The 285,134-nt window shown below is 44.8% G+C and overlaps 1 protein-coding gene and 2 pseudogenes across 3 annotated transcripts; 1 reads left to right on the forward strand and 2 right to left on the reverse strand.

Moving 5' to 3' along the window:
- Positions 1–13,282: 13,282 nt before the first annotated feature.
- LOC308533571 (large ribosomal subunit protein eL21-like) lies at positions 13,283–14,181 on the reverse strand (annotated as a pseudogene). Its single transcript has 2 exons — positions 13,963–14,181; positions 13,283–13,523 (listed from the first exon to the last, which is right to left on the reverse strand). The product of its transcript is annotated as a large ribosomal subunit protein eL21-like (transcript).
- A 4,370-nt stretch (positions 14,182–18,551) lies between these two features.
- On the forward strand, positions 18,552–199,756 carry CHD7 (chromodomain helicase DNA binding protein 7). Its single transcript, XM_081111504.1, has 39 exons — positions 18,552–18,880; positions 79,015–80,839; positions 120,725–121,155; positions 134,985–135,120; positions 140,147–140,284; positions 141,355–141,420; positions 147,132–147,187; positions 153,353–153,467; positions 156,867–156,950; positions 158,467–158,604; positions 158,698–158,819; positions 159,168–159,411; positions 160,543–160,719; positions 161,668–161,811; positions 162,870–163,125; positions 168,581–168,791; positions 169,318–169,513; positions 169,823–169,990; positions 170,234–170,413; positions 173,257–173,367; positions 173,456–173,661; positions 176,317–176,516; positions 177,244–177,403; positions 181,830–181,919; positions 182,389–182,492; positions 183,795–183,924; positions 184,312–184,384; positions 184,523–184,580; positions 185,241–185,469; positions 185,707–185,915; positions 186,040–186,708; positions 187,770–187,930; positions 190,063–190,290; positions 190,772–190,900; positions 191,000–191,215; positions 194,338–194,559; positions 195,702–195,842; positions 196,042–196,146; positions 197,775–199,756. Exons 2-39 carry the CDS (start codon positions 79,193–79,195, stop codon positions 198,687–198,689), a joined length of 8,865 nt encoding a protein of 2,954 aa, XP_080967630.1. The 5' UTR covers positions 18,552–18,880; positions 79,015–79,192; the 3' UTR covers positions 198,690–199,756.
- Positions 199,757–216,877: 17,121 nt separating this feature from the next.
- On the reverse strand, positions 216,878–218,013 carry LOC308533260 (ribosome production factor 1-like; annotated as a pseudogene). The gene has a single exon. The product of its transcript is annotated as a ribosome production factor 1-like (transcript).
- Between the last annotated feature and the right edge of the window lie 67,121 nt (positions 218,014–285,134).

A 285,134-nucleotide genomic window follows, 5' to 3' on the forward strand; every position in this document is an offset into this window, starting at 1 on the left:
GTGCTTCTTCCTTCCCCATCTGGTCTTTTTACCTTCCATTGTTTTCCCTCCTTCACAATCCCTTCTCGTGTCCACAGGAATCCTGATTCCTCTCGTGGCTTTGTCCTGCCTCTATTCTCCACTGTACCAGCTTCCCCGAGTCTCTGAGCCCACCGTAGGGCCGGCTCTCCATCTGCCTTCCTCAGCTGAGGACACTGCTCCTGGCCCAGCGGCCTCCAGCGCTCCCTCCAGCAGGCTCCTTCTTCTTGTCCTGCAGACTTGCAAGGGCCCCCTTACTTTGAGAAAGGGCACCCTTGTCTTTGCTGCACGTCCCTTTCCTTTCTTTCATCACTAAATAAGGAATACACAGCATCCACTGCTTCACCACCGCTTCTAACTCAATTCCTTGTCATGGGGGCGTTGGGGGTGGAGGGGGGAAGTACCTTCAGCATCTTTTTGAAACTAACGTGTTGACATTGTCAGTGACCTCCAAGTTATTCCTTGATTATAACACGACACCATTGTCATTGCCCTTTCATCTAAATTTTCTCTTAACTTCTGTCATGCTGCAAGTTATGGTTCTTTTCTTATCTTTTATGAACAGTCTAATGAACACATTCATTTGATTTCACCTTAAATAAGATTTTTCCACCCTAGCTGGTTTGGCTCAGTGGATAGAGAATCAGCCTGTGGACTGAAGGGTCCAAGGTTCCATTCCAGTCAAGGGCACATGCCCAGGTTGCAGGCTCGATCCCCAGTAGGGGGTGTGCAGGAGGCAGCCAGTCAATGATTCTCATCGTTGATGTTTCTATCTCTTCCTCTCTGAAATCAATAAAACATATATTTGCAAAAAATAAGATTTTCCTAGGATTCTGCTTTGGTCTACCTGCTCACCTGTCTGCAGGCATTTACTTTTTCAAGGAAGTATTTGACTTTAATGGGGTGAACACACTTATTTAATTATTTATTTCCTATTTATTATGGAGCATTTTAAACACACAATGATAGAGAGAATTGTGCAATGTCCCCCCGCCTCCAGGTGCCAGCGTACAAGTCCAAAAACCATCTCTTTATGGCCACTCTTGTTTCATCTGTACCATAACATTCTGGGTGCTCCACCTCCACCAGATTATTTTGAAGCAAATCTCAGCGATCAGTTCATCTGGAAACATTGCAGTGTATATTTTAAAAATATAAGGACTCTTTTTTGCAAAAGCCTTAACTACAATATATTAATATGTCTAAAATTAGAGAAGAATACCTTTACATGAGCAAATAATTAGATCAAATTTCCTTAATTCTGTCATGATTTGCTTAAAGAGTTGGTTTGTTCAGATCAGGATCCAAGTCAAGTCCACAAATTGCACTTGATTGATGGGACTCTTTAAATAGCTTAATATTTAGATTCTCTTTTCCTCTCTTTTTAAAATTTATTTTAAAAAATACGTTTTTATTGATTTTAGAGAGGAAGGGAGAGGGAGAGAGAGAAACATCAATGATGAGAATCATTGATTGGCTGCCTCCTGCTTGCCCCCTATTGGGGATCGAGCCCAAAACCTGGGTCTGTGTCCCAATTGGGAATGGCAACACTTTGGTGCATGGTATGACGCTCAACCAACTGAGCCACACAGGCCAGGGCTTTAATTTAAATTTTTATTTATTGAAGAAAGAGGAGAGAGAGAGAGAGAGAGAGAGAGAGAGAGAGACTTGATTTGTTGTTCTATTTGTTTATGCATTCATTGGTTGCTTCTTGTGTGTGCCCCGACAGGGGATGGAACCCACAACCTTGGTATATCGGGACGACGCTTTAACCAATTGAGCTACCTATTCAGCTTCCCTCTGTTTTTACCCCTTGCAATTTATTTGTAGAAAACACCAGCTAACTTGTCCCGTGCAATAGCCCACATTCTGACTTTTGCCGATCACATTCCCATGTGTTGTTGTTTAACACCTTTGTCCCTTCACCCACCCAAATTTCCAGTAAATTGTAGTTAGATCCAAGTTCATTTTTGGCAAGAACATTTCATCGGTGAATGACATACTTTCATCAGGAATCTTATTTATTTATTTATTTATTTATTTATTTATTTATGAGAGAGAAAGGAGGGGAGAGAGTTGTTGTTCCACTATTTATGCATGTGTTGGTTTCTTGTATGTACCCTGACCAGGGTGTAACCTCTTGGTGCATCGGGAGAATGCTCTAACCAACTAAGCCACCTGGCCAGGGCCAGGAGTCTTACCTATTCAGGTGGCTTCTAACTCTGTGTTCAGCTTCATTCCTTTATCTTCAGCTAACTTCTAGATCATTCCACTTAGACAGCCTGCCATCATCTCAAAAAGCAAATTCATCTTCCCACAAACACGCTTCCCTTTTGACACTTTCTCTTATTTCTGGAATTCCTATTGTCCTTCTAAATCACTTGGGCTATGGTTCACTTTTCCTCAGCTCCCATATTCAGTCACAGAGACCTGCCAGTTATTTCTCTAGAGAGTGTCAGCATCCTTTCCTTTGGATTCTCACACCACTACCATATACAGGCCTTAAAAGTATTAACAATATCCTCCCCTGCTGGTCTCCTTTTCCTCAACTTCACTCCATACACTACCACTGGATTAAGCATTTATTCATCGCGGGTCCTTACTATGTATTTCCTACTCACACTCCACCAATGCGTACCCATTGCTTATGGAATAAAGTCTCCACTACTGAGCGCTTTCGAACACAAACCGGTCCTAGCCTGCCTTTCCAGCCTACCCGCCACAGCTCACCTGGCTTGGGTTTAGATGGTTTCCCATGGGGGTAGAAGCCACTAGAGTTGAAAATGCTTGGAGTAATGTTGAGTATAGGAGATGCAAATGAACAGCTACCTTAGCACTGGAATAAGCATTGAGTTTCTCTCTGAGAGTCACCCAGGATTTGTCTCAGGGGACACCTGGGGTCTCACCCTCAGGGAAGGGAAGTTGCCTGTCATCCTGGAAAAACACTGCTTGCTAGCTTTCTCAACGTTCCTAATAGGATATTTACCCGACGACCAGTTTGTCTGGTCCATTGACCAGGAATAGAGAATGCCAGCACTCAGGCTCTGCCCTCATGGCACCTGCTCTCTGGCTCTCAGTAAAAGCCAAACACACAAACACCCAGCAACACAAAGAACTCTCAGCTGAGAGGGGGGCATTTAGGGAAATTTCTCCAGGGGACAGTATTCATCTACTCTTCCAAGAACTTCCCAAGGTAGACCAGTGAACATTCTAGATGACCTCCAACCAAGATGCCCTTGAACATTGTCCTGGCTTCCACGGATCCCGCCAGGCCACAGCTCACCGTCTCCCGTGTGATGCCTCCTTACCAAATCTGACAGAAAGCACTTGTATTCAAAGAGCTGGTCCACCATCCTTCATTCCACGGGAAGATATCCGCCTGTATCGTGTTCCTTTCACTCGGCCACCAGGAGGCTGAGATGCAATTTCAGAGCTCAGTCACTGGTTGATCCTTTTCTGTAGAAACGTTATATTTGCCCCTGGGCTCTGATTTCAGTTTCTATTTCTACTTTAAAAAACCTGTGCTGTTAGTCATCTTATAATATGCATTTTAGAACGAGCCGGTGTATACGTTAAGTAAATAAAATACTCCCACATTCTCCCACCCAGGCAAAGTCGATTGATTTACCTCATCTGACTCCCAGTTTGCTTATTCTGTGCAGTTTTAATTGGAATGCTGTCCCGCCCGCCTCTCCCACCAACTCCCCCACCCCCCCCAAGGCCTACCCATCCTGTCTAGTTCTGTTTGAGGGCTCCTCCTCCCCCACAAACAGCCTGACTGCCCCAGCCTAGAGCAAGCCTTCCTCCCTCTGAGAGCCGTTCATGCTGTTCGAACACTACTTGTTGTACCACTTCCCACATGCTGTCTTTTATTGTTAGCATTATGCACATTTTTTACATTTGAAAATAATATGTGCACACAATAGAAAATGTATGAGAGAGGTTGCCCAGGTAAAAGGTGTTCTGTCCCTAACTGCCTCAGAGACTGCCTCTCCTGCTCATTCTTTGTGCATCATTCCAGACACACTTATGCATTCACAGCACACATGAATATTCATGTAAGTACAAGCAAACACAAATATGTATACATGCGTGTGTGCTTAGACATCCTTCATCCTTTTCCAAAGCTCTGACCATACCATATACATTTGTTCGCATCTAAACATTTTTTCATACAACTGTACAGGCTGACGATGATACCATGGCAATCAGTACATAAATATCTACCTCATTTTGTGTCGCTTCTATCGTAAAGATAAAACGTACTTTATTTGATTAGTTATGCCATCATGGTCTATATCTGTCTGATTGAATGTACTCTTTCTGAAAGCAATGGAGGGAATATGTCTACACTTAATATATTGCCCCAGAATTCCAGAGGATAGCACCCTCCACATAGGAAAAGCTTAGTACTTACTGATTGTAGGTGTTATCAGTAAATATTCGAGTAGCAAGTAATTCTATTATATAAAAATATTTTAAGGGTAACTTGAGAAAGTCTTCTAGCATCATCCCATCAGGCACATCTGGTTTTCACTGAACTTTTCCTATAGAATAAAAGGCTAATATGCAAATCGACCAAACGGTGGAATGACCAGTTGCTATGACGTGCACAGAAGCCCGGCTCACGGCTGGCAAGCACATGTGCGGTGGCGGGAGCCTCTCCTATCTCCATGGCAGTCGGACATTCCCCAAGGGCTCCTAGACTGCGAGAGGGCACAGGCCGGACTGAGGGACCCCCCCGAGTGCACAAATTTTGTGCATTTGGGCCTCTAGTCCATGTTATAATATGCCTGTTATATTATCTACAGTGTGTTTTAGAAAGGTTTGGCCTTGCCTGGCTGGCGTGGCTCAGTGGTTGAACATCAGACCTATGATCCAGGAGGTCATGGTTGGATTCCTGGTCAGGGCACATGCCCGGGTTGCAGGCTCGATCCTCAGTGGGGGGCATCCAAGAGGCAGCTGATCAATGATCCTCTCTCATTATTGATGTTTCTCTCTCTCTCCCTTCCTCTCAGAAATCAATAAAAATATATAGTATTTAAAAAAGAGGAAGGGTTGGCACTGAGGCATACTAAGTTTCAGCTCCCGAAGAGAAGGGCGGAGGGGCCCGAAGTCCCATATCTAAGGATAAGAGCAGGGGTTCTGCAGGACCAAGAAAACCACCCCAGGGAGAGAGCACAGCAGCGAGGAAGCCAGCCTCAGTCCTGCTCCCAGGAGGCGAGGCCTTCACCACTGGGTGGGCAAAGGGGGTGGGGGTGGGGAACTGAGCTGGTCTTAGGGAAGGGGGAGTTACAAAGTGCCAGGACTTTGGTTGGATGGGTCCCACTCTTTAAAGGGATCACACTACACCCATATTCATAGCAGTGTTATTCACAATAGCTACATGGTAGAAACAGTTCAAGCCAGGTGAATGGATAAAGATATATCTATATCTATCTATATCTATATCTATATCTATATCTATATCTATATCTATATCTATCTGAATATTACATATATAATGGAATGGAAGCTATAAATAATGGAATATTATATATAATGGAATATAATATAATATATAATGGAATATATATTCTATATGGAATATATATTCTATATTATATATATTCTATATAATGGAATATTATTCAGCCTTTAAAAGGAAGGAAATTCCGCTCTGGCCAGTGTGGCTCAGTTGGTTGGATGTTGTCCTGTGTACAAAGGGTTGCTGGTTTGAATCCTGGTCAGGGCACATGCTGAGTTGTGGGCTCGATCCCTGGTGTGGGGGCATGCAGGAGGCAGCCGATCAATGTTATGCTCTCATATCAATGTTTTTCTCTTTTCCCTTCATCTCTCTCTAAAAACCAATAAGCTATTCTTTAAAAAAAAAAAAAAGGAAGGAAATTCTGACAGATGCTACATAGGTGAATGTTGTGTTAAGTGGAATAAACCAAGTACAAAAGAACAAATGTTGTATGATTCCACGTAGGTACCTAGAATAGGCAAGTAGATAGAGACAGAAAGTAGAATAGAGGTTACCAGGGCCTGGTGGAGGGGAGAATGGGAAGTGTTTCTTAAATGGACACAGAGTTCTGTTTGGGATGATGGACAAGTTCTGGAGATGGGTAGTGGTGATGCTTGTACAACACGGTGAATGTGCTAAATGCTACAGACTTGTACACTTAAAAATGGTTACAATGGTATATTTTATAGTATGTATATTTCATTACAAAAGGCATTTTATAGTTTAAAAGAGCAGGAGGCAAGGGCAACCCATATACCGTAGAATGTGGTCACCAACCCCCCCCCCCCTCCCCGCAATGCAGTCATTCTTGTCTCCCTGCCTTGACCTGTGCCACCTCGGAGCTCACAGGTACCACCTTACCCTGGCGAGCCAGGTCTGGGGATGTTGCCTTGTCTTTCCCTGAGACGGGTAATCAATAAATAGGCTGGTGAACCATGTGAAATCGCACGGAAACGACTTTAGACCCAGGTGACTTAGGAGTGACTCGGGCAATGGCCCCGCCGTAGCACTGTGATGGTGGGAACAGGAGTGAGGGGGTGGGGTGGGTGTGGTTCTGCATCTGGTCAGCTTCTGCCTTTTTGATTCCATGAAGCTCTGCCCTGTGAATTGAAGATAGCAGCAGCATCACCTGCTGGAGAAGCTCCAGAGAGGAACTTAGGAGACAGGTTAATATGAATTCTTGCTAGCTTTCTTAATGAAAAGCCCCAGGATAGCAGCTCAATCATATTATAAACACAGTATAAATATATTAAAAAGTAATTACTTGGCCTGGCTGGTGTGGCTCAGCGGTTGAGCGTAGACCCATGCACCAAGAGGTCACCGGTTCGATTCCCCGTCTGGGCACATGCCTGGGTTGTGGGCTCCATCCCTAGTTGGGGGACGTGCAGAAAACAGCTGATCAATGTTGATGTTTCTCGGTCTCCCTTCCTCTCTCTCTCTAAAAAAAAAAAAAAAAAAAATCAGTAAAAAAGCATACTTTAAAAAGTAATTACTTAAGTGGAAGTTAACTATATTAAAATACAGATTAAAATAAAATTAGGAATGGTTCTACTTTCAGATTCAAGTACACAGAATATTTTTTTAAAATTATTTTTGGCCTAGCTGGTGTGGCTAAGTGGTTGAGCATCGACTTAGAGCCAAGAGGTCACGATTCAATTCCTGGTCAGGGCACATGTCGGGTTGTGGGCTCGATCCCTATTGTGGGGTGTGCAGGAGGCAACCAATCAGTGATTCTCTCTCATCATTGATGTTTCTATCTTTCCCTCTCCCTTCCTCTCTGAAATAAATAAAAAAAAATTTTTTAAAATTATTTTTGGCTTTCTGTATCCAGGCATCCCAGTGTATTAAATGCAACACTAATTCCATGAGCATCTGTCATGTGCCAGGCACTGTACTAGGTTCTGGCACCAACCTTTCACAAATCTTTGTGCTGTACTGAATCTGTGGGTCCCTGTGACTGCATATTTCAATGAGGATTAGTTAGGTGCAGGGTTGTCAGTTTTCCAACCAGGAGAAAGGGGTTAATCATAATTGTTGCATAACTCTCAAGTCAGTTTTATCCAAGCTGCTGCTTCAGGCAAGATCTTGTGAAAATCAAGGTGCAGACTTGTCTTTCCAATGTGACTTTTCCCCCTTTAATGCAAAGAAGGGTAAACAATCGGATGTAAAGGAGGTAAGTTCACACTGGGTCACGAGAAAGGCAAGTAGCCTTTTGGCAGTTTTTAGATTTGTTTGGGGCAAGCATTAGAAGACCAGCGTTTGAATCCCATTTCTGTCATTCACAGCAGGGCACCTGCTCAAGCCTCAAGATGCCTCATCTGTAAAAGTGGGTTGTATGTCCACAATCTGCAAAAACCAAACCTAATATTTGATCTGCTGACCAAGGAGGAAGAAGACTGGAGTTTTATGTGCCAACAATAGTTATTGGCAAATATCTAAACCAGAGTTAAATGTAGGAGTATCATGAGGCCTGATACATGAGATATGGAATTAGGCAACCTCAAATGATGACCTGTTCTCATTTTACATATCAAAGTACAACTCTGAGTTTGACATAGTTTAGCCTAGAATTGTCCAAGAACTTGCAATGATGATATTATGTCCCTCTGCATGACATTGACATTACTGAGATCACAGAACAAAAACAGCACCCAAGGCCTTGGCCTGCTAACACTGGAATTCAGCCAAATGAGCCAACCAGCCACCAAGGGGCTTAATGAAATAAAAGGAAGAAGAGACAAGCTTAGCTATTTTTTGGTTTTGTTTTTGCTAACATATTTATTTCCAAAGAAAAAGACTTGAGCCCTGGCCAGGTAGCTCAGTTGGTTGGAGCCTCGTACCGATATGCCAAAGTTGTAGGTTCGATATCTGGTCGGGGCACATACAGGAATCAACCAATGAATACATGAATAAGTGGAACAACAAATTGATCTCTCTCTCTCTCTCTCTCTCTCTCTCTCTCTCTCTCTCTTTCTCTCTCTCTCTTTCTGTCTCATTAGTAAATAAATAAGAAAAATATTTGAGATAGCCAGAAATCTCTCTGTGCCATATTATAGTCACATACAACTCATGTCTTCCATTTACACAAAGGACCCATGATTGTGGCTACTTCATGGCTCTAGGTAACAATGCAAGCTGATCTTGCCTGTTCCCTCGGGACCTTGCTCTGGCTTGGTGGCCAAGTATCCTTCTGGGTCTCTAGGGAAGACAGTGACTCCCCTGGTTGAATCTGGCAATTCCCCATTGTTACTCCTCTTCCCAGGGGTGAACGTTGCTTAAGGAAGTTGTATAACAACTTTGGCTCGTCCACAATAGCAGTTCAGGACTCAAGGTATCTCAAGGCTCAGACTCAACGAGAGCTCTTTCTTTTTGCAGCTTCGTTCTTCCCCATGGGAACTATTGCAAAATTTGAACACTTTCCCCAAGTCTCTTGACAATCCATGAACATCTCAGTCCCAGTAGATGGTCAACCCGTGAGTGAATACGAAAAATAGAAGCTATTAGAAATGAATTTGCTTGACCTTCTCCCTAGCCCAACCTATAAACCTATTGCCATTTTCACCAGCCTTTCTTTGGTTTCTGAAAAAGAAGTGTCATTCCTCCCATCAAGCCTGAGCTTGATCACATCTCCCTCCCCACTAGACTGACTCTTCTATGGAGTTAGCCTCTCTCTCCTGGCTCCTGGTTCTTAGTCTAAAGCAGTGGTTCTCAACCTTCCTAATGCCATGACCCTTTAATACAATTCCTCATGTTGTGGTGACCCCCAATTTCATTGTTACAAATTGAACATAATTAAAGCATAGTGATTAATCACAAAAACAATATGTAATTATATATGTGTTTTCCGATGGTCTTAGGCGACCCCTGTGAAAGGATCATTCGACCCCCAAAGGGGTCGCGACCCACAGGTTGAGAACCGCTGGTCTAAAGTAATGCTTATTACTCTGACATTTATAAAAAACGTAAACGAACAACGCCCCCCACCCCAATAACTACTATCCCCTCTTTAATGTGAATTATCCTTTAGATACTACTCATCTCTCTTTATTTGATAACAAAATGTCTACTCAGAGCAGGGGTGGGGAACCATTTTTCTGCCAACAGCCATTTGGATATTTATGACATCATTCGTGTAATATAATTCACTTAATATAAATTTATGTTGCTATGAAAAAAAGCTCCTAGATTTATTGCATTTCTTTTGCTTAATCCTCACCTGAGGATATTTTTCCATTGATTTTTAGAGAGAGTGGGAGGGAGAGGGAGGGAGAGAGAGAGCGAGAGAGAGAACATCAGTGTGAGAGAGACACATGCATTGGTTGTCTTCCACATGCACCTGGACCAGGGCCAGGGATCAAGCCTGCAACTGAGGTATGTACCCTTGACCAGAATCCAACCTGGAACCCTTCAGTCTGAGGGCCAACACTCTAATCACGGAGGCAATTCAGCCGGGGCAATTTATTGAATTTGGAGTCCCACCTGCGGTTGCCTTGGCAGGGCCAGACCAAATGATTTCATGGGCCTTGTACGGCCCCCAGGCTGGACGTCCCCCATTCCTGAATTAGAGTCTGAAGTCTGCACCACTGTCTACACGTCTATAACTCCCATTAACTTTCTTATCCAGCCCTATGATCTCGCTTTTACCCTCCACACTCAAAACTGAAAAGGTTAACAAGACCGAATTTAGCAAACACTTCTCATTCCTTCCGTACTTGTTCTGTGACATTGGACATGGTTGCCCCTTCCCTTCTAGAAACTCCTTTCCCTTAACGTCTTATTTTCCCTTTCGGATTGATCTTTGTGAGTTTTCTTCAAAGGATTCTCTTTTGATGTGTCCCTTTATTGTTTTGTCTTAACACATGTTTTATATGTATAAGTGATGTTCTCCAATGAATCACTCCTCTGGGCAAGCAGGCAGTTTTCTGCTCACATTGATTCTGGGCTTGAGCATGTGACTTGCTTTGGCCAAAGGAGCATCAGCAAACATGAAGCCAGCAGAGGCTTGTAAGTGCTTGTTCTTGGGGGCTTGTCTTCTTGGAATACTCCTCAGAGATTGCTATGTTATCTGGATGACTACGATGAAAGATCAAGTTGAACCAAAGAGAGAGTGAGGGAGAGGGAGGGAGAGGGAGAGAGAGAGAGAGAAACATCGATGTGAGAGCGGAACATGGATCAGCGGCCTCCTGCCCACAACCGAGGCATGTGCTCTGACTGGGAATCAAACCAGCAACCTTTCAGTGCATAGGACAATGCCCAACCAACTGGGCCACACCAGCCAGGGCTAACATAGTGTTATAAAGATTCCTGTTGTCAGCCTGCTTTTGTTTATGTTGCATGTTTTCCAAGCAATGTCATCCATTCCAATGAATTTAAGTACCCTTTATACTCCATACTTCTTACACCCACATTTCTAGATCAGATCAGTCTACTAAGTTCTCATCTTTTACTGGGCATCCCACTTGACTATTCCACAGACCACTTTGAATTCCCACACCAAAGTCTTTTTCCACAAATTGCTCCCACTCCTTATTCTTTATCTTGGCTAATGATGCAACTAGTTATCAGTCACTCAAGGAGGTAATATAGCAGCTAATTTTCATTCCTCCCTTTCATTCACTTGCCAACAATCATTCACCAAAGCTTAAATATGTCACCTAAATATCTTTCACAATTATTCCTTTATTTCCAGCACCTCAAATGCTGTCGTGGTCAAGGGACTCATCCTGTCCTACTTTGACCATCACCAGTGTCTGCTCACTGCCTCTCTGCTTTGAGGTCTCGTCCACACAGTCAACATATCCCTATTTCCCTTGATCTTGTTCCTGCTGACAATCCTTTCATGGCTCCTCCCCACCTGTGGGGGGAAGGTAAAGTTTTCTTACTATGTTCCGAAACCCTTCCTGATCTGGCACTGCTTATCTTTCCATTCCCATTTCCTGCCCTTTCCCTGTCTGTGCTGTGTTCTGAGCCAAATTCCTTGCAATGCCAACGCTAGCCATCTGCCCCATGGATGCAGCGGGCAGTTTTCCTGCCCGGTGTACCTCCCCACCCCTGCCATCTGCAGAGTTCTTGAAGACTCGGTTTAAATGTCACATCCTCTGTGAAGTCTTCTCTGCCTATCTGGGCGGAAGTAAAATTAGTTGTCCCTTCTTCTGAGCCATCACTGTACCGATGTTACCACTGTGGTGCACATTGCAATTGTAGTGACATGCTTAAATGTCTGTCACCCCTCATAGACTCAGAGAGCTCCTCCAGGCAGGTGTTTGCTTTATTTTTGATTTTGCAACTCCCAGCACAGTGTGCGATGCACAGCAAGTGCTTGATAACTATTGAATGGACAAGACGCAGCCCGGCTGGGTGTGGCTCAGCAGTTTAGCATTGACCCAGGAACCAAGAGGTCACCAGTTCAATTCCCAATCAGGGCACATGCCTGGGTTGCAGGATTGATCCCCAGTGGGGGGCGTGCAGGAGGCAGCTGATTGATGATTGTCTCTCATCCTTGATGTTTCTATCTCTCTCTCCCTTCCTCCCTGAAACAAATAAAAATATATTTTTAAAAAAGAAGCCCTAGTTAGTTTAGCTCAGCGGATAGAGTGATGGCCTATGGACCAAAGGATCCTGGGTTTAATTTCAGTCAAGGGCACTTACCTTGGTTGCAGGCTCCTCCCCTCAGGGCTCTTGCAGGAAACAACCAATCGATGTGTTTCTCTCACATCGATGTTTCTGTCTTTCCTTCTCTCTTCCACTCTCTCGAAAAATCAATGGAAAAATATCCATTTTCCATGGCTGAGGATTAACAAAACAAAACAAACAAACAAACAAAAGAATAAGATGCTATATTTTCCCACTTTAAATATTTTGTTGCCCTGGCTGGATAGCTTGGTTGGTTAGAACATATGCCAGGATTTTGGGTTCAATCCCTGGTCAGGGCACATACAAGAATCAACCAATGAATGCTTAAATAAGTGAAACAACAAATTGATGTCTCTCACTCTCTCTTATTTTCTCGCTTTCTCTAAAATCAACCAATAAAAAATGTTTTGTAAAAGTATTGTATTATACCAGTAATTGGCTAAGTTAGCACTACCACTATAGACTTTCATTTATTAGTTTAGACGTAGAGACAATGAGATACTTTAGGTCTTGTCCACTACTACGTAGGATAAGTTCAGTGACAATAAGTCACAGAATATTGGAGATGGTAACTCAGGGAGAAATAGGCAAAGTGGCTCGCCCCAGGTTGGTGGCAGGGGCCATGATGGAACCACTGCCCCCACCCTCCCCAGATACAGCACTGCCTTCCTCGGCCACATGGCAGAGTGGTTCCTCCATTCTGCCTGGTCTTCCCTTTGGGATGAGCACTCCCGTGACAAGCATTTAGTAACAGGTTGAGTCTGAATAGTATAAAGAAGTTGGTAATTGCTTTTTATTTTTCTTTAATTATTTTTTTTGGGGGGGGGGGGACACCACACTTCTACTCAATTAAGAGAAACATTTACAAAAAATATATATTTTTATTGATTTCAGAGAGGAAGGGAGAGGGAGAGAGAGAACATCAATGATGAGAGAGAATCATTGATCGGCTGCCTCCTGCATGCCCCACACTGGAGCTTGAACCTGCAACCCGGGCATTGCCCTGACCGGGAATTGAACTGTGACCGCCTGGTTCATAGGTCGATACTCAACCACTGAGCCATGCCGGCTGGGCAAGAGAAACATTTTTAACAGTACAGAGGTCTTTTGTGTTTTTCACACGTGTCATGCCATGAATTCATAGGGAGTGGGTTCCAGCAGCTCCGGCTCCTTTCCGTCGGTTCTCACAAAGTGTGCTCTCTGGGTGGAGCAGGCAGGGGCTTCAGTTGAGCCAGGTGCCTTTCCCTTTGGCTTCCTTCTTTTCTGGTTTTCCCTCCCACGGTTCAGGAAGCTGTCTCGGCTCTTAGCGTGCTTAATATGCTCAACGCGTACATTAATCCTCTTGGCAAGAATCTTGCCCTTGTTTGTTGCAGGGGTGGGGAACGTTTGGCCTGTGGACCATATGAGGCCTGTGAAATCATTTGGTCTGGCCCTGCCACGGCATTAGGGGCGAGTTATTTAAATGTTTGACCAAACATAGCAGGCTAATTCTTAAGTTGATAATCCCGTATGGCCTGCAAATGATGTTATAAATAACCAAATGGCCTTTGGCAGATAAAAGGTTCCCCACCCACCCTAACCGGTTTGGCTCAGTGGATAGAGCATCGGCCTGTGGACTCAAGGGTCCCAGGTTCGATTCTGGTCAAGGGCATGTACCTTGGTTGCGGGCACATCCCCAGTGGGGAGTGTGCAGGAGACAGCTGATCGATGTTTCTCTCTCATCGATGTTTCTAACTCTCTATCCCTTTCCCTTCCTCTCTATAAAAAATCAATAAAATATATTTTAAAAAAAAAAGGTTCCCCACCCGTGGTTTACAGCAATGCCCACTGCATGCTGGGTAACACTGTAGACTCCCAGTTTTGCCATGGTAATATTTGTGGGGCATTCCTTTTTGAACAGTGCCCATTCCCTTGATGTCTACAATATCACCTTTCCTGCAGATGCGCATGTATGTAGCCAAAAAACGGAAAGGCCTAGAGAACATATAGCCGGTGCCTGTCCCCTTTCTCTTTGTGGTAGTCATTTTGGAGAATTACTGGGAGATGGAGGTTCCAGCTGAAAAGAAAGGGTAATTGCTTTTATATCTCCCCTTTTCTTGTCTTAGGAGGTCCTTTTCCCTCTCTCCCCTGCTGCAGGTCTGGTTGCCCCCACCCTTCTCCTTACTGCACAGCTTAAAAGGGCAGATCTGATTGTGACGCCCCTGCTGAGCTCTGCAATGACTCCCTAAAACCTTTGGGGTGAAGTCTAGAGCTCTCCTTGGTTCTGACCTAATCTACTACCTCCCAAGCCCACCGTTTGTATAAGGAAGGAAGTACCTACTGAGCACGTTCTATATGCAAGGCTCTGTGCCCATGGGAGTGGGTGTGGGGGGGGGGGGGCGGCGACAGGTACTAACCGACAAGACACAGCCATTGCCCCAGAGTAGTTCACAACCCAATGAGCAGATAGGACAGGAATTCATTATAATTTAATGTAAACCGGTTTGATGGAGATGGAAAACCAAGGAAGGTCAGCCAAGCCATCCTTGGGGGGATCAGGGAAGGCTGAGGAGGAAGATGGGCCCACCCTCCATGTTCCGCTCGGTATGAAATCACTTGCAGGAGCCTGCACTCACCGGGCTTTGAAACCTCCGGACCTCTTTGTTGTCTCTTGGGAGTACTTCTCACCCTTCCTGTTCAGATGAACTCCTGAGCCTACTCAAGACCCAGGGCAGCAAGAATCATTCCTTCCTTTATGCTGCCACAACCATGGGCTTCTTGAGGATGGGAGCTAACCGTGGTCTCCAAGGCTAACAGAGAATCGGGTACATAGCAGACGGTCAACAAAACGTTTGCTAAAACCTAGCTACACTTGCTATCTTTGGGGGGCCACAGGGGCCTAATTGTAGTCCTGGAGGCTTTCTTTTCACCTGATATCTTGACTTTCGGGATCTTGACAGTTGCCAGCAAAAGCTCAGAGCAAGTGGCTCCATGATGGGTGGAATATGAAGAGTGAGCTTCCCTGTCCAACTAGGTTCTTTCCCTTATGAGCGAGGGATGTTGTGCTGTTATTCCAGTGACGCAGGGCATGCTTTTTACTTGTCTATTTCGTGTTTTCTTTAGACTCTAAATATGGCCCCTAAACATCCATGCCTCTGTTTTTCTATATATTTTCCATGACAGTACAGCTTCGTCATTTAAAGGCAATGTATTGTTTGGAGCTCACCAAAATTATGTGGATGCAAATTTGGTAAATGATGAGTAAGAAAGCTTTTAGTGGGAAAAAAGAGATAGGGGCTCTACAGAGAGTTATTTTCTATGACTTGCGAACAAGTTCTGAACAGTGTCAAAGATGAGTTCCAAAAATGCATCCAAGTTTGTTCTCAACACTGGAATTAGTGTAATGTATGTGATATTTTTAAGTTCACAACACGTGGAAGAACAGATAGGGAGGTGTTCCAAAGTTGTGGTGATTTTCAGTTGTTCTGGCTGTGCAAATGACACCTCCCCCCAAAATATTATAGGTTGATACATGTGGCTTTGTTCCCAAACAAAGACAAGTATTTATTTGTCTAAGGACTAATATAGCTGAACTATATAGGTCGGTTAGCACTAGTTTGAGTTCTTGGAAGAGACTTCTCATTCATTCATGGGTCCAGAAAGCCTTTTTGTAATGGTATTTTTCTCAGCTGCACCCACCCCATTCTTTAATGCCCCACTATTTCCCAGATCCCTAGAACCTTTCACTTCCTCTGGCCACAGCAAAAGACCCCCACAAATCACCATTTTCTGTTACCACTAAATCCAACTACCCACCCATTAGACTGTAAACTCCAATAGATCTTTAAATTTGTTAGCCTCAGCTAGTGTGGGGAGGAAAACAACCCATTGAGCTTACACTCCTCTGTGAATGACCCCGTCCCTTATCTCTCCCTAAGGTATTTGCATACTTAAAAGGAAAGCTTGTGAATTCAAATTATTCTCTTTGGGAAAGCCTCAATAGTGAAGCAAATGGAGAGGAAACATTGGAGGCTAAAGGTGGTGGGGGGTGGGAGTTGGGATTTAAGTAGGCCAGAGCTGCCTAGGACTGTGCCCCGAGGCGTTCCGCTTCTCAACGCCCCTCGAGCTCCATGCCTACACCACGTTGAAAAGCTTAGAGACGTCATCATGGCTGTCTGGACCGAGGCAATGAGGAGGGGGATGAATCAGAGAGGGCTGTTTGTTCTCACGTTGAGCTTTGGATGCACTATTTTTACCACTCCCCCTGTATTTCAAAGAGAGGTGTCCTAACCTTCTAGTTAAATAGACAGGTCTCCTCAGGGTCACTTAATATTATTTGTGGATTAAAGGTTAACTCATTTACTTTCACTGTATGTAGATGCCATATTTTTAGCTTGTAATCTGACTTGAAACATATGCACATCTGACCATGAGCTGGGGTATAGTGTAAAAGAAAATTCTTTTTATGCCACTTTTATGTTCTGTAATATAGTCAGGTACTAGTGGTTTCTTTGTAGACATTGTGTTCTCCTCTCTCCCCCTCTCCCTCTCTCTCTCTCTCTCTCTCTCTCTCTCTCTCTCTCACACACACACACACACACACACACACACACACACACACACACACCAAAGCATCCCCTATATGCTTTCACTGAGACATATAAGCTTATTGGAAATGTAAAACTAACTTCAGAATTCTGATTCTTGGTTTATGATATGAGGCTATAGAAAGGTAGAAGCTGACTTCAGTGTTTTCCAAATTTTTAATGCCAGAATTTTCTGTGGTGTCAATGTTCTCTGCTGTTTATCTAGAAACCCCTTCAATGAATCATTTACCTTTTAAAAAACACCACTCAAATATACGGGGCTGGGCAAAAGGTTTACAGTTATGAGCACATGAAATGTTTATTTTTATATTATTTATTAATTATTGTATTATTTATTTGTGTTACAACTACAAACCTACTTTTGCCCACCCTGTATGATGAAAGCCCAAACTAGTGCATTGCAATAAATGATAGTGTAATGTAACAAATATTTAGAAAAATTATTACTAATGTAAGGAAAATAAATATTTTAGTGATTAAGTCTAGGATACTCAAACTTAGTTATGGAATACTTGTAGTAATTACCAAAATACTTTTGATCACCCTTTTGTTCAAATAGAAATATTGTGATTATTAAAGTCTCAGCACGACAGGTGGTGAATGAAGAGAAAGTATATTTTGCATAGTTTTGTAATTTTTCTGTTTACTCTAGAGTCCAATAATACAAAGTCATTTTACTCTGTTATCTATTATAAAACTATCTTTGGTTGATATAAGCTCCTTTCTTGATTTAAAAATAAATGTCATCTTTAACCTAATAAAATCACCTTAAAGTGTACAATCGTTGACAGCTTGCAAGAATTATAACTGCTCGGTGTTTTGCACATACAAGGTGCTTGATAAATATCTGTAGATCTATCTCCTAAAAGGAAAATTAGTAAAAGACAAATTCATTATTTATTTTGCACCAGGAAGAGAAATAGAATGAGGCTTGATTATTTAAGGCTAGGAGATCATATGAAAGTGCTATTTTGCCAAAGAATGATTAAAACATTCCAGTCCTGACACGTTTAATAATGGGAACACACAACCTATTTCTTTGTTTCATAACCATCGCGCTGTCTCTCCCTTTTTTGGCGTGGCAACAAATGCAACAAAATCGACTCCATCTAGTTAAACTTTTTGATTTGGTCGTGGACGCGAAGTTCTGTCAACTAGGAGGCAAGAGAAGCAATGCGGCGAGGCAGGATAAATGTACGTATTTGAAGTGGCATGCGTCCATTCTAAATAATTTCATGTGGGAAAATAATTTCAAGTTGAAGGGTAATTACAGAGAGACCTCCGAAGCCCTCGAGCCGCGGCCGGCCGCGGAGCCTGGGAAACCCTCGCCGTGGCCGGAGGACCGCTGCCGGCTCCCCGCCGCCGCTTCCTGCCCCGGGGCGGCGCACCCGGACTCGGGGAAGGCGCCGCGCGGGGAAACGTGGCACCCTCTCCAGCCCGCGCCCGGGGCGCAGCCGAGTCGCAGCCCAGCGCTCGGACGAGCCCGGCCAGCGCGGCCGTGCGGTAGCCGCGCACCGGCCGGCGGGAAGATCCGCCCGCAGAGCCGGCGCCCGCCCGCGGACGGGAAGTGGCGCCCGGCCCGCCCTCCGCCGCCCGCGGCCCCGCGGCCCGGCGGCCCCGCGCCGCCCCCTTTTTCTCGGCCTCTCCCTCGGCCTCCGCCACCCCGGCCGAATTCTTGCATAAATTATGCCAGGCGCGCCTGACGTCAGGTGGCGGCGCGCGGGCGCGGGCGCGGGCGCGGCGCGGAGGAGCCGGCGGCGGGCGCGCGCGGCGTGGCGGGGGCGCGCAGGCGCTGGCGTGCTGGGGCCGCGGCGGCGGCGGTAGCGGCGGCGGCGGCGGCGGCGGCGGCGGCGGCGGCGCGGGGGTTGAGCCGTGGTAGTGCGGACGCGCTCGTGCTCGGGAACTATCGGATTAAACTTGAATCGAGTGAAATTACACAAAGGAGCGCCGCTGAGGAGGCGGCCCGGGGACCCGGAGACCCTGAAACTCGCCAGAGCCCCGTTCGCTCCCGGCCAACTCCGCGCCCGTGGATTCAGCCCCCCGGCCGCGGCCGCCCAGCCAACTCCGGAGCCTGTTCTGCGTTTTGTTTCTCCCTCGGCACCGGGCAGCGGAGGAGCCCGCCCGACCGACCGAGCCGGTGAGCACGAGAGTTCGCCGGGCGCCTGCGGGAGGGGCGGCGGCGGCGGCAGGAAATCGCTCCGGGCCGGGGCCGGGGCCGCGCGAGGAGTTGGGAGCGAGGAGTTGGGCGTGTGCGGGGCGAGGGGCGAGGGGCGAGGGCGGGCGGGGGCCGGGGCCAGCGCAGGAGCGCAGCGCCGCCGGTGCCGTGTCGCTGGCGTCGCCGCCCGCGGGGCCCGAACCCGCGCCCCGAGCGCCGCCCGGCGCCCCAACTTTTGCCTGCGTCCGCGGGGCGGGGGCGCGCGGTCCGGCCGAGGGTCACTTCCTCGCATGTAAATGGCTTTTTGTTGTGCTGCCGGCTTCGGGGGGGCGGGGGGAGACCGGAGGGAGCGTGTCTGCGCGCGGGGGAGCGCGAGCGTTTCCTCCCGCCGGCCTCGAGCACGAGTTGCCGGCTCCATTCGAAAGAAAAAGGAAGGAGGAAAAGTTGGGCTCCAACTCCAGTGCGAGTGGGCGATGGGCGCGCGGGCGCGGGGCGGCTGAGCGGCGGCGGCGGCGGCTCGGGGACGGCGGCGACCCCCGCCTCCCGCCCCCGCCCCCCGCTCCGGACCGACCACGCCGCGCTCGCCTGGAGCGGCGGCCGCACCGGCGCGAACAAAGTGCGTCCCTCCTGGCGAGGCGGCGCCGCCCGCGCGGGGACGGCCACCGGGCGAGGTGGGTCGACGGCGGGGAAAGTGCGCGGGGTGCCGCGTGGGGCGGGGGCCGCGTGAACACGCGGTGCTGGGGGCGTCCCGGTCCCAGCCCCAGCCCCGGCCCCAGCCCCAGCCCTTGACGGCCGCGGGCGCGGAGTTGCGAACCCGGGGCCTGGGGCTCCCGGGGCTCCCTGGCGGCTCCCAAGTACCCGAGGAGAAGAAAGGGAGCGGGGCCAGGGAGAGCGCGGCGCGGCGCGGAGGGGACCCCACCTTGCTGAGCTGGCCGGGCCAACGGCGGCGGCGGCTGCATAATAGCGACTCTAACCACCCCCCCCCCCCCGAATGCAACTCGGCTCCCCCACCCCCGAGCCCGCCGAGGTGGGGGTCACCAGGTGGCCCCCGAGGTGGCCCGGGTGCGCTCTGCCCCCGCAGAAATCCCCGGTTCGGAGCGTGAACGGCGGAGGTGGCCGGAGGCCAAGCGGTCAGCGGGGAGAGGAAGGAGGGCGGCAGGGGACGCGTTGTTTGTTTGGTTCGCACCGGGGACTGAGCTCGCCGGGGGTGCGGGGGCGCGGGCACCCCGTGGGCTGCGGTGCCGGGCTCAGCGTCCGCTCGGGGCCAGCGCGGCCCGGGGGCGGGGGGAGGAGGGCGGCTGACCCGGGGCGGGAAGGGGGGGGGGTCGGGAGGCTCCGGGGAAAGAGCCGCCGGCCCCGAGCAGCCATCATTACCGAGCCGCCTTTCTCCGAATGGCTCTGCCTCGAGGAGCCCAGCGCCGTGGGAGCGCACCCCAAACTCCCGGCCGGCCGCCTGCTTTGTGAGCGCCCCACCGGAGCGGGCGGCGCGGGGAGTGCTCCTGCTAAGGGTCGGACGGTTTTCCCGGAGGTCACTTTTGGAGATTGTTCACGCCTCGATTTTAAACTAGTTTTTCCCCCCTCTCTGAACAGACAATGGACAAAAGAAAAGTAGCAACCCACATGGAGAGTTTCCTTTTGAATTGCTAGAATTAGATACACTATCCAGCCCTCCACTTGCTGAGTATACTTTTTAGTTTCCCATTGTATATTATCTAACAACCGGTTTCAGGAACTTATCTTGAAATATGTTCATCTTCTGGGCTTGATTTCTGGGATGTATTAAATATTTTAATTTATTTTTAAAGGCTTATGTAGGAGAAGGCCCTGGTTTTTATTTTTTAAACATACTAATTTAAGCCGTTTTTGCAGTGGGCAATACCTTTCACAGAGGTTGAGTGTATTTTCTCTCAATCCTCTCCTAATAAGGGGAGGGGGAGCACTCACTATACGTAATAATCAAGTAGGAAAAAAACTTGCCTTTATTTCCTCACAGACCTATTCTAACGATGACAAAAACAAAAATCTTAGTGACTGTGACCTTAGCAGCTCGGGAACCTGCTTTTTCCCAGTTATATTCCATTTAGATTGTAGTAGTGTGTAAGTACTGGGTCATTCTTATTTCAGAAATAACTTGAGCAGTGATTTCATGAAGTTGAATCGTCTCCCAGCCCCCAGAGTACATCTGTCGCGGAGTGTTTTTGTCTTGCTGTTGCACAACAGAGCCCTACAGTCTTTACCCTAAAATGGCAGCTTTCATTTGACTGGGGCCCATTCATTGACAATGATAATAAAGAGGCTGAAAGCTAGATGCTTGGGGCACGTGGTTTGCCTTTCTAGGTGATAATAAGTAGGAGACATTTTATGTCTTCCAGATTTGCTCAGGAAAAGTTTATTTTCCCTGAAAAAAAATCTGTAATGTAGAAAAAAAGTTACTAAGTAAACAATTTGGAAGTGGAAAGCGGCTTGCAGCAAGTTTTAGGAATTACATTTTCTTATTTTGCTAAATAGTTGAAATATGGCGTCTCTCTCCCCCCGCACCCCGTTTTGGTAACCTGATAAAGGGACATAATGGATCTTTGGGGGCTTTAACAGGTGAATGTCCTCACCATGCCACTCAGGAATTGTTTTCTAGCATTATGGACTTTATTATTTATATTTTCTTGATATTTTTCATTTTTTTCCCTCAGTGCAAGCCAGAAAATTGAAGCTTGATGAATTCTATTCTATGTTTTTTGAGATTAAAATGAGTTTCTAGATAAGAAATGAATAATAATAATAAAAGACTGGTATGTAAATTCCAAATTCTAGTTATATTGTTTTAATCAATGGACTTATTTTTAAATTAATTTTAAAAATTACTTTTCAGTGTCTTAATGCAGAAGTCAAGGTAGAGAAATGATACAGGTTGTGTATAGGTAGGTAATGGTTGAAAACTCAAACATTACTTTCCTCTTTTGAGGAAAAACATACGCCCTCCCTCCCCCCCCCAGGTGAAAATATAGAAGTCATGTTTAAAATAACTCCTGTAGTAACTTAATTTAAAAATAGTACATACATAGAATCACCTGCACTTGATCTAGTTTTTAATCTGTTCAACTTACAGAACCAATTCCAAACTTTTTTCATGAGAGTGTTACTGATATTGAGTTAAAGTGAATACATGAGGAGTACGTTTACGTACTGTATCAAAGAAATGTTACCATATTTTCTTCCTACAGATACAGTCAATATAATGTTTACAGTGTAGTTTTTAAGCAGTTAGGTCAAGAGAAAAATAATATTTTGCTCAAAGAGCGAATGCAGTCTGAGTGCTCTTATGTACATGCTGTGTAACTCATAAGAACAACCTACAGGCCAAGGTTAGAGTCATTATTTCAAACTTAGGCTTATAGCATTTTATTCCCGATGCTTAAGAAAGGCTGCCTGCCGTCTTCTCCCTGTAGATAACTTGGATTCAGCCACCACTGGCAAGCTTTCAGCGTGTGAACGACAAACGAAGGGACAGTGCCTTCCCTCAGAGAGTTTACCGTCTGGTAGGAGAGAGGATTCTATAGGTAACCAAATACGTTTCACTTTTAAGATTAGCTTTGGAGGTAGTGGTTACCTTTTGTCCTTTGTTATCCATAGATGGCCTTTTGAGTTTGATAGCAGACACCGTGGCCATCTTATAAACATCTATAAATAAGGCGTCACAAGAATAAAAAATGCTTAGTCAGGGCTGAGCAAAGTGACTGCAGAACCAAAAGGCCCTTAAACCTTTAGCTTTGTAATAAAGTGTTTTACTTCCAGTATTCAAATGCTTTATAGATGTAAACAAGCGCTAAAATAGATATAGGTCACATAGCTAAATTCACTAAAAAAGCATGGAGAAGGAGCCTTTTGGGTGATACCGAGATGATGTCGGATACACATTGGCCCTGTGTGACTCTGTCTTTTTCATTCACATGGACACATTTGTGTATCTTTTTTTTTTTTTTTAACAAACTATTTTACTTTTTATGCTATTAGAAAATCAGAATTTAATACTGTATCTTACCAGATTTCTAAAGCCACTATACCTTTGTTAGTTTGAGTCAGAAATTATTTTTCCCTCCGCTAGGAAACTTTATTATTTTGTGTTAGTTCTAAAAACAAAACAAAACACAAAAACCCTAATATTTAAAGGTGATGGATAATATAGAATATAAAATAAATTGTGAGTAAATGATCACTTAATTTTCCTACAAAAACCTGAAGATGTGATGACTTACTTTAATTTGGGTGTTCCTCAGGTCAGGTTGCAATTATGGCAGAAGTCCATAGCTGACTGTGGCGGTGGTTAAGAGCTGGGAAGGTAATTAAAAACACTACTACTGCCCTTTTATTATTTTACTTGTATCAATATATTAAAAACCTTAAAGGAAATTTCACCTGTAGGATACAAATAACAGTAATAGGCAATCATAACGATATTGTGAATAGAAATTTATCTTACAATCATTAAGGAATCTTTGGATATTTAGAGTGTGAGAGACCTTAGAGAGCTGGTCTAACTTTCTCATTTTACAGAGTAAGAAACTAAAGCCCAGGGAGATTAATTAAATGAGTTGCCTCTGGCTGGTCACCCAGTTATTGTGGAGCTGTCTCTGTTCGCAGCTGTCTTCCCGTGCCTAGCTCAGTGCTCGTGCAGGGCGCGTGCAGGGCCGGCCCGGGGTTTGTCTCTGTAGGATCACTGAGCTGGTGCTGGCAGAGTCCAGCTCTCTCCCTCTTATGTTCTGACTCAAAGTACCTTTTGGGTTAAGAATCCTACAACATCTGCTAACATAGCCCCTAAAGGTATTCTTAAGCCAACAGTAATTTATTTGCCTCGACTGCGGAAAGGTTTGGAGGGGTTTTTGGGAGGGGGACGGTGGTGGTGTTGATTATCCATCTAAAAAAAATGCAGAGATAATTATTCCAGGATTTGATTACTGTTTTCACTTTAGAAGCATGTATTCATTACCATAACTTGATTCCTGTACCTTTTAACTAATGTTAGATAACTGCAAACATGATAGTTGTCTCAGTAAAGCATTTTTGGAGGCCTCTGTTTTGTTTTTACTTGGAAAGTTAAAGACGGTCTTTTAAAAAATAAAAAATAAACGTAATATAGAATAGTAGCGAAGAAGCAGAACTTGGTGGTAGCAAAGGGCTGATTGGTCCTTGGGCGTGCTTGGCTTGCTTAGGCCAATGTGGAATCAGCAATTTATTGGCCGTTTTAGCCTCACACTACTGCTGTAGGTGTCACCTTGGCTCTAGTGGCAAGTGACTCTGGACTGCAGTCAGTTTTCCTGTTTCGTCTGTTTTCTTGTTCACCGATGCAGGTATTTATTGAGTACCTGCTACCTGGAAAGTGCTGGGTATGTATGAGGTACATACAGTGGTGCCATGAGAAGACATGGCCGGCCCACACACAAAATAAATAGAGCTGCCTCAGTATCATTGGTCATGGAAACCAGGACGAGTGAGGGCGATGTGGGGAAGTGGCTTTAGCACTGCCATCCAAATGATGGTAGAAGGAGGAAGGAGGCAGCACTAACCAGCCCGAGGGAGAGGCCCTGTGTTTGAGGTCAACAGAGAGCAGCTAGATGCAACTCAGGAGGCAGGTGGAGGCCAGCATGGGAAGGAATTTGGGATTTTTGGAAAAGCAGCAGAGCCACCGATGAGTGTTAAGCAGATGTGAAGACTGAATTGGTGGGTGGGCAGAGGAGGGAGGACAGGGATTGGGAGCAGCACCATGCCTGCTGTTGTGGTCCAGGGGAGGGGAAATAATGGTTGGGACTAGAATGGTGGCCATGGGGATGGAGGAAAATGGACAGATTTGAGAAATATTTAAGAGGTTCAATGAATAGGACTTGAGGATGGATTTGTTCTCAGGCAGAGGAAGGTATCAGGGAATGTAGGTTTCTAGTGTGTTCCCTGCTTGACTGGCTGGTGATGCTGTTCATTCCCTGAGGCAGGGAGCTCCTGGGGAGGACTAGATTTGAGGAGGAAGTTCATGAATTCTTGTAGCAAATGACTGATGTAGCCACTTAATGGACCATGGTGCCATTGCTAGTAGCATTCCTAAACTTTGCAAGATAATATGCTACTAACTTTGCAAGATAATATGCTAGCTTCCCCCCAAGATGTTGGTGCATGGTGTGCCCACCCAGGATTGCTGGTGGGTCAGTGAAATGGAGGGGAGGGAACCTTGGTTACCTGTGTAAGGTGTGACACTCCCTTTGTTCCTTGCCTACTGTGTAGCACTTTGCTTATTCCTTGCTTACCATGTAGCGCCTTGTGGGAGCTTGTTCATCATAGACTGAGGCTAGCATCCTGTGGTAAGCAGACTTTGCTACATTCTGTTCTTCTGTATCTCCACATTCTGGAAGCTGCTTTCTTTTGCTAGTTACATATTGGGACAGGGTCCTTGGGCTCCCAACAGTGGAGCCCAAGGGAGTTGTATTTTAGGAGCTGGTTGCAGTTATACATGGGTGTGGTAGGAATGAGTACATTACTTAAATAATTGTGGGAAAAACCATCTTTGGTCAGAACACTCACCTGATCTTTAGTATATATGTAAACTCTTTTTATGTGTGAAGGATCTTAAAAGCCACTTTGTTCATTTATTATAAAAAGGGGATTGTATGACATGGTTGGTAGTAAATGAGAGATGCTAACTGATAGATCCAGAACAGAAAAGCTTCTAGTTGCCGACCTTAATATTCTGTGAAAGAAGTTATGGGAACCCTGAACATTTATCTTGAAACAATTTATTGAGGGAAGTGTTTGCATTTTAGTTTTTTGCCAGTTTGTGTAGGAGACACTGCCATCCATTTATTTTTGTGATGTGTCAGACTTTGACCTTGGTTTGCATATATATCCTTCCAGGGACTTGGGACTCATTATCTTTGGATGGGGTCTATTTCAAAGGTATTTTTATGGGTATTGTTCCTGACTGGCCTTTCTGGTGGCCAGTATGAATTGGTCAGATCCATCAGGGTCCTTTCTGTCTCCTTCAGGGTTGGCAAGATCGTGCGGCTTTACAGGTTAATGTCGGGACTTAGGTTGTAGGGACATGCTTCATCGGCAGGTTTTACTTTCACCGTCAGTGGTTTTGAGGGCTGTTTGAGTAAGTGTAGGGGTAGTAATATTCCCATATGGTGGAATCAAAGAAAATCTGGGGGTGCTGACTTGGCTTCAGATGGGCTTGTGCCAACTACTCTGTAGCAATTTGCTTCTAATGCATTTTCTTCAACTTGCTAGTTTTAAATTTTTCAAAATTCTTGAAAAATATTTTCTGTTGTTTGTTCCCAATCAACAGTGTATTCTTATGGCCTAAGAAATCATTGCCTTTTCAAAGGTGTAAATACTAAATGGAAAGCTGCATGCAGGTTCCTGTGATGTGGGTTTTAGTGGAAGAATAAAGAGGATGTTTATTTAGGGCTCGCTCTCTCTCCCACCCCCACCCTTCAGCAGTGGCCCAGAGGCAGCAGATTGGTTTTCCACCATGTGTCTCATCCACACGGGGTGGGAGGGTAGGGGGTGGGCAAAGAGCCACTGTCACTGTGCCTTTGTGTAGGGAAAGGCAGGGAATTAAACACGTGTGTTAGTTTTGACATGTTACTTACTCTCCCTGATATCGTCCACTTAAAAGTCAGAGGTTTCCACACTATATTTTATTTGCATTATATCTGATAAAGGGACGTGATACCTCTGTATTTCACCCCCCTCCCCCCAACCCAGTTCTGTGGCCAGCTGGGGGACTTCTTTAACTGATTAAAGAGTCCGTTCTCTTTTTATCCTTCTGAAAGAAATAAAACGTTTTTAGAACCTGTTCTGTTGATATTTAAAACATAGTTATCAAGTGTACATATTAGTTTAACACACCTAAAAACTATCGCCTTTAACATGATACTAAGCAGGCAGATAGTGAGAAGTCCCTTGCAGTACGCATGCCTTTAGTTTCCTGGGCAGTGCTTCCCTTGCAATAAGTGAATAATAAAATCAATTTGAGCACAGATGCATGATAAAAAATAGGCCTTAGTTGGTGATGTATTTTAAAGTGTATGTGTTTGGAAATTACTTTATGTAAATATGAGACTAACAGAATATTGAAACTGTTAAGCCCAGATCCTCAAGGTCAACTTAAAAAAAATTCTCTTGCAATATTTTATATTCTTGTATACATGACCTTGCTTGTGGTTGGAATTCTGCTTCGGCCAATTGTAGGCATGTTGATTTTGTCATAAAAGTCATGCAGACTCATCTTGAGAATTTAAAAATCTCGATTAAACAGTGTTTATTTTCTCTGCTAAGGTGTGTGTTGGGGCAGTCAACTAAAATAGTACAGAAATAACACAACAGCAATAAAAATAACAGTAACACCCCTGACGAGGAACAGTCATCGAGCGTTTCCAGTGAGACAGGCATTATGCTAAGTGTTTTCACGGACTGTTTCAGTTACTCGTCAGAACAACTCTAGGAAATGGGTAGAATGATTATCCTGTTTTACAGACAAGGGTGCTTGGGCTGAGAGGTTAAATCGCCCAGGGTCACACAGCCCCAGCAGGCAGTGGAGGAGGAATTTGAATCCAGGTTGGTCATTCTCCAGAATCTGTGTGTGCAACCATTGTGCCGCCCTGCTATTTAGCGCAGCTCTGAGGCTTGCGTCGTTGCTGCCTTAATAGGGAAAGGCCCATTCAAAGTACCAGCAACACCCTGTAATCCCATCTCATACCCTATTGCTGTGTCCTATCAGCCCAAGTTATTTCTGTCCACTCTTCCTCTGCTCGTGCCCGTTGTATTCGTGTCTTGGGATGCTTGGCGCCTAAGATGACCAAGTTCCATGCCTATCAACCTTAATTTCCCCCTTCTTCCGTGAGGAGAACAGTTTTTGTGGAAGTTTTATTCTGTGGCGGCTGAGACCTTGAGTTGTGACATCAGACAGATCCGCAAGTGAATCATAAAAATGGAAATAATATTATCAATCTCCCGGGATGTCGGTGGAAGATTAAAGAAGGTACTCGACCTGAAATACTTAGTATAGCTGTCAGGCATATTTGCTGAGTAGTTACTAGCTCACTCTTAATCAAGGAACTTATCAAACCACGTATCTTGATTTTTGTTTTTGATTTAGAAAGGCCCCCTAATCTCGGATTATGGCTAGGGAGGAGCGAGTGGCCTACATTGGTGATTGGCTGCATCACGCTTTCTCAGGAGTAGACACATCAGTGAATATCTGCATGTGCCTTTGTTCTGGGGTGTCTCTAGGTGTCGTTTCTTAATCCTCTTGGCCACACAGAGGTGCTTCAGACAACGCAGGCACTAAACACGACAAATGTTCAGGTGCAGTTCTTTTCTAGCTACGAAGATGCTCATCTCCTAACTGGATTATGAGTGTCTTGCAGATGAACCAATCATTCCTCCTTTCCCCCCAAACCTGCAGTTTTTTAAAAATGGGTGATGCTGTCCTAGACAATTAGGGGTGGGACGTATTCAATCCTTCTGGAAAGTTTGACCAGAGTGGTACAAGGAGTTCTCAAAGAACATGTGATCCAGTCCTTTCCCTCCATATTTTGTTTGTTGCTGAAGAAAGAGAGAAGATGGGATCTCAAGTGAGAGTAGCTTTGGGGTTGGGGTCTCAGATTTGAGTCGCAGCCAGAGGGTGAGAGGAGGTTCTTCTGGAAGGGCAGTAGGCTGGGCGGCTTCCTGGGACCCCTCTGCTGTCCCCATTGGCATGAACATGGAAGCAATGGGGCGCGGACAACTTCCATTTCACATTATTCTGTGTTATTGTCAATTACAAGGGATTCTAAGGGAGAAATGAGAATGGAGGCACTTGGGAGTTTCTGTACTATTCTTCCATATTACAAAGTTGAAAAGTTGTTATTAAAATCAAAATGACAGGGACTGTAGGACTTGATCTCCACAGCTGACATTTGTGGTCTTTGTGTGCATTTGCATTTTGCTGAAACTATGTACATACCTGTCTTCACTAAGCATCAAAGTAGGATTCATCAAAATGGTGAGGTTGGCACAGTAATTGCCACTTTATGGGCGAGGAAATGGCGTTTTAGAGATTGTTTGATAAGTGTGCCTGGGAGCCATTGGTGGGGGAGTTGGGACTCAAATCAGGATCGTAATAGGCAGCTTAAACGGGGGTGAAACTCCAACAGAGAGAAGTCAGTAGGCTTCTGTCTTTAAAAAAAAAGATAAAATCCCAAATCTGAATACTACTTAGCCTCATATCCAGTGGTGAGATATTTCTAGATTTTGTACAGGTTTACAGTTTTTCCCCTTCACAATTGAACAAGCTGTCAATTAGCTTGAGTACCGTGAGCTTCTAGTTATAACTTAAATTTTGCTATTTTTGGTGCACTTAAAATTTTAATTTTTGTCTTTTTTAAATTGATTTTTAGAGAGAGGGGGAGGGAGGGAGGAAAAGAGAAAGAGAGAGAGAGAGACATTGAGAAAGAGAGAGAAACATTGATCTGTTCTAGTTATTTATGCATTCATTAGTTGATTTTTTTTTTTTTTATTGTGCCCTGAACTGGGATTGAACCCACAACCTTGGCATATCGGGATGATGCTCTAATCAACTGAACTACCTGGCTAGGGCCTTAATTTTTGTCTTGATGTATAAAATTTCAGAGCCAAGTTGATCACCAGAATTAGCATTTTAAGTTTTCTGTTTTCCCTCTCATTAAAAAACAAAAATAAAAATCTGGGCTGGTGTTTGAAACAAACTTGGAGTTTATAAGACCTTGTGGCTAGTTCCGTTCAGTCGCTCCGGTTCACAGGATAAGAAGAACTCTGTCTGTGTGCTGTCAAATGAGGACACCACACGCCGACGTAGGTAATTTCCCCGCGCCGTTGAGCCCACGGTGGTGGTGCAGCTGCTGGGACTGAGTTGCTGGCTGGCAGGCAGGGCCATCTTGCTGCCGCTGGAGTACGTGCATCATCGTGGCACTGCCTGGGTGTGGGGAACAAAAGGCAGTGTCCTGTTCGGTCCTGCACAGAAGCCGAGGCTGTGGCTCACACATGGTTGACATTGAGGCCCGACTGTCCTTCTCTGTGCTCAGGCTTTTCAGGACTTAGGGAAATGCCCACACCATTGGCATTACCCGTTGTGGATCGTTGCAATTCCACTACTACTACTGCTACTAGTCGCTCGGTAGACTGAAAATGACTCTTGGCTACCTTTCTTCCTCTAAGAAAGACAGCTTGGGCTAGCTCTTGAACTCGTAAGCGCTCTGATTTGTGCCACCCACACTAGCCTTGTTGATTCAAAGCCATCAGTGTTCATTTATATCCCTGTGGAATCTTCTCGTGTAGCTCTTACTCCTCCAGTATTCTGTTTTGTGAAAGGAACCCCAGCTTCCCAACATTTGCACAGAAAATGCTTGTCCGCGCGTTCTCGGACAGAAAGCTAATGGGAAGCAGTTGCTACTTGTCGTTGCTGGGGAGGAGGGAACAGGCAGCCCTGAGCCTGGCCTGCTGCGTCGATCCTGCAGCTTTTCCACTGTGCTCTCATCTTCCCTCCCCCCCTCCCAGGACTCGGAGGCACAAGGTTGCTTTGCAGATATAATGCAGCCATTGGTGCTTAAGTAGGAAGCTGAGCTGGACTCAGTGTTTTCATCTGTTTTCTTCAAGGGACCGACACAATGGGTCTGACAGATGATTTTGAGGATCTTATGTAATTATTTAAAAAGTTCACCTGGTAATAAGAGAATTACTGATAGGCCTGGCCAGTTTTCTCAGTGGTTTCGCATCAGTCTGCAGACGAAAGGGTCGCCGGTTCGATTCCTGATCAAGGGCACCGTACCTCAGTTGCAGGCTCAAACTGGAGGCAACCAGTCGATGTATCTCTCTCTCATTGATGTTTCTATCTCTCCCTGCTTCCTCCCTCCCTCTAAAAAAAAAGTCAATGGAAAAAATATCCTCAGGTGAGAATTAAAAAAAAAAAAAAAAAGTGAATGACTAATAAAATAGAGATTTATCAGGCCTTAGAATCAACACAGTCATCTGGAATACTTGTTAACAATGCAGATTTCTCACCCCCACACCAGTTTTACTGCATTAAAATCTCTGTGGGCTGTCTAGAAGCTGAACTTTTATCTAGGTGCTGCTGATGTTTTCTAAAGTTTAAAAAGCCACATGTTGAGGCCAATATGTTAGTTACACAATGAACATACTGTGGAAATAGAAAACAAACACTTAGCAACATGGTAACTCATATTCTTAGAATATTTCTTCTGAATTTGCAAGTGATGTTATTCTTTTTACACATAAATGAGTGAAATGCCAATTAATATAAAAGGTAAAGCTGGACAAAAGGTCAAGAGCTTGAAAGCAGTCCACTGTAAAGGTGGTGTTAACAGGGATGGAGAGCGGCATGTTTTGCATTTACTTGTTAAAGTTTTCATTACTGCCACAGAATAATCAAAAACTCGTTTTCTGTGTAGTTCTAGTTTATGTGCTACGAAAAGCAAATTGATTTAATATGCATCAGCAACAATTTTGGGGCAACCCATTTCAAGACAGTATTATTTCCTAGGGCATGTGATATGTTGGAAATGAGAATCATCTAAAGCAGCGGTTCTCAACCTGTGGGTCGCGACCCCTTCAGGGGTCGAATGACCCTTTCACAGAATAATTTTATGGTTGGGGGTCACCACCACATGAGGAACTGTATTAAAGGGTCGCGGCATTAGGAAGGTTGAGAACCACTGATCTAAAGGTAATTTGGTGAGTGGGTTACTGCTGTCTTTGAGGACTTGGTAGCATAATTCTACCTGACAGACAGGATGTCAGGTGGAAGGTGGAAGGAAGTCCACACACGGGGCTCTTTTTCAGCTCTCCTCCTCCCTTCCTTTCGGATTTGTTCCTCACAAACCACCCCATCCTCCCAGGCCTCGGCACAGAGGCACCATTGGGACCCTAGGCCTTCCCTCCCACGTGCTCTCAGCTCCTCATTCCTCCTCTTCCTAAACACAGCCTGCACTCGGGGTTTTCACCTTGGCCTTGTCTGGGGGCTAGCTCAGGCCCACAGCTTCAGCTCCATGCGATTAACTCCTAACTCTATTTTTATTTCTCGTATCTCCCCCAAACTTCTGTCCTGAATGTTCCCGCCTTGTCTGAAATCTGAAGTCTTCCTAACACGGCCTTCTTCCTCGGAAGCGTGAGGAAAGCCTGAAACGCCAAGCACAGCGCCTTTCTTGACCCTCAGCTCCCCATCTCAAGCCTGCCCTGGTGTCCTCTGTCCCCGGCTTCCTGCATCCTGGCCCTCGCTGCACGGCACGCTCCTGCTCTCAGTGGGAGAAGCGTCCTTGTGCCCCGGCATCCGTGTTCCTTCTGGTCTGTTGCATCCTCCCTGACACCTGGTTGGCTGCTGGAGCAGAGTCCCAGGCCTGCCAGGCCACTGCTGTCATTGTTATTTGTAGTGGAGAGCAGGGCAGTGACCGGTGTGGGGGGAACCCTCTCCCTCTCCTCTGCAGCCGGTGCCTCACCACTCTGAGCTTGCCAGGGCTCCTGTCCCTCAGCCCTCCCCTGGGGCACGGCTGCCTGCCGAGAGGGGCCTACCCCAGCTCTGCTCCTCGTGGGCCACCATGGGAGAGGCCTCTGCGTGCGGCAGGACCGCATGGGCTCAGGGTTGCAGCTGTGTCTCAGGTGGTGTGAGGTGCTCTGCACCTGAGGCCTGTCCCCTCCCTGCCTCCTCAGTGACAGGTACCACCCCCTGCTTGGCTGTCTCCCAGCTGTTTCAGAACGTGGGTGGAAGAAGAGGAGGTGAGAGTTAGTCAGTCTGGCCTTCTCAGATCCCATCACCACGTTCCTGGCAGCGGTGGGAGCATTTCCCCACTGTAGTGGCATTGTTTTGATGCGGCACTCTGGGTGCACTGTGGGTTAATCTGCTACTTTTGTAGGTCAGTGTGCAGTAATGTCTGTGTTATAATATTGTGCTGGAGAGAAAACTTAAAGTAGCAACTGGAATGGTTTTGGGAGGGATCTCTTGCTGAAGTGAGCTGTACTGGAGTGGGTCGTGTTAGCACTGAGGGACCATTCAGCGGCCCTGGAGTCCGGCACACACCTGGTCGGACAGCAGGCGGTCAGGAAGGGGTTAGGGAAGAACGGACCTGTCCAGAGTCGTGTTACAGTGAGCTCTGATGCAGGCTAGTCCTAGCGAGGGCTTTAACGGATGCAGAGATGTAGCAGTGACGACAAGGAAAAAATTCACTAACGTTTTTGGATTTACGTCTCTGAAGAGTAAATGGCAATTTTTGTGTAAGGCTCATGATAATTTTTTGTTTTGTTTTTGTTTTTAGAAACATGTATGTACCTGGTGAAAGTTATTTTATTAACTCCTCTCAAAGATGGAGAAGAAAGAATTGTGTGTGTGTAGACGGTTAGAGTATTCTTGCTGTCGTTTCGGTTTGACTTTCGTGCTTGTGAAGGGGTGCTTATGTAAAATGACAACTGTGCTCAGGTTCTGGGGGGATGCCAAGAAGATTGACACACAGGTGAGGGTGTGGGACAGAGTGGCACAGCGTGTAAGTGCCAACAGGTGTGATGCTGGCTGGCACAGTAGTAGAGATGGTGCGGCCAGCGCAGGGCTTGGCAGTGGAGGAAGAAATTAGGAAGGATGACTTGCACTCTCTTTTGATCGGGTGGAGGAACTGAAAAACGAACAAAATCATGGAGATACTGTGAGCCAAGGGTTCTGGCAGGAAACAGCCCAGAACAACCTGCAGGGGTCAGGGCAGGGACCTTCGCCCCAGTGTCCTCCTAGGGAGAGTGGGAGCGTGGGCAGAGGGACACACCCCGCCCGCCCCCTCCTCCTCTCAGCCTCCTGGGACGCCAGGAGGAGAGGGCCCGGGTGAGGGTGGGCTATGGCGAAATTGGAAGTTTAGACAGAGTAAGGTCCCGACTTACATTACGTGATGGAAATGGAGTTGAAAGGTTAGTTTGGCAACATGTGATGGATTGCAGTTGAAGAGGGACTAGAGGCAAAATGTCAGAGGCTTTTGAAATAGCCCAGCCCACAGGCAGAGGAGCTCTGACTATGGCAGGGAGAACTGAAGAGGAATGGAGAGGCAGGGAGTGGGTGGGAAGAGTAGCCTGTCCTTCGCAGGGCTCCAGCGTGGAGCTGAGAATGGCTTTGAAGAGAACTTAAGCTCCATATTTTGAACTTAGATCGAATTAAAAAAACAGAATACAATGAGGAGAGTAAGATGTATGAAAAGGTAAAAAAAAAAAAAAATCAATTAGAAGGGTTCCAAAATAAAGCTATTTCATGATGAAGTTGTACAATTTGTAAATCAAGATATAGCAAAATATTAAACCTCCAAAAAATATATATAAGTCAGGATCTTACAAAAAATGATTTTGGGATTATTTTCAATGCAGTTTGACTTTTACTTTTGTAAATGTCCTTACAACATTGACACAGAATAATAAGACAGAATTCTGTAGAATACTAATATTACTCTTTCAGAGTAAAAACATTACAATGATGATTTGATTAGGAGCATGTAAGAAGGCTACATAAATACAGTTACTACAAATTGAAGTTGATCCGTTTATTCTAGTTCAGCTTTCTTGTGAATGTGTGAATTCCAGCATTGTGAAGAACTGTCTTATGTTTCATACTTGATCGGCTATGTGTGGGTATGGGTCTGTTAAAAAGACACATCAACATATTCTGTGAGAGAATACAGTAGAGAAACAGTTGCAGCCCCGTAGAAAAGCAGTAAAGGTTATAAGTAAGCAATGTATAGAAAAAAATTAATCGCCAATAAACATGAAAATTTCCAAATTAAGGAGTAAGAAGAGAAATGCAAATTAAAACTAGATACTTTTCTAATCAAATTAGTGAAGATTTAAAAATAATTTTGTTGCTTCCAGAATATAATGAAACCTGCATGCTCTCTGCTGTCCAGAGTTAAGTAAGTACAAATATTTTGGAAATAAATTAGGGAATATATGTATTGAGACCTTTTTAAATGGCTATTCAGTTGTATCAGTCATCTATCCTAAGAAAAACCCTGAAATCCACTCAACTACTATGAATAAGAAATCACGACATTTTTTTTTTTTTGACAGTGAGAAATTGAGAATGGTTAAATTTGTGCTGTACTTACATGTTAGAATATCATGAGGCATCACAAACCACGTTTTTGGAAAACAAAGAGTAAGCACAAAATAATATATTAACTGTGGTTCCAATTTTATAAATATTAAATCATAAGCATAGGAAGAGAGTAGGAAAAGCACAGGGGTGGGTAAAAGTAGGTTTATACTAGTAGTTGTATGAGAAATAGAGTTTATTCTTGCATTATTATTTATTAGTTATTGTATTATTTCCTAGACAAGCAACTGTGAACCTACTTTTGCCTCACCCTCTATCACTTTTTAAAATGAGCAGTTTCAGGGAATGGCAATGTCACTTAGTTAAAAGCTTTGATCCCAGAGTTAAACAGACCTGGTCTGAATCCCTTCCCAACCCCTTACTAGCTGTGTGACTGGACAAGTGACTTATTAGCTCTATGATGATCAGCAGGTTTTTAAACTTATCTAAGACCCGGTTTCTTCAGCTGTAACTGGGGGTGATAGCAGTACTTACCTCCTAGGCTTGTTTGGGTCAGTGCAACAGTGCATCTAAGGTACTTCTTTACACAGGGCTCGGTGCATTGCAGCATTCAATAAATGTCATTTTTTTTGAATTGCAGGTGGCTTTTATTTTAATCTTATTTTTTAATAATGGAAAAATTTTAAACTGAAAGGTACTTTTGTTATCGGGAAAAACTGCAGCAGCCACTCCAAGATGCCATCTGGTACCTTCTATGGAAAGAAGGACTTTGACAATTCTTCAGTATTTTGTGGTGGAGACAGGTACATTAAAAAAAAGTAATTTTAATTGGTTATATTTCTGAAACAAATACTCCCAACTTTTCTTCATAGGATTTTTTTTTCTTCTTTTTTTTTTATATATAACCTAAGCAGTATTTGGCTTTTTTTTTTTTTTAAAGAAATTATTTTCTGGATTTAAAAGCCCCCCCTCTTTTTTTTTTTTTTTAAGTTTTCTGAAGTCAAAGAAAATAATCACGTTTTTAAAATTTTCTATAGATGAAATATGAATTTGGTTAATATTAACTGCACATTTAGCACTCAAATTTCAGACATATCTAGTGCTAGCTTCTGTACATCTCACCTAATTGTTTAAATATGTGAGCATGATTTTGATATTTGTGAGTTGGAGGAGAAAACCCTTGAGACTTTCCAGCGTGAGTTAAAAGGCTTAGTGTGTCTTAGAGTCTGTTGATGTGAGCTGGGAGGAAGACTTGAGCATCTGGAACCCTTTCACCTTGCAGTGGTGTCTTTCTCATAGAAGAAACACATTTGGGCTGCACACAGGCTGGAGAAATCTCAAGCTACATTTTCTTCACAGGAGGGTAGCAGCTTTGCACTTACAGCAAGATAGCTTCAAAGCCTGGTCTCCTGGAAATGATGCTACCTTTCATTTACCTCAAACATTCTTTATTATATTTTTTGTAGCAAAGAGGAGGCTAAGAAAAGGAAAAACAGACAAGTTGTTAACATTGTTTCCAGTTAATTATGAATAAATGGGTTGATGGTAACATAAAACTTGAAAACCATGGAACCCCAAATATATGCAAATACATTTTATTATTGTACTTAGTCAAATCTCAGATCGTACCAATTGTAAGATAGGCCTTATTTCTGATATATTGAAATGTATCAAAAGTATGACTTAGAATCAATGAAATAATGTAGTGAGTAAAAATACAACAACAAAAAACTTTAGGCCCTGGCCTAGGTTGTGGGTTTGATCCCTGGTCAGGGCACATACAGGAACCAACCAATGAATGCATAAATAAGTGGCACAACAGATTGATGTCTCTTTTTCTCCTTCCTTCCCTTCTCCCTCACCGCCCCCCCCCCCCAAAAAAAATCAGTTTACAAAAACAAACAAATCAACTTCAGCTTGCAGTCATTTGTATTTTTCAGTTTTGTTTCAAAAAGGAGAATTGCCTGAATACATCTGAAATTGGAATTTAAGCCTCTGATCGCTAGCTTCTGGAGCCATATGTTGCTTTAATCACACCTGGTGCCACCACTGATACACCTTGCTCCGTACGTTGTGAGTTCAGCATTGATGGACTCATGAATCAGGTATTTCAGCATGACTCTGCTTGGCTACTGGGCCTAATATAAGCAGACAGTGGGTGACGTTTTATAGTGTTAATCTGCCAGACTGCTGTCAACACATTGGGTACCATAAAGCAGTGTCACCAAGACTGTTCCACCAGAGTGATGCCAGAATCTATAAAACTCACAGTGAAACAAGAAATGTACTACTAAGCACTAAAAGCCTGATTTAACAAACAGTCAAGTATTTGAGTATAGATTCTGAGCTTAGTATGAGGCTCGTGCCTATGTTGTACATGTGCAAAAGTAGTAAAATCAGTGGTTTTTGTTTATAAGAAGTTTTAAAATCTTATTACTCAGTGATACAAAGCAAGGAAGGGTCGCCTTTAATTTTTTGTATCTAGGATACTTTGAGAGGAATTTGCATGAGATAGTGTGAGGCCAGTATAGAAAGCGTACAGGGGAGGCAGACTTCTCCAGACACAAATGTAGACCTCTTATAACGATGTCCGAGGCTCCTCCTCCACCAACCACAAAAAAAGAAAAACTTCAGATAAAGTGATAGCAGTGTGAAGATTCATTCCTTGAGTGCATAATCACAGAGCAGATAGCTTGGCATAGAGGCTACAGCCAAGAGCTCTGGAGTTAGTCAGCCTGGGTTAAAAGCTTAGTTGTGACACTTAACTACTTTGGGGGCTGTGGGCAAGTTAATTAATCTTCGTGCCTCAGTTCCCTCACTTACATAGTGGGGTTAATAATAGTACCTCCTTCATTGTCTGGCACATATCAGTCATTCATTAAAATGAGCAGTTACTTCCCTGGCTGGGTAACTCAGTTGGCTAGAGTGTTATCCTGATACGCCTAGGTTGCAGGTTCGGTTCCTGGTCAGGGCACATAGGAGAATCAACCAATGAATGCATAAATACGTGGGACCACAAATCGATGTTTCTCTCTCTCTCTCTCTCTCTCTCTCTCTCTCTCTCTCCCTCCCTCCCTCCCTCCTCCCTCCTCCCTCCTCCCTCCTCCCTCCTCCCTCTCACCCTCTCTCACCCTCTTTCTCCTCCCTCCTCTCCCTCTTTTTCTCTCTCTAAAATCAATAAAATTTTTTTTTAAAAGAGCAGTTGTTAATATTGTCATGGCTTGCTTTGTATCTTCTTTTAAAAAATATATTTTATTGATTTCAGAGAGGAAGGGAAAGGAAGAGAGAGATGGAAACATCAGTGATGAGAAGGAATCATTGATTGGCTGCCTCCTTCCTCCCCCCCGCGCCCCCCCCCGCGCCCCCCCCCCGCACTCCCCCTCCCCCCCCACTGGGGACCAAGCCTGCAACCTGGGCATATGCCCTTGACTGGAATTGAACCTGGGACCCTTGAGTCTGCAGGTTGATGCTCTATTCACTGAGCCAAACCGGCCAGGGCACTGCTTTGTATCTTAGTAAAGAGAATCTGAAAGTGAGAGGTGTAAAGATTTGAGAGCCTTGGTGTCTGTTAGTATGACTGGAGGTTTCAAATAAAGATGGTAGATAACGTTTTTCTTGGCATCACAGCTGCAACTTGTGAGCAATTAGTTATTAACATCTTGAAAAGAAAAGATGGAAAGTGTGATTAAGGCAGCTACCTGCAGAGCATTTTGCTCATGATATCTTGGTCAGGGTTTTCTGGATTTCCCCTTGTGTCATGTGGTTAAATGAGGAGTGGTTGCAACATGACAATGTGAGTTTAGGTTATAACAAGTGTAGCATGTAATGAAATCTCTGTTTTATCACATAGATTCCTATGTCTTAGCGATATAACCAAATATTATAATTTCACCAATAAATTATATGACCATCAAGAAGAACTGAGGTGATTTCAAAATTGCCAAATATTGATATTTTAACTGTTTTGTTTTTAGTCACCTGGGGTGAGCCAGGACAATGTGATAGGTCCTGTTTTATTACAAATTCTCCCCCCCCCCCCCCCCCCGCCAGGACTAGGATCGCCTTTTGTGCTGTAACCAGCGTCTCCTCTTCCCCATTGCTATGGAATATATCCCAGCTCCTCTGTTTGCTTCCTAAGAGCCTTCTCTCTACTGTTGAGTGGGGTGGGGGAGCTCATAGAAAACGAGAATAAGAAATAGGGCAGGACTTGAAGGAGCTTACAGCTGAATTAACTTTCATTTCCCCTCCAACCCCATGCTGCACTGACTTCTAGGATCCTCTCTCACATTCTGCTCTCAGCCATGTCATGGGTTAGGTGAAGGGTGAAGTGGGCTTTTTTCTGACTTGTGGTTCATAGCTGGAGGTTAGGAGGGAAACTAAATACTGATTTGATACTTGGTGATTGCTTGCCTTAGCCTCTTTCCAACCACATTGGCAGCTTTGCACCTTCACACATTGTGTTAGGACATTTCTAGAAGCGTCCGTCTTATGGTACCAGCCAGTGGCTGTTCTGTAGTAGGCATGTGCTGGCTGACAGGTCATGGGACTTTTCATTTGATGCTCTGCTGAGACTGTGTGTGTGTGTGTGTATGTGTGTGTGTATGTGTGTATTTTATGAGGCCATGGAGCCTTATTTATTTATTTTGTTAATCCTCACTCGATATTTTTCCATCGATTTTTAGAGAGAGTGGAAGGAAGGGGGGGGGGAGAGAAAGAAACATCAATGTGAGAGACACATGGACTGGTTGCCTCCCACACTATCCCCGGACCAGGGCCAGGGATCAAGCCTGCAACCGAGGTAAATGCCCTTGACTGGGACCGAACCTGGGACCCTTGGGTCTGCAGGCTGACGCTCTGTCCACTAAGCCAAACCAGCTAGGGTGAGACTGCATATTGACCATATATGTGTCAACTGGAACTAGATGAAGACAGCATCAAACCCGGAGGAGTCAGGACCACAGAATTAGGAGATCTGTGTTGGGCCCACCACAATGAGATGCTGTCATATCAGGTGACCGAATAGTTTTAAAAACTTAAAAATATCGCCAGCCTCAGTGCTGGCGAGGTGCCTGTGAAAACGAGGCAGACGGCCTGTAAATATGAAAGCTGTCAAACGCTAGCTCTGCTGTCCGTAACCATTGGAGGCAGTATCACCTGACGGTTAAGAGCGTGGGTTCTGGAGTTAGAACCTCATTCTCACACACCTCTCTGGACCACGTGATCTTAGGGAAGCTACTTACGTTCTCCAGGCTCAGTTTCGGAAGAGACACCAGTGCCTGGCGCACGCACTCTAAGCAGACAGCTGGGATGATAAGGAGGACGATGGGGTTGCAGTTTCCGCACGTCTGTCATTGCCTGAGAAGGCAATCGTTTCCAGAAATGGAGGGCTGGCTTCACAGATTAGAACAATATGTTCATTTGAATTTTGAGCAGAGTGAATTTCGTGAATAATGTATATTAGGGCCGGAAAATCGGCTGATGGAAAGTGAACACACATATGCATGCAGACATAAACTTGAGGTAATGCAGAATATCTCATGTGATAGGAATAGATCGACGGCTGCAGTTTGACCAGCAGACTTTAGATAAAATAAAATAGTTGCAGCTAATGTATCGCTATAAGCAGCAGCCGTGTTCTAGTTCGTGGGTGTGTGAGAGCCAGCGCATGTAAAATGCCCACGAGGGAGCACAGTCCTGAATACTCACCGAAGTCCTGGTGAATGTAGTCATGATAGAAAAGACCACAGCTCAGAGAGCCAGCTTCTCAGACATCCATTCACCTGTAGAAAGTACTATATTCTCAGTATCTTTATTTGAGGACTGCTCCTTTTATTCCCCCAAACAAGTGTAAGTCCCTTACAGCGAAGTAGGTGTTTTCCTCCTCCTATTTTCTGACATAGTTACACTTGGGCATTTGCTTGGGAAAGGATGGGATTTACTCGTTACAGTGGCGAGGTGTTTCTTACCAAGAGATCATATTGTGGCTGTTCCACACATACAGTAATTAGAGCAGGGTCTACTTTATTGTATCACAGTTCTTTTGTGTAGCTGTCTATGTAATGGGAGTATTTCTTAGTATGAGTCTCTCTTGGAACAACATTTCTCAGGTCTTTACAATTTTTAAAGAGTGTATTTTATTTGGAAAAGTGGGTTTGGGTGAGAAAAAAAATCAACCTGCTCATTTGAAAGCTATTTGGTTTAGCAACAGCTCCTTGTGAACTTGTCAGATATTTTTCACCTTCCTGGGGATTTTTAAATTTTTTTTTGAATTTATTAGGGTGGCATTGGTTAATAAAATTGTGTAGGTTTCAGGTGTACAATTCTGTAATACACCATCTGTATATGGTCTGTATCTATGAGTTGTTTTTTTTGCTTAATCCCTTCACCTTTTCCACCCAGCCTCGCAGTCTCCCTCCCCTCCCTTCTGATGCTGTCAGCCTGTTCTCTGTATCTACGAGGCTGTTCCTGTTTTGCTTGTGAGTTTATTTTGTTCATTAGATTCCACATGTAAGTGAAATCATATGGTATTTGTCTTTCTCTGACTGGCTTATTTCACTTAGCAGAATACTCTCCAGGTCCACTCGTGCAGTTGCAAAAGGTCTGATTTCCTTATTTTTCTTTTATGGCCGAGTAGTATTCCAATGTGTGAAGGTACCACAGCTCTTCCATCCACTCCTGTATTGATGGGCACTTGGGCTGCTACCAAATCTTGGCTATTGTAAGTAACCAAGGGTTCCTTTTTCTCCACATCCTCGCCAACACTTGATGATTTATTGATGATAGCCAGTCTGACAGGTGTGAGGTGAAGGATATCTCCTTGTGGATATAATTCGTATTTATCTCCTTGTGGTTTTAATTTGTATTTCTCTGATGTTTAGTGACATTGAGCATCTTTTTATGTCAATTGGCCATTTTATGTACTCTTTGGAGAAGTGTCTGTTCATTTTTTGCCCATTTATTAATTGGACTAGAGGCCCAATGCACGAAATTTGTGCAAGGGGCTCGGCCCTCGCAGCCCTGGCTTCATCCGGAAGGTGGTCCGGACAGTTGTCCAGAAGGTCGTTCTGCTGTTTGGTCTAATTAGCATATTAGCTGTTTATTATGTAGGATAGGATTGTTTGTTTTTTTGGTGTGCAGTTTTATTTTATTTTTTTATTATTATTTTTTAATATATTCCATTGATTTTCTACAGAGAGGAAGGGAGAGAGACAGAGAGTCAGAAACATCGATGAGAGAGAAACATCGATCAGCTGCCTCCTGCACACCCCACGCTGGGGAGGTGCCCGCAACCCAGGCACATGCCCCTGACCGGAATCGAACCCGGGACCCCCCAGTCCGCAGTCCACTGAGCCAAACCGGTTTCGGCAGGTGTTCAGTTTTATAAGTTCTTTATAGATTTTGGTTAATAACCCCTTATCATTGGTGAATATGTTTTCCCATTCAGTCAGTTGTCTTTTCATTTTTTTTTAAGTTCCCTTGTTGTGCAAAAACTTTTTAGCTTGATGTAGTCCTATTTGTTTATTTTTTCTTTATATCAGAAAAAATATCGCTATGAGAAATGTCTGATATTTTACTGCCTGTTCTAGGATTATTTTGGTTTCTAGTCTAACATTGAAGTCTGTAACCCATTTTGAGTTTATTCTTATGTATGGTGTAAGGAGGTGGTCTAGTTTCATAAAATTTTGCACGTATCCGTCCAATTTTCCCAATACCATTTATTGAATAGACAATCTTTACCCCTTGTATGTGCTTGCCTTCTTTGTTAAATATTACTTGACCACAAAGGCATGGGTTTATTTCTGAGCTCTCTATTCTCTTCCAATGGTCTGTGATGTCTGTTTTTAAAAGCTTCTCCCCCACTCTTTTTGGAGGGAGCCACCCATCACCACTGTGGATTTCTTTGTAGAGGAAGTTTACCTTGCGGTAGGGTGTTTTTTCTGCCTCCTATCAAGTCTTAGCCCTTGGTGTAGGGTTCTGCAGGAAGTAGATGGGGAGTGAAGACCTGTGCTTTCTCTCCTGCAATGTTCGTTTTGGAGGCAGGACAAAATTAAAAAAACAAACACCCAGCTTCTCCATTCAATAGTGTTTTGATTTGGAGAATTAATTTCTTTGATTTTATTTCCCTCATCTAAAAAATATGGGCAGAAAATACTTCAGGGGTAGTTGTGAGGATTGTGTGTGTGTGTGTGTGTGTGTGTGTGTGTGTGTGTGTAGGGAGTATGTAAAGCACCTAGCACAGTGCTCTGTCCATAAGAGGAACTTACACTGTTAGTTACTCCCTCCCACCCCCCTACTCTGATACTTATTTTCTGAATGTGGCTATATAATCTGGAAAATACAGGATTTTCCTATTTTAAATAGTACACTTTAAAATAGGATTTTTAATTGATTTTTAGAGGGGAGGGAGAGAGAGAAACATCGACTAGCTGCCTCCTGCATGTCCCCCTCCTTGTTCCCCCAATTGGGGATCAAGTCCGAAACCCTGGCATGTGCCCTGACCGGGAATTGAACTGGTAACCTTTCAGTGCATGGGACGACACCCAACCAACTGAGTCACAAGGGCAAAATTACATTTTTTTTTTTTTTTTAAAGAGGAGGTAACCCTCCTGATATGATTTGTACATAGGTAAATATAGTGGTTGTAGACACATCACACCTTGCTTCTTGTAGCTCTTATTTTGGTTTTCTCTTCAACTTAACTGTGCATTCCAACTTTATAGAACAACTGGAATCTATTTAGTGTCCTAACTAAATAAATATTTTAATGTTAAAACCTCTTAGCAACAAGCTTGTGAGAAGGTAGAGACTGTGGTTTTAGTTGTAAGTTTAAAATAAAATCTCTTATATCAATCCTTTTCCTATCAAAACGTTTTAGTTGCTGGTGAGTGGAACGTAAAAGCAACAAGGAATCAACTTTTATGCTTAAATGCCTATAAATGGATTCTCCTAGTGAATATCAGTTACCTGTGCACATAGCTAGGGAGTGTGTGTGGCGGGTGCCACTTAAGGTTGGTGTGAGCCATTCTTCCTCAGTGAATGTGCATTTCCCTTAACTCTATACAGTGCCTTTGGCCAGTTGACTGGTGATCATGCTGGAATGAAAAGATTAGGGGAGAATGTTAGAATTTCATTGCTTTCTTTTCTGTCATTGTGTAGAGCAGCGGTTCTCAACCTGTGGGTCGCGACCCCTTTGGGGGTGGAACGACCCTTTCACAGGGCTCGCCTAAGACCACCGGAAAACACATATATAATTACATATTGTTTTTGTGATTAATCACTATGCTTTAATTATGTTCAATTTGTAACAATGAAATTGGGTGTCACCACAACATGAGGAACTATATTAAAGGGTCGCGGCATTAGGAAGGTTGAGAACCACTGGTGTAGAGAAATGCAAGGTAGGGTTGTGTGTAGGAAACAGAAGAAATAAAACAAACAGAAGGCTCTTTATGCTTTCATTTCCTCTCTTATAGTAGATCTTAGAAGCTGTTTTAGGATAAGTTCTTAAAATCCTGTTTGGTTAAAACTCTGTTAATTGAAGTACAGTCTCATCACCCCTTTCCGCCCAGTCCTCCCAAGGAGAAAGACATTCATGATGCTTCAGTAACTAGAACCACTGCTTCAGCTCTCATTTTATTTAGCTGAATAATAACATTAATATTATGTTCTTGTCTTCAAGTGTAAATTGAATATCATATTGTTTCACCTCACCTGCAAGGGCTGTTCCACCAACAGTCTTACCTTTCTGGTGCCATCTTGGACAACTTCTTCAGAAATTTATTTTCCAAACTGCTTGCTCTCCTGCCTTGATTTGGCCGGTTATTAAGCCTGGTATGTTATTGTTCTGCCTCATCTTTGAAACAGCTCATGACTCCCACCTCTTCCTGTATCTGACTTCATTCTGCCACATTAATCTTGATTCAGGCATGTCTCAGCTCTTGGACCTACAATGTAAAGATTTCACAAACTCTTCCACGCCCCTCTGTCCCAGTTCTTCCTCTGCTCTCCAGCATGGCTCAGCTCCATTCCACTCTTGCCATGCCATGCTCCGAACTGTGCCCAATCAGAGCCTTTTCTCCTGTCCCTCCCCCACCTTTAACATAGTAAACCCAGTCAGAAGACTTTCTCCCTTGAGTTTCCTCAGTGCTCATGTCCTTGATCATATATTTTATCTCACCTCTCCCTAAGGTATTGGCTATAAAATTAGTTGTTTCATGTTTTCTTTATTGATCCAAAAGAGTAATTATGGGTATCTGTGGGCTGGGCACCATGCTGAGTGTTAGAGGTAAGCAAAACTATATCAGGTGCTCAAGGCTAGTGAGAGAGATGGGTGTTAATAAAATCATCACAAAAACATGTAAAAGTGCAACTGTAACAATTATTTTTAAAAGAGGAAATGAGGTGCTGTGGTGTGGGTAAGAGGCATTTGACTTAGATGGGAAAAGACTGACTTATCTGAGGAAGGTAAGTGTGAGCGAGGGTCTTCCTGCCTAGAGGCTCAGTAGGTGCACCGGGAGAGCTTGGTCTGTACCCCAAGAATAATGGGGAGCAGTTACTCTGGTTACACTATGTGCATAGATTGGAGTGGGCTGGAGATGGTGGGGGAAGACGACCATCCAGTGAGAGGTAACAGTGATTCGATGTAGTGTGGCAGTCGTGGCTACAGACAGAGTGGATGGTGCAGAAAGATTGATTAGGTAAAATCAATGTGATTTGATGATGGATTGGACGTGGGGAGCCGTAGGACGACAAATGTGTCCTGGGTAACTCCCAGGTTTCTGGTTTGTCTAAATGGCTACCTGGGTACCCATGTTTGTGAGGCCACGCTTAGGACAAAGGGTACCCTTCCTCTCAGGCACGCGGTGTGATTAGTGGAGTATTGGCTGGATATTTACATCACTTGCTTTGCTCAGTTCCTTGTGTAGTGAAAGGACTGTACAGCCATGCACTTGACTGTAACAGCCCTGGCTGGTCACCATGATGCAGGCTTACCAGCTTACCAGGAAGGGAGATCAGTCGGCTGCCTCCTGCATGTCCCCTACTGGGGGTCAGCCTGCAACTTCGGTATGTGCCCTGACCAGGAATTGAACCCTGACCTCCTGGTTCATAGGTCAACCTCAACCACTGAGCCCCCCAGGCTGTGGTCTTTCTCCTGCCCCCCCCTTTTTTTTGTAGTTGTTGCTCTGTGTCTGCCTGCATGCTTTCCCCCCCTCAAACCATAGTTTATAGCATTATTGCAGCTGTAATCCAAAATACATTTTACATCATCCGTGACCCAGGGGATTCCTGGTATCATCCTATCAGGCGAAAGAAAAAGAAACAACACAGAGTAGCAGAGCTTGAAGCCCGGATATTGTGTATGCAGAGCCGTATGCATACTTTGTTGTCTCTTTCGTAAGACTCTGGTCCAGCGGCTCCCATTTCTCTAGAGGTCAGTTTTCCGTTTCCGGATCAGGTGGCCAGAGGGCAGCGGCTCCTGATTAGAACCACTTCTTGGTGACACTGAGGTGGCTGAGCTGCTTGACAAGTAATCTGTGTGGGGGTGGGGCGGGGAGGGACAGGCAGGTGGCTGGCGTGGCCATGGCCAGGCACGCCACGCCCACCGATGCCACGCCCACGCACCAGGCACACCACGCCCACCGATGCCACGCCCACGCACCAGGCACGCCACGCCCACCAATGCCACGCCCACGCGCCAGGCACGCCACGCCCACGCTCCAGGCACGCTACGCCCACTGATGCCACGCCCCCGCGCCAGGCACACCATTTTGTCCAGTGAGATGACACCCCACCCAGAAGTCTGTGGCATGCTTGCTTTTCAGCATTCCTTTACATTCCTGTTTTGTTTTTTTCAAGTCCAGGCTATTTTAATACTTTTTATTAGCATTTTTCTGATGATGTCTATTAGGGGTTAAGGTTTGATTTCTAAAACAGGTAGCTACTATATTGCACATTCACTAATAAGTAACCTAGGTGCTTTTGTACAGCTTGTAAATATTTTGATTAACTTAATAAAATGATGCATTCTCGTAAAGCCAGAGCATCCTATGTATGCTTGCCTAGAACTTAGAATAAAGTTAGAGGAAAGTTGGGATGGGAATAATAGTGTAAATATCACTGAAGCGTATCATTTTATTCTTGTATCCCCATAGTTGCCAGCAAACAGCCTATGGGAATAGGTTTATGTTTGGTTTAATTGAAAATTAGATAAAAACTCTTCAGTACCTTGTAACTATACTGTTATAGTGCTAAATCATGTGTGTTTGTTATTTTATTATTTGCTCTTCTGACTAGATTGGGTTTATCAAGAATTTCTTTTTAAAAATATTTTTATTGATTTTAGGGAAGAAGGAAGAGGGAGAGAGATAGAAACATTAATCATTGATTGGCTGCCTCCCCCCCCCCCCCCCCCCACACACACACACACTGGGGATCTAGCCTACAACCCTGGCTTTTGCCCTGACCCAGAATTGAACCTGGACCTCCTAGTTCATAGGTCAACACTCAACCACTGAGCCATGCAGACCAGGCAAGAGCTTGTTTTTATTCCTAGGACCTAGCACATTATCTCTAGAATCCTACACATGTTTACATTTTTAAATAGAAACTGAACTGTATTTAAGGGTAGAAAGAAACTTTAGTTGCAATTATATCTAATAGCAATGATAATAGAAAATAGCATTTAAAGAGAAATTCTCATAGAGGAGTTTAAAAGGTATTTAGTAGTAATGTGTATAAATTCAAGTGTTTTAAATTTATTAGTAGTGGGTTATTTAAGATTGGAGATTCACATATATAGGTTGGTAGGAATAGTTTTGGAGATTCTTTTAAATCTCAGATTTTAATTCCCTTACTAATGTTTATGATAGAAGTGATTACGAAAATTCACTTTCAATTTTTGGGAAAGAATTCTTCAAATACCAATTTCTTTACATCTTTTTTAGATGAAAGGTTCTCTTTTGTTTATAAAATGGAGAGGAGGGTGGGCAGGATCCTTGAAAGACATTTCAGATATCAAAAATACATGTTCTTTTTTTTTAAAAAAAAATCTTTATTATTGAAAGTATTACCTATGTCACCCCTTTCCCCCCATTGACCTCTTCTAGGCCCCCCCCCCCACCCCAGGCCTTCTCCACCCTATTGCCTGTGTCTATGGGTTATGCATACCAGTATATGCATACAAGTTCTTTGATTGATCTCTTTCCACCCACCCACCCTCCCCACTTTCCCTCTACATGTTCTTAATTCATCATAATTCTTGGGTAAACATTTTAATTTTTAAAATTCGTTTTTGTCTTATTGATGATGTTAATTTCAGTGAAAGTATTATTTTCAGTAATACAAAACAAACTCATCCTTGAAGTACTAACCTGGTTAGGTGACAGATGCCATGACTGCCATTATATAATCAAATAATGAGTCAATTGCACCTAAAGTGCACCGTTTGGCTTTTTCTCTCCGCCTTGTGGAAAATGACATCTTTCTTCTTCTTCTTTTTTTTAAAATATATTTTATTGATTTTTTTACAGAGAGAAAGGGAGAGAGATAGAGAGTTAGAAACATCGATGAGAGAGAAACATCGATCAGCCGCCTCCTGCACATCTCCCACCGGGGATGTGCGCACAACCCAGGTACATGCCCTTGACCGGAATCGAACCCGGGACCCTTCAGTCCGCAGGCCGATGCTCTATCCACTGAGCCAAACTGGTTTCGGCAATCTTTCTTCTTTAGTACCTACAGTAGGTACTAAAGTTGGTAAAGTAGCATCCTAACATACAATTGATTTCTTCAAGTTTAAAACCAAGTTTAAAAAACTCAGTGTCGCCCTAGCCGGTTTGGCTCAGTGGATAGAGCGTCGGCCTGCGGACTCAAGGGTCCCGGGTTCGATTCCGGTCAAGGGCATGTACCTTGGTTGCGGCCACATCCCCAGTGGGGAGTGTGCAGGAGGCAGCTGATCAATGTTTCTCTCTCATCGATGTTTCTACCTCTCTATCCCTCTCCCTTCCTCTCTGTAAAAAATCAATAAAATATATTAAAAAAACCACAAAACTGTCTTTTTGTTGAGAACATAGTTTCACTTATTTTTGTTTTTTAAAAAATGTATTTTTATTTATTTCAGAGAGAAAGGGAGAGGGAGAGAGAGAGAATCATTGATCGGCCTCCTCCTGCATGCTCCACACTGAGGATTGAGCCCACAACTGGGCTTGTGCCTGACCAGGAATTCAACCGTGACCTCCTGGTTTAAAAGTCAGTGCTCAATCACTGAGTCACACTGTTTCGTTTTTATCTGATCTTCACTTTCTTGACATTGTTTTAGGAACCCTTAATTTTGAGGTGTTTTTAAATGTGATAATTTGTGTCATGGATGATTAGCCTAAAACTTTTAGGATTTAAAAATGGTGCATTTTTCTAAAAATAGACTGAAATGCATATAGCAGTCCCCTCTTATCTGCTGTTTCGCTTTTCATAGTTCAGTTACCTGCGATCAACCTCAGTCCTAAATATTAAATGGAAAATTCCAGAAATTTTGTAAGTTTTAAATTGCAAGCCTTTCTAAGTAGCATGATGGAATCTTAGGCGCTCTCACCGCATCCCTTCGGGGAAGTGAATCACCCATTTGTCCAGCCCGTGCTGTGGACGCTCCCCGCCCTTTAGTCACTTAGCAGTGGAACTATGAAAGGCTGTTACTGTTTGGCTTTATAATAAAGTTTAAAATTGAATACTGTTTACCTTGCATTAGGACTTTTACTAATAGACTTATGAACAGTCCCACAACACAATTTTAAAGGAAAAATTGCAACTCCTGGGAAAAGAATCTCCGAGGCTCGCTAAATTCCATTTTTGCATGGATGAGATGAGGTGGTTATAAAGGGGTCCAAAGCAGTTTCAAGGCAAAGAGTGGCAGTCTCATCCGATACAGCTTTGCGGCCTCGTGACTTATAATGAGGGTGGCATGTAATTAGAAATTGTCCCTGTCTTTTCTGAGTACTGATGAAAACCATGGCTCAGAGGTTAATTCAAATAATAATTAATATTGGTCTCCGTCAGTACGGGGTGGTAATGAAATCTTTCGTTATTTGATCACTTTGACTTTAAATGTTGAATGAGGAGTGGAAATGGTGTTATTCCTCATAGTAATTGTGGGGAAGCCCAACAACCGAACACAGTATGGTAAAGTACACAATTCAGAAGGTGTGGAGCACGAAATTTCTTTGTGGCCCGTAATCGCCTACAATAGAAGCTTTAACATGACATAGAGATATTACTGTTACTTTATTTCCTAAAGTGATAATCACTCAGAGTGGGACATTAGTAATTGATCTGGCATTGTGGACGGAGGAAGCTTTTCCTGGGCCTCCACAGTTCCTGCTGCATGTGGTGTATGTATGTATGCAGTATTACATGACCCACTAAATCTTAACCAATTACATGTGCATACTAATCTAAAGACAAAAACATCAAACAGCTGGTTGACTAGAGAACCTCACCTGTTCTTTTCAGCCTTGAAGGTCAGTGATTCTGTAAGACCATGCCCCACATTTACTGAATGTTTTTCATAGCATTGGGGGTTACAAATGAGGTAGACGATAAATAGATAATGTAAGGATATTGTTTGGAAATGCATACAAATCTGTTAGCACAAATCAACTGCGGCCTTACAAAGCTGTTACTGCCAAGTAGAATTGTTTGACTGAAATAGTTTCGGTGGAAGGAAGAGGGTTAGGCAGAACGGTTTTTTAAAAATATTACAGATGCTTCGTTGAGTAACTTGCTCTAAAATCAGTCTTCTTCCTTGAAACATTTGTTGAAGAATCAGTATAGCTTAATCTCTGAGGGTTATGTTTGGTATCGTTCCAAGAGGTAGTTTTTGCAGGGGAAAGTAACAGAACTAGAGAAGAGGACTCTACACAGTTTGAGGACTCTGAGATGCTTCAGGATGCCCAAATAGCAGACGCTTTCGGCATGCCACTGTAGACAGAGCAGTAGACTCAGCCGTCAGGGACCTTTCACAGGTTCATGAACTCAGAGCCCGTCTTATGTCATGCACACACTCAGCTTCTATGGCAGCCGTGGGCAAACTACGGCCCACGGGCCGGATTCGGCCCGTTTGAAATGAATAAAACTAAAAAAAAAAAAAAAAAAGACCATACCCTTTTATGTAATGATGTTTACTTTGAATTTATATTGGTTCACACAAACACTCCATCCATGCTTTTGTTCCGGCCCTCCGGTCCAGTTTAAGAACCCATTGTGGCCCTCGAGTCAAAAAGTTTGCCCACCCCTGTTCTGTGGTGTCCCTGTGCTACTTAGAATATCAGCATATTATTTTATTTTAAAATATTTCAATGTATATCACTAAAGATTGGACACAATGTGTATCCAGCTTAAATTGCTATATAAGCTTGTGTGAACATTAAAATAAAATCCTCATTGACGATATGACTTCTACTGATTTTAGAGAGAGAGGAAGGGAGAGAGGCTGAGGAAGAGAGAAAGGAAGAAACATTGATCGGTTGGATGCAGGAGACATGCGGCCCGATTGAGATCAAACCTGCAATATGGGTAGGTGCCCTGGCTGGGAACTGAACCCGCCACCTTTTGGTGTACAGGACAATGCTCCAACCAACTGAGGAGGGTTTTTGTTTCTTTTTTAAAGTTTAAAGGCAGTGCTATATCTAAGTGATTTGTAAGCATGTCTTCTTTTCTGGAATATAGTGGGCCATAGTCAGTTGTTGGACAGTTAGGATCAGTAAGTTTAATTTGATTTCAGGAGCAATCACAATTCTGAAATGAGAATGACAGGCTCAACATTGGTTTATTTACAAAGGCATTCTCCATCGGGTGTTGGTTTGAAGACCATCTGGAGGCCAGAGGCTTTTGGGGGAGGTGGTCAGAGTTGAGAAGTTGATATAGAGCTGCTGTTGTTGTATGGGACAAACCAACAGCGATTCTGGGAAAAGAAAGAAAAAGCATCATACCTCCATCAAAGTGACCCTTTCTCCCAAAAGCCTCATCTTCTTACTTCTTTGCTTAACACATTACATCTGCTTCTCACTGCCTTTATACCGGCCAGGAACTGTGACAGGAATCATGAGGTGACTGCTAAGATTCTCATCCTTTAGCCCCTCCAGGACCCTCTGTCTCGCCCCTCCGCCTCCCACTTGACTCTCTGGCTAGCTGCATTGCCCTCTTTCCCCAGCCTGAAATGATTTGCTCGCTGGCCTCGCACTCTCTCTGCCTCAGGAGCTATAAGACCACTCCCTCTGCTTAGAGCCCTGCTCTCCTGCCTTCCCCACCTGGCTGGTTCCCGCCCTTCCTGAGCCTCAGGGCGACCTGCTTTGGCTGTAGCCCTGGTTAGGCACCTAGGCTGTCAGCCTCCAGCCTGTTCCGCTTCCAGAGCCCTTATCCCGCCTGTAATTACGTGTTCCAAGACTGCCTGCGGGAAGACAGGCACCTCAGAGCCTAGAACAGACGTAGCTCCATTCAAGTTGTGCTTGATACGAATGACTGAATGGGAGGACTTAACAGGCTAGTGAGGGTGGTGGTGGGAGACATTGACGGTGCAAGTGGCACAGTGGGAGGGAACAGGAGGCAAATTCTGGCAGCCACAAAAGGGTCACAGAAATATTCTGTCTGAACTATTTGATTTATTGAGATTATGGGATGCATGTCTCCTGTGATCAGTGAGAAATGTGACCGGAGAAAGACATTAAGATTCTACAGGTGATGTTGAGAAACAGCAGCTACATTGACAACAGTTTTGCCTCCTAAAAGAGATCCCCGTGAATAGTCAACAAGTTGGCTCAACTTTGAAGTGCATTTGTGACTGGTAGGGATGGACAAACGATTGCTTTTCTTCTAATTGTATGCATCCTTTAAAGACGCAATTAGACCCTAGCTGAGTGAGGGAACTTTCCAGCTTGTTTGGTAAAGAGAGCTTCCTGACCTCACGCTGCAGATGCGTTCATGTAGCGAGTTCGTGGGTGCACATGAGCGTTTGAAACGCCCTAGAACAAGGGGTCTCCATTTTCCATATATGGTAACACTCTGTCTAAAAAAAAAAAAAAAAAAAAAAAGGAAAACAAACAGCCACATGATATAATGGAAGAAACCCTAAACTTGGGAAGGAAATGTAGGCTGCTGTTTTGGTTTGAACACTACTATATATGGACACAACACATACTCGTTGGAGCCTCATTCCTGCAGTCATAGAAGGTGTTAACACCCACCTTCTTATCCTGCCTCCTAGTCTGTGGTGCAGAGTGAGACGGCGAGGACAGGGCTCTCCCACCTCAGCTTGGCTCTGAGGACCGTGGCCGTGGAGGGAAACCGGAATCCGGGGACCCCTCTGCCTCGCGTGCTGCGTCATGTTTATCCTCGGGCCCTTTTGGCCCTGCCTGCCGAGTGTGCAGACTCGGACAGCTTCTCCCTCCACTTCTGCCACCCTGCCCAGGGGGCCCCTGCCTCCCACTGGCATGGCTGCCGCTGCTCCTGTATTGCTCTCGCGGTCTGCCCTCTACCTTCCGTCTTTCAGACCGAGCGGAGGGTCGAAGCTGAGCCAGATCACACCCCTGCCCTGAAAGCCTCCTCGGCCCCCCTCAGGTAGAACCACAGTCCTCACCGAGGCTGCAGACCTGCACCGCCGCCTGTGGGTGCCTGGGATCCAGGAGCTCCTCTCTCTCTGCCGCAGCTTCTTCCAGACCCGCAAGTTCCTGAACTTCAGAGGCCTTTTTCCTGTGAGGTCCCCGCATCTCCCACTTTAAAATGGCACTTCTTCCTCCAAACTTCCTGTCCCCGGCCCCCCCCCCCTCCCCCCACTGTAGTGTTTGTCTTGTTTGCCTTTCAGTTATTTACTTCTACTAGTTTACTTATTTTCTCAGTTCCAGCCTCTTCTCACTAGAATGCAGTTTAGCTCCATGAAGGAACAAGCTGTTACTGTGATGTTGACTGATGTGGCCCCAGTGCCCAGAACAGTGTGTGACATGTGGCAGGTGCTCACATTTTGACGGTGGGAACATGAGTAAAAATTGGTTGTGTAAAAGTATATGTGAGGGGAAATGTCACCAGTTTGCATCTTTGTAGTACACCTTTTTTGGGGGGCATGATACATACAGCACATGAAGCTTTATGGAAGGTAGTGAATTTTGTTATACGGTAGTGGCTTTCAGAAATTAGACATCTCTGCTGTTTGAGATGGCCAAAAAAGCAACTGAAGTAGCAAATTAGATTTTTCCTATTTAGGTGTAGGGTAAGTCAGCCTTGTTTTGGCCAGTGGAATGCATGGGCAGTGGTGTGTCTTTCCCCAGGCATCCCCTTGGGCACTGTCCTCAACCCCAGCATTGTTCCTGCTCACCTAGGAGGAAATCAGGGCTGAGTGAGAATTAATAACCCAGCCAGGGTTACCAGCTGGCAGAACGTGGATGGATCAATTTGATACAGAAAAAAAAATTGTAATAAACTATATTTCTAACATCTGGCTGATTATAACTGTTTATTCTAAAATATTCACATCATAAAACATGGATAGTGTAGAAAGTGAAAGCTCCACCTCCCATAAACTCTGGAACGGTAAGTATTCCTTTAGGCTTTTTGGTGAGAGAAAAGTTTTGATGGTGGAAACATTATAGATACGTAACTCTTTTTGTTTCTGAATATTGCGGCTAATCTTTCCATATCAATACATAGAGCTCTGCTTTGTCTTTTCAAATAGCTCAAACGACGACTCCAATTCCAAGTAACTTCATTTACTTCAGGCCGTTTCCAGGGTTTTACTATTGAAATGGTGCTGCTGCCAAGATGAGCCCTTTACCTACATCTCCGTGCACCTTTAGGGTACATTCCTGGGAAGGGGGGGTATGGGGGCTCTCAGCTGTGTTCGCCTTCTACATGGTGCGTGCTCTTGGGTTGTCCCGAAAGGCCTTAGTTCACAGTCCTTTCAGTGGTGTGGGAATTGCCAAGATCCGTGGTTGGCAAACTGCGGCTCGCGAGCCACATGCGGCTCTTTGGCCCCTTGAGTGTGGCTCTTCCACAAAATACCACGTGCGGGCGCACGTAAAGTGCGATTGAAACTTCGTGGCCCACGCGCAGAAGTCAGTTTTCGGCCTGGGCGAGTCTATTCTGAAGAAGTACTGTTGATATTTGGCTCTGTTGACTAATGAGTTTGCCGACCACTGGCTTAGGTTTGCTGCACTTGCCAACTCTGGACGTTCTTGTTCTTTGCCATTGGATAGGTGCACTCCTTCAGTGTCAGTGAAGTCGAGCATCTTTCCGAGTGTGTTTTGGTCTTTTGTTTCCTTAATGCCTGCCCTCTGCGGCCTTGTGTTGTGTGGCCTCCATCAGCTCCTGGAATCCTCCCTGTGATTGAGATGGCATGTGAGCCTGTCTTTTCTCTTCCTTCTAGTGGAGAGTAGAGGTCAAGACCACTGGCTCTGAAGGCAGGCTTGGGGGTGATTCCCATTGCCGCCGCTTGCCAGCCATGGCTCCTTGGCAGGCTACTTAATGTTGAAACCCTCTGTTTCTTTTTTAATATGAAGGTCACTGGTGACTTTATTTTTAATTTTAAATATATTTTTATTGATTTGACAAAGGAAGGGAGAAAGGGGGAGAGAGATAGAAACATCAATGATGAGAGAGAATCATTGATCGGCTGCCTCCTGCATGCCCCCTACTGGGGATTGAGCCTGCAACCTGGGCATGTGCCCTTGACCTGAATTGAACCCGGGACCCTTCGTTCTTCAGGCCGATGCTCTGTCTACTGAGCCAAATAGGCTAGGGCAGTGGTCGGCAAACTCATTAGTCAACAGAGCCAAATATCAACAGTACAACGATTGAAATTTCTTTTGAGAGCCAAATTTTTTAAACTTAAACTATATAGGTAAGTACATTGTTATTAACTTAATTAGGGTACTCCTAAGGCTTAGAAAGAGCCACACTCAAGGGTCCAAAGAGCCGCATGTGGCTCGAGAGCCACGGGGCTAGGGTAAAATCCTGTGTTTCCATCCCTATAAGGGGGGTGAGTAACAAGGATTAAGCGAGAGTGCATTAGAAGGCTCCACACAGGCCCTGGCGCGTGAGTAAATGCTCAGTACACGTTTGCCACCATCACATCACACACTGGTGCAGGAAGTGACTTCCCTCCCTCTTCTCTTCCTGTGGGAATCCCCGAGAATCCTGCTCAGCTGCTTTGGGTCCCTGTCTGTGCTGGGGTTCCCTTGACAGTTGCTGCTTTTGCAAGTGAGTGCCTAGCTCTCTGTCCTTCCCTCCATGTCACGGACTCTGCAGGTGAGGTCCTGGACTAGCAGCATCAGCCTTAGTGTGAGGCCTGAGCATTTTTCTTCTGAAGTTGGTTATGGATTAAATTGTGTCCCCCAAGTTCAGAGGTTGAAGCCCCAATCCCAATGTGACTGTATTTAGAGATAAGGCCTTTATGGAGATAATTAAGGTTAAATGAGGTCATACGGGCGGGGTCTTATTCTGATAGAATTGATGACCTGCCTTATAAAAGAGGAAGAGAAAGGTTTTTCACTCTCCCATTGTGTTCATAAAAGGTCCTGTGAGCATAGGTTGAGATGGCGGCCATGTACAAGCCAAGAGAAGAGGCATCTGAATGAAACCTACCTTGCCAGTTCCTTGATCTTGAACTTCTAGCCTCCAAAACTGTGAGAAATAAATTTCGTTGTTGAAGTCATCCAGTCAGTGGTATTTTGTTATGGTGGCTCTAGCAAACTGAGATAGTTTTTCTGGTGGATGGCTGCCTGCCTGGGGTACCATTGGTTCAGACATTAAAATGACCTGGGTGCTTGGGATTTACTTACCCTGAGCATTTCAAATTTAGAAGGTCTGGGTTGGCCTGAGAAGTCACATTTCTTACAAGTTCCCCAGTGGTGCTGATGTTGCTGGTGCAGAAAGTCACCTGGAGAACCACTGTGAAGTGTGTGCAAGAGGTTCCAAATAAGCGCCCAGAGACTTGGGAAGGAGTATCGGTTCTTCCACCCAACTACGGAAGTCTTTAAAACTCTCAGAGACTTGGTCTCACCATCTCTAAAATGGGGATATTTATACTTCTTATCTTATGGAATTACTGCAGCTAAGATCTATAAATAAAAGGTTTTGGCTCCTCCTCTGTCTTCATACAAAATGGTGAGGGTGGGGGTGGGGGATGTTGCATTCTTATAAAAAGAGAAGAACAAATGGATAAATGCTGAAGTATTTCAATAGTAAACTGTAAAGCAAAAGTAAGTTATTCTTTTCTTTAATGGACATGTGAATTGCCACTTGATTTGCTGCTTGCTGGAACTCTCTCCCCTCACTTCTCTTTACTACTTTCCCACCGCAACTTCTGGAAAGCCAGACATTTTTTTTATTTTTTATTTTTTAAATAATTTTTATTTCTTGAAGTATTGCAAAGAGTATTACATATGTCTCCTCCCCCCCCTCCCCCCCCTTGACATTCCCCGGCCTCCCCTACCCCCTAGTGTCTTGTGTCCATTGGTTATTCTTATATGCATGCACACAAGTCCTTCAGTTGATCTCTTAACCCCCCTCCCCCACCCCAAACCCTCCCCAGGCTTCCCGCTGTAGTTTGACAGTCTGTTCAATGCTGCTCTGCCTCTGCATCTACCCCTGTTCATCAGTCTATACTGGTCCCCATTATCTGTCCCAACCTCACTGGAGCTGTCCCAACCTCACTGGGGCCGTTTCGTCCTCACCAGGGCTGTCTTGACCTCACCGGGGCCGTCCCGACCTCACTGGGGTCATCCCTACCTCACCGGGGCTATCCCTACCTCACCGGGGCTATACTTACCTCACCGGGGCCATCTCGACCTCACCAGGGCGTCTCAGTCTCCCCGGGGCCATTCTGACTTCACCGGGGCCGTTTCAACCTCACCGGAAGCCAGACATTTTAGACCAGCAGCCTTGATTGTTGAATCTGTGGCTCCTTGTTCTGGCTCTCCCTGGTCAGGGATATCTGTGGCTTCGTGGTGATTGTGGTATGGACATGACTGAGGTTCTAGTTCTCTGTGGTGAAGGCTTGTGGCCGTGCTTTTCGTGACCAGGGTATTGTGTTGGAATTTTTTTTTCCTTTTTGGTTTTGTTCTTTGTATTTCCATGTTTAAAATGTTTTATGACTTAAAAGCTTTTATGTGTACATATTGTTACAGGTATATTGCATTTTCAGCAACGTTATTGACCAATAATAAAGATGCTAATCACTTAGAACTGTGGTTCTCGAACTTTGTGATCTTAGGGTTACTTTATACTCTGATTGAGAAGCCCAAAGAGCTCTTGTTTAAGTGCGTCATCTTTATTGACATTTACTGTATTAGAAATGAAAACTGTTTAAAACTTTTACTTAATCCCTTAAAAATAACATTAAATTCATTACATGCTACTTACTATAAACATAATTTTTATGAAAAATATTATTTTCCAAAACAAAAGTTAAGCGAGAATGGACCATTACTTTATATTTTTATGCATCTCTTTAATGCCTGGCTCAAGAGGACACAGTTAACTTCTGATAGCTGCTTCTGTGGTCCATCTGTTGTAACGTGTTGTTTTGGTTGACGGACATGAAGACAATCTGGCATGCAGGTTTGTCACTGAAAAGGGAGAAATATTTGAATAACCTTTCCAGGTAATTTGGTAGTACGTTAAAACTTACAAGGAGTGATTTCCTAAATCTTAGTTGCAGTGTGGAATTTGAAATCATCAGTGAAATTTTTGTACTGACTTTCATTAACATTCATTGATGTTTCTTACACTTTGAATGGCTCTTTTATCTGTGCATGTACAAAACTTAATTTGGAAAATATTGGTTCAGTGAGTTACATAAATCTTAAAATTTTCGACACATTTCATTATACAATATTTTTTAAAGCCACATTGGCTCATATCACCAGCTAATAATCAGAAGGTTAAGTATTGGGTGGCTGTCAAGTTTAAATTGGTGGATACAGATTTTCCAAAATTCTGATTTTGCTTGAAAGCTCAGATTTTAGTTTTAGCAACCAAATTGTCAAATTGTTTTCCTTGAAGTGACAGACTTATTTTGTTCATTTTTGAGGAGATGTTTGCCAAATGCTCAAATCGAAATAACCATAATTTGTCAATCTTTTTTTTACACATACACAAAACGGCATTCTTTGAAAAAAGCTTACAACTCATTTGTATTACCTTGAACTTAGTGGTTTATGACATGAGCCACCATCCAGAAGGCTGTAGGTATATAGAAATGATGGCATAGAGGCAAATATTTTTGTGTGTAGGACTGCTTAGAGGTCTTTTGAGGAAGCAAGTACTCTTCTGGTTAAAATAAAAAATTCTCATAATGTAGTTGACTCAGTATGCCAGAAATTAATGCAAATGAATGCTATTTCCTTCAGCATGGCGACCTTGGAGACAGGACACTGCACCCAGTGGTTAAACGTTTTTAGAATGCCGCCTTATTTGGAATTGCTTCAAGTTATGATTTACGTGTACTCTATAGGTTGTGTTTGGATATACTGCTTTAAAATTGTATCGCCTCGAATGTCTGTTAACATTTTCCCAGTGATAGATAAATATGGCTGTCTAGTCTGAGAGGATGCTGTTGGCTAACTCAGAATGAGGGGCATGCATTCTTTAGCAGTGTAGGATATTGATTGTAGCGGGACCCAGCGCTAGTCTTGGAGTCTGAGGTGTGTGGCCAAGTCTAAGCTCCCTGTCTGACAGGCTGGGTGATCTTGAACAAAGCATTTATCTCCTCACTCTTTCTCTTAGTGCTCATGTCTTGTGATTCCCAGATTCTACAGGCGTGAAAGCAGGATTCCCTTCAGAATCTGGGAAGGCGGCCCACTGGGACCTGCTTTGTAGCCTCCTTGTCCCTTCCTACCAGCCCTGTCTCTCCCTTAACAAGGTGGCAAGCTTCCCATGGTCCTGATTTTTACAAGAAGATTTAAAAACTATATGTATTTCTTATTGATTTCAAGAAGGAAGGGAGAGAGAGAGAGATAGAAACATCAGTGATGAGAAAGAATCACTGATTGGCTGCCTTCTGATGCCCCGCCCTGGGGATCTATCTCTCAACCTGGGCATGTACCCTGATCAGGAATCGAACTGTGACCTCCTGGTCCATAGGTCAACACTCAACCACTGAGCCATGCTGGTAGGGCTACAAGAAGTTTTTGATTCTCATTAGGGCAGAAGAGTTCAGAACTTGGTGTAACGCCAGTTGAGTTTCACACTGTCAGCTCCATAGAGATACCCAGTATATTTGGCGGGTGAAATTGGGAGCAGGTAAATCTCAGTGCCTAGGCTATGGTTGGTGCAGAAAGGGGATGAAAACTAACGTTTACTGTCTGTCTTCTGTGTGCAAGGCATTTGGATGATGGCCACTGACAATTAAGTGAAATCATGTCTAAGCAGCCCTTTGAGGGGGGTGATGAAATATTTATTTTCATAGATGAGGAAGCTGAAGTCTGGAGAGATGCTTTAATTTGCCCGAGGGAGAGACAGTGTTTGAGCCAGGTCTATCTGGCTTCACAACCATATTCTCCCAATTCCTAGATGCTGATCTTTTTTACTTTCCTCTGCAGCCCTGACTTTTCTTTTTTTACTGTTTTCTCCATGTTTCAGGCTTTTCTAAAGAGTTGAAGAGTTGTCAGATTGGCCATCATTAATCTTTGCTGAGAGGTGGTGATTTTTATAAGTAAACTTTTAGCATTTATAAACTTAATTTTGGACGATTGGTAAAAGATAAAGATGAGAAAAATGCTGATGTGAAATCACAGACTTGTGTTGGAATGGGGTCATCCCAGGGCTATTGGATACGGAAAATTGAGGGCACATCAACTCTGGGATGAGTTCAGAAATCAACGACAGGATGTGCCAATACAATGCTCAAGTGTTTCCAATTTGCCTTTCCATATCAAGAGCTAGAAACTCAAATTTTTGTGGATTATTTATTGAGAAGAATTCTTGTTTTTTAATCCTTTCAGCAATCCTTGTTCGTGTACCTACTTTATACTTGCCACAGTGATAAGTATCGGGGATAAAGAGTGGCAGCATGAGCGGTCTTCCGGAAGCCCCTGCCTGGGGCGATGGCACGGGGTCCTGTTGGTGATGGTGCAAGTCTCCTAGCTCCTCGCTCCAGGGAAAACTTCAGGAGTGGTGCTGTGGGTTCCAGATGGGGGCCACATACAATGGTGGATTGTTAGGGAAAGAGATGTTTTAAAGAAATGTTCTGTGATCTCTGAAAGTATTTAAAATTGTGGAAACGGAGGTCAAGGATGGTTTGAAGATGAAATTTCCTGTGGTTTCTTGACGAGAGAGCTCTTCCACCTACATACTAGTAGTCAGGGAGTCTGAGGAAAGAAGTATTCCAAAAGCTAGACCTCGAAGACTAATCATAGTGGTGAATAAAAAAGTTACGCCTTTTTATATTACTAAGCATATTTTTGGCAGGAATTTGAAGTAGTTAAGTCATCCTCTTAGCATCCCTGAAGATGACAGTTGACATTAACCCATTTTGTTATTGGGAAAGGAAATTAAAGAGGTTATTCTCGCTCAAGTTTGTTCAGCAAATAAGTGGGAAACGGGGAGAATATATTTAGCATTCGGTTTTTACCTCAGAGCTTTATAGGATGCCTTGTAGCTACATTCTGAACCCTTAAATTGTTAGTTTAATAAAAGGATTGCAGTCATGTGGCTAGGAGCTTGTATTGTTGGTGATTAGGAAGAGATTGTGTGCTGCCAGCCCTGTTTAGGAGTAGAGGTGGTGTGAGATGTTACCTTTCTGAGAAATCTCCTTCAGGTGATTGCTTGGTCTGTGGACTAACACTCTAGACATAGGAGGCGTCTGGGGCCTTTTGCATAGAGGGGGTGCCTGCAGGTGTCCCACTGCCCTGGCTTCCCTTTCTCTAGGTGGGCTGCCCCTTCACAGCATTGGAAGTGATGTGTTCTGAGAAGTGATGGTTTCATAGTCTATGTAACCCAGGTGCTAATTTACCTTTAGGGAAGCACCTTTCTTTAGATTATTAGTGGTTCCTGGGTAATTTTACATTTAAGACTGGAGCTCATTGAATCATTTATATAAATGCGTTCAACTTACCTGTATAATCGCTCTTTTTCAATCATCTGTACTTCTTGAAATCTTGGTTACTTTTCTACCACTAGAAGTGTGAATTTCAGAAGAGGACAGCTATACTTTGCATATTTCTAATTGCAAAACTGTCTTAGGGTGGAGGGTATTCACCATTTTGTTCAGCCACCTTTTCGCCTCCCCACCACCCTCCTCCGCAGATGAGAGGCCAAGAACCAGAGAGACAGCCTCACCCAGTTGACATATTTTGTGTATTTAAGCTTCTCATGTTAAAGGAGAAAGTGATCATTTGATCTGCATTGTGTCCTGATTATGTGCTAGGTACTGTGTTCAAGTGCTTTATATATACACTCTGACTTAGTCCTCATGAATTAGAGGGGGGTGGCATTATCTATATTTTTAAATGACAAGAGGAAGTTCTAGAATGGGATGTCATTTTAGGGTTGGCCTCGGAACTTAGTGAGTTCATACTGCCCTCTGACTCGGCCACTTGGTTCTGTTTATTCTCAGGGCCTTTTGTGGTTCCATACAAATAGTAGGATTGTTTGTTCTTTTTCTGTGAAAAATGCCATTGGAATTTTTGATAAGGATTGTATTGAATATGTAGATTGCTTTGGGTAGAATGGACATTTTAAACAATATTAATTCTCCCAACCCATGAGCATGGAATACCTTTACATTTGTTTGTGTCTTTTTCTATTTCTTTCTTTAAAATTCAAACCTCATAACCATCTCCTCCTTCTGAAATCAAGCCAGTTGAAGCCATTGCAGTGAAACCACATTCACTTCTCATTTACTTCTTTGATTCTGTACATCCTTCTCCTTGTCCCAATGGAAGAGGCAGGTGCTGCCCCTGTGCACTGGATCTTCTCCATTTCCCTTCTCCAGAGATTCATGCCCTTAATTGTCCTCTTCTTTGTCCCCTCTTAGACCTCTTGCTCTTTATGCCTCCTCCTATTAGTGTTTGTGTGTGTGTATACATATATGTGTGTGTATACATATATGTGTGTGTATACATATGTGTGTATATCCTATATAATAAAAGAGAAACATGCATATTAACCATCCCTCCACTATACTCAAGCCACGCCCACAAGCCAATGAGGAGTGAGTATGCAAATTAACCCGACAAAGATGGTGGGTAATTTGCATACACAGAGCAGAGTGTGAGAGCCAGCAGCTTGGGGGGACATGGCTCCCTCGGTCACTGGATGGAGAGCAGAGCAGGAGAGCCGGAGGCTTGGGGGGACGTGGCTCCCTTGGTTGGGGGGGAAAACCCAGAGTGTGGGGAGCACCAGGAATTCTGGGAATAGTAGTTCTGATGGCAGCCCCAGGACTGGAAGTGGAAGCCCAGAGTGCAGGGAGCACCAGGAATGCTGGGAATCATAGTTCTGGTGGTAGATGGATCTCCTAGACCAGTGATGGTAAACCTATGACACGCGTGCCAGAGGTGACACGTGAACTCATTTTTTTGGTTGATTTTTCTTTGTTAAATGGCATTTAAATATATAAAATGAATATAAAAAATATAAATCTTTGTTTTACTATGGTTGTAAATATCAAAAAATTTCTATATGCGACATGGCACCAGAGTTAAGTTAGGGCTTTTCAAAATGCTGACACGCTGAGCTCAAAAGGTTTGCCATCACTGCCCTAGACACTAGAGCAAAGTGAGCCTGGAGCACGTTACTGTTGCGGTGGGGGATGGAGGGAAAGCAAAGGTGAGAGACATAAGTAAAATCAGAGTGTCTAGGAAAAATTAAAGGGAAGATATCCTAAAACTTCCAGAAAATCTCCACCAATGGAGCAAAGAAAAAAAAAAGCCTCTATTATTCTGTGAGCAACAAACCAAACTAGGTTGGGGATCTCAGACAATTCGCTCATATGATTGCAAAGACAGACAGAAACTCCCAGATTGGAGAGGGCTCCCCTGAGGGCTCCCAGATTGGAGAGGGTGCAGGTCGGGCTGATGAACCCCCCCCCCCCGCACCCCCCAGTGCATGAATCTTCGTGCACTGGACCCCTAGTGTGTGTGTGTGTGTGTGTATAATCTGAGGATATTTTTCCATTGATTTTTAGAGATTGTGGAATGGGGGTGGGGGGGAGAGAAATATCGATGTGTGTGTGAGAGAGAGAGAGAGACATCCATTGGTTGCCTCCCGTACACATCCTGACCAGACTAGGGATCGAGCCTGCAACTGAGATATGTGCCATTGACTGGAATTGAACCTGGGACCCTTCAGTCCGAGGGCCGATGCTCCATCCACTGAGCCAAACCAGCTAGGGCAGTGTTTATATGCTTTATTAAACAAGTGCTTATATAGTGCTTACTAAGTGGGCAGACACTGCACCAAGTGTGTTACAAATATTAATGCACTTAATTCTCCTAATAACCCTATGAAATAAATACTATTATTATCCCTGTTTTATTCTGAGGTACAGAGAGACTAGGGAACTTGTTCAGGGTTACATGACTTGTGTTTGGACACAGTCCCATTTCTCTCAGGTTGATTAGACAAATACTCGTCCTTCATCAGTCCCCTTCCCCTGCAGCCAGCTTTTTTTTCACCTGCTCAGTCAGAAGTTGAGAGCCATATATACTACACTGTCTCTCTTCACCCATTATCACCTTACCTTGAGCCCTGGAACTTCTGCCTCCTCTATTTTACATAAACTACTCTTAGAGTTAATACTATCTACTCATGGAGTCTGATGGGCATTTTTATCTTATTTCTCTATAGCATTTGAACTTCTTTTTTTTTTTTAAATATATTTTATTGATTTTTTACAGAGAGGAAGGGAGAGAGACAGAGAGTCAGAAACATCGATGAGAGAGAAACATCGATCAGCCGCCTCCTGCACATCCCCCACTGGGGATGTGCCCGCAACCCAGGTACATGCCCTTGACCGGAATCGAACCTGGGACCTTTCAGTCCACAGGCCGACGCTCTATCCACTGAGCCAAACCGGTTTCGGCAGCATTTGAACTTCTTGATCACTTCCTTAAAACTTTCTTTTGGTGTCTTGCTGGCTGACCCTCTGCCTGTCCTATTCTTTTCTCTTGTCATTCTAAACATAATTCTCTGGGTGATCTCATCCACTCCAAGCTTTTGCCTTCCTTTTGTTGATCAACAACTTGAAGAGCCTTGTCTTCAGCTCAGCTTTCTCTCTGGAGCTCTTCCCTTGTATATTGTGCTGCTAACTGGATAGCTCCATATGGATTTCCTCAGCACCTCTCCCTCACCCCATATAAACTCTACTTCTTTTCTGTTCCCCATATTTCACTGAGTGGTATTATTAAATCTTCTCGGCTACCCAAGCCAGAAACCTGTCATGACTCTTCATCCTCCAACATGCAGTCAGAAACCAAGTCAGATGGTTGGGTGGTTCTGTCTCTTGAGTATCTCCATCTTCTCTTTGCTGTACCTGAATTCCTGTAGGAGCCTTCAGACTGGCCTTCTTGGCCCTAGTCTTGTACCATTCCCACCCCTCCAAGTCTGTAATGCACATTGCAATAAGGGGCATGCTTTCTAAAATGTACATCTTTCTAAACAGCATAACTCAAAAACTTTTGAGCAACATCTCCATGAACTCAGAATGAATTCCGAGGTCCTTCGTGGGCTTCCACATGAGCCACGTTGAGGTCTTTGCAGACATCTGAGTGTATCCTGCTTCCCTAAGCCTCAGGAATAGATTTCTCAGTCCTCTATGCTTCGTTCTTGCCCTGATTCTGTACCTGCCAATCTCCTACTTGTCCTGTAGGTATTAGCTTGGACAGTCACCTGCAGTCCAGCACTGCCTGTCCATTTTCTGTCATGATGAAAACGCAAATGAGCTCTGTATTTGCTGTGCCCATTTTGGTAGCCATTGGCCACATATGGCTATTGATCATTTGCATATGGCTAGTATTGCAGAGGAACTGGTCTTAAAATCTTTTGCAACTTTAATTACTTTACATTTAAATAGCCACAGGGGGCTAGTGGCTACTGTAATGGACAGCATGGGACTGTGTGCTTCTTGGCATTCTGTTCTTCACCAAAACAACCAAAACACTTTCCCTAAGAACAGCAAAATAGCTGATAGTATTGGAGGGGTCAGACACAATTCACAAAAAACAAACTCAGGAACTCAAGTCACATTTCTATGAAGATGTAAGACTATTATAATGCAGAAAAAGAGACTTTGATCAACAACCAGTTATTTTCAGCATATTCACATGGCTACTTCTTTTAAACTGGATTTACATCTGAAACGCTTAAATATAAGTTGTGAACAAAGAGTCCAGGTGAAATGAAAATTTACTTTGAACATTTTGTTGTTTGTGGATGCCAGATAGCATTATAGTTTTTCATGATATTTGATATTGGGTTGTTAGCAAATATCAGTGGGAAGTTAAAATAGGTGCGAGCAGAGTGTGGAGATCTTCGGACTTTTGGGGGAAAAAGTTGTTCAAATATAAGCATTGAATAGAGTTTAATGCCTTTCTTTCTTGGGCGTATGAGTAGGTAGAACAGAAAGTAGAGAAGGGATTGCCTAGTTCGTTGGAGCCTGTTGATGGGAAACTGCCGCAGGCCATGCTGATCTGGGAGGTCCTCTCTGAAGGCTGGAGTTGGTCATTACACAAACAAGGAGTTGCAAAGCTAGAATATTGTCACCAGTATGTGGTTCTCCTTTTAAAGGGCACAGTATCAGTGGAGAGATGAGAGGCTTTAACTTCCTGCCTCAGCCCGACTCCCTGTGTGGATAGAATCTTAGGGGCGTAGTGCAGCTTATTGACTCCCCATGCTTTTGTGGCTGGAGGAGGGGTGTTGGTAATATACTGGTGAGGCATATACTGGCTAATCCCTTCAATATTTTTGAGGCCCTGAGTCTGGCATTGGGATCACAAGTGATAGACGTAAAATTCAGAGTTTTCCTCGATGCGCTCAACTATCTGGGCACTCTGGGTGTATTCATAGAGATAATAGGGGGACATTTACATGGTTCATGATGAGAGAATATTGAAATATAGTCTATTCTCACAAGTTAATCTTTCAACTTGACAGCCTTTATTCAAAGGAACAATGAAAAATACGGTAACATAATTAAAATTCATTGTACAGAAATGTTACAAATGATTCTGGGAGGTTAAAAAAGCTACTAACTGCTAAGTTTGTATGCAGCCAATAAAATTTATTTGGATATTGTCGATCTAAACAATCTCAAGTACCCAATGGTATTTAAAGACTTTTCCCTTTACCACGATGAGAAGAAGAGGTTTTCTCAGCGTTTGAGGACGGCAGTTTTAGTGCTAGGGAACCTTGGCACTTGAATATGCAGAGTTCTTGACAAGTGGCCAAACCAGAGCACGGAGGCTTGTGAGTGTATTTTTGAAGCAGAAACTCGAGATACAGGGTCCATGAGAACATTTTTTTGCTCTTTCTAGGTGTAAGATGCAGTCTGAAGATGTAGTGTGGGAAGTAACATATTCTATTCAACAGGGCTCTTTGCTTTAATACTGAATCTTCAAGGCTGTTTTAGAAACTTTGAGATGTGTTTGTTATAGCCACTGGTCTTTAAAGGCACTAAACTCTTGGTAGCTTAGAAACCTTTATTTATATTCTTCAGAATTGTATATAGAAAAATTTGTGAATATTTTCAAATCATCTCCAAGAAATGGGCATGAAGTAGAGAATTTGGTATGTTTAGGGATGTAATTGATATGAGCGAGGACATTAGAAAACTGTGAGTAGGTATAATATGGTGAACATACTATCACTGATGAAACTTAATTCCTTAGATTTTCTCATATCTGGATCATAATTTTATTAGCTACTGATGTATACCAGTTAAACTCACGGAAACCGTACAAATGGGTGGATGCAGCCGTCAGAGGCCTTAGTAAACTACGTATTTTAAAGCTAAGTGCCTGGCTCTTTCTGTTTGATTAAATCAAGTAAAATTTAATTATAAGGCTTCATTGTTAGCCATAAATTACATTGATCATCCTCATTATGCAAAACAAATGTCCCACCTGATAGTAGCTCATTTTCTCATTTTGCCTTTTTCTCATTTTACAGTCTCTTTTACTTGCTAACTTGAGGTGAACATAATCCGTGATCAAAATGGACACATAGAAATTTCTAACTACATAAGTAGGATCCCTTTTCAAGCTGAAATATAAAGTTTACTTGCAAGTTAGAATGCTATACTAATATTAGGAATCTGGTACACTCATGTAAAAAGTACTTAGAATTGGCTATTGAATGATACTTAGGGGAAATGTGAAGCAGGTCATTGCAATCAGTTTTCAGTGCTCCAACCAACTGAGCCACCTGGCCAGGGCTATACTAATTTTTGGTAATAGTTTTGATTATCAAATAGTGTGGATTATGGCAGCATTGTAGAACCCACTCACATTTAGAATAGTGTAGGTCTAGAAAAGTGGTTCCTGCTTTGCTGTAAATCAAAATGGTTATGAAATAGCAGATGCGAAACTGTTTACTGTATCTTCTAGCCTTAATTCCATTTCCTTTGTCAAATATAATTTATCCACAATAGGAATTTAATGCGGTAGTCACTAAGGAAGTTACCTTTCCTTCCCTTTGTTCTACCTTCTTGAGTCTATGTGCAGTTCTCCAAAAATACTTTCTCCAGATATCTTCCAAGACCTCCTCAACCGTCCTGACAGCGCTGTTCCACTTTTGTATTGCTTGCTTCCCTAATGGAAATTTGAAATTTTATAATTCCTGTGTACTTCTCTTTTGCCAGGAAAATGGCGCCTTAGAAAACTGTTAGAGCTTACCGTGTGACCTCTGCCCTGGTGTCCTGTGACACTCCGCCTGTCTCTGCTCGGGTGTATTCATGATGGATAAGGTTCCTCTCATCACGTGTGCTCTGCTGTAGCAGAGAAAATAGATTAATTATTTTCAGCTGCGTGTTGCGGAAGTTTTTTTTTTTTGTTTTTATTTCCTTCAAGGAAAAGAATGTTGCTGGTGTGTGTATCAGAGAAGACTAACTCTACCCCTTTTCCAGCAGAATTGGGGACAGTTTTAAACTCTCCTGGAATATGAGACAAGATCCCTTTTTCAGCTTTTCCAGAACCTCTTAAAATACAAAGAATATAGAAATTGCCAGATCAGTTAGTTAATCAGTGACATCGACAGTAAGTACACAAAAAGCAGGATTCTAACAAGAGCAGTTGGCCGTTTGTTGCTTTCCAGCTCCCAGCATGTTGCTCTTGTCCCATCTTGGCATCGTCCTGCCCTGTGGTGTCGGGTAGCTTTGAGGGGTCTGTGATTGCCAGGACGTCCTGGACAGAGGGTGGCCCCACAGCTCCTTCCTTCCCTCCTTCTGTCCTACGCTCACTTTTTGTAGGTTTGACACCACCCAGATGGTGTGTGTGTGTGTGTGTGTGAAGTCAGTAGCTTGAAATAGGTCTAGAGTGAGTGGGAAAATGTTTTCAAATGGTGATTTTTTTTTTATTAGGCTAATAAACATGTGGCATCATTTGCCTTTATAGACCAATCAAGTTTTTTTTGTTTAAACTATCCCAGGATATTTTACAATATTAAGTAAGATACACTAGCAATCACCAAATTTTGTAAAATTTATATTCTTCTATTTGTCTGCACTATATAAACATCCTTCAAGTGGGTTGAAGTAGATTTTTGAAGTTTAATTTTTCCCTACTCAAAGTAAATGACACTAAAACGTTTTTAGTTACTTATTTTTGGACCCATCTTTACTTGCTCCCCCCCCCCCCTTATCTATAATAAAATTAATGATAGCAGTAAAAAGATAAGGGATAGATCCACATATCTGACGTAGGTTCATGTCTTATTTACAGATGCAGACATGCTGCGTACAGAGATGTGTAGCCCTCTTCACTCTCATTTCTCTTCTGCCAATTCATGTCGAGCACTGCAGTGTCACTAGACTGTGTCCTGTTCTATTGCTGGCCCTCACTAAGCTGTGAATGGGAGAGAGCACCCTTTTCCTAGTTCGTGGTGGGACAAGCAGGTCAGCTGTCTGCCGGCCATCCTCTTAGGGGTTTAGCGTTCGAAGAAGTTAATTTCAAGGAGTAATAGTTCAGTGCTGAATTGCAGGGTATAAAGGCTGTTCTCTAAAGGACATCAATTTCCATGAACCTTGTGCTTTAGTGGCACAACTTACATATAGGACAATATGTACCTTTGACCCATTTAGGGAAAAAAAGTTAGTGCTGTGGCCATGCACTTAGTATAAGCTGTTAGTTGAGTGCTGTTGCGTTAGTTGCCTTGGAGGAAAACACATTAGCCCCGCACTCTTACATAGAAGAAAACCATCTTTATCTGAAAGGCAGCTCAGAGTATTCAGACTCCTCCAAGTTATGTAGAAATAACTGAACGATTTCTGCAAGAAACCTGTGAAATACCGTGTTATGTAACATAGCATTAGATATTAATGTTAACTGCATTTTTTTTTTTTGGTCTTGCAAAAATGATTGGCAAGCAGATGGCGGTATCTTTAAAACTTAAACCATTTAAAAAATATATATTATTGATTTTTTTTTACAGAGAGGAAGGGAGAAGGATGGAGAATTAGAAACATCAATCAGCTGCCTCCTGCACACCCCTCACTGGGGATGTGCCCACAACCAAGGTACATGCCCTTGACCGGAATCCAACCTGGGACCCTTCAGTCCGCAGGCCGACGCTCTATCCACTGAGCCAAACCGGTTAGGGCAAAACCATTTTTAGATGTCCACTCCTTGTAAACGATTACAAATTAAAATTTGTCACTAAGGGTTAGTCATAGTTCTTTGGCTAAGGTCAGTATTGTTTCTTTGTCAGTCACGAATGCCAAGACTGCCTGTCCTTAAATGGGAGAGGGCATATCTTTGTATCATTGCTTTGTAATTCTTTGGGATGACTTACTTCTTGTTGATTACTCATTCTCCCACTAATCGAGGAGCATTCAGAGCCGAGTAGAGAGGAGCTCAGAGTCTAAGAGCAGGACTCCCGAGCTTTCACATGTGCAGAAGCCACCAGTGCCCTTGTTAATAAAATGCAGATTCTCGGTCAGGAGGTCTGCATCTCTCAGCAGCTCCTAGGGGGTGCCAGTGCTCTCAGGACCCCCTTCACTGGCAAGGATCTCATCTGCAGCGAGACAGGCAGGTAAACAAGCAAGAACAACCGTGTGTTTGGTTTTGTAGCTCCTGCCCCTGCTGCACTGGGATTCCTAGGGAGAGTTTCAAAATTAGCCCGAGAGGGGGAGACCTGAGGGTTAGGAAGCTTCCCTGGATGGCTGGTAACAAAAGAACTGCACAGTGCAGGTGTAGGGGCAAAGAAGGTGAGGAAGTGAATGCACCGCTGCCAGTAAACTTTCAGTGGTTTGAGAGCGCTAGCCTGGGTAATTGTGTTTCGTGGGCAGAGGGCAAAGGACTTTGAGGATCTGACTACACAGTGCCTTCTACCATGCTGGAGCATTTGGACTTGATCCTGAAAACGAAGGCAACTCCTCTAAAGATTTTAATCAGGGAGAGACATGATATGGTGCCTTTTGTGTTTTAGAAGATCTTTCTGTCAGCTCTGTGAATGTGTTGAGCCCAGACTTGGACAAACCAGTCAGTCTGTAATGCTTTGTCCTTCACTAAACCATGAAGGCCTGATTTCACCAGAGGTAGTGTGAATGCGAGGAGGCAGGCTTGTGAGATAGGTAGGAGGCAGGATCAGCAGGCTGGTGGATGGGCTGAATATGCAGGAAATCTGGGGCATTTATTAGAACAGCGAGCTGTACAGGACAGAGGCCGCAGCTGTATTGTTTAGCTCTGTACACCCAGAGTCTGTGGATTGCTTTATGCAAAGCTGGTACTCGCTAAATATTTTTTAAATGAATGGATGATGGGAGGATTGAGGTTATTTCATCCATTGGCTGGGTTGGAGGTATGGATGGAGATACTACTAGCTGCTATAGGGAATGCTGTTAGAAAGCATAGCGTTACTCTATACAATATCAATTCCAAGCATAGTTTTCCCTGTTAAGTGTGTGTGTGTGTGTGTGTGTGTGTGTATTTTTTTTTCAATTAATATCAGCAAAATTGGAGATTACCTAGTGATATAAATGGAAGCTAACTGTAAATGCAATTATTCCTTTTTTTCTATATTAGTCTTAAGATAGACCTTCTGAAGGACTTTACATTCTTTTTTATTCTTTCTATATCTTTCTCAATAAAATAGTGACTGAAAATAATGTACAAAACCTATAAGAAAAATAGTGAACTTAACTATAGTTATGTAGATTTTTAGTTGTAAACATTATTTAAAAAATGCATTTTTTATTTCAGAGAGGAAGGGAGAGGGAGAGAGAGAGCTAGAAACATCAATGATGTTTGAATCACTGATCAGCTGCCTCCTGCACACCCTACACTGGGGATTGAGCCTGGAACCCGGGCATGTGCCCTGACTGGGAATCAAACTGTGACCTCCTGGTTCATAGGTTTTCGCTCAACTACTGAGCCACCATGGCTGGGCAGTTGTAAACATTATTAAAGGGCACTAGTAATATGGCAATTATAAGTGAAAAGGATTTTGAAGAAAACTCTACCTAAGTGCCTGAATTTTGTATAGTTGAAAATCATTCCTAACGTTATAAAAATGTTAATATAAGTAGAAATGTATTAATAGAAATATATGTTGGGAGGTAATACAGAAAGGAGGCATTCTTTAGGTTGAAGAATGTAATTAAGATATATATTGAAATACTATAACTTTCATTTCAGGGGTAGGTGTAGATCTTTAAAAGGATACTCATCTCTGAACTGGAGAAAACATTTTTCATCAAGGAGAATTTTTACTATGGGATATAGCCTTTATCTAAAAGTGTAAGAAGAAATATATAGCCGAGCTGTTCATAGAATTTTCTGTAATGATGGAATTGTTCCATATATGCACAGCAGCCACCAGCCCCATGTGACTCTTGAGCATTTGAAATGTAGCTTGTGCGATTGAACAACTGAATTTTAAATTTTATTTCGTTTTAATTAATTTAAATAGCAACATGTGGCTAGTGGCGGCTGAGCGGGACAGCCCAGTTGCAGTGAATTAGCTCCACCTCCCACACATGCTAATGAGAAAGAAAATGTGGTCTTGTCCAGGGGTTCAGGAAGGGTATCATCTGGTCGATGAGGCAGATCTGCAGCTGACTTGTGGTGAGCTGATGTTGGTACTTGGAGGCATTTTCTGATTCTTTATCTGGATCATTGTCCCTTGGATCGATGCCTTCCCCCATGGCAAGCCTTGGGTTTTCCTCTTCCCCCAACTGCTGTTGGTGGCCCCTGGTGGGGATTGCTGTCTGCAGGCTTCATGATCTAGCTGAAAGGACTTCCACTTAGAAAAGTCAGCAGAGCTGAGCCCTTTATCTTCTGTGTGTTCACCTATCAGCTCTTGGATCCTTGCCCTCTTACTTATTTACTGATAGATGAGAGAGAGAGAGAGAGAGAGAGAGAGAGAGAGAGAGAGAGAGAGGAGATACATTGATGTGTTCCACTTATTTATGTGTTCATTGGTTGATTCTTGTATGTGCCCTGATGGGGATTGAACCTACAACCTTGGTATATGGAGTTGATGCTCTAACCAACTGAACTACCCAGCCAGGGCCCCTTCCCCTCTCTTGTACCATTACAGTTGATTGAGAGACGTTTAGCTTGTGCTGAGGGTGGTCGTGTGTTTTTCAAACTGCTAGACATTCCTTTGGAAATGCTGGTACATGCTTCACCCAGAGCCAGGCATCGTTGTCACAGGTACGCTCTATACCCCAGGTTCCTTGGAGGTGGAGGAGAGAAGTTTAAAGAGAACAACTAGAAATGAAGCTATAGAACAGTAATAGTCTTCAGCATCCGCACATGCCCACGTGTTAGATGTTTATGGAAAAAACCTCCTTTGGATGGCATTCTCCTTATACAATTGGGTAAAAAGTGGTTGATCTATAGGAAGTATTTTGCATGTGAAAGGTTTTTTGTATTCACGTATTTTCTTGCTAGCTTTCTGGGTCACTGTGTTACCATATTAAAAAGTGGCTACACAGTAGTTAAGTATTTGTCTGCGGAAGTAATTGGATGTTAGGAATTTACTTCAAAATATCCTATCTAATAAAGAGGGAACATGCTAATTGACCCTCACGCTGTTGCAAGGATGGTGGCGCTCACAGCCAATAAGGAGGGAATATGCTAATTGGCTGCCTTGCCCTCAAAGATGGCAGCACTCACAGCCAATAAGGAGGGAATATGCTAATTGGCTGCCTTGCCCTCAAAGATGGTGGTGCCCACAGTCACAAGATGGTGGTGCCCAGTCCCCTCAGCCCCACCGGGGCAGCAGGCCTGCCTCTGGAGTCCCCCAGTCCCCTCAGCACCCCAGCCACCCAGGGCTGCCCGAGGCTCAGGTAACCAGGGCCGGCCAAGGCTTGCGCTGCCGGCAGTGGCAGCAGCAGAGGTGTGATGGGGGCATTGCCTTTCCCTGATCACCGGGTCGCCTCCTGCCCCTGAGGGCTCCTGGACTATGAGATGGGGCAGGCCAGGCTGAGGGACCCCCCCTTCCAGTGCATGAATTTTCATGCACTGGGCCTCTAGTTTATATATATTTTTGCACAACTTATTTCTTTCATCTTGGTTTGCTGTACACCCTTTGCTTCCATCTCCCATTATATGTGCTGTTTACTTGTTTTTTTAAGATCCTTAATGTGCTCTTTCCTATAGATAGTATAAGTAAACACTTTTTTGGAAGGAAACTTCTGTTTGCTAGTCAATAACTGTTTCAGTGACCTATCTCTGAGTAAAACGGATCTGATTTGGGCCTTTACTATTTTGCTTCCCCTAGTAAGGTGCCATCTCATCTATACAGTTTTCTTTTATCTTTGGTAAATGTTGCCATTAAAGTATTCTGCGGAAGATGTTCACTCTTATCATTCCATAAGAGGTTTTTTTCACCTGTTAACTGAAGAGGGGTTTGGATTAGAAGTTCTCCAAAGTGCTTGCCAGCTCTGAATGTTCATAGGTGGTTCCACAGTGAGTCTCCACTGTGGGGGTGATTCTGTGAGCTGAGCTGTCTCCTGTGGCCCCTCCTCACCCCCAGACACATGCATTTTCTGAACCTTGTTCTTATCTCAGAAAATACTTGCCAGTAGGGCACTGAGCAGAAACTAAAATTACTGTCTTCATTTTATATATATTTGTATGTATATCTATAGATATCTGTACCGTTTACTATATAATATCACACATAGTTAAAATACTTGCTATCATAAATTACTAAGAAATATTTTGTAAAATGATATCCTAATTAAAAAAAAATTTTTACCTGTGGATGTGTTTCCATTGATTTTTAGAGAGAGAGTGAGAAAGAGAAACATGGATGTGAGAAACATCAATCACTTGCCTCCTGCATTCACCCCCGACTGGGGATCAAACCCGCAACCTAGGTATGTGCCTTGACCAGGAATCAAACCTGTAACCTTTGGGAGGACGATGCTCCAACCAACTGAGCCACCCAGCCAGGGCGCTATCCTAATTTTCGTAATGGAACCTTTCCCTCCCCCCCCCGACCCCCATATTCCCTGACTCTTAATTCTTATTTAAATAGATCCTTGACTTACAGATAAATGTAAGGTCCATGAGGACAGTAGGGAGTTTTGTTTGTTTTTATTTAGACATCTGCAGCACCTAGACCAGTGCCAGGACCACAGAAAGTGCTCAGTAAATATGTTTTGAACAAAAAATGTGATTTGAGATTTAACTTGGTACTTAACTTCAAATCAAACATAACTACAACTTGAATATTTATTGTCCAAGTGATAATTATGAGTATTCTTTGATAACACCTAAAACTTGTATTTCTATTTTTTCTTTTTAACAATCTATAAATATGCTATTCAGGCTGGTAGCCACTGCCTACAGGTGTATACTTTTGACTTGAAACGTGGCTAATTGAAATTGAGATGTGCTGGTGTGAGGAACTGAGTTTCAGAGACTTATAACACAGAATGTAAACTCATGTTTAAGTATTGATTGCATGCTGAACTGATAATGTTTTACATATAATGGGTTAAATAAAAATTGTTATTAAAATTAATTTCACTCTGTTTTTGGGTTACTTTTTAAATGTGGCTATTAGAAATTTTAATACTACATAGATGGTTCTGATTTGACGGCTCATTGAACAGCACCGATCTAGACACAGAAATGTAGATATTGAATGTAGAGAAGGGAGCACCCTCCCAAAAGGAGCTTTAAATGGACATCTTTGATAGAAACAAAATTATATGTTGCAGCTGTGACTTGGAAACGCGGGTATTCAAATGGTCTTGATCAAATTTAAAAAAGGCCAAAATAAATTAATTAGATTACTTCAAATGAGAAATATGAAATCCAGCTACCAGATGGATTCCTCGCATAGTCGCCAGCCCAGTCTTGAGGTCAGAAAAGGGGCAGGCAGGCAGGCGGGCGGTGGTGGCTGTCCGAGCAAGTGCGAGCCGCCACTAATGATAGACTAAAGCCATAGATTTTGAACTTCTCTGCCCGGAGCTCACCTGATTGTGGTCCCAGTTGTGGTGGGCAGCGTGTTTGCTTGATTCCAGGTAATGCCGCTGGGAAATGGACTCTCAGTGGGCGGGATGGGGAAGTGGAAGTGCAAGTGTCAGGGAGGGTTACTTTCAGCGAGGGCTGTGTTTTGTCCTTTCCCAGGCCTGCAGGCAGGTTCTTTCCCCCCTTTCTGCTCCCCTCCCTCGCAGCTTCTCCGGGTTGTGCCTCTGCTGGGGTCAGGGGACCTGACCTTGCCTTGCCTCTGGGCTCCTTTCCCCCGGAGCTGCCTGGGAACCCTCTCCAGTCAGGAGCGTTTCCTCCGTGACACGTGGTAGACCCTGGAGGATGAGGCCCTCATCCTGGAAAAACAAGGCCATCCAGGACATAGAAGGAGACATTACCTTCCTTAAGCTAATTTGAAAGGTTATTTTGGTAAGTGGTTAGTCTGCATGGCTGGTTTAAGCTGCTATCAAGTCCATTTCAGTATTTATTTCCTTGAAAGCTAGAATGAGCCTTGAATAAATGAAGACTGACCGCTTAGGCTCTTTAGGAGTAAATTTAATTTATAAGTATTTGTTTTATTTGGCACTGGAGCTTTTGATTCTCTCTCTTTTGGATTTTAAAGTAGGTGTGTAGGAAAGCAGCATGTCTGTAAATAAAATGGCTTTCGTGCTGCTCGTCTTATTTTCACCCACCTGACCTCTGTTTTTTGGAGAAAGTACATCAGAAAATTCATGGCAGTTAGCGGCAGAGTGGAGAGACCTTTGACTTTCGCTGACAGCTGTCACCTGAACACTAGAGGCCTAGAGACCCCCTCAGGTGTTATGTCTGTAGTTCTGACAGCGAATGGGAATGTTGTTTACATTTTCTGTAAGCAAAATTCTCCCCTTGTTAGGAAGATGTTAGAGTAGGGCAGGCAGAAACGGATTTTTTTTTTACTGTCTAACTGGTAAGTTCTCAGCAGTGTTGGGTGGCCCATTGTTCATCGTCATGCTCTCAGAGAAGTGTGTCAGTGGAATTTATGACTGAGCCTGTTTATAGCATCACTTTGGAAATTCTTCCATAGACATTGTTTTTTCAGGTTGGGCAGAATCATACAATGCTTCATGTGCTCGTAAAAGAGGGGAAAAATGAGTTAAATTCCAAAGATGTTTAAGATTTCAGACATTTTTCCGATGTGAATTAGTTCTTTATTAAGTTCATGTAATTAGCATTCAACAAAAATACTCTGTTTTGCTTGTTGAGACATTCTTTAAATCGGTTATTTTAATCGGACATAGAGTCTGTTAGGAACTGTTTGAATAAAGGGCGGAACATTAGATAGCGTATAATGTGTGCTGTAGACACAGCATGCTGACGGGTGTGCCTGCCCTCTTTCCCCCTACCTGCTCATGTCCTGCCTGCCTTGTCCCAAAAGAGTTAAGATAAGGGTAGGGCTGCGTGGATATTTTGAACTTCAGTTCTCATCAGTTTTGGGGAAAGTTTTCTGTTTCTATTGATGAGAATAGTCATGGTCCAGAAACTGCTCATGCAGCTAGAGTCTGTCTGAGTGGTCACATGGGCCCCGGATTCATCACCAGAGCCTGTTGCCTCTGGTGAATGACGAACCTGTGATTGGACTAGCTCTGCCGGCAGTGTTGACCAGGAACGTGGTGGGCCCAGAGCCGCAAGTGAAATCAGTCCTCTTGGAGCATGGATGCTTTTCCGCTGGTCCTTTCTGAATCTTGTATATTCCTGCCATTAAATGTGATGAAATCATGAATTTATTATACTCTACAAACTTGCTTTCCCACGTCGTTATGAACGCTTTTTCACTCGACGCCTCTGTTGCTGTTCCATAGTTGTATGTGGGCCGCAAATATCTAATTTGTACGAAATGACTGATTTTGGTATTTGTATAATCCTCTAGTCAATTTAACTAAGTTGAGCTTTTCACAGCCCTCGGTGCTGCGGCTGCTCATCTGATTACACTGCTCAGGGGAATACGGTGGAGGGCGGGCTGTTGGTAACCAGAGCATTTCCAGGGCTTTAGTTCAGCAGATGGGCTGCTTGGCTATATTCATACATCTGCTTGCCTGCTGTGGCAGCTGCTGCTGCTTCATGTTGTGTTCTTTTGTTCTGTTCCATCCAAGAATGGAACGCTAGGAAGTGTAGTGAATGGATTAATTTAAGGTTAAGGTTAGTGTTTTGCTTGCTTTCTAAGTAACCGATCATAATAATGCTTCTGGTAGAAGCTAATGAGTTTCTCTTAAAGTGAACTAGATTTAGAAAATACAGCTCGGCGAGGGGGCTAGATTAGTATTGTTGATGGAAACCAAATTCAAATGTGTAAAATACTGGCAGTTTCCGCCATTTGTTCCTAATTCTTTGTTTTCTTCCTTCCTCCTCCCACCCTCCCCCCTCCCCCCTTCCAGGACCTATATCCAGATTTTGCCTGACACTGCGGGGTCCAAGAGAATTAAAGGAATATAGAATGACAGGAAGAAGATTAGTTGAGGATTACAGGCCTTGAGGACGAGCACCTCAGTGAAGAGAAGCACAGACAAGCTCCCGAGCTATAGTTGGGAGGAAGGAGCCGCGTGTTGGAAGAAGATGGCGGATCCAGGAATGATGAGTCTCTTTGGCGAGGATGGGAATATTTTCAGTGAAGGCCTCGAAGGCCTTGGCGATTGTGGTTACCCGGAAAATCCAGTGAACCCCATGGGTCAGCAAATGCCCCTAGACCAGGGATTTGCCTCTCTACAGCCCTCCCTTCACCATCCCTCCCCTAATCAGAATCAAACCAAGTTGACCCATTTCGATCACTATAATCAGTATGAGCAGCAGAAGATGCACCTCCTGGACCAGCCGAGCAGGATGATGAGCAGCGCCCCTGGGAACGGACTCGCGTCTCCTCACTCACAGTACCACACCCCTCCCGTTCCTCAGGTCCCTCACAGCGGCAGTGGCGGCGGGCAGATGGGAGTCTACCCTGGCATGCAGAATGAAAGGCACGGGCAGTCCTTTGTGGACAGTGGCTCCATGTGGGGCCCCCGGGCTGTTCAGGTACCGGACCAGATACGAGCCCCCTACCAGCAGCCACCGCAGCCGGCTCCGCCGGGGCCCCCCGGCCAGGGCCACCCTCAGCACATGCAGCAGATGGGCAGCTACATGGCACGTGGGGATTTTTCCATGCAGCAGCACGGGCAGCCGCCGCAGAGGATGAGCCAGTTTTCCCAAGGTCAAGAGGGCCTCAATCAGGGAAACCCTTTCATTGCCACCTCAGGACCCGGCCACCTGTCCCACGTGCCCCAGCAGAGTCCCAGCATGGCACCTTCCCTCCGTCACTCAGTGCAGCAGTTCCACCACCACCCCCCCACTGCTCTCCATGGGGAATCCGTTGCCCACAGTCCCAGATTCTCCCCTAATCCTCCTCCACAAGGGGCTGTCAGGCCGCAAACCCTTAACTTTAGTTCTCGGAGCCAGACAGTCCCCTCACCTACTATAAACAACTCAGGGCAGTATTCTCGATATCCTTACAGTAACCTAAATCAGGGATTAGTTAACAATACAGGGATGAATCAAAATTTAGGCCTTACAAATAATACTCCAATGAATCAGTCCGTACCCAGATACCCCAATGCTGTAGGATTCCCATCAAACAGTGGTCAAGGACTAATGCACCAGCAGCCCATCCACCCCAGTGGCTCACTTAACCAAATGAACACACAAACTATGCATCCTTCACAGCCTCAGGGAACTTATGCCTCTCCACCTCCCATGTCACCCATGAAAGCAATGAGTAATCCGGCAGGTACTCCTCCTCCGCAAGTCAGGCCCGGAAGTGCTGGGATACCAATGGAAGTTGGCAGTTATCCAAATATGCCCCACCCTCCACCGTCTCACCAGCCCCCTGGTGCCATGGGAATTGGACAGAGGAATATGGGCCCCAGAAACATGCAGCCGTCGCGTCCATTTATGGGCATGTCCTCAGCGCCGAGGGAGCTGGCCGGGCACATGAGACCAAATGGTTGCCCCGGTGTTGGCCTTGCAGATCCACAAGCAATCCAGGAGCGGCTGTTACCTGGCCAGCAGCACCCTGGTCAGCAGCCGTCTTTTCAGCAATTGCCAACCTGCCCTCCGATGCAGCCCCACCCGGGCTTGCACCACCAGTCTTCACCCCCACACCCGCATCACCAGCCTTGGGCACAGCTCCACCCATCGCCCCAGAACACCCCGCAGAAAGTGCCTGTGCCTCAGGTAAGGGAATGCCAATCCTGCCTGCCTTGTGGTATGAAATGTAGCTTGGTGAACTTACCTAATAGAATTTTCCTTTACACTTCACAAAAAGCATTTTCATGATGAGAGCCTTATTTTTAAGATGCCCCGGAATATCTCTCTCTCTCTCTCTCTCTTTCTCTCTCTCTCTCTCTCTCTTTAATCTTGCTCCCTTATGCATTTATTGACTTAATCAAAAAGTCTTGAATCCTCCTGTCCCAGGAATTGTGCTAGATGCTACAATGCAAAGTTAACGAAGTGCAGGTCCCTCCCTACAGGGTCTGTTCTCACTACCCACGAGGAGGTGCACTTTGGACTCGGGACACATGTCTTTTTCTTCTCTTATTCTTTCTGTTTCTATCTTCCTCTGGTTTTAAAAGACATAAAACTTTGCAGTTTTACGTGTTTGTGGTAGTCCCTCCCACTTCTTTTAGAAAATTATAACTTTTTTTTCCCTTGGGAAGCTGAAAACTGTGTTCTTCTGTAATATTTCTTTTACCAGCTGTTGAATGTTAGTGTGAATTTAAATTGCAAACCGTAGAAAATCAAAGTAACCAATAACCCACAGAAACTGTTTGGTCTCTAAGGGACTTTGGTTCTCAGCACTGAGGCAGGATTCTTCCTCTTTGTAAGCTGGGATTTTTGTTATCCTATAGAATTTATAAGCAGACAGATTTAAGTTTCACGCTCTAGCATTCACAAAGACATTTTCCCTTTATAAATGTTGGTGTTTTTGCCCTCCGTCTGGGAAAAATGAACTAATATCTATGTGTACAGGTTACTCCCAGTGTTAGTCAAAACCACGTGTCGATCTTCCACTATGATTGCAACTCTAAGTTTGGATGGCACCGTAGGTGATGTTAGAGCTGTAAGACACAATGCTTGTTCTTAACGAACTTCAATCAGTTTGGGGAAACATGGCCAACATGTGAAAATACGACGAGTGTCCGGGGGTGGGGGGGTGCATGAGGGTGCTTGGACTTTGGCTGGGACTTAGCCATGGAGAGTGCACACACTGAGGATGACATTTCGGGTCAGGGGATGATTGGTTAAATGGGGCAGGGCAAGGCCAGGCCTGGTATTCTGTTGTAAGGAATTTAGACTTCAGTGGGCAGCCAGTGAAATCAATTAGACAGTCCACAGGATGGCTGGGGGACCAGAAAATGAATTGTGAGCCTGTGATCCAGGCCTGTGAGGACAGTTTAGACCAGGGATCAGGGAGTGGGACAGAAGGGATTGAAGCAATGTGAACATAAAAAGGTTTGGTCAGGAAACAAAGCCATTTGGGGCATCATAGCATCACAGCTGGGAGGCATTTATTTTATCATTTTAATACATTTTTATTGATTAATTTTAGAGGAAGATATATATATATCTTGTTGTTCTACATATTTATGCATTCATTGGTTGATTCTTGTATGTGCCCTGACTGGAGATCGAACCTGCAACCTTGGGGTATTGAGACGACACTCTAATCAACTGAGCTACCTGGCCAGGGCTTGGAGAGGCATTTAGAACAGACTCAGAAGGTTCAGTTACGGGGGGTTGGGGGAGAGATGCAAGACTCGGGAAGTGGGAGTCAGGAAACCTCAGGACACAGGACATGTAGGGACTTGGGCAAGCCACCCTCAGAGGCCAGGGATTCTCAGGAGGAGCCACGAGACCAGTGGGAGCCGCCCTGCTCGCTGCCCCTGAGAGCGGCTTCCTGTCTCCTCCTAACCTGCGGCCCAGGGGGGAAGCTTCTGGGACCTGTGGTTCCTGAACAGTCAGAAAGGGGAGGTGAGAAGGTGGTCTGACAAGATGCTGGAGCAGAGGGTCTCAGGAAAACAAGGGCAAAGGAAGGAATGAGAAGACTTTGTTTTCCTTTATCTCAGCTTCACAGCAAAATGTCCTTCAAAATTGACCGAAGTGCTGTCCTTGAGGCCTGCTCTCCCTGAAGTCTATGGACCTGAGTGGCTTCCAGGCAGAAATGAATGTGACCTCTTTCCAGGAATTATTCTGTTTTAAAAATTTATTTCACCTCATCTTTTGTTAATCCTCACTTGAGGATATTTTTTCCCATTATTATTATTATTATTATTATTATTATTATTATTTTTAGGGAGAGAGAAAGAGTGGAAGGAAAGGAGGGAGGGAGAGAGAGAGAGAGAGAGAGAAATACTGATGTGAGAGAGAGACATTGATTGGTTGTCTCCTGCATGTGCCCTGACCCAGGGAGCCCGAGGGATTGAATCTGCAACCTAGGTACATGCCCTTCACTGGGAATTAAACCCTAGACCCTTTGGTGGGTGGGCCAATGCTGTATCCCCTGAACCACACCAGCCAGGACCAGAAATTAGTCTATTATTCCTTGGGAAGTTTCTTGTTAAGGTATCTTTTCAGAGCAGTGGTTCTAGATTTGTCTTTGTCCGGCCCAGCATCTTTGCTTTGCACTGGACGGCAAGCACAGGTTTGAGGGAGACCCCTGTGAATATAATCTTATTCCTGGACAGGAATTGTTGACCTCAGCTTTCCCAAGTGTTGAGAGTGCAAATACCTCAACGGGCATTTCAGAGGATGAATATGAGGACATGGTGTTGCGTCATTGAACACTGCAGGGTCTCTGTGCTGTGCGCTGGCCAGATGCTTTTTCTCCAGCTCCAGCTTCTCGAGTGTGCCACTGCAGATAAACGTGGGCCTGAATAAGGGATGTAAACAAGTACATTTGAGATATTTTCGTTATAAGTTCAATTGCATTCTTCAGATTTCACTCATGACATTTGCTTTCTTATCTCTGCTTAACTTTTCATCCTCTTCAGATTTTGAAGCTCTTAGTTCTGAGAATGATACTGGGGAGGTGTAAAGTCTTGGGAGGAGCATAGACTAAAGTCAGAAAAGTGTTGGAGCCCCAGCTCTTCTGCTTACTGGTGTGGGTGCCTTGGGCAGCATACTTAATCTCTCTGAATGCCAGATTCTTCATCAGTGAAACAGTACCCACGCCAAAGGGTGTTGAGTGGGGTGGTAAATACCACGTGCCTGGTATGATGTCCAGCCTGTGGTGTATATGCATATGTTAATTCTCCTCTAGGTTTAATTTCTGATCTTCTGCAATGCAAGCCTTAACTTATAATTATGCCATTTCACATGTCAATACAATGCAAAATTACTTCTATTTTTAAGGAACAGGTTAATGTTATGAAATGCAGCCTTAGTTATAAAACACTAAATTTGATTTGGGCAGATATTACCCCCACCCTACCCCCAGCCCATGTTGCCGGGAGAGATGAGGATAATGAAATGTAATTCAAAATGCTGTCACAGAATCCTAAAGCCTCTCTTTCCCTGCGAACAACTCATATTCTACTCTAGTAGGTATATCTATCTAATCACATTTTGCTCTTAGAAATACAAAAAATACTTTGCAGTTTATAGATGACAGAATGGTGGCTGAGAAGCAACCAGAGCAGGTTGAGGTATCGAGGCCTGTGCTGAAGAATCACAATTAGATAGGCTCGTTAGCACTTTCATCTTCAGTTTTTCACTTTTCAAAAATACACGTTTTTAAAATGTTCCATGGCCTCTGAACAGATATTTTCTAAATTATACACCATGATGAAGTATGTTTTTAAAAAATATACATTTTTATTGATTTCAGAGAGGAAAGGAGATGGGGAGAGAGATAGAAACATCAATGATGAGACAGAATCATTGCTTGGCTGCCTCCTGCATGCCCCACACTGGGGATGGAGCCCACAACCCGGAATGTGCCCTGACTTGGAATCGAACTATGACCTCCTGGTTCATAGCTCAACCGCTGGGCCACACAGGCTGGACTAAAGATAAATTTAACTTTATATGGAAGAGTCAACAAAGGAAAACATGAGAACAGAAAGGTCAGAGTTCATCAGTCAGTAATATTAAGTATGGTGCATGGACATATTTAACGGGAGCTCAGACTGTCCTGATTACTGATAAAATTTATAGGGGAAAAAAATCTAGCTTATATTATTTTCAAGAGTTGATCAGGCAGTGGTTCCTGAACCTTTTCATCTCAGACCCCTTTACACTCTTAAAAATTATTGAGGACTCCAAAGATCCTTTGCTTATGTGGTTTATATGTGTTGTTAACTATCTTAGAAACTTAAAATGAGGACAACTTGAAGTATTTATTCAGTAATTGTTTAAAAATAATAAACCATTGTGTTAACATAAATAATCTTTAAGTGAATAATAACTTTTAATTAGTAGCATTGTTTTGTATTTTCTGAAGTGCTAACATTTGCTTCTGCATACAGTCTGCATGCAGGCCATGAGCCTTTGGAAAAGTCCACTTACATTCAGAGAGAATGAGAGTGAACGGCAAATCACACCTCGGTGTCACTGTAAAGCCAGTTCTGAGCTCACAGCCCCGAGAGCCCCAGCCCACTCGGAGAGCCAGCCCGAGTATAGAGGGAAGAGTGCAGGCTTTGGAGTAGATGCACCACCAACTGGGTACTGACCCCGCGACCTTGGGCAGGTTACTTAACCTCAGGGTCTTGATTGCACTCTCTCTCAGGTGAGGGTTGATATGCCTTTCTGGTTAGAGGCAAAGTGAGATGAGCAATAACGTCTTTCACTTAACATGGGAGACACATGATCATAGGCACATGCTCAGAATTGCTTGTTGCAAAGTTTAAAAATAATCGCAAGCAGTTAGTGTTAACTATTGTGAGAGTTTAACTTCATTTTCATTTCAGAGGGGAAGAGGTGGTACAGGCAGGCATCTGCCGGCAAAAGCGCACTGTAGACCAACACTGTGTGCTCTGGGAGCAGCTCCTCACCAAGTCTGGGTGGACGAGGTGCGGAGGGTATTCTGGGTTAAGTGATGTCTTGGCTGATGGGAAGGAGAGGTCCGAGTTGGGAGGAAGATGGGTTAAGGGCGGGGGTGGGGGGGGAAGGAGTCTCAGGCTTAGGCATAGGGGCGGGCGTTAGAGAAGGCTGCATGGTCGGATCCCTGTGGGGCCTTGTTAATCACGGCGAGACGCTTAGACCAGGTCCCATGTCTGGCAGGTTTTTGGCACACGCTTTGCAGCAGCTGAGGAGCGGTTGAGAACAGAGAATGGGGCCTTTGTCAGTGCATGGGAGATGGAGGAGAGAACACCTGGAAGAGCTTGGCTGAGAGCGACGGGTTAAGTGGATTGTCCTTGGGGTTACAGGCAAATCCCCGAGTTTATGAATAACTTACACTGCACAGGTCTACACAGGTATCTCAGTTCATGAATTACACTCTCCTATGAGCAAGTTCTGGAAATATTTTTAGAATCTTCAACATCATGCCCTTAGATTACGTATATTTTGGATACATCTGTGCCCCTTTCATTAATTTGGTCCTGAAATCTAGTTGTATTGCAGGAGAACAGAAGCAGAAAAATTATTTACAGGACCATTGAGTTTGAGGTGCTAGGTAATAATTTCTCTGTGTCTCAGTTTTCCCTTCAGAGATTACTAAGAAAAGACCTAGAGGAATCAGTGGGGCAACTTTTCCAGTTCTTTGTCTTTCCATGATGTCTTATGAACTTCTTTAAAAAAATAGCCTTTTAAAGAAATTCATAAGAGTTTCAGAAGAAATTCAGGGAAAACTTTTTTTCCTGTTAAATCTCAAGTAGACTCAATACTCTACTGGAATTCTCTCATTTTCACCCAGTAAGTACAGAATTCCAGATATGAGTAGAGTAATTGGCAACAACTTAATGAATTTTATGGAGAAAATGTTCATGCATCTCAAGCTCCATTTTGCAAATTGTGATCAGAAAGTAGAGAAAACGGCCTTTTTAGTAGAACGTAGATGTATCTCTATGAATACCACTCTTGACATACTTATTATACGTTCACACGTCTGAAGATGTCTGGTGGAAACGGGGAAAGCAAAATAGTAATTTCTCTAATGCACATGGCATTCAGAGCTGTTCAGAGAACAGGCCCCCACCATGAGACGGTGGAACAGGCTGCCCCTCCAGTGCTCACAGAGGGATGTGGGAGAGACCTCCGTTTTTTTGGTGGCTCCCTGGTTATTTGTCTATGTGTCTCTTCGTGTCTTTTGTAAAAGAGTATTGTTTTCTGTGCCTATCAAAAATATAGTGGGTAATAAGCAGTTAGTCTTTTAAAGTTTACTTTCAAAGCCATTTTTCAGTATTGCATTTTAATCTTGTAGCTTGGTTGCCTTTGTTCAACTACACCGAAGAAATATGTGTTGTGTGCCATGCACTGTATTGAGGGCATAGATTGGTGATGTGGTGGAAGGCAGTGAGGAATAAAGGCCTTCACTGAGAGGGATAGGGAGTTTTTGTTTCAGTATGATCTTCAGGCTGTCATTGCTTTCTGTCCCTCCCATGTTCTAGACAAGTGTTATCCCATTGGAATAGAGTGGGAATCGCAAGTGCAAACCACAAGTGCAGCCCATATGTATTATTTTAAAATTTTAAGTAGTGGCATAAAAATGAGAGGAAGAAACTGGTGCAACTAATTTTAATACTATATTTAAATAACCCAATATATCCAGGATAGTATTCCAACACACCAGCAGTGAAAACAGTCACTAGTGAGATAATTAGTACAGGTGTTTGAAATGTAGCATGTGTTTTACATGCAGAGCCCATCAGTGTGGTGGGGCTGCGTTTCAGGCGTCCAGCAGGATGTGGCGGGGGCTGCCCTATTGAGCAGCAGTGCTGGACTCTTTCTATAGCCCTTGCTTCACATTCTTTTTGAAAACAAGTCCGAGTTTAAGTAAATTTATGCAGATAAATACATTTAAAATTGTTCAGTCTGATGACAACAGTCAACCTCTAAGACAGGTCTCAGTACCCTCCTTGTAAGGTTGGGAAAGTAGTAGCATTTTATAAGGTATCAACAACACACATAGTGTTTGGAGGGGTTGTGTTGTATGGGTCTTGGTTCACGAAGAGATAAATTAGTGAAGTGAAATTCTGTTTGGATTTCAAAGAATGTAGTCCGTCTTTTCTGTTGTCTTGTAGGAAAAAAATAGCCAGCTTCTCTGAAAGTTGGATTACAACCATTTTCAAGATTTTGGTTTCTCGTGGGTTTTGGAAACTTTTAGTAGTTTTACTCAGTAATTTTTTCCCCTCTAACTCAGAACCTCTCTCTGTCTCCATGCCACTCATTCTTGTTTCTTCAGATTGGTTCTCCGAGGATAAGGGAGAAAGCCGTCATTTTTACTATTACGCTTGTGCGTCCCCTCTCCATTTTGTTCCTTTCAGCTTTTCTGTCTGCTGTTGCCGCTTCATTTATTGACCACTCAGAAAGGCAGTATCTGGCCCTGCAGAGCAGTCGTTAGCTGGGGAGGGGGAATTGGGAAGTGGGTCAGGGGGACAAGTAGGGGAAAGGCATTGCTAGACCTAACTAGAAGAATTTACCTTAATCTTGACATCTAAATACTATTCTCCCTTCTTAGTAGTTACAGCTGTCAATCTACAATCTCTAACCGCAAAGAGATTGCTCTTATTCTTCCTTTGTTACTGAATGCAGTTCTTTTATCAGCGAAGGAAGTCAGTAGCAAACTTGTGCTTTTGCCTTGCAAAACCCTAGTAGGTGATGGTGCACCACCATGAGTAAGGTTTCATTTTTAAAAAATAGGAAAAAAAAAAAAAGGAGACATATGTAATACTCTTTGTAATACTTTAAGCAATAAAAAAAAAAAAAATAGGAGAACCTTCTAGGGCCTGGCACTAGGGGTGTTGGTGCTAGAAAATTTAAAGGAACTAGACAACATGCCAGGGAATTAGCATTATTTTAAGAACTCAAAAGTCAACACAGGTACAGAACACTCATCATCCTGCTTGCTTTTTCCTGGTTTAGATTAGATGATGAGAGTGATCACCAGGTAAGGCCAGAAGGCATTTTCTTCCATCTTATTTTGATGATTGAATCAAAGTTGTTTGAAGGAAACATGCCTTTTTTTTTTTTTTTTATGCTTGCTAAAGAGCATAATATTTCTGATCTGCTTTATAGTACAGTTGGCCTGTTCTCCTCTACTGCCTTCTGTGTTTAATACAGATTCCAGGAGAACTCTCAGACTTTTAACACTAACTGTGTGAGAGTCAAAACAATTGTTTTAAGCTGTATGCCAGAGGTATATTGATCTTGAGAGCTTTTGATTTGTTTGTTTGCTTTGGCCAAAGGCCTAAAGACTTAGAATGTTGAGGAAGTGCAAGTAGTGATGCTGGAAATGTTGATAAGAGTTTCTTCAATGGCGTTCTCACTTGAGCCCTTCCTATTTCTTCATGGGCCTGGTGGAGCAAGTGTGCAGCCTTAGCGTGAGGATCCCACCCTCACCCATTTGATGGGCTGTGATGTCCCTGCCTCTTGTTTAGTTTAGGGATTGAGAGCTTCACAGGGTGGATGTCCCTGCTAGTGAATAAGCAAGAACTTTTAGATTTTTCTTTTTCTGAAACATTTTTGAAGTTATGTTTCTGGAACGTGTTCTCTAATGATCTTCAATGTGTATAGTCTTAAAGTTTTTCTTGAATGTAGAGCTATTTGAAATTAAAGTTCATTGTTTAGATCATGCTTCTTGATGGACTCATATCCTGAACATTCTCTTTAACTTAAAAAAGATCATATAAAACCATGGGGTTATTCAGAGTTATGATGTGTTTGTTTTTCTGTTAATGGTAAAAACACATCAGAATCATCAATCAGCATGAAGATATGGCTAAACTTTAATATCATGGTGTAGGTCGACAGAAATAGGCAGAGGCGACTAATGGAGAATTTACCTTAATCTTGACTTTAATGTTATTTTCCGTTCTCCATAGTTACAGGTATAAATTGACAGATAATCTGTAAGTAACTATGGGAAGAAGTAGACCTGGGGCCATAACCAAGTAGGATGTGTCTATGTGGCTTTAAACTGGCCCATCACTAAGCTAACCTCATTTTTGGCCACTCTATTCTTGCAAAGACATTTTCACAAAGGAGCGCTGTTGAAATGCATGGACGCAGACCTTGGATTAAAGGGGACAAGCGAGAGTTCTTTAGGGGAAAAGTTTGATGATTTAGTAAGGAGTTAAAGTAGTATTTCATTTTTATCAGCTAGTTGCTGCATGTTTTCTCTTTAAAGATACTCACCAAAATGGTGGGGAATGCTAACAGAGCTCACTCATCCTCCACACTGAGGGCAGATGCCATGGCAGTTAAGTGTCACCTTCTGATGCTACAGGTGTCCCTCTTAATTGGAAGTAATGGTAGAAGACTTAGCTAAACGAAGGAAATATTCCAGAGTCCGATTTTGGAAAAGGTCTGCCCTTAGAGCCAACTTTAAAGCTTACAGCTTTAGTTTTTGCAAGAAAGTTAAAAACCAATATTGACATATGAATAAGGTTTCTAAGTTAGGGTGTCATTGGTGAAGAGGAGAAAAAAGAAGCCTAGTTAGAGACTACTCATTCATAGAATAACAATGAGCCAAATCATAAGATCAATCTTGATAAGTTTTTCTCACTGAAGACTTGAATGAAAATCTTTTCAATGCCATGCCATGTTAGATGCTAGAGTCGTACTTCATATTCAATATAAATTAAATTATAAGACTAAATTAATGGGAAGAGGTGAGTATTAGCTTATTTGTATCATTTAGTGTTTCCTTTGTCATTTCTTAAGCACCTCCCACCGCTGCTGTTCTGTCCAGTGGGCCACACACTAGGTGGCCAGCTGGAGCGCTGCCCGTCCATGGAGGAGGCAGTGCAGAGTGGCGAGACCATGGGCACAAGAACTGCATTCGAATCTCAGGCTTCCAAACTTTGGCTAAGTCAAAACCATTGGATACTTAACGTCCCTGAGCCTGAGTTTCCTGAGGATAGTAATTGTGCCAGTTGCACAGATTATTATGAGAATTAAATGAGATAATGGCTGTAAACTTTTATCACAGTGTCTGGCATACAGTAAATCCCCAATGAGTGTTAAATATTTTATTATAACTTCTGTTAATGTGGTTGTTGAAATGAGCTCTTGGAATCTACTCCTCCTCCCCTTCTACTCTTTCACCTTAAAGTAGAAAAACTTCCCGTAATTTTGTAAAACAGAACATTATATATCAGTGCCTTAAAAATCAATTTATCAGATTCTCTGTAAGGCAAAAAAAAACTCGTAAGATTTTTATGGGGGGGGGGGAGAGACACTAAAATTTCTGTCACACTACTATACTTCTAGGAAATGAGACTACTACATATCAAACATCAACTACTTCTCAGTGTCTAATGTCTTCCTATTTTGATCAAGATGAACATCATCGCTGAGTTTTATGAACTTCAAGCAGCAGAGGTTAAGTTGACATCCTGTTTTGTATTGCAAAGAAGGCTTGCCAGTGTCCCCTCCAGTATGAAAGAGGCTAACCTACTGAACTGTACATAGACCTAGTTATAGTAAATCTGTCTACATTTAAACTTAGAGCCATTAAACACAAATTCAGTGACCGACTTCACCCTCATTTTTAACAGCATTTTCCTGTATTTTCGTAGTGTGTTCTCACACACCTTCAGATGGTACTATAATTTTGTTTAGTAAGCAGATTCCTGCTGAGTAGTACCCATGGCAGTTTTGAACTAAGTTGGTTTGTGAGGGTCATACCATTTTTAAAAAGATAACTGTACACTTTAAAGTAAGGCAGTCACAGAAGAAGATAAAAACTATTATTGCAGTTTGATTCACTAACAATTTTTTTTAATTGCCGAAGAAGGTGATTCACATTTTTGAGTATGTGAGACTTACAATTTTGGAGACAATTTTTATGCAACTCATAACACTGTTGCCATTTTAAAAAGTTCATTATTTAGAACTGTCTAAATTTAGAGTTAAGGGACGCCTGTTAGAATGAGCCTTGAGCACATGGTTTTGTCTTCAGGAAAGATGGCAGTTACATCTTTGCTCCGATTTGAATATAAAGGAAAGCCCTTTTGCTTATCATCTTCAAACTTTATATACTACAGTTATTCCTTTTTATTTATTGTTTTTTATCCAATAAACTAAGATTTATCTTTATGCTTTTTAAAACAAACAAACCATGAATTTAAGTGGAGGAAAGGCATAAAGAAAAGTGTAAATCCACTAAAAAACACACCACATGACATTAAAAAAAAATGTTGACACTATTACAGATGTCCCCCATCCCTCACCCCTCTTAGCCCACCTCCACCCAGCCCCCACCAACTATATGAGGAATCTAATGAACAAAAACACATGGCACTTTCAATATTCCTTGAAAAAGCATCATGTAGTGACTGACAGACTCCATCATTTCATGGCCTTGTCACCTCCCTCATGCTAACCCAGGAAATGAAAAGGGACCCATGACTGACTTTAACAAGGCTCTCCCCTCTGGCTGAATAAGGGTTGCAAATGGAAGCTATCTGGAGATGCAAATAATTATAAAATGCACCAGTTTTATAAACTAGAGTTTTACAATTCTCCTTCTGATCTGTATAATTGAGACAAGTCAGCAAATGTTATAAGGCCACAAGTCAGTATATCACAACTTAATCATGCGCACATCCCATCAACTCTCCACTCATTCAGATCTGGGTTCCCCTTCTTTTTCCCCTACTATATCTGTCTGTCTGTCACTCTGTGTATGCCTCTCTCCTTCCTGCTTTTCTCCACTGTTGTCCTTCTTGTGTCCCCCCCTCACTCTCTTCCCCTGCTCTTTCTCCCTTGCCCCTTTCTCTGTTCCTTTCCCTACACTTACTCTGTGAAACTCCCGAAACCCATTTCACCTTTAGTTGCTTTCTCTCCAACCTTTCTGATTGCTCCGCATCACCATCTATTTCTGCCTATTTTAAAAAATATTTTTATTGATTTCAGAGAGGAAGGGAGCGGGGGGGGGGGGGGGGAGGGGGAGAGAGAGAGAAAGGTAGAGAGAGAGAGAGAGGGAGGAGAAAATATCGATGAGAGAGAGTCATTGATTGACTGCCTCCTGCATGCCCCACACTGGGGATGGAACCCACAATCTGGGCATGTGCCCTGACCAGGAATCGAACAGTGACCTCCTCCTGGTTCATAGGTCAATGCTCAACCACTGAGCCAGGCCGGCCGGGCTATTTCTGCCTCTTTCCCCCCCTTTCCGCGTCCCCCTTTGCACCCATCACATCTGTCTGTCTGGTTACAGGCCTGTGGGACTCCCGGGCACCCCCAGCTGGCTGAGCTCTCAGTGCTCTTCCTCCCTCGGCTCTGGCTTCCCCTCAGTTCCCGACCGGGCGCCCCACCCCTTCTCCTAACCCCGCCCTCCCTCCCAAGGGCCTTGTCCACTGAGCCCCTCACTTCTGCTAACCTAGGGCCCCTCTCCCTTTTTGCTTCTGTTCACCTCTGGAGCGCGCCCCTTTCGTCCTATTTCTCCATTTTCTTTCTCCTCTTGCTCCTCTTCCGATATACTCTTTACCTCTTACTGTCGCTCTACAAGCCCCTCCCACATCCTGGATCTCTCTCTGGCCCCCTCACTGATCTCACGCCCATTTCTCTCAGCCCGTTCTTTCTCGCGATCCTCAGCCCTAGTCCCTCCGCCCCCACACCACTCCCCCAGGGGGAGGTGACCTCTTGTCACACCCCACGGAAGAGGGCGCTCTTCCTGGCATTGGGACACGGTTAAGTGTGTGTGTGTGTGTGCGTGTGTGTGAGAGAGAGAGAGAGAGAGAGAGACAGAGAGAGACAGAGAGAGACAGAGACAGAGACAGACAGACCTGCAGAATCCCATGCCCCAGAGCAGTCGACCTCTCTGGGTGCAGAGGGTTCGGGTCCATCGCCCAGGACTTGGCATGGTGTGCAGGGTGGGAGGGCCAGGGGAGCGCTGGCTAATGGCCGCAGGTCGGGGGACCTCAGGCGGGACAGAGTCAGCAAGAGTTTAACCGGAAGCCAATGTGGATGTCCAGTGGGCTGCGAAGCGGTCAGGGGCCCGGCTCACAGGTCGCCACCGGGACGCGGCTCCGCAGGAGGCGCGGAGCTCAGCGCCCGCCACCCGCGGGCTCCAGGTGCGTAGGGCGCCGCCCAGGTGCAGGTTGGCTGGGTTTAAACCTGCAGGACCCGGGGCGTGACCTTCGCTCTGCGCCTGCGCTTCCGGGTCTACGCATTTTTCCCCTTTTTATATATTGATTAAAGGAAAATGAGATTGGCCCTGGCTGGTTTGGCTCAGTGGATAGAACGTCAGCCTGAGGACTGAAGGGTCCCAGGTTCCATTCCGGTCAAGCGCCCATGCCAGGATTTGCAGGCTTGATCCCCAGTGTGGGGTGAGCAAGAGGCAGCCAGTCAATGATGCTCTTTCATCATTGGTGTTTCCATCTCCCCTGTCCCTTCTCTGAAGTCAAAAACATTTTTAAAAAAGAAAAGTGAGATTGAAAAAAAACCTCACAGTAAATCGCTTAGTTATTATCCAATGTCCATCAGAAACAATGTATTTAGTAACTATCACATATGGTGTGTCTATATTTTACCTATTGAACCGTAATCTGTACACTGTGTATGAAATGAAACCCTCCACGCCCTTCCTATGATGAAACTACTAGTGTGGTTGCATTCCAGGCCTCCCATAGTCTTTCCTTTAATTCCAGGTTTAGGGATTAAAAACACCTTGTAAATATACTTACCTGAATACTGAGGTTTCTCAGAAAGTGCATAATATTTTCCAAGTTATTTTTTCAAGAAATTTTGCCATTTTCCTTCATATCACATTAATGCGTTTATAGAAGATGTAACTTTTCTGTGATGATGAGACTTAGATATTTGCACCAGCAATACGTGGCTATTGAGCACCAGAAATGAGGTGAGCGAGACTAACTGAAGTTTTAATCTTTCAAAAATTTTAACTAATTTAAATTTAAATAGCTTAGGTATAATCAAACATGATAAGTTATTTAAGTAATCAGAAAATAAGAGGCAGAATACAACCAGAACTAGAAAAGAGTCTTTTGTTGTTTGTGTAACCAGGGTAAGCTTTGTGTTTCTAGTCATATTCTCTCTCGCTTCTTACCAGATGGCCTTAAAACTATGGATAAATACCCTGTATCTTTTGGCACTGCTAGGTGGTGATAGAATATAGTGATCTGCATGTGGTAACACTGACACAATTCATTTTGTTATTTTTGGAATAAATCTCTGCTGTGTAGCAGCCAATTTGTTGCTTAAACACAGCATGCTTTTTAAAGTAATGTGAATAGTGTCTTGTTTTAAAGTATAAGTGATATTTCAGAAAGTTATTGTTTTAATCCTCCCCCCCCAAGGAGTCCCCATTACAAATGCTTCATATAAAGCATGTGTTATTATTTAGTTTCAAAGTTAAAGGCTATCACAATTGATAAAACTGTTTTATTTTCCTTGAAAAAGATTTCTCAAAATTTGATATTAAATTCAGTCTCCTCACTCCCGGAAGAAAAAATACTGAAAGTATTTTCTCAAGTGCTTATGGCTGACAGCTATATCTTGCTTATAGGTTGCTAAGCTTCACTTTCCATATTTTCAGGTCAGTATGTCTATATGTATGGATCTCTTGATCAGAAGGCACATGTGTCTTATTTGGTATTGAAGACAAGCAGAGAAATGTTAGTTGTCCTAAGATGTTGCTTTAGAGTGAATTAGTCCTATATTAAGATTGATATGATTGCCCCCAAATTTTATGATGTATGATTAGTGGCAGAGGGTAAATTAAATTAATAGAAATTTAGGTTATGGTTCTTAGTTGATGTTTTTTCCAAAAAGGACTTGAGAAATTCTGACAAAAGTGTGTGTGTGTGTGTGTGTGTGTGTGTGTGTATGTATGTATGTGTATGGTGTGTGTGTGTGTGTGAAATGGAAACAGGAACTTTGGTTCTGGAATGGAAGAGCAAGGGATTATGTCAATTATGGCCTTGGTTGCTGGGACTACGCATGGACTTATATAATTTGAGTTTCCTGGTGAATGTGCAAAGGGATATATGATAAGATGTATAATTCTCATTATTAGAAAGAAGGAAATATATATTCATTCCTTCTTTTCTCAGAGATGTATTTTTCCTGGCATCAAATCCTAAAACAGTTTTTTTGTGGTATATTGTATATGTGGGAAGTAGTGACTTACATCACAAATACTTTTTTTGATAAGACCAGGTTTACAAGTATAGGAATAAGGCTTTGTTTGTTTTCACATGTGTCCCTTGATGACACCATCTGAGTGTGTGAGACTCAGAGCTGCTTGGTGGGGGTCATCCTGTGAAGGTTACGTTGATCTGGCCTAGGCACCTGCACCCCGACATCCTCCCTGGTAAGATAAGTGACTTAAGATGCCTGAGGCGGATGGGCGCATGCGTTAGGCAGTCTCCCTGGATTTGGGGCTATTAATTAGGTCATAGATAGGACCTCTGTAGAAGATAATTTGACAAATTCTTTAGGTCATCCATAGTCTAAATTATTACGAATATATTGTGTCATTGAATCTTTCTTTAAAAAATTCTTTTTAAAAACATATTGATGAGAGAAGGAAGGAGGGGTAAAGGGAGGGGGGGGGAGAGAATATGAGAATGAGAGAATTTGTTGCTCTACCCCATCATGCATTCATTGGTTGATTTGTGTATGTGCCCTGTCTGGGTACCGAACCTGCAACCTTGGCATTATTAGGATGGTGCTCTACCTGGCCAGGGCCTGGACCTTTTGTTTTAAAATGTCATATGAATCTCAATTCAATAAAAACGAGAGTCTGAAGTACTAATTTTGTATCTTATTGGTGGAGAGCAGAGTTCTGTTCTTTGGAAACCAGATAAGAGGGTTGTAGGGTAAACATTCTATTTTATTTTTTTAAATTATTATATTTTTTATTGATTTCAGAGAGGAAGGGAGAGGGAGAGAGAGATAGAAACATTAATGATGAGAGAGAATCATTGATCCTCTGCCTCCTGCATGCCCTACACTGGGAATTGAGCCCACAACCTGGGCATGTGCCCTGACCGGGAATCAAACCATGACCTCCTGGTTCATAGGTCAATGCTCAACCACTGAGCCATGCCAGCCGGGCTAAATATTCTAGTTTAAAAGTTGATGATTTCCTAACATTCATTGACACCTGGATGGAAATATCTCACCTGCTGGTATTTGGGGCCATAACCATAAGTAAATCCAGGATTTCCCCCCAAAAGGAATTCAGGTTTTTATTAAGTAGCCGATCAAGGTTCCAGGGTAGCTCTGTCCAGTGGAATTTTTTGGGATGATGGAAGTGTTCTCTGCACTGTCTGTCCCTCATTGTAGCCTGTAGCTGCTCCAGGTTATGAAGCACTTGATTTGTGGCTGATGTAACTGTGCAACTAAATTTTTAAAATTTTATTTAATTGTAACCAATTTGAACTTAATTAGCCATGTTTGGCTACCATATTGCACAGCACTTATTTTAGAGTCATAATTGTCAGCCATAGTATTCAAACTTTTTTGTCCCCTAAAGATTTGAAAAAGAAGTTTGAAATTCTGATTTTTTTTTTTTCAGTTCACATAAATGTATTAAAATGTGTTTGTCTGCATGACTGTCATTTCACTAAAGAGGCATCCGTCCCCTGGCCCTGCTCCTCTTTGGTATTTTTTTATTGAAACTCTGCTGCCAAAAGACTCGTCTATTTGGTTAGTGCCCTAGGAGGATGAATTAAAGGCATTTGGTAAAAAGTGATCATGAACGGAATATGGCAAAAGAGAAGCAGCAGGGGGCTGGTTAAGTTTAGTAGAGAGCTGATGTGGCCCCCAGGAGACTGGAAAATGACCCCTTAAAGCTCTCCCTGCCCCTTAGAAACTCTCTAGGGTTCTGCAGGGTTCCAACTATCTTGGTGTGAAGACCGCTAGAGTGGTCAGTTCCGACTCTGGTATTGGTTCTTAGTACCTTCTGCACACCAGAACCACCTGCCACCAAGCAAAGATGCCTAAGCCTCTGGCGTGGGACTCATGCTCCTTAAGTTCATCAGAGGTTGAGAAGGGCTGCCTCAGAGGACAGTGGAGAGAGTTTTGGCTTGAAAAACGTCAACCAGGTTTTACCACCCGTTGATCACCTGCGTAGAAAGTTTGTAGTAGTGTTTCCATGGGTGGTTGAGTAGTATAGCCTGCTGGTATGTCTACTAAGATAAGTTAGTAGCAACTAGACCCCAGTAACTGAGCAAGTTGATTTACTGCTGTTAGATCTGGATCATTAAATTTTAGAGAGTAGGTGCCAAAGATAGCCGTGTTAGTTCTGAAAGAATGTACTTTGGACAATTCTCGTTGACATTTAGATTCCAGGGTCATTCTAGATAATAAAGTATGAGCACAAGAGAGAGCATTTATCTTCTGTTACAAAGGCATGCGTTGAGATCGTTCTGTAAATGATACTGATATCTACAGGTAACTGCTCATCTGTTTACACTGTTTTGCTTAAAGCAGTGCTCTTAAACATTGACAACTCCAAAGAGCTTTTGTGTATGATGATTTTTCCTGTGGATATTTATTATATCAGAAATTAACATTAAGAAAATTTTAAAATATTAACTCATTTAAAAATAATAACAAACCCATTACATTGACATAAGTAACATTTTGAGAATAAAAAGTATTTTCCAACAAGAAATGTGAAGAGAAGAGTAGCGTATTTTATATTTTTGCTAATGTTTCATTTCTGGCCTAATAGAGGACAGCTGGGTCCCCCTGTCTCTGCTGCTGCGTTGGGTCTGTTGTAATGTATTGTTTTGGTTGAATTGTATGACAGTAATGTGTTGTTACACATATACATGTGGGTGAACAAAAGAATAGTGTTTTAATACCTTTTAAGATAATTATGGATATCCTTTAATACTACACCAAACCTCAGCAAGTGGTAAGTTTCTTAAAGGTTAGTGGCAAAGTGGGATCTGAGGCTGTATCAGTGAACTTTTCATGCACTGTTACATTAAAACCCTGGTACTTACAATACCTCTCTTTTCACCATGCAGGATTTTGTAACATCACAGATAGATCACTTGGAAAATGCTGGCCTGTTAATGCTGATCTTCTCAATATTGACACATTTTAGTACACAATATTAGCAATCACATATGTCACTATCACTACCATCTTATCAGAAGTCTTTAAAAATTGGCAAGTTGTCAAGTTCATTGTTGTGGTCACAGGTTTCCAAAATTCTGAATTTTGCCTGAAAGCTCCTATTTTAGCATTGGAAATAAACACTGTCAGTTACTTTCTTTGAAGTGACAAGCTCACTTTGTTCATTTCAAGAAAATGACTGAATAACCACAGTTAGTTTTACCGTCATTCCTTCACATGAAAACAGCAAAAAGTGTTCCAGGAGGCGGCCATCCAGTCCTGACTCGCCAAGCACTACAGTCGCACGAGTGCTTTCCCGGGAAAGCTCGGTGCTTGGTATGCAGCCGAAATGCTCCCTGTTCCTCACAGAGGAGACAGAGATGTGTGTGCAGGAATAATCAACATCAATTTCTGCTGTTCTGTCAAGGACATTCTTAAATGAACGGGCTTTTCTCTTCTCTTAATGTGGGTTTGTGGCCCTGAGAATGGTGGCCATAGTACAGTTTGCTGTCGCTGCTTTGATTGTGTTGGCCCCGTCAGTGTAAATATCCACACAGTGAAAGAGACAAAGAGTGTCTTGGTACATTATGAAAAAGTTTTGATTTTGTGGGGGGCTCACAAGGGTCCATGGTCTACACACTGAGCGTAGGTGGTTTTAAGGGAAATTCCAAATAACTATTCTTTATAAAACTGAAAATTTGTTTTTATCTAGAAGACAATCTGAGCTGTATTTGTGAGTGGGAAGGTTCAGCAGAACCGGGTGCTGCTCTCACTCCCAGGCCGTGTCTTCAGCTGGAGGGAACCCAGCGCCTGCAAGAGAAGGGACTGATTTTTGCCCTTGAGGGACCTGTGGTTTCTGGAGCTACTGGCTGCTGCTGTTTCTTCTTTTTCTTCTAGTCTTTGGGTGAGAGACCATTTACAGTGAAAACTCATTTTTAAATTGGGGCCTGGTACTGGGTAACTGAGAAGCATTTCTCTTGCTATGTCGAGAAGAGCCCCCTCAGTCATGCCAGCACCCCTGCTGCCTGGGGAGACAGAGCACCCCATGCTCACCTCTCTTCTTCCTCATGTCTGTAGTTGGGAGTTAAAGATTCTTCCAGTGAAAATCAGGTCTGACAGTAGCTTGTCTCAGCTGGGTGTGAAGAAATAGGGTTGTTGAGAAAGGGTGGTTGCCAAGATCTTAGTGGAGTCGTTGGTTGGTTGATTCATTCATCAGATGTTGAGTGACTCTGGAGGCCTCTTTTTCATTTTTTAAATATATTTTTTATTGATTTCAGAGAGGAAGGGAGAGGGAGAGAAAGATAGAAAGGTCAGTGATGAGAGAGAATCATTGATCCGCTGCCTCCTGTATGTTCCACACTGGGGATCGAGCCCTCAACCCAGGCATGTGCCCTGACCGGGAATCGAATGGTGACTTCCTGGTTCACAGGTTGAAGCTCAACCACTGAGCCTGCCGGCCGGGCTGGACACCTCTTTTTGATATCAAAGTACATGGGAACCCGAATTCGTATTCAGAGCTTGTGTGGTGATACTACAGTAGGAACAGGGGGCAGTGGTTCTGTGAGGTTTATTTTTCCGTCCAGGCTTCCCGTAGTCTCTGCCACAGGGCCGAGCTCCTCTCGGGTGAGATTTCCCTGGGATCCTCGTATCTGCTGGATCCAGTTGGCTAAATTAATGTGTTTTTCTGGGGCCCCCAGTAGACTGCACACCTTCTGTTAATACCTTCTTTCTTTTCTCAGGTTTGATAAAATTATTGTGCAGCTTATAATTTACTTTATTTTTTTTGAGTGCACTTGGCTGTTGGTGTTTCCAAAAACTCATTTAGGTTTGTTTTTACGTACCTAATGGATTGTGTGTCAAATGCTACTGTGAGTTCCAGTAAGATGAGGAGTGAATCTCATCAGCTTGAGTCAGACTTAAGCTTTTTCATATTCTTGTATGCCTCTCTGCATCATAATGTGTGTCTGCTAGCTGCTGCCTTGGATGGTGAGGGCCTTGGGTAAAGGTGGCTGGGAGGTCACAGTTCTTGAGGTAAGCCAGTGGATCACCACAGTTCTTGCTTAGGTACTAGGTGAGTGCTGGCCTCACAGTTAGGTAGAAGAATTCAAGAAGGCCCAGCTGGCGTGGGTTCGTGGTTTGAGGGTCACCCTATGAACTGAGAGGTCAAAGTTTGATTCCCCTGTGGGGCACATGCCTGGGTTGCAGGCTCGGTCTCCAGTGGGGGTGTGTGTGCAGGAGGCAGCCAATCAGTGATTCCCTCTCATCATTAATGTCCCTCCCTCCCTCCCTCCCTCCCTCCCTCCCTCCCTCCCTCCCTCCCTCCCCCTCTCTCCCCCTCTCTCCCCCCTTCCTCTCTGAAAACAAATTAAAAAAAAAAGAATTCAGGAAAAATAACTCAAAATTTTTGTTTTGTTTTCTGGAACAGAGGGGAGGAGGTAAAATGATAAATTAAGTTGGGAGTTTGAGGTTTAGACATTGGGTTTCATGGATGTAGAGCATAGTCTCAGGTTCTGTGATCTTGGGGTCTGGGAAATGAAACTGAAGCCCTTTAAACCCAGCACAGACCCCAGGCCTCTCCATTCCCCTCCCAGCCTGTAGCCCACTCACACATCTCTGTCTCCTTCCCTGTCTCTGGCTTCAGGGCTTTTTTGGGCTTCAGCGGAGAATAGTTGATACTCACCCCAACCCCACCAGTACGTGGGCAATGCTCAGAGCAAAAAGAAGAAGCACATATGTGTTAACATTTGCAAGCATGCCTTAACCTCCATCTAAAGTGACTGAAACTCATATTTCACAGTCCAAAGCCATTAGAATTTTAAAGTTTATTTTATTTAAAAATTTTCATACAGTAAAATTAAAAGCCATTTTTTTATTTATTTAAGAAATACGTGATCAGTGTAGTTCAGCAATTACTGGAAAATGTCTATACCTTTTTATTTTTGGAGGTCAGATTCTGAGAACTTTTGCTAAGTCTCTTTCCAGGGAGTGCTTTTGTTGCGCTGCCTTTCTTGATAATGAGGTGAGTGATTGTAATTTGTTCAGAATAGAGAGGCAACGTTTCTTGCCTGTTGAGTTTATTTACAATATTCAGATATGAGGTTAGAAACTCATTCATTCATTCATTATGTGAGATTGTGGAGGTATAAAAATAATCTATTCTCCCCTTAAATGAACCAAGAGGTCACCAGTTTGATTTCTGGTCAGGGCACATGCCCGGGTTGTGGGCTTGATCCCCAGGAGGGGGCATGCAAGAGGCAGCTGACAATGATATTTCTCTCTCATTGATGTTTCTCTCTATCGCTGTCCCTTCCGCTCTAAAAACAAATAAAAATATTATTAAAAAAACAAACGACAACAACAAAAATCCCCAGTTTGGCAGTGATGTAACTACAACGAAAAGAGAGAAGTAAAGACTTGCATGAGAATAGAAACACAGCTTAATTATTTGCAGGGCCAGAGAGAAAGGTGCTACTTGAATCAGGGGAAGAGGAGTGATAGAGAAATTTGTGCAGGCACAACACAGAACATGGTCCTTTCAGAAGATGGCAAATGTTTCAACCTTGCCTCGGACCAGTCAATAAAATGTCATTCATTTACATATGCATGTATTAGTCCCACAGTTATTTTAGGCACTCTTCTGGGCACCTTGGAGGTACAGCTGCTGCAAGGTGTTCATGAAGGAGAGCAGTTGTGGTCAGGACGCAGGGTGGACATGTGACATCCGTGTTAAAGTCGAAGGAGGTTTGGGAGATTTTGATATTCAATCAGTAAATACTAAGCCTGTGGTATATACCTCTCTCTCTCTCTCTCTCTCTCTCTCTCTCTCTCTCTCTCTCTCCCTCCCTCCCTCCCTCCCTCCCTCCCTCCCTCCCTCCCTCACACACACACACACACTCCTGGTTGTATATACTCCTGGATAAATAAGAACAGGAGCATAACATGCTGCTGTCGTTCAGGGGCTCACAGGCCAGAGAACTAGAGAGATCTTCTAATAAACAGTCAGGCAATGTGGTAAGTGGTACCTGGCCTTGTGAGGGTCTTTGACTCCACCTGGAGAGATCAGGGAAGGCCCCAGGAAGAGGCTATGCTTCAGCGGAGATTTGAAGATTGAGTAGGGTTTATCTGGGAGGAGAGGGTAGGAATGACATTCCAGGCAGGAGGAGTGACATGTCTACCAGCACTACGTTGGGAAAGAGCAGAGTACGTTCATGTGACTGCAGTTGTTAGCCAGGGAGAGCCAGCATGTGTTGGGGACAGAGGCAGGGCATGGAACTGGAAAGGGGGCCATGTGGGAGACCTTGACCAGCCACATGAGAGTCTCAGTTTTAACTGTAGCTGATGGAGAATCATGGACAGATAGTACAGAGAGAAGCAGGTCAGGTGATTTGTGTGTCAGAAGGATCTCTTTTTTATGATACAGAGAGTACGCTAGTCCCCCCTATCCACAGGGATGTGTTCCAAGACCCCCTGTGGATGGCTGGATCCATGGATGGTATTGAGCCCTGTATATATGCTATGTTTTTTCCTACACATACATATCTAGGATAAAGTTCAACTTATAAATTGGGACCAGTAAGAGATTAACAACAAAAATAAAACAGAACAATTACAGAAATATATTATAATACAAGTTCTGTGAATGTATTTGGGGCCATTATTAAGTAAAATAAGGTAACTTGAAGACAAGCACTGCAGTGCCACCACGGTGGATCTGATGGCTGAGATGGCTACTGAGTCACTACCCAGCGGGGAGTGTGTACACATGGGGACGCTGACAAAGAGGTGATTCACATCTCGGGTGGGATGGAGCAAGACGCGTGAGATTTCATCACACCTCTCAGAACCACATGCCATTGAAAAGTGGTGGTCTGTTTCTGGAATTTTCTATTTAGTACTTTTGGGTCATGGAAACCATGGAAAGTGAAGCAGTGGGTAAGGGAGGACTACCGTTCACTGAAGAAGGTCAGTACAGCAGGAACAAGGCTAGCTAAGAAGCTCTTGGGAGGGGCTGGGACCAGAGCGGAGAATGAAGGAGAGGCAGGTCTTAACTGCCAGCTGAGTGTGGCCGGTACAGATGAGAAAGAAATCGGGTTGGGTGACTGAGACTCACGTGGTAGTAACCAAGATGGCAAAGCAGGGTTGTCTATTGAGGAGAGAGATTGTGATTTTGGTTTTTGACTGCTGATCTGAAGGTGCTGGGGAAGATGCCCATCTCGGGGGAAACGGGCACCTGGGTCTGCTGGGCTGTGTCACGTGGACAGGGAATCGCGAGGAGCACCGGCGTGGAGGGGAAACAGCAGAGGAAGAGAGTCAGGAAAGGGCGGATGAGGGAGGGATGGTCAGCAGCAGGTACAGAGGAGAATAATGTTGTGGTAGCAAAGAGGTCTTCCCCGCCCAACTTTGATTTTTGAAAAAAAATTTTAGTCTCATAAAAGTTGGAGGAATGAACCATTCCCTGAGCACATGTTTATCATTTCGCATAAAAGCATTCATTGTTAACATTTTGTCACATTTGCTTTAATCTTCTGGTCCCTAAGACCTCCTGAAGGAAACAAGGGCGGGAACCATGGAGATATCAGTATTTCGGTAAGAGCTCTGAGAGCAGAGGCAGCCTGTGCGAAGGCCCTGAGGTAGAAGGGCCGTTGCCCTTCGTTGTTTGACCATAAGCAAGGAACAGTATGGTAGGAGTGTAAGAGAGCAAGGGGAGAATTGTAGGAGATGAAATTAGGGAGGTTTAAAGCCTTGTAGGCCATGGTGAGGACTTCAGATTTTACTATGAATGAAATGAGAAGATATTGGAGGTTTTGAATAGATGTGATATGTCATGGTCAGATCTGCTTTTTTTAAAGGATCACTTAGACTGTGTAGCAAATAGTCTGTCTAGGTGGGGTCAGTTACAGGAGCTCTTGCAGCAGCCTCGGCAAGGTCTTACAGTGCTTGGGCAGGACAGTGGTGGGAGAGGTTTTGAGGGTATTTCCTGTCTATGGTGAAGGTGGAGCCAAGAGGATTTACAGAAAGGATTGAAGGTGGTTCGAGACTAAGTGAAGAGTCAGGGATGACTCCTTGCATTTGAGTTCTGCTGCTGGTGGAGTAACAATGTACAGAGGTGGAGTTTGGTGGAGAAATCAAGAATTGGTTTTGGAATGCATTAAATTTGCGATGCCTATTCGCACATCCAAGTGGTTATATCCAGTAGACAGTTGGGTAGAGAAGTATAAAGCTCAAGGGAGTGGTCTGGGCTCAATGAAGAGCTTTGGGAATAACAGCCTATAGGTAGTATTTCGAGCCATGGCCCCTGTGAGGGAGGAGGCACGGGCAGAACTGGGATCCGAACACGAAGGCCTGGAGCACCTCAGGAGTTACAGATGGAGAAGGGCATGAGAAAGCAGTCAAGAAAGAGCCTGCGGTGGGAGGAGGGAGGCTGTCCTGGAAGTCATGTGGAGGAGCCAGGAGCGAGCAGCTGTGCCAGATCCTGCTGACAGGCCAGGAGCAGCGAGAGGGAGAGAGCGGGCCAGTGGAGGTCACCTTGGAGAGCGCTGTTTCTATAGGATATTTGTGTGGTTAGGACAAATTCAGGAGTGAGTGGAAGGAGGAGGAAGACAGCAAATATTGTCACTCTTTGGAGGATTCTGCCCTTCAAGGGAGCGAAGAAAGTTGGCGACAGTCTGGGGAAGATGGGGGGTCCAGAAAGGCTCAATAAATATTTGAAAAAAATGAACGAGGGTTGGAAAGACCCATCCTGTAGGTGGAGAGAACTGTGGAAAGGCAGGAAGCAAATAAAAAAGTAGGCTGGTAGATACATCTGGAGTACATAGCTATTTAATCATTCCCTGGGGTGGACTTCTTTTAATTGACCATTTTCAGGAGTGTTGCTAGAAGGGTGGCACGTGTTGGGGTGACTTGAAGCCTGAGTAGGGTATGCCTTGGTGGATGTTTTTGGCTTCGGAAGCTCGCAGCCCTCAGTGGTGAAGATTTGCTGCTGCAGCCGCATTCTCAGCTGTGCCCAGAGGACTTCGGGTCTCTGGAAACTCCCTGTCCCTGTGCCCCTGAATTCAGCACTGTCCCCTCTGAAAGCCTCCACAGGCCTTTTCTGGGTGAGAGATTTTCCTTGTGCAGCAGCTCTTATATGTGATTTCTTATGGTCCTGGGACTCATGCCGAGTGACTTCGGGCTTTTTGTTTGTTTGTTTGAATCTTGAATTCTTGCCCCACCCCTGTCACCTCTCCATGGTGCAGGTCTACGAGTTCAGAGAAAACCTAGTCGATGTTCGTTAGGTATAAAAAATTAGATTATGTATTACGGGAGTACTATTCTGAAAGTTTCCCTTTTTTATGGGGAAAGTAAATTGTGCAACAAATTAGAGATTTTGTTGTACTAATTCTGGTATGTCTTATTTAATTTTGGGCTTTCTACCGTAGGTTTTTTAATCAGTCTCATTTACTTTTTGTGTTTATCTGAGAAACTTTCTTAGCATTTCCCTCTGAAATCATCTTCACTTCCCCACTTCACCTTACAGATGCTCATTTCTTTTTAGGCATGTGGGGTAGAGGTCATTTGAGCAGGACTGAAGCCAGATTTTAGCAGTAGAGACCTAATCTTAGAGTTAGGAGGGGCTTGTAAGTCAGCTGCCCCAACTTCATCTCACTGGAGTGGGGCTTCTTGGGACAGTCGTCATCTCACTTGGTCATGAAAGCTCCCACAGAGCAGATGGTCAAAAACCAACCCGAATAGCGAATCCCTTAGTCCCGTGGTCGGCAAACTGCGGCTCGCCAGCCACATGCGGCTCTTTGGCCCCTTGGAGTGTGGCTCTTCCACAAAATACCACGTGTGGGCGTGCACGTACAGTGCGATTGAAACTTCGTGGCCCATGCGCAGAAGTCGGTATTTTGTGGAAGAGCCACACTCAAGGGGCCAAAGAGCCGCATGTGGCTTGCGAGCCGCAGTTTGCCGACCACTGCCTTAGTCCATCCTGCTGTTCTTCCTTTTGACAACTTATCTAGAAAGAGATGCCAGCGCAGAGGGGAAACACCCAAGCAAGCATCGCGTTCTCCACGAATGCTGAGGGGGCTGCAGACCCACCTCACCCTGCCGGACCTTCGGGTCGCCTGGGCCAACGCTGCTCTGTGGCTGCCCCCCTCCTGTCCCTGTGGTCCTTCCCGGTTGGAGGTAAATCTGTTCTGCGTGTTGTTTCCTGTTTGCCAGGAGTTCCTGGAGATGATTATGGTAGCATATAAAAACTTGTGAGATTGTTGCCAAGAGAATTTCTATTTACGTTTCTGAATGTGCCATCATGAAAGCTAAAGAGAATGTCTTTAGGTTCTTGAATTGAGCAGTGGTTAGTGTTGGATGTCAGTTCATTAGTAAATTTTGCACCTACAGAGCTTATTATCCTAATACTTTTGATGAATTAAAAAAGCCTCACTCCTTTGCTGATGTTCATATATATTGTTAAAACCCACCATCTTACTGCCAGTTACATTCTTATTCACCCCCTCTAAGCTGTATTTTAAAAGCGTATATGAAGAATATAAATATTTGTCTTAGACACAAATGATGATATTTTGTCAGAAGTCATCTGCAGTTACCCATTTTTAGAACAGATGTGTTTTTTAATGGAAATAAATTAAAACAGAAACAAATTGCTCAAGTACAGATGATTACCTAATGGCATCTTTTAGCATTTTAAAAATGCTTAACTAGACACAAGTATCCTGAGAACTGTAAAGAAGGCGCTGAATGGACGTTGACGTTAAGGCGCGGGGTAAATCCCACAGCAGTTTAAACTCAAGCAGCTTAGTTCAGAGGGTACTGCTGTTTTATAACCATATTTAAAAATCTGTTCCTCTTTCACTCCCTCAAACTGAGTTCGGGGATATAATGGATCCCATTATAGGTAAAAGGTCTGTGACTCAGCCATCGAGCTACTCAAACTCTTGGCTGTTTTAATTGCCACCATTAAAGCTTTAGTACTTTTATCTCATAAAAATAGATATCATTGATGTAAAATGTGTGCCTGTTGAAGATACATTTGTACCTCTGCCCTGATGGTTAGCTAATCATCCAGTTTTGTTTGAAGTTAGGTTTTATGCAGCTGGGAACTTGACATAGATCAAGAAATTGTTCAGATTTTAGTGATGCAAGTAAGAAAAACATCCCATGTAGTAATAAGAGTAATATGTAGCTAGAATACCTTCCAAAAAAGATACTTAATTTTGTTTTGGTTTACATCTTAACTACATTTAATTGATGGGACGATGGTGGACTTCTACCAGGCTCCTCCTGGAACCCAAGAGAATTGTAATGTTTCCCCGATTCTAATGCTGTGACTTCAACAGTTTAAGGGAACTGTGGGAACCACTGGCTTGTTTCTATGTGACATATATGTGTAAACTTCAGTATCGTCATCGACAGCATTTCTCTGCCTATCTTCTCGAAGGGGAAAATACCAAGGTGTGAAGGAAACTCCAAGAACACAGTGGGAGCTAAATGTTAAAGTGTGAAAAGCTACTTTGTTCTGTGCTTCCCCCCGCCAGTATGCTTGGGAGGCACAGCCACTCATTATTCATATGGCTGCACACAAGGTATAATGTCTCCAGAAGGGATCCACAGTGAGTTCATCTCGAGAAAGTGATACTTCCTAGCCCTTAGCACACATTTATTTCTCTGTGGTATAATAAAACAGCAGATCATTGGTGGGCAGTTTCTTAAGTTATTACATGTTCTGCAGTTGTAATTGTGGAATTGTAATCAGATAAGTGGGAAAAAAATCTGCCTGTACAAGGGACTCAAATCTGAAACAGTTCTAAACTAAAACCTACCCATGGATGAAGCATTTGTGAGTGTGTATGGGTGTGTGGGTGGGGGATATATTTGTGTGTGTGTGTGTGTGTGTGTGTGTGTTCGTGCCCAGCTGTGTAGATTCAATTATAATAATTTTCTCAGTTGCATAACATTGCTGTTTGTTTATGACTGCGTTATTAGTCAGTGAATGAACCTCCCTCTTTTTGACCCTTCAGCAGTGTTTATACAGTACTTAATTGCTCTGGTATCTACTGCTTCGTGTGTAATTCCAGCTGGAAGGAGTCATGGGGACACCATCCCCTGTAAGTGTTAAACTGTTTCTGATGTGCAATAAACTGTCTTTTAAAATAAGTACCAGGAACCTTTAATATTGTTTATAGTGCAGTTTCCTATATATTTTACTTGAAAATGAAGTTATTTGCTTTTCTTTTAGAAAAAAGTATTCAGAGAGGAAGGAAGAGGGAGAGAGAGAAACATCAACGATGAGAGAGAATCATTGATCAGCCATCTCCTGCACTCCCCACACTCGGGATTGAGCTCCCAACCTGGGCATGTGCCCTGACCAGGAATCGAACCCTGACTTCCTGGGTCGACGCTCAACTACTGAGCCATGCCGGCTGGGCAGTTATTTCCTTTTAGGAATGTCCTCCCTGGGATGGTGTGAGTGGTGACTAACTGTCTGACAGTGCCAGGCTGCAGCGTGCCTGTGACGGCACAGCCTGTATTCCTCTGGGCTCTTCAGTCTGAGTGGGTCCCAACTCTGTCCAGCTGTTCCCCGCACCAGCGCCCGTTGCCATCACAGCTTCCTCCTGCTGGAGACACTTTTGGGAGTGCAGGCGCTGCGGGCCTAGGCAGGTGGGCGTAATGGCCGGATGTGCGCTCTGCAGAGAGCTGCCTGGGTTGAATCCTGACTCTTCTGAGAACCAGCTTTTGGTGACTTTGGACAACTTTCTTAACCTCTTTGTGCGCCTTGGTGTTCCCACTTACAAAGCGGGGACGTTTCCTAAGGTGGCTGTGGCCCCGGAGCAGTGCTGGTCACCGAAGCGCTCGGTGTTACCGTCAGCAGCAGCTGCAGCACCGAGTGTCAGGGACGCCCCTGGGCTGTGTTCATGTGGAAGGACACAAGTCCGGCGCAGGAGGGGATCCTGGGTGGGGACAGACGGAAAACGTTTCAGATGAGAGTGGCAGAGGACGCTACCGTATGTGTCGGTTGCTTATTGTTACATGACAACTTTCATGGCTAAACACAGCATCTCTCAGGTTCTGCAAGTCGGGGCCTGAGCACAGCTTCGCAGGGTCCTCTGCTTAGACGCCAGGTCTAAGACGGCTGTTTTCAGGCGTCAGGATTGCCTTCTCGCCTGGCGTTCTGACTGGGGGGAAGGACCTGCTTCCACCTCCATTTGGGTTGTTGACGGATTTCATGTCTGGCTGCTCTGGGATTGGGGCTTCAGTTCCTGCACCCGCCACCCTGCCCTCTGCTTCTCACGGCTCCTTGCAGTTCTCACCTGGTGGGTTTCCCCTTACGGTCAAAGCCAGCATCCGAGATAGTCTCTGACCCTCACGGGGAGCCTGCCCCCCTTTACACACTTCCCCTGGTAGGTCAGGCCCACCCCGGAGAATCTCCCCTTCAAGGAACTCAGAACCAACTGATTTGGGACCTTACCCCCCTGTGAAATTCTTCCACCTCTGCCATGTTCTGTTGCCAGAAGGCACAGGTCCCCCCCGCAGTCAGGAGGAGGAGAGCATGAGGCCCCCGTAGAATTCTACCTCCTACAAGATGTGGGTGAGTTTTTAATAAGACCAAAGTAAGCAGTAAGCATTTCTTGCCAACTAAATTTGCTAAACTCACAATCTCTGAAACTTGCCTAGAGTGGGTAAATTAGCTTTATCATTAAGCTCCTTGTAAATTGATCTCCCCCACCACTCCAAGACTGTTCTATTCCCATTTCTACACAAACCTCTGGGGTTGGTCAGTGTTAGGTAAAGACACACCTTGCTTTCAGTCTATTGAAGTCTGACTTTTTAAATTCCTAGGAATAGCAGAGTGAGTTGCTTTTAATATTGATGTTTATAGGGTAGTAGACACCTAAATGCAAAAACTTGGTATAAGTTGCTTTTCCAGAGCCAAACTTCATACATTTTACCTTTCCAATTTAGGGCTCAAACATGCTACAGGGTATAACAGTGATAGCAAAATACAATGTAAGTGTACAGCAAAGAATTTTTGAATTGAACTTTTTAGTATGTAAGTTTGGTCTTTGTCTTAACTCCCTTTCAGTGGTTCTATTTATGCAAAACATTTTGGCCAGCCCAGAAGCACTGATGTTTTGTGTTTTGCTGAGTTTGATTACTAGTCAGCTGGGTAGTTTCTGGTCTAGATGGCTGCTGCCAAATTCAAGCCTCCACACACTTCTTCGAGAACAATGTGGACCTAAGAGCTAACTTGAAATAAGCAAGCGCACTGAGAGTTGGGCCCTTAGAGTGAGCCAACTACGGGAGCACTATATGCAAGGTGGTGAAGAAAAGTAAGAAGGAAGGGAAGGGAGAGATAGGAAAACTAACTTTGTTACGGTCCCTGAGCCTATTCATTTATTTTTTTAAATTTTTACTTTTAGGAAGTTATGTTTGGTTGAACATATAGCACTTGGTGATTTGGAACAAGAGAGTGAAGTGTGACTGACTGTATCCGAGACTCCTCTAATGGGTTTATGGTTCGGTTTGCTTATTGTCAGTCAGAGACGCCATGATGTCCATGGGGCAGACCTTGCATTTTTTTTTGCGGGGGGGGGGGGGCGGGGGAGGGGGTGCTGTTGGAGAATGGGTGTAGTCTCTCAGCAGCCCTGCTGTGTCCTGGGGGCTACCCCCACCCCCAACCCCACCCCCGTGGACAAGGAGGCCTAAGCAGTTATTCGCCATCACTGCAGTAGACTTGAATTGTATCCAGCTGGGGTGGTTTCTGTTTCTCCTCTGCCCAGAGAAGCCAGGCTCTATTGCTCCCTCTACGTGTTTTCCCCTCAATTAAAAGCACTTCAGGAAATGGTTCTCAAGGCCAGGAACACGGTCTGATTACTTGCGTACCCTTTTTCAAAAACTAGCACATGTAAAAGCACAGTTCACGTCTTATATAAACAATTAAGCTAATTTCCCCAAGCATTTATGTAGCAGTGGAGATACATCCAAAGTATGTTGAGTTTAACATCAGTTCTGTGCCCTCGGCGTGCATGTGTGGGGTGTGTGTGTGTGTGTGTGTGTGTGTAGACACATTATTGCAGTGACATGGTCCTTAAATGCAAACCTGCTACTTCGCCTGGTGCTTTTCCTAGGAAGTAGAATCATCTGTTACCAAACTGGAGAAAAGAACTGCATTAGATTTCTTTTTTTTTTTTTAAATATATTTTATTGATTTTTTACAGAGAGGAAGGGAGAGAGATAGAGAGCTAGAAACATCGATGAGAGAGAAACATCGACCAGCCGCCTCCTGCACATCTCCTACTGGGGATGTGCCCGCAACCCAGGCACATGCCCTTGACCGGAATCGAACCTGGGACCCTTCAGTCCGCAGGCCGATGCTCTATCCACTGAGCCAAACCGGTTTCGGCTAGATTTCTTGAAATATAGTAGATTGGATTAAAAGTCATATAAGCTGGTTTTATTTCAAAAATGTGGTTTTGGGAGAGTTTTTAAGGGAGAGCAGGCAATGGGATTATCTTTTCTTTTTTCTGTTTCTTTTTTTTTTTTTTCTTTTTTTTTTTTTTTTTACCTGATCCTGGTTTTGGAAGACTCAGTTCAGTTCCTGGGACACAAAGCAGGTTGATTGAATTGAATTCAGTTTTTATCCAACAGGGTGATTTTGAGATTCAAGTTGGGTAATGCTTGTTAGCTGCAAAGTATAATGCGAATTTCAATTCTTAATTTTTATCTTTGGGAGAAAAGTTAGTGGTTCTCTACAGCTTTAGTTTGAAATTAAACTAGAATTCTCTCCTAACCCTTTGAAGGCAAAAATTCTAAAACTGCATTAAATTAAAAGCCATTTTAGCCTGTAGATTAGGGTTAAGGTCTTAGAACTAAGACCTTTGTGGGTGGAGAAGGACAGCAAGTGGCTTCCCAGGCTTGTGCTGTGGTCACAACCGGGCTTGGAGACCTCCCCGCGCCCCTCTGCAGCCACGCGTGGGCCACGGTCACCTTCACGCTGGCTTTGCAGCCACATCTGGGTTAGAATCTCGGGTTTGCCATTTTCTGGCTGTGTAACTTTGGGTAAGTTCGTCTTAAAGCGTCATTTTTAAAAGCAGTGCACCTCACCCACCTCATAGGGTTGTTATAGGGACTTGGGAGATAAGTAAGATGCTTAGCAGAGCACACAGCACATTCAGTCCAGTGTCCCAGGATGACAGTCCCGGTGCTGCCTCTGCCCGAACACCAGGCTGCACCCTGTACCCTTTTCTCCGTCACCCCGAGGGGCCAGGCTGGAGGCAGCCTTGCAGGCGCCACAGCAGCGTGTGACAGCCTGGTCAGTGTCAGCACAAGTGCACATAGGATTCCTCAGACACTTAGAAAGGGGTTAACATTGGTGGAGTTCCACTGCTGTGTTATTCTAGTCAATCTGATTGTAAAAAGAACACCACAACACAGTGCTTTACACATTAAAAATGCTACTTGTGGCCCTAGCCGGTGTGGCTCAGTTGGTTGGGTGTCCTTCTGTGCACCAAAAAGTTGTTGGATCAATTCCTGGTCAGGGCACATGCCTAGGTTGTGAGCTCTCACATCAGTGTTTCTCGTTCTCTCCCTCTCCCTTCCTCTCTCTCTAAAAATCAATTACCTATCATCTATCTATCATCTACCTATAATAAAAGCATAATATGCAAATTGACCAAAAGACCGAACAGCAGAACAACCGTCTGGACAACCTTCTGGACGACCATGCTATGACACGCACTGGCGCCAGGCCAGCCAAGGGAGGTGTGATGTAATTGGTCGGGCACTCCTCCATCGCCCCACAATTGCCCTAAAGAGGGGTGATCAATGGGGGGGGGACTCCACGATTGCCCCAAAGAGGGAGACCAAGGCTACCAGGTAGGTGGCGCTGCGTCAGGTGGGCAAGGCCTCCCTCTGCAGGGCGATCAATTTGAGGGTTCTGTGATGGATAGCCCCACAGAGGGAGGCCCAGGCCACCAGCCAGCGACACTGTGGCGGGTGTGTGGGGCTGGCCAGCGATCACTCCACAGAGGGAGGCCCAGGCCAGCCAAGCAATTGCACCCCGTGCCTATCGCCCACAGAAGGAGGCGACTGGTGGCAGGAGAGGGGGGGCAGCACTGCACAGATGGTAAGCAGTGGCAGTGGTGGGGGCGTGGCCAGCTGCCAGCAGCCAGCAGCAGTGGGTGGGTGGGGGGAAGGAAAGTCCTGATAGGCCCTGATTGATGGCCAGGCCTAGGGACCCTACCTGAGGGGTCCCGGATTGTGAGAGGGCACAGGCTGGGCTGAGGGACGCCCCCGACCCCCGCCTCCCATGCACGAATTTTGTGCACCTGGACCTCTAATATATATATATTGCACAATTACTTAAAATACGCTATTTGGGACAATTCCTATAGTAGAGTTTCACTCCTAATGGTCAGTACTCAATATCTGATATGAAACTATGTAACATTAAATTTAACCTAACCACTTAGTTCATTATTTTGGACTCTATTAATTCAGAATGTTTATATTTTAGATGCCATGAAAGCGACTCATTAATTTGTAGCTGTTTAAGATTTTGCTTGTATGGCAGATCTATTCGAGGACAATTTAAAAACACAAGTGGAAAATCAGAGGTTCAAAAGGCCTTCGGATGGTTTTTCAATGAGCTATGTATTTCATCAGTAATTTAAAAAAATTAATTCTAAAATGTAATGATTCTGAGTTACAGGCAAAGATAAAATATTATGTTATGATATTTCAACAGTCACTTTATTTAACTTGGTAATTATCTTGACTGTATATATAACAGAAATTATATGTCATCTTTATATGATTATACCAATATTCCTATTTTATTCCTACCAGTGACTTAATTGCGCATAAAAGAACCTGCCAATGCAGTGTTCTGTTTAAGTGCTTTTTATATAACATTACATTTGTTCATACAGTCATATGCTACCTTATAAAACATTTGATAGCCACTAATTTGAGGGATGGGTGCTCACGCTTACGTGCACACATACACACACATATACACACACATACTTATCCCCATCCCATAGGAGCAGATGACTTGGCCCTGCTTTGGCTTGTATCAGTAGAATTCAAAGTATATTTTAAAGAACACTTCCATTCAAGATAGTAAGATAGTCTTGGAAAAAAGGGATGCTGCCAATAAACACCTTTAGGACACACTGTGTACCAGCTCCCCTCAGCGTGCAGAAAGGGCTTGCAGTAAAAAAGACCATTTTATTTTGTTCAGCCCAGAAATTTCTAAACCCGTATAGCCCGAGTCTTCTTTTTATGTAACAGCTTTAAATATATATATATATATATATATATATATATATATATATATATTTACTGATTTCAGAGAGGAAGGGAGAGGAAGAGAAACATCAATGATGAGAGACAATCATTGATTGGTTGCCTCCTGCACATTCCCCCCACGCCAGGGATCAAGCCCACAACCTGGGCATGTGCCCTTGACTGGAATCGAACCCTGGACCCTTTAGTCCACAGGCCAGTGCTCTATCCACTGAGCCAAACCAGCTAGGGCTGTAACAGCTTTTAATACTCTAAACCTAAAAAGTTGTTCTGTACATTTTCCCTTGTTAACTAATTTGTACGACCAACAATCCAATATTGTTCAGTTGTTTATTTGGTTCATAAATGTACTCATTCATTAAATAATTTTTTTCTAGAAATGGTTAAGAATAAGCTCAATAAAACTAATATAAAAGGCTTGAACTTGAGGCCCTGACTCTAACACCAAAATTAGCCAAGCAGAAAATATTCCAACCCTTGATTCTCAAGAATATTTTTATGCTTATTTTATATCAAAGTTAAAAATTATTTTAGTTGACTGTTTAATGTCTGCTCATTTTGATCTAATCCCCCACAAAGACGGTTTTAAAAGCTTGCTTGTAGTGCATTTTTATGCCCTCAGTCATCCAATCTCGGTCATGGTTCATTTCAGGCATGATTTCATTGAAGGCTGGTTCCATGCAGGGACCCCAGGCCGGCACCTGGCTGACGGTTTTCAGGAAGCCTCCTCAGGGTCAGCTGGGTCAGGTGCTCTGCGCCCACCTGGCAGCCCCTGTGGCTGCCTAGATCACTGTTAAATCTCAAATATTTGTTGAATGAGTAAATGAATTGGGCACCACATATTGAGTGCACCTTCTTTTTATCAACATCATTGACAAGAAAAGGGTGTTAAAATCTCAACAGGACTTCCTGAACCCTTGCTAAATGCACTTTTGAACCCTTGTCCCCTCTTCACTGACAATGGAGCTTCAGTGCTCATACTGGAATCCCTTCTTAAAAGAGTGTCAAGGGACCAGGAACCTCGCCTATATTGGAAAAAATAGGAGTGAAGAATGCCAGCAACAGCAATGTGTCTCCAAAGCCATTTAAAAAAGTTTCAATCTTAAATGAGTCCTTAATATTTATATTTTTACAAATCATTTAAATCCCAGTTCTGAGTGTTGTATTACTGCTCCGTGGGTCTTAATTGGTTTGCCCCTTCTGCACCAGAACCTTAGGTTCTCTGAGCTCAGTTTATGGAGAGGGACGTGTCTCCCAGGAGGGCCATCTTGCTCTTGTTCAGTTGGTAGTATCTTTCTTTTTTAAATCCTCACCCGAGGATATTTTTTTCCATTGATTTTTAGAGATAGTGGAAGGGAGAGGGAGAGACAGAGAGAAACACCGATGTGAGAGAGACACATCGATGGGTTGCCTTCCGCATGCCCCTGACCAGGGCTGGGAGCCTTCAACCGAGGTACGTGCCCTTGCCTGGAATCAAACCCAGGACCGTTCAGTCTACAGGCCGATGCTCTAGCCACTGAGCAACATTGGCTAGGGCTGTACCATCTTTTCTTTATCATAAAGTAGTATTTTGATTTTAGATTTTTTGTATCACTCAGTAAACAAAATGTTTGTCCGTAGGTGTCCTCTGTTGCAAAATGTTAGTTTGCAGAGATTGTGCGTGTGGGAAACATTGCACCCCGTTAGTGCTATGTTGCTCACCTGTGTTACTCGACAACGCTAACAGGTAGAGGCTTGGAGAATATGAAGCCACAACATGATTAAATAAGATTGAATTAGCAAAGGCTGACGAATGGTGGAGGAAAAGCTTCGCCTTACTCTCCTCATGCCCCTGAGCATGCTGAGCCACCTTCGCTTGAAGGTAGCAGAAGGATTGCCCTCGCCACAGCTCTCCCTTGGTTACATGTGCATCCTGTCTCTTCTGCTGTTTTATATAAGTTTTGTGTATTTGTCTAATTTATATGTTATGAAAACTGGAGTTAAGCATAAAAACAATTAACTTTAGTTTATGGTAATATTTTTGACAACATATATATCTTGGATCATTGTCATTTATAGTTTATAAGTATCAGTCATTCTGTTTTAGTTCTAGGAGTTCATGGCATAGTCCTTATATATTCCATACTATTCCAGCAGTCATATTGATGTATGATAGGAAATATTTTAAGCAGAAAGTCCTTTAGGGTGTATTTAAAAATACCTTTGGTATCCAACATTCTCCACATTTGCTCTAACGAATGAGGGGTTTTAAGAATGCCCTATATGGTAATATCAGATGCTAATGGCATTGATTATCTGTCAGACAGTGGGAATTGATGGGAAAATATCCACTTTAAAATTAAATAGCATTAGAGAATGTACCATGAGGGGTTGGGGGCAGGACATGGCCGGGCCGGGAGACTTTGTCAGGGTATTACTGTGAGCTCCAGGCCCCCCCCCCCCCCCACACACACACATGATTAAGGCAGGCCATCTGTTCTTTGTTAAATGTTTACAAAAACAGCTTTTCTCTAAAAGGTTCCAGGAGACGTAGGTCTGGTAAACACTATAATATTTCTGAACACCTTTTTCACCCGAAAACGTAATTGTGCTGCATATCCAACAGGATTAATAATTTTTTGTATTTAATCTTTACATTTCCTCCTCCTTATGAAAGATTAAATTTTTTCAGGGGTACTAATTTATGGCTTCATTTATTACTGAAGGGAGCATCTAAAATAATTTGTATGCTAAAGTGTGTAAATAAATTTTCAGTCATTTTATATTTGGTATTTTATGCTTTTTCTAATTTAGAAATGTGTACCAGGCATCTCTCATTAGAAGCCGGCACTTTGCTACGGGAGCCAGTGCCAGGCAGATTAAAGACAGGTACACAAACCCAGAATTAATTCACCCTTCTAAGCTCTATGCATTCTTTACTAGTAGACTTTTCTCTTTCCTTCCCTTTCTAGGAAATACTTTTTCTTACGTTTCCTGAAAAGTAGCTTGTTCCAAATAAGTTTGATCTCTATGTCCCTTATAAAAAAACCTAGAGGCCCGATGCACGAAATTTGTGCAAGGGAGTCAGCCCTCGCAGCCCTGGCTTCGTCCGGAAGGTCATTTGGCTCTTCGGACTAATTAGCATATTAGCTCTTTATCATATAGGATAGGATAGGTTAGGATAGGATAGGATAGGATAGGGCTTTTTCCTTTGATCTACATTAGAAGATAATATGGAGCAATGAATTCACCTTCAGCTTGAATAAAGCAGTTCACTCAGATTTCCATGAGTCCTCAGGTAACGATACTTTGGACAGAGCCTCGGTGGAGTTTTCCTCTGATGCCTGTGAGGGGAGAACCGAGGGCAGGGTGCTTTCCTCAGGGCTGGGTTGGCTGTGCTGTCCCCGCAGGGACCCTGGTCCTGTGGCCTTACATCCGCGTGTTCTTCTTAAACCTGTGCCCTTGCTTCTCTCTCCCCTTCCATGCCCTCACTCTTTGAGGCTCACTCTCTCAGTATGATGACGAAAGGGCGCTATGTGTTTTAAGTTCTTCTAATACCAGAGGATTTTGGAAAGGACTTCGGACTCCATCTGACCCAAATCCTCCATTTTGCAGTTGAAGAAAGTGAGCCCCAGATGACTGCAATGATTTCCCCGAGAATAGAGCGAACGGCAGTGCCCAAGACTAGAATTTTTCTCTCTTACCTCACAGTTCCCGGCTCTTTCTCCCGTACTTGTGCAGATGGAGAACTGAATATAGATTTCTTTAATAACCATGGTAGGTTTTAATGGAAACAGTGTAACTACTTTTTCTCAGGTAGTGACTTTTAAAAAAAGTGATTTTAGGTCACCAAACTCTTTGGAAAAATCAAGTGGAACCTGTGGAGCCTTTCCCAAAAGGATACCCTTGTGTCCGATTTCAGGGATGGGCAGAGTTTGGATTTAGGAAAACTAGTCTCAGATCTCTCCTCTGTTCCCTGCTGTGTGGCCTTGGGTGGTCACACAACCTGCTCGGACTGTACTTCCTTTCTGAAAGATGGGGGAAAATTATCACATCTTCCTTCTGAGATTCAGATGAACTAATCCTACAAGTACCCAGTGCAGTACATGGCATGAAATAGATGCTCAATAAGAGTTAGTTGTACAGTGGGGCCTTGACTTACGAGTTTAATTCGTTCCGAGACCGAGCTTGTTAACTCAAATTACTCTATCAACTCAATGCAAAAAAATCGGCCAAGAGACAGCTGGTATCTCAAAAAACTCGTTAGTCGGGACACTTGTAAGTCAAGGCCCCACTGTATTGGAATCTGATTTATAGTACTTGCTGATGGTAAAACATAACTTCTGAGTTACTCCCGAGTCCTCTGCAGACCTGGACCTGGACTGCCTGGCATTCTCCTCTCTTGGAGGTGCTGTGGCGAGGGGTGTGGGCTCTGCAGCCATCAGCTCTGATGTCAGCCTCAGTTCTGTCACTTACCGACCGTAGCTCGCTACTGCATCTTAGCGTGTCAGTGTCCATCCCTAGCTCTTGGGGCTGGTGTGGGGATTGAATGGTGTCAGGGGTGTAGTGTACTCAGCACATGTTTAGCATATAGTCAGATTGTTTAGTAAAGGCTAGCAGTTAATTATTATTTACATTATAGTTACTATTGAGTGTCTGGAGAATGTATGGAAAGGGCAGAAAGTGAGTGGCAGTCCAACCCCTGAAAACTTTGGAATGTCAGGGTTCATGAGATGTCATGCTTGACCGTGGGGGTAACACCAACCCTGCCTGGTTTGCATCCTGACTGCCAGGTGGAGTTCCTGACTCTGATCCCAGACGATCGCTGAGCACCCCATCCCAGTTGCTGGTATTCTCAGTGGTATTTCTGACAAGGCATGCTGCAAGGACTATTTGGGTTCTCTCTCCCTCAATTAAATTTGGAAATCTAAAACGTAATAATTTATGAAAAACACTATCTGCATTTCATATTAGTACAAGAAATGTAACCAGATGAAGACTTTGTGCTTTTAATTTGGCATTTTCATGTTATTTAGACCAGAAATGACCTGCACTGTTTAAGATTGATGTGTTCACACTTTGACTTTAAGCTTCCACGGGCCCTGAATCTTGCAGTGCCCACTTGGTACACTTGTTCTTTTTTAAAGTGGCTTAATTAGGTATCTTTTGAGTTCCTATTCCCGCATGGGGAAAAGAATTTCACTTAAATTCATCCTGTATAGTTTAGTTTTTGCTACTGTTTTGTCATTCATCATTTTTTATACAGGCTGCTTAGCAAATGGACAATGTCTTTAGCTGAATGAGAATTTTTTTCTTCCTGAAATAATTTTTTACTGTATTATTAAGTTGCCCCTTTTCACTTTTATTTAAAAGCTTTCTTGTTCAAAAAAATATGTGTGTTTTTGTTTGTTTTTTGGATGAGAGAAAATGATACATTTTACAACATACAGTTGGTAAAATGTGTGCTACCTTGAGTATAGAGTACGTGTTAGAAACACCGGCCTGTAACTTTCAGTTCCTTTCTTCACTACGAAGAATGATATACTAATTTCAATTCCTATTTGTGTCTCTTAGCATTCTCCATCGGAGCCCTTTCTAGAGAAACCAGTGCCGGATATGACTCAGGTTAGTGGACCGAACACCCAGCTAGTGAAGAGTGAGGATTACCTGCCATCCGTAGAGCAGCAGCCACAGCAAAAGAAGAAGAAGAAGAAAAACAACCACATTGTTGCAGAGGATCCCAGTAAAAGTTTTGGTAAAGAGGACTTCCCTGGTGGGGTTGATAACCGAGAACTAAATAGGAATTCACTAGATGGGTCTCAAGAAGAGAAAAAGAAAAAGAAAAGGCCGAAGGCAAAAAAAGACCCGAAGGAACTGAAAGAACCCAAGGAGAAAAAAGAGCCCAAGGAACCCAAGACCCCGAAAGCCCCTAAGATTCCCAAAGAGCCAAAGGAAAAGAAAGCAAAAACTGCCACGCCAAAACCCAAGTCCAGCAAAAAGTCCAGGTAGGCCGCGCCCAGCAGCACCTGCAAACACAGCTCCAGCATGAGCAGCCTCTGAGTCGGGGCTGGGGAGAGGGAGGAGGGAGCACTTCGATGGTCATGATCGTTGTGGAGTTTCTTTCTCTGACGCCCACTCCAAAAAGTTAATGGTTTTATCCATTATAAATTTGGGACTCGGTTACTATGAACTACTGAATTTGGATAATACATTTTAGACTTCAGATAGAAATTCGTATTTTAAAACGACTTCCTTGTATTTTTGTGAACATTTTTTTTTTAAAAAAATTTAACACACAGAACCAAGTTGCCAGCATAATTATTTGTAAATATAAAGCAATAACCCCATTGTTGGTGACAGAGCAAAACGCGGAAGGAAGGATTGTAGAAGCAAGACAGGTCACTCTATTTCGCAAAGCTTTTCAGCCCCGATTCCCAAAAGCTGAAATAGGAGAATGAATTCCCTCCACTTGGTGGAGTAAGGCTTCCAGGGGCAGTGTTGACATCCTTGTGGCAACACGGGGGAAATCAAATGGCAGGTACCCACCTGATATGCATGCGAGGCTAGCATGAAGTTTGGGTTCCAGGAAATAGCCTTCTCCGCGCCATACTTCCTCTTCTTACTTCCCCTGCCAGCTCTCTGACCCCCCAGAAGGCATATTTACTCAGTAAGAAAAGTTGAGAGGAGAAGACATTGAAGACTAATTTTTTTCATTTGTACTGAACATTTCTTACAACTGTTCTGAACCAGTTCCAAACATCTGAATCTATTTTTCAGAATATGGCTCATGTTAGAAAATATAGTTTCCAGATGTAAGTTTTGGTCAGACCTGGTTAATCTGAACCTGTTTGCAAACTCCATTAGAAAACACGCTCCCCCGCCTCCCCCATGTGCATATATGCATGCTCAGTTCTGCGACTGACGTGCCTGATGGAACTTTTTGAGCTCGCTCAAAGCCGCCTCTGGTAGGCTTTGCTGTGTGTGCATGGGCAGGCACACAGAGAGAGGAGGTTGTTTCTGTGACTCTGTATAGATGCTGCAAAGCGAAAGAACAAACTTGGGTTTTCAACTTCCTGCTGAAAATATCTAAACAACCCCCAATAATTATTCTGTAGTGTTTTGAAAGTTTGAATCATAGCTATTTAAAAATCTTTGCCATCAGTACTTTTTATGGTTTTAAAAGAACTGAAATTATATTCAATAACTCGATCTTGTAGGCAACTTAATATTTGCATTTACTTAGGAATCTTTGATGCCTCACTATGTGGTATCTTAATTGAAAACCATTATTATTTTCTCCTTATGAGCACTCTTCTAAACTCACAATGTATTATAGAGAGATAATTCATTAAGTAATTGTTATTTACAGGTGATGTGTTAATGTTACGGATCTGAATGAGGAGGACTTGGCTAGAATTTCAGTATGACTTTTGAAGGGTTTTGAAAATAATACAGTTGCTTAAATCTAAGTATTGTGCTTTTGGTAGGAGAGAAAGCATGTGCAGCAAAATCTAAAAAGAGTTTTGTGTTTTTTTTAAACTTAAAATGTAAGAGTCTGTGTTATAAGGAAGCTTTTGAGAGCTCAGAAAATATAACACCAAGACTAGTTTAAGCCTCAAGATGTATCTGGCTTCAGTTTCTATCTTAATTTTTTGAACCTATCATCTGATGGTAAAGACTGATAGGCAAAAAAAGAAAAACCCACTATATTGTGGATCTGGTCATAAATTTCTAAGTATATTCTTTGAAGCTCTTAGTCTACAGAGAACTGGCCTTCTCTTTAAAAACATACTTTAGCACACCCTAGAATACATTGGGACAGATATTATATTGCTGTCTTCAACAATGAAACTTGTTAAAATTTTCCCAACAGCTAAACTACTCTTAGGAACTTGGGGCTTTAAGTCCAGTGAGTGCTAGGACTTGGTGCAGGTACAGACCTGTCTTCTTCGGCTAGAGGAGCCTTCAGCATAGTCCTCCTCTGCGTGCTTTCAGCTGCCCGTGTGAAGTTCGGGCTGTCTATGCAGAGGAGGATGTTGGCGTTGCTGAATCAGAGAAATGGCTTTGCACTAGCCACACACTTTTGGTAGGAGGAAGGGCATGCGATTATTTTCTCTTAAGAAGGAAGTCTAAGTAGTTGTTTTCCCCACTGTTGTTTCTGATTAGTAGTCTCAGTCGATGCCTCCTATACATTTTTGCCCAAGTGGTATGAAAATACTTGAGTGGAACACTTCTGTTGAGTATAGAGACATGCAAGTGAAAAGGAAGGTAATGTAATGTAGCCCAGACGCTCACGAGGCCACGCTGAGGGGCCACCGAGAGAGCTTGTGGCACCTCTGTTGGCCCTGGTGACTGTCTCTTCTAGGCACTTGCTGATTTATGGTGAATCATGGTGAGGACATTCCTGAGAGGCTTTCCTGTTGTCTATGGGGATGCCTATCCAAGAATATGGTCATCAAATAGAGATTAACCAAGCCAATACTTTGTTTGAGTTACAGGGTTTCTATTGGTGAGATGAATTGAGTATGTTGAATTGTGATCTCATTGTTCTGCTATGTCTGGAAAGGAAATAGCATCCTGAAGCAAGGATAAGTAGAATGCATACAACTACATGTAAATTCTGAATAGCATAGCAGGGTAATTATGTAAATTGAATATGCAGTGATGAAGGTAATAGGGGGTTTGGGTTATGTTAGTACTGGGGTTGAATTGCCATAGCAGTCTGCTTTTAAGCACTGGAATACAGCAGTGACAATTTTGTTTGGAAAAATGTTATGCGATACCCGTTATTTCCATCCTTGAATAAGTTAACTTGATGAATTTGTTTATACAGAAAATAATTTTCCTACAGAGGGCTCCAATGGAGGGAATAAACAGAAGTGGAATGAGAAATGCGGTTACAGGACCACTCTCACCTCCCCTGCTCGGCCAGGGAGCAGTGGTGATGGAAGTGACCCACTGGTGGGCGGGTGCTCTCTGCAGTGTCTGTGGCAGGGAGAGAGCTTGTTCTGTGTCATTCGCACACTCTCAGTAGTGAAGGCCGTAAGAAAGGGTGGCTGTTGTCCATGGGGCTGATGTTCTTGTGTGCTTTTATGGTGCCCTCCTCACCAGCTGTCATCCCTCCTCATTCCATAAAGTAGCAGAGGCTTGAATTTGTGGCCCTTCCCAGAACTGGCCTTTTGGCAACCAAAACATAATTCCATTTTTCTTGCCTGTGTAGGAGAACCTAACAAATTGCCCAGAAGCTGTAACATAGAATGGGAGTGAGATAGAAAAAGGAGTTCAGCATTTCAGGAAAAACTGTTTGAGGTCGTAGTGATGAGGTAGACGGCCACATTCTTCTTTTCTATCAGAAACATTCCTTTTCCCCACTGTACCTTTTCTTTGTTTTAAATAGATGTTTTTCTACCTGTTTTTTCTGGTCCTTTCCCCGGGTATCCTTCTAGCTTTCAGATATTGGCAGTTAATATGGAAAATAAAAGCGAAGACATCTGTGGCCTGAGAGGATGCCATTTTGCATATGGAGGGGTTCGCGGAGCTGAAATACGGCATTTGCGGACTTCTTTTCAATGCGTTTTCTGTGGTGTGTGCTAGCCCTTGTGAAATGAAAAAGAACTTGGAGGAGGTGCTTCCTTTCAACGACTCTTGAAGGACTTGGTGGTCCGTTTAGCTCTATAAAGGCCCTTTGAGTACACATACAGAGGGGAACGTGGCCAAAGGTTGTGACTTGACTACTGAAGCTTCCGTCACACGGAGCCGTGGAGAATTGCTTCTGATGCAGTCTCTAGGGACACGTCCTGTTGTCAAAGGTAGTCGAAAGCTCAAATGCTATTTCTCAATTAAGAGTGAAATACTTTATTTTAAACTGAAAAATAAACATACTGGTCTTGTTTTTTAAAAAACACATATTAAGTACCAAAAACATGTAAAGTATACGTTTTGCAAACCACCCTATCATTATCATGAGTATTTATGTGGCAGCTTTCTTCTGAGTCACCTAGCTTTTCAGAGGCTGTTTTCTCAGTGATGATCTAAGAGAGTAGCAGCATTTTACCCAAGACATATTTTTCTTCAGCCAGCAAGCCCAATGGTGGGATATTTTGGTAAACTAATACATATTTTTATGGTGTGCTCTTACACAAGTAAAATTTTTCCAGAGAGATTAGACACAGAAGCAGCCCATTACATTAGTTTTGTCAATAAGTAGAAAAACCCAGATAGATATCTCCCATCAGGTACATAGGGAATAAAGCAAATTAAACCAACCGTTTTTCTTCTTTTTAGTTTCTTGTTGTTTCTTTTACTCCCATGCTATGCTTTAGTCTTGACCCAAGACTTGAGATAATTGGAAAGATGGAATTAAATATTTTGGACACTGCCTGCACAAGAGGGTGTAGATTTCTTTAACGTGGTCACAAGATGGACTTTTTTTTTAGTCCTTTTAGTGTTGGAGAGGAACAAGGAAGATAGAGCGTCGTGCGTCTCTCTGCCCACTGCCCTGCCCTGTCTCCAGTTAATCAAATGAGAGCACCAGGTCAGAGATGGGACCAGGTGCCCTCTTTTCAGCTGGACCAAAGGTTATCTTCTCTTTGACAAATGGACCGTCAAATCTTTTAAATCCCAGATCCTTCTTTCCTTCAGGCTAACCACCTCAATGTTTCCATTGCCAGTGACGGGCCACATTGTGGTCCTTTGTCTATCTGATTTGTCTTAAATTGGCAGAATGAGCAGGGAGGGAAGAGCGACAGCCCCTTTTTAGTAGAGACCCTGATAGCCTTGACTTTGGTGGTTCAGTTTATACTCAGTAGGGGAAAGAGAATGCGTAACCACATTGACCCTGAAAAGCGAGTTCTGCTAACTCATGCTCTGGGCTGGTTGCTGAGTGGACCACACTGGCCTGCTGGAAATTCGCTTCCACTGGTCCCCGGGAGCTTCAGTGACTTCAAAGCAGTGGCCTGCAGCCACTTTGGTTTCTGTGGGAGAGGGTGATGTAGATCCCACTTTCAACTCTCACTGTACCCATCAAACGAAAGCTGAGAGGTGAGGAGGCCATGGGCAGCAGTGGATACTGAGGGGGATTTTTCTGGAGACATAGTCCTTTGAAGTCTCAAGTTGAATTTTTGGGTGGGGCATGAGTTGCCAAGTAGATGGTGGGTGCATTGAAAGGTTAAAGAGCAGAAGGAATCATAACTGATTTTTAAAATTATTATTAAAAATGTCTCTATATAAAAATGCTTTTGGAAAGTATGAAGTCCTGTACAAATGCAAAATTTGTCCCATGAGACATACAATTTTTTGGCTGGTTGTCTTCCACCTAGATAAGGCCCCTTTGAGTCACTGGATGTTTGTGGGAACCACCGTCAGAGCATCAGTCATCTGAAATGCCAGGCCTCACTTCAGCCACCTTTACATAGAAGTCTGTGTGGCTTTAGCTTAAAAATGCTAAGTAGGGGAATGGAGCATGTGAATTAAGAAAAAGGGCACTGTTCATTTTTTTAAATTGAATTTATCGGGGTGACATTGGTTAGTAAAATTATATAGGTTTCAGAAATACAGTTCTTTAATACATCATCTCCATATTGTGTTGTGTGTTCACCACCACAAGCCATGTCTCCTTCCTTTACCCTCTCCTACCTCCTCCTACCTCCGCTTCCTCTGGTAATCACTAAACTGTTTTCTGTCTGTTAAGTTTTTTTGTTGTTGGTTTTGCTTAACCCCCTCACCTTTTACATCCCGTCCCCCTCATATTTTTTTAAATATTGAAAAGACAACACCCTTGAACTTGCATTAGAACACTAATTTTACATGTAGCCCTGATTCCTGTAGGAACACAGTAATTTCATGGCAGTTCGGCTTTTCCTTTGAGGGTGGGTGGTGATATTTTCTCCTTGTTGGCTTTACCATTCGCTCTGCTTAAGTCTCCACCTACCTAGAGCACCTGATGACAGTGTGGGTGGGCAGCACGTCTCGCTTGTTGTATTAGAGACCTGGCTACTCGGAGAAGATCATTGTGAATGTAGGGAGTGCGGCTCTGACTGCCACAGTTACCCACCCTTGTCCCCTTCCCGGGGCACGGGAATGCTGTGCATAAATGAGAATGGCATCTTAGAACTTGGCACAAGCAGACAAATGTCTGCCCGACTGTTGCCACGTGGAAGAATATGCTATTTATAGGGAAGGGGCATTGAAAGGCGTACTTTTGGCATCAGTCTTGCAGTGTGTGATTTATTCAGTCCTTTCTGCTGCATTATAGTGCCATGTAGCCAGAGCACTTAATGTTTACGTTGGGCTCCTGTGGTCAGATAACATATTAGCTAACTAGACTTCTTTTCCATGTAACTTCTGGCAGATCTTAATTCATTCCATAAAACTCAATAACCTTTAGGTTTTCAGGGTTAATTCTTGACTGCATGATGAATCTTTTGTTTTTTCTCGAGAATATGTTCAGTATTATCAATAGACTTCGCTCTTTCAGGAGAGCTTTTTTTCTCTACCTTCTCTTTCGCTTTTAAGAACATTCTTCTTTAAAACATGGTCAGCACTGGAGCTGTTCTCAGGACTGGGTTTCTGTGGGAGAGGGTGATGTGGATCCCACTGTCTGTTCTCACTGTATCTATTGCTATTGGAAGGCTCCAGAAGACACTGACCGGGAAAGGTTCCTGAGGCCTGAAGGATACCTCCCAAAAGGCCAGGTGAGCGCGGGCTCCTGAGGAGATCTGCGGTTAGAGGCCTTCGGGCCAGTCCCAGGCTCACACGTGGGCTCTGCACCCCGAGAGGTCCTGGTTCCAGCCCTGGAACCGCCACTTCTTGCAACCTGGTTGACCCTCGGTTTCCTCATCCTTGGGCAGTTGGATTGTAAAATGTATTGGCGAGGCATGTTGAGTTTGAAATAACACGTTTTTAAATGAAATCAGATTAGGTTTCTGTTACCCTTCAAGCTTTCTTTGCTGTTCCTTTCCTGAAAATTTAGCATATGTACTTAGGGAATACTTGATGCTGTGAGAGCTACTTAAGGTAACCATTTAGATGAAATGATTTGTTTTAGAGGTGTCCCATCCAGTGACTTTCAGCGGACTTAAAAAACACAGTATTAGTAATTTGTTACTGAAATCATGTTCAGAAATAGAATCTCCTTCCCTTCTTTCTCTTTCTTTTCTCAATTCTTCTTCTTTCTCAACTAGGAGAGTGGGGTGACGAATTTGTGGGTGGAGTTTAGGAGTTGCCAGTGTGGGTGCCCAGCTCAGAGCACCTGAAGATTGACTGTGCCTGGGGCAAGCATGCGTAAAGGGGTTGGGCCAAGGGTCTTGCTTCTGTCTGCCCATCCCACCCAGATGCTCTCTTCCCAAGACTGCCACGTGGAGACCATCACCGAGACCCCTGGGGCCTCGTCCAGGGGAGTGCTGCGTGCCTTTGTCTCCAGGTGTTCACCTTCGAGTTTATTGTCTGTCACACAGAGTTTCTCTCTGTCCTCATTAGTTTAATTGGTCATCTGCATTTTACTACAGTCTACTTGAGCTGTTAAATTTTATTTTGGTCTGAGGACTTTATTTAAAATTTTCATTCTTTTGGATTAATTTCACTTTCTGGTGTATCTGTGTCATGTTTTTGTTGCCTTAACTGATCCTTTTTCAACGTTTACTGTTTTATCTTGTTCTTTTTTAGTTTACCTCTTTAGCTTTTAATTTTCTTGTTTATTGTTTAAAAACTTAGAGAAAAGTCCCATAACTCTTTAAGTTGAGAGGCTTGATGCTTTTCTCTCTACCGGCGTTGCGCCCTTGACCCTGACAGCTTAGTATGTATTTAATTACCACAGCTTATCCATTAGGTTCATTTCTTTTTTAAAACACCTTGAGAGCATGCAGACGGTAAGGGTACGCTTCAATACCTTTGCTCTTCTTCTAAAAGATTGTACTGTGACATTTTGGCTTGAGTCCCCAAAAAAGATCTGGTGAATCTTTATGACTCAAGCCTCAAGGTTGACTTTCCCCGGGATGGGATGAGAGTCTGTGCTAACTTGTCCCACCTGAAGGGGAACTCCCTCCCATTTGCCGACATCTTCTTTAACTGACCGTATTCTTCTCATCGCATGTAGTTCCACAATAGGGTCCTTTTCATACCTTTTTTTTTTTTTTTGGAATTGGATCCTCAGGCTGATGCTGATCAGTGCTTTACTACATTCTGTTTTGTAACGAAATCAGGGCAGTTATCTTTGTATTTCCAGTGTCTGATCGGGTAGGTTACAATAAGTAGGCCCTAGTAGGTTTTGTCCCTTTGCATAAAGCCTTCCTTAGAAAGCCTGTACTCTTTCTCACCAAAGGCAGCTGTTTAGCTGTGTGCTGCATCTCAGCTTAGGTGCGTTCACCCAACCCCATTTCAGATGGTGTCACTCAGCCCATCAGCTGACTGTGCGTCCTTCCTTAGGGTAGGCTCCTTAGAATGTCCCTCCACGTGACAGACAGTCTTCTCTGAATGCACAGTGTGTGCTTTCCTAATGCCGTTTCTCATCGCGTTCTCACCGAGTTCTCGCCCGGATGGCATAAGCTGTGGCCACCTTGAAGGCAGGCACAGGACTCCAGAGCTTGGTGTGGCACGGTGACCTCAGCGTCATTCAGCTGGACCATGTGTGCATCCGGTTGCCCACCGGTGTGACCTCGCTCATGATGAAATGTGAAATGGAGGTAAAGCTGGAAAGGGGAGAGCGGTCCTTCAACCCGCCCGCAACGCCCCGGAAGAAGTGCTCCTGCCAAGAGCGCAGGGCTAGCCTGGCCTCAGGAGTGGGTCGCACCAGTAATGATAGGCGATAAGGATCAGGAAGTGAGAGAGCTTGGTGAGCAGGGAGGGGAAGTACACAGAGACACTGGTTTTGAAAAATGGCTAAGGTGAACCTTAACCCTATTGTGGGAGTACATTAGCTCCATTTTACTGAGCTTCAGAGGTGTTTTCACCGTAAAGATAGAATCTATGCGGGGTTTGCTTAAATGACTTAATGAGAAAAGCCCTTAGATTAGTGCCTGGCACATATTAAGGACTGTATGTGTTGTTGTCACTGTGACTTGTACCATTTAGTTAAATCAATCACGTAACACACTTACAGTAATCTACCTGATCAGACACTGGAAATATAAAAGATAAATAAGAGTTGTTTCTCCTCTTGAGCTTGCAGGATAGTTGGAGAAAGACAGACAGACACACACAAGTGCTTTGGTTTTAATACATTACAGGGATGTTATCACCAAATTTTGTGTGTGTTAAATATCCCTGTGTGGGGTGCATCCTGTGGCACGTCGGTGGAGTGAATCTCACTAACCCAGACTGTAGTGGCCAGAAAGTGCTTCTCAGGATGAGTGATATCAAAGTCAAGACTTACAGATGCACCGTAACCGGTTCAGCTCAGTGGATAGAGCATTGGCCTGCGGACTGAAGGGTCCCAGGTTTGATTCCAGTCAAGGGCATGTACCTTGGTTGCGGCCACATCCCCAGTAGGGGTGTGCAGGAGGCAGCTGATTGATGTTTCTCTCTCATCGATGTTTCTAACTCTCTATCCCTCTTCCTTTCTCTCTGTAAAAAAATCAATAACATACATTTAAAATAAAAAAAAGACTTACAGATGCGTAGACTTGGGGGGCAGGAGTGGAGGTAGAAGAGATGGTGTACACTTTAAGGAGGGATTTTGCATGTCTGCAGTATACAGCATATAGAGTTTGGGGGTGTGGGAAAAGTAGAAAATAAAGTTAATGTTGCCAGTTGCAAAAATCGCACAGGGCCTTGTGTGTTAATGCTGAGACTCTCTGTCTCATATATGTGGGGTTGGACTTGAAGCAGACAAATGGACAAATGATCGAGGCAGATTTGCAGGAGGTGGTCACTGTGCCGATGCCTGGGGGATGGGCTCGGTGATGTGCTGGTGGCAGTGCCATGTCGCTGAACTGGGGTAGGTGGGAGGCAGAGCAGGTTCAGGAGAGGAGTGAGGGCAGACGTGATTTCTCGGGGGCTGAGGCCATTCAGGCCCAGGGTGAGAAAGTGTTCCCTGCACCCGCCTGGTCTTTTTTGGGCTAAGCCAGGGGTGGGCAAACTTTTTGACTCGAGGGCCACAATGGGTTCTTAAACTGGACCGGAGGGCCGGAACAAAAGCATGGATGGAGTGTTTGTGTGAACTAATATAAATTCAAAGTAAACATCATTACATAAAAGGGTATGGTCTTTTTTTTTTTTTGTTTTAGTTTTATTCATTTCAAACGGGCCGTAGTTTGCCCACGGCTGGGCTAAGCCCGTGATTAGCCATCATAGCAGCTGTTGTAGGTGTATCAGGGGTGTTTGCGCCCGGCAGCTCAGTGTCCTCATCAGTATTGTATTGTCCATTTAAGGGACACATTCCTTTTTAATAACAGTCTTTTCTCCCCAATCGGAAAAGCTGCCCCCTCTGTGCATTCCAGCTTTCCAATTTATAATTTGGAAGAGGACAGTCTGTACGGCTAGGTTTGGGCTTTGACATTATACAAGAGTAGCTTTGAACTGTACAGATTTAGATAACCATGCCTGTGAATGTGGAGTGCGTGTCCTTTCCCCAGGAGTCTGACAGTGGGAAGCCCTGCCCAGGGGCGGTGTGGGGACAGGCGGTGGGGAGGCGGCTGTAACAGTCGAGGTGGGAAGGGAGATGTGTCTGAACTAGAGCACTGGTAGTGGGCATGAGAAGCGTGGCCTTTGGGATTGCCTGCCTGTGTGTCCCTTCAGCTGGCATCGAGCAGTGTTGATAAAGGACTTCCTTCTCTTCATGTTGCTTGGGTGAAGTGATCACAGTGGAGTGGGGTCCTGTCCGTAAGTCTCTGCAGTGGAGTCGGCCCAAGTGGGTCTGAGCCAGAGCCAGGCCAGTGTTCCCAGACTTCCCAGAATACGTTCCCAGCTGCTAGTGTTCCAGATGTGTGAGTGTGGCCATGTGTGCCAGACACTGCCAAGGTTTTCATCCATTATCTCATTTAAACTTGGTAACGAATCTTGGAGGAAGATGTAAGTTCTAACCTCATTTTATAGATGAGGAAACTGAGGGTGAGGAAAATTAAGGGAGGGTCCCAGACAGACAGGTTACAAATGACAGAGCTGGAATGTGAATGAAGGCCTGTGCCTTACCACCACTCTGCATTAACCACATTTGTTAAGAGAAAAATTCTGACTTCGCCTTTTTTTGGGGGGGAGAGGGGGGAAAATAGTTGTTACATAACACTTAGTTGAAAATCCAAATTAGTTTATTGCAAAATAGTAGCAAAGTCCATTTAATTTAACTTCATCTTGTCCTTGATTGTAATGTCCTTGGGTAGACACTGAAGATTCTGTAGCTTTTTTGACTTTGTAGCCTGTTTTTGATTCGTATATTGGTGTCATGAGGAGACAGTGGGCAAATGCTTAGCTGTCTCTGAACCACATTAATAGTGCAAGGTCTAATGAGTTTAGAAATCTTTCAGTAATCAGATCTGGGATGAGTGTTTGCCTTGTCTACAGGCTTTTTGTCTAAGCATTTGGAGAGGTCCTGCCTGACTTTCAGCAGTCTTGGAGGTTTCACGTAGCGCATTCTTGGGAAAGGCAGATGGAAAATCATTAGCCCGTCTCTCCTGCAGCAAATTGATATTTCATCAAACCTGGGCTCTAGTGGGCTTCAGGACGGTAAGCCTTTTACTCCTATAGGATAGTTCCCACAGGGTGCAGTAACCCCGCGAAACTAAACTGTGTACTTTGCTCTGGTGTAGAGAGGTCACCGTGGAAGGCACTCGCTGCCAACTTACTTGACCTGGCAGTGGTTCAGCTCTGTGACAGGTCTACCTCTGATTTAAACAAATTTGAGAAATATGTAAAGTTTTGGAAGCAGTTTTGCACTGATTTGATAAAAGAAACCACAAAACACTGCAGCGCAGGTGTTGAGAATGTTTGAAAGCTGATTGAGGGAAGCAGATGGCTTTAGTCAGTGGCATCCAGCCAAAAGAGCAGGTGCTGGTCATGTGACCGCTGGTTACCAGGGTAATCTGATTGCTCTTGGCGTGCAGATGAAAGGGAAGGGGCCCAGCGTTCAGCTGTAGTATTGTATAATTTGTGGCAGTTAGAGCGGAAATAAATGCTGGAAATGGAGCCTCATAGTGGGGGAGACTTCTGTCCATGTGTAGCGTAAACACTAGGACAGTTGGATGAGGAACTGTTGTATGGATTTTTTTTTTAATTTAAAAAATATTATTCTTTCTGTGGATCTTTTGGGGACTTCAAGTTTTTAGGACACTGCCTTTTTTTTTTTTTTTTTAAAATAAAAAGCACTCTAAACTTAACCGCCATTTACTATAATCTTGACTTGTAAGTTATTTCCTTATGTGGCTGTTTACTATGCTAAAATATTAAAACAAAACAAAACAAAACAAAACAAAACAAAAGCTCTGAGTACTTAAAAATAACTAGTTTAAATTTATCAAAGATTTTATTCATTACAAAAGTACATTTTGTATCATGGGTATTTTATTACATTAACAAGTACTTTTAAAATATTTTATGTGACACATGCTTTACCTAAATAACAGTGTACTGATGTTTTGGCCTCTTTTCCTTTTGTAGTAGGTGAGACTGAAAAATGCTATTTAATGCATTCTGTCTGCATACTTACTTGGGAATTTACAAACTTCAGTAAATAAACTTTTTAAAAGTTTAAAAATATTCTCGGTTTGTAATTTTATCAGAATTTTAGGTTTTCTAGAAAGAATAAAATATAATCATTACTGAGGTTGGATTATTTTAAATGTTGGATAACAAATAATAATTGATATTAGAAAATCTTGGCGGCGGTTTGGAAATTGGAATGTAAGGTAACACTAGGTGTATGTTTTAAAAGAAAGTCAAAAAGTTCCTAAAGGTGGTGGTAAATGTAAATTAAAAATATTTTGTTAGAGTTTATTCATGACTTTTGAGTTATGTGATATTCAAATCACATTAATATTTTATAGAAACATACTATGGAACATGCACTTTAATTATTGGGGTCGTTTTGCTATATTTTTGTATTTCAGAGACCTAGCTTTTTTTTAAGAGCACAGCATTAATTAAAATTATGTAGAAAAGGAAATTGCTATATATTTTGTTTTATTTTAAAGAGTTGTAAATTGGATAAAAATGGAGTTGGATGATATAAAAGAGGATACCAGATAGTACTTGTCAAAAAGAACTTCAATAGGAGTGTTTATTACCATCTGCAAGAGACACAGAAATGATCATTTTATTTTTCCTTGACAATTTTAAAAAACATATTCTGTATCTTCAATACTCCACAGCGAAGCTACCTCATATCTGAGTTTTCATTATGGCGTGGTGCAATGGCAGGGATTTTTACATTGTCTATCAGCGGTTCTCAACCTTCCTAATGCCGTGCCCCTTTAATACAGTTCCTCATATTGTGGTGACCTCCAATTTCATTGTTACAAATTGGACATACTTAAAGCATAGTGATTAATCACAAAAACAATATGTAATTATATATGTGTTTTCCGATGGTCTTAGGCGACCCCCAAAAGGGTCGCGACCCACAGGTTGAGAACCGCTGGTCTAGATGAACAAATGTACTCTGTGGTTTTTAGGGGTTCTTGCATGCCATTTCTTTTTAATTAGGTTAGATATTTATTAAAGGTCATCAATGTGAGGGTTTGCCTTAAAGAACTTAATTGAGAGTACCATTGAACTAAATGGCCAGCATGCACTGATTCACCAATTGTCATTGATACTTCAGGGATATGAATGTGGGAAATACAGGGCGTGGGGCATGTGGAAAACATCATTAAAAAGTGAACCCTAAGTGATCCGCTTTGAATTCTAGTAATAAGAAACCTGATTCAGAAGCAAGCGCTTTGAAGAAAAAGGTCAACAAGGGAAAAACAGAAGGTTCTGAAAATTCAGACTTAGACAAAACGCCCCCACCGTCTCCTGAAGAAGAGGAGGACCCAGGTGTTCAGGTAATGCCATTATTCTGGTCCCGGGCCTGGGTGACTTAGCATGGGAAACTCTAGCCGCCTGTCAAGTACACTAGACCTCCCCTGTCTTTGTTACAGAGCTGCTTTAAAGATGGCTTTATTGTCGTCTGGAACATTATATCCGTAGTGAGGCGAGCTGGGGGCCAGCGTGAAATTAAACTCCTGACTTTTTGCTCTTGCCATCTTTGACTCTGGGATAAATAAAACAGAGAATCTTCACTTTTTTCTGTCAATGCATCTTGATGTTTATGTGAATATTGGTGTTAACATAATGGATATGTTAGTTTATGTAAAGCTTCATTCACATTTCTGATTTTCCTGAAGTCTGGTTGCTTGTCAGTTCTCTTACTTTGCGGAAAAAATAAACCAAAAACAGCCAAGATATAATCTGTAGCTTGTCTTAAGGTTTCTGATATCCCGTGGTGAGAGTTGAGATATATTCCTGTAATACTCCAGTTTCCGTGAACATGTTAGTGACTTTTGGGATGGCAATGCTGCACCATGTTTCAGTGTTAGATTCTCCTGACTTTTAAAGAATTTCATAGGAATCAGCTGAAAAACTGGTCCTGAAATAGACATTAGGAATTCAGGTTCCTGTGTGTAAAGCACACAGCCGTCACTGTCACTGATTGGACTGTAAGGTGAGGGACCCTTACACATGATCGTTAAACATTATTTCCTTGTTGTGTTCCCTGGAAGCGTGCCAGTGTGGTCCACTGGGATGGCTGGGAATGTAACCTCTGTGACTGACATCTAAGTTATCATGGAGCTGTTACCAAGGAGTCCCGCTAGATGAGGAAGCCAGCCCCTAGAAGCTTGCTTGATTTTTTTCTAATTGTTCAGTGAACTAAGTACTTTCTACCCACATCTCTTCCAATTCACTTAAAGGTTAGAAACAAAATATTTGCAGTATACAGCTCTGTTCTAAAGAATTTCAGATAGCTTTCTTTCTTTTTAGTAGAACTCCCTGATAATATCTGTAACTGCACAGAATGGCCTAATCTAAGGCCTGAAAGGGAGAGAAGAGAGTGTGTGTGAATGAGTGTGTTTTGTTTTGGTTTAGTTTTATAACTAACATAGCGATACCTCTGGCAGTTGGGTTAATTTTGTAATTCACTTTGATTTTACATGGCAGTGACAAGTTATTGGGAAGGTAAGTAGATACCTTTTTTAATTGCTTAGGGAGTTTTAAACTAAAGTATTTTAATGATTTTGAATTTCATTTTTATGCTCAATGGTGTTTTTCCCCCCTGAATTGTGTTTGCTTAAACTAAGCCCTTTATTACAGTAGTATTTGGGCAATTTAAGAGGATTTATTTACACGAATCAAGAAATTCTGTTTTTTCACAAACACTGCTGCCGTTTTTTAGAAGTCTGTTTTAATACAGTTTCAAATGGACTTTATGAAATACTAGTTTTGAGGTATTTTTTCTTCTGCATTTTAGTTATAGAAAAATGATAATTCAAGTGAACATCAATGCATCCTTTCTAATTGGCTAAAGCTTAACTGTCGTGGGTTCAGTAGCCAATACAAGCAGCCACACGTAACTCAGGTGCAGAAGCCAGGCCTTTCTTGGTGTCTTTGACACAGGAAGTGATGCTGACTCCTGTGTATTGTGTTTCTTCCTGTAGCACATGCATAAAGGACTGAAGTTCTTGAGTTTTGTGATTGGTTTATTTAAACTTTAGCAATGCCATATAATTTTAATGAACTCAAAATTGTATCCCAAAGTTACTGCAACAGTGAGATCATGGAAACACATTTAAATTTCCTCTTCAGTACACCTGTTTTAACTACAAGTGGCTTTTCTAAAGCAATCCAAGTTTGACAAGTTGACCTATGATTTTAGGGCCAATTCAGAAGCCTTGCATTATGGTTTAAACATAATTCATACATTTCATTTTGACTCATAAAAATATTTCAAATAGTAATGTTAACAGACCATACTAATGCACATTATATAATAAATAAATTTATTTTATATTGGGAAATTGTAAAAGGAACTTTTATGCCCAAAATAAATGAACTTAAGATCAATTATTATGTAGAAAGTGGAGAAGCCATAAAACACTTAACAATTTCAGAAGATTGAGTTCTAATTGTGTTTTGTTTGTTTTTTACCATTATTAAGTGACCTTGTATCCACTACTAAGCCCATCATTATTTCATAGATTAATAACATAAGCTTGATATGAAGAGACACTTTCATTATAAAAGTTACACTGACCGATATATAAATGTCTATTTAAAAAGAAAAAATTGCCCTGAGTTATTGTATTGGTACATTTATTTACTATCAGAGTGGTATTTAGTGTAAACCACAGACTTATTTATGGGTGTTTAGTTACTTATGCTGGAAGAATACTCTGACAGTGTGGCCCCAACCATGGAAACCTACCTGATAAAACATCATAGATACATCATTAGTAATACATTACTCCTATTGTAATGACATAAAGGTGAAAATATAGATTAATCCATTTCAATTTAATTAAATTGATATATTAAATGGAATATAGACATTATGCTAAATATCACAAAATTAAAATATTATTCCTGATAATATCCTTTTATACCTTAAACTGACAGTCTTCTTGAGAAGTGAGGGATGGTAATGGGAAGAGAGAAAGGAAGCTATTCAAAGCATCTAGGGCTAGGCCTTGTAGTCGCCTTATTGAACTCTGATTTTTCTTTGGAAAGGTGGGGTAATTAATGATGACTTTAATTCTACTAATTGAATTTGGCATTACTATGTACCATGCGCTGTTCTGAATGCTTGAAATGAGTTCCCTTATGTGATCTTCATAGTCTACTCATGAGGTAGTGACTATCATTAACCCATTCTACAGACCAGGAAACTAAGATCCACAGCATAACTCGCCTAACTCCACCAAGTGAGAGTCTGGGCTCATTTAAACATGGGCACTTAGCTACAGAGCCTACCAGGTCAAATTGCACCCCCCCCCCCCCCCATCTCCCCCGGATGTGAGTAAGGTTGGCAGATGGCAGAACCCTTGCTGGTTTCTGCTCCAGTTTTACCTGGAATTGGTGGTTCTGGGCAGGGCCGATGAGGGAAGGTCAGAGGAGGAACTCCCTCTGGTCTAAGCCACTGGGAAGTCTGTTAATAAGATTTACTCCAAATACCTGTTGTCAGAAAGGTGCTTTATATCTTTGTAGCCGTGACTGTGGAAGGCTAAGAGTTCACAGTCCCAAACAGCCCATTTGATGGTCATAGTACACTGAGTTTGTATTTTGAGCTGCTCTCCCTTTTGAGAGCAGAGAGAGCAGGATCTTAATTAAAATCAGTCCTCTTTGAGCAAGAGGCTGGGTTTGTTGGTCCTGACATGAGCCATAAGGCACTGTGTCTGACCCCTTTGGGCCCACATAGTGGGTAATTTGCCTCGGCCTATCTGTCCAACTTTAAAATCCACAAGGCTCTTTAAAAGGTTTTATTTCATAATTTTTAGAAAAATGTTTGAGTGATCTCTCTTAATATTTTTATTTCTTCTATGTGCTTTGCAAACTCATTGTAATCTTGCATTTATCAGAGGTTTAAAATGTCATTTTAGCGTTGTCTTTGATTTTATCCCAATACATTGATGAAAAGGTTATTTTCTCCCCATTTTTAATTAACTGACAAAAGTAATTATTTTATCAGAAAGGTTAAACAATTATTCTGAACAAAATGTGCAAAACCATTTTCCTTCTGCCATGTACTTCCCTCCCCAGAATTAATAGTAATTAACAATTTGCTATGTGTCTTTTCACATTTTTTGTTATTGCAAACATGCATATTATACATTCATTTTTTAGCAAATATTTATTGAGTCATGAAGTAAACAAGACATACAGTGTCTTTGAGGCGTTTACCTATAGGAGTGGGCAGAAGTAGGTTTATAGTTTTGTGAGCATACAAAAACAGCTTATTCTTGTATTATTTATTTATTATAGTATTTGTCTTCTTGTTATTTTGTGTCCTTGCTTATGGTTTATATATTTAGGGAATGATGGCTGATAATTTAAACCTACTTTTGCCCACCCTGGTATTGAAGATCCACACATACAAATACACACACATGGTTTTTTGTTATCTTAAATAGAATTATATGCTACTGATTATGAGACTTGATTTTCTTTTTATTTCACAATTTCTCTTGCAGATATTCTTAAGATATGTTATGTAGCTTACCAGAAGTGCAGTTGCTGGGCCAGAGGGTGGGCATATTTTAAATGTGCACAGATACGACCACACTGTCCTGCAAAGACATTTTGACCACTGTGGTGAGAGAGGACCCATTTTGCTAACAATCCTACTAATACTAGCTATTACCAATCTCTTACATTTTAATTAGTGTGGTAAAAATATCTTTTTTAAATAAAATTACTTTTCATAGTCATTTATTATAGATTCTGATGTTCAGTCCTTTATCTCTTCAAAGGTTTCATACTGTTTCTTTTAGGACCAAGATTAAGATGCAAGCCTTCTATTTAAAGGTCCTCTTAAATATTATTGGTTCCTTGGATAAGAGTATACTAGTGTTTATCTATAATCTTACAGTAGGAAAATAATGTAGATTATCTTCCAGTGCCTTCACTTTTATGAACTTTTTATTATGGGTAAAATTGTAAATGTACAAAAGTTGAGAGAAAAGTATAATGAACCCGTATGTATCCATCACCAGCCTCAAAATTGCCTTCACTTTTGAGTGGTACACTGGCTGAATGGGGAATAAGATTTGTTGGTATCTCCATTTCCTAGTTGAAGGTCAGGTAGCTGGGGGAGTGGCAGAGCCATAGCTGACTCAGGTGGCTGACTTCAGATCCCCTAACCCCCACCCTCTATTTCCATGATAATCATTGCCACTATGGTCTCTTAGGCGATTTACAGGGTTAAAGCTATTTTTTCTTTAAGATTAATTTTTTAAAATACCCACCTCACCATCCTGAGAAGTTGTAACGCGCATCAGTGATGGATTTTAAACTCCCTTCGTTGGGTTTGTGTTTTAGAAGAGACGGTCCAGCAGGCAGGTGAAGAGGAAGCGCTACACTGAAGACTTGGAGTTCAAGATTTCTGATGAGGAGGCAGATGATGCAGATGCTGCTGGGAGAGACTCCCCCTCGAACACCTCGCAGTCAGAGCAGCAGGTTAGCGTCCAGATTTGTGTGGTTCTCGCTGCAGTTGGCGCGATGGACTGGGAATGTTGTAGCCGGAACCTGAAAAGTTTAGCAAAGCAATGGAGTTGAAGCTGGAGAGCATTCATCTGATGTTGGTTACCGTGCTATGGGACACGAGCTGTTTAGCAGCATCTTTTAAAACGCCTTGTTCGCCAAATGTGTTTTTATACAAGCCTGTGATGTGTGATTTGACACAATTTTGGAGAATGAATGGCCTGTGTTGAGGAAGAGTCGGAACTAGGATGCATGGAAGCTGAATTTACTTCTGAAAATTCAATGCTGTAGCTTCTGGGACTTTAATAAACCACTCAAGCTTGTCTCCTGCTGTTAGGCACCGTAGGGGCCCCTTTATGAAATTACTGCCTTGTGGTACCCAGCAGGGCATACTTTATTCTCTGTGCAATGTAAATGACATATAAAATAGTTGGTATAAAATATGGGTAGTAACTTAGGATTGATTATGGTAAAGATCTTTTAAAAAATATATAGATTATATAATAATGCCCTTTTCTTACCATTATTGTTCTTTAGTTAACCACTGGCAACCCGTTGTAAAACATATTAAATGGAGTTTTGTATTTTATTTGGTAATCTGTGCTATGTTAGATTGTTATGTAATGTTTCATGTGACCTCCATGGATAAAAGCCGCCTACAATAGTCACAGAATGATGAGTTTATTTACCCCGTGGGTTTAGATGAAGAAAGTTGTGTTTTTGACGGCTCCCATGCAGAGATGGTTTTCTTCTGGCAGCTGGAGTTTCTGAATGCTCTCTGGCTTCAGGGATCCGTGCTAGACCACGTAATTAAACTATATAATCACGAAGCAATACACACGGATCTTCCTTTTGCCTTTGTGCAGAGTGAGATTTTTGTTCTTTTCAATCATATTTTTCCCTACTGCGACTTTGTTTCCAGTGTTTTAAAGGGTAGGAATTTAAAGGGCATAGAGGTAGATGCTAAAAGGGAATGGTTTCTTGCTTTTACAGCTTATCATGAAATGTTTTCCATCTGGATGGATTCATTCTCCTTTCTTTTTTAGGAATCTGTTGATGCAGAAGGTCCATTGGTAGAAAAAATCATGAGTAGTCGTTCCGTGAAAAAACAGGTGAGCACCGTTTGCAGTGATCAAAAACGATGGTGTATGTGTGACCCTTAAATTATTTTTTGCTTTATAATTTTCTTTAGAGATTTTACTATTGGGAAATAAAACTTCTGGTGACAATGCTAATGCATCTGATGTATATAGCCCAATATAAATCTTTGGGATATTCAGCCCCAAATTAAGATATATCAAACCAACCAGTGCTCTATTACACCATTTAGAGTAGGCAAGAAACTCAAAAGTCTCAAACAAATGTATAGGACTTTCAGGGTTAAAGGCTGCCTTTTTCATAAATATTATTCATAAAAATAGTAAATATGAATTGATCTCTCATTTCCCTTAAGAAGAAGGTTCCTTGCCCTTCCCTACCTCCCCATCCCCATGGAAGTTTATCATTTTAGGGATTTTCTCATACAATTAAAGTATTAATATCTTTTTCTCAGTGCAAAGGTGAAATACAGAGCTATTTTCAGTGTAATTTTTGAAGATCTCACTTATTCTTTAAAATTATTAAAAAATTCATGCTGATCTGCAAAGGTGAGCTCTAAGTACCTGTCATTAGTCTGATGACTTTGTCACTGAGGGACACGTACGTGGTGACAAAGAATTTCAGTAACACTGTTTTCTTTTACTATTGAGATTCCTGATTTCATCCCAACTATCTCACTTCTTGCCCAGTTTGAGAAAATGCTTTCTGTAGTTTGAAGAATGGCATAGGCACCCAGGTGCGTTTACATATTCCAGCATACAATTTTTGGTGCCTCTAGAAAGTGGTTTTCTTTAGATATAGGTGTCAGTCTTTCAGCTTGAGTCATTGTCAAATACACAGGTCTTTCTTTTTATTTGCTTTCAAGGTGGGTTAGAAACAACCTCATTGTTTTGAAATGTAAAATAAGTTGAGTGTATTTTTGAAGTAAAATATATAAAAGTGTAACTTCACATCTAGAGAGCTAGGTAAAGGGAGGATTATGGGACTTAAAGTGAGATCCCAGGCTTATCAAATAGGAAACCTTTACTATTCAATACTATCTCGATCAGGGGTGGGGAACATCTGGCCTGCTGGCCATATGAGGCCTGAGAAATCACTCCGTCTGGCCCTGCCAAGGCATTAGAGTGAGTTAATTAAGTGTTTGACCACATATAGTAGGCTCATTTTTAAGTTGATGATTCTGTATGGCCCAGGAATGATGTTATAAATATCCAAATGACCCTTGGCAGAAGAAAGTTTCCCCACCCCCGGTAGACTGAAAATGGTATGGCACCAGAAGTAAACTTCTCTACCTCATGGCAATACTGTTTGCTTTTTCTATTATTCAAATTGGAATTGAGTGTCGAGGGTATGGAGGGGTGTATGGAGTGGCTGTCTGGCGACTCTGAACATGAGGATTTCCTCTCTGATGAATTAAATCTCAACCAAATTTCCCACCTGTTCAAGCAGAAATGAGTACTGTTTAACTCATTAGAAAGGTTGTGTTTTTTTGGTCCTACTAATGACACTAGAACTGTTAATTTGTGCATTGTGGATATATGGTAAAATTTAAATACTTGACATGCTTTAAAGAATAATCCCCTTCACTGAATTGAAGTGACTTGTTTGAGTAAATAGCTTGTGGTTTGGACGGGATATATTAATTTTCATTCATTTAAAAGTGCTTCAGCAGGCATACTCAGCAGGTTTGGGGGTTGAAATGATAATTAGCTCTATTATCCAGAGCTACTTAGACTATGCATTATGTAGGACATTGCTTTTTTCCTTCTATTTTGCCCACTTGAGGGCTTTATTTTTTAATTTTTACTTTAAACAGATAGGTACCCACATTTTAGAAATAGGTATTACCATTTACAGATGACCAGGTTTATCTTATCAAGGAATTTAAAATTACTATAATCTATATGAGGGTGGAGTGTTTGTTGAGTTAGAGCGTTTTAGGATCTCCATGGAGAATATTAATGGAAACATTTCTCTGGAGGGGGAGATAGGCCTTGAGGTATGATTGAAGTAAGAGGAGTTGTGGAGCTCATCGAAGTGCTTGTAGATTACCAGTATTTCATAAAGGACAACAAAAAAAACAATCGGAAGGTTGTCCACATTAGCAGGTACTAACTTTTTAAACTGCTAATGTTCTCGAAATAGCTATGTTAGTTATCAGTTTTACTACATTGGAGGGAAGTATGGCACATAGAAACAAAAGGAAATTTGAGATTTTCCCGTGGATGCTAGCTGTGCCTGCTGGTCTGTTTCCTATTACCATGAATAATTGAAGAAGTAACTCTGAGAAGGTAGGTGCCTTTATCTCCCCCTGGTAGCACTATAGAAACTGGCTATGAGCTCTCAGAGCTGACCCTGCACGGTGCTGACACATAGTGGGGATGCAGTTGATGGTTTTCAGAGTTAGTTGATGTCACCACTGTAGCCTAAAGAATGATCTGTTACGATGGAGAGTCACAGAGGTCCCCTGTTTAACAGCATCTCCTTTCAAGTAAGGGCAGCTGAAGAGGCACTTAATGTTTTTCTAAACCCAAATGAATATGGGTGAGACCCAGTGCAAGGGATAGAGTTGATCCGTGTACTTGAATTTTGAGGTAGATTTAAGAATGGACTTTTGGATGGCATAAAGGTTAATTCTTTTGTTTTCCACTTTTAGTCATTATGTAGCCCTTTCTGCTTTGAGGAAAACTCAAATCCTTTTTGTATCAGAAGGCCTGAATTGTTTTAAAAGTTAACTCTGACTGTATTCCTTAACATTCTTTATCTTTCTCTACACCATATATCTTTTGAAGAGCTTATTTTAAATCCCAAGGTGTTTGTTTTAATCCTCACTAGCTAAACTCAGGAACAAAAAAATAGAATATAAGGAAGGCCAAAGTCTTCATCCCATTTGTTCCTAAGTCCTTTTCTCCTTAAGTGAGCCTACGATATGGCATCTCTCATAGAGTATGTGGTGGGTTGGCCCAGAGGTAGGAAAGGTTCGTACCTTTGCCGTATTGATACTTTGAGGTGCATTCTCATTCTTTTGTGCATTCAGAGAATTTTGTTCTTTTTTTATACTCAAGTGAAGCTTTGTTTCTGCAGAGTGACTGCCTAATTTACTAAGAAAATGCTTAGGAAAAGGCCATTCATTCTTTCAGGCTCTACAGGGTCATCATTTGCCGGATGGTTGGTGTAGATTCCAGGTGATGGAGGAGTCGCTTCGTTGCCTGATCAAAGTTCATGTGAACAGTGAGGCAAGAATGGCTTAATATGTTTGGAACTTAATTATCATATGAATAATAGGAATTTCAATAGATTCGTTTTGGAGTCTAATGAAAAACATATACACATTTCTCAAATTATTCTGTTGAACACATAAAATTACTTTAGAGGCCTGTCAAATTTAATGGTAGCCATCCAAGGAATAAAGTTGAGTGAAATTTGTGTGTGTGCAGAAATAGTGTCTTGACTCAGTTTTTTATTCTATATGCCTGCTATGAAATGACTTCTGAAAATTAAGGCATTGGGGGTGGTAGGGGTTGGAGCTGTTTTCAACTATCACCAGAGGCTGGTCAAACTGACCACCATTTAGAATAATTAAAACAGTGCTCCTGAGGGCTTATGAATTTTCACTTTGGTTAATTGTTTTGCTATTAGTAATGTAGAAGCAATCAGCATGATAATATTTATGTGAAATAAATGTTACAAAACAGTTCTATTTATAGTTCTAGGGGCAAGGAGGTGATTCAGTGTGTGGTCAGTGAGAGCACAGGCTTATAATTTGGGACATCCGAAAGCAGTGGGCCCTGGGATAATGCCACACCAGCTCCAGGTGCCTCTGAATGGGGCCTCAGAACCTAATCGCTTCCTCTGAGACAGCTCTAGACCTCATGTTCGGCATCTCCACAGCAGGTTCCCAGAGGAAAAGCTGATCATGATGAGAAAATGGGTATTAACCAGAGTCAGGGACAGCTGGAAAGATTGGGGAAAGGGGAAACATTGAAGTGAGAGACACATCGATTGGTTGCCTCCTGCACACAGGCACAGGATTGAGCCTACAACCGAGGTCCGGGCCCTTGACCGGAATCAAACTTATGACCCTTCAGTCCATTGGCCAATGCTCCAACCACTAAGCCAAGCCAGCTAGGGCAGTAGATCAAACATTTGAATTCCATTCTAGGTTTCAGTTTCATGGTGTGCTATGAGAAGCATCAGAAGGTATAGGCTCACCTTGGTTTTTGATTTTCTCTGGTTATCTGCTATCTTATCTTTGCCTTTCTACTAGAATCTCCAGTTCGGTGCAAAGATAACATAACCTTGAAATCACTGCTAGAAAAAAGAAAGATGGGTCCTAGATGCATTGTCACTAGAATTGGCTACATTTATCTCTAAATTAACTCCAGGTTTATGTTGCTGGCTTTTGAAGACACGCGGCAAACATTTCATTTTGGACAACTAAAAGTCTGAAACATCGACGGTGTTCTGAGTACTTTGGTTTAAGGAGCTGTTTTATGGTTGTGACCGTTTTTAAATCCATTATGGCAGAACCCGATATTAATGGGTTTGGACCACCTTCATGAATACTGTCTTCTTGGTGACCTTTAGGCAGGTGGAAGAACTGTTTCAAATTTGGGTTTAACTGGTACATGTGAGGGTTTTGAAGAAAAGTTTAAGTTCACAATCTTGGCAATAGTTTGAAGATTAGGAATCGAGGGAGACTGTAGCCTCTCTCATGTTCCTACTTGCCTTCACTTTTTTTTGCAGTATTTCTGAGACAGCTTAGCTCAGTGTGACCCTCAAGGCAGGTTTGGGTGCTCTTGTAAGAGTGTACAACCAATTCCTAAACATCTGTAAGTAGTGTTTATATCTGTATCCCCGATTTATCTGATCAAATGTTCCAGAAGAAAATTACACATTATGACTTGTTCAATAGCCTAAAACCAAAAGGAAAAAATGTCTTGAAAGGCATGCTGAACATGTCATACGAGTGGTATCTTCTGCATCCACTGTGGTCGGTAGGATCTGGGGAGATGGTACTGATAAAGTGACCAGGGAAGTCTTGATTGGCTGGCGTGCATCACAATGCTAACCTTACCTCAGTGTAGTATTTGGAGTGTTAATTTTATTTGGCCGCGATGCATGTGAGACATCTTGTCTGAGAGATTTTAATTGTACCAGTGAGTAAAACTAAAACTGTGAATACTGATGCACTGAAATTACAGCATACGCACAAGGTTTAGTTTTATACGGTTTCTTGTTTAGAGTTATTAACTATATGGAGGAATAAATGTCTTTTAAATATTTTAAAACATTACAAAACCCACAATGTAAAGTTGCCATGAGGCAGCCAAGAATAATACATATGGCATTCAGGAGAGCAGTTGCTAATTGGCTGCTGCCTGAGAAAATGGTACACTTGGCGTCTACTTAACACTGTGGGTTTGGCAGGAAGCCAGATTTGGGGTCAGGTTGTTGTGAATGAAGCTGCATGTGGTTAGGGAGGAGTTAAAATGATTCATGTCTTAGGAGCCTTAGCACGTCGAGCAACATGCAAGGGCCTAAATGTGTGTGTCAGGCTACAACCCCCGGCCGCCCACCAGCTCACAACGTGCTCGTTGCTACCAGGACGGCCTGTGCTGCCTCTGTCATTCCCATTTCATGTGCGGATGGGAGTAACCCTTTCCTTTTGGAATATTCCAGTAGATGGTTTTAAGTATGTGCCTGAAATTTTCTTTTGTTGCAGAAGGAATCTGGAGAGGAGGTAGAAGTTGAGGAATTCTATGTGAAATACAAAAACTTGTAAGTAGATTGTGATTTTTTTTTTTTGAATTGGGGAATATATTTTTTTGAAGTACTAAAAAATGCTTTAAAAATATTGGGAAAATAAAAAGTAATTGGAATTTGGAAACTGTGGTGTGATTTATTTAGAACTTTGAAGACCATTGCCTAATACCTTTTGATATTTCATGAATTTAATTTCCTGGAAAAGGTGTAATGGGTGTAAAGATGGACTAACTTTCATGCATAACCACGAAGTTCTTTTTAGAGGGGTAAAAACTCCTACAGTAAGAGAAAGTGAGTAGCAATACTACTGGCCTATCCTCTGAGGAGGAGTTTCGCTCTGTGGGGCTCCCCTTCCTCCCTCTCTGTGTGTGGGAGGCTGGGCACTTGAGGCGAGAAGTCCACCGTCAGGCCAAAGCCCTAGAGAACCGGGATGTCACTCACATGTCGAAATGCAGTGAGCTGTGTTGACCTGTTTTTGTTTCTGATTTTTGTTCGGTGAAGTTGAATTGCATAACTTTTAAAAAACTGAATTGAAAACACAGTGAGTTGTCTGCATTGTAGATGTAGGCAGTTTACTAGGACTGAACACACACTTTGGCGAGACAGCATCCTTTTAAGGGTCAGTAGTCATCTTGCTGAAGAAGACTAAGGGCGTTTTCCAACCTACGTAACAGTCACAGGGCAAGGACGAGAATACTCACTGATAACGTAAACATTCATTTTTCTTTAAACGTTCTAGGAGAAGGAACTCAAATACCATATTAATAAATTCCAGGGTTTAAAGGCAGGCTTTTGGAGTTACTGTCTGCACAGCCTAAGAAAACTTACCCGACCCTCGATAATAAAAGTATCAGCCTCGTGCTTTTTATCCTTCTGCAGTGCTGCACTTGGCATTGTGTTAATGAAGTTCTGTGAGCAAAACCTTTTACCAAGTAAGAAGATAAGGAAGCCTCTTACCAGTGTACAGTGAGAGTACAAGGAAATACGGAGTCTGGCAATAAAAAATGTTCAGTAAACATTCAATGTCGTCATCATTTGCTACTCAGAGCACGATGAGTTTGCACAGTTGGAAATTATGGGTATGACATGATTTTATATAGTCGTATAAAGAGTGTGGTAAGGGTAGGTAAGGAGGAGATAACAAAATAAGCCAGAGAGAGTGAGTTCTTGGTACACTTACCAAATTAAAGTTAGAGCAAAGGTGCTTAAATAATGATTCCATAAAAGGCACCGGCAGGTAGGCACCCACTAAATCAGGGTGGGGCAGTGGGACCGGGGGTGCTGGTCATAGAAACATCTCACTTGGCTGGCACAGCCCCAGAGGAGCTCACGGTGCCCCTGCCCAGGGACTGCTGCCAGGCCGGGGGGCCGACCGTCCTTCGTCAGTCAGATGAGAGGACGCAAAGGTTCTAAAACAACAGCTTTCCTAGCTGACGTTATTGGGATCTAAAGGAAATTAAAAAGTCCATAAAATGAACAGTTTCTGTTAACCTTTTTTTTTTTTTTGGACATAATTTCAGTTTTACAGGAATAATGCAAAAATGGTACAAAGAATTTGTTTTTCATTGTGTAATTAAAAAGTGTCTTGTAGAAAGATACTTTGAAATAAATGTGGTAATGGCTGCTAAGTGGTGATTTAGTGATTTCATCACTCCTAAATTTATTAGTTGGGTTTCAACTATAAGGAAGAGCTTTAATCTTTTTACCCACTTGCTTATTTATAGCCGTGCAGACTTGTGGCGTTTTACTTGACTCCGTGGGCCATAATTCTTTATTATCATTTACTTTGCTCGCAGTATCCCAGCTTTGACCATTGGGAGCCCCTTCAATCCGGCCCCTCTCTCCTTTTGCCTTGTCCCGTCTTCTCTGAGCTCTTCCTTCCTTTTCTGACACAGGGCGATGCTCCGACTCCTCTGGCAGTTTTCTTAGATGTGCTCATGGCTGCCGGGGAGTCATGCTCGGCCCTCTCAGTGGACAGGGCTAAGAGGGGGGTGCTTATGTCGGCGTGTGCACTTACGTGCATGGACATATGTATGTCTCTGTGTCATATATACACACGTCACACACACACATACATGTTAATTACATAAACACACACCTCTACCTACCAACCTAACAACAGTAAAAAACAGTGCCTTTATATTGATTACTTCCAAATTTATTTCAACCCCACAGGGTTTATTCTGTCCTTTCCCCTTCTAATATTAATAACTCCCTTCTTTGACCACAAGAAACCTGACTCTTATTTTCTATAATATGTTTGCTTATTTGTCAGTCCTAGAATATACAGGAAGTGGTTTCAGAAAGACTAGACCACATGTCTGTGAAGAAGAAGCCTGCTAAGGAGTTCATTTGGCATTTGTGTACAGTTTTTTCAGCTTAGCCCGAGGGTGCAGAGGCCAAAGCCTTTGTTCAGGTTTCCTTGGGCTAGTTCTCCTCCTCCTCCTGCCCCCTTGCAGTGGGGTTTCTGTTTGTATTTGTGTTCCTTTTTAGCTCCCTGCCCCCATTCTTTCTGATACATATAATTCAAGTTCATGAAATATTCACTGGCTCAGAAATCAGAATTACACACCAAAGAAGTGTTACCCCCCTCTCCACCCCGTTCCTGCTTTCCTTCTTATTCCCAGATTTATCCTTTCCAAAATTTTGCCATGAGCATGCATAGAGATGTGTATGTGTGTATGTGCATATATATAAAATATAATACCTATTTCCCCTTTTTGCACACAAAAGAATAGCATATTAGTAGTATGTATTTGCACTTTGCCTTTTTCACAAGACTGCATTCTGGAAATGACTTGACAGTTCATAAGGTCTTCATTCTTTGTTACAGCTACGTAGTACTCCATTGCACGGCCATCTCATAACTTATTCAGCCAGTCTCCTCTGTAAGTGGCTTCTGATAGTTTACAGTAACAGATAATGCTGCAGTAAATATTCCCACTCCTGTATATTTTCGAATTGTTGGAGGCATAGCTTCAGGGTGAATTCCTAGAAGTGGGGTTGCAAGATCAAAGGCCGAAGGTACATGCAGCTCTGTCATTGCCACATTTCCTTCCATAGGCCTGTGTCGGTTTGCATCCAGTCCGCAATGGCAGAGAGCACCCGCTTTCCCTCAGTCTTTCCAACAGAGTGCAGTTTACTTTCTACTTTTTGTGAGAAATTGTATTTCAGTGTAGTTCCAAGTAGCATTTATTTTTATTCTGAATGAAGTCGAACATATTTTCATAAGCTTAATGGCATTGTATATCTTATTTTGTCAGTTGTTTGTTCATGCCTTTTGCTCATTTTTCTGTTGTGCTCTCCTCAGTTTTTAAGTATCCTTTATATTAGTTCCTTATCTGTGTTGTATATTGCAGCTACCTTCCCTCACCCCCAGTTTCGATTGTCTTTTAACTTTATTGCATTTAAGTTTAAATATCTATATTTATACAGTTATACCTATTAATCTTTTCTTTTATTGGGACTGGCTTCTGAGTCACAGTTAGGAAGCCTTTCTCTGCATCCAGGTTAGAGAGGGATCGCCGTGTTTTCCTCTAGACTCTAAAGCTCGCATGGATTCATTGTCTGTGTGTAGGTGCCTCATCCACTTGGTGTTTATCTCCGTCCCAGCTATTTGAGGTGCAGCTAAAGATACATATTTATTTGACTCTTATCTGTGGTTTAGTCTGATCCTTTCGTCGTGAGCCTGTGCACACTGTTTTCCTTATAGAGGTTTTACAGTGTATTTTAATATCTAGATTCCCCTAAGATCATTTCCGTTTTTAATGTTTTCTTTGATATTCTTGCATGTTTATTTTAATATTTAGTTCAGCATTAAGTACTCTTGCTCCATAAAAATGCTTGTTTATATTTTTATTTACATTGTGTTGATTTGCATATTTATAATGTTGATTCAGACTGTCTAAAAACAAGGATATCTTTACAGTTGGTTCAACTCTAATTTTGTGTCTGTTACAGGAGAGTTTTAAACATGTCCTTATATTAAGTTTCACACGTTTCTTATTAAACTTACTAGTATTTTATCTTTGTTGATATTATAAAAGAGATTTTCCTATAACATGACATCTTCTCACTTGTTATTATTTGTGTGGATGGAGACTGTTGACTTAATTTTATACCCTGCTACATTACTGGAATTATTTTATATTTTGAATAAATTTTCTAATTAATTCTCTAGGGTTTTCCAGTTATGCAATTATATCATCTACAAATAGAGATAGTTCTACTTCTTATTGTATTGCTCCTCCTGCTTTCTCTCATCTAATGGCATTGGATAATGCCTTGAATATGATACTGAATAATAGTGGGGAGAGAGCACACCCTTCACTTGTTTCTGATCTTGGTGAAAAGCCTGGGGTGGGGTTTTTCTCCTTATAGTGAAGCAGAGTTACTGACCGAAAACTTCAGCCCAGTTTGTGAGAGAGAGAAGCACTTGTGCCCACGTCCTGGTCACGCCGGTGGTGGCCTGTGCCCACGTCCCGGTCCCGCCGGTGGTGGCCTGTGCCCACGTCCCGGTCACGCCGGTGGTGGCCTGTGCCCACGTCCCGGTCACGCCGGTGGTGGCCTGTGCCCACGTCCCGGTCGCGCCGGTGGTGACCTGTGCCCACGTCCCGGTCGCGCCGGTGGTGGCCTGTGCCCACGTCCCGGTCGCGCCGGTGGTGGCCTGTGCCCACCTCCCGGTCGCGCCGGTGGTGGCCTGTGCCCACCTCCCGGTCACGCTGGTGGGGCTTCAGAGGCCTGCGCACTGCAGTCAGAATAAGAGCACTGACTGCACGCAGCCCCTTCCTCCCCAGGAACTAGGAGACTAGGATAGGTTATGCTTAAATCTGCTTCTGGTTATAGCAGTACAGAGTACTATATATTGAGAATTTGGAAGATCAGGGTTGAAAGTAGAAAATAAAATACTTGCAATCTTACCACCACAAAATGATCATTACTAACATTTTGATGCATTTTCATCTAGTGTGTTTTCTCTATGAATATGTATGTACAGGGTTTATGTCAATTCATATCTGTATAGGCATATATATTTAAAGTCAGTGTCTCCCTCAGTCAGTTGTAGTACTAAATCAGTCCTCCCTTTGAAAATGCCTATTAAACATTACGTAAATATAAATGATATGATCCTTAATATCATAAGTGTTCCCATATCATTAATCATTTTTGAAAGATTTCATAATGGCTGCACAGTTTCTAAGAGTAAGTACCTTGATTTTGAAAGAATATATATTTATTTATTTATTTATTTATTTATTTATTTATTTTCAAGCCCCTCATTTCTTTTTAATGCCCTCACTAGTAAGAGAAATAAAGTGACACTTGAGGCCATCAGGGGTAGGGAGAGAATGATGGTACTAAAGAATATTGAAATACCAAATAAAATAATGTCAAAGTGACCATAAAGCATTACCTATATACCTGTGAGTGCTGGGGAAGGAAAAGGAGGGTGGAGAGTATTGAAGTTGAGGTTAGAGGAAACACAACGTGCTCAGAGCAGGCTGATGAGTCTGAAGGGGAGGGGATGTGCCCATTGCAAGGACAGGGTAGACATTAGAGACGGAGAATGCACAGGGAACAAGGGGCATCATTGCAGAGCTGGAAGAGCTGGGCTGGGCTGGGCTGGGCTGGGCTGGGAGGCAAGAACTGGCTAGGAGCAGTTAGGGGCATGGGTGATCAGAGGGCGGGTGGGCGGTGGGCCCTTTTCCCTGATTGCTCTGGATAGGACTCAGTGTTAGGTTTGCCTTTGCTATTTCACATTTGGAATTTGAGTTCTTTTAACTTGATGAAAACCTTTTATTTCTCAATTAATGGTAAAAGGCTCAAAATATACATTCATAATTAAGGCTACCCTCCAGTTTTAACTGTTTTGTATTGAAGTGTAATCCATTTACTTATAAAACACCTTGTTGTTGGGTTATTTATTTATTTATTTTATGGGAAGTGGATAAGAGAGCTGGGGGGCTAGGACAGAAGGCACATTTTAGGCACTGTTATGATTTTCTTCTCTTAGTCTCAAAACTTAGTAATTATGTTGAATGTTGCTCAGCAGCCTGTGTGAGTAAACAGGTTATTTTGCTAATTAGCTGTTTAGTTGACTTTGGGGGAGCTATAAAAGACATATAATAAAGGATTCATTATTTTTCACATGTTTCAAGTATATTATTTTATTTTTTTTAGCTCTTATCTTCATTGTCAATGGGCATCTGTAGAAGATCTGGAAAAAGATAAGAGAATTCAGCAAAAGATTAAACGATTTAAGGCAAAGCAGGGCCAGAACAAATTCCTTTCAGAGGTATGAAATACCTGGTTAATTTTCAAAGTATTTACTTTATTTAAATGTTATGAATTTTGAATTTTATTAAGAAAAACTAGTTTGCCTCATTTGATACTGTTACTTGCATATTGGTAACTGGTTATTGCTAAAAAAAATTTGTAAACAGGAAATTTCTTATTCTTCCTGTTGCTTAGTCTAGAAGATACTGGTCCTTAAGATACTGTGTGGAAATATGATGGTATGATTACAGTCTTGTAATGAAAGTCCAGTTAGTAGATATTAAAAAATGTAAGTAGAAAAAAGTTCTATTAAGATTTAGCAGGTTAAAAACTCTAAGGTACACATTAAATACAAATTCTAAGAAATAAAAGTTTATTTCTTTTGGGGAAGGTATGAAGCAAACTTCTTTTGTTCAAGTCAGTGCCTCATTACAGAAAGTTCACTCGACTAATTTTCACAAATGCTGTGCTGTGGTGTAGCAATTGGCATAATATCTTTGCTATCTCCCTTTATCTTGGGTTATCAATTATGATGAGAAGGTAACCATACCTAGGGCACGGAAGAAAAATTCACATTTTTAAGAAGGGCCAAGTTTCCCCCAACATAGTCAACTACGTTTAAAAAAAGTGCTTTCACACACTGCTTCCTGGGGGCTCTGGACTGTTGATCACCAGTTTGGTTTCACTTACAGCCTCCAGTAGATTAAAACAAAACAAAACAAAACAAAACAAAACAAAGCCTTCACACTGAAAGATTAAACTTGCTGGTTTCTTAGTTTTCTTTTCCATTAAGGAGTTAACAGAATATAAAATGTAAGGAAGTGTGACATTGATGCAAAATAATACCTGTTTAATAGCCGATTTCACACCCCCACCTCTATTTAGAGATAGGGGTGGGGCCAGAAGAGTGGTCAATACTTTATGTCATAAAATCCTTATAATCTCAGGTGACAAGTCTGTGTTCCCCTGGAATCTGATTTTCATGCAGATTTTACATTGTTTACAGGCAGATTGTAAAGTGTGTATTAGATGGGGGATAAGGTGGTGGTGGCTTTACTGGACATATGTCTGGATCACCACTTCGGTTATTCTGGGTTGTAGGCGTCTTTGCAGTACAGTAGGTAGCACTGAGGGGAAGGGAGGTGTGCGAATGTGACTCGCTCCTTACATCTTGTAGAATATTTAGGTGATTCTCTGAAAGGGCAGTTTCTAAGAAAATAATGGGAAGTTCCATTTTTCATTCCCTTCTTAATGAAAAGAAGGTTAAATGTCTGTGACATTGGGCAAGTTGAAATCATTTAGCTTCCTTTTAGAAAGAGACACCGTATGTTCTGCTGACCTTTTCTATGGATTAGTGGCAAGGAACAGGAAAGCATGTTATGTTAACTTACCCTCGCAGCTTTGGGTCCTGGTTCTGTTTATTAAATTTATTTGGGCTGTGTTTCCTGGAGTCAGATGCACTTTAGGGACATGTGCCTGGCCCTGGCTCTGTAGCTTGTCTGTGTGGGTCTGTCTTTGTGGATCACCTCCACCAAGGTCAGAATACATTATTTTGCTAGTAACTTGTCAACTAGAATCTGAAGTTTTGACTTGAATGGAAGTCTGAAAAGAGAATCCAAGTGTTAGCAGAAAAGGATAAAGGAGATTCCTCTTTCTCTTGCACGCGCACATACACACTCACACACCTGTTTGTCTATATTCCATAGATGGTCCTGGATTTAGGTTTTACATGCTAAGTTCTGACTACTTTTACATTCTTTGTTTCACCTTCTGCTTTCTTATAAGTCTGCTGCAACTAAAATCTCTGTTCAAGGAGATTATTGAAGCTGGAAATTGCATCATATGCATGATGGCATGCATCAGTTATTCACCTGAAGGATAGAAATGTTTAGGAGTAAAGTTAAGGATTTAAATTCAGCAATGACAGCTTCTGTTTAAGAATGAGTTGTCTTAAAACCAGCATTTGTCAACAAAACTAGTTACTAGAAAGTTTTAGTGCTTATGCCATTAGGCATACACATATTGTGTGCCTAAATCTAGACTCATTTGCCAGTGCATTAATATATTGATATTTTAAATTAACTGAGTATTTCAATGTATTTTTTGCCTCGCTAATCAACTCTGTGTGAAGGCCTGAGTCAGTTGAAACATATTTTTGATTTTTGGTTTATAATTCACAGTTCAAAGCCCCCAAACCCAGTGTCTTAATGGAACAGTAGCCCAGAGAAGGTGTTATCCCTGAGCTTACTGTGATTGAACAGCTTATCTTTTCAACCTGCAATTCAGCGCATATGAAGTGTCTCATATGTCCTTGCAAAGCATTTTTATGCAGTTATGTTACTGATAAATTAATTGATAGGAACACGATAATATGAATTTTGTTTCCTAACTTATCTGACTGACTTATTTAAAGTATGGCTTACCAGGGGTGGGCAAACTTTTTGGCTCGAGGGCCACTATGGGTTCTTAAACTGAACCGGAGGGCCGGAACAAAAGCATGGATGGAGTGTTTGTGTGAACTAATATAAATTCAAAGTAAACATCATTACATAAAAGGGAATGGTTTTTTTTTTTTTTTTTTTTTTTTTTTTTAGTTTTATTCATTTCAAACGGGCTGGATCCTGCCCACAGGCCGTAGTTTGACCATGGCTGGCTTAGACTGTAACTTCCCTTTGAGTCATATTGTGTATTTTTTTAAAAAATACGTGATAACTTTGCAAGCAAGCAGTATTACTTTCTTTTGTAAAAATTGTTAATATATTGGCTAACCTAATTATTTAAGCCTTTTTTTTGTATCCCTAATACTTTTAACTAAATGCTCTATATTTGGTACAAATAAATCATTAGAACCTTTAATGGCAAGACTGTGTTCAAATGAGGTACTAATATTGATTGACAAAGGCAACCAAATATCATAAACTCTGTTCATACTAAAATATGAAATTCACTGGTTTCAATGTTTTTAGCTCTGGAATAACGTTCTCTAAATGATGCTGTAAGGCAGCAGACCACTCTGGGAGTTGTGAGATTCCAATAGCACGTACTGTGCATGGCTCTGGGTCTTTTTTGCAAGCTGTAGTTTCAAGAATGCTGAATGCATCGCATGCCATCAGCCTTTTGGATTGCTCATTAGTGAATTGTAATTTCACACTTCATTTAAAATATTCTTAAACATTCTCTCACAGTAAAAAGGTTTCACACAGTAATTAAAAGACCCAGTTAACGAAGTCTGAGAAGTCTGATTTCCTCATGGGGAATGATTTTGCTAAATTGTAGCATTTCAATTAATAAAAAAGAATTTGCCAAATATAAATTTTGTGTTGCTGTGACCCAAAATATTACTGCTCGGTGAAAAGTGGAATAGTGTTTACTCTCAGGAATTACATAAACATTTTAAATTGTTTTTCCTTTCGTGCAGATTGAAGATGAGCTTTTTAATCCAGATTATGTGGAGGTTGACCGGATAATGGACTTTGCACGTAGCACAGATGACCGGGGAGAGGTAACAAAAGATCATTCGTATTAGGGGGCGGAGCTCAGACAGCTTATGTGTGTTTACAGACAGGGATCGTGGCCATCCTAGGTCTGGTCCTGGTCAGAGCCTTGGATCATGGCACACTTGGTCTAAATTTAACTGAAATTTATTGACTTACTATTAGTTTTATGACTTAATAATAGTGCTAAATGTGTTCATATGTGGTCTGGGAGCTTTTTAAAAGAAATCAATTTTCAATATGAAACAAATAAATCGACATTTTGCACAATTTCAGAATATAATCAATAAAAAGAATTCAACACGTTTCAGTATAAATCTGTTATGTAGCACAAAATTTCCTTATGTAATTAAGAGTACAGTTGTAGCAGAATGGAGTTTAATATCATTTAACATTGGACATACTTAGTGAAGTTGATGAACTTCATTTAAAGTGGTGCACAGAGGATGTCAAATTAAGATCATATCAGTTACATGATATTTGACTTTTTTATTTTTTCTTATTTAGTTTTACTTGAAAAAATATGTTTCGTAATATATTTACATAGTACACCAAATGGTTTTAACATCATAACCAGGTCAATGTACTTTAGTCCTGAAATGAAGGTCAACAAACCCAAACATTTTCTAGAGGAAAAGACAAAGGAAATTCCATTAATCTATATTACCCCAAATATTTTGCTCCCCAATCTTTTAGAACTCAAAACACATTATTTTTGTAAAAGATTTTTAAAATTGATTTTTGGAGAGAGAGAGAAACATTGTGTGAGAGGGGAACATCGATTGGTTGCCTCCTGCATGCCCCCTACTGGGGATTGATCCTGAAACCTGGTCATGTGCCCTGCTAGGGAATCGAACTGGCAACCTTTCAGGGCACAGTAGGATGCCCAACCAACTGAGCCACACTGGCTAGGACTCAAACACATTATTCCAAAGTGATTTGGTACAAACAGTATTTCTCCCTTTAAGAAAAAGGCAGAAATCCTAATAAACTCAAGCCTTTTATTATTTTTTAAGAAACTAACCGATTATATAAATACTAGAGGCCCAGTGCACGAAATTCGTGCAAGGGGCTTGGCCCTTGCAGCTGCCTCCGCCCTCGCAGCCTCAGCTTCATCCGGAAGGTCGTCCGGTCTAATTAGCATGCTACGCTTTTATTATTATAGATATAGATACACTAAGATAATTTACTATATATGTTTGAATCAAATACCTGGTGAATGATTTTCACAGGCTCAAATTCAACTATTATTTACTAGATATTTATACTTTTTGGCTTTTGAACATTACTTATCAGTGACTTAAATAAAAATTAACTTGTTCTGATAATACTGCTCAATAATACTATTTCCAGTTTAGACTTGAGACTCTATAACTAGGGACTACTTTTAAAACTTCTACCCACTAAGTCTTACTGCTTCCTGGGTGGTGCCTGTTGACAAATGAAGTAGAGCACCCATTTCCTTTATACATAAAGTATTTTGGTCAAATGAATACGATTCTGATTCCTTTAAATGTGTCCCAGCCTGTGACTCACTACCTGGTGAAGTGGTGCTCCCTGCCTTATGAGGACAGCACTTGGGAGCTGAGGCAGGACATCGATCAAGCCAAGATCGAGGAGTTTGAAAAACTAATGTCCAGGGAGCCGGAAACAGTGCGCGTGGTAAGAGTTGGCTGAGGGTAGGGGATTTAATTTGAAAATAGCATCGTGCGGTCTTTGAGAAACCACTAATGGGATTTACTATATTTGAAACAGGAGCGACCTCCTGCTGATGATTGGAAGAAATCGGAGAGTTCCAGGGAGTATAAAAACAATAACAAACTCAGGGAATACCAGTTGGAGGGAGTAAACTGGCTACTTTTCAATTGGTACAACATGTATGTAAAACGTGTTTCCTTCACTTTTAAAAAGGCCTATTGTTTTTTCCTTTGTAGTTATTGAAAATAGTACTCAAATAAAACTTAATAACATTTAACTCTCTACTAAGATTATAATAAAACAGCAAACACTGGAAGTATGCTTATTATTTATTCAACAAATAATATAGAGGTTGATAGAAGTATGTAAAAGTAATTATTTCTTGGAAATGTACTTTACTGAAGCTAAGGAAAACATCTAAGATAGGCATTTGTGAGTATAGTAATATATGTTTTGTGGAAGAAAAAAAAGGCAGTGACTAATATCTGTACTCATTAAACTTTCCTTCTTTTATTTCCTTCCCAAAGGCGAAACTGCATTTTAGCAGATGAAATGGGTTTGGGAAAAACTATCCAGTCCATTACATTTCTCTATGAGATATATTTGAAAGGAATCCATGGCCCTTTTTTAGTAATTGCCCCATTGTCCACAATCCCCAACTGGGAAAGGGAGTTCCGTACCTGGACAGAGTTGAACGTGGTTGTGTATCATGGGAGTCAAGCTAGTCGTCGGACCATTCAGTTGTATGAAATGTACTTCAAAGATCCCCAGGTAAAACATCACAGGTAGTTTTGCCTATGCTTAGTCTGTGCATTTTAAAACATTGGGATTTAAAATGGATTCAGTGATTTGGGGGAAAGGTCTAGGTTTTGCAAAATTGAGAAGTTTGCTTTAGGTTTCTTACCTAACTTATGATTGTATTATATTCCTGCATGTCGTAATTACAGCTTTTCATTTTTATAGCTTAATCATTTTGATTATTAGATTAAAAATAAATGAAATTTTTTTACCTTGGATAATCAATGAAAATCACTTAATGTGTTGGTTTGCTAATTAGCTTTCTCTTGCAATTAAAAATGTAAATAGAAATAATATTTTGTTACATTTTTGCTGGAAATGAAAAATACTAGGCACTTAATTTTGAGAGAGACAATGAATGAAATACATCCAAAGGGAAGAGTTTATACTTTGGCTCTTAGCAATTACTGTGAATTTTCACTTTGCTAGTTACCTGTATGCAATTATTCTGTGCTGTTAACATTAAAAATTATTTGGTGAAGAAGGGAGAATAGTAATCCCTAAATTAGTTTTAAGCTCTAGGTAGTAAATGGGAGTTCTATGACTGGAAATAGGACAGAGATTTTTGTTTCACCTGTTTGTTTGCTTTAAAATCTGCCCTATAACTAATTAAAGAAGGGAAATATTGAAACTTGGTTTTTATATTTATCTTTAAATTTTGGAAATTATTATAATTTCTGTCCTAAGTGAATGTTTTTTGTTATATTGCTTTAAAAATAAATAAGTTACAAAAGTAAAAGAAAGGTAAAACACTTTAAAAAGTAAAAAAGTTTTTTTTTAAAGTTAGCTTAGTACACAGTGCCTTTGGCCTTTCACCTTTCGGAGTCTGTGGGATGTGACTAGAATGGGCGCTCTTGGTGGCACTTTACTGTGTGTGGCTCTGTAAGGAAATTGGATCAGAAATTTTACTAACAATTTTGTAACCTCCTTGAAAAAGGAAAGATTTTAAGGCCTTCTTATACCACAACAGCTTAAACCTCCAAAATGTGTGTTATTTAAAATAAAGATGTCCCCAAAGGGATAAATCCATGTCTTAACGTTCTGTATTCATCCTCAAAGTTGTTAATCTATAATGCTAGATAATAATCAGAGTTGTTTTTGTAGGGTCGAGTGATAAAGGGGTCCTATAAGTTTCATGCCATCATCACGACCTTCGAGATGATTTTGACTGATTGTCCTGAGCTGCGGAATATTCCATGGCGCTGTGTAGTCATCGATGAAGCCCACCGGTTGAAGAACAGGAACTGCAAGCTGCTGGAGGGACTCAAGATGATGGACTTGGTCAGTGATCATTTGGTGATTCCATTGAACCCAAATACAACTGTCACTGGCTCAGCATTCCCGCCACTCTGGGTTTGACTGATGCCTGGGGAGGGTGTTTGCAGAGTCTGTCAAATATTGTGATACACCCTCCCGCGCTTATAGTTACACAAAAGTGGCTGCTGTCTTCCTGATTCTGACATTGTTGGCTGGTATTCCTGCACAGTGATATCACAGCATACTATCATCGTGATACTTTACCTAAAATGAGTTTCAAGTAATTGCTAAACAGTTCTCGGTGTTGGATGTATGGAAGTAGGACAGGGGAGCTGGTGAAAGAGCTCGTAAACAGGAGGAAATGTTTTAAAGAAATACCTGACTTGGTTCAGAGACAAAGTTAGAAATAGCATCTGTTAAAAAAAAGTGATTGTGGTCTTTAAAACCAAGCCGACCCCTTTGCTAGTTTGAAATTTTTGAAGAACAGAATAGGTTTTCATGTGCTGTCTCGTGTAGAAGAACTTCTTTTGTCTGCAACATGAGTCATGCAGGAAGCAGATGGGGAGACGCGAGCGCTGTTGATGCAGAGAACAGAAAGTCATGGGAGCTTTATCTGAGCCTGGGGATTTTAGGGAAAACTTCAGCTCTGGGGCGGAAAAAGCAGACCCTTAGGGGACTTGCAAAGCCAGGGCACTACACTGTTGACCTAATGACCCCAGGAAGAGACGAAATGGCAAGACACAGTTACCACCAGGCCTGCAGTTCCAGGCAGGCTCCTCTGTGCGCATCTGAATCAGGGACCATTTTTTTTTTCTTGTATCTCCGCCTTTGTGCCTAATTCCTTTACTTTACATAGGGTGGGTGCAGAATTAGCTGCAGAGAGAAGTGGGAACATGGGTACCTAGAGAGGCTCTGGTTGTGAGAAAAGGCTTTTGTTCTGTCGTGTCACGGACTCCCCTTGCGTTCCTGCAGGAACACAAAGTGCTGCTGACGGGGACCCCGCTGCAGAACACCGTGGAGGAGCTCTTCAGCCTGCTCCACTTCTTGGAACCGAGTCGCTTCCCTTCAGAAACCACCTTCATGCAGGAGTTCGGTGATCTGAAAACAGAAGAACAGGTATTTCTCCCGTCTACTTCGTATTTTACTCATGCAAGTGAAGATGAACTCATGAAATGGCAAAGGAGTAATATTAAACTAGTGTAAAAAGGTAAATTATCTTAGTTTTGTCCCCCTGCCCCGTAGACAGGTGAGCTTTATATCTCCTTTCCTTGGAGAGCCCAGGTCTTCATGACAGAGGTTTTCTTGTCTGTCCATTTGCCCTCGTGAAGGGTTGTTGATGGGTAGAGGTGCTCATGTAATTTGCAGAGGCTGCTGTGCTGTTCAGGTTGGTGGTTTTACTAGGTCTGCTTTTGGGAATGTTGTGTACTTTTGGGGATAGTGTCAGAAGGCATGGAAATTTGTAAAGAGCTGCTTGCCTCCTGGATTTTTAAGGTCTAGTCTTAATCTCTTCTGTTAAGTTCAAAGTGAAGTCCGTTTTTTTTGTTTCACTTTTTTCCTAAAAACTCTCTGGTGTGCTGTCCCCTAGTGCCAGTCACCAGAAAAGGGGGCTGGAGGGAGACACCTCTGATTGCAGGACTGGCCACCTCCTGGCTTATTCGCTGTTTCTGGAAAGCAAGAGAACTCAAGCAGAGGCCCCACCTCCTCCCCGGACACAGTCTCTTCCCTCCCCCTCATCATCGCCACCGCTCAGGACAAACAGAATTGAAAGGAAATGAGTAGATTTGGTTCTTTTCTGCTGTGTCCCTGTCAAGCCTCCTGGTTGAGTGGTCCATTTGGCATCAGATCGTTCAACCTTCATGCACTTTTGTTATGAAAACTGGAAGTTTCCTGCCTTCATAACCTTCCTGGGCTTTTTAAAAATGGAATTTATTGGGGTGACATTGGTTAATAATGTTATACAGGTTTCGGGGGTACAGTTCTACAACACATCATCTGTATACTGTACTGCCTGTTCACAACCCCAAGTCAAGTCTCCTTCTATCCCCTTATTGGGCTTTGACACATGAAAGTGAACGGTAAACCAGTAGGATGATAATCCTGCTTTTTCTCATTAGGATATGTGTTAAGGTGCAAGCAAGTCATGATATCAGTATTTACTTAAGGTCCTTTTTTAGGTGCAAAAACTCCAGGCTATTCTAAAGCCGATGATGTTGAGACGTCTCAAGGAGGATGTAGAAAAGAACTTGGCCCCCAAAGAAGAAACTATCATTGAAGTTGAGCTAACAAACATTCAGAAGAAGTATTACCGAGCCATCCTTGAGAAGAATTTTACATTTCTTTCCAAAGGTGGTGGTCAAGCTAACGTACCTAACCTTTTAAACACTATGATGGAACTACGCAAGTGCTGCAATCATCCGTACCTTATTAACGGTAAGCCTGGCTGTTGGTAAACTTATTTCATATCATTCAAAGCGCCAGAGATCCTTTCCTCCCTCCAGACTGAGGACTTTACAGGTTGTAGTCATCACTGTATCCTGACGCCTCAGTGTGGCTTTCACCCCTCCCTGTCCTCTGTGCTGCCTCCTTCTGTGGTGTCTGAAGGCAAAGACCATAGCCCCTGCCGGTCCCTCCCTGAAGTAGGACCTCACCTCATCTTTCTCCTGCATCCTGCATCCTTTCTCCTGCATCTGTCTCACTCGTTGAAAGGAGGTGTTAGTGCCCCATGGCTTAAAAGTGTTCACAGTTAAGGAGAACTTAGCCCCTGGGATTTTCTTGCTCTGTGTGTGTGTGTGTGTGTGTGTGTGTGTGTGTGTGTTGTTTTAATCAGAGAAGTTAGAGAGGAACTTTGGTGTGAGAGGCAGAGATTTATTGTCTGAAAACTTTGATCAGAGAAAATTTCTAGAGACTTTTAGCTCCAATTCCCTAAGAATGAGAGATTATTTTATGGCTTTGATAATAGTTTGTCCCTGTTGCTAATGAATACTTTATGCTCCTCCTGTCTTCTCACCTAAATTGATAGTGTTATATAACCAGCATGAGTACAAACCTGTATCATATACTTCCAAACATCATGAAAGGAATAAACATTTCATGCCTTTGTCGTGGACGAGACTTGGGAGAATACAAGAGCCTTCATTTTGTCGGGGGTTGAGATTAGGAAGCTGTTGGAAAGGGGTGGTGTGCAGACAGCCTACGGGGCTGGGAAGGATGTAGGCTGTCAGGGTTAGAACCAGGAAGGGCCTTACACTGATGTAATAACATGAGCAAAGAAAAGGAGTCAGGAAGACAAAGGGGAACTTGCCCAAAGTGTAAAGTCCATGCAAGCGACAGTGCGACGGCGAATGGAGACGTGCTGGGACCCTGATGTGGAAGCCTCGGTGCTGGGTGAAGGGATTTATCTTTAGTTCATAGGCATTGGAGGACCACAGCCAGTGTCTAAGCTGAGGGATCGTTAGAAATGCAATTCAGGATTATGAATCTGGCAACACCATATGAGACAGATGGGAGTTGGGAAAGATAGGCAGGTGCAGCAACCCGCTAGGGGGCTGGTGCTGTTGTCCAGGTGGAGTTAAGGTGGGGCGAGGAGAGCTGATAGCCTACTCACATGGGTGCTTGTGCTCGGTGACCATTGGCCAGCAATGCCGTTAGGTTCCTTTCCAGGGAGAAGGAACAAGCCTGCTTTGTCTCTATCACAATCCGTGAGGTTCACGAGCAGCTCATTTGAAGAGCTCTTCATCTTTTCTTCTTCCATAACTTACACTGTCAGCTGCCTCGGCTCCGGAAGGTCCTGTTACTACATGACACATGGCCCACCTGGGAGGCGGTCTCCAGTGGCACCTGGGGCCATCGCTGTGGGGGACAGCAGCGCATTTCCTTTTCAGACTCTGCTTTTAGCTTTGTCTTTTAAAGAGAGTATCATGTGTGATAATTATATGTTTTATGCCACCAACCTGCTAATCACCATGTGTTTAAGAGCCTGGATGGCCATTTATGGTGAGTGCCAGACAGCCTGTTCCTGAGTTGGGGAGATGGAGTTGGGGCTTAGGGCAATTGATGGTATGAGTAAAGACACACACACCCTTTTGCATTTAATATCTGGTGACAAGAAAATGAGGGGAAGTCGCCTCCAAAGGGAAAGAAAAGGTGCTCACAAAAGGGATAAAATGCTGCCAACAGGGTGTGTGGGGAAGGATGATCTCAGTGAAGGTTGCCAGGTCTCCACTCCCAGTTCCACTGAGTTTACCTTGTTTGGTTACGTGCTAATGCATGCATTGAGCATTGAGAGGCGGAGGTAGGGGGTGAGGGGGTGCTGGGGGGTGTTCTCTGTAGCTGATGCTCTCTGGGGTCACCCTGTATCTCTTATTGTTTGCCAGAGGCTCTTAGGACTTCTGAGGCTTGCATCTGTGGCAGTTGTTCCAACTGGTCACACCTTGAGCTCAGCCTCTGTCCTTAATTTATGAAGTGTCTGTTAAGCAGGTATACTTAATGCCTTTATGTTGAGAAATTGTACCCCCAAAATACACACACACAGGCGCACACATACACACATTAGGTGTCACAACTTCACAGGTGCCTTCTGTAGGTCTGTGTTTCACAGAGGCGGCTCCAGGCCAGTGCTGGCCACTCCATCCACAATCTGGAGTGGAGAAAAGACTGACACAGCGCCCCCCCCTACACACGTTTGCTGTGCAGATAAAGGAGGTTAAATTGAAAGTTGTGTCGGTGGTGGCAGAGTAAAGCAGCCCTAATCAAACTAACGCTCAGTTCAGTAACGCACAGTGTTTCTGAAGATGTGGGAAACAGAAACAGCTATCAGTTGAAAGGGGTAACATAAGTAAAGCAGAAAAAAAATTGGGAGTGATGGTAGCACACAAGTTAAATATAAAAGAAATGTTTGAATGTGTGTTAAGTGCTTACGTGGTTAGAACAATGTTCGGTGCACTGTAAACAGAGTGTTGCTAGTTGTTTTTTCTTGCTAAAAGTTGAGCAGGTAACTGAGTAACATAAATGGTAATACTATTTTGGGTCCAAGCTTTATTAGAATGGAATGTTCAATTTTAGGTTCACTATGTGAGATAAAAATTATGTTGAAAACTTGGTCAAGGTCCCCTAATGGTTAGGGGTGACTTGAGATGGTTGTTGTTACTGTTGGGGGTAGGAGGAGTGTAGAGAATCGTGAGCAGGAAGAAAACAAGACTGAAGCTAAGATGCCGGAATGAATTTCAGAGAGAAAATAGTAACTTGTTTTTTTTAATCTTCAAAAGAAAATAATTTCTTGTTTGGTTTTGGCTAACATAGTAGATGACATTGCAATTACTTCCCTTACAGTGCCCGCCTACTAGAGTGGAAAGTCTTCCACACTCATTTAAAGAATGTCTTTGATACCCATACACACACATTTTTAATTGTAGTATGATTGGTCCCTTAATTTAAAACAGGGCCAACACATTACATATTTTGGCTTCCCAGTTCATTTTCCGATTGATATTTACAACTAACTTCAAGGTAAATCTAACAGATAAACCTGAGAATTTGGCTGTGACATCAGAATGTAGAAGTTGCCTCCCTCACCTACACCTTCCTATGCCCCTTCCCTTTAGTCTAGCCGTAATAAATCCAGTGCCAATAGGGAATCACATAGGGAATATGTTTGCTGATGTTTTAAAATGAAGTATTATTAGTGTGAAGTAGCTGCCACTTAAGAACCAGAATTCATAACAAAGACCTGAATTGATTGGTTCAGTCAATAGTAGCTTTTATCAGGTAAGAAAAGAATATAATTTAAAATTTTTTGAATATATTTTAATTTTGATTATTCGTCATAAGATGAGAAATTACTGAAAAAGGAGAAAAGTTATTTTTTCATCTCTGTATAAATTTAAGATGAAAAATAATAAATTTCTCTACTAAATTGACTGAATTATTTGTTTTTTAAAATTTTTTACTAAAATAATCCAAACATGTCTGATATTTACTTTGTCAAAAATGATTACTTCATTTTTGAAATCTATTCATTGACCGTTAACTTGTTTTAAACTAAAGCTATAAAAAATTTTGAGTATAGATTATAATCTTAATGTGGACAAAATAACTATTCAAATATCAAAAGAGTAAGACTTCTGTCTTCCTGAGTTGCAAAGAGCTTATAATATATTATCACAAGAACAAACTTGTAACAACACCTAATGTAGTATGTGGACTTACGTCTATTTCTGCTGTCTGCCGAGAATCTTCTTGTCCTGAATATAGAACCTACATTTCTAAAGTTTATGTTTTGAAAAAGTTACTGAACTTTATTCAAGAACCTGCCTGCTGCTACTGTTCTTAAATAGCATTTTGTTTTTTTACATTTTTTTCTAGTAAAACCTTTGCCCTTTTTTTTTTTTTTTCACTTGGAGGAAAATCCTGCCTATTAGCCTGTCACTGGTGTGGAGAGGGGAGTGAGCGGCTGGCATTTCCTGCCGGTCCCCCTAGTAAGCAGTAACAGTGTGCTTTCCAGGAGGCCTTGGTGCTTGGGAAAGGCATTGAGTGGCTGTAATTGGCTCTCAGTGAGATTCTTGGTTGATTAATTATTAACATGCGTTATTTGTGCCCATGACCATGTCATAACTTAATTTGTACAAGGCCCTTAAATGGAAAGAGGGGCCACATTTGCTGCGTCGGCCGCCCTGACGGAAGGACCGACCGTCCGAGTGGCTTGGTGGCCTACCTCACCTAACCTTTCAAATCCCCCGAGGCTGTGTATCCCCTTCAGGTGCACAGTAGTTAGTCCACATGTTTACAACCAGGGGTAACAAGAGTGGTTTACAGTTTCTGACACGGTTTAAGGAGGGAACCAATCCCATTAGATGGGTTTGTTGGTTTGTATTTCCTAGAGAATAGGTGGCCGCATCCCGTCCTGAGTGGGAGGAGCTGAGCAGGCGGCCATGCCCTGATTAACCTCCCGGGAGGGGAGGAGGCCCGATGAGGCTGCCTAATTCTAGTTAAGCCACCTAAGCAGTAGGAGGCTTAGCCTGCTGCTCCCAGGATGAGGGTGGGTTTGAGGTCCGGGAAGGAGGTGTGACCAAGATGTCATTCTCTTGAGGCTTCTCTCTCTGATGCCCTCCAAATTTTTGAACAAACAGAAATAAATCTACATGGGGCTGTGATGAAAAGAGGGTTAGGCATAGAAATCTTACATGAACCAGGTATATTTTATTTTTCAAAGTTTTTTGAGCTTTGAATAATTCAAGATTGAATTGTTGTCCCTTATGAAATTATCAGGTGAGAATGACTATGGAAGGAGATTATAGTAGAAAATGTGTGCTATCCCCTAAAAAAAAAAAAAAACAAGAAGTCCCTAAAAAATATCCTGAACAATGAGTTCCCTTTTGTGGCAGTCCTTTGGGCTGTGTTATTGTACAATTATAAATACAAACTGCTGCCCGTACACTGTAATTGTTAGAATTCTATCTGCTTGTTTCTTGGTTTCAGAACAGATTTTGTTGTGTGTTTATATTCAGCCAGTAAACAGGTCTTTGTTTCTTCAGCCATTTAGGTTCCACATTTTCTGTAGGTACCTGGCCCTTGGCTTGTTTCTGCCACTTCTGGCCTGACAGTCTGTTGTTGAAATTCTGTTTCTACAATCAGCACACATTTGTTTGTTGTGGAAAATGTGGTTTTTCCCTCCCAATGCCTAAACGTGTTGTGCTGAAAACTTTGATCCCTTTTATGCTTTCCCGGTTTCGTGTAGACCGAACTTTGAGGGAGGGGTGGGTTCGTGTTCGTAAACATGAGCGCGGTGGTCTGGTTCCCACAGTTTGCCGTGGGCTTTGAAAGCTAGTTCATTGTTTTCAGTAATAAAAACCTTTTACAGTATTCATGTTATGCTGTCCAATCTCTGCAGGTGCTGAAGAGAAAATTTTGGAAGAGTTTAAAGAAACACACAATGCAGACTCTCCAGATTTTCAGCTCCAGGCGATGATCCAGGCTGCTGGCAAGCTAGTGCTGATTGACAAGCTGCTGCCAAAACTGAAGGCTGGTGGCCACAGGGTGCTTATCTTTTCCCAGATGGTGCGCTGCTTGGACATACTGGAAGACTACCTCATTCAAAGACGGTGAGGCCCTGGCTCCGTAAGAATAAAAAGGAAATTCAGAAGTGCCCTTGCACAGGGCTCGATGTGGTTCACCTTGGAGTGATACCTGTGCTGAAGCGGGTGGGATCGGACATCACATCTCTTTTTTAAAGGCTGTGGATGTACGCGGCAGGCGCTCTGTGTAATGGCTGCCGTAGGTCTGCACGATTTTGTGGACAATTTTGTTTCCCGTTTCTTTCATTTGATCAGGGGAGACTGGTTCTGACCTAAAATTGAAATTGTTTGTTATTTTACTGTTGGAGGTGTCAGCTATTTTTAGAGGTTAGATGTTTCAGTGGAGAGGAAGTAAAATAAAAATGTAATCTCTGGGCATTCGAACCAGTTGTGTGAAAAACAACAAAACCCATTTGCTCTGAAATTGCTTCTCATACATAATATCATCGTTAATCTATATCCCAAATTGTATTACTGTCTTAGAAGTAAAAGAAAGGAGCAGGTGTATTGTAGCGGTCTGTCAGGCCTCCTTGCTCATACTGACCTCTTCCAGGTACCCGTACGAAAGGATCGACGGCCGGGTGAGAGGCAACCTGCGCCAGGCAGCTATTGACAGATTCTCCAAACCTGACTCGGATAGGTTTGTTTTCCTCCTGTGCACTCGGGCAGGCGGTTTAGGCATTAATCTTACTGCTGCTGATACCTGCATCATCTTTGATTCTGACTGGAATCCTCAAAATGACCTCCAGGTAAACATGCAAGAGAATCTTCCTGATGCCTTTTTTTTTTTTTTTTTAAATTTTTTTTTAAGCCATTCTGCTGTGACGGAGAATCCCCGTCAAACCAATAAATTAAAGTCATGTAGTCACTCAGGCGGTATCCCATGATGGGGGCAAATGAACCAACTAGTAATCAATTTATTAATAATGTAAAAGCAGTTCCTTTGTGTGTTAACCCTCTTCGAAGCCGCACCTCTGTTCATTGGAACAGCAGATGCTCTCATAACTGACGACGGAGCCTTTCTTTCTTGGTAGCCATCAGTTCCCCTTTTCTTCCAGGCCCAGGCAAGGTGTCACAGGATAGGACAGAGCAAATCCGTGAAAATCTACAGGCTGATCACACGAAATTCTTATGAAAGGGAGATGTTCGACAAGGCGAGTCTGAAGCTCGGTCTGGATAAAGCTGTGCTGCAGTCCATGAGCGGAAGGGAAAACGCCACCAACGGGGTAAAGCCTCCCGCGCCCCCCCGGCCCCTTCCCTTACCCCGGCTCCCAGCTGGATGTGGCTCATAGTGAGAAATGCTCCAGCATCAGCTTGTTTTCCAAGCTCAGTATTTCTTTTAAGCACTATTTCCACCTCACATGTCCTTGTTGGAAGTTAGGTTTATCCTCCTCTTTGAGAAAAAAAAAAATTGTTTAGACTAAAAACATTTCAACTCTATATTATTTTAAATTCTCTCTCTAACACAGGTGCAACAGCTTTCCAAGAAGGAAATAGAGGATCTTCTGCGAAAGGGGGCCTACGGTGCGCTCATGGATGAGGAGGACGAAGGGTCTAAATTCTGCGAAGAAGATATCGACCAGATTCTCCTGCGGCGAACCCACACCATCACCATCGAGTCTGAAGGGAAGGGCTCCACCTTTGCTAAGGTGCGAATCGATCGGAAGAGGCAGGCTTTCTACAGACGTTTAATAGAGTCCACACGCAGCACTCTGTGAAGTGCTCCGGAGTTGCACACGGAACGTTTGCCTTCTTATCCCAAGTCAAGAAATTAATTAACTCCCTGTGGAGCTCCTCATGCATAAAAACTCCTTTGTTTGTGTTTTGGGTCCTGTTCTATCATATGGCACCGGTGGTCACTCTCACCTTGGCCTCAAAGCTGCTTCCCGGCTCCCAGGCTAGACCTTTACCTGTGTCCTTGGCCCCAGCCTCTCCACTTCTTGAGATCTGATTGCTGACGTAGCCTCTGCAACAACCTGGTCACTCCCATCTGCCTTCCCCTCCAGCTTCAGTGCCATAACTCTGCTTTCAGAGCTGGAATCCACACAAACGTCATTCGTACCAGTTGTCTCGCTGCGCCCTTTTCTACTTCTTTTTCAACCTCCAGCTGCACCCTCCCCCCACCTCCTCATCAGACCAGCTCCGGCAAAGGTCACCACTCAGAGCTACTCCAGCAAGCGCCCCTCTGAGGCTTCCCCTGCATATTGACCTACCTGCCCTTCCACACCCAGGCCCCACATACACTTATTTTCAATAGCTGTATTGAAGTGCAACTTGCTGACCATAAAATTCACCTTGGCCTTATTTACAGACTCGTGTAACTATCACCATCACCCCAGGAAGATCCTGATGCCCATTAACAGTCTTGTCAAGCGTGCGTGTGTGTGTGTCCCGCCAAATCCTTGGCCACCACTAATCTACTTTCTGTCTCTATAGATTTGCCTGCTCTGGACATTTCAGATACATGGAATCATGCAACCTGTATTTTGTGTCTGGCTTTGCTCACTCAGCACAGAGTTTTGAGGATCATCTGTGCTATAGCCCAGATCAGTACTTGCTTCTCATTGCTGAGCCGTGTTCCATTATATGTCTGTGCCTCATTTACCAGTGGATGATGGACATTGGGGTTGTTTATTTATTCACTAGTTGATAGTGAAATTTTTGGTCGTTATGAATAATGTTGTTATGAACATTTGCATACAAGTTTCTGTGTGGACGTATGCTTTTGTTTCTCTTTCGTGTATACCAGGAATGGACTTGCTGGGTCATGCGTTAGCTCCATGTTTAACCCTTGAAGAACCTACCAGACAGTTTTCCTAAGTGAACGTACTGGTACCTTTGCTTTCCGACTGGCAGCGTTTTTAGGATTCTAGTTTCTCCACAGCCTCAGCAACACTTTGTATTGTCTGGCGCTTTGATTACAGTCGTGTGCGTGAGTGGGATGTGAGAGCCTAATGGGTTAGAGCCGCATTTCTCTGATGCCTGGAGCATCCTTTGCTTGTGGCCCTTGTGTATCATCTTTGAAAAAATGTTCTAATTCTTTGCCCACCTTTTGAGTTATTTGTCTTTTTATTCTTGAAGCTTAAGAATTCTTTATATATTCTGGATAAAAGTTCCTCATCAGATAATACAATTTGCAAATATTTTCTTTTGGTCTTTTCTTAATGGTGTTTAATTTTAATGAAGCCCAATTAACCCCCCTTTTTTTCTTTTATTGTATTGTTTGTGCTTTTGCTGCATTGTCTAAACTGAAGTTAACAAAGGTTTGTTGTCTTCTCAGAGTTTTATAGTTTTCACACTTACATCCAGATCCGTAACCATTTGAGTGAGTGTTTGTGTGTGGTGATGTTGTAAGACCGGTTCCACCTCCTTTCTTGTGCATGTGGCCATCCAGTCATCCGGCTCCTCCTTCTCTGGGCTCTGTGGTCCAGCACCTCCTCCCTCATGTCTCTGCCTACACATAGACACCTGTTCGTTCACCTGATAACACCATTCAGATGCCAAAATTGGATGCTGCCGTTTTTCCTGGCTTCCTCCTTCTCCTTCATGCTTCACATTTAGCTAGGATCTCACTCCTTCCAATTTACCTTTTAAAGAATCTTTGTTTCTGTTAGAACTGTCTTCAGTCTTCATTATTTCCTCCCTAACCTACAGTAGCCTGTTCTACCCCATTCTACCCTCCACACTCCGACAGCGGTGCCTTTGCCTGTGGTGCTGTCCGTGGTGATGTCCCCAAGCAGAGTTGCTGTTTCCTCAGGATAGAGTTGGGACTCTGTTTACAGGACACGCAAGGCCTGCCTTACTAGCCTGCTGTTTGGCTTACTCTTCTTTTTAAAAAAATATATGTTGTTACTCATGTCAGAGAGGAAGGGTGAGGGAGAGAGATAGCAACATCCATGATGAGAGAGTATCATTGATCGGCTCTGCCTCCTACACACCCCCTACTGGGGGATAGAACCTGCAATCTGGTCATACGCCCTGACCGGGAATCGGATTGCAACCTCCTGGTTCATAGGTCGATGCTCAACCACTGAGCCACACCAGTAGGGCTGGCTTACTCTTGTTGATTCCCCTCACCCCTGGCCACAGGACACAGCACCTCTCTTCTCCTCTGTGCTTTGAGCTTTCAACAGTCTGTTCCAGGCATTATTTTCTAGAGAGCCTCTTCTCCCTTCCCAGCAATGCCCTCCCTGTCCCTTCGCCCCACCTGAACCTGGTTAGGGCCTTTCTGTGTGCATCCGTCACATCTGTACATACCTTTGTTACCTATGGTTTAATGTGCTGCACGGTCACCTTTTCTTTCCTGATCTGCCTCACCCCTGGCCTGTGAGCTACCCGAGGGGTGGTCTTTGTCCCGGGGCCATCGATGGTGGCATCTGGCACACAGTGGAGGAAGGCAGACATGTTTGAGTGAATGGATAGACGGGAGCTACTCTGCATCTTACCTCTGAGGAAAGCGTCTCAAAGTAACACATATTTTCCCCCCTTTTAGGCCAGTTTTGTTGCATCTGGAAATAGGACAGATATCTCCCTGGATGACCCAAATTTCTGGCAAAAGTGGGCTAAGAAAGCCGAGTTGGATATCGATGCCTTAAATGGGAGGGTGAGTGAGAATTTCCATTCACTCCCTATCTGATCTAACCCCAGGCCGCTCTGATAGAAGTTTCAAGTGTGTCTGCCGTCTGTTTTAGAACAACCTGGTCATCGACACCCCGAGGGTGAGGAAGCAGACCAGGCTGTACAGTGCAGTGAAGGAGGACGAGCTGATGGAGTTCTCGGACCTGGAGAGCGACTCCGAGGAGAAGCCCTGCGCGAAGCCCCGGCGGCCGCAGGACCGGTCCCAGGGCTACGCCAGGAGCGAGTGCTTCCGGGTGGAGAAGAACCTGCTCGTCTACGGGTAGGTCGGGCCTGTGGGAAACGGACTTTTACTTTAAAAATAGTTAGAATTCCAGTGGGCATAGGAAAGCCGTATCTGCGTTTGGATTTCTGTGGCTCCCGTAGTCAGGTGAACTCTGCAGCGACTGCGAGGGCCCCGGGGCATGTGGTTAACGTGCTCAGCGTTGCTCAGGTCCTCGAGGGTTTGAAGGAGCACGAGTTTGTCCCTAAGGAGTTAGGTCAGATCCCAGTTTACTTTTGATTATTAATAACTCAGAACAAAGTCTCAGAATTACGGCGTCTTTTCTCCTTTAGCTTCACATGAAATTTACTACCACAGTAATCTTTTTAACACTTTTCTGTTATAAAAATTTGTTAAAGGCAATGATCTCACTTACGAAGCTCTCCAACAGATGGTCGTTTCAGGTCTCTGAAGGTGTCAGCTCTGCGTCCCTGTGGCCCATCTCCCCCCCCCCCGCCCCGTGCTTTGCAGGGCGAGGTGCTTAGTAAATAGTAAGAGGTCTCTAGCCTATTGTGAGATTGGAGGCAAATTCCACTCAGGTACAAAACCGCCGCCAAAACGGCATTTCTATACATCTGACAATATCCTGTCTTCGATTGTTTTTTTCCAGTGAGTCATCATTAGTTACAGAATAAATACAAACATTCTGTTTCACGTAGCATACAGGGCTCTGGCCTGGCCCTTCCCATGGGCAGTCCAAATTCCTGTGAGGACAAACCTCTTCGTCTCCTTCAGTGGGCCGCGCTCTGTCTCATCTCTCTTCCTGTTGCCTAGAGCCAGCCCCTTCCACCATCTCCCCCCCGCACACACACGCAGGCTTGAGCTGCCCAACCCCTCCTGTCCTTGGCATCCAGGGTAGGCGTCCCCTTGGCACCCTGCACCAGAAAGTCTGGTCTGTACTTTCCACCACATTCAGGAGCATGTTGGTTTATGACAACGTAGTGGCGGCTTCTCTTGTCAGACACCCAGCCAGCAGCTCAGGGCTCTCGGGGCAGAGTGCAGTGCGGCAGACACAGTGAGTGCAGAGTCAGTGGCTGTGGAATAAATGAAGTTCAACGAAAGCTTGTCCTGTGTGTGGTCGCTGGGTCCCTTCTCCTATTGCCTGTGCAGGCTGTGTACCCTTTCCTGTCAGTCCTCACACAGCCGAGAGACTCTCCACCCAAGCCCTTTGCACCTACTTCCATGTTTCAGCTGAATGATCTAAGTTGAGAATTTTGCCGGTAGCTTTAGAAATGGAGCATATTAATAACTTTTGAAGCTAAGAAGTATCCTTAGGGCATACTGTATTTTAGTGAAGCCCTTCCCTCCTCCCATAGGCATCGCTAGGTATTGAACACCTACTATGTGCTGGGCACTGCTAGGATATTCTCAGACACCAGGGACACAGTTGTGAGCAGGACAGTCACAGCCCCACCTCAGGCAGGCAGGTGAACAGCAGAAAGCAGTAAATGGCTTGGCTGGGAGCTCTGTGCAAATGGAGGATAAAAGCATGTCTTCTCTTCTTTAAGACACAGCTCAGGTATTCTCTCTCTGCCTCTGGGCTTCAGGCAATAGAAGGAGGAATTCCACAGAAGGTGATGTGTATAGTCTGTGACTAGATGGATATCTTGAATGAGTCAGGGTAAGAGGGAGTGTTGGACCTTGAGTGGGGGGAGAAGAGGGTTTCTGGCAGGGAGGGCAGTGTATCCAAAGGCCTAGAGGTGAGGGCCAGCCTTGCAATTTGGGGGCTGAGAGAGGTTCATAGAAGCCAGAGGGGAACGAGCCAGGGCGAGAGGCAGGGCGTTCTGGGCGTGCACGGTGCTGCTCAGCTGAGACTCCACCAGCGGGAAGGAGGCAGCCTAGGGGCTCGGTCAGCGGTACTCTGGGGGAGGCACAGCTCAGACCGCATCTGCTTGTCTTTTGTACGTTCTCACTCCACAGCACATGGGAGAAAGAGCACAGCCACTGGGTTAAACCCGAGACTGTGATCCTAAATAGACAGTTCAGCCCCTGCAATGTGCTGTCTGCCTGGTTCTAGCCACAGTCCCTCCTCCACCCGTTTCACATGAGGACCTGAGCGTTGGCGGGACATTTCTCCTGTGCGTGCTTTTGGACTTGGAGTTGTGTTCTGTTTCAGAATGAAACCAGAGCCTGTCCACAGCCTCTCATTCATTATGGTGGCACCCCTTAGGGTTGATGAAACCACACTTCTCAGCCCTGACTGGGGGCTGTCACACCCACCTTGAGTCCCTGTTCATTTCAAATGGTTGATCAGCATCAAAGCATGTAAATCATGACTGTGCAGCATCGCTGTGAGAGTGTAAAGCGTCCAGGCCCTGCTTGCTCTCTCGTCTTCAGAGTGGCTGCCCGTCTGAGTCTGAGGGAGAGCCTGTGTCAGCCCGTCCTGCACTGAGGAGCCGTGGACCACAGCCCGCGCTAGGATGGGAGGCTTTCACGCTGGGCCCTGGGTTGCTTTCCTTTCACATAAATATTGCCAGGTTTTTGTTGTTATTATTTAGCAAGAGAAAAGAACCACATTTAATATCTTCATGTGCCTGGGAACCCCATAGACATGAGAGTTTTAACCCAAGATGCCCTAACCCCGCTGCCTGACTGTGAAAGTAAGCCCCGACCGACACTGAGGGCACCTGTGCATGCTGCATGCTTGCTTTGCAGCTGGGGGCGGTGGACGGACATCCTTTCCCACGGACGCTACAAACGCCAGCTCACTGAGCAGGATGTGGAGACCATCTGCAGGGCCATCCTCGTGTACTGCCTCACCCATTACAAGGGGGACGAGAACATCAAGAGCTTCATCTGGGACCTGATCACGCCCACGGCCGACGGCCAGACGCGCGCCCTGGTCAACCACTCCGGTAGGTTGTCTTCGTGCTGCAGGGCCACAGAGGCTGCCAGGGGCCTGGCAGCACAGCCTAGACCCCGTGTTTCCCTGCCCTGGATGCCAGATTGTAGAAAGCTTCTGTTATTATTACAATAACTAGAGGCCCAGTGCATGAATTTGTGCAGAGGTGGGGTCCGGCCAGCCCAGCCTCAATCAGGGTGGATCGGGGCTGGGCCTGTCTGGAGGAGGAGACAGCGGGAGGTTGGCCAACCAGTCTGCCCTGATTGGGCCCTGCCCCTGATTGTGGTTGGGGGGCGAATGGGGGTCAGCAGCCAGGGAAGGGACCATGGGAGGTTGGCTGGCTAGTCCCATCCCCGATTGGTGTGGTGGTGGCCATCGGGAGTGGGGCCGGCCGGGGGGCGGGGCTGCAGGAGGTTGGCCACCTGGCCCTGGCTCCTATTAGGGTAGAGGGGGCTATACGGGGCAGGGCTGGCTGGAGGGAGGGTCTATGGGCCAATTGTGGGGGGTTGGCTGGCCACCCTGCCCCCTGATTGGGGTGGGAGAGGCCAATGGTGGGGGGGGGGGCTGGCTGGGGGAGGGGCCATGGGAGGTTGGCCAGCCAGCCCCACCCCCCATCAGGCCGGTTTACTGGCCGCAGTGGGCATCATAGCAACCGGTTGTTCTGGTTATTATGGTGTTCCAGTCACTGGCTTTTTATATCTAGATAAAACTCATCATTATTGTTACCATTATGATTCTAGGTTTATCAGCCCCGGTGCCGAGGGGAAGAAAGGGGAAGAAGGTGAAAGCCCAGAGCTCACACCCAGTGGTGCAGGACGCCGACTGGCTGGCCGGCTGCAACCCCGATGCGCTGTTCCAGGAGGACAGCTACCGGAAGCACCTGAAGCACCACTGCAACAAGTGGGTGGTCCGGGGGCGGAGGGCTTGGGGGTGCCTGTGTGTGTGGGTGTACGTACATGCGTGTGGATGTGTGTGTGTACATGTGTATAGATTTGTGTGTGTGTGTGTGTGTGTGTGTGTGTTACTATTAAGCTGTAGTAACTATCTTTGCACAGCCTTAACTAGTTTTCTTCAAACATGATGCCAGGTCATATGATGACATACCTTTAAATGACTGATTTTTTAAATTTACTTATTGTTTTGTTAATCCTTACCTGAGAATATTTTTCCATTGAGTTTTAGAGTAGAAGGCGGGCAGGGGGCGGGGGGGAGGGGAGAGCAAGAGAGAGAAAGAGAAAGAAAGAAACATCAATGTGAGAGAGACACATTGATTGGTTGCCTCCTGCATGCGCTCTGACCAGGGCAGGGGAATGCATCTGCAACCAAGGTACATGCCCTTGACTGGAATCAAATTTGGGACCCTTCAGTCCAAGGGCCAGTGCTCTATACACTGAGTCAGACCGGCCAGGGCTGATTTTAAAAATTGTGATAAAGATACATAACACAATTTAAAAATTTTATCATTTGTAAGTTTATAATTCATTGGTATTAATTACATTAAAAATGCTGTGTACCCCTCACCACTGTCTATCCACAAAACATTTTCATTGGCCCCAATATAAACTCTGTACCATTAAACCGAAGTTCGCCTGCCACTCTTCCTCATCCCCAAGCCCCTGGCAACCACCATTCTGCATTATGAATTTGCCTATTCTAAGTACTTCGTAAGTGGAAATTTACAGTATATGTCTTTCTGTGTCTGGATTATTTCACTTAGCATGATATTTTCAAAGTTGGTCCATGCTGTAGCTTGTGCCAGACTTTTAGTCCTTTTTATGGCTGAATAATATTCCATTGTATAGATAAGACCACCTTGTGTTTATCCATTCACCTACCATTGGGCACTTAGGTTGACAGACACCTTTTGGCTGTTGTGAATAGGGCTGCTGTGACATTGTGGATAACTAAGTTTTGTTTTTATGTTATTTTTCAATTACAGCTTACATTCAGTATCTATAATAATAAAAGCATAATATGCTAATTAGACTAGACATCCTTCCGGACAACCTTCCGGACGAAGCCGGGGCTGGGAGGGAAGCTCGGGTCCCGGGTGCCAGAGGGAAGCCAGTGCTGGCAGCTGGGGGAAGGAAGGCCTACTCTTGCATGAATTTCATGCATTGGGCCTCTAGTTATGTTATATTAGTCTCAGGTGCACCTGTGGATAACTGAATGTTAACCAGTGTGTGTCGAGGAATATGGTTAGCTTTATACAATCCCATCTTCAGCTGACTGCCTGCAGGGGAGGCACTGGGGAATGGTCATGTTATTTTTTGCTTAATCGCGCCTCAGTTGTTTGGTCTTGTTTTGCTTACCTGATGAGCTGAGAACCGCATTCCTTACCTTTATTTCTAGAACTTGATTCTGTATAATTGAACACTATTGAATCTAAGTTTATTTCACTGCTTGGAGCTCTGCTAACCTACTTCTTAAACTGACATCTCCACATGTTGCTTCTTCCTTTGCTCTGAGCGCACTATTCAGTGTCATCAGTGCAGCTGCACTGTACTGAGCCCACCCACCGCCCCTTCCTGGCCGTGCTGCCTGGTGCACACCCCCAGCCTCTCCACGACTCCCTCTCCCTGTGCGTCAGCTGGAGCTCAGCAGCAAGGTCTCAGCTGGAGGAGGCAGGATATAAAGAAATGTATGTGCATCTCTCTTTAAAATTAGCCACCACAGTCTGAGCTCATGGTGCTGCAGTGTGCCTAGCCCTGCATATGGACGGTGTTTGTTGTCTGCCATGAGAAGTGCTGTTTTATCCTATTTCCCTAACAAGGAAACAGACTCGGGTACTTACGGTCCCTCCGCTAGTGAAGGGGCAGGGCCAGGTTGGAGGCCCAGACAGACGGACGAGGCTGGTGCCCTTGTCCTTGACCACCCCCCACCTCAGACGCCTGCCTCCTTCTCGGGACTGTCTCAGTGCTCACACAATAACCCTTGAGAACACCTGTTGCTCCCAGGTTGCCCTGACGGATGCTTCTCGCCCCTTTTTAAACGCAAATGTCTTCAGGGCCTCCCTTTGATGGCTGTCTTTAGAATTTTGAGTCTTCCAAACCATTCCCTCCAGCCATCTTGGTGCCTCAGAAACTGTTTTGTCATTACTACTGTAGCATGATAGTCCTGCCCCGCGTATACCTGCTGGAAAACGTCCGTTTTCTTGTGGTTTATGTGAACTTGGAGTGATTAGCCTCGTGAGTTCTGCATCAACCCTGGTCAGGTGTGGGAACAGTGGCTCTGGCCTCAGGTCCAGTGTGGTGGTGTCTTTGTTTTTTGTTTTAAATGTATTTTGATTGATTTCAGAGAGGAAGGAGGAGGGAGAGAGAGAAACATCAGTGATAAGAAAGAAACATTGATTGGCTGCCCACAACCTGGGCATGTGCCATGACCGGGAATTGAACCATGACCTCCTGGTTCATAGGTCGATGCTGAACCACTGAGATATGCCGGCCGGGCTTAGGTTCCCATTCTGATGTCAGTAACAGACTTCCATAGGGTGCCCTCCCTGACCGTGTGTGAGATGTCCTGTCAGACAGGTGTGAACTCCTTCAGGTCAGAGGCCACCTCCCGTTCACCTTGTAAACCTGCCGGCAACTGCCACGTCCTCCTCAAGGGCACTGAGCTGGCCAGATGCACTGGTTTGCATTGTTTCCTCTAGAAAAAATATGACATAAAAGCCTCCACGTAACAAATTCCTCCCAATGTAGAAAACTTTGTCTTTTACCAAAAGAAAGAGAAACCGTTAGGGTCGCTGCCACTGTACCAAGTTTCGGTGAATAAAAGCGAATCCAGCCCACGGTGGGGGTGTTCCCTGGTGAGCATCCTCTTAGGTTCTCAGAAGAACTGGCCTGCAAGTCCCCTTACCGGAGAAGAGGCCTGCTCTGCCTGTTCTTCTGCTGGGTCAGTTGGGCAAGCCAGTGTTAAATCTTATCAAAAGAGAGAAATAAAAAAATGTTACCCAGAGTGAGCGTTTACCTTGGAGTGTATTCAGATGTTTACAGCCCCACCCTTTGCCCGTTGGAGCCCAGGTTGGCCGGGAGCAGACTCCTGGTGGAGGGAGGTGCGCCTGTTCCACGTATGACCAGGAGTGGTCTGCTTTGGTGAAGCCGCCCCAAGTTGTCATTTGGTATTTTCAAGGACAGTTACCATGTCCTGAGAGACAGTGTGACGTGGTGGAGCAGAGGGCCTGCTCTGAGTGGTCCATGGTCAAGGTGACTCTGACCTTGGCTCTGCTGCTTGTCTTCTCTCAGTCTCCATTTTCACGTTTGAACATGGAAATTGTAGACATTGTAACTCGCCCCCTCCATCCTGGTGTCCTGGTGAAGAGGCAATAAGCGAGTACATGGGAAATGTGTGTATGTTGGGATTGCCCAGCTGGGCAAATAGCACTTGGTATTGTCATCTACTCACGGCCAAGGAGGCAGCCTCGGATATCCGTCCTGCCGGCCCACGAGGGCTGTCCGACAGGAGATGCCAGACTCCAAGCAGACTTAGGCCCTGGGGAGTTACCAGGTGGGCTTTATTGAAAGAAGTATGTTCAAAGCCATTGAGGAAATCCAAGTGAGATTGAAAAATCTGGCTCCTAGAATTCCAAGGGCTTTTAAACGCTAATTCCTTGAGAATGACTGAGAGCTCCAATGAATTAGACATATTTTAATCGCCTTTGTAATGTTTTATTATTTTTTAAGTGACAACTTAGGCTTCCAGGTAATATAAACCAGGAGGAATAAAAAATGGTTAATATTCCTTAAGGGAGAAGCTGAAGACCCACGCCCAATCGCCATCTTCCTTTCTCGGAAGCAAAGTTCTATAATCTGCAAAACCTGACATTCCATATTGAGGGTTTATTGTAAGGTAGTAAAACCAGATTTTATATCGTGTGTATTCCTACAACTTCTGATGTGCTTCCAAAAATGGCATTAAGGCAGCAGCTGAGGAAATTTTATGAGATAATGAAGCAGAACAGTTACTGAAAGCCATCTGCTCAGTTGTTTACAAACTTGCTTCAATACTTCAGAGGCAGTGGTAGGGTACGTGTCTAAACTTCACAAGCTGCACTAGGTAGGACGAAGTGAAGTGCGCCTGGGCTGGGCTGAGCTCGGTCCCTCTCTGTGCAGTGTGAACGGTTGCCAGGCAGGCCTGTTGGAAGCCAGCAGAAAGCACCACACAGAGGTGATTATGTGCCACCATCTGTCACGCTTCAAGCCTACCATACAGCATGGCTAATCAGCCTTGGCAGGATGATGGATGAACAGCAGCAGCTGCCAAAAGCCACTGTTGGCAAACAGTCCTGAAGTTAAGAACTTTTTCCCCCCTCTGCCTTCCTCTCCAGGGTCCTGCTGCGTGTCCGCATGCTGTACTACCTACGACAAGAAGTGATAGGAGACCAGGCAGATAAGATCTTAGAGGGTGCTGACTCAAGGTTCGTGCTCGCACGCATGGGTTCTCTGCCCCCCTGCCATCATCCGGGTAGTCGGAACACATCATGGATCGTGTTTCAAAACCTTCATAAGCCACGAGAAGCACACGTCCTGTTTTGCATCTCGAATGTAGTGTTTGTCCTATGAGCTTGGGGACGTGGCGAAAATCGGGGAAAGCCTGTGTGTGTGTGTGTGTGTGTGTGTGTGTGTGTGTAAAGGGGTGTGAACTAAATTACAGGAGTTCTGACACGACCTTTAAAATGGGACGCTGGTGCTAGCGTTCATTTCTGCTCAAGGTGGAAAGCGACTGACTTAAGCCCTTTGCTTTAACCTTTGCTCACTCCTCTCCATGACACCCAGGTGCTCATTGTGGGAGGGGGCACATGAGCGCGGGCACATGGTCAATTTACTTAGAGATTTTTAAAATATTGGTGTTTGTTTTAAATATCACACAAATGGTTGTCTTTACAGTGACGCTGATGTGTGGATACCTGAGCCTTTCCACGCCGAGGTCCCCACAGATTGGTGGGATAAGGAGGCGGATAAGTCACTCCTAATTGGGGTGTTCAAACACGGTGAGTGACGTGTCCGCTTGACCACATCTTGACCGCGTGGCCTTTTCTCTATTTAGAGCTCGTTGCATCCTCTCTTCCAGAGTCATAATATTAACAAGGATAGTTCCAAAGGACTGTTGGCATCGACCACTTTCCTGCACTAAAAATCTAATATGAACTGTAAATATCAGATGCTGTTTTTGAATGTTTGTTGAGTGTTTGAGAAGAAAACATTTCTTTCTTGGCTGTAAATAAAACCCAAACCATATTTGTTTTAAGAATAGCCCAACTGTCCTGGAGCCCTCCCGAAACTTTGCTCCCAGCACGGCTCCCGCGCTGACTCTGCCAGCCCGTGTCAGAGTGGACGCGGGCTTAACCTCTGCTATTAATCTGTACAAGTGCCTCCTGGGCTTTGTTCCAAGCAATATTTCACAAATGTCAGTGCTGAGAACTCCCGGCTCCCCCGAGTGGGATGCAGCCTTGTTAACTTTGAAAGGCTGGGGATGCAGAACTGGCATGATATATACAGTGAGCGATTCCTGATTATAATCCCAGCTCTCTGGAGGTCGCCGAGGTAGTCTCGGCAGCCCGGCCTGACTAAAGGGGAGAATGATGGCTTATAAAACCTTCCGTGATTGTAGTTTGGCTTGCGGCTCTGCAGCAGTTAGGGGCGGTGGGTTGTAGTACACATCCTAATTGAATTGTGCTGTTCTGCCTATGCGCGCGGCCCTGTTCTGTGAGCTCAGCCTAAAAACCATTTCCCCGCACGGCACTGTTGGGATCTGCCATTTCCCATCTAGTCAGCGTGGGCAGTCGAAGAGCAAATTGCAGTTTGAAAGCCATAGAGGGAACAGCGTCATCTTACTGACATGCATCATCCCAAACCCAGTAAGACAGGTTCGCTGGCCTGACGTAGCGGGTTTTCAGCTGGCGGTGGAAGGTCCCGCAAAACCGAGGCTGCTCACGAGGAGGATGGGGTGGACTTGGCCTACCTCTGTGGAGGTCATAGAGGAAACGTTACGAAGTCCTTTAAATGTTAAGCAAAGTTAGGTCTTGGGGAAGACAGGGCCAGAATCTTCCCAGGCATCTTGCAGTTATGGTGGAACCCGTTTTCCTTAGTATGTGTGGTCATTCTGATAACGTCCCTGGAATGTAACTTGGCCCCCCCAAGTCTGCCCTGGAATTGAGTGGTCCAACTGCTAGATCAGGGTTCTGTTAAGTACAAGGAATGAAGCCGCGCGTTGTGGTGGTGCTGGGATTCTGGTCGTGACGGGCCTTTCATTGTCTCTGTGTGTGTCCTCCGGGCTGGTGGGGATGGCACAGGCTACGAGAAGTACAACTCCATGCGCGCAGACCCCGCACTGTGCTTCCTGGAACGAGTGGGTATGCCCGATGCCAAGGCCATCGCTGCCGAGCAGAGGGGAACAGACATGCTAGCAGATGGCGGTGACGGGTAAGAAGGACATTTTAAAATTTTAATAAACTTTACATTTGTGTTGCATCTATTGGCAGCGTTCGGTTCTTCCACTGCCACTGCACAGTGTACTATGTTGCGTCTGATTTGAACTAAGTGATGTTTACCAGTATAGTCTGGGTACATGTCATCATGATTATTTAAACATGATACAGTATCTAGATAACCTGAAACTTGTTTGTCTCTTTCAAATGACAACAGACACCCCCACCCTTCCCTCCAGCCATCCCACACCCCCTCCCTCCACAGCTGCCTGTTTTAAATACTGATAGAATGGCTTTTGATATTGAACCCAGAAGTAAAAGTTGCATTCGGCAGTCTCTTCCTATCAGTGTGATTTAAGCATTTTTAAAAATTTTTACATAGGGGAGAATTTGATAGAGAAGATGAAGACCCGGAATATAAACCAACCCGAACGCCGTTCAAGGATGAAATAGATGTAAGAATTTGAGTCTATTGACTTTATAGCACCAGTAAAATATTATGTACCCATATACGGCTTATTAATTTTCTTTTAGAAAATAAAGCAAAATGAAACCCAGATTAAAATAATTTCGTTTCTCCCGTTGCTTTCAAGGAATTTGCCAATTCTCCTCCCGAAGAGAAGGAAGAATCTGTGGAACTACGCACCACAGGTACGGCTCCATTGGCGCTGGTGCCGCGGAGTCGGGGTGCCAGCGACCTCTGGGCTTTGGGGTGGTGGATCTCAAAGCGGTATCTCGTCTACACTGACTCCTCTCTATTGGGAATAATTTAAATTCTTGTTTAGTGTTGGTTTTTCATTATGTTGCATTTCTTTGATAAAATAACTATTTTTTGGATTAAGAGAATCTATTCATTTGCTTTATACCAGTTAGTGAAAACTTTTTAAGCATTTTTAGAAATATATGTCTTAAAAAAGAAATATATCTCTTGGAAATTGGGCATGTGCCAAGTGTCTGAAATAGTGCCGGTTTACAGAAAATACCGACCTTTTGCGTAATGTAAAATCATTAGCTAACAATTAATGTGATTTTTTTTTAAGCTCAAGATTGTCACATTATATGAGAACACCCTTATAATGTAGTTCATGACATAAAGTATTTCTTTATGTAAGATTGATTTAAAAAAGGAATGGTTTATAAGTTCCATACTAATATTATTCTTTATTAACATTCTCAAAATGAGGGCATTCTGATGCCCTTTACCACACTGTCATCTGAATATTAATGAGTCACCTTGTTGTGATGAGAAATCCTGGGTATTGCAAGATTGCAGCTGCACATTTCAGAAAAATATTTTTCCCACTTCCCCAGGCAAGCACAGCGAGAGCAACGCTGAGTTAGGCCAACTTGACTGGCCTAACACCTCAACCCTGACCACCCGTCTGCGCCGGCTCATCACTGCCTATCAGCGCAGCTATAAGAGGCAGCAGCTGCGGCAGGAGGCCCTGACGAAGACGGACCGGCGGAGGCGGCGGCCTCGGGAGGAAGTGAGAGCGCTGGAAGCGGAAAGGGAAGCTATAATCTCTGAGAAACGGCAAAAGTGAGTTTTTTCCAGGGTTTTACTCTCAACTCCTGGCACATTCCTCTCTGCGCTGCTCTTTGAGGCCTGCGAGAGGCAGGAATCACATGGGAGACAGATGACCATCGAAGCAGTCTGCCTCCAACCCCCAAAATAAGTACCGTGTGTTAAGGTTGGGGCAAAAGAGGGAAAGAGAGAATATGCTGTGGAAGCCTTTTCACTCAGTACAATGCAAGCCAATGTCTTCTTTTCTGACAGGTGGACGAGAAGAGAAGAGGCTGACTTTTACCGCGTGGTATCCACTTTTGGGGTTATTTTTGACCCCATGAAACAGCAGTTTGATTGGAACCAGTTTCGAGCCTTTGCCAGACTGGACAAAAAGTCTGATGAAAGCCTGGAGAAATACTTCAGTTGCTTTGTGGCCATGTGTAGGCGCGTGTGTCGAATGCCCACCAAGCCAGATGATGGTAGGTCCATTGATAACAAAAGTTCTATACTCCCAGGCCAATAAAGTGAAAGATAAGAGAGTGAACAATTGAAGGCCTGCTTCGGTTTTGTCCCAAGTAAATACGATTATTTTCATGTTTTCAGAACCTCCAGATCTCTCCATGATCGAGCCCATCACAGAAGAGCGTGCCTCTAGAACTCTCTACCGCATCGAACTGCTCCGGAAAATTCGTGAGCAGGTTCTCCATCACCCCCAACTGGGGGAGAGGCTGAAGCTCTGCCAGCCGAGCCTGGACCTGCCAGAGTGGTGGGAGTGCGGACGGCACGACCGAGACTTGCTGGTGGGCGCCGCTAAACATGGGGTCAGTCGGACAGACTATCACATCCTCAACGACCCCGAGCTGTCCTTCTTGGATGCGCACAAAAACTTTGCGCAGAACAGAGGGCCTGGCAGTATTTCGGCCTTGAACCCACTGGCAGTGGGATTTGGCCAGACTCCGGCAGTCGTCTCGTCCGCTCATATTCAGGAGGAAAAGGGGACGGGACAGACGGAGGGCAAAGGGGAGGAGCCTGAACACGCGGCCACCCAAGAGAAACCTGCCACGAAAGCGGAGGAGGAGGAACCCGAGGCCGGGGACGAGGACCATAAGGAGGACTGTGCTGCCGAGGCCAGCTCTGTCAAACAGGAGCTGAAAGGCATGGAGGTCGGCGCAGATTCAGGGCCCAAGTCAATTTCCGAGAAAGGTTCGGAAGAGGACGAGGAAGAAAAGCTGGAGGATGATGACAAGTCGGAAGAATCTTCCCAGCCTGAAGGTAATGCCTGGCCCCCGGCCCCTCCTTCCGCAGCGCAGTGGCGGCATGCCGAGTTTTCATGCCACGGACAAAAGCTCTTTTTTGTTTCTTAAGTGCACATTTCTTCCGTGGAGGGATAATTTTAGGTTGTGTTTACTTGTATGTTCTGCTCTAATAAGACACGGAAACATGATATTTCAAACAAGTTGAACTCTCAGGAGAGGTTTATGAATACATAATTTCTGGATTAAGGATAACGGTTAAATTTATAGTAGCGGTGTATTAAAAATCCCAAGTGATTTTATTTGTTTAATCCTCACCAAAGGACAGAGAGAGACAGACAGAGAGACAGAGGTAGAAATCAATATATGAGAGAAACATTGGTTAGTTGTCTTCCATACGTGCCCCGACAGGATTGAGCCCACAACCCAGGCCATGTGCCCTGACCAGGAATCAGACCGGCAGCCTTTCGGTGCATGGGGGGATGTTCCAGCCAGCTGACCATTCCGGCTGGGCCGAAGTGATGTTAATTTTGACAGTTAAATGTGTGGGAGAAGAATCCTTCGCTGACTAAATATTTGAGTTATTTTTAAACAAATAATGCTTAATTGATACAGTTTTAATTCAGAAGTAACAGGTAGGAGTGGAATCTAAAAATAACCGGTTTCCTTTGTAAGTCACAAAGTCAGGCATGTTGTACAGTTCTGCTGCAGCTGGAACTTAGAACTTAGCGGGCAGGTTAGCCCCTTTTCCCGTGTGGGGGACATGGGTTCTTGAGTCAGTCTTGGTTGTCCCTCAGCCTCCCCTGAGATGCACTTGCACAGCGTCAGGTGACTAGCGATGCGACCTCACTAAGCTACTCTGCTGCTTCGTCTGGAAGATGGGAATGGGCATGTCCATGCCAGGCCTGGTGCAGGCTTTACACAGAAAGATCTGTAAAACGCACCAGACCCTCCTGGCCATAGTGTAGGACTCAGTAAAACGGAGCGGATCGGCATTCCGTATTTTTCACTGTGTCCTTTCTAAGCTTCTTTTTCCGTGATATTCTGGTTGTGAGTCATGCACATGCACTCATTTCTCAGCAGGAGCTGTCTCTAGGGGGAAGCATTTTGATGAAGAAAGCAATGCTTCTATGAGCACTGCCAGGGACGAGACCCGAGATGGGTTCTACATGGAGGACGGGGACCCGTCGGTAGCTCAGCTCCTTCATGAAAGAACATTTGCCTTCTCATTTTGGCCTAAGGTTGGTGGGTTAATTTTTGTTTTGTTGTGTTTTTGTTTTGTTTTGTTGACTCAAAGAGTGGGTGGAAGAAATTGTTCGAGCTTGGTTTTTCAAATAATTTTAAGGTAAACGTTACACAATGTCTGAAGACTGTAGATGTTTCTCATGGTTTAAAGAATGATCTGAGAAAGCCCAAAGAAAAAAATCAGTAGAATACTTTTGTAATAGGATGGGAAGGTGACACGAAGGGAAGATAATAAGAAATAGAACCTTTTAAATGGACCTTTCGCTCCTTGAGGTTTTTAAGGTGGTAATCATGTACTATCTTGTATATGGATTATTGTTTCAACAGTCTAACCCTTTGGCAATGTAAAATATATGGATTTTTCAAAATTTTTATTTGGCTAAAAAAACGCATAACATGAAATTTATGACCTTAACCAATTTTAATTGTGTAGATCGGTAGTCTTCAGTCTATTTATATTGTTGTTAAGCGGCTCTCCAGAACATTTTTATCTTGCGTGACTGAGACTTTATACCCATTAAACATTTCCTTCCCGTACCCCCTGGCAACCACAATTCTTCTGTTTGTTTTGGTGAATGTGACTACTTCGGTTGCCTCCTGTAAGTGCAGTCATATAATATTTGTCCTTTTGTGATTGGTTTATTTCACTTAGCAGAATGTCCTCAGGGTTTATCCATGTGACCGGGTTTCCTTCCTTTTTAGGGCTGAATAATATTCCATTGTAGATATACATTCTATTTTCTTTACCCAGCCGCCCGTCATTGGGACATGTGGGTTCCTTATGCCCCGTGGCTCATTGTAGTGCTCCTATGAGCATGAGTGCATTAATATCTCTTTGAGATCCTGCTTCCAGTTCTTCTGTTCTGGATGTGCACTCAGAAGGGATTGCTGGTCACATGGTAGCTCTAGACTTGATTTTTTGAGGAACCTCTGTACTGTTTTCTATAGTGATCACACCGTTTACAGTCCCACCAACAATGCACAAAGGGAAATGTGTGGACTTTTAATTTAAAACTATGTTTCAGAGTTTTTCTTTTTCTTGTCTGAAATAGAACTTTCAGATCTGAGACAAGTTTCATATATTTGGAAAGCTGCTCTTCTTCACTCAGGAGAAGGTGGGCTGTTAACCCATTTGGTCCAGTATATGATGTGTTAATTCCAAATGTGGTTATCTAGAACCAAAAACAAAGTGGAAATTACTTTTTTTTTTTTGGCTGACTAGCATAATTTTATAATAAATCCCTATGTAATTTGGGTCTGTTTTTAAGGGTGGGGAAATAATTATCCTAATTACCATAACAGGGCTGTCTGGTTTAAAACAACACAAAAAACAGCTTCAGTCGACTCATCCCTAGGCTGGCCTTCATACTGTGAGTTGCGTAAGAAATGATGTGAAATTTTTAACTGAAAAGTGTCCTATCACAGACATCTTTTTCTCTCCATGCCCTCTCACTCCCCCCGCTGTGCTAGTCTCCCTTATCGGGTACGGAAGGGAGTTCCCCAGATCAGTCAGGCCTATGGTAGCAGGCAGGCACGTTTAATCTATGGAAACTGGGTCTAAGCTGTAATTAGAAATTTTTAATGTACACGCTTCAGTGAAATTTGAAGTAATAATAGGTGGGGGATGCAAATTGACATTCATTAGGTGTTCCTGGGTTGTGCCCATTTTGTAATGCTGAACTTTATTAACAGTGACACTAATGATGTCCCACCGCCCGGGAGAGACTATGATCCTGCCTGGCCCTGAAGCTGCGCGCAGGATTCTGTTGTTACCTGCTGACATGCACCCACCATTCTTTAGCTTGAGTAAAAGTTACTTTTAAAATAGGGGGGCATTTCAGAGGTAGTGGCCATGCAGTGTTTGCTAATTTATGTGGTTCTGTGTTCATAATCCCAGAACATTAGGTTTTCTGTCCTGGAGCCACCTGAGTACCTTCCACCATGGCCAGGCATTCTGGGTGGAATTTGTTTATTTGCTTGCTTGTTTATCTTTTATTTTCTTTGACATTTTCCCCGCCAATTGACTTGTAAATCTTTCATACTCTTTAGTGTCTTGATAGAAATATTTACCTGGTAATTTTGACCAGGTCTTTCTTGCAATTTCATGCGACTTCTCCTTTCCCTCCAGGATCGAGTAATGATAAACCGATTAGACAATATCTGTGAAGCGGTGTTGAAAGGCAAATGGCCAGTAAATCGGCGCCAGATGTTTGATTTCCAGGGCCTCCTCCCCGGCTACACGCCGCCCACTGTGGACAGCCCCCTGCAGAAGCGGAGCTTTGCGGAGCTCTCCGCAGTCGGCCAGGCCAGCGTCAGTGGGAGCGAGGACCTCACCACTTCTCCCCAGTTGTCAAAGGTAGGTCAGCGCGATTTGTTTTTGCAGTTTCAAGTTCAGCTCTAAATCTCCTCTCAGTTTGGAAGCTTGTGTTTCACTGGTCCTACTTAGAAATATGGCTGCTGTTTCCTCAGCTTGTTGCACAGTCGGGAATGTTTAATTCCTTACACTTCATACACACACACACACACACACACACACACACACCACACACATTTTATTTATTTCAGAGAGGAAGGGAGAGGGAGAGAGATAGAAACATCAATGATAAGAGACAATCATTGACTGGCTGCCTCCTGCACGCCCCACACTGGGAATTGAGCTTGCACCTTGGGCGTGTGCCCTGACTGGGAATTGAACCCTGACCTGCAGGTTCATAGGTTAACGCTCAACCGGTGAGCCACACTGGCCAGGCCTTAAGCTTGCTGTTCTTCAGTTGTGAAAGCCAGCTCATGGAGCACAGACCGTTTGGGGTCATTGTTTCATTGGCATTTTTCAACAGGAAGATGCTCTCAATCTCGCTGTCCCTCGCCAGCGGAGGAGGAGGAGGAGGAAAATTGAAATCGAGGCCGAAAGAGCTGCCAAGCGGAGAAACCTCATGGAGATGGTGGCCCAGCTTCGGGAGTCTCAGGTGGTCTCAGAAAATGGACAAGAAAAAGTTGTAGATTTATCGAAGGCCTCCAGAGAGGCAACAAGCTCTACCTCAAATTTTTCATCTCTTACTTCAAAGTTTATCTTGCCTAACGTCTCAACGCCAGTGTCCGATGCCTTTAAGACTCAGATGGAGCTGCTGCAGGTGGGCCTGTCGCGCACGCCCACGAGGCACCTGCTCAACGGCTCCCTCGTGGACGGGGAGCCCCCCATGAAGAGGAGGCGGGGGAGGAGGAAAAACGTGGAGGGCCTCGATCTGCTTTTCATGAGCCACAAACGGACGTCACTGAGTGCAGTAAGTGCAGGGGCCCGCTCCGTTGTCTGTGCTCACGTGGCAGCCAGGGCCCCCGCCCTGCCCATAGCGCTGGCCCGCATTCCTCTGCGAGATGCAGTGTCAAAGCTGGCTTCTTCCACCAGGGAGGTAGAATTACAATGAGCAGAGCCGTGGCTCTGAGCGGGCGTTGCGTTGAGCAGTGATGCAGGTCACCCAGCCTGAACCAGGTGTGGCTGGAAGGTTTATTCTTCCCAAGGCTCTGCTATACTGGCTACTCTCAGGAGACCAGCCCAAACAGAAACATGGTCTCCCGCGCCTGATGTTGTCATCTCTGAATTCTTGAGGTGGAAAAGCTTTTGCTCTCAAAAATACTGATATTTTGGGGGCCTGGCACTTACTAGATTAGTATACATGTTTATTTTCTGACTCGAAGTTTGTATTCATATACAAAGTTAGGGATCGCAAGTCTCCTAAAATCTTAACTGCCTAATGATCTGTGCTTGTTTAGGTTCGAAGGAAATATACGTGATTTTTACTTTTTTTTCTTTTCTTTCAATTCAAAGGAAACAAGGGCAGTGTAATCAAAATTCTCTTCCCTAATCTGTGTCACCCACGCCACCTAAAAATGTGCTGCCTGAAAATGACGAGGGTTTTAATTACCCCAGGTGCTTGATTCCGTGCGGCTTCTTTTTAAATGCTGATTAGTACTAGGTATCTTCTGCCTGTTGATTTGAAACCTGAATCAAATAGTGGCGCTCCTTGTCTGTGCACGAGGGCCTGGGTGCCAGGGACCTGGGACCCTGGCCCCTGGGCAGTGGGACAGTTTGGGAAATACTGCAGTTTGAAAGTGAGGGAAGCAGTTGTTGATTTTCATGTTTTTTTCTCATACTATTCCGTCCCTGTAATTGTTTGTCCATTTTCTATTTCTTCAACCTAGAGAAAGCTTATTAACTTAGAAGGGTAGGAAAAGGCATAGTCGAATTAAAGTCTAGAAATTGCAAAATAGCTTTTACTGGAATTTACCCCCTGGTGAGGTCTGAGTAAAACAAACATCCAGGTGGTTAAAGTTAATTTTCAAAATTTATGATCAGGTGCCAGTTGCAATAATGGTCATTTTTGTTGAGCATATGGTTCTTTTAGAAGCTTGTGAAAATATATCTTATAGTGGATCAGCGTGGCTGATGGTTCCAGAAGATGAAATGCCGTTTCTAGGTGTGTGCTCCCCAACATTGTATCTCTAGTGATTGACCTTCCTGCTTAAAACCACCCTGCTAACTCTTTGACAGGTTGTGTTTACCGAAAATCCCTTCTTTGTCAACATCAGCAAATTGAGGGGTTTCTGCAGCTCACACTTCTTTTTATTTAGTCTTGTGTTTAATATTTAAATCATGGCACATTCAGGAATTAACAGTCATTGCAACTAGTGCTACTTCCCTATTGTAATTATATACCTATAAACTTAAGGGCTGATTTTATTTATTTCATATATCCTAAGTTGTACCTAAGAATTTATTGATATTTTTATTTTTCTAAAGTTAGATTTAGCTCAGAATTCCCAATAGATCTTAGAGAATATTCTGTAAAAAAAAAAAAAAAAAAATTTCTATTATTTTTTTTTACTGTTGTTTTGGTGTTGTGGAGGGTTATGCATTGTGTCAGCACTCAAACCGGAGACCATGAAAAGTCAGGTACAGCCACCATGCATTCAGCAACATTGTGGGAGCTGGCCCTGCTGCTGCGCCACACACCGGGGTACACGAGTAAAGGCCTGACAGGAGCTTGCTTGCACTAGACAACTCAGTGTCTAGATCAGGGGTGGGCAAACTTTTTGACTCGAGGGCCACAATGGGTTCTTAAACTGGACCGGAGGGCCAGAACAAAAGCATGGATGGAGTGTTTGTGTGAACTAATATAAATTCAAAATAAACATCATTACATAAAAGGGTACGGTCTTTTTTTTTTTTAGTTTTATTCATTTCAAACGGGCCGGATCCGGCCCGCGGGCCGTAGTTTGCCCACGGCTGGTCTAGATAATAATGCATCATAGTTATGAGCTATGGTTGGAGTATTTCATGAGCCCAAAGGAAGAATGGGAATGGAGGGAGGACGGTATTAGGAGAAACGGATGAGGAAGGATCCCTAAAAGTGGTCATGCTTTGGTTAAGTTTAGAAGATGGTGTAGACGTTGGTCATTTTAAAAGAGGGGTGCAGAGAGCATGTGCAAAGGGCCTGAGGTCAGAGAGAGAGAGAGAGAGCCTATCATGGTTGATGAGCTGAAAGCTGTGGGCTGGGGAGGTTCAGCAGAGATGAGCTTGGAGATGATGTGGGATGCATGTCATGGAGGCCTCGAGTGCCATGTGAGAACCTGGGCTTTTTACTGGAGGTGGTGGGGATTCAATGATCACAACAGGTTAAATAGGAGAGTGTGACAAGGTTTTGAACTACGAAGAATGCATTTTAGAAAACTGACTTCACTGTAGCAGTGTGGAGGTTGGATTAAAGAAGGGTGGGGCAGAACTAGATCAGGGAGCCCACTTAGGAATATTGCAGTAATATGGGTGGGAAGTCGGAGCAGTAGGAGTGGAGAAATGAGTTGACTTAAAAGATGTCGGGAGGTTGCAAAACCAGTGAGGACCAGTGGCTGCACAGTGGTAGAGCCTAGACTTGGGTTAAAGTTGGTCTTTTCAGTGCTGTCACACAAGCCCAACACAGAATTTCATACCACCAGCGAAGTTGTACTGTTTTCAGTGCCAAAAAGCTATGTATAAACTGGCTTTGGGAACTTTTCTTCAATTAAAAATGTTTCAGTGGTGTTTATCTATGGGTTTTCGAGAGAGATTGAGAAGGCTGCCTTCTGTGCAGAGGAGGCTCAGACTCCCCTGCCCACGTCGCATTCCTAGTGCTTGCTTAAGATCTCAAACATGGAGCCTGTGAATTTTCTGCCTAATTACTAATTCTACAGCGTGAAGCATGATGTTAAGGTTTCATCTTCTAATATGTTCCAAAACTGACATTGTTGCCAGTAACTTTTCCCCCTTTTTGAGCAAATATCCATGGTGCCAGGATAGCCTTTTCTTGGGATAGGACGTTGCCAGGATCTCTCTCTTCCTGTGAGAATTCAGACCACTGTCAACTTTTTGCAGGAGGATGCTGAGGTGACCAAAGCTTTCGAAGAAGATATAGAGACCCCACCAACACGAAACATTCCTTCTCCTGGACAGCTGGACCCCGACACACGGATCCCTGTTATAAATCTCGAAGATGGGACGAGGCTGGTGGGGGATGACGCTCCTAAAAATAAGGACTTGGTGGAATGGCTGAAGCTGCACCCTGCTTACACTGTTGATATGCCAAGTTACGTACCAGTAAGTGTTACGGAGCTTGGAGTGGGAGGGATCTCGCCAGCACGGTCCATTTTGTTCTCTTGTTCAACATAGAAACCCCTGGTCCCTCTGCTTTTAGCTTGAATGTCTTCTCATCGTGATCTTTTCCCAGTTTTTATCATTAGATGATTCTGCATTAGAGAAACTAGCTTTCAGGCCTATCCCACGGGAAGGGCAGCCTTGCAGTTATTTGAAGACACCTATTACGCGTTTTCTTTCTTTCACCGTCTCTCACCAACCAGGCATGAGTTCTCCAGTTATTCTCTGCCTGGCTTGGTTTCCAGGTGGTCTCGTTATTGGGCTAACACTCAGGAATGCACTTGCATTGGTCTCTAGCCCAGGTCTGATCCACTCAGAATGCTGTGAAGATACTACTTGCAGAGATGTGACCAGCTAATGCAGCCTACGACTTCATTAGCTTCTTTTTTAAGCAACTAGTAGTTATGTCTGAGATGAACTCAGACCTCATCATCTTAATCCTCTAATGCCAAAGATAGTGCTTTCGTAGTGTTTACATCTTCAAACGTCCATGTAACAAGCTGATACCTGGCCGCTCCGCCTGTCGAAATGGTTGGGAAGGAAGATTTGTCACATAAACTGTTGACTAGCCAGTGGCGCAAATCTGTTACTTCCATGCTTATGTGATTGATTTTTAAACACTTCAGTGTAGGATTTTGCTGAATTCAGCATGAGCTGAGTTCCTGCCACTCAGAACAGCCCTCCTGTAAGGTCCTTGTGTCCCTCGCTTGGTTCTCCTCATGCACAGTCCTGTCACAGATGCGATAGCACCTCTGCATCCATTCCCATCACTGCATAGGAATCAGAGAAAGTTTCCTTTAAAAATACCATGACTTAGTAAAACATTTGAAGAAGAGACGCTACTAAAGCGGCATTATTGATAGATAAAAGGCAAAGCAGATTCTCAGCTTATGTGTTTGTTTAGTGCCTTAATGTACAGAGTGGAAAATAGGAGGACTTTTTCCTTTCAAAGAAAAGTATGGTTTCTAGTAATTCAAATAATTCTTGAAGCTTCCATAATAATTGAAGATGACTTGATTGTTATGTATACAGGAAAAAAATAAGTATTAAATGCAATTTTACTAAAGACATTTGTTTTTTTGCAGAAGAATGCGGATGTGCTGTTTTCCTCATTTCAGAAACCGAAACAGAAACGACATAGATGTCGAAACCCTAACAAATTGGATATAAACACTTTGACAGGAGAGGAAAGGGTGCCCGTCGTCAATAAACGAAATGGAAAGAAGGTAAATGTGGGAAGGGGACTCTTTCTCTCTGTGATTTCTTATCCCAGAAAGAAATGTTTTAGCCTGAGATCTTTTTATTAAAAAAAAAAAATCACATTTCTTTCAGAGTATATGTGTATGGTATGTGTGTGCATATGTGGAGAGAGAGAGAGACGGGAGGGGAGAGGGAAGGACTTACGTTTCCCATGCCTCTCCCCAGATGGGCGGAGCGATGGCACCTCCCATGAAGGATCTGCCCAGGTGGCTGGAAGAAAACCCTGAGTTTGCAGTTGCTCCTGACTGGACTGACATCGTTAAGCAGTCTGTAAGTACAAGCTCTGCTTGTCGGCATCGCAACACAACCGCTTTCCTGAATTTTTCTTTATTTTCTGTTGGTCCTTAACAGAAAGACATAAAAGAATAGCTTAAAAGAATTGACATAATACATCATTTTCACATCTCATAAACACATCGTGTCTTGTGTCTACATCATTAATCCGAAGTGTGTTAACTGAACAGCTCTGGTTTAAGTGGATTGTGTGGAAATGCACGTTCACAGTCTGGGAGGTGAGCTGCCTCCGGGAGGGATGCCCCAGGTAAACCCAGCAGCAGTCCACCTGTGGAGCGGAGTTCATGGTGGCTGAGTGGATGAAGATTAATTGTGATTTCTGATACTAAAATAAACAAGCAATTTTAAACCTTTTTCATCTCATGGCACACATAGAGTAGTAATTACTAGAATTCTGCAGCACACCAAAAAATATATTTTTTAGCAGATCTGACAAAAGAAATAGGTATAATTTTTATTTATTTACCAAAAATAGCAATTACCCATCTTGCTCCAAGATAACTTTTTAAAAAAATCAGGTGCCTACACTTCTATGTCAGGATTTTTGGTACCAAGAATTAACCAATCACAGGCAACCTTATTATGCGACATGACCAATAAGATACAACTCTATTATATGACTTATATATGTACTAGAGGCTGGATGCATGAAATTCGTGCAAGAGACTCGGCCCTCTCAGCCCTGACTTTGTCTTGGAAGGTCGTCCAGAAGGTCATCCAGAAAGTCATCCAGAAGATCGTCTGGCTGTCCGATCTAATTAGCATATTACACTTTTATTATAGATAGTTCAAGACAGGGCATTCACACCGGACTGCCATTGTTGTGTTGGCTCGTGTCAGTTTTTTATTTGACAGTCTATGGGAAAAATGGTCAGTGCCCTGACTAAGTAGTCAGGTATTGCGTGTTTTAAAAATTCTTGGGGCACACTGTTGAAAATCCCTAAAATAAACAAATAAAAAATACAACAATTCTGAGTTTTCTTCACTATTAGTTTCTTTTTAAAATTAATGTGTTAATGATGTCTTGATTCTTTTTTGTTTGTTTGTTTTGAAGTATACAGCAAAGCAGTGTATCTTTCTTTTGGTGTCTAGTAATATTAGTCCTAAACATGGATGGCCTGTGAACTGCCACCATAATCACAATGCAGACGGTTCCAGAATCCCTGGTGTTCCTCTCTCACACCTCTGGCCCCTGACAGCGGCTGATCTGTTCTCCATCCCCAGAGTTCTGTTTTTCTGAGGGTGTCATGAGCAGGAGCAGAAAGTGTGTAATCTTTTGTTTCACTTGCATTGAGATTCAGTCAGAAGTTTGTTCCTTCGCGTTTCTGAGCAGCCCTCCGTTCTGGGTGTGACAGGTTGCCATTACCTCACTCCAGAGTAGCCTTTGACAGTTTTTGTGCAGCTCAGCCCAATTCCGTGAGCCAATATGATGCTAAAATACAGAGATTTTGCTGTCCTAATTATTACCATTTGAGCTTTGAGAGTGGAAATAATCGCTTGTGTATTTCCGTTCAGAACATCAGGTTTCAGGTCATCAGAGCCCCATTGAAAGTAAGTGCTTCGGCAGCTTCTGCAGCCACTGTTTGCCTCTCCATTTCCTCCAGGGTTTTGTTCCCGAGTCGATGTTTGACCGTCTTCTCACTGGACCTGTGGTGAGGGGAGAGGGAGCGAGCCGACGAGGAAGAAGGCCCAAGAGCGAAATCGCCAGAGCGGCCGCCGCCGCCGCCGTGGCCTCCACGTCGGGAATCAACCCTCTGCTGGTGAACAGCCTGTTTGCGGGGATGGACCTCACGAGCCTTCAGAACCTCCAGAGCCTCCAGTCTCTCCAGCTGGCGGGGCTCATGGGCTTCCCTCCCGGACTGGCCACAGCTGCCGCGGCCGGAGGCGACGCCAAGAACCCTGCGGCCGTGCTGCCCCTGATGCTGCCCGGCATGGCGGGCCTGCCCAACATGTTCGGCCTGGGCGGGCTGCTCAACAGCCCCCTGTCCACTGCTGCTGGGAACACCACTACTGCGTCCAGTCAGGGAGACCCGGACGACGGCACTTCCAAGGGGGAGGAGAAGGGCAACGAGAACGAGGAGGAGAGCAAAGATCCCGAGAAAAGCACAGACGCTGTTTCGGCTACTGACTCTGCAAATGGTCCCGTTGGTGCTGCTACTGCCTCGACCGGATTGCCCTCCAACCCGCTTGCCTTCAACCCTTTCCTCCTGTCCACCATGGCCCCAGGCCTCTTCTACCCTTCCATGTTTCTACCTCCGGGGCTGGGAGGATTGACGCTGCCCGGGTTCCCCGCGCTGGCAGGACTGCAGAACACCGTGGGCTCGGGCGCGGAGAAGGGCCCCGACAAGGCCGAGGGGGCGGCCTTTCAGGAAGAGGAGCACCTCGAGGCCAGCGACGCCGAGGAGAACCTGGACAAGACGGCGGAGTCCTCCGTCCTCGAAGACGAAATAGCACAGGGTGAAGAGCTGGACTCGCTGGATGGCGGGGAGGAACTAGAAAACAATGAGAATGACGAGTAACCAGTCCCAGTTCCCGTTCAAGTGTTTAAAACTTTTGACAAGTGGTAGTCCTACTGTTTACACTCACAGTTAATGTTCATACCTAGTTTTATAAGCTGTTCTGTAACATAGTGTAGCAAAAAGAAAAAAAGAAGAAAAAAAAGTCCAAGTCATGTTATACAGGTGTGTCAAAAGGTATCTTGGTCCTTAAGTATTGTGCAGTGCATTATTTATTACCCCTAGGAGAGATGAAATTTGAGAGGTGATCATGTCTTTTTAAGGAAAACTTACATAATGCTCTGCTTCGTTTCCTCTTCGTGTGGTACCATTGGTATTATAATAAAGAGCAATTTGTAACGGGGTGGCACTCACGGATGGACGCGCCGCTCGAAGGAAGTATGAAGTTATATATTTAATTTTTTTAATTTTAATTTCGTTGCTGTGAAGGTCAAGATGAAATTTACCGTACATATCATCCTTGCTCATTGGTTTCCCTTTCTGACTGTCTGGGGTGCCCACACTCGCGCATACACACACACACACACACACATCCGTACACTCTGACAATCTCCACGTTAGTGTGAACGTCTCCGTCCCGAGGCGCAGCAATAATAAGGCAGCTGTTGAATGTGAAGGGTCCCTTTGGAAATTAACCTACTGGGAGGGTTCTCGCCAGATAGAACTACAGTTCCATTGTCTCGTGGTCTTGTAATGCACTGGTATAAACAAAATAAATAGATGAATAAATAAAAGAGTGAGAGACTAGAGAATCAGGTACCTTTTTTTTTTAAATTAAAGGACTTTGTTACTTTAGCCACAAAGCTAAAACAGCATTACCTCAGCTCTAAACTAGCCTTGAAGTTTACAGACATGACTTTGTAAATGTATTGTTTTTCTTTGTTGTGATGTCCTTTTATTTTTTTCCTTTGAAAACTGCTATCATGTAAGATAAACTGTAAATTGCTGCCAACTGTAGTAATGATGCTTTTAATAAAAGTGACCCATGATATGCAGAAATGTAATTATAGGATGTAGTGTGTAGGGGAACTGGTGTTGGCTCTATTTTTTGTCTTTGCAATAGATGCAAATACAGCATTCTGGCCTTTGTACAGTTTCTTGATATATCCTCTTCTGCTAGATCAGCTGTTAGTGAGGCGCTAACCCGGTTGTCTTCAGACTAGACAGGAAGGGAAGCCTTAAATTACCTGCACATAATTCCACTCCAGATATCTCCGCAGAACCACACACAAAACCCTCCTATTACTCCCTCCAAAGGGCATCCGCGACTGAGGATACTTAAAAATGTGTGCGGCGTCTGATAATGTGGTACACCGCCGAACAAAAGGGCACGAGAAAAATGAGGCTTTAATAGGCACAATATCTAGGTCATTTATCCTTGGTTAATGGGCAGAAAAACACAATGCCGGAGTGTCAGCAAGGGACACAAAGGCGCTGTGGTGCCCCGCGGACCAGTGCCGGCTGCCAGGAGCTGTGGAGAGCCCAGGCGGGTGACAAGGGACCCACTTCAGCAAGCATGCCAAGTGCACACGCACGCAGACTCCAGAGCGGCGGGTCCGTGCCCCCCTCCGTGACCTTTGATATTTGAGGTAAAGTCTAATTTGAGAGCGACTGTTTTTACCTTGTCATGTCACCCGACCAAACACAAAGCCCTATTTCCACGCAGTGAAAAAGGAGAAGAGCGGAGTCTGCAGTCCTGTGACTGTCGCCGCCTCCTCGCCTTCCCCCACCTGCAGGCCCCGTCCACGCCCGCTGATGTTGCAAGACAGACAGACCGTCTAAACCAGCGGTCGCCAAACTTTCGGACCTCACGGATCACCAGTGGTCCGCGGACCACCGGTTGGCGACCGCTGGTCTAAATCCCCTTAGACCAGCAGTTCTCAACCTGTGGGTCGTGACCCCTTTGGGGGGTCGAACAACGCTTTCACAGGGGTCGCCTAAGACCATTGGAAAACACATACATAATTACATATTGTTTTTGTGATTAATCACTATGCTTTAATTATGTTCAATTTGTAACAATGAAATTGGGGGTCACCACAGCATGAGGAACTGTATTAAAGGGTCGTGGCATTAGGAAGGTTGAGAACCACTGCTTTAGACAATGGGATTTGCTTAATTTATATCCCAAGATGAAACATACCCATTATGAGGTGGAGAAGGACCAACCGGAAACCTCCACCCAGAGGCCCTGGGCTTGCTTCTGCCCTCCTGCCACTGCTGGAAAGTTAACAACTGGGTGGTGTGCGCTGGAGCCAAGTGCCTTGAAGAGAACACTCCGAAATGGGGTTCTTTGAACATGGAAAGTAAAGCTGGATCTGCATGGAGCACAGAGAATTTAAATGTTTAAATAACGGATATTTTTTTTTAAGCCTTAAAATAAGACCTAGAGTGACTTTTGTTCAATGAAATGAATCATAAAAGGGTCTTTTTATACAATTCTTTAGAGCCGGAAGTTTTCTTATGACCTTGTGTAAGTAGAGCCTACAGTGATGGCGAACCTTTTGAGCTCGGTGTGTCAGCATTTTGAAAAACCCTAACTTAACTCTGGTGCCGTGTCTGTCACGTATAGAAATTTTTTGATATTTGCAACCATAGTAAAACAAAGACTTCTATTTTTGATATTTATTTTATATATATAAATGCCATTTAACAAAGAAAAATCAACCAAAAAAATGAGTTCGCGTGTCATAGGTTCGCCATCACTGGCCTAGGATGTGACTGGTTAGGAGAACATGCTAAGAGCAATGATGGTCTTCAAAGCAAAGGCATCAGCAGCTGTCGCAGAGGAACCCCGGGTAGGTAGCCACCCGCTAGCTCCGGGTTTTCTGGAATTCGCCTGTTGACACGCTCAGTTTTCGACATTGGAAAATGCTTTTTTCTTTTTTTCTTTTTTTTGTTGAAATTTATTAATATTAGGTCTTGAGTTGACCTAAGTGAGAAATACTCTAAATGCCATCTGCTACCAAGCGGCGTTCGTGTGAACTGAGCACTGAGGTGCCGAGTGCGTTCCGTGCCCTTCGGCTTCATCGTCGTCTCTGTGAGGGAGATGCAGGTTTTCCAGAGGAGACAGCCCTGGGAGTTTAAGGAACTGGCCCCAGGAAATACAGCAGCTGCATTTGGACCGGGCAGCCCTGCTTTAGAGCTTCTTTGCTCTCCCGCGTTGCTGCACTCTCAGGTCTCTGCAAGGAAATCATCATGATGATGAGCTAAAGTGTCTGGGGCTTCTGTATTTTTACGTTTTTCCCACAAACCCCTCTGTAAGGAACCTTAAGTTTGGGGTTGAGAATGAAGAGCAAGTCTACAGGAAGTAGAGCCTGGGATAGTGTGAGCGCTAAGGAAACTTGAGTCTCAGTTACTCATTTAAATCTGGATTCATCTTGCCCTATGAGTTTTTCTATTTTTTATAAAGAAATCGTTTTTATGAAAGGTGAACATACTTAAGCTGTAGAGCTAGTGAATGGCAAACCTGATATTTGAACCCAGATTGATCCAACTTCAAAGCCCAGGCCCTTAGCCGGTGCACTAGTAGAATTAACATTTCTTCACAACATTGGGTGTTAGATGCCGATTTAGCGGCAAGAACACAGCAATGAAAGCAAAGACAGACGAGGCCCCTGCTGTCATGGAGCTTACATTGTAGGAAGAAGAGACATGATACCCATTACCAATAAAGTTTTTATAGATCGAGAAACATATTAGATAGGGTGATCAGCTGGTCAGGGAGGAGCTCTTGAAAGAGTAGATGCTTTCCTTACGTGTGAGTGATGAGAAGCAGGCACCAACAAGAGCTGATTGGAGAATGTTCCAGGTAAAGGGAACAGCCAACGCCATGGTGATCGTGAATTGAGAGCGAGCTTGGAAGACAAGGGGGGTCAGGGAACCTGTCTGCCTAGAAGAGGCAGGAGACAGGGACCAGGACGGCCGTGGTGGAGGGTTTGGTCTTTGGAAGGATTAATGCAGGAAAGTGACCTAATCCTATTCAGCGGTTCTCAACCTGTGGGTCGTGACCCCTGAAAATACATCTTGCATATCAGATATTTACATTACGATTCATAACAGTAGCAAAATTACAATTATGAAGTAGCAACGAAAAAGATTTTATGGTTAGGGGTCACCACAACATGAGCTGTATTAAAGGGTCGCGGCATTAGGAAGGTTGAGAACCACTGCTAGATGTTAAAGAGAAAGAGCCTCCTGTTTAAATTACCTGAATAATTTGTATTAACTCCTCAGGATTACTCCTACTGAAATGTACCTAGAGTAAAACCAAGAGATGAAGAGTTTCACTATGCTGTAAAAAAAGAATAACCCCATGATTCGTGTTACAAGATACTGGGAAGAGAAAAATGTTCCTTCCGTGCCCTGTTCCAAAATTATCTTTTCCGTTCAATGAAAATTACTTGCTAATTATGTTTGGGAAGTTTTAAGAAACTTATTTCTAACAGGCAGCGGAGGTAAGACTGTCTATGTGCATTGCTGAAGTGATGTGTGTGTGAGCATCGCCATGTCTCCAGAGCCATCGATAAATTTAAATTAGGAAGCAAAACAATGCAAATGACCTCCACTAACAAGCACTTAAAAGTTAGAATATATCTAACTCGTTCGACTCGGCTCTCTAATGAGCAATTGTCTGTATTTTCTTAGCACGGATAAGATTTACCACAGTTTTGTAGACATTTTACAGTAAACTACATTTGGCAAAATAGATGAGTAAATTAACTTCTGGATTATTTAGTTGAATGTAAGACTCCGGTCACAAAGTATGTCATCACTGACTTCATTGGGAGAGTCACCCAATTTGGAGTTTTTCTGGTAGGAGTTAGGATGGTGATTTTCACAGTATTTTGAACTATTTTCACAATATTTTTGTGTAAGGTTTCTGCTCAACTTTCCTGTTGCTGCTCCCATTCTTAATGGAGTCTCTAAACCAGCCGTGGGCAAACTACGGCCCGCGGCCCGGATCCGGCCCTTTTGAAATGAATAAAACTAAAAAAAAAGAAAAGACCGTACCCTTTTATGTAATGATGTTTACTTTGAATTTATATTAGTTCACACAAACACTCCATCCATGCTTTTGTTCCGGCCCTCCGGTCCAGTTTAAGAACCCATTGTGGCCCTCGAGTCAAAAAGTTTGCCCACCCCTGACCAACACAAAAACCTCCTTGTGTGCCTGTGTGGCAGCGTGGCTCCGCCTCCTCGGGGGTCTGTTGGTCTGTGGACCTGATTTTGGATCTACTCACATAGAGTTGAATTTTAATTTGTGTCTCCTTAATCAATGAATGTTTACCATGTAATTTAAATAAATTGAACAGGGCAGCAACCATTGAAATTTCAAATATCCTTTCACCTGGCATCTTTATCTTCAGAACAATGTATTCTTATAATTTGTGTAGGTCCTAAGCTGTAATGAAATTTTCATCATTGAACAGACAGAGAAGGCAGACTTGGTCTCTAGATGCTTACAGACGTGATAGTGTAGTGACGCCTCCCTCCCTCTGTAGGGTCCTTCCTGCGAACCTTTCTTACAAGGTCTTGACTGGACCCCGGGATAAATTTGTCCTGGTGAATTTTAAGCTCTGACTAAAGGACAGCAGAATCAATTCCTACTGTATAATGAAGAGAAACAAACACTACGTCAAAATAATTGTTCAGGAATCACTGAAAACTTGAGGTGGCTTCCTCCATTGTCCCTTGCCCACCTCTGCAGTTTGATGTGAAAGCTCGATTACAAGGGAGAGAAACCCGATTCTTTGGTGTGCCTGGGGCCAGGTAGCACAGTGGCTTTGTATCCTGTGCAACCCAAAACCATCTCCATTGCCGGTCGCAGCTCAAGAGACCGGGGACTTGGACGTAGGCGTGGTGACTGAAACCTAGGAGGCTGTGAATGTAGTGGTTCGGGGAGTGCACATCGCATTCAGGACGGAAGATCCTTCCTGCCCAGCATGTTTCGCCATGTTTCCTTAGGAGTCAGGAAGCTCTTCACATCTTAGAGGTCAGCACTCTTGTTTGTTAACAGGCACTGGGGAGTGAATCCACGCCACACCCCAGGATTCTTGCCACCACCCCGCGGGGAGGCGGGGTCACTTGCCCAGGGCCCAGCGGTGAGACAAGTGTGGAGGAGAGAACGAAGACGTAGACTTGTCCGGTGGGGCTGTGTGCAGCTGCGACTGTGCGTCCAACGTATACACCTACCATTCACATTAATTCAGATCTACATACCGTCTTAAGCAAAAGCCCCCAAACCTAAAATAGAATAAGCTACAAACTCTTTTAATAACGACTGATGTGATGATCTGAGGGAGAACAAACCAGAAGGTTCCAGAATCTCATGCTACAAGAAAAAAGTACTAGTGAAGGACAACGGAAAGATGTTCAAGTTCAAAAACAAAAAAAAGTAAGCAATTAGGAGCACGCTTTCCTTCATCCATGATGATTTTGTGACATCACCTCTGCAACTGGCCATCTACTAGTAAGTCCCGTGTGTGGTACCGAAGCCCGTTCTGGAGGATTTGGCTGGTGAATGAGCCCTGAGTTCCTGAGTGGCCTGAAAGGCAGCCCCAGCAGCGGGTTTTCTGGGTTGTGGCGCACGGAGAACGGATTTGCATATCTGTAGCTGCAGAGCTTCTGTTCTCTGGCTGGGCTTAGGGGCCCTGCGAGGCACCTCCAGGATCCTTGCCACCTGATTGTACGGGTTCCTGGAAAACGCCACCGTTGTGTGTGGCTGCGGAGGCATTGTTCTCCCCAGACCCAGACGAGGCTGGCCTGCCTCTCACCTCCAGGTTCCTGCGGCCAGAGCCATGGCTAGCTTTTGAGGAGCAGCTGGCAGACTCGGAATAGCCCAAAGGGTCACATAAAACCATTTAAAAACCTTCCTTTCCCCCTTACTCTCCACAATGTCAAGTTACAAACCAATCCTAAAGCCCCTTTTTCTTTGGAGGCCCATTGTGTGTAGAACCTGCGTGTCCTAAGACAGAAGCCAGACTAACAGCGGTGGCAGCTCCGGGAAGAGGTGCTGGGCCCTGCCCCGGGGCCCCCATGAGAATTCGAGAAAAGAATTCCATTGGCCTTGAGAATCCAGGAGGTGAGGGGGAGGGAGAAGGCAATTAGAGCAGAAATTTCAACCCCAAACCTGTCTAAGTATCAATTGTTGGGGATAATTACTGCACAAATCTGAGAACTGTTTATGATGTCAAGGTAACAAAAACTGTTTATGCTTTTCTTTTATTTTTTAATGTGGTTTGGGAGCAGGCTGAGTGAGCAGAACAGGGCTGACCTGTGAAAGGTGGGAAGTAACTGAGAGGCCAAGGGGGAACATTTTTACAAGAAGAAAGGCAACTCTGAGACCCGCTTGTTGTTTCTCCTTGTGCTTGGAGCGCCAATGGCTACGAGGCTGAGAGGCCATCGTCAGCGGGCCCGCTGCAGACACGCCTGTGCTCAGCCAGCTGCCTGTCAGAGAGCCGGCTCTCAGCAGCTGGCTATTTTATTTGTGGTTGGCCTGGCCTGGCAGTGAAGCAGATTGCGGGCCAGTGCCAGGCTGCCATGGGGCAGGTGCCCGAAGAGCCGAGACGCGGTTGGTGCGGCCCCTTTCTTCTCAGGGACCATGCAGAGCACGGCGCCTCTCCCTGCCCTCAAGGAGACACCAAAACCACCATGACTCAAGGCTTTAGGCAGACTTAGAGCTTGAATAGCTGTGACCCGGGACAAATGATCCCGGCCAGTTGGTTGTCAGTGCAGCTAAATGCATTGAATAATTAAGAAGGTTCTGAGCCCACAGATCTGGGAGAGGGCAGGGAACGTGATTGGTTGTCCTTGGCTGCAGGTAATTTTAGCTCCCTGCCCCTGACGCCCTCATCCAGAGCACGGACAGCTTAAACCAGCTGTGGGCAAACTATGGCCCGTTCGGCTGTTCTATCCGGCCCGTGGAGCCGAAAGAGCGGAGGGTTCTCTTGCTCTCCCCTCCGCTCCTTCACCAGCAGCAGTGTTAACATGTATTAGTTCACACAAACACTCCATCCATGCTTTTGTTCCGCCCCTCCGGTCCAGTTTAGGAACCCATTGTGGCCCTTGAGTCAAAAAGTTTGCCCACCCCTGGCCTAGACTCACCTGCTTTCAGCTGAAGGTGAGGCATCTGAATCATCTGAAAAAAAGGTTAAGAAACTTCAGTTAAATGACTGACACGGCAGCCTCCCCTGCATGAGCCGGTCATGATGCCACTGCTCTCGAAGGTGCCACCACCAGGGACCTGAAAATGATGGCAGCAATGGCCCAGCAGAGCAGCCCTGCTGCCAGTGTCCACAGGCGGTTTCCTTCTGTGGCCGGGCACCTTGCTTGAGGGGCTCGAGGCAGACACGTCGCGCTTCGGGGCCTTCCTACACGAAGCCTCCTCTCTCTCAAGGACAAATGCCATGGAGTGTCTGTTAAGGACACTTTCTGTAAGTTCACTAGAGAAAGGGAACTTGTCCTTAAGCAGCGGTCAGGTGGCAAATATTTCATTGTGTCTGGAGGGTATGTGGAGCTAGGGGTGGGGGACAGAGAATGGAGTCAGGGCTGTTGTTGTTTTTAATATATTTTTATTGATTTCAGAGAGGAAGGGAGAGGGAGAGAGAAATAGAAACATCAATGTTGAGAGAGAATCATTGATCGGCTGCCTCCTGCACACGATACACTGAGGATTGAGCCCGCAACCCAGGCATGTGCCCTGACCGGGAATCGAACCGTGATCTCCTGGTTCATAGGTCAATGCTCAACCACTGAGCCATGCCAGCCAGGCTGGAGTCAGGGTTTTTTATCTCAAGGGCCTTAGCATGTTGCTGACATAGTTTGTATAAATGACATTGCTGCCTGCAATTTACAGATTTCAAAACATTTTGCATGCATTATTATCTCAAGTGATGTGGCTTTGAAACCACAAGTATAGACATTAAAGATATTAAAGTTCTGCAATCCCAAGCTAGCAAGGGGCTTGGTGGGATCTTGCAGGCAAGTCTGCCCTCGAGACCCAGAGATCTTTCTTTTTAAAAAAATTTTTCCCTTTATTGATTAAGATATTACAAATGTGTCCTTATCCCCCCAACGTCCTCTCATCCCCCCAATCCTGCCCTCACCCTCACCCCCTGTTGTCCACATCCATCGCTTATGCTTATATGCATGCATACAAGTCCTTTGGTTGATCTTTCCCCCTTACCCCCACCCTCCCCTACCTTCCCTCTGAGTTTTGAGCATCTGATCGATGCTTCTCTGTCTCTACATCTGTTTTTGTTCATGGGTTTACGTTGTTCATTATGATCCACAAATGAGTGAGAGCATGTGATATTTGTCTTTTTCTGACTGGCTTATTTCACTTAGCATAATGCTCTCCAGCTCCATCCATGCTGTTGCAAATGGTAGGCGTTCCTTCCTTTTTACAGCAGCATAGTATTCCATCGTGTAGCAGTGCTGAAGTTTTTTAAAAGGAAGGAACTCCTACCATAGATCTTTCTTTCTCACGTTCTCACACCCTGCAGGCAGCTCCACCGCACAGTGGGCAGCCCTGCACACAAGAGCGTGTTCCTCTCTCAGCCTCACCTTCCTCGCTTGTCAATCTGGAGTAGTCATCATACTCATCATGAGAACGCCTTCCTGGTAGTGTCGTGTGAGGATTAGAAAGCGTAAATCTGCCATATCCTTAGTCCAGCACTGGGCTGACACTCCGTGTAAACCATCCAAGGAACTCCCAGGGAGTGGCACAGCTGAGGGCAGTGACAGGCCCCCCGGGAAGTGGCTCGGTGATCTAGTTTGCAAGGAACATTCACAGAAATAAGGCGGGTGGTGTCCTGGAAACACAGTTCTCAGTTGAGGAGAGCAAAGCCGGGCCTGGAGGCGGGAGGCGGGGGCCGGAGGCTGTCTGGAGGGCTGGCTCTCCAGCACCAGAGAGAGAGGTACACTGGGACCTCGTCCACGTTCACGTTCAGATAAGAATTTTTTCAAAACTTCACAAAATGCAACATATTCTTTCTCCCTGTCATGCACGCTAATCTTTTGTTGTTGTTGTACTAGGTTTCGTTAAACATGTATCATTCCCCTGTCATTTGATTTACGATTCAGGAAGGGGCAATGGCCTTCTTTTTGGAACATCCTGCTTTTCAGAAAGGATTCTTAACCTCGGCTGCAGATGGGCTCTGAGGAAGGAAGGTGAAGGTAGCCGCCGTCCTCTGAAGTTGGAGGCACAACTGTGTGTGTGTGTGTTTCTGGAAAGAGGGTCCCTAGGTTTCATTGGGTCCTCAAAGTGTCTATGACTCCCTCTTTGAGAGGGTCGTGAGAGAGAGCCAGAAAATTACATTTGAGTTGATTTGGGATTGCTTTTCTTTTTTAAAATTTTTGTGTTGTTGTTGTTGTGTGATCTTTTTTCCATTGATTTTTAGAAAGAGCGGGAGGGAGGGGCGGGGAGAGAGAAAGAAACACTGATGTGGGAGAGAAACACCGGTTGGTTGCCTCCCACATGCACCCCAAGAAGGGTTGGGGATGGAACCCGCAACCCAGGTACGTATCCTTGACCAGGAACCAAGCCGGTGCCCCTTTGGTCTGTGGGCTGACTCTAACCACTGAACCACACCAGCCAGGTCAATTGTTAAAACAAATTTTTATAAATTAATTTTCAGTTACAGTTGCCTTACAATATTATATTAGTTTTAGGTGTACAATATAGTGTTGAGATATTTACATTCTTTATGAAGTGAGCACCTGAAGTCGAGGACCCAGCCGACACCTGACACCCTTCCTACCATGTTACTGACTACCTTCCCTCCGCTGTGCTTTACATTTGGGATTGCGTTTAACCGCCACTTGGAAATGGAAAACTGATGAAAGACCAGTCCCTGAGGAGGGAAACCCAGTTTGCAATTAAACTGAGTATCTCCCCCAAAGGCACAGGGGACTCCTGTCTCCATTGTGTCCCCTCCGGCAGTCATGACTGCCTCCTTCTCCTCCTGCACAGAGTGGGCTTGGTAAGGGCGCCTACCACACAGGCCTGCTCTGAAGACTGAATGAGGTAATGCATGTGGAATTGCTGGGCGGCACTGGCACCGAAGAGACGGGTTTACAATGCCAGCTATTGTGCAGGCTGCCCCTGCAGACGATGGTACCCCCGGGAAGGCTGTCCCCATTGTATCTGCCCCGTTCTCGTGTGAGTGTGTTTGTTTTCACTGGGATGAATTATTTTCTCCTTCATCAGCATCGAGGCCGATGGAAACCCAGGGCAACCTCGTGCATCTCGGGGCCTCTCTCCTGGGTCTGCAGGCAAAGCCAGAAGACAGACATGACTCCTTTTCTCCCTGTCTAGCTTCTGGAAGCTGGCCCCGGGACCTGAACGGCATCCCTGCCAAGCTAACCCAGGTTCCTGGACACACAGGTGTGCCCACCCCTGCCAGGTGGCAGACGGCACCTTAGTCATCACTCCCTTCACCCCAGCGAGCTCAGGCCCACCCTCATGGTATGAAAGTCAAATTAAATATAATAAAACAGGTCCTGGAAAGCTGCCTCAGCTGGCTGTCCTTACGAGGAAGAAGCGAGGCGAGAGGGAAAGGCTTCTGCATCTGTTGCTGGCCCTCAGGAGTCGGAATCCCGCTTTCTTATTTACCAGGTCCCCCGCATCCTTTGCGTCCACGCTGCTCGGGCTTGGGGGCTGGGGCCCCTGCAGCAGCTCCCCGGGTCAGCAGTCAGGATGCGGCAGCCTCGCGCCGTGCAGGGCACAGGTGGGCAGTGGATCAGGTCCCAGCCTCCAAGAGGGAATGAAAGGCAAGCAAGCAAGATCTCTGCCAGGAACCAGCTCTACTTTTCCAAAGCTTGGTTTCAAGAGACACAGAGACAGGCTTTGCTGGTTTGAACAGCTCACACCTGGTAAAGAATGAGGATTTGTACGCCTGCAAGGGTTGGGCCTATTGGTTTGTAATCAGATGTTTTCGTGTGTGGGTTTTCCACTGGGAAAAAAAGGCAGACCCTGTGTTACAAGCTGAAATGCATCCCCCAGCGCCTCAGAAGGGGACTGTTTGGAGGTAGGGCCTTTACAGAGGTAGTTACGGTGCACTAGGGTCTGTGGGTGGGCCCCAGCTCCATCCGACTCGTGTCCTGGTAAGAAGAGAGGAGGACACGGACAGGCAGAGAGAGGACCATGTGAGACACGGGGAGAAGGCGATGGCCACCTACCAGACAAGCAGGAAGGCCTCGGAAGGACCAGCCCAGCCGGCACCTTGATCTCGGACCTCAGCCTCTAGAACCGTGAGAGAAGAAATGTTTGGTTCTTAAACCGCCCAGTCTGTGGCACTTCCTTACAGCAGCCCCAGCACACTCAGACCCAGTGATGTTCTATTTGTTGTTGTTCTCTTTTAATTGTTTAAATGAGTACCTATAGTAACAGTTTACAGGTCGGGCCAACCACATCAGAAAAGGAAAGAGGAAGAGCCCCCCACGTGGTTAAAGGCGGTGGTGCTATCGTGTTGGGGCGATGGGCTGGCTGGGGTGAGTCTGATGGAACCCTGCTCCACCAATGACAAGGTGCGTGCCCCACAGCAAGCTGCTCCACCTCCCTGGGCCTGCGTCCTTACATACAAAGTGGGAGTGAGGGTGAGGGTGAGGATGAGGGTGAGGGTGAGGATGAGGATGGCGATGCCGGGGCTCACTGCTCAGCCTGCAGTGAGGATTCAAGGGGCTAAGACGTGCAAGCATTTGCACGGTACCTGCACCTAGAAAGCACTCTCCCGGCGATTGTGTTGTTGTTATTACAAACCTGAGTCATGGCTCCACATCTGGAATCCCCTCCTTCCCACATGTGTGACCTTGGGAGGGCACCGCCTCCCGGGGGCTGCTTTGCTGGAGAGGTGAAGACCACAGTGATAGCTGGGGACCCTGACAGCTCTAACTTCTGTTATCCTAAGCGATAGTGATACGAACCCTTCTGCAGGGAGGAATGAGACACCTCTGTGAGTTGTGAGAAGCATAACACTTTGGGGGGTTTCTGTGCTTGTGTGTTCATAGTTGACAAACCCAAGTAAATGGGGATGCCTTTAAGGAATGACCTTCCAAATGATTCCCTTTAAAAAAAAAAAGTCTGTATCCTTGAATTCTATAGACATGGACACAAAAAGAGGGGGGGGGGGAAGAAGCAGCGAACGTCTACTTTTAAGCTGTGCAAAGTGACTGCAGTAAATCTGTTTAGGTATCATCGTGTTTGACTTTAAGAAAATGGCTGAGCTATGGGCAAGGTAATTCAAGAAGATATAAATGGCTGCATTATAATAAGCAGACACCTATTTTAAGCATGATCTATGTTTTTGAGAAAATTCATTACAATGAGTCTTACAATACCAACCTCTTCAATGAATTTTTCATGTCTGCATACCAAGATATATATAAAACGATCGTAATCATGTACCTTTGGGGCAACGCTGAGCACCAGCTGTTTCTGGGATGATTTATAGGTTGCCACGTTCAAGGTTAATAATCAGGAGGAACAGGTTACAGTATGCAATGTATTGATGTCAGGTTAGAAGTTCAGTAAGTGGAGATAGCATGTTATAAGGAAGCACACACTTTTAATTATTTTCTAACCGCCACCCCCAAGCACACTTTTCTGCAATAAACTAAAAATAAACGACGTTTTACATAGATGAAATCCCCTCTGCCAGCATATCTTCTGGTTACTGTTGGCGTTATTTAAAGGGAAACCGCAGCCAGGAATTATTAGTGTGCATCTGAAAGCACAGCTTGAAGGTACTTGAACATCTGTGCAATGGGCCTGCGTCTCCGCTGTGATGGAGTTTGATCAGCATCAAGGTAATTACGCCCGTATTGAATGGCAGCCTTTTGCTGCCAGCAGGTTTTCTAGCAGGATTTTCAGAGACGTGACGCACACAAGCCACAAATCAACCTCCAAAAGTGCTAAAATGTAACCCGCCTCCCATTGGAGACAAAATGATTGCACCAGTTTCGTAAAAATCTCAGAAATCAAGACTGACTTATCTTGTCCTGGGACACTTTTAAAAATGATCAGTGAGGAGAGGAAATGTTCTCTGGAGAGGGCTCACTGTGTTCCCCTCTCGCCATCGCTCGTGTGGACGAGGCTCTCTCCTCTTTCGTTTCTTCATTCTCTCACCCCAGTTCACCCACAAGACAGCTTCTGCGTGTGTTTATTGTGTATAGACGTGTTTATTTTTGCTTATATTTTTCAAAACGTGTATTGCTTTGTGTGCATATACACATAACATAGTTAATTATGTAAATGGTCTTTTGTTATGTGTCATTCTACTTTTTTAATTTTCATGAGTTTATCTTCTTTTTAACAGCTTTATTGAGGCATCATTGGCTTAAATTATACTGAACATGTTTAGATAAGGTTGGACACCTGTGAAACCATCACCACCATCAAGATAATGAACATATCACCCTCAAAGGTTTCTTCCTGTTTCTTTGTAACCCCTCCCTCTCTCGCCTCCACCCCCTCATCACCAGGTAACCACCGGTCTGCTTCCTATCACTATAGATTAGTTTCCATTTTCTAGGATTTTCCATAAATGGAATTATATGACATATAGTCCTTCTTCTTCTTCTTCTTTTTTTTTTTTTTGTCTGACTTCTTTTTTAAAAATTCCCATCAAAGGATATTTTTCCATTGATGTTTAGACAGTGGAAGGGAGGGTGAGAGGGTGGAAGGGGAGAGTGAGAGAGAGAGAAAGTGAGAGAGACACATTGATTGGTTGCCTCTGGCAAGCACTCGACCAGTCTGAAACCAAGGTACGTGTCATTGACTGGGAATTGACACTCTAACCACTGAGCACAACTGGCTAGGGCAAAAATCTTGATTTTTTTTTTTTTTTCACTGAAATAGTTGAGGGGAACTGTCATTAGGTCTGGTGCAGGGAAAAATTGGAATCTGAATAAATTTCTATTTTATTCAACACCTATCAACTACTTCATTATGGGACATACCCCAGAGGTAAGAGACTCCTGAAGTGAGGCCTTTAGCCCTCCCCCTTAAACAGCATGTGAGAGCTGGAAAGAACAGGAGGAAATCGGTCCAACCTTCTCAAGCTACAGGTGAAGGAACTGACTATCTCCAACCCACAGAGCTAGAGGCAGGTACTAATCCTCAGGTGCACTAACCAAAGCCCAGACTTCCTTCCTCCAGCACACAGAGTCCTTCCTCCCACTTTGCTCTAGGTGAAACCCTTTTAGAGTAATCATCAGGGATGATGCAGGCAGGAAAAGAAAGGAGCAGATATATTGTAAATAATCATGGTATCATTTTAGGCATTTTTCCTTAAGACACATGTCAATTCAGAGAAACATAGATAATGATAGCTGACATCATGGCTATGTGCATGCATTTTATGTGGATTATCTCATTCAATCTGCACAAAAGCCCTATGATGTGAGTGCTATTATTGTCATTCTTATCTATCTATCTATCTATCTATCTATCTATCTATCTATTTATCATCTATTTTATTGATCGTTTTAGAGCCAGAGGAAGGGAGAGGGATAGAGAGACAGAAACATCTCTGAGACAAACATCATCAATCGGCTACCTCTTGCACAGCCACCACAGGGGATTGGGCTCACAACCCAGGTATGTGACCCAACCAGGAATGGACCAGTGGCCTCTTGGTTTCTGGCTTGACGCTCAACCACTCAGCTGCACCGACCAGGCTGTCATTCCTGTTTTATAGAAGACAAAATAGGTTGGAAATGTTAAGTAACATGACTAAGGTGCCACAACCAGAAAGTGGCAGGCCAAGAACCTGAGTGAAGAACTCTGATGGGTAGGTCTGTGTCCTTAACCTTCACCACACAAGTGGGCTGTTTCCCTGCCTCCATATTCCAGCTGTGGACCCGAGGCACAGCCCAGCACGGCAGAGTTCTGAGTGACAAGTTATAGCAACCAATCTTGTCTCATTGAAGCAGAAAGAGAAAAACTCACGGACTCCAGGTTCTAAGAGGCATCCGGGACTTTCCTGGGTCCCATCTATTCTCCATCCCGTGTCCCATTTCGTCAGGAGCAGGTCAGTTACTTCAGCCCAAATTCCCAACACTTACATACACACATCTTTCTTTCTTCTCTTCACCCAGTGGCAGGAGAATTGTGAAATGTCCAGGAGTGAAATCTCAGCTTCAAATACAGTGGAACCATCGCTACTTCGCCTGGAGGAAGCTCAGAGCTATGGTACCGTAAAACAGAATGGTTGCAAGTGATGATGAAGACCTACCATCCCATGTCTGCCCTATTCACAGGTGACATTTTCCTAAGTCAAAAATGGTCGTATGTTGGCAATGTCATTTGGTTCCATTTCAGAGCAAGAGTTTTTAATTCTACCTTTACTGTTGCTAGCACGGAGTTTTGTTTTTTTTTTAAATTCCCACCCGAGGATATTTTTCCATTGAGTTTTAGAGAGAGTGGAAGAGAGAGGGAAAGACAGAGAGAAATATCAATGTGAGAAAATACACACACACACACACACACACACACACACCTGTTGGTTGCCTCTTGCATACACCTTGACCGGAATCAAACCTGGGATCCTTTGGTCTGCAGACCGATGCTCTATGCACTGAGCCAAACTGGCCAGGGCACTAGCGCTGAGTCTTTAATACGCTATCTGCTGCTCCTCAAGGGCACTGTGTCTGAGAAATGGGGTCATGGTGAACTTGGCGAATCTGATGAACATCAGCCCATTGCATGTCTTCTTTCACTCAGAAGCAAGTGCTTCGGTGAGCAGTCACTGTATGTGCATGTGAGGTACCTCGTGATTAATAAGGCATGCCTCAAGACCGTGGGAGTCACATAGGAGGAAGATGGTAGGAAGGAAAACAAATGTAATCCAAACCCAGAAGGAGTGTGTATCCCAGTGAGGAGGGATTGCTACCTCTTTGGTATGGAAAGGGTCCCGTGTAGTTAAGATGCCACCAGGAGACTGGCTGCGCCTCCTGGGCATGGATGGCACCATATTGGTACGGAGGGTTCATCACTGCCATGAACAGTTTGATACATGGCTTCCCTCCCACCCTCCATGGCCACCTACTTCATGAGCCAGTTGAGCAAGCACTGAGCCGCTGGGGCTGCAGCTGACTAATACCCAGAGTCAGTCACCATGGCCACCGCACTTACTGAAGGAGCCTCCTGCTCTCCCAGGGGCTGTGGGTGAGTATTACACGCTACTCTCTGTGCCTGTTCTCAGAGGTCAACCCATACTCTATCCTTAACCTGTTCACCAGCTCTTAAGTCTCACTCTTTACTATTTCCTTACTATATGGCCAAACAATGAACCACTACCCATAGAGCTTGACTTTGGCTCCTATCTCCTTCGAGGAAAAAAAACCCAATGTTATACTGACTGGAAAGATTTCTTTACCATCTTTCAACACCTTCCCTGATCCGGGTGTAAGTGTTTAGCCGTCTATTTCTGGTTGGCACCAACATATTGTGCAACACCATCTACAGGGTGGGGCAACAGTAGGTTTATCGTTGTGAGTATGCAAAGCACAGAGTTTATTCTTGTATTATTATTTCTTAACGATTGCATTATTTTCCATATGAACAACTGTAAACCTACTTTTGCCCCACCCTGCAGCTCAGATCAGTTCTTTTCATTTTCAGTCGACTGAGCAGGAGGATTCTCTGTGAGGCCCAGGTGTGGGTCGAAGTAAGTGTCATCACATAGTAGGCGGACGCAGACTGAGGGTGTGAGCTACCTGCTCATACAGTCTCCGTGTGCCTTCAGGGTGTGCTCAGCCTGAGAGACGGTGCCCCTGAGAATGCCTGAGTCGGTGGCCACCGCATGGTGTGCTCACAGGCATCCGACCGGGGCACTGATGCACCGGCCATTTCCTGCTCTGCAGGCTCTGTTTCGATGTTTTCCGTGACGTAGACGGCGTGATGTCTTTGGGGAAAGAGAGCATCAGGGACCCTTTGGCACAGAGCCCTGAAACGAGAAGATGACGAGGCCCTGCTGCCAACCAGGCAGAAGCAAACTTCCGAGGCTCTCGCTGGTTGGGGTGGAGAAGAAAGCACTTCTGTAGACCAGCATCTGTGCAGCCCCTGCGTTGTTTATTTCAGTAGGGAGACCACACCGGGAAGGGTGGCGCACAATTAGAGCAACCACTTTTTCACTTTACTTTTTGTATTTTTTAACTCTCACCAGAATGACTTTTCTTTATATTTCCTACAGAAACAGTGAGCACTTTGGTCCAAACACAAGAGAAGGTAAATGCCATTTTGAAGAGTCTCCTGTCACAAATCCGAGATAGGCTTGTTCAGCAAAGCCCAGTGCTGCTCCTTCAGTGCTGTGCAAATGGACCCTCCTTCCACGTGTCCCCATTTCCTGGGGCTTATGGACCCAGCCATGGTCTCCATATTTAGAATCAAAGGTTCCTTTCTGAAGACATCTTAATTTTAAGGTAAAACATGACCAAAGTGCCTGAATTCCCACCTTCTTTTCACTCTTGAGTATTTACTTGTAAAATCTGAGGAAGATATAATCCCTTTGATTGTGGAACGTGGCAACCTGCCTCCCGATAAACTGAGGATTATGGGGAAAGAGAGATGCAAACACCTGCCCAGCAGAATGACCCAGCCTGTTGTAAAATGGTTCAGAATGATTTCAGGTACGTGTTCTGTGGGCTCCTTGTCTCCTCTCTTAATTTCCTTACGCAGATGAACACTGCTCAGAAATGGGCAGGTGATCCATTTGGCAAGTGGCTCAGAATTAATCCATGGGGTGCTTTACAGTCTTCATGAATAACGATCAGATCTGTGAAATCTCTTGAGATGCACGGTGGAATCATCATTTTCAGAGCCAGCCCTCTTCTGTAATAAACATGTGAGCTGTTCACAGGGTTGCAGGGCTCTCCCATGAGGTCAGTCTGATGTAGTGAGGACCTTGTGAGAAGTTTGTCTGTGGAAGGAAGAAGCAAGTGCATCTGCAGCTTCATCAGAAGCCACCTCCTCATCGCTAGGTCCACTGTGGTTTCATCGTACGCTCGCTCGCTGGTTGTCCATGGTCATGGGTATGGACTTTGGTGGAGCCGTATCACTAAGAGCCGCTCTCTCTTCTTAAAGTTTTCTCTCAGCTGCCAACCTTCCCTTCTCCTGCTGCTGTTCCCACCGCATGAACATTAAGAGGTACCGCTATTTGTTCCTAATCCCCGAAATGCTGAAGCCTGGAGGGAAGGCAGAGACTTTTGGGGGTTGGACCCCGCTTTCTGTCACTCCATCATCAATGTCTGCAGCCTCCTGGGGTTCTTTGGTGGCGCCTTTGCATTCCAGGCCTTTCTCTCTGCTGCTGATGGTCTTCTCCATGGTGCTTGCTCCTTGGCTTCTGTATAGAAACGAGCCCTCACTTATTCACCTTGGTTAGGTCCCTGTCATTCGTTCTCCAAAACCCATCTAGCCTCTGCTTCACCCTGCAAGTCTATAACCACTTCTGTTTTAATTTCTCTATCAATGACCGTCCTTAATCAGAAGCAACAGTAACGGACTCTGGCTGATGGATGTACCCTGCAACCCCCTGCATCTTTGGTGAGAGGACTTATCCCTGCAGTTCTCTAAGATGCAGCATAGTTCCTGGTTACTATTTGCTAGAGATGGTCGGCATGCTTTAGGGACCTCCATCCACTTCTTTGACCAGAGTAGCCTTTGCTTCACTTCGTGGGGAGAACCAAAATGAGGATTCTCCTAATTGTTGAGATGATACACTGGTAACTGTGGGAGGGGTTTGGGATTTCACGAAATCTCCTGGGAGAGGACTTCGGTCAAAACTCTATTTCTTCCCCAAAAGCTCCCTCTCTGCCCAGCCAGTGTTGCTCAGGGTTGAACAATATAGGTCCCTGGTTCCATCCCCGGTCAGGACACAGGCCTGGGTTGCAGGCTCAGTTCTAGGAGGGGGCATGCAGGAGGCAGCTGAAGGCTGTCTCTCTCTCTCTCTCTCATTGATATTTCTACCTCTTTATCCCCCTCCCTTCCCTCCTCTCTAAAATCAATAAAAACATTTTTTTAAAAAAGCTACCTCTCTGATGAGACTACACTGATGCCTTGGGCCCCCAGGAGTAGCTGTTTCCTAAGGCCGCCAGTGATGCAGCCTGTAGAGAATGGCTTACAGAACATTGGCCCTCACCTCACCCAGGCTTTCTCGATGCTTTGATGGGGAGGTTGTCCTCGTGGGACACATGGTGAGGTCTGAGGGAATGTGTTTCGGTTATTCCACATCCCTCTCTCTCCAAACTCCAAGTCTTTAGATTTCCTTCAACTACATTTTATCAGCTGATTTTTGGCATCTCAGTCGCATTCAGCAGAGACTATCAGTCCCTAAATTTTGCATGTAAGACCTCATAAGGCTGCAAATGCAACTGGCAGTGTAGTTCGTCAGCCTGCAGGATCCAAGGTTGAGCTTGGCTTTTGGCTTCCTCAGGCACACGGCTGCAAGAATAAGAGGTTACTGTAACAGTCATACAAGCCCCGCATTTTCTAAGCATGCTTTGGGCCAAGATCATACATATGTGTGCTTTCTTTAATTGTCCATCCCGTGTAGAGATACCCCCCCCCCCCACCCTTTGAGCTTTCATTCCCCACGGCCTTCCTACCATGGTCTGGCAGCAGTCACACATCCCCGGAAGCCCACCACGCATGAGCACTGTATTCAGAGAATCAGTTTGCTGCTGTGCCATAGGCCCTCACAGAATCTCATCTTTCCCTGCACTTTCTTTCTGCCATCTGCCCGGACGAGGCCTGCTAACCAATCCCAGGTTTCCCTCATTACCTCGAGGTCTGTTTCCTATAACCACCTCTGGTTCCCATTTCTCCATCTGTGAGCATTCTTAGTAGTAAGAGCAGAAACCCACTGTGATTGATTTAAACAAAAAAGAAACTCATTAAAAGAGATATGAGGAATCTCGGAGAAATTCTAGGAGGGTGAGAGAAGAAGGAATAATACCCCCAAATTGCATCACAGAATCTATCCAATGAAGACCCCATGGCTACTGTCTCCCAGGATGCTCTGTTACCGTTCCCACCACTGACACCATCGGCCACAGTCCTAAGACACAAGAACCAGGACTGTTGAATGTGCGTTCACAAGGGTCACTGGGCCCGAGGGAACGCCTTTATCTCCTGATGTGATGCACTGCGAAGGCTGCGTTACCTCGGGAGTGTCTTCCCAATGACACAGGAGCTCAGGCGAATCATGAGAAAACATCTGGCAAAGCCAAGTTGAGGAACGGTCTGCAAAATGACTGACCAGCACTCTTCGGAAGTGTCAAGGTCATGAAAGACAAGGAAAGACGGAAGAAGAGTCTTTCATTGGAAGAGATAAGGAGGCACGACAGCTAAATGCAATCTAGCCAATGGAATTACAGAAAAAGGACAGAATGAAATAACTGGTGAAATCCAAACAAAGTCTGCAATGTAGCTAATGGAGCTGCACTAACATTAATTTCTTAGCTTTAATAATTGTATTGCGGGGATGTCAGGTGTTAACTTAGGGGAAGCTGTATGAGGGGTATACAACAACTCTGTGCTGTTTCAGCAGTTCATCTGTACATCTAAAATTATCTCAAAATGACCAGTTAAAACTAACCACCAAACAATATTATGCCCTATAACCAAGGGCACATTTGAATGGAGGGAAAGTGCTATATTTTCTCCTCTCCATCTGCTGTTTCCCTGAGTTATCACATCAGGGTTACCAGACACCCGTGATCAGCAGAGGGGAGGGAGGTGGCAGGTGGGAGGAGAAGAGAGAAATGGGCAAGAGCGGGTGGGGAGACCCCATGACAAGCGGGTGGGGAAGAGATTTGTAAGCAGGGCTTTGGGGTGCTTTAGATTCTGCCCCAAGGAAGACTATTTGCTTATGGGATGGCTTTGGAGATCACCATTTATCAATCTGGGATCAGGAGAAAGAGCTAGTCTCTTATTTAGAAGCAATTTTCCTTCTAATTAGAATATCGTCCAATAGAAGTTTCTGTGGTAATGGCAACGCTCTATATCTGTCCTGTCCTGTCCTGTTGCCACTAGCCCATGTGGCCGTGGAGCACTTGAAATGGTGCACGTGCAATGGAAGAACAATGTTAAATGAGATAGTCACACGTGACTCACAGCTGTAGGACCACACAGAGAGTTCTAGTAATGAGCTCAAGTCTTTTTTTCCTGTTGGTCATGGCATGGACCAAGACAGGTAAAGAGACATCATTTTCAAGATGTCTGTGTATGCATGTAATCGACTACTTAAACCCGAAAGACAAGGGGAAAAAAAGAGTAGCCAAGTGAATAGTTGTAGAATTGATACATCAGAAAATCGTGGGACTTCATAGCTGGAAGATACCTTAGAGTTCTCTGTTCCAACCTCCTGATTTTACCGCCAAGAAAGTTGGATGCCATGGGGAGTATGTGATTTTTCCAGGCCAGAGGCAGGACTAGAACCAGGTCTCCCCACCCCATTCCAGGGCTGAGCAGGATTGCATGTGGCCTCACACATGGGGAACTAAAGATTACATTTGCACCCCACTCATGCTATGCTTGCTACATACTGATAAGTCAGGGATGCACCCCACTCCAGTCCTTTCTACCCGCCTCACTCCTCCCTAGCTACATCAAAATATCCCAAAGCTGCTGTCTTTCAGCCACATGGCCTGACTTCTGGCCCCGAGGGAGGAAAAGAACTAAATAATAAACCCTCTGAGAGGATACGGAATCAAGGACACCAGAGAGCGTTCTCATAAATTGCCTCCCCATTACAATCTGAGTCTATTCACAACGGAGAACTCTAAATAAGATGAGGGAGAGGCTAATTCATTTCATAAACATCGCTTTAAATCTCTTCGTGTACCTGAGCCATGAAATTAATTACGACTGTGATGAAATGGAAAAAAAAAAGAGAGTTGTTTAAATGAATATTACCAGAGCTACTTTCCTAAGCAGTTTATTTTTCAAAGATGAGTAGGTGACTTCATGAATCTAAATCTCCTTAGGCAAAGGCGGAAGATGGCAAATGACAGTTCACTGGGTAATTCAGCAGAAAATAGATGTGATATTCTCATCACCAAAGGGTGTCCCTTTGTTCTTCTAAAACAACCAACAGAGTTTAAGTCACCCCCCGCCCCCGTGGGGTGAACACTGGGGAAACCCACCCTCAATGGAAATAGGAAATTTGTAAGATATGTGTAACCACTTTTCAGCAAGTTTGTGTGTGACAGAGCTACTATGAAGATATTCTAGAGCAGTGGTTCTCAACCTTCTGGCCCTTTAAATACAGTTCCTCATGTTGTGACCCAACCATAAAGTTATTTTCGTTGCTACTTCATAACTGTCATGTTGCTACTGTTATGAATTGTAATGTAAATATCTGATAAGCAGGATGGTCTTAGGCGACCCCTGAGAAAGGGTCGTTCGACCGCCAAAGGGGTCGCGACCCACAGGTTGAGAACCGCTGCTCTAGATGTTTTCTTTCTGGTGGTGAATTTGGGGTCCTTGACAAGGTCCATTTCTTGTCATTTCTCTCAGGAATGTAAAAAAGGCCAAAGCTTTCACCTGATTGTACAGAGAGATCATTCTAAGAAGTTTCACATTTTATACTCCTTCATTTGAATAAGAGCCCACTTTGGTGAAGATTCAAATCCACTTATTGACAGTGAATGTTTTCCTTAATTTGCTCCAGGTCTTTCCTGATCAGGACTCTGGCGCCGATGGTGATGGACAAACCTAGTGTGTGAATTAATTTCTGCTGACTGTAAGCACATACAAGCGCAACGGGACATCCTGAGCATTCGGTGCGGCCTTGGGATGCCCAGAGGAGAATGGTGTTTGTCAATCACTAGCTATCGCGGGCACCGCATAAAGAGTTAAGGATGGGAAAGACAGTATCACAGCAGCAGCTAATATTTACTGCACATTTTCTATGTGCTGGGCACTTTTCATCCATCATGTCTCATAATCCTCCAAGATAGTATTACATCATCTTCATTGATGAGGAAATTGAGGCAGAGAGAAGGGAGATAACTTGTCGCAGGGCGTACACCTGCCAGGTGACAAAGTCAAGATTTGCATCCAGGTGTATCTGACTCAGGCACTGAACTCAACCATCTTATTTGTTACCTTTTGGAGGACGGAGGCGTAGGGAGGCTCAGAACCAGTGGTTAATAGGGTCCCGTGGCTTCTGGCAGATTATTTCTGCTCTTTTAAGAATGTTTCTTGGCTCTACTCACCGTCCCACCCTCTAATTCCCCCAGTGTAGCTCCAGAAAGTTGCCCGGAATATTTGCCTTCAGTGACTTTCACTCCTTATTCACGCTCCTTCCTTTCCCCTCAACCCCACCCCCCACCCCTCCTCTGTGGTCTCAACTTTCATTTATTTATTATTGATTTTAGAGAGAGAGGGAGGGAGAGAGAACCATCAGTGTGCTAGAGAAACATCACATTGGTTGGCTCCCATACGTGCCCTGACTGGAGATCGAACCCAAAACCTAGATATGTGTCCTGACCAGGAATCGAGCCCATGACCTTCCAGCACATGACCTTCCCGTGCCCAGGACAACACTCCAACCAACTGAGCCATCCGGCCAGGGCTTTGGTCTCAATTTTTCTAGGTCCTCCTGGGCCCTCTCAAGTCATATGGAGTCTCCATCCTGTCTGGGTTCAGAGTATAAAGAGGGTGCTGAGTCAAGCTTCCTCCTTTGAGGTGAAGGCGGGCCCTCTGAGGACACCCTCATTTCCAGTGAGTCTCCATGGGGGGCATGTTCACTACCATGCTTCCCCTTGGATGGGGCTCCTCGAAACCGCTTCAGGACAGTGGGTCACAGAGGAAATGAGACATGTGCTAGCGCTACCATCAACTCTTCCTTTCCCCGGGAAAGCCAAACCTCCACGTGGCCAACCTGTTACACTGTGAAGAATCTGAGACGGATTTTAGAATTGCCCTAGAGTGGACTTTCTGAAAATGCCTCCTTTAAGCTGTCCCAACATGTCCGGGGAAAGACCATCCAAGTATATTTTCCAGATGGCTTTACCCGGCAGGTGATATTGGGGTGCTGATTTGCATTGTATGCAATTTGATGGTGAGAATGGCCTGTGTTGGCAGTAATATTACAGCCAAACAGTCATATGTGCATTTGCCTAAGTGAGTTTGGCCATAAGCCCTCAGGCCAAAAAAATAAAAAATAAAATAAAATAAAAAACAAGATAAAGAGGCAGCACAATGATACAATAGTGCAGGAGGCAACGTCTGGGTGTCCACACACTGAGGGCAGCCCTGGAAGGCCGACGTGGGCGTCAGAAGTCTGTCATTCTCTCAGCGAGTCTCAGGCGCCACGTGCCTTTGTGGTCTGAGCTGCCCGACTCTGGCAGGTAGAGAGGGTTCTCCCCAAGCTCCCACCGGTAACCCCACGGCCCCAGGTGGTGCTTTGACGACAGAGCAGCAGTTTGTCCGGAAGCGAGGAAGATCTGACCGTATTGGACTCTGGGGCCGCTCTCTCCCATATGGCCGCTTCTGAAGGAATTCTCAAGGGCGCTTTTGAAAACCTGTGGCTTTGCCCTGCGACTCTGCGAGGGGACTCCGCTGGGCGATAACGAGTGCGTCGGGTCCTGATAGTAACTCTCACCTGCTAAGAAGCAATTGTATCCCACGCTTCTGTCTGGCCGAGCATTGTGTTAGGCTCATGTAGTACATGCCAGCAATAATGACGGCTGGTCCCTCCACGCTGGACCCAATTATGCCATTGTCCTCGGGAGCAAGTGCCTGGGGGCGCTCACTCGGCAGGTGCCCCGTGGTGACGCCCCGCTGCATCAGAGAGGCCCGGCGGTAGAGGCTCGGCTCCGCTCCGCTCGGCTGCGGGTTGACTTCCCTCTGGGGCTGACGTTCCCACGTGGTGGTTCCTGGCACCGTCAGCTTCCCAAGTGCAGCAGAAGCAGCTTCTCTTTGCAGAGTCACGATCACAGTCTGGATGCCCGCTCCACTGGCTCGCACTGACCGGGTGTGGGCCACAGGCGCACCCTCCCCAGTCCCTGTGGCCAGGTGATGTGATGCTCTGATTGCTACAGAAGAACGAACGGAGAAGAACCAAGCAACACTTAGAGCAATGGTTCTCAACCTTGGCTGCACATTACAATCACCTGGGAGTGTGATGAGGCCCAGAAATCAGGATTTTAAAAAGATTCCCAGGTGATGCTAATGTGCAGCCAAGGTTGAGAACCACTGACTTAGAGAGATGGAGTTACATTTATTATTATTATTATTATTATTATTATTACGTGCGGGCCCAGAGAAAAGTGTCTAGAATTCTGGGCAAAGTCACACATGAAGTTTCCTGTATTTATACCTTTTTACCCTCTTCGTCTCCCAAATATGGGGTTTTCCGGTCCCCTTTGCAAGTTCTTAAAGAGCCCCTGTGTGCTGGGGCTTTGAGACCTCCACCAAAGGCTTGGCCTGGCGCCAGCACTGATAACTTCGTCTGGGGACAGTTTAATGGCCTCTCTGAAATGGGAGTACAGTGGGGCATTGACTTACGAGTGTCCCGACTAACGAGTTTTTTGAGATACCAGCTGTCTCTCGGCCAATTTTTTGCATTGAGTTGATGGAGTAATTTGAGTTAACGAGCTCCTTAACGAGCTCGGTCTCAGAACGAATTAAACTCGTAAGTCAAGGCCCCACTGTAGTCTTATTTTCCTTAATATTTAAGCAAGCAAGCATCTACAGAAGCCAAAATGCAGGGTTGAAATTTCAAACAGCAGTTTTTATATAAGATGGATGCTTCATGATGGGGCTGGTCCCGGAGCTCAGGTAGAGTCGCTCCCTCCACAAAGCGACTGACAGCAGGAGGTGACGTGCTCCCAGGAGAATCATGCTGCTGCTGCCTGGAGAAAGGACCAGGATGTCCACAGGCAACCGCAACCGTGTCAGCTTCCCGGACCCTGTCACCCCACTTCCTGCTTCCGTCACTGCCGTCCAGCCTCTCTCCTCATCCTTCCCTCTACCTCGCAGATGCTCTTGACTGGTGGTTTTTACTGTCTCCCAACTTCCACACCTTCACGCCTCCCATTGATTTTCTTCTCGGGGGCTCTTCCCGTGTCTGCTTACTCCAGAGTTCCTCTCTTCATGATTCACGCTCAGGCCCCTGAAAGTGTGCCTGGATCTGATAGGGTTCGGCAGCGTCCAGTGAGAGTGTGGGCATGTCAGGCCTCCTCGGAGCCACTCACCAGCCTGCAGCTGGGTTCCTCCAGGCGACCCTTCTCCTGGGACAGTGAACCCCAACACATGTGGTGTTGTCGATCAAGGGCCCATGCAGAAGGCGTCACCTCTGGCTTTGAGACAGCGATTTTCCTTTTCCTTTTCTGAAGACTCGAGGTTTACTCATACCCCTCTGTGGGGTGTGTGACTAGGTGGAAACTCTAGAAACCGACAACCTCAACGAGTAAAGGAAAATGGGTTTGATAAGAAAAGGTGAAAGAGGTTGCAAAAGGCTAAAAGGTGACCACGAGACGTTTCTAGAAAAGCAAAGGTGAAGAAGGACACTGCTCAGCTGTTCCGCACGTCCGGGGAGTGCCCCGCAGGCAGAGGGGTTTCAACAGCAAGACGCCACCTTCCTACTTACTCCAGAGTTCCTCTCTTCATGACTCACGCTCAGGCCCCTGAAAGTGTGTCTGGATCTGATAGGGTTCGGCAGCGTCCAGTGAGAGTGTGGGCATGTCAGGCCTCCTCGGAGCCGCAGGTGGCGGTGCCGAGAGAGGCTTCGCAAAGCTTTCTAAGCGCCTGTTTCTGATGAGGTGATGGAGTGGATGCCCGACTACTTCACGGTAGGCAGGGGGACTCACATTTATCACTCTGTCACTTGAGTTCTGACATATAAGAGGCCATGGGAAGCCCACTACTTCTTTGCGTTCATTTTAATAAAAGAGCCTTCAGTTTATCTACCATGCTGTCTTCCTTCCATCCTACTGTGATGACTCTTAAGTACAAGGAGAGTGAGGCAGGCACAAAATGTAAGGAGGCCCTGCCTCTGGGGGGCCAACCCTGTGCTCACAGGAGCCCGAGGGCCAGCACCCCCTTAACTTCTGTGCCTGGCCCTCTTCACAGAAGTGTGGTGGCTTCATTTTCCTGAAAGCAAAACTTTTTGGTCGGTTGGATGCAATGAATCACTTTGTTCTGCTCTTTCTGACCCCGGTAGTGGACTCAAACAAAAAATAAAGACTTTTGTTTGTAAGTGTGTGAGACAGAGAAGGTAAAAATTCTGTTTTCCTGAGTGTAAAAAAGAAAATCTTACTTTCATGTTAGCTCACGTAAAAAAAAAAAAAAAAAAATCCCTGTGGACCATCCAAACCCCTCCTCTCCGGCCGGACCGTCCCTGTGCCCGGGGCTGCCAGGTGGCCACCTGTGCTCAGAGCCCTTTCGTATCCGCAATCTGTTTCCTCTGGCCCCAGCGCCTCCAGACACCTCCTGTTCACCGGTCTTCCTGATAATTGGCTGCAGCCTTTTCCATTTTCCCCTCTAGGAGGCTGGCAGGGTTGTGTTACTTAGCACTTTGGGAGCTCAGTTCTTCCAGATTTTTACATACCCCCTCCATGGCCTTCAGGTAAATGGAAGGACCACCTGAGTACCCCGTGCTGAGGAGGAGGGCTCTGCGGCTGTCGCCAGCCTAGACCGAGCCAGGATGTTCTCCGATAACCTGGCGTCGTTGTCTCCAGGCTGCCCGGCATAACCGACACACCTCCTCGTGTGCGGCTCTCCTCCGGCCACGAAAAAGTCCTAAAACAATCACTTCCCCCCAAACCATGGGACCAGTTAGTCCTCATTCCCACACTGTCTGAGCGGCACTGAATTCAGTCAGTCATTCTCCCACTTCCTAAGAGGCCTTACTTTCGAAGCGCTGAGTGTACGGGCCCTCGTACTAGTAAGCATGGAATTTCCGTGGAAAATATTCAGGCTTCTTGCCCCACTAGAAATAGTTATGTCCTATCAGGATGACTCTTCCTCAAACATGTATTTCAGGAGGGAAAAAAATCCCTAGAAACCTTGGCTTTGGAGGTGTCTATTTTTAAGACTATCTTGAAAGATAACTGTTTTTTGACTAATAGATACGAACCATGTACAACAATATCAGATATTGGTGTTGCAACTCTGGTACAGGGTGTTGTGAAGAAATGAGCACTTTCCCTCTCGTGGGCTCGCAATGTCCCGGGCTTTGCTGCAGTTTGTTTGTGTGTTTGAGTTAGTGTCAAGCTGGTGATGTCATCCAGGGGCTATTTGGCTGGTCAGGATGGTCCCCCAGGGGGTCCTGCCATGGGAAGTCCCCAGTCTGGGCGTGGGCTTCTCAGGGCAGCCAATGAGGAGTTAGGGCACCTGGGAGTGTTGGCTTAGAATGACCTCTTGCTTAATCAACACCCACAAGAAACTGACATGTCAACCATGAGTCCAGTTAATTCCTATTTAAAGCAAAATATACCAACCAAATGGTCAAGAATATGTACAACCCTGGTGGCTGCTGATGTCTGTCCATGAAGCTTCCTGCTCCATGCCCATCGTAGGAAGGTACATCCCAGAGCATGTAAGTCACCCTCTTCCTCTTCCCCCCCAATAATGTTGCGAAGAGAGTGACAATTTTTGGATCTAACTCCCTTTTAAAATATATATATATATATATATATATATATATATATATATATATATATATATATATATATATCAGAGAGGAAGGGAGAGGGAGAGAGAGATAGAAACATCAATGATTAGAGAGAATCATTGATTAACTGCCTCCTGCGTGCTCCCAACTGGGGATCAAGCCCAAAACCTGGGCACATGACCTCCTGGTTCATGGATCAACGCTCAACCATTGAGCCACACCAGCCAGGCTCTAGCTCCCTCTTTAGTCCCCACCTGATCATCTCAGCCTTGAGGCTGCCGCACGGCATTCACTCAGTGTGTGTGGCCAAGCTCCTGTCTGGTGGCTTGATATTACCTTCCTGAGAATGTAAGCTCCTCGCTGTGGGACTGGCGTTCTTAGATTTCTGGAAGCCGTGCATTCACTGACTGTCCCTGAGCGTCTGTCATTTCTACGCACAGCCGATCTCATCTCGGTTTTCCCCATGTCACAGGGGACCTTCCTGAAGGGCTGAGTCGGCCCTGATGTTGCCTCCGTGTTCAGACCATTTTTAAAACAACCGCACAAAAGAGAAGAAGTGATGGATGTATCTATGATACCAGAGCAAAATGAAGGTTCGCTTTGCCCACCTCTGCTGAAGGTCAGCTGCATGCAAGTAAAACAACAAAGAAATGTTACAGAGACGTCTCAAGATTTGAAAATTCCACCCCCCCACCACACACACACACACACACACACACACACACACACACACACACACGACAGAGTGAGTGAACCAATGAAAATATAATTGTGTACTAAAAAAACACTGGAAGTGCGTAAAATCTCTCTCGCCTATGTTTTCACCATCTAGTTTGGATGTTACGAAGTTCTCGTAAAAACTCTCACTGTGGTCTGAATATCTACATTAAAGAACCCTCTGATCGAAGGCAGGTGATGTCTCATTTACGCTCTAAGGAACAAACAGCAAATGCGTCTCAGTGCCAGTCTGTGTGGGTAGGCTTTGCTTGCTAACACTCTCACAGGAGGCGGAGATGACTGATAACAGGACCAAGTCTAGGTTGTTTCTCTGGAGCTCACCTTCTCACCCCCACCCCCAAGCATCAGTCCGCTTTCTTTCACTACTATGAAGGCTCAAAGCAAATAAAAAAGTAGCACCGATGAGTCAGAACGCTCTCCTGGCTGGAAAACCACCATTGGAGGGGCCAGGAAATGACAATTGCAGCCTCCTGTGGTCCGTGAGTTATCAACCACACCCAGTGCCCTGTGAACCCAGGGAACCGCATATATCTCAGGAAAGAAACCCCTCCTCCTGGCGTGGTTGTGTTTTGTCCCATGTGACTCTAATCCCGGTCTTTTCCTGCAGAGCATCCATGATTCCAGGAAACGGAAGGCTTCCGTTCTCTGAGGGGCAGCTTCTCCGTGGGCGTAGACAGGCCTCCACTGGAACCCCGTTCTCCTGGAACCCGTTTCCTGGGTAGGACGTGCAGGTTTAGCTAAGCCGTGAAAGCAACACAAAGATAAGACCCATGACGTTTTCCTTGTTGTAAAAAAAAAAAAGCTGTCTGCTTACTATTCGCAGAAACAGTGAATCATTGATTTTGAAGGGACTCGGTCAATGTAAGGGTGAGCTCAGCCCCTTCTTTTTATTTGAATTTTACCTTTCCCTTGGGTGGGGGCTGCTTATGAGTCAACTATTCAAAGATGTAGAGGTACTGGAAGAATATGTCATGGGGTTTGTGGCTTTCTTTGGCTTCTACTCTTGTGCAATAAAATCACGTCTGCCGGTTTCCTTAGGTAAGAGCAGAAACGACCAGCTGGAATGCCCATCTGCCCATACATAGTTTAAATGCGCAAATACTTTGAAACATTTAAAAGATCAGAAGTAGTGGGAAACATTACATCTGCAGTCCCAGGATATTTCATGTTAACCTGTGTGGCTGGAATAAGTGTGCAAGCTGATGTATTCATCTCGGAGGCTCTTGGACACATGACCCTGATGTACATTTAAATTGCTCACGTGGTAAATTCATTTGCAATAGACTCCAGTTTGATTTTAACATTTCTTCACAATCCTGTGTGAATGTCATTCTGGTTTTGGTTTCAAAATAGTACCTATCTCTGAAAGTGCTTCTGTATTTATTAATTTAACAACTACTGTTGCTTGTCCCAGAAGCACCAGGCCTCAAAGATGGAGTGGAGAACAACACAGAATGCGTGTTCCTGTCCTGCTGGCTCTTTTGGCTCAGAGAGGAAAATGAAAAAGTAAGCAAACAAAAAATAAGTTATTTTACATGATGTTAATTCCTGTGGAAAAATAATAATAGTTAAAAAAAAAAGTGCTAGGGTGATCTGACCAGTTCAAAGGAAGATGTCCCTGATGTGGAAACATTTAAGCTGAAGAATGAAAAAGATTAGCCAGGCAAAGGCGCAGGGTATTCAAGGCAGAGGGAGAAGCATGTGCAAAGGCCCTGAGGCCCGAAGGTCTCTGGTAAAGCATGAGGTCCTGAGTCATGGTTGGAGGTCAGCGATGTGGGGTGCTGGAGTAAATAGCACTGGGCTGGTCCAGGTGGTGCTAGCTTGTCGGCCAAGGGAAGCAGCTGGAGTTTTATTGATTTTTTTACAGAGAGGAAGGGAGATGGATAGAGAGTTAGAAACATCAATGAGAGAGAAACATCGATCAGCTGCCTCCTGCACACCCCCCACTGGGGATGTGCCCGCAACCAAGGTACATGCCCTTGACCGGAATCGAACCCGGGACCCTTCAGTCCACAGGCAGACGCTCCATCTACTAGGCCAAACCAGCTAGGGCTCCATTTTAAAAAGAGCTTTCTGGCTACTGGCTGAGAGGAGGTAGGGAAGAAGAAGTGGAAGCCCCAGCTTCCTTTGTACAGATTAAATGAGATAATAAATGCTTAGCATTTGGTGCAATCCTTGACACATAATAATTACCCAATTCATGTTAGTGATTATTATTAATGATTATTACCAATATTGGTCACAATAATACCTCAGTTTGGCATTGTACCTGATGGTATAAATTCAACATGTACATCTGAAATTAAGTGTCCTCTCTGATTTCATTCAGTATAATGTAATAAAAAAAAAAATTAGCTCAGGAGTTGGGAAGTGAGTTTGTTGGCCTAGCTGGGACTCAAGCATAACACCAGTTTTGATCCCTAAACTGTTTACTGTATTATTGTCCATATAGTAAGTTGTATCTGTTGAATGCAAATCTAAAAAAAATTTAACTTATTTATTTTTAATCCTAGCCTGAGGTTATGTTTCTATTGATTTTTAGAGAGAGAGGAAAGGAGGGAGGGAGGAAGAGAGAGGGAGAGAGAGAGAGAGAAACATTGATGTGAGAGAGAAACTTCAATCGATTGCCTCTTGTACTTGCCCAGACCAGGATCAAACCTGCAACCTCTCAGTTCATTGGAACAACTCTCAACCAACTGAGCCACACTGGCCAGGGTGGGTGCAAACTTGTTAATGAGCAAGTGTGTAAAATATTTTCCCCACTAATTGGATTAGTGTACCAATCTATGAAAGAAGACACTTTTTTCCCCAATTACAGTTGACATTCAATATTAAATTAGTTTCAGGTGTACAGCATAGTGGTTAGAAATTTAAGAAGACACTTCTGGAAAATACTTTATTTTCCAGAAATCATTACATTTTCTTCGTGAGATTTACTTCTGACCCAACCAAGAATATATGTAGAGAGAATGTGTGTCTGCAAATTAGCAATTACTTACTAAATCTCAAGCTTTGGGAAAGGGTCTTTATTGGCCTTAGAAAACCAGAGCATCTGTACCCATTCTCCCCTGTCTCCTGTCGGGTTGAGCACCTAATCACAGCTCCTCAGCCTCCAGGCACTAGGGTAGAACTGACAACTGCTGGGGAGCTCTGTGCCCTCTCCTGGGCCCCTCTCTGCCTCAGTTTACTCATCTATCAAATGGTTGTAATAATCGTGTTGTCCTTTTAGGGCTGTGAGGATAAAGGAAGGGAATTCATTCAAGTGTATTCATAGTGTCCAACATACAGAGAGCTCAACGATTGTTAACTGGGGGAGTTATTATTGTTATTTGAAGACCAAAGTACCCGCTCTCCTTTATTTGACCCTTATAATTCCAGATAAAAGGATACTTTTGGTATTTGGTAAAAACTGCTTTGCTTATCAGAAAACTTTAGTGTGAGGACTTTTGCTATTTTATCTGTGACCCTAATCTGACCCTGGAGCCAGGATAAGACCTGGAAGAGACCCCACCCCCCACCCCCAACCCCCCACTCCCCAGCTGTCCAATCTCAAGTCACAGCCTCACAGCTCTGAGAGGTGGCCCTCCAAGGCTGCTGGAAATTACACTGGTAACCTGGGAGTTTGATAAGCCATGGGTCTGGGGTTTCAATTCCCTCTGCCCTCGGCCTCTCTAACTGGCAGTAATTATCTTGGTAATGCTCTAATGCTAAGTAATGATGCTGCTAATGCACACTGCATTTTCACGCACAGGTGCCAGCTGTTACCTCGCTGGGGCAGCTGACCGCCTGGTGCACACTTGGGCACAGTCACTGGGCCCAGCCCCGGCCCGCACCAACAAAACAAAGACCGCCCAGCCTTCAGCCTGTCTGCCTGCCCTCCTCCCTCCCTTCCCAGCCCCCTCTGCCCTCCCTCTTCTCTAGTCCCTTCCCCTCACTGCCCTCCCTCCCACTGGTGGTTTCTTCCTGCGACAGAAATCCAGGAAACCGCCCCCCACACTTCCTCTACCCACGATTTTCTCCAGGGCCTGACTCACACAATCCAGCTTGGTTTGGAGTTCCCTGTTCCCTGTCCCATGAGAAACCCCGACTCTCCCATTCATTTCTGGGAGTACCGGCTGGCCTGATAAGGTTGCTTATTTTTGAGTCCCATAATTGACCTTTCATCATCATTAAAAAAAAAAAAAGAGGCATATTGAAGACAAATGACCAAAGAACAAATGTGAGGCTGTTGGCTTCCCTCTCTCTCTCTCTCTCTCTCTCTCTCACACACACACACACACACACACACACACACAAAGACCCTTTACACACTGGCCCACAGAACAGCCTCCAGCACACACATCTGCCAATGAGTCGGTTTTCAGTAACTTTAATCTCTTATAATTCATTGTTTCTGCGGTGCCGGTTACAGTTGCTCAGAGGGCAGACCAGCAGGCCAATTTGGCACACAAACAAATTTAAATGTGAACCGAGGGGGTTGCCCACCTTATGATGAGGGGTTGACTAGCTGCCAGAAAAACAAAACAGAAACAAAACAATAGGTGGGGTTGATGAGGGCTGGGGACAAGAGTTGCCGTTTCTAAACCGGGTGGGGGCTCCTCTAATCTTGACAGCGCGAATAATAGGGGGGTCACAGCACATCTGCTCCGGAGGCAGACAAAGAGCAAGGTGGGGCCTGGCGGCCTGCGGGCGAGCTTGGGCGCCTGAGGAAGGGCCTGGGGTGTGCGCGCCCGCGGCAGCCCCCGCACATCATTTAACCTTGACTTCTCCCTCCTCGCATCTGGTGCAGGCGGGCAGAAAGCCGGTCCAGATGGGCATCCTGAGTGTGACCACTCTGCCCGCCTCCACCATCTCCTGCAGATGTCGCCCGTGGCTGGGGGCGGTGGGGGGGGGGTGTGGCGGGGGGGGGGGGACCACACCACCCACGAAGCCCCACGCCCTGTGGGCCCAGGGATGCTGGGCACAACGCAAACGTTCCCCGAATGCCCCTGCTGTCCCCTGGCAGGGCCCAGCTGGGACCTGAGCACTCAGGCCATTGCTGGGTGCTCCTGCGGGGGTCCCTGGGAACAGTGATAACCCTATGCTGACCAGCGAGGGGTGCGGGTGTCCCCACAGCTGGCACATCCAGCAGCGCCGAGCTCTGAGGTGTCCTGGGGGCCCCCAGTCACAGTGTGGCCGTGCAGGGCAAGTCCATGGAGACAGACCACGTAGTGACAGGCCAGAGGCGGCTGGAGGGATCCATAATTTATGATGTTGTTCTTAGCAGTTGGGTTTGGGATTTCGCAGGCCTTGTCTGTTCCCTTCCCATTTGTTGCTTCCATCCTGTGAGAGAAGGCTCCTCCTCCCCTCCCTGAGACAGTGGCAGTGTCTTCCTGAATTAATTGGAAAAATAAGTGGGTTTCTACTTGAGATTGCTGAGGGGGCTGTGGGGGACACAGGCCAGGGAGGGGCTGAGAGAGAGAGTGCTTTGTCCGCGGGATACCTTCCACTAATCTTACCCAAACTGTAGAGAAAAAGAGCTCTATTCCCAGAGAATTGGGGTGGGAGGGTTGGGCTGTGAGTGAGGACAGATCTGCCCCTGCCACCATCCATCATTTTCCTCGCTTAGAAATGAACCGCGTGGCCCTCGGTGATTTCTGTGAGCTCTGCAGGCCCTCCAAAAATGATGACGTAGGTGGAAGGAAGGGAAGGGTTCATTGCTCCTCCTTGCAAGGAGCCAGGACACCTTGAGGGGCCCTTTGGCAAAGGATGCTCTTGCCCTAGGAAGTTCCTGTAATGACTGTGGTGATTGGGGGAAGATTGATGGACTGTATCAAGTTTTCGTGCCATAAGTGAGTAAGTGATGGGCACCATAAAGGGCCCCAAGCTAGGCCGGGGGAAGTTTTTCTCTTGTTCTGTTTCCTTTTTCTTTTCTTGAAAAGAAATTTATCCTAAGAGCCTTCTTTTTCTCTTTTGGGCTCAGCGTTGCTCAGGGTGCGTCTGTGGCAAATGCTTGCTGAGGCGGAGCGGGTAGACGTGGGTGGACTTGACTGGGAAGAAAGAGGCCTGAAGTGGTCACCTCCATCCCAGTGGCCCATGCCACCCGGGGCCGAGGAGGGAGCAGGCCAGGCCGGGGGTGACCTGCGAACCCCAGAGCCCGCAGCCCCTGCAGGTGGCCGGGTCGTTTTTGTGGTTTACAAATGACCACGTCAGGTTGAAGCCACAGTCGCTGTGGTTACAGGCAACCGTGATTACTCACACAGTTAGTGACCCAGTTATGGCACACCCTCTTTAAAGGGACATCACTCAACATCTTCCTAGCTCGATTTCAGAAATGTTCCGCGTAGACGGGGAAGATGAAGAGTGCGCGGGGCGGGGGACGGAAGCCCAGGGCGTGTGTGCGCTGTGCCAGGAGTCTGGTTTTCGTAAAAGCAGCAGATCCGGGGTGTGCCTTTGGAGGCACGTAGAGCTTCACTGAGCTCTGACCGAGGCTGCTCTCCCGGTTCGGGGATGGCCTTTTTGGAAGGGGGTGCGGGAGAGAGAGGGCGCGAGCGCCGCCGAGGTACCTGGGAGCTCTGACTTGGCCTGTCTGTGCCTGGCCATCTGCAAAATGAAAGTGGGGAGGCAGGAAGGGGAAGAAGAACCTGGCCTAGGGAGGCTTCTGTGGGTTTTTACCTTTTAAAAATAGCATTTCTTTTTACCACAATGGCACAGGAACCCAGCAATAGTAAACAAATTAGTTTAGGTTCTTTTATCTGAAAAGTAAGTAGAGCAAGTCTTTCTCTGACTCTCTCTCTCTCTCTCTCTCTCTCTCTCTCTCTCTCTCTCTCTCCCCAAAGAGGAAATGCTAAACAAAATCCCCCTCTTCTGAAAGGCTTCTGGGCTGCTGAGTGTGTGTCCAGGAACAAGTAGTCTTTTATTCGAATGGTCTCCAGAAGTTCAGAAGCAAAAAGTGTCCCGCGTCTGGTGCCCCACCATCCAGGCTCCGGCGGATAGTGCAGCTTTTCTGTCCCGAATCTGTGATCTGCTATCACAGTCCTTTAATTCCTCCGAACAGAAGGCTCTTTGGGAGAAGAAAGCTGGGGGTGGGGAGCAACATTAGGATCAGTCTCTCCACAGCCCCCCACCCCCGTTACCCACCCCCACCCCCACCCCCACCTTTGGCTGTGTTTTCCAGTGGGCAAGTAGTGCTTGAGTTCTTCTGATCTTCCCCGGCATCTCACTGAGGTGAGGCAGGGAAGGGTTAACTTGCCAGGGCAGGTCTCCCTGCTGGCCTGTTTCACTGGGTGGAGCAGCTGGCCAGGCACCACCTAGGAACTGTTCATAAAAAGGAGACGCCCTCCTCCTGATGCCCTTTATCTCCTTTTTTCTTTATAGTGTGTTTTATACAATCTTCAGAGATGAGCATCTTTTTAAAGTCCTAGGTCCCCTTTAACCTTTGGAAGTTTGCAGCCGTTCCAGACATTCCAGAGGTAGCATCCGTTGAGACGAAAGGGAAGAGGCAAATAATTAGGGAGAAGGTGGACAATCATCAGAGAGATGGGCAACGATAATTATTTGTAACTAAATCTTGATTGCTTATAAGCAGTTTTCAACATCCGGTCACTTGTTGTGAGTGGACGCTTCAATTCAAATGAATTGAATTTGTCGCACTTTTACCGAGCGGCCTCGGTACGGGCCCGTTGCTTCCTGAGGTGCCAAGGACACGGGTGGGAGTAAGACACCCAAGGCCACGTGCTCCTGGAGTTCATATTCTAGGCAGGAAGGGAGCTAATAAGTCATTTTTAAAATAATTTTGGAAGAGGGATTTGTGCTTTGAAAAGAATAACACAGGGCAGAGAGAAGGCCTCTCTGAGGAGCTGACATTTGAGCTGAGATTAGAAGCAAAGGGAAGGCAGCCGTGGAAGGCAGCTCCCTGGGGGAGGCAATCTGAGGCTGGCATGAGCTGCTTGAGTTCAGAGACAGGAAGAAGCTGCACCATGGGCTTGAGGGCAGGCAGGGTGGAGAGGAGGCTCAGGGTTCCTTCATTTTCAGACTCATCCATGCTCTCCAGGGTAGGTGATTTGCACAACTCCAGGGGGCGCTGCCCTAACTGCCAGTCTGCACGCTACCAGCATCTGCCCTGGCTGACTTCCCCCATGCAAACCAGCAAAACAGCTGAGAGGCCAGACTCGGTCCCTTTATCTACAAATCTTCCTTGACTTGACTTGAAAGCCAGCAATGCTGATTGAAAGCAGAAGACATAGCTATTGTAGGAGGAATACGATGTCCGAGGTGGGGGAGGGGAAGTAGAGAGGCGTGAGTCTGTGGAGTTGGCCAACTGGTGGGCACAGGCTTGGGTTACATAGTTCTGAGGTGAGAGATCAATGACACAAAGCAGAACCAATAGTCCCCCCCCACACACCCCCCCTCCAGGAGGGACTTGTGCCCAGCAGAAGTGACCTCTCAGGCCTGGGGTGGCCTTCATTTCCCCTCTTCCTTTCCCTCTAACTGTACCCATCTCAGGGCCCCTGCATCCAGGCCACAGATCAGCCTCACAGTTCTCCCAGGAGGCCTGGGGCGTCCCTCACTCACTTTCTCGTCTGTCACAGCCTCCAGGGTGTGAGATGACAGAGTTGATTGTTTGCTCTGAGTTTCCTAGGAAAAGAGGCCCCCTCCTCTTCCTGCCTTACTCTTTCCTAAATTTAGATTTTCGATGGGTAGGGGTTTTCCAGTTTGGGGGTAGACCATGAGTAAGAAGGAGAAGAAATAAGGGAATATTAAATGAGGCAGCGGGGGTGTGATGATACCCCTGACTTTCATCCCCAGGACCCTGAGTTTGGGAAAGAGAATTGTTTTCACTTGTAAGCAAATTCACACAATGGACTTTTTCGGGTTTTTACATTTTTTCTGGGGTCTCTCACTTGGCTGGGCTGCCCACACCCCATTCCTCTCAGGACTTCCGGGGAGTTTCACCACAGGCCTCTGGAAAGTGGATGCGGGTTCTCCATCTCTGCTCTGGCCGCTCTCACTGGCCCCGCAGCCATGGAAAAGCATCCAGAATGGCCACCCAGGGCTGCATCGCCCTCGCCCTCGGCAGGGAGAAGGCTCTGCAGCAGCCTCCCCGGCTCAGGCCCAGCAGAGGCAGCAGCTGAGTGAGCAGAAGCGGGGACAGCGGCCAGGCCTGGGCTCCTCTCACACGCTCTCCCTGACCTGGCCGCACTCAATCAGAAGAGTCTCCCTCCAGCTTCCTATCTCGTTCCACTTCCATTCTCTTCCAGGACAGAGGTTTCTACTTTGTTTTGTCAAGCTACCCAGAGTCATAGCAAACTGATACAGATCCTAGTCCATCTTTCCCTTCATCTCCCAAGATCCAGCTCCGGCTTCTAAGACAGTGGGCTTCATTCTAACTGTGCCTTTTACTGGCCATACACCCCTGATCGGTTCTATGATTTCTCGGAGTGTCAGCTCATTTGTCAAATGAGGATGATAACAGCCCCTCCTAATGTAATAGCTGAATGAAAGGAGACCCCTGATGAAGAGTTCCTCGAAACATGCCCAGCCCTCGGGAAGGGCTCAAATCAAGAGACCTGCATTGAATATCGTGAACCAACCCCTTAAACTCCCTCCTGCCCTGGCTTTTGTAACCTCACACTACGTCCAGGTGACCTCTGATCTCAGCCTTCCTCTCTGTCTCCTTGAAGTTCTCATCCCAGTCTTCTCTGCTCCCTTTGATCTAACTGGGCAGTTCCCGTTGGCCTGTACGTGGCTCACCTGGTACAATCTCCCTCATCCATTCTGCCGCTCTCAGCTCTACCTGGGTCATTCCAAATGGTCACCCCCAGCCCTCACCTCTCTGCAGCTGACTTCCTGTGACTCTAAGCTCCACGGGGACTTCTCAGATCATCACAAACCCGGTCGAACACCCAATTCATCACCTTCCCTCAAGATCAGAATCCTCTCCCCACCTCCAAATGTCTGATTCTATTCTTGGAGCTACTGGGGTCCCATCTTCTCCCGAGCACCCTTCCTCTCACCATTGCCTCCATCTTCGTTCAGTGTGTCCTTGTCATATAATGATTTGCTTCCCAAGACCATCATATGCGTCGGGTTCCTGAGTCTAGAGCCTGTGATGTTCTAGTTGCTACCTAACCTGCCCCTGCTCCTGCCCCCAAGCTCCAAGTTCTCTCTGATCTGTTCCACAGTCGGCTCATCGGCCCCATAGGCAGCCTGTGGGAGAGAGACGACAGTCCGTCTGGTCTCTTATCTCAGCCTCATTGTGTGTGAACTTGATTTCCTCACCTGAGTCGCATGCTCCTGCACTGGTGTAGCGGAGATTTTTGGCTTATGTCCACCCTGAGTGTGATGTTAGGAGGAGGGATTTCTAGAAAGGCCTGTGAGGTTTGATTTGCATGAAGATCCAAGAAGGTCTTGGGTAAGGACTGCCTTTCCCAGGACCAAGGGCCAAGGTAGTCAGAGTGTAATCAGAGAAATGAGAGGATAAGCCTAAGCAGTGGTCGGCAAACTGCAGCCCCCTTGCGTGTGGCTCTTCCACAAAATACCACGTGCAGGCGCACACGTACAGTGCGATTGAAACTTCGTGGCCACACTCAACGGGCTAAAGAGCCGCATGTGGCTCGCAAGCCGCAGTTTGCCAACAACGGGCCTAGTGCAAAAAGGGAGGAGACATTTCAGATGCACTAATAATAGTAACGGTTAATATGACCATTCATGTTGTTCTCTAGCCTCATCGCCCACCTTTCAGGACTTGTAGCAGATCCTTGAGAAGGGTAAGCTATAGCAAAACACGTGGAAGAGCTGGTTCACAAAAGTACCTGTGTGTTATGAGCATGAGAACACATGCACTCATCCCTGCAATACTTCCTAAGCGTGCACTGTGGGCTCAGCAGGGGGGATATGCCTACACGGAGTTCACAGTCCAGCAGGGGAGACAATCACGCAAACAAGGAACAACCAGGAGGATCAGCGTGTGCTGTGGGCGGGCAGGCCCAGAAGGCCACAGGACCACATACTGGGGATACCTCACCTCCAGCTCAGAGGCAGATGAGGCTTTGCGAGGACACGGGGGACTCAGAGACGAGAGGAGAGCAGGAGTCAGCCAGGTGGAGGTGGAGTTCCACGCCGAGGGGAACAGGGTACACAAAAGTCCTGCAGGCGGAGAAGCACGGCCTTTTGAGGACCTGAAAGAGGCTCAGCCTGGGCAGTGTGGGCAGGATGCTGAGAGGCAGGACTGGCGAGGGTACAGTGAGCACGGCATTGTAGATGGTACACGTGAGCTTTGCTTTTACCCTAAAAGGCAAAGGAAAGCCATGGGAGGGTTTTAGATGCTGGGGTGTGTGTGTGTGTGTGTGTGTGTGTGTGTGTGTGTGTGTGTAAGGGTCAGACGTGAGTATTAGAAGGGTGGTCGAGAAGCAAGACTGAGACAGGGAGACCAGGTAGGAGGTTGCTGCACATACCAGATGTGAGGTGACGGAGCCTGGGCCAGGGCAGGGCAGCGGAGGGGCAGAGAAATGGACGGATCTGAGCAATAGCTGAGAAGCCGTGTAAGAGTCTGATTGTGGGAGGAGAAGCCGAGGGGAAGGTGGAGGCTAAATCTCCTAGGTTTCTGACCTGGGCAGGTGGGAGGGTGTTTCTAACATTTGCCGAGCTTGGGGGACAATTGGGAAAGTGGATGCGTTTGCTTGGGTGCATATTAGGTTCGCGGATCCTGAGACACGCCCAAGTGGGTGAGATTTTTTTCAATCTCTCGTGGTCATCATTGGCAAAGCCAGGAGAGACTTGAGAAACACCATTCCGCTAATTGGTGTGTTTATTTCTGCTGTAGTCTGGGACCTTTTGGTAGTAAGGAAAGACATTCACACAAGCCAGCTCAAATAAAAGGTGGAATTGTTAGGATACAGAGAGCTTCATGGGCTCCGTTGCTCCCAGGGAAGCTGTGAGGATGGGAGGGGCTCTTCTGAACCACGCAGGGCAACGTGGCCCCTCGTTCCTTCATTTCTGCTTCATCCCCTCTGGGTAGACCGGTCTTCTGTGCTCGTCCATGAGGCCTCCGCCCTCCATATATTTATTCTTTCTAGATCTGACTCCTGCTTTTGCCACCCAACAGACCTAACATCTGGATTAAAAAGTTTATATGGGCTTCACATTTCTGCATTTCTTTATTCAAATTCTTGAGAAGAGAGGATCTTCTCAAGATCTCAAGATTGACACTAAGAAGTGAATGGCAGGCAGCTTTGGGTCAGGTGATCATCCTTGTCCTAGCACTGACAGCAATTTGTGTGTGTGTGTGTGTGTGAGTGCGCGCGCATGTGCATATGTATGTGTGTTTGTGGGTATATGTATGTGTGTTTGTGAGTATGTGTGTGTGTGTGTGCATGCATGTGTATATGTATGTGTGTTTGTGGATATATGTATGTGTGTTTGTGAGTGTGTGTGTGTGTGTGTGAGTGCGCGCGCATGTGCATATGTATGTGTGTTTGTGGGTATATGTATGTGTGTTTGTGAGTGTGTGTGTGTGTGTCTATAGGTGTGTGCATGTGTGTATATATTGTATGTGTGTATATGAGGGGGGTGCTTTTGTGTGAGGGGAGTGGTCAGGCCAGTTGTATTGTTGAGTACAGAACTTTTGGTTGGATGCAATGTTGACACATTATTTTACTTATCTAGCCTATCCAATGTTGATTCTGCTGTTTCTATGTGTTCCCTGTAGCAGAAGAAAGAGTCGGGCTGACAAAACTGATTCTGTGTGCTTCCTTTCCCAGTAGAGGTTGGGAAGTTTACATATACACTCACAGCTTCATTTCTCCTCTCTGTAATGACAGTGGTTCTGTCCACTTCTCTGGGAGAGAGAATTAAATGAGATGACGCTGAGAAATGCTTGACAGATGGCAGGAAGCACTCAGCAACTGCTCTTTCCTTCCTTTTGCTTCTCCTTTGTGCTTGCCTGTTCAAGTCACTGTATTTCCAGAAAATAGGAATTGTACTTATCATTTTTTACGAAGTGATTCTTATGTGTATTAATAAATCTTTATAGAATGATCAAGTATTTTATTCCATTAAAAGTAATTGTCATCATTCAATAACATTTTGGAAAATGGAAATGAGGAAAAATCATTTACCCATAACCCTGCCATCTAAATAAAAACTCAAACTATTCCTTTTCAGCTCTTTTCTTAGGCAATTTTTTCATGAAACAGAATCATAATTTACACATAATAGAAAGCAGTGTTTTAAAATGTTTCAACAAGTTATTTGTAGGATAAAAATATACTTTAAAAGCATTTAATTTTCATAAATCTGGAATATTGATTGGCATCTTACTCTAATTTCCTCTGTTTTGTCCAGAACATTTCACAGATGAGGCAGTGTTCAGTTAGAACCAAATTTAGTTCTACCAAGTTACAAACATGTTCCAGGCAGGAGCTATATCCATCAACTGTGCTTTGATATGTTAGATTTAATGCAAGGCTAATGAGGCCAAGACATGGGTTTTTTTTCTCCTCACATGAGCCAATTAGCCTTACTAACTATTACAGCCACAGATTTCACCTCAAGCTTGGTGAAATGAATGGCAGGAGTCACCAGGGAGACTGAGAGAGAAAGGGGAGCATTCAATGCAAATCCATGACCAGCGCTAGACGGCCTGTCTTTGAACCATTAGGTGAACTTGGTGGGGGAGGCTTAATAGGCACAATTGGAAAATTTCATGATTGAATGATTGTTGGATTCTAGAATATCAGTTCTAGATGCTGCTAGAACAAATCTAGTCCAGATCCAGCCCTTTCCAAGGTTGGGATGAGAAAAAAAACCTTCCTAGCTTAAAATGAATTAGGGGTCAAGAGCCTCAAACAAGGATGGAACCTAGGGAATCCCTGCAGCAGGCTTTCTTTGTCACCCCACCCCACTGATTGGAGTTAGTAATTCTGAGAGAAGGGTAAAGTGTAGCTACCAATTGGGCTATGACTTGAATGACCCCTGGAGAAGACCCAGGAGAGAGGATGAAGAGGTTTAGAAATATGCCCATTAACCCGTTTACCCGAGGTATTCCTAGAGCAGATGCACACGTTTCAAAAATACTATTTAAGAAAAATACATCATGCTATTGAGGAAATTTCTACAGTGGCACTGAATACTTGCTGCTGAAAGTCTGCATTGAGCTTTACCTGTATTAGCTCTACCACGTTGCGTTTTCTGGGCACTGATGTGCTTTCTCCTCAAGATGATGGGCATACATACCCACCATGTCTTGCAGCTCCATGAAGAAGATGGAAGCTGTGGGGAAATTCACGCGTGGGCTCTGTGGCTTCTTTTCCCCGGGGGGGATGGGTTTGTGCTGTGTTTAGAGTCTGCCTCACCCCATTTCAATGCTCAGCCTGGAGAAGGCAGGGCCTTAGTTCTTCTGTGCAGCGACTGTTGGTCAATACGCACCCATCCCCCATACAGGCTTAGTCTCTCATTAGAGGGGAGAATTAGTACGAGCAAAGCTATTGGGCTGTGTTTGTAGCATCTGGAGTTTTTTCCTCCAAGGCCCTCTTTTCTCCTCTTTGCAAGACCAACTGCATAGTTGGAGCTCAGAGCTCATGTCTGAGGCCCAGTTGAGCTGCTGTTTGAGATTGCTCTTGCTTGTTACCACATTGACGGCATCAAATGTCCTTATTGATTTTTTTCCTGATTGGTCCAGCCTGGCACAGGATCAGCTTTGTACAGGGACATCTTGTGGTCTGAAATATGAGATTTGTTTTAACAAACCATCTCACCCAGCATCTCTCCCAGGAAACCGAGCAAAGGCAATTTATCAATTTCTTCCTGGCTTTCTGTCCAGTAACGACAACCCTCCCACTCCTTGTAGCGAGCCCCCTTCCCCTCCTGCTACTTTCTCCCACTGCTTACAAACAAAACACCCAAACAATACCCAACGAACTCTCAAATCATTCCCCGGCCCCCTGACCCGGACAGAACTGAGTCATTCTGGCTGCTGATTGAGTGCAGGGTGTTGGAAAGTAGCGCCATTGTGAGCGAAGGGTCAGAGAACCCCCAAAAACTGCAGCTGTGTTCAAGGGCTCCTGTGTAGGGGTTCTCCTTTTAAGCTAGCCCGAGGCATACATTAAGGACTGCAAACTTGGAAGATGTGGCCAGTCAACAGAAGGCTAGTTCTTTGTTGTATTTTTACATGAAATTCTTCTATTTTCCAGGAATTCCAACACGAAGCTTTACATATTTCTCAGGCCAGCTCTGTTCCCCACCACCTTTGTTTTTCAGCCGGCGTGCTTGCCTCCCTGAACAGCTGGACACATCACCATTCCATTTTTCTATTGGTTGTGACTGAAGTAGCTTGAGGTCAATTATTTCCCCAGCAATTGACAAAGAGTCTCCACGAAGAGGAAAGTGACATTGTTCCTTAAACAACGCGGCTCCCTCCCCCGCTCCACCCTCCCTCGCCCCTCCTGCCCTCCCTCCCGGTGGAGAGGAGGGCAGACTTTCCTTTTGCAAGGAGCCCAGCGGGGGCAGTGGCGGTGGGGTCTGTGGAAGTGCGTGGGTAACATATGGCAAGTGGAGAAAATATTTATATTCATGGGGACAGAGCAGGAGAAGATCCAAACAAGGTCATTCCTCAGAGATTTCAAGCAGGAGACCCACAGGCTCCATATTCTGTCGCTGGCCTGGATGCAACAGAGGAATCAGAGAGTGTTGTGTTGTGTTGTGTTGTTTTGTTGCTTTTCCTGCCTCCTTCGCTCCTCTTACTCTGAATTGTTGCAATTGAAAAGGGGACTATCCTTCCCCCTCAGTTCCATGAATCACGCTGGACCTTCCCAGGCCCTGCCCAGCGCCCCACAGCCTTCCCTCCCCCTGCCTGTGACCGCCCCCCCCCCCCCTTCCCAGACCAGAATACAAAGCCACGCTCTGGCTACTTGGGCCTGAGACCTGGCGGTGTTTCCTCCCTTGTTGTTCAGACTGGGGCACCGGTAGCCAGGGTAACGGAGCACACAGGCAAAGTGGGCATTTGGGGCAACTGGTGCTTGGTCATTAGTCGGAGTTAGATTATTTCCTGCTGAGCCACGTGAAACCTCTCGAGCCTTTTCCAGGGCTTGGCAGCCGGCATTTTGCATCGCAGCTTCCTAAGAAAGGTAAAGGGCCCTCCTCCCGGCCCTCAGTGGGGAAATGCCTATTGCCTACCCGGCCGCAGTCCAAGGCGCGTGGAGCTGGTGTCCAAGGCGCGTGGAGCTGGTGTTTGCGGTCTGAGCGCCGCCCAGGTGCGCCAGGGCCCGCGCCTGGAGGGGCAGCTGCGCGGGCTGCAGGGGAGCTCGTGTCCCCTCTTGCCTTCGAAAGTGGACTCCTGCCTCCTGGGCTGTGCAGGAAGACAGGCCGCAAGGGCAGGAAGGTGAGAAACGGGGTGCTTTGGAGGACACCCCCTAGAGCGGCAGAGCTCTGCTCTCTTAACACCCATTTGGCGTGGGGGCTTCTTAGTGTCTACTGCCCCCACATCCCAGCTTCCGAGGGGCCAGGGGCCGTAGTGAGATGGGGCACAGGTGCCCCCAGGGTCCCCTCTCGTGCTGCAGCCCATAGCTCAGCAGCCCGCTGACCGAGGCCAAGCTTAATGGATTCTGGCAGATAAAAGAGCCCGGCTACCTTCCTTCCCATAATGGCCCCTGAGGCTAACGTCTTAAAGAGGAGACAAAGGGATTGTTTTACAGCACACGGGGGTGGGGGCAGCGCAAAGAGAGTAGGGGGAAGGTGGCCCCTGCTCTTAACCCTTCCCCTCCCGCGGCCCCAGTGCCTCCCAGGACTGGGAACAGGGGGTAGGAGACGATGGTGTTGGAGGGGCCGCCCTGAGCCCCAGCCTCCGCCTCTCCCCACTTCCTTCCCTGGCTTCTCTCTGAAGAACTTCTGCAGGGAGAACGGACAAGACTAGGCACCCGTGCCTTGTGAGTTTGGGCAACCCCCTCCCCGCCTCCCCAGATCCACGCAGTGAGGTCAGGGCCTGGACTCAGAGGCCTCTCCAAAATGGCCCACACCTGGCCCTGGCCCTGGCCCCGGCCCCGGGGCTGCTCTTGGGCCACCGCCTGGCAGGCCAGGTTCTGCAGGTGTGAGTGGTGTTCGCCACCCTGGCGTCTCTTACAGGAAGTTTACATTTGCAAACTCCGAGGGAGCAAGGGAGACAGCCCTTGTCGCATCTGCTTCCTGGCTTTTTGTTCTGGCTTCAGGAAAAGATCAAAACAATAGTTACATAGCAATTGAAGACAAGTGGTGTAAGAAATAAACAACTCCTGACAACAAATATGCCCATGGGGATGGTCTAAAAAAGCCTTTATTATGGAAATAATCGCACAGACACTAAAGGGAGAACATGGTATACTGCAGTGGGTCTTACAGTTGAGAAAGCAGCCATCTCGGAGCAGAGGCCTGGAGAAGGCTTGTGAAAACACAGACTGCTGGGCCCCACCCTCGGAGTGGTTTGTTTGTTTGTTTGTTTGTTAGTAGATGGGGTCTCTTGCTCCAGTCTGAGAATTTGCAACTTGTTAGAACCTCAGGTGCTGCTGTACTGGTCTGGAAGGGGCCCTCCGACATCCACTGGTCTCAGATTCCCTCCTAACCCTCACCAGCTGCAAACTATAACCTCTCCCCCACCAGGCTTTTTCTATCCCCTCCCCTAACCTGATGCTTTGCTGGAGAATTTTAAGCAAAGCCCAGACCTCCTGTCATTTCACCCATGTGGATGATCTTTCATTCCGTAGTTACTTGAGGACTAGACGCTCTGAGTGGTACTGGAAAAGCCTTAACATGCTTCTAGGAAGTTCAGCCTACCTTCTGGCCACCTCTTCCCTGTGAAAGCCACACGTGTCCACCCTGGTTCTGAGGCGCCCCTACAGGAGGGCCTCTCCAGCAAGCTGGCCTGGTCCGGGGCGCCACCCGGTCCCCACCTCTCAGCTTTGGGTCATGACCCTCAATCTGCCGTCGTGTACTCCCATGGCCATAAGTAACCTCTAGTGTCTGCCTAACAAGGCGCCTTTCCTAGGACCGAGCTTTGAACCTCAGGGGTGGGGTGGAACCCACAGGCGCAAGGCCACAATGATATTTTGGATCTGTTGCATCCTTCTCTAAGAATCCTGGGCTCATGCACCAAGGGAAGGTGTTCTGGGCCGCCTGTCCATCTTGTATGTCCTGGTATTGGAAAGGGGGAGATTTGAGCTCAGAGCTTCTGGGAGTGGCCATCAGTGAAGCCCAGGTTAACCTCCCCTCCAGCAGCGGTGAGATAGGGTGTGTGGCAAAACAGCTGCAAGTGATAAAAGTTAAAGGAACTGTCAAGTTCCTACCGGGTTTATAGATTTGTGGCTTAAAACAGGCAGAGACTAGCTCGATCCAACATGGCGACAAATTTCACCTAATGGTAACCCCTCGCCTCATTACACGCTCATTCATTGTCATGCATTAGCATGCTAAGTGAGTCACCTGCCTGCCGCAATTGGAACTGGAAAGCCTGTATAAGGACACAACAGGGCTAACCGAGCTCCGCTGAGAAACCACCCCTTTCTGGGAAGGTCCTGAATCTTTCTCCCCCTTTGAATACTCTATCCCTCCCCATCAAATGAGCCTCAAAAAGGAAGCAAATTCTGCTAAAGGGGGCTGCGCTGCCCGTGGAGCCCACTGTCCATCTCACCACCTCACTAACGAACTCACACCTTAAACGCGAAGCTGGCTCGATTTTGAATTCTTTCCTGCGCGAAGCCAAGTACCCGCAGTGGGTCTTGAACCCTCGAGTCCCCGGCCCCCTGGAACGCCTGCAGCAGTGGGTCCTGTACAGTCTGGCTGTACGGGCAGCTTTTGTTCAGAGAGGCAAGGAGTTCCTCCTCCTGTTCCATCTGGCTAGTCCCCGGTACGATGCCTCTCCGGGGCGCCTCAGCCCTTCTTTGGACAACTCCCGAAGGACCCCCACACCCCCAACTTTCTCATCCCGGCCTCTCAAAGCCCCATCCCCGCTCCAACCCTCAGAGCTTTCCTAGGCTGTTAGAAAGTTCACTCTCTTACACGTTGGTTGCTCCCTGTCTTTTCCTGGCTCTCCAGGAAGCTGAATGAATTGTTCCTTTCTCCATATGCTGCTAAAGAAAGCCCGGGGGATGGGGTGGGCTCCACTGCCCCCCTCCCGCCCCCCCCCCCCCAGCTCTGTTTCTATTTTTATTTCGCCTCCTCTTCCTATGTTTTTCCTCATCCAACAGCCTGGAATCAGCTGTCACTTTTCCCTTTTCTCATGGGTCCTTCCACTTGCCCTTGCTTTTCTAGCCTTTCTCAGAGACATAAACAGCATGTGTTTGTTCCCCAGTGGGTCCTATCGCACCTAATTTTGTTTGGTCTCCATGCCCCAGGTTGGCAGCTGATGTAGCAGTCTGTCCACTCCTGCCAGGGAGGGAGGCCACAAGGTGCCAGGGAAGGCCTCACGGAGAAGTTGGCATTGGTTGAAGGCCAGCAGGGAGAGCTTCCTGGGCAGGACAGGCGGGGGGATGAATAAGTCACACACTCGCAGGGGGTGAGTGGGGTGCCGTGTGTGCAAGGCGTGCCCGCGGAGGTGGAACCTCTTGCCTCTGTCCTGTCAATGCCGCCTTCTGCAGTGGCAGGTGCTACCACCGCCTCTAAGCGCAAGGTTAGGGCCCCTCCGAGGGCTTTGGCGCTCTTCCTCCGTGACCTGCTTCTGGAGGTGGGCCCTGGCCTGGAGGAGCCCCTGTGGGAAGCCCACGGAATGGGCCCCCACCCTGAAGAAAATGATGTCACTGGGGAGGCTGGAGGAAACACCGACGGGCAGGGCGAGTGGGTGTCACTCCCTCACATTTTTGCGGCCTCAGTGACAATGCAAAGGAAGCGATCATGCGGAGGCCAGTCTTCAGTGACAGGAGGGAACGTCTGTCATGGGAGAGTTCCTCATGAGAAAGAGGAGGGACTGTCTGGCTGAGGCAGAAGCTGAAACTCGGTTGTAACCGCAGCATGGGCGTCGGTGTTCATTCGGGGTGCTGCGCCTTTCAGCAGTTGTCCTGGGTGCCGTGCTGGTGTCTGCTGGCCCAGAAAGCCGGAGGGGTGGGCGTGGGGGAGGGAGGGTGTTCAGGCCCCACCCTCTCCTGCACGCGCCACATGCAATGCTCATTCCTACTTCCCACCCCTCTGAGGGCCTCCTGGGCTGGGCTGCAGCTGTCCTTAGCCACTCGTTTATGCAGTTTGCACAGGGGGCCCGTCTCTTTCAGCCTCTGCTCTTTCTTCAGAAAACGAGGAAAGGGTGGACTGTTTCCCTTGCTCACTCTTGTTGGTTCCTGGTTATACCCACTTACCCCCGAGGGGCCTAGCCTGCTGCCCCGAAGGAAAGCAGCCCGGCTCTCTGTCCTCTTTGCTGCTGTTTAATGCTGTGCTGGTCACAGCGGGCAGAGGCTGTGCAGCTGCCACACCCCACACCCAGGTCTGCACAGGGCAGGCTGCTGCGTTAAATCCCAAAGCAAACACTACAGTGAGGCTGGGGAGCGTCCCCCCTCCAGGCAGGTGAGTGAGGCTGCTCTCGCTGCTGCCGGCCCGCCCTGTGTTCAGCAGCTAGGGCTGGAGGACGAGCCACCAGAGGTCTGATCCCTGGAGAACGCTTCTCGCTCCAACTGCTCAGAAGACGCTGCGGGCTCCCAGGGTGTGCAAGGAGGAGCTTCTCATCTCCTTTTCGGAAAAGTGTATAGACTTCACCAAACCTTCCCGGAAAGGGCTGAAGAGGCGGGCCCGTTTGGAGGGAGGTATTCCACGTACCCCCTTGTCCTGGGCGCTCTCTCAGAGCATCTCTGAGGGTAGCGGGCTGGCAGGAAGGGAGAAGCGGCTGAGGGAGAGGATGTGGTTACTTTGCAAGACCCTGTTCTGTTACAGGATCAAAAAAAAAATGGTTGCAAAACACACTCAGGTTAGAATGTACGAGACCTTTAGCCACTGGAACTGTGCGTGCGTGTGTGTGTGTGTGTGTGTGTGTGTGTGTGTGTGTGTGTGTAGGTATAGGTGTTTTCCTGGGTGTTACTTCATGGAGGGCCTTGCGAACAGTGACTGTTCAGTGTGATCAGTATAGTTTATCAAGGAAGACATCGCATCTGATTGTCTCACTGTCAGGGCCGCCATACAGACCGCCCATCACTGTGTTTTCTCACAGCTCTGGAGGCCGAAGTCTGAGGTCGAGGTGTTGCGGGTCGGCCCCTTCTGAGGTGCCCTCTCCATTGCTGGCCAGATCCTCCTCCCTGTGTCTGCCACCGCCTTCCCTCTGAGTGTCTCTGTGTCCTGGTCTCTTCTTATAAAGATCCCGACATAATGACCTTGTTTTAACTTCAGTAGCTCCTCTAAAGACCTACCTCAAATAGTCACTTTCTGAGGTATCCGGAGTTAGGACTGCAGCACATGAATTTGGGGGGACACCATTCATCCCCCAACACTCACCAAGAACTGTCGTGACAGAGCAGGGTCTAGGTGTCTAGAAAGGAGAAGGGCTTAACCATGAAAAAAATCAAATATATTAATAAGAACTTTTTTCTGAAAGAAAAACACACACACACACACACACACACAAAAAATCAAAACAGAACAGTTTAGTGCTTTTCAGAAGTCGTTATGCTTTGTAAAACCAGCGATGCTCCAAGGTTGAAAACATTTAAATATGAAACTGAGTGGCTTACGTACGGAGAGTAGGATTAGAAGTGATTGAATGTCTCCATTTCATGAATTTTACTGTTGCTACACCCCTTTATCATTAAAGATTATAAACGAAAAATGGAGACACTGCACACGTTACCCCTAGAAGCCACCGATTTCCATCCCTTCACTTTGGAGAAAGGAAGCTGAGACAGTGATGGAGGCGCTGCGGGCACCTCCGCGGGCCCAGCCCCCAGCTCGGGGCTGCTGGCTGCACCAGGCAGATCAGGTTTGCAGGGAGCTAGTTGGGGTGGCTCTTAGGTTTGTGCAGGGGCGGGGGAGGGTGTAGGGGGTGGACAGACAGGCGGGATCAAATGAGATCGTCCTGTGATCCTGAGTTGGGGCTTTTGCTACCTTTTCAGAGAAGACTTTCCTTTGTTTGTTTTTCTGATAAATCTTGAAACCAGCGCAGACTCTTCCGCAGCCCCCACGCTACCCAGATGAGACGTGCAGTGTCTCATCTCCCTTCTCATCGCCACCCACAACACCCACACAAACGAGAGCTGAGACGGGTTGAATGCGAGAGTCCTTCCTGATTCTTCTGAACAGAGGGCTCTATTCCTTTCTCTGTAAAAACACTGAGAGCATCCCATGGGGCGCTGCTTGTTTCAACAGGAGGCAGGCAAGGCTTCCAGAAAGGCAGGGAGCTGGCAGCTGGCACCGCGTGCAGGGGACAGAGCTCCTCAGAGCCACCTGGGGAACCCTTCCCGCCCACCGGCACAGCACAGCACGGCACTCTCTCATCCAGATATGTGAGGCCTGGTGTGGATCAACGTTTTAGAAGACTCGAACATTCCCTGAAGGCCAAGTGGTGACTTCATAAATCAACGGCTTCCTTGGCCATGAAAATGAGGACGCACGGCGGTTTGTTTACAGGGTTGAGGAAGGATACAGTATTGTTTGGTGTGTGAGAGGGCTTGTGTGTCTTGTTTTCAAAGCAATTCCCCGGAGTCCTGAGAGAGAGAGAGTTTATTTCTCAACCACACGAATCCCTGTGCTCCGTCCTGGCTGTCATGACCCAACTTGCCATCTGCTCTGAGATGCCCTGGGCCTGTGCCCACGATTGTCTAGCTAGCAGAACTCGCATCCTCTGCGGTCCCGCCTTCCCTCTCCCCGTCTCCCGCACAGAATTCAGAACACGATTCCTCCCTCTCCCTTCATGCAGGTGGCAGGAGGTTTCCTGTTCTCGCTTTGGTGTGGCATGGTTCGTCCCAAATGTTTTTTTGGGGATTTAAAAAAAAAATTGTGACATGATATACATGCCACGGAGCGACCATTGGAAAGTGCACAGTTCAGTGGCATTAAGTACATTCACCTTGTGTAACCATCACCACCATCCATCTCCACAAGTTTTTCGTCATCCCAGACAGGTCTGTACCCATCCGCCCCTCCCTCCAGCTCCGGGTAACCTCTCTCCTGCTTTCTGTCTGCATGAATGGGCCGATTCTAGGTACTTCCCATGGGGGGGGGGGGGCGGGGGTCATACTGTGTCTGTCCCTTTGTGTCTGGCTTACTTCTCTTTGCATAATGGCTTCAAGATTCATTCACGTTGCAGCATATATCAGAAGTCCACTCCTTTTCAAGGTTAATGATGTTCATCTGAAGTATATACTACCGTTGACAGACATTCCTCTGTTGTCCATTCCTCTACTGATGGACATTTGTGTTGTTGCCATATTTTTGGCTATTGCGAATAATGCTGCTGTGAGCATCAGTACGCAGATATCTGCTTGGGCCCCTGCTTTCAATTCTCTGAGTATATACTTAGCAGTAGAATTGCTGGGTCTTGTGGTCATTTTATGTTTCACTTTTTGAGGACGCACCAAACCCAAGTCACTTTTAAACGCCTCATCGCAGAGCACGGTCCCCGAGCGTGGTGCCAGAGGGTACTTATTTGTGAAAGCGGGATCTCTGCCTCTTGGGGACAGGACTTCGGAGGTTGTGTGGTCACGCACTCCCTTTGACAGATGGGGCTGAGTGGCACTGGGATTCAGGGCTCCTGGAGCCAGCCAGGCAGAGTTGAATTCCAGTTCTGATCCTTACCAGATCTGTACTCCTGGGTGAGTTACTTCAACATCCTAAGCAGCAGTTTCTAATGAGGAAGATGATACCTACTTTTTGGGGTGCTGGAGAAATAAATATGACAGTGTGGTGAAATGCTTGGCCCAGATCCAGTGATAGGCAAGTCCTCAAGAAGCGGTGGCCATGGTTGTTACTGTGACCGTATTTACAGGGACCCTGAGGCCCAGAGAAAGTCACTGTTCTCTGGTGCTTCCTTGCCATAGCTGGTTCTGAATTACCCTGCACATGGCTGTCTTTTTATGTCCATACATTATGATACAGTTGAAGCTGAAATCCTCCTGCGAACCATGTTCATCTCCTCTGTAATGATCATGGATATGGTGGGTTGATGGTTCTGATCCAGGAAGCCGTGTGACTTTGCACCATCCCGCTCTGCTTCTTACTAACCATGTGGCCTTGAGCAGGTCCCTAAATCTGTCTCATCCTTGAGTTCCACCGTAATATGGGGCATCCTACCAAATGCGCCGGGCTGTGGTTAGGCCTTTGGAAACACTTGGGCAAAGCCCCAGCACCGAGGCATTCACTGTAGGGCAATCTCCATAGTTTATCAAAACATGGACACTCGTTGTCAGATGGGCAATTTAACTGTTACACAAAGCTCAGGTGCCATGGACTGTAAAATGTACCCCCGTTTCCAGGGTGTTAAAATGTGCATTCTAGAACTGATGCGGTATGGTAACTGCCTTTCAGCGAGCTCCTAAGTAAGAGGCCATAAAGGAAAAAAAATAGAAGCTCAGAAAGCGTCACCTCTTGGAAAAGGAACAAAGGAACAGGAGCAGTTCTGTGTTTCCTGTGATTAAATTGGAGCCCACACCTGGGACAGCTCTCCTCCCTACTCACACCCAAAGAATTCCAGGAGAGAAAGCTTCTTTGGAAATGCAAGCTCAGCTCTGGCACACAGAGTGGACGAAGGAATGCTTTGAAAAAAAACACCTCTCTCCCTTTTTCACTTGTTATATGAAATGGAAGCAATGCCCTTACCCATGGCCTTGGCTGGTGGTCTGAGTGGAGAGAAGAGTCACCTTTGGTCTTCCCAGGTTAACTAAGTCCAGTGACCCCTACTCTTGCTAGCCAGGTGTCTTACACAATGGATCCATTTGAAGGTGCCAACTGTAGGCTAGTGACTCACTTCTGAGCCTCTGAAACACCAACATGTTGGGTCTTGATGGGACTTTAGAAGTGACCTTAATAATGGCCTTGCTTACAAAACGCTCTCATTCCCGCAGCTGGTGGCGGCTCAGGTGTTGGGAGAATCTGGCCCTCAGAGCTTTGCAAACAAGGTTGACCTTCTGTTCGAGGTTGAAGAGGGTTAACTAATGACGTTCCACAGATTGCCTGAACTGCAGGTGACCGAATTAACGAGGATTTTACTTCTTTGGGTAGAGAGTTAAACTTTTCAAGAGCTGTGACCTATTAGCAATTCTATGGAAAATAGTCTCTACCTCAAATATTGTCTTCACTCCTCTAACTCTTTACTCCCAGGAAGCAAACACTTTCTGAGCATTTGCTGTGTTTTGGGCACAGTTCTAAGCACTTTCCATGGATAAAGGTCCTATTACCATCCCCACTCTATAGACATTGGTTAAGCAGAGGAGCAACTCATGCAATAGTAGTGAGCAAGTTTGAACTCTGACTTAGAAGACTGAATTCTCAACCCAGTGCATTAGGGCCTCCCTTGATTGACTTGTTACCTTCTCCCCACACAAACAGTAGCCATCAAATGGGAGCACACCCATTCCCCTCTGGTAAACCTACAAACCTACCTACATCTGCACCTCACCTTCCTTCCCTGTGATTACCTTGTGCTTCTCCGCAACTGTGGGATCCATCTGTGCTCAGGGTCTCATCCTGGCCTGCCTTCTTAAGGACCTCCCTCAGTGACCATACTCCTTCTCTTATACCACCAACCTCCTGATATTTACTGATTCCTTTCCTCACTTAAGTATCTCCCATATTAAAAAAAAAGAAAGAAATGGAATTTCCCCTATCACACCTCTCCACTTAAGTACATGTATGCTCCACACTTATTGAATGGGTTGTGTATATGCCTACATTTATCTTCCCACCTGGCCTCCCTCCCCCTCTGCAATCTGGCTCCACTATGGGCACTTGACAGATTCTCTCTGTGTGGTCATCCCAAGGTCACAGTGGCTTCTATGCTGCTAAATCCAGTGAATGCACTTCGGTCTGTGTCTTCATGACCTATTGGAGCATCTGACAGCACTCCCAGCTCTTTCTTGGAGAAACACATCCTTTGGCTTCACTGGTGTGCCTTCCAAGTTCATATTGTTTTGGGCTACTTACCTCCTGATCCCTGTCCTTTGGAAAAAGAGCCCCTCTGTCCTGTTGGAAACTCCCAGCCTTCCTTGTGGGCTGGCCATGAAGCAGCTGGTGTCCCTCAGAGATCCACTGTCTGCCACGGCCTGGCTCAAATACCCGGCTAGAAAGGAACACTCCTCTCCTCCTCTCATCAGCTCCCTCGGAAACATGTTAGAAATGCATGTTCTCAGGCTCACTGAATGAGAAACTGAGGTGGGCTCAGCAATCTGCTTTCCAAGCTCTCCTGGAGGTTCTGAAGCCATTAAAGTTTGAGAACTAGCCTAATACCCCCTGTTTGTTGTTTGTGTTATTTTAGGTTTATTGAGGTTTAACTTACAAACAGTAATATTCACTCTTTTGACATGCACAGTTCTAGGAGTTTTAACAAACATATACAGTTGGATAATTACTATCAATAACAGGATGTTGAATATTTCCATCACCACAAAAGTTCCTTCATCCCCCTTTTATTTAATCCCTCCCTCCATCCCCAGGACTTGGCAACCTCTGGTCTTATTTTTCTTCCTACAGTTTCGCCATTTTCCGAATATTGTATAAGTGGGATCACTTAGTATATGGCCCTTAGAAAGTAGCTCCTTTAACTTAGCACAGTGCTTTTGAGATTCATCCATGCTGTGTATCAGTGGTGAGTTATTTTATTTTATTTTATTTTGTGTGTGTGTGTGTGTGCGCGCACGCGTGTGCGTGCATGGCTTTTGTTTATTGCGGGGTAGCATCCATTGTGTGGACACTAGTGTTTATTCAGTCATTCACCAGTTGATGGGACATTTGGATGGTTTCCAGTTTTTGGCAACTATGAATGAAACTTCTGTAAACATTCACGTACAGACCTTTGTGTGAACATATGTTTTCATTTTTCTTGGCTAAACACTTGAGGAATGGGCTTGCTGATACATTTGGCTTCGTTAGAAACTGTCCTCCAATGTGACTGCGCTATTTTGCACTCCCGTCAGCAGTGGGTGAGACTTCCCTCATCAGCACTTGGTATTGTCAGGTTTTAAAATTTTAGCCATTGTAATCGAAGTGTACCTGGGGTTATTATTATTATTATTTTCTTCTTCATTATTCTCTAGGGGATGGTGGAGGGGTGGGAAGGTGTATAGCAAGGGAATCACCTGATGGGTGAGTTCGGGAGAAGGCCTGTGTGACTCAGCTCCCTTCCATCCTTCTGCCTGCAGAGATGGGGCATCATGATGGAAAGGTGCAGTGTGATGCCACGTGGCAAGCTTAGCTGGGCAGGCTGTGTTCCCAGGCTGTGTCCCTGCTGGGCCACTGCTAGTTGTCCAGTGTTGCCTATGACTGGGGAAACTTTTCTTAGGTGCAATACTAGAAAGCCCATTTTTGCCAAATGCATAAGCCATGTCTTTACTGTAGCACCCCCCAACCCAACACACACACACACACACACAGACACACTTAAATATGACATATGGACTCTATTTGTCTGACTCTTGCACCCATCTTTCAATTGATTCTAAATTTGGGGTGAGGGAGAGGGAACTCATCTCTCTGGACCCAATAATTGGTTTAGTGTTGGCGAGTGCTGGGAGAAGAATCCTCGTATGATGGTAATGTGAGGTGGGACCTGCTGGGAACTATCTGTGCCATCTTGTCAATAGAGAGTGTGTGAGAATAAAGCCAACACAAGGAAAGCTGCACTGAGAGATGGAGAGAGGAAGGAAGGGGTAGGGAGGGGGGAGAAGGAAAGAGGAGAGGGAAAGGGAGGGGAGGAAGTAAGAGGGAAGGAGAAAGAGAGGGAGGAAAGGAGGGGGGTGGAAGAGAGATTGAGAGATTCACCCCAGGTGTGCCTGAAATTGTTTTAAGTTCTACTCCTTATCCTTTTAGTTATGGCGAACTACTAAATTCTTGCATATGGTTAAGTCAGTTGCATTGGATTTCTGTTTCTCAGAACAGAAAGAGTCTATTTGGCATTAATGGGTGAGAATAGGGACTTCGGGGGCAGCTGCCCAAGTTAGAATCCTGTTTTGCCATTGACCACCTGTATAGCCATGAAGTTACTTATTCTCTCTGTGCTTCAGTCCCTTCATCTGCAGTATAAGTATACTAACATGGTACTGCCTCATAGAGGGGTTGTAAGGATTCACTGAGTTAATACTTAGCATCTACTTAGAACAGTGCCTGGCACACAGAAGGTTCTTAATAAACGTAAGAGCTCTATACTTAGTACGACTATGTTCTCAGTTTTCCTCCTGCCCTGCTGGGCACTCTTTCTCAGAATCCTCTGAGACTCTTCCTCATCTAAACATCAACTAAACGAAGGCGGATCCTCAGGTCTCTGTCTTGTCACTGCGCACTCTGCCGTGGCTTTGGCTGCTGACTGCATGTTAATACTGGCCAAGTAGGCATCTCCAGGCTTGACCTCTGTCTTGTGGTACAGACCCCCAAATCCAGTTGCTTGTTTGTTATTTGCAATTAGATGCTGCATTTTTCTCCTATTGCTTCATAACAAACTATTACACACTTAGTGTGTTACACCAACTCACATTCATTATCTCACCGTTTTCTTGGGCCAGGAGTCCAGGCGTGGCTTAGCTGGGTCCTCCGCTCAGAGTCTTACATGGCTTCAATCAAACTTTTGAGGGCTGTGCCCTCACCTGGAGGCTTAAGTGGGGGAAGAATCCATTTCCAGCCTCACTGAGGTGGTTGGTGTAATTAACATCCACGTGGCTGTATGACGCAGGGCCCGCCTGGTTGCTGGCTGTTGGCTGGAGCCATTCGGAGGTTCTAGAGGCCGCTCACTGTCCTCACCGCGTGGGCTTCCCGACAGGGCTGCTCACTCCCTCAAGCCTATAGGAGAGGCTCTGTTTCCAGCTGGTTAAGAGAGTGTGTCCTCTATAACATAATGTAACCTCAGGAGTGGCATCCCAGCCCCTTTGCCATATTCTGTTGGCTAGAAGGAAGCCACAGGTCCTGCCCACGTTCAAGGGGAAGGGATTATATAGGGGCGTGAACACCAGGAGGTTGGATCATGGGTCACTCTAGTGTCTGAGTGCCACAGATGTCAATCATCCACATGCCCTGGACGCATGACCTCGTGACCACTCTACTCTTCTTCCCTCTTCCCTGCAGTAGGAGATGGTACCACCCTTCAAACCAAAGGTCCAGATGGTCATCTTGATTCCTTCTCCTAACCAGCCTCTCATTCACTTGACCATCAAGCACTCTTGATTTGCCTCCTAAATACCTCTTGATTCCTTCATTCCCTCCACTGATTACTGCAACACTCCCCTGCTTACCTCCATTCTTTTCTTTCTACAGCAGCCAGAGTGATATGTCTGAATTGAAATTCTAATTATGTCGTACCTTACTTAAAACCCTTCAAAAACTTTCCATTGACCTTAGAATGAGGCCCAGATTCCTTAACAGGCCCATCAGAACCTTGGCCGCCTGGCTTCCTGACCCTCTCCAACTTCTTTTACTTCTGGCCTTGGCACTTTCTGTCTCTTTTACCCGGAACCCGCTTCCCTTCCCTCTGCTTATTAACCTTGCACATTGGTTAGGACTCAGCTTCTATGTCATTGCCTTTGGAGGCCTTTCCTGACTGCTCTATGAATTAGTCCCTCTCCATTCTCTCCAGTCAGCACGCATTTCTTGTGGTCATTTCTTGTTCACTGGTCCTCACTCTCCTCTAAACTGGAAGCTCTGTGAGGCGGGGGGACATCTTCTGGTGAGCATCATGCTTTCAACACCATGAGCCCTCAAATAAGTGTCAAGTGAACGAAATGGTAGGAGAAGACTTGGATCTCAGCCCAACCTTACAAATATTCCCACCCTTCCCTCGAAGCAGCATCCAGCTTTCACTCTTGATGGGCTCTGCTCCAGCTGGCAGCCCATTTCAAATTGAAAGTAATATATTCATAGAGGCACCTTGTTCCTGATAATATTTCTTTCCCATTGTGGCCAGTTTGCTCTCAAGACATTTCCTTGCTACTGATACATTCCAGTGACATTAGCACCGGGACATCACCTATTTCCTCCTTGTGTGGTGTTTGTCCTTTTGCTGTGTAATTGGAATTTTGTAAAAATAGCTGACCAACTGCAGCACAGATAGTCCTGTCAGCTCTCTGGGAACAGGCCCCTCTGTCCACCCGATGGAGGGGCCCACACCTGCTCCCAGGACATTCCAGGAGACACTCTCATCCACTGAGAACAGAAGGAGCATTTGTTCCCTGAGCCCACTCTGGAGGGACAGCTGAGGCTGGGCCCAACCCGGCCAGGTCTGCCTGTTTTTGGGCAGTGGGTCTATTTTCACACAACAAGCAATTGAGCTTAATTGACAGGTGTGAAGTGTGTCCTTTCTAACCCATTTCTACTCACTTCTCCTTGGAGGGGTGAGGCAAACTCACTTAGGAGCCCAATTAGCATGTCATGGTGTGTGCGTGTGTGTATGTGTGGATGAGAGAGAGGGAGGCAGGAGAAAGACGCAGAGAAGAGGGAGAGACAGAGAAACAGACTGAAGGGAACAAAGAGAGAAGCAGAGAACTGGAAATAGAGAGATGGCCAGATAAGAGGGCTTGGGAGTGTGTCCAGACGGGCACTGTTGGTGGCCTTTTAGCTGGGTTAAGTGCACACAAATGGAAATGGGATAGTGTAGAATGTCAGTCCCATCTGGGGGACCATGTGTGAAATAAGGGCCAACTGAGCATCTGTATGGTCGTTAGTATTTCCCTAATGGGCTGGGAATGAATTCTGGGAGGGGGTGGGCTGGAAGACCTGTGTTTCCACAGCGGGAGGCTTTGCTCTCAGCCTGAGTCATCTCTCTTGCTCATACATGAGGCTGGGGAGATGGTAGAGTACCCACCACGTCATTTGACTGGGGCTAAGATGTGAGGGCCAGTTCTGCACGGAGTGAAATCATTCTCTTGAATGTTTAGGGGTGGCCCGAGCTAGCAGGCAGAGATTCTGGGAGCCCAAATGAAGTCTTTTGGACCGACGGACTTACCAATGAACTTCAGAACCCTACCTGCTGGGGCAAGGTGCCAAGTGTGCATAAAGCATGCACCATTCCTCATGCTCTTCAGATATTTACTAATCAGGCCTCACAGCACCCTTACGTGGTAGATACTAGCTGTCTCCATTGTACTGGTGAAGGTAGGAGGCACAGAGAGATAGATGAACCAGCTTACTCAGTGTCACACCACTGGGAGTGGTGGAGCTGGTCTTTGAACCCAGTGAGTCAGGTTCCATTATTAGTGTTCCTAACCATTATTCTACCAGTTGAGAGTCAGCTCTCAAACTATATTTAGTTTGTTTGTTTTCTCAAAGTCCTTTCCAGAGAAGAAAGAAGAAGCGGTACAGGGTAGTGGAAAGAACTGACTTCCTGTCCGGCTCTGCTGTTTATAGCTCCATTTCCAGACGGCCTCTCTAAGCTGCAGTCGGGGGGCATGACTAAGTGCCCTGACGCTGGAGCAGGATGGATCTGGGCTCACCCCCCTGCCCCCCCCCCCATTTTGCCACTTACCAGCTGCGTGTCTTTGACTTAGCCAACCAAGGCCACAGGTTTTCCCTCTGCAACAGGAGGACAAAACAGGGTGTCCTCATGGGTTTCTGAGGGTTAAGTAAGGTCATGTATTTAACATGCTTGGCCTGAAGTAAGCCCTCAATAAATGTTGTCTTTTATTATTCTCTATCAGATGGTGGCCCTTTCTATTCAAAATACCTACTATAGTGACGACATGAGACAATGGGAACGTACTTTGTAAAGTATTCTGCACTATTCAAATGTTAGATACCATTATTGTTGTTGTTAAACACGAATGAGTGTAAGGTACATGTAAGGTGTGTGAACTAATAGCTTTAGCATTCAGCAAGATAAGGAGACTACCATTGGGGATTGGGTGCTGGATGGAGGGATTGCTGTAGGAGGGTAGACAAGCAGTAACTTGTAGTACCAGATTGAATATGGAAAATCCCACAACAGAATCCCAACACGCACTCTGGGGCCCAGTAGAGAAAGGCTCAGAAAAGGCTTAATTAAAAAGCAAATTTTTGGAAAGGCTATGAAAATCCATCCATTCAATGCATGTTGACGCTCTACCCTTTGCCAGTTATTGTGGTAGATGCTGGGGATGTTGAGAGGACTAAGACATGCTCATGGTATTCAGGAAGTAGTCTTTGGGATGAGATTTCAACTGAGATTGGTTGGGAAGAACATTTCAAGAGGAGGAAATTGTGTGAGTAAAGACACAGAGATAAAAAAAAAATTAAAAAAGCAAGCTTTTATTAAAGTGACCAGGACTCATCTATGGCTGGGATGAAGTTTGTAGAGTAATGGAAGGTGAAAACATAAAAGGTGTGTGGGGCCATATTTAAGCAATTTTATAATTAATTTGAAAGGCAATGGGAGCCATCGAAGGGCAATAAAATGATTGCAGTCAATAAAGGCCACTCTCAACTACACATTCACATTAGTGCCCCTTATTTTAGCTAATTTAGAGATCATGTCCTAACCAGATAATAGTCTAGCCCAGAAAAGACCTGCTGGAAACTTGTTCGTGGCATGAACACGGATATTCAGTCTTTGAGGGCGACACTGAGCCAAATGCCATACCTTAGCACTACTTTGCGCTTGTCCCAGATTTACTGTAGTACACACACGAGCACATAGGCGCACACACATATGAGTAGGCTTATATTTTAAAGTCACTTCTGCATTTGGGGGTATTTATATGTGTCATTTTCTTTTCCAGCTCTAAAATTTAATGTGTCAATATATAAAATTCAAGAATAAATGTATATGGCAGAGTAATTGTTCAGGAATTAAAATATATGCCAACAGAACATTATCAGGCTTTATTTCGTGACATTTGTGGCTTCTTTCTTTGCAGTGTTTCTTTGTGGTAAAGGAGGTAGATTAAAGATCATTGCAAATCAAAGTGATGCTTTCAACTTTTGAAATGAACGCTAACTTGTCTTTTTCCACTTTTCATACATTTGCATAGATCTGTCAGCTGAACTCTGAATTCTTTTAAGAGCAATGTTTAATACCAAGTTATGAACACCGCGTACCACAAAATTGCTTGCTCCTCTCTTCTTCACTGCACACCCCCACTGCCCTTCCCTTCACCCTCTCAAGCACGGTTCTCTCTGAACGTTTCGCAGGAGCTTAAAGAGATCGAATGAAAGCCTTAAAAACAAACCAGTGGCCACCAAACAGAACTTGCAAGTAGAGACAGACCCCCTCCCTGCCACCGACCCTTCCATGTGAGTTTCTGTATTTAGTGGCAATTCTGCTGAGGGCTGGGAAAATGTGTGTTCAGATGTTTCCCAGTGAAATGCCTGGTCTCTCCTGGCAGGATCCGAGTCGTCAGCTGTGTGTGTTTTTCCAGGGTAGAACTGCTGATGGCTTCAGCAGGGTGAAAAGGTCTCTGGGTGACAGCGTGCTCAGCAGCGTGGGAGGATGCAACCTGGCTCCTGAGGTGCGCCCTCTCCTTCAAGTTCATTTGTGGGGAGTCACAGTGATCCAGCGGGTTCCTTCGATTCTGATTGGCTGCCAGCTGCCAGACCACCACTCAGGTTAGCAAGAACTGTCAGCTCTGCTTGCAAGGGGTTGCTCACCACGACTGTTAGGAACTGGAAATGGGGCAGTCAGGGTCCTGGCTCGGTATAGGTTTTGTTGTCTGTTATTTTTAATTCCCAGTTAATAGCACAGCTCAAGCCCACGGTGAAATAACACATCTGCCTGGGGTTTGGGTAGCGAGTCACTATGTGTTTTTATTCATTATCGCTTTAATTATGGCTCAGAATCCTTTTGAATCTCTCCCAAGTAACAGGTGGTTTTCTGACCATGATAAATGCCAAATGCTGCTGAGGATAAGGCGGTTGGGCATTGTTTTCTAGCTGTGGTTACACCTAGGCCCCAGGCAGCTTCTGAATGAGCAGGCTGCAACAGATTGGAGTTCCTGGGGGGACTGCACTTAACCCTTACTTCTCCCAAATCTGTGTTCAGTGCACTGAGGGGTGGGCTCCCGTTACACCCAGCGGCACGTGGCAGATGTACTTTTTATATCCTGGGAGGTAGCAGGAGGGTTCGGGGCAGGTCAAAAAGTTAACGTGTCAATGTTCTGATGGGTGATGGGAGTAAGAACTTGGTGTGATATTAAAGACGACTTGAATTCAGATTGTTTTAAAGAATGAAAGCATTCTTTTATACATCTGCAACCGCTGATAACAATTAAATAAGTCACACATGAATCACAGAAATTAGAGTGAGGGCAAAGACCTATTAGATCATCTAGCCGATTCCCCAGCTGACACAGAATTATTCCCCACAGTGTTTTCAGGAGAGCTCGGTTCTGTCTCTTTTGAAAGACTTGAGCGATCGGGGCTTTGGATTATCGCCTTAGGGAGACGCTTTCCCTTATAAAAGGCCACAGTGTTTTTTCTCCTCAGCCTGACAGTCAGGCTATATATATATATTCTATACGTTACATGCAAAATCATTTGCACAGTGAGACTGAGCAGAGGTGGACATGATAACCTACAGGTCTCCCAGTCCTGCGGGTATCTGGCGTTCTCCCTGCACCCTCCTGTCTGGGTTTTATGCTTGGATTTGCATACGCCTTACTGGGTCTTGTACTGAAACTTCCCTTGGAAGCTTCCCTGTTTCCAATACCACTCTCACCAACTGGTCAGAGGGACCATGGACCCCTTCACTTGCCACAACAGGGAAAAGATGCTTTGAATAAATCCTGTTGGGACTGTGGGGTAGGCAGGGTCAAGACTACTTAGTCATCCAGGAAACAGCAACTGCTTAGCATTCCTTTCTCTCTCTTTGGAACAAACTGGTATTGTCTTTCCAGGCTGTTTGTACTGGAGAGGCCACCGACTGTGCACACACGACTCTCGCCCTGGATTCTTGGGAACCCTGGGCTCAGAGCTGCTGATCCAGAGCCAGTGGGCGGCAAGCACAGCTTCCTGCTGAGCTGCTGTGGTTGTGCCCCAGGGCCCTTCAAGGGCATTTGCAGCCGAATAGGTCAGCATTTAGGTTTGGAGAGCTGCAGACACTAAAAGGGACATTGCATAGATTTCCAGAACTCAGCAATGCGGAGATTGGAACACTTTCTCCTGTTGCATTCCCCTCACCCACTTTCATCAGAGTCCCGGCATGTGCCCGGCACTGAGTTCAGAGATGGGGAACAAAGAATCCAGCTTCCCGCCCTGGGGGACCTTGGACAGGTGAGGCAGGTGTGGCCATAATCTTGAAGTACTGAGGTAAGGGTTGGGAGAGGTATACAGATGAGGCCATGGGCACCTGGGAGTGAGTAACATGTATGCAAACCTGGGTGTAGGAACTTCCTGGGGAAGCTGGACTCGAAGGGAGATGTCAAGGCAGGGCCTCCCAGAGGCCCAGGCGGAGAGATGGCTGATTGTGAGTGGCGGAGGCTGTAGGGGTGCCATGCCCGCCACGCCTACTTCAACAGTCTCTGAAAGGGGCTTGCAAATGAGGACACGGTGGTTCAGAGAAGCCAGGTTCCTTGTCCAAGGCCTCGCAGCCCAAGAGCAGGGCTGGAACTCTAATCTGCTGACCTCGCAGTCTCAGAAAGGCAGGCAGCTGGAGTACACACTCAAGGTGGGTATATTTGTGGCCACCTGGAGGGCAGGTGGCCAAACAAGCTGCAGAGCCTTGGGGTGCCCCAAAGGTGGCCAAGAGGTTTGGGTGTCCCTCTTGGAAGGACAGAGGAGAGACCTCTGGGCCTCAATTCATGGAAGAGCAGACATAGTTCCCTCAGAGTTCATCGGCTCTTACAATTACTCAGAGTGACTCACGTCGGGGCAGAACCCAGCGCCTTCTGCAGACTGACCGCCCTGACTGGGGCTGAGTCAGCGGGGCTGGTGGCAGCCACACAGCCTGCGACTGTGGCCAGGCCAAATGCGTAGCTCTGTGGTCATGGCCTTCTAACAGGCATGTGACCTATGGGGAAGCTGTGGGAGTGCTCCCACCTCAGAATTGGAGGGAGGAGAGAGACGCAGGGGCAGCTGCAGCAGGAGAGGCAGGGATTGGCCTTGTGTGTCATCAACTGGGGGCCCTACTTCCTCAGGCCTGGCCCTCTCAGCCTGTGTGCTCATGCCTTCCGTCCCTCCCTCCACCCAGGTGTGCGGCTGCTGCTTCTGATGGGTGAGGCTGTGAGAAGCGAGCCGGGCATCTTAGCCCTTCTCCTGTGGCCCGCAGATATCCTGGGTCCCACCCTCTCCCTTTACTGGAGCTGAGAGGCAGGGCCTGCTGTAAACTGGTTGCATTGAGGAGGGTCCCAGGCAGTGGGTTGGGTTGTCTTTAGGTCTAGACTTGGTCTCCCATTAGGAATACCCAGTTGTGGTCATATCTAAACTGTGGTATCAGATTCAGACTTTACTTTGAATTGATTCTGAACTCCTGGAGGAAGAAGAGTTGTGATTATCACTGCTGAACTGCTAACTGCAGGATTTAATCCTAGAATTTGAGACAGAGATCAAGTGAGGATTAGGGTTGGAGTTGGGGGACATTGGTTACTGAGCATAAGATAGACATTACATTATAAGCTACAAACCAGGATAAGCTCAGTATCTAACAGTATGATTTTGGTTAAATAAATTATGGTGTAGCAATACAATAAAACATAATAACGTTAAAAATGATTATAGGTGTATCTAGGTTGTCATAAGATATTCATGTTCTATTAGGGGTCAAAGCAAATTTTAAGACAGTATGATTGCATTTTTGGTTAAAATATGCATAAGAAAAAAATGTGGAAAAATATAACCTAGAATATTAATAAATCATCTCTGATTATGTATAATTCCTCTCTTTTTTTCTAACTTATTATCTTTTTCCTAAAATGAATATGAGTTTCTTGAGTAATTAAAGACAATGGAAGATTGTGGACATCTTGTCATAAAAAAGAGAAGGTATGGCTTTAGGAGCTAGCATGGGATGTGGAGAGAGAATCCCCGCTGAGCTCCTGCCAGCGAGGTGGCCTTGCCTCTTGGTCTTTGCTTCTTCCTCCCACTGGCGAGGGCTCATGGCAAGGCACAGCGCTGTCATCGGGCGGGTCCCTGAGGCTCCACAGGTTCTGATGTGTGAACAGGGCTTGGTCCCCACAGCTTTGCAGGCGATAAATCTTGAGTTTGTTATCCCCCAAGAGTGGATCAGGGATTGACTTACACTAACCAACTTCATAAATGACTCATGTGCAAATCAGACTCCATTTTTATTTGACTTGTTAAGGAGCCAGAGTGAGCTGGCCAGAGGGAGGAGTCTTGCGTTCTTCATTTTGAAGCATTTTTTCATGGAGTCAGGGGGAGCCAAGCTGTGATAGGCACCTTGCTGAGTGAGCAGAGGGTCTTTCTCATTTTCAGCAACTTCTGATCACCTGGGATGGGTGAGGCTTTAGGCTAAGTGCTGCAGATCAAGTGGTGACCACACCAATGTTCCCTTAGTAGGCAGAACGTTAGAATATTATGACTGTGTTGGTCAGTGCTAGGAGCTTTGGAATCACATGGTCCAAGACCCAAGCTTTGCACTTACTCGCTGTAGAGCCTTGGGTAAGTCATGTAACCTCTCTGAACCTCACATTTTTTTCACCTCTAAAATGAAAATAGCACCCACCTCACTCACAGTCTTGTTTTGAGTATTAACTTAAATAATGTATGTAAAGTGCTAAGTGTAATGTCTGGCACACAGACGTGCTCAATACACAGTGCTATGACAACTACTGATACACTATGGAAGCACAATGCCTCCATTTTTGAAATAGCTCCTACAAGGATTTGCTAACCCTGGGCGTTCGTCAAGCTAACCTCCTAGCTTTACACTCATATGAGTACATCTGGCTTTCATTTTCTTGACTTTTCCCCGCTTAAACAGTCATTGACCTTACTGATTATTACATTTTTTCTTTAAATATGTTAATACTATCATTTGGGCCAAAGGTTGGCAAACACTTTGTGCAAAGAATCTGATAGATAGCAAATGTTTTGGGCAGAAAGAAAAAAAGAGCAGAAGCAGCAGGAGAAGGTGCATTATTGGAGTAAATGGATCAAAAGTGGCTATTGAGGGACCCTTGATGTTATCAGGCACTATTTCCTCTGAAATAATAGTTGTAGCCTCTTTACTTGTACCTTATGCATCCCCTACCCTGTTATTTCTACTGCAGCTACTCAACTCTGTCACTATGGGGCAAAATCAGCCATCCTCTATAATAAAAGGCTAATATTCAAATCGAATAGCAGAACGACCGGTCGCTATGACGCGCACTGACCACCAGGGGGCAGATGCTCAATGCAGAAACTGCCCCCTGGTGATCAGTGCGCTCCCACAGTGGAAGCGCTGCTCAGCCAGAAACCATGTTCATGGCTGGCAAGTGCAGCAGTGGTGGCGGGAGCCTCTTCCGCCTCCGCGGCAGCGCTAAGGATGTCTGACTGCTGGCTTAGGCCCACTCCGCGGGGAGCGAGCCTAAGCCGTCAATCGGACATCCCCCAAGGGCTCCTGGACTGCGAGAGGGCGCAGGCCAGGCTGAGAGACCTTCCCTGAGTGCACGAATTTCGTGCACCGGGCCTCTAGTAGACTACAGTGGGGCCTTGACTTATGAGTGTCCTGACTAATGAGTTTTTTGAGATACCAGCTGTCTCTCGGCCGATTTTTTGCATTGAGTTGATAGAGTAATTTGAGTTAACAAGCTCCTTAACGAGCTCAGTCTCAGAACGAATTAAACTCGTAAGTCAAGGCCCCACTGTATATTAAAGTGAATGGGCTTGGCTGTATTCCAATAAAGTTTTACGGATACTGAAATTTGAGTTTCCTATAATTTTCACTTTTCGAAATTTATTTCTCTTTCTATTTTTTTTTTCCAATCATTCATACAACAAAAATGTAAAAATCAATCAGGTAGTTGGCTGGATTTGATCTGCAGACTATACTTTGCTGACTCCTGATTTAGGCAATAGTCAGGTTGCCTCAAATTAGAAAACTTCTTAGAGCATTCGTTTCATCTATTATGTGTTGATTTTACAATGTAATTATTAGGTACAAATTTATTTCCAAATTTGAGGGCCTACCTAAAGTGGCTTCCCCCTTTTCCATGCCTCCTTCCTACCAGCCAATGGCCACACATACCTTGTGGACCACATGTAGCTTATATGTGAGAGTAAAATGTCATGCTATGGGAAATGAGAGGTGCACAGTGCCTGGTCACGTGAATACTCAGTAAATGTTCCTTTTCTGATTTCCCTTTTCCCCTAAGGTTGTATTTGGAAACTGCCATCAATGACACCGAGGCCTGAACTTAGTGGAAATGGGGGTGCTGCCCTGACTTTTCATTTGAGATGTACCTCCTTTACTCCATAATCCAACCTGGTGAGTAATCCCTTGTGCTTATCATGAGTGGTGTGGAGAGAAAAGCAGTGACGATACACTATAGAAACAATACCAGTAGAGTCCCCCAGAAAATACTTAGGTTGCTTTCTCTAGAACTAGGGATCACGTCTAGAGTATACTCCCTACCAACACACCACAGACAGGACTTGTGTAACCCTATTTTTGCTTTGCATAAATGTTGAGCATGTATCTTGGCTATTAATCCTATGTTGAGAAACAGATTCAGCTTTACAAAATACTTAGGAATAGTGTACACTTTACTGAAGATATTGTGGGACTTAAGGAGGAAGAATTCAGGATATATTCACACTGCAAAACATAATAAAAGACTCCCACAAGGTGTTCCTTTTTTGCCAGCTTTCTTGTTGCTCTTTCCTTTTTCAGTCTCAAAATTCCCTTTACCTGAGCAATTCAGCTCAGTGTTTCTTCTTCTCTTGCAGAGTATCCTTTTGGGGTCATTTATTCTTCTACATATTCATCCTTTACAAGTTCCTTTGCTGAGTTTGTTAATCATAAATTTCTCTGTCTTTGGCTAATTTTTAAAATTTCTTATCATTCTGGAAAGATAATACTTTTGAAGGCTTAAATCATGCTTGTTGTTTCTGCTGACTCTCACTTATGGTGGTTGGTTACCATACGGTTTAGGAAGTTTTCTCTCTTTTTTAAAATTTACATTTGATTGCATTTAAATTGTCGGAGTCTTCATGTGCCTGGGTTAAGAAGGCTGTGCTCCGGAGAGGATTTGCAGTTCCCTCTGCTAGGCACACAAGTGTTACCAAACCGGTACACTGCTTTATTTTCATTGTTTGGCGTTTTCAAGATTAGGTGGGGGGAAGTGAAAATTTGAACCTGAGACTCATGTGACCTCAGGCCTATAGTTACAAATTCCAAGGAGAGACATCATTATTATTTCAAATTATTATTATTATTAATGTCTTCTACCTGGAGCTGTGGCAAAAACAGATAGATTTCCCTCTAACCTGTTTTTCCAGCAGATGTGTTTGTCTAGTCTACCCTTTCCTGGAGAGTGAGGCCCTTTGTCAAGCTTTATGTGAGTCTCAGGTTCATTCCTCTATTTTGTACAAGCTTCAAAGACCCCATTTACCTGCACAACCATTAAAGGGTTTCTTAAAAGATCAGCATAAATATTTTAGGCTTGCTGGCCATATGTTCTCTGTGCAATTACTGAACTCTGCTGCTGTTGTAGCACAAAAGCAGCCATAGACTATGCATGAATGGGCGTGGACATGTGCCAATAAAACTTTATTTACAAAAACAGGTGGTTGGCCTGCATGATGTGGTTTGCCCATCCCTGCTCTATTGGCATTTTCCCCTGAACAGCCCAGCTCCTGAATTTTTTTACTCTTTTGCTCATGGCATATTTTGTTTTCCTTTCCTTTCCTTTATGTTTCTGGGAATTCCCTGTATTATCTTAAGACTTAATCAATTTATTTAATATTGCAATTTATCCAGCATCTCAGTGTTTTGTGGTGGAAGAATTTTCAAAATATCTAGTCGTCTATATTTCTAAAAGCAACATCCAATCATTTATTTCTTCCCTTTCACTTATATGCCCTCTCAGCTAAACAAAACTTGGCACATTAGCCAAATGACAACCATCTATTTTTCCCTAAGCATCTCCCCTAGTCCTTAGCATCTTGTCATACCAATTTATAGTCCCTCTTCCACCTGAGAGCTTCATCTCAGGTTAGCAGGATTTCAGAAGAGGTATACTAACATTCTGACCTCTCTTCTGGAGCGTCAGAGGATGGAGTGGAAGAAATTTGGGTGTTATGTATGCATGTGGCCTTCTGAAAGCTCATTCAGCCACGCTCACTGAGCCTCTGCCGCATGCCACTCACTGCTCAAGGGGCTGGCTTTACAGGTGGAAGAGGCAGAAAGAAACCCTGCTCTCTTAGACCTGGCATTTTAATGGGAAGGAGCAGAAAATAAATGACTAAAACCAGGAAATATGAGGAAATGAGAGTGCTATGTCAAAAATAAAACTAGTTGTTTAAGTACAGAATTACCGGGAGGTTGTTTTTGTGTGTTTGTTTTTTCCGATTGGATGGTAGAGGAGGAGCGCTCAGTGAGGAGACAACATTCAGACCTGACTTGCATGATATAAAGGAGCAAGCTCTGTCAAGATTCGAGGCAGGGGAGGGGAGGGGGCGTCAAACACAGAGCAAGAGCCAGTGCAGAGGCTGCAAAATAGGAGGATTTTTTTGATATTTTCTGGGGTCAGAGAGAATGCTAGTGTGGCTGAGATAGACTAATAGGAAAATTGAAACAAAAAGGTCTCAAAGAAAAAGAAAGACGGGAATCTGAGAAACAGTTGATGAAAAGGAGTACAATGAAAAGGAAGCCAGGGATGACAGCTGTGCGGCAGTCTTGGAAAACCATCGGTCCAAATTAGCACAGGAGAGCAGAGGGCCCAAGAAAGAAACCTTTCAGTAAGAAAGGGAGTTTCATTACATACTTATATGATTAGGAACCTGCACGATTTTCACGTCTGCTGGTCATCAGAGTGCTTATATCTTCTGTTAATGGGAAAAAAAAACAAAGGCAATAGCTTTTGTGAGAAAAGTAAAAATTCTGTAGGAAATGTACAGCTCAAATATGAAGTAAGCTGCAATGTGGTATGATTTAGAGCAGGTGATGTAGTTAAAGAAAAGAGAATGCACTTGACCTTGATGTGTGGGACATTCTTCTCTGGGCAGCACAGGTTCAGGGGCATATAGTCCAGTTGCTGCACCTACTTGTCTGAGTACAACCACATTACTCATGGATGGTGCTTATGCGGTAACAGTAGTATTAGAGATGTTTTTGGGGGGTTTAAAATTTCAGGTTCAACTTGTTAACAAAGCAAGAAAGACCCAAATAGAGTCAAGGACAGAAGGTAAATGTTATGAGCCTTGATGCTGTAGAAGTCTGTGCAGCAGCTGGAGGAGGCTGGGAGGCCTGCACTCCGGCTACACTCATTTCTTCGTCTTACGTAGTGCGTCTGCAGTAAGGGTTTGAGGGAAAATTTAAATTTTTAAGATTTTTTTTTGTATGCTAAAACCTTTGAAAACTCCCTGTGTGTCTTATTTTTAGAACTTGTTTTAGAGAGAGTTATACTTCAGTTGTTTTATTCCACAATATTTATGGAACATTTTCTACATTTGGTATGCCATGTATGGGGGGAAAAAAAGTCAATGTCTTCATGTCGCTTATACTTCAGTGGGGAGAATGTGCCTTTCTGCAGGAATCAGAAGACCTAAATGAAAGACATGGAGCATTAATACCATCTTGCTCACACTCAGCAGCCCCAGAGGTTCAGGGCCGTGTAGAAGTTGAGTCCTAAATCTTTCTCTTCAGACCTGACTTGTGCCTGAGCTTGAGATCTGCATGTCTATGTGCCCAGTGAGCGTCTGTAAACCTGCCCCTCCACATCCTGCAGCTCTGTCAGAAACCACCTTTCTCCTTCTTCCAAGGTCGGGTCCCTCCTCCCGCCCACACACCACCCCACGTGGCACCATCAGGTACCAGGCCGGGCCTTTTCCTGCGGAGAACTCCACTCCCCGCATGGGTTCTATGCCCCCTGGTCCTTCTCAGTCCTGGCCCTTCTGTCTCACTTGTACTATCCCACCCCCCTTCACTGCTCTCAACCCATTTCCGCACTGCAGCCGGAGAAACCAGCAAACCCAGTCGCCGCGTTAATCTGCCTGCAGTCCTTCATAGACTCCCATGGACTCAGGAGAGAGTTCATGCTCTTTAGCATGGCTCGCAAAGGCCCTCTCTTTCTCTCTCGTGTAGTAGTATGTGTTCCCTTCTTCCAGAGTCTTCCCGCCCTTGTGTGCGCACAGCTGCTTGTGCTGCCGGCAGGGAACAGGCGCCGCACTTGGCCCCGAGGCGCTGTTTGGTGTCCCTTTGACTGTGTCGGGGGCCAGAGTGATTCCAGAATGAGGCTCTGGGTTCAAGTCCCGATTCTAGCACTTCCTTGGGTAGGTTATGTAAGTTCTCTTAACCTCTGTGAGCATCTGTGAAATGGGGACCGCAGTGAACTTACCTCGCAGGTGTTAGAAGACTTGCGACGTGCCCACTCTGCACCCTCACTAATGCGGTGACTTTTTACTGTGACTCTCACCCTTCCGGTCTCAGCTTCATGAGGCCCCGAGGGAGGTCTTCATCGAGATGCCCTCTGTTTTCATGGCTCCCACAGTTCCCCTCCATGCACGCCTTCCCCTTTACAGGAATCCTTCGAGACTCACTGCTCTGTGTAGCAGCGGTAGTGGTCTGCTGGCGTGGGAGCTCCACAAGTGTGGAGACCGACAGCACTCCCAGGGTGCCAGGCCCCGCTCGGCACAGGGTGGGGCTCAGGAAGCAAGGGATACATGCGGCACGCCTGGGAGAGATGCAGGATTCAGTTCGTCTGGCTTGACCCTGGAAAGAACTTTCTGACCTTGAGAATCGTGGGGACCCGGCACAGCGGGGCAGGACAGCGCCACATCTGGAAATGTATTCTGTCATTCATAGTGTGGAAGAGCTTCGCACATGTGTTTCTTTATTGGCTTTTAAAAGTGCTTGTTTTCTGGCCGGGTTTCTAACTTGGAGACTATTAGAGGTGTCTACATATCTGAACGGTGGGACCGCCCCACCGGCTGAGAGCAGAGAGGTGTAGAGACGGGCTGGCAGACCACACGCCCCTCAATCCCAGTGTCACTCTGCCTGGGAAAGGTCCCTTCAAGGGACAGTGTTATTTACTCATTTGTGCCCTCATGTAGACCTATCACAGGACCAGCCAGCACGCCTCCCTGGAGGATGTTGCTCTGACCTGAGCCTGGTGGACCCGTGTTTGAGGTGGATGTGACATGAGCCCAGCAGCCATTTGGCTCCTTTAAGAGCACGGATGAGCTCTGGGAGTCCTGCGGCTCTCACCCCTCCACAGCCCGCAGCAGAGCCCAGCTGTCGGCAGGCCCCAGGGGCCCTCCCGGTGTTTACATGAACGGTCATATGGTAACCTCTCCCAGCTCATGGGCAGGCGGCAGTTACCTCATCTGCAGTCCAATGACCTCATCCACGTAAAATGTGGCAAGTGCGAGACAGGAGCTGAAGCAGCCCAGCCTCTCGCTCAGAGCCGGGAGAAGCTGTCCTCCACGTGGGCTCAGGGAGTCAGCCAGAGAGCTGTCCACTTAGCCATTGCTCCCAGCCCGGGGCTGATTCATGTCAAGTGGCTGTGTCTTCCCGGGGGTTGCAGCTGGGAGGGGCCTGTGCAGAAACGTGAATGCCCACCCCTGGGACGTGCTGATCTCAGGGGATTTGTATTCCTCCCCAGGAACTACTCCCAGGCGGGGCAGAGCGACTCTCCTCCCAGCACCCCCTCCCCCCCAGCCACGTAGGCACTTTGAAGATGTGGACACACAAACAGGAAGAGAAACACAGCACAAAAGCAGAGCAGGACACGTGTTCCCTTAACTGGGGGAGTGAAAGCCTCGTTAGGTATTGTGTTGTCTGTTTTTTATTTTATTCTATTGTTTAGCACTGTCTTTAAATTATATTTGCTCCCTCCCTCCAAAAAAATATTGCATGTGAAGACTAAGAATCTAAAATAAATTACCTTTGCCATAGGCTGCTGGGTTTATTAGCCCTTTCAAGCTCTTCAGGATGTAAAGGACAGGCTGACCTCGAGTGATCTCCGCCTCGCCTCTCCGGTAACAGGAGCTCTGCTGTTTGTGCATTTAGCAGCTTAACCCTTTGAGTCACTCCGCGGCGCTGTGTTCTCCCTGGGATTTCTTTCGGAGGGTGTCTGGCTTTGGGTTGACATTTTAAATTTTAAGGCAGCTGATTCGTATTATCCGCATCATGTGGATATTAAGAAAGAAAACAGAGACAAAAAAACACCAGCCTAGGAAATAAAAATGGAAGAAACAACACAAAAGTTAAACGGCGTCAGAGGCCAAGAATTTATTTGGATAAGGTCTGCACAGTGATCGTGTGTGTGTGTGTGTGTGTGTGTGTGTGTGTGTGTGTGTTGGGGGGAAAGGGGTAACGCGTTTTAATGATCAAATGTTAACAAACAGAGTCATCCTCTGGCCGCATGGACCCATGGAGCTCCATTAGCAACACAGGGCCCATTGCTCTTCTCCTTTAAGTGCCTGACAAAACTAGTTATTGAAGGTGGGACCCGAGTCTTCCGGGGAGGGAGGCAAATTCTTGGCTCTAATGAGCCAAGGAGCAGAGGTCATTATTTCGATGGGGTGTTTGCTATTTACTCCCAGTCATGCACTTGACAGATGCTTTCTGATTAGCAAGCCTGGAGCAGCACTAGAGAGTGTTCAAATCCCCCCTCCCTCAAATCTGGACCCCGGGACACTCCTCCTGCACGCAGATGAAGGCCTCCCCTCCCCCCCATGAGAAGACTGCCCCCCCAGCCGCCCAGAGTCACCTAGGCTGCTGGCAAGCGGCAATTGAGAGCGAGGGAAGTACCACGGAGAAGCAGGGGCTGTGCCTTGAAGCAGTTGCCGGCCAGGCCTGTGTGTGCCTCTGCCTCCTGCTGCCCAGTCGGAGCGAGATGGTGTAATACGTGCGTTTTACATATCAATGGCAGAGGAGGCTGCTTCCAGATGGCGGTACCTATTTCAAAGCCACCTTTTTATGCAGAAGGAAGGCTGTGTGACCTCCCTCCCAGTCAATGCGTTTTGTAAGCCCTGGGAACGAATGCTTAAAAAATGGTCCTGGGCTATATTTCATGTCCGGTCCAACGTGCAGTGTGTGTGTGTACAGCTGTTGGGGGCTGGCATGTGGTAGCATATTAAAAGCAAGATTACCATTTCCCATTTTCTTCCCCCTTCTGAAGGCTTGATCTGCATATACGAAACTTGTGGGGAAAAAAAAAATAGGCATAATGAGACAAGGAGGCCGGGTCTCAAGGCACTAGTGGGTGCACATCTGGAGTTTGCAGCATCCTGGAGATAGTAACTTTTATTCCCAGGAGCCGCCGCCGGGGTGGGAATGGCAGCCCCGTATCCATGGTGAGCCTCCCTATCGCACCGAGCCAGGTGTGCGCGCGTGTTGTTTCTTGGAAAGGCTGTCCTCCGAGGGGGTGGGGAGGGGAGAGGACGGGGGGGGGGGGAGGGAAAAACAGAAGGGAGGTAATTAGGCGCCACCTTGCCCAGAGGAGCCAGCTCAGGCATCTGAAATCAGAAGTGGGTATTGGACGGGCGCTGGTGGAGTCAGCTGGTGTGCGCCGAGGTGCCTGCCAGCTCCAGGCTTGTTTCTATGGGGACAAGACCAGGGAAGGGAGGCCCTGGGGTCAAAAGAGACACAGAGAACAACACGGAGCGGGGTGGGCCTTGGGAAGGTCCCTGCGACTGCCTCCTAGGTAGTGTGATATTGGTTCTGAAGCGGCAACCTGAGTGCATGCTGTTCCCCGCCCCCACCGCCCTTTCCCCTACCCGCTGAGATGTTGGAGGTGTTTCAGACCTCGCAGGCTGTTATTTAGAAAAAGACCGCATGGGGTGGCATTGTGACTGGATCGCGGACTGGCTGCTCTTTATATTCCCAGTTAGTGGATAGGGAGAGTGAGGAGGGAAGCGCCGTGTGGACTGCCCTGCAGTGAAGGGGAACTAGGAGCGGGCCGGGACGTTTTCCCAGGAAGAGAGTTCGTTTTAGCTCCTCGATTCTTAGGACCCGTGGATTCCTTTCTTTCTTCTTTCTTTTTTCAGCTGTGAGACTGTGAGGTTCCAGATGCTCCGTGTAAAACAATGCCCCGCAGGGGAACGTCAGGGAGGGAAGTGTGAGGTGCAGCTCCAGGCCACCCTAGAAAGGGCCATAAACAGCAGCTGCTTCTATTGTGCGTGCCAAGTGCCGCCTGTTAGCTGGGGCTCCCACTCCTTGTTTCTCTCTCTTCAACCAGATGTGACCAACAGGAGTTTGTCAGCTCCTAGGTGGACCCCGGATGGTGGGAATCAGGGAAAGGAAGCCGCCGAGGGGCCCGCGGGAGGGGGGCCTGGGGCCCAGGCAGGGAGGCGTGCTGCCCTTTCTCAGGTGGGGGTCTTCCCCGTCCGCACACCTGATCTGTGTGCTGCCCAGCTCTTGAGATTCGGCAGCTGAGGCAGGGTGGGAAGGGGGGATTGAGACGTCTGATCCTCAGGCTCCAATGTGGGCATGTTGGGGGCTCAGGACACACTTGAGAAGGAGAGATGACGGCAGGGAGTGCTCAGAGGAGCACAGTTAGGGATCCCCCAGGTGGGGAAGGTAGGAAGAGGATAAACAAAAGAAGTCCATGCTTCAGGGACCATGCAGACCCTGGGTGATGAAACAGGAGGGTGTGGGCAGGAAAAGACACATTTCACTCAGCCACACCTGGCAAAGGGCTCCATCGGTTCCCCATTGGTAGGGTCAGATGTCAACGTCAGAGCCACATTACTTCTAGTTAAGTGTGTGTGTGTGTGTGTGTGTGTGTGTGTGTGCGCGCGCGCGCGCTGTTTAAGAAACTATGGATTCAGGTATTTTTTTTTAAAATTTTTGTTGTTGTTAATCCTCACCTGTGAGATTCCAAATGCTCCTTGTAAAACAATGCCCCACAGGGGAAAGTCAGGGAGGGAAGTGTTTGCCATTGATTTTTAGAGAGAGTGGGAGGGGGAGAGACAAAGAGAGAAAATCATTGATATGAGAGAGATTGGTTGCCTCTCGTACGCGCCTCAACTGGGGATCGAGCCTGCAACCAAGGTGTGTGCCTTTGGAATCGAACTTGGGACCCTTCAGCCCCCAGAACAATGCTCTGTCCACTGAGCCAAACCGGCTAGAGCAGGTTCAGGCATTCTTAACCTTCTTACTGCTCTTCCCCTCTTTCTTTTCCCACGTTAGAGAACACTGGAGAGCTGTCTGAGATAAGTCAGACCCTGAGTAGTGCCGCCAAGAGTCAGAGCGCAGGATGGAGAGATGGGTAAGCAGGAACAAATCGCTTGTTCTTGTTCCTTTGGTAAATGCATATGGCCCAGGTCGATGAGCCTACAAGCAACAGCCTCAGGTTTTGTCCTCGCCTTTCCATGGGGTTGATGAGAATCATTGTAAGACCTTCTGAGGGTTTCAGCTTCGCTCTCACAGCTATTTCTGCCATTGTATTTGACAGGTATTTCCGAATTACGCAGCAGAGAATTCTCATCTATAGCTGAGGGTAGAAATGAGGTGGGGAGAGCCATTCTGGAGAGCAATTCAAAAATACTTAGCCAGATTATATATTTTTATGTTCCAAGACTCGCAATCCCAATATGTGCCGGAGGAACTCTTGCGTATGTCCATGTGGAAACAAACACATAAGGATGTTCTTCGTGGCTTTATTTTGGGTCCCAGGGAGTTGGAGGCAACATAAGTTTCTGTCATTTGGGGAATGAATAGATGAATGTGGTGGGAGCTTATGGTGGTGTACCATGCAGCAAGTGAAGCTATACACAAACACAGTTCTTTAGAAAGAGTGTTGAATGAAAAAGCAACAAATAGACAAAGAGCTACAACATACCATTTAAAAATTTTAAGAAACTACACATATGCAAACAACACTCTTATTTTTAACACTAGTGCACGAATTTGTGCACAGGTGGGGTCCAGCGAGCCGGCCCTGATTAGGGCTGATCAGGCCGGGCCAGCTGGGCCGGCTGAGGAGAAGGGCTGTGGGCAGTTGGCAGGCTGGCCCTGCTCCCTGGTTGAACTCCCAGTATAACTCCAGTCAAGGGGACAATTTACATATTAACCTTTTATTATATAGGATATTTTCATTTCCTAGGGCAAATTCTTACTACCTTATATGGATATCTATTGGGGCGGGGGGGGGGGGCGGGCAGAAGAAGGAGACAGGTCAAAATTAAAAGGGGAAAATTCAAATAAAAATAAAGAAGGGAGAGGTTTTATACTGACCAATCCTAACATTGTGCGATGGACCAAATGGACAATGAACTTATCTCTGTACCTGAATTCCTATGAATAAAATTCCTCTTTCATTGGTCTACCTGCCTATAAAGTACCAGAGTTTCTGTGATAAGAGGCACCATAGAAATGCATGAATGAACCTATAAGATAACCATCAACACTCAATCATCAACCACTCCTTAAACCCACAATTTGTGTTTAATCCTCTGCTAGGCATGTTGGGGCCATGGGGAAGCATATGGTATTGTCTTTGTTGTTATGCAGCTTGGAAATTATATGTGAAATAATACTAGTAATATGCAATTCAACACTGTTTATAATGAGGACCCTGAGTTGTGTGAGGTAGAAAAAATTGAAGAGCTAGTTGGTGAGACAGGAGTAAAATCAGGAAAAATGTCACGGAGGGAGAAGCTCTGCCCTGGGCCATCAAGGATGGAACCGAATGGGGTAGCAGACCCCACAGAAAGGGGCAGGTTTCAGGTGTGGAGAAAATGGGGTACAGGGCACACTTACTGGTCATCTGTGTGGCATTCATTTCCTGAGAATGTGCCCCCCTCCCATAGCTCTGCATTCCCTTGAGGTCCTCAGAAGGCCATTTTGCTCAACCCCTGCAAAGCCCATCCTAGGCAGTTGAGGGAAGGATGTGGGATTTGGCCAGGAGGATCCTCTGCCTCCACCGTGTGGATTCTTTCCCTTTATTTTCCCTCTTATACGTGGGGCTGCCTCTCAGCTTCGTCTCCTTCAATAGGACAATGTAAAGGAGTCACAATTTAAAGTGACAATCTTTTATTGGCAATATTTCATGGAAAAGTCTCACTCTACATACTCATGGACAGACTGCCCAATGATCATTTTTCAAGATCTTTTTAAAGAGTCCAACCAACGCTGCAAGGTTTAAGAAAAATGGGAGTCTCAAGCTCCTCCCCCTCCATTTCTCCTTACTCGGAAACCATCACTTGGAGCTTTGTTGACAAATCCCTTTTGTGTTTATCTTTATGTTTCCATTTAATATAATTACATTGCTACGTTTTAATCTCTCAGTTTTAGGCATTTAGGATTTAGCTTTCTTTTCTCTTTCTCCCTTGACACAATAAACATTTCCCATCTCATCTTCACAATTATAATCATATTGTAATTTTGATTAAACTAATATTCAGAGTATGTTATTTGAGGCTGAGCCATGAAGTAGCAATGATTATTTCTCATTTCCCAAATAACTTTTGATCTTCCTGACTCTTAGTTGTCCAACAGAATAGCCACCAGACACCTGTGGCTACTGAGTACTTAAGATGTGGCTAGTGTGACTAAGGAATTAATTTTGAATATTATTTAATTACTAGTGGCCCGGTGCATGAAATTTGTGTATGGGGCGGGTGTCCCTCAGCCTGGCCTGTACTTTCTCCAATCTGGGACCCCTCAGGGGATGTCTGACAACCGGCTGTTGGACATCTCTCTTGCAATCCGGGACCACTGGCTCCTAACCGCTCACCTGCCTGCCTTCCTGATCGCCCCTACCCACTCTGCCTGCCAGCCTGCTTGTCCCCAACTTCCCCCCCGCCCCTGCTGGCCTGATTGTCCCCAACTGCCTCCCTGCTGCCCTGCTCTCCCCCAACTGCCCCCCTGCTGGCCTGCTCACCCCCAACTGCCCTCCCCTCCTGGCCTGATCGCCCCTAACCTCCTTGGCCTCGGCCCTGCCACCATGGCTTTGTCCAGAAGGATGTCCGGAAGATCTTCTGGAAGGTCTCCCAGTCTAATTAGCATATTACCCTTTTATTAGTATAGATAATTCTTTCACTTTTAAACTTAAAAATTGATGGCTTTTGGAAAAAATTTAAGTCTGTTTGGAACACCTTTGATATGTGAATAACCTTTTCAACTGCAAATTAATAAAAACTAAATACAAGTAAAATCAAGTATTTCTGATAAATTTTAGTGTGCAAATTGAGATGGGCTATAAATGCAAATACACACTGCATCTCAAAGATTTAATATGAAAAAGAATATAAATATCTCAATAAGTACACATTCATTTTATGTTGAAATATTTTGGATATATTGTCTTAAATTAAAATATATTATTGATATTAATTTCAACTCTTTGTTTTTAAAAAGTCATAATAAATTTAAAATTACATATGGGGTTCATACTTGGTTTTGTTGGAGAGCATTGCTCTGGGTTATAATTGTTTATTTATTTGATTTTCATTACATTTATCAACCCCCAATTCTATGCCAGTATTCTATTCTGGATCTCCTACTGAGATATGCATTTATTTCTTGATTTATTGTGTATTTTTTAAATTTTATTTTCTAAAATCTTTATTGTTTAAGTATTACATTTGTCCCCATTTCCCCCCCATTGACCTCTTCTAGCTGCCCTCACCTTCTTTTCCCCTCCCCACCCCAGGCCTTCACCACCCTATTGTCTGTCCATGGGTTGTGCATATATGCATACATTTCTTTTGGTTGATCTCTTCCCTCCCACTCACCCAACCCCACCTTCCCTCTGAGATTTGACAGTCTGTTCCGTGCTTCTATGCCTCTGGATCTACTTTGTTCATCAGTGTATTTTGTCCATTACAGTCCACATATGATTGAGATCATGTGAGAGATGTGCATTTACATCAGACATTCTGTGTCTTCATCTTTTGGGGGGTGGAGGTCTGTCCTGGAGTCCTCTGACGAGCTCTTACCTAGATTGGCTACTGTCATTCTGAGATCCTTCTTTCTTTCCCTCTATTGTTTGACTGTGTCAAAGCCCATTTCCTGGGTCTCACGCATATTCTTCCTTTTCTGTTTATTCCTTTGTTTTATGACACATACTTTTCCGTAATTTTCTAAAGAAATGAGTGTGTAGAAGATTAATTTTTCAAATGTCTTCATTCTACACACGCCCTTGACTTATATTTTGTCCCATTATAGAGATAATTTTTCAAAATTTGAAAGGCATTGTACCATTGTGTTTTAGCTTCCTGAGTTGCTACTGAGAAGTTCTAAGTCATTTGATTTCTTACCATTCATACATGATCTCTCCCTCTCCATGTCCATCTTCCTCTCCCTCTCTCTTTTTCCCTCGCCTCCCTCTTTGCAGAATCATTTTTGTCTCAACAGTGTTGTGAGGTTTCATAACGATGTAACTTGGTGTGGGTCATGCCCTTCAATTCTGGGAAATTCCCTAAAATTGCTTCATTGGTGACTTCCTCCTCTGTTCTTTGTCTTTGGGACTCTATTATTTGAATGAAACAGGTCATTGTTGGCCTGGACCGGTCCTCTAATGATCTTACTCTTTCTCTTTTATTTTCCATCTCTGTCTTTTGCTCTCCTTTCTAAAGTTTCCTCAATTTATCTTCCAGCCCTTCTGCCGAGTTATTCACTAATACTATCATCTAGCTAATATTCCACAGTTCTTTTTTGTTCTTTGACTACTTTTTCTTTTTCACAGCATCCTGTTCTTGTTTTATGGGTCCAGTATCTTTCCTGTATCTCCTTCTCCAAGGATAAAGATTGTTTTGCTTTTTAGTTTCCTTTTCCCTCATAATCTCCTCTAGGTCCGCTTTTGCCCAGTGTTTGGTCTCTGTCTTTCATGTTAAAGGCTTCCCCAGCCAAGCTGGGTTCTTTGCACATGTTTAGGGTGGGGGACCAGAAGCTGGGGTGCAGGCTGTGTGCCTGTGTGTGTGTGAGGGGCTGAGATGTCTTACTAAAGGGAGCTTCTCTGTAGGGTGGCTGCAAGGAGCTCCCAAGTGAGTTGCTTAAGGTCGTTCCCCTAGAGCCAGGCAGAATTCCCAGAGGAGAACCTGTATGTCTCCTGCCTGTGGGGTGTTATCCTGGCTGCCACACTCTGGGAGCTGAGTTGGGGAAGAGGGCTTGGGATCTCAGCATTCAGCAAGTGTGCATTCACCAAACCCACCTGTTTCTGTCAGGCTCCCAGGCTGCTGCTGGCTGCCTTTGCCTGCTATCTGTTTCTGTTTAACAGACTCCCCCCAAACTTTGTGGCTCACACTAAAGATGACTTAAAAAAATTCTAGTGATTTTTCACCCATAGCAATATTTATCGGTTATTTGCTCTTTATAGCAATGGCCTTGTAATATTGGTGAACATCCAAGTTAAAGCTTGTCTTAAACTCATTCCCTGCTGTTTGGAATAAGTTTACTTCATAGATAAACATTTGTTTGGAGGATTCCAATAGGTTTTCTTCTTTGTGTACCAGACCTTTTCATATGTTCTGTGATTTTAATTTTCTTTCCATTTGCTTGTTCCTTCAGAGGAGACCTACGTGGGCCCAGTTTGGAAACTTGAGATGGTTTTGTCAGCGAGTGTGTTGGTTCCTGTTGCCTTAGTCCCCAAGGGGACATTTCAAGTTTTTATTTATTGGGTAGTTTTATTTTCCTTGCCTGCCAGGGGAAGTTGGTAGCAAATTACTGGGAAGGCATTTTTGTCTCAGGAATTCACTGCTTTTTCAAATCGTTCCTTTGAAGGCTCTTGTGGTGGAGGCGCTGACGGGGCTTCCCCAAGTCTCCCCAGGGTGGCCAGCCTGTGTGTGAGGCGCTGGTGCAGTTGCCAGACTGCTCTCCTTTGCTCCCCACCAACGCCCCCGCTGTCCCATTCTCTCCCAGTGGGAGTTTGGGAATCTCCAGGTCTCTGGGGGTTATTTCACCCACGTACTTCCCACGTGGTGTTTCCCTGTCAGTGCTGAACCGTTCCTGTTAGTACCTTGACCCATCTGTTTTCACCTGCCCCAAATCGTGTCTACTTCCTCCACGTTTCTAGCCCACTGATGCCATTCTTCCTTAGTTCACGTGGATGCCATAGGCTTTTCTTCCTGCTCTCTGATCCTTTCAGTGGATTTGGGAAGGGAGGGGCATTAAACACGTCAGCTCAAATTGTCACCTGCAAGTCTCCTTGGTTACTTTGTCCTCGCTTTTCATCAAGCGGGTTTAATAAGATGTGCTCCCCAGGTTAGTTAATCTTGAGTGGATATTTCCTTTTCTATGGCTAATAAACGGTGCAAACATGATCTATAGCAGCGGTCTTCAATCCTGGCGGCACTTTAGGATCACCTGGGCGGCTCAGGCAACGTGCCGATGTCCTGGCCATACCCCCGGGAGTTGGAAGTTGTGATTTGATAGGCTGGGGGTGGGAGCCAGTCTTCAGCTTTCCTAAGCCTGTGAGTGCCTTTGACATGAGGAAACAGTAAGAAAAGGAAGCAGCAGGAATAGAAAGGAAGACACTGTAGGGTTGAGGGGAAAGCATGGGATTTAGTGCCTGTGTCTGATGCCCAGCTTCACAATTGAATGTCTGCATAAACTGATATTACGTCTTTGGGGCCCCGCCTCACTCTCTGTAAAATGGCAATAATGATGTTATCTGCTTTGTAGCATTGACGCAAGACAAAAGTGGGTGTCTGTGGAAGCAAGTGCTTATTTTTTTTTTAAAGAAAGAGAAATGTAGTGTTAGAAAAGGGAGGGAAAGAACATGAAAGAAAACAAAAATTCATAAGATTGACAACAGCGGTATCCCTTTAGTTGGCTGCCTGACCTTGTCATGAATCTAAATTGATGATGATTATTTTTTTAAATGGTGAGACCTGCAGGGGACATTCCAGGAAGGAAGTCTAACAAGGCCAAGATGTGGGTCCCAGACCTTTGGCTGCTTCCTTAGCTTTAGCAGCACTCACAATTCCAGGGATGAGCTCACAGATTCTATCCTCATTAAATTGTTATCCATGTTTCCTGCTCATTCTCCCAAAAGACCAGCTGCAGTGCAAACTCAAGATTGATGGGCAGGTGGAAAAGCCCTGAAGAAGTCTAACAATCTTTCTAATAAAGTTTGGGAAAAGACCTCATGTCTAACCAGAGGCAAAGGAGTCTCTATCATGAGATACCCATTAACCTATCTCCTTTCTAAGGTTGATGCCTTAAATCACTTATTCATAGTCAATTAATACCTGCTCAGTACTATAAGATTTTGTGGGGGGAAAACAAACAAACAACCACAACCACAGACCATTCTTCTTCTTTCCCTCCCCCTCTGTAGTGAGTTGAATTATGTACTCCCCAAAACATATGTCTAAATCCTAACCTTTGTGGGGTGTTTTCTCTGACATCAACCAAACTGGGTGTCTATCAATTCAGTTCAATTCTTACACTAATTAACCAGAGTAAGTGCAGACCACACAGGTTAAAGGCCCAGTCCCATAAGCCTGCCCCCACTTCAGATGCCAGTTGTAAAACTCAAGCCAACCATACTTCTGACTGATCATGTACAAATTGAGGATCTTCATGATCCATGCTTCAGGCTTGTTAATTGGCTAGAATGTTTCAGAGAGCTCAGAAAAATAGTGTACTTTTGTTTATTGGTTTACAGAGATTGGCAAAAAATATCAACAGAAAGATATAGATTGAATAAAGGAACCAAAGAGAAATTCTGGAGGTGGAAAGTACATTAACTGAAATTAAAAATGCTCTAGAGGCTTAACCAGCAGATTTGAGCAGGCAAAAGAAAGCATCAATAAACTTGAAGATAAGACAAATGCAATTATTCAACTGAGGAGCAGAAAAAATAAGAATGAAGGAAAATGAACATAGCATGAAAGATGTGTGAGATATCATTAAATATCCAAATGTACACAATATAGGTATCCTAGCAGAAAATAGAAAGGGGAAGAAAAACATTAAATAAACAATGACTAACATCTCCCCAGATCTGAAGAACTACAT

The sequence above is a fragment of the Myotis nattereri genome (assembly GCF_964212035.1).
Source record: "Myotis nattereri genome assembly, chromosome: 17".
Taxonomy (NCBI): Eukaryota; Metazoa; Chordata; class Mammalia; order Chiroptera; family Vespertilionidae; genus Myotis; species Myotis nattereri.

Bases quoted from the DNA above. Each gene is read 5' to 3' on its own strand.
- CHD7 (XM_081111504.1), top strand. From the start codon at position 79,193: ATGGCGGATCCAGGAATGATGAGTCTCTTTGGCGAGGATGGGAATATT. The intron at 191,216-194,337 runs GTAAGTGCAGGG...AACTTTTTGCAG, and splicing joins AACGGACGTCACTGAGTGCA to GAGGATGCTGAGGTGACCAA. The intron at 194,560-195,701 runs GTAAGTGTTACG...GTTTTTTTGCAG, and splicing joins ATATGCCAAGTTACGTACCA to AAGAATGCGGATGTGCTGTT.